The 247274-nt window shown below is 35.4% G+C and overlaps 3 protein-coding genes across 3 annotated transcripts; 1 reads left to right on the plus strand and 2 right to left on the minus strand.

The window, feature by feature from the left end:
* Positions 1 to 5110: 5110 nt before the first annotated feature.
* On the plus strand, positions 5111 to 16138 carry LOC149086442 (vesicular glutamate transporter 1-like). The gene is made up of 12 exons (XM_089255555.1): positions 5111 to 5202; positions 6444 to 6654; positions 6949 to 7079; positions 8922 to 9036; positions 9594 to 9681; positions 10500 to 10586; positions 11922 to 12058; positions 12954 to 13088; positions 13227 to 13365; positions 14089 to 14199; positions 15153 to 15280; positions 15724 to 16138. Exons 2-12 carry the CDS (start codon positions 6448 to 6450, stop codon positions 15943 to 15945), a joined length of 1500 nt encoding a protein of 499 aa, XP_089111681.1. The 5' UTR covers positions 5111 to 5202; positions 6444 to 6447; the 3' UTR covers positions 15946 to 16138.
* An 11295-nt stretch (positions 16139 to 27433) lies between these two features.
* LOC149086443 (vesicular glutamate transporter 1-like) lies at positions 27434 to 194801 on the minus strand. The gene is made up of 13 exons (XM_089255597.1): positions 194443 to 194801; positions 70855 to 70926; positions 49788 to 50064; positions 47500 to 47624; positions 46784 to 46898; positions 40214 to 40301; positions 38804 to 38890; positions 36862 to 36998; positions 35148 to 35297; positions 32283 to 32415; positions 31170 to 31280; positions 30582 to 30709; positions 27434 to 29980 (listed from the first exon to the last, which is right to left on the minus strand). The coding sequence occupies exons 1-13, from the start codon at positions 194466 to 194468 to the stop codon at positions 29621 to 29623; spliced, it is 1809 nt and encodes a 602-aa protein (XP_089111723.1). The 5' UTR covers positions 194469 to 194801; the 3' UTR covers positions 27434 to 29620.
* A 30378-nt stretch (positions 194802 to 225179) lies between these two features.
* Positions 225180 to 246200, minus strand: Hpr1 (THO complex 1-like protein Hpr1). Its single transcript, XM_089255556.1, has 20 exons — positions 245961 to 246200; positions 244476 to 244555; positions 244293 to 244353; positions 244054 to 244120; positions 241210 to 241328; positions 241009 to 241057; positions 240298 to 240393; positions 237610 to 237733; positions 235540 to 235645; positions 234306 to 234443; positions 233593 to 233693; positions 232746 to 232812; positions 231600 to 231650; positions 231326 to 231423; positions 230978 to 231034; positions 230053 to 230118; positions 228581 to 228664; positions 228276 to 228438; positions 226533 to 226632; positions 225180 to 225567 (listed from the first exon to the last, which is right to left on the minus strand). Exons 1-20 carry the CDS (start codon positions 246015 to 246017, stop codon positions 225284 to 225286), a joined length of 1968 nt encoding a protein of 655 aa, XP_089111682.1. The 5' UTR covers positions 246018 to 246200; the 3' UTR covers positions 225180 to 225283.
* Between the last annotated feature and the right edge of the window lie 1074 nt (positions 246201 to 247274).

A 247274-nucleotide genomic window follows, 5' to 3' on the forward strand; every position in this document is an offset into this window, starting at 1 on the left:
TTTTGCTGACAAGGAGGGGGGGGCTCTCTTCTCTGGGGGGTGGCTTACGTTTTTTCCTGCAAACAAAAGAACACTATAATCTCGGTTCGGGGAGTTAGAACCGCCAACTACCCCCCCCCCCCCCCTGCGTACGTGAATGGTTGACATTATGCTAATGTAATGTATGTAAACTCTGTTAAATGAATTAACTCGTTCACAGTTGCCTGTCATCGGAAAAGCAGCAGAGTACAACGGTAAAATAATCAAACATTACACTTCACTCATAGTTCGAAAAATATGTAGTAGATGGCAGCACTATAAAAGCATAGACGGAGACAGACTTGGAAGTCTGGGGAGGAGGCGATGATGATGATGATGTCAATTCATATATAGTATATATATATATGTGTGCATTAGATCAATCGACTTCACCTTTGATGATGGGGAGGGGGGAATATGGACGAGCGTGGTTTAGTAGCAGGTTTTTCACAAAAAATAGACCATAATTCTGTGGTGTTTGGTCAGAACGTGATATCTCCAAAAAATGACTTTTTGATCTAAAAGTAAGTCTTGCTATATAACTAATTAGAAGTGAGATAAATGCACAAATACGTGCGTACGGCTAAAAGACAAGCTGATGTATGATATTTTCTTTTGTATTTGTGTGTATGCTTTATTTTTGATTTTTAAATGACAATGAAAATGCTTGTATCTCAAAAATGTGATTTTGAAATTATCATATTCTGACCAAACACCACAGAATTTTCTGCACGCATATTGCCTCATTAACATTTCAAAACGCTTCTTCTCACTTTCATCAAAGCATAATGTGGCAACAGAAAAAGTTACTACTTGTTCTATTCAGAGCTGGACCTTGAATTCTACGAACTACGCTGCCGCAGAAAGCGGTGGATTTTTAGGGCGATTTTTAAGGCACCAACTCTCGGGGGGGGGGGGAAGAGGACAATTTTTTATCACCAAAATATCATTTCTTACACTTGAAAAATGTACACAACCGGCCCTGATTTTATTACGGGTGTAACCGATCGCCAAATAAATACGCTATGTCCGAATAAATGCGCTACATAGGTCCAAGCGGTTTCAGTGTAGTGACACTACTCAGACCCGTATAGCGCCCGTCAAATAAAAAATCTGTCTAATGTGCATTAGTGTAACACTCGAAATGTTGCCATTGAGGTTTTTTGAATAGACGCAGTGCCGTCTTAACGTATGGGCCCCACCTAGGCAATGTCCGGAGGCCTCAAGAGAAGAGGGGGACTCGCAAAAATGAGATCTGGTTGAAATTTTCTATAATTTATCAATTAGGGCTTCAGAAAACCCACTTCGTCCGGGAGCCCCATGAACGTCTTAAGATGGCCCTGAATAGATGTCATAATCATCAACAGCATCACTTTGAGGGACAGGCACATAATGATCCCCATAGAAATCAATATTAAAATTGCCGATTTTACTGGGGGGGGGGGGGAGAATACGGAAATTTAGTGAGGTTTTTTGCCACATCAATCGTTTAATAGTCAAAGAAAATACAATTTTTTTCTCTGAAAATATGCAATATCAACTTTTCAATTCATAGCTATTGAGTTATGAAAATAACCTGTATCAACTATTTTGATGAAAATAACAAATTCAAGAAAACTGCCAATAGCAAACAATAAAAACCGGGACTGTCTCGGAAAATATGGGACATATGGTCATCCCAGTTAACATATTTTGTCGTCTGATAATTTTTCAGATTTCATTCAACTCATCAGCAATTGAAAGTTTTAAACGCATTAGGTGGAGCTGCTGGCTTCAGAAACCAAAACGCGGAGCACATATCTCTCAGAAAGCTGTTTGCATATTAAAATATAGATATCAGCACCCGATACTGTCATAATCTTGTGTATTTTAATCCGAAAGTTTGTAGAAAAAAACTGGATGGCGTCGAGGTCGTAGCCAGAGCCGCCAGGGCGTGAGGCAGGTCATTTCCAATGGCCACCAGTGAACTTTTCTTTTTACTGGTGAACCAAATAGAAAGGCTGGTAGGCCAATCCCCCCCCCCTCCAATTAAGTCTTAAAAAATGGCATAAGGCACATATAAGGGAGAGCGGACTCATCGTCCTCCAGTTTTGAACAGACAAACTGGTTTGCAGCTCCCCGTGATGTTTGATCCTTAAAAAAAGAGCAGGATCGGGAACAGCGTTTGGCTTCCATGGCGATATTACGTTCGTCACACTCTTGTCCAAAGACAACGAATGAATCAGCTTCGTGCCCATAATATAAACGGAAGCCAATTTCGGGACTGAAAATTTGTGGACCCTGGGCTCGTTTGCCCATGCGAGAAACAGGCCCTAGCTGCATCAAGTCTGCTTTAACAACATTGTGAGCCCCGGGAAAAGTAATTTTCGATATGGCCTCCTATATGCCAACATCAGCTTTAGTAGAACTACAAGAGCTGGTGTTGCCCATACCTAGCTGAAAGTACTTGCCTGTATACCACATTCTCGAAAATTTTAGGACCAAATCTCAGTCATGAGACCCTTAATTTTTTTTACAGTAGGCGAGTGACCTTTTCCACCGTGCCCCGTCAAATGGGAGTTTATTGCACGTTGAGAATGTGACATCGCCGAGATAGGGCGAGGGATAAACCATATTTTTCTTAATTTTTTTAATTAAACATATTTAAAAATATCGATACAGAGTGACTGTGGGAGAATACCGACGTAGGAATTCCATTCAACATCACTAAGGTAATGAGTCTATATCATTTCAGCAGAGCAGAAAGAACCTAGCATGACCAGCTCTGTCGCCTAAAAGTGGGGCCACGTTCATGTTCATCCTGGCCCTATAGTCATTCGAAAATATTTGTTTCCAATGATTGTCTCCCTCTGCTGTTAGTAAATATTTTCTTCCAGAACTTCTTCTTGTGTTGTTGGCGTTCCTCGACCAATGTACGGTCAGACAGATTGGAAGATCGGGAAGGAAGACGGTTCGTTTGACTTCAGGCGGGGGAGTGGTGGAAGTTGTCCTAATTGTTCTCTTCGACCAGCTTATAACATTTGTTGATCATTGGTTGCCAATGGTGGAGTAGCCACGCTACTCGCCCATCAGAAACCTAGGAACGTATTGAACGTGTTGGACGCTAGTGTGGCTCGAGCGATATAAGCACAGTTCTCTTGGACGTGGTTGTGTCGAAGAAAATTCAACCAGTGACCTGGCCGGATGAGTTCCTTTCTGTGGCCAAACACTCACACTCTATGCGCTCGTTAAGCAGCCCTACCACCTTTCTTTTACTAGTTAACCATACATGCATTTCGTATACATCCCTTTGTGGAATTTCTAATGAATGGGTACATGCAGGAACATGTTGCATGTCGTATGTGTATATGCGTGGCCCTAACGTATTTATGTTGTAACGTATTTATGGTGTCGCTGTCTTCCATATTTTGAAGTAAAAAGGGTTATTACTTGAATTTGCAAGTTATGTAAATATCGTGTAGTCGGTTTGTCTGTTCTCTGAGGAGGGACTTTTTCAAATGAGAGACCGGGGCTCGCATTCGCGCCTTGACGTTTGAAAACCAACTTCAGCCGACCACCTGCGATTCGTTTTCAGTGCAAAAAATACTGTGATATCGGCTCTAGCATATCCTGCTTGCTTACTCCAGTGGGTCTGAAGCATATGTGAACACACATACTTGCAATCGCAAGCTTTACGATCGTGTGGGCATCATGGTGATCTGGCATTGCGAAAGAACAATGTAACGTTTATAAATTGCTATACAAAGCGAATGTACAATTTTCATTTGTTATTTTGCACGTAATATAAGTGCATAGACATTTTGAAATTCACTTTTGGGAAATTTTCAGTATTATTATTATTATTAATTTTTTCTTGCAACTCTTTTTATGCATATTTCACAAGACTCTAGTGTGTAATTGTATTTATGAAAAGTTGTAAATAATAATTTGCTATTTATTTCATTTACAGTCGAACCCCCGATTTAACGAATTGGAAGAAACCGACAATTTTTTTCGTTAAATCTGTTGTCAAATCGGTCAGGAACATAAACACACTCGAAACGGTAAATTTTAAAAGCTAGTACTTACTTTGGGTTGCTTTAAAACTTATTTCTGACAACAATGTAAAAAAGTATATAAACTAAAGAATAAAGTTAGGATGCAAGGAAAAATCTGTTTGATAGCAGTCTGACGTTTTTATCAAATTCTATCGAAATTGTCATGTTTTCTGCTAACCGAAAAACATTTTCTTTTCAGATGTGATCCGCCTTTCTTTACTTGTCAAGACAGAGCACAAACTTAAAGTAACTTTATTTCTTTACTGAAATCCACGCAAATCATGCAGACAACTTTTTTTTTTCATATAATGTTTTATGGTATTGCTGTACATCAAATGGCCACTGAAACCTTCCTGTGCATACTCTAAATGGCTTTATTGCCATTCCGAGTGAGTTTACTCAAAAAAGGAACGAATTTCTGCTCTTCCCCCCCTTTTTTTGTTTATCTCTAAAGAAGACCCGAAGTTCAAATTCTGGGAAGTCAAATCTTCAGATTGGGATTTTGGGTGACGAGAAATAAGAAAAAAATTAAGGATAGGTTGAAAAAAATTCGTTGTATCGAGGGTTTTTATTTGTTAAATAGAGGGTTTGACCTTTATTTTCATCAGAATTTGAGAAAAAATTTCGTTAAATCGAGGAATTCGTTGAATCAGTAGTTTCTATATCGGGTTCCGATTGCATTTCATACCTGATGTTGTAACATAAGTTACGAAATCAAATCACACAAGAGAGAAAAATAAAACAAAATTAGATTTAGGAATATATAAAATCTTGTGGGCAGTTAGTTTTTTACATACTATAATGCATGCATGACGTATATGTTACTTTGTTGCAAAATTTTTGTTTAAAGACATTGTTTTCTCGATATAGTTACCTTAGAATGACACATTAAACAGAGCAAGTTTTTATGGCGAAAAATCCCTAAGTAATTAGTACTGTATTAGCGCCGGGCAGTAAATGAGTGAAAAAAAAGGAGATAGGGTTTTCAAGGAAGCAGGATATACATATATGAAACTGATTAGCCGGAAATAGCGTTTATCACGTTCTTTCAGGAGGCACGAACCAACTGGTGGTTATTTCTCTCGTCAGAAACTTTTATTTTTTCAAAACACGGTATGAAATGTTGACAGTTTAAAAAGATTTTGAGGTATGTCGAAAATCTCATTACTAATTAATTTTACAATAAACATAATTAAAACTACAACTGGGGCAAAATTGGAACTTCTCAATTCAGCATTTCAAATGTTTTAAGTTTTGAATTTTATTCTGTCAACTATGTTGTCTTTGTTTGGTGAATTGACGGCCTTCAGTGCCTCAACTTTCTATGATAAAGCTGCAACGAATGTTTTTTGCAGAAGGAAAGTTTACATAAAGCAGATATAATGTTTTTCACATTTAAATAATTTTAGGGGACATTTGAAATTATTCTTTAAAAAGACATGTTTTAAAAAATGTTTTCTTAAATTTCCTTCCGTGTTTCGTGCAAAAAAATTTGGAATGTTTGTTCTAACTTGGTAACCAGTCTTGATCTCTTTGAGCTGGATTCGATAAGCAGATTTTAATTTTTTTTACGAGAACAGTTCTTGAGCTCTGCGATGTGACTTTTTTTTTAGATAGAATGGAATCTCTCGATAACGGACACCCATGGGACCGAAAGTCTTGTTCGCTAACAGGGATTGTCGGTTTTTATATGCAGGGTGATTCCATAATTTCCCTTGCCGCATTTTACTGGCGAACCTGATCCTCGAGGCATACTTGCAATTAGAAAAAATATCCAAATAACGTGTAAAACTCAGATACGTTATTCATGTTGCAAGAGGTTGTATAGTAATTAAAATAAAAAAATCAACTTTTTATATACGGGCACCTTGTCATCAACAATCCAAATGGGAATTTGTTGTCCCGTCTCTCTTCTGAGCCCCCCCCCCCCGCAAAAGAAGAAAAATCCATGTTTAAGTGCAATATTCGCTGAAATATTTGAATTCAAAAATCTGGGGAAAGTTGGGAGAGAACAATATAAACTAACGGACAACGCTTTTTTCCCTGATTTATGCTGTTTTTCCCCAACTTTCCTCGGATGTTTGAATTCAAAAATATCTCTGCGAATATTGCACTTACAAACATGGAAATTTTTTTTGTTGCCATGTCCGCGTAATACTGTAATTAATTGCATTAATTGTAGATTTTTAACATCAGTTCATAAATATTGAACGACGTTTTTTACAAAAAATTATTAAGGGGCTTTTCTCCAACAGCTAATTATAGTTGGTAAATGGTAAGTAAATAATTATTTGTGTTGAAAATTTTATGAAATACTCATTTACTTATAGGAGAAAAAATTACCGAAAATATATATATTGCATTTTTTTTCAAATTATTGTCTTCAAGGGAAATGAACGATTCAGACGAATGTAAGTCAAGGTTCAGCCACGATGATTCTAAATTTCTCAGTAGAAAATCAGCAGTGGCTAGTCGATGGCGTTTACCGCAGAGATATGTCGTATCGATATTATTGGGAATAACATTATTTTTGTCGAGCTGGATGGTAACCAATTTCTCAACTGCAGTGTACCACATGTTAACAACGCATCAATATGCAGTGAGTGTTCTATTATCAACTTACTTGAACTCTCTTATGAGTTCAATTTAAACTTTCTGAAGTGTTTTTAATATTCTTACTTGTGAGATAAAAGACACGTATTTGTTTTCTGATAAACAGAACTATGTTATCGCATAACAGATAACAGAAGTTAAGAGTATTTTCAATCATCAACAATTGTAAGAGTAGATTTCAATCTCCACTTTCTACTTGTTGATCAGATATTGATTATAATTTGTTGCAATCTTCAAAAAATGAAAATGAGGACGACAAATAATTTTTTTATTGATGCAGAGAGAATTCTTTCCGAACGAATACTTGTGGACAATAGAAGATTTGCATTTGATGGATTCCTCTTACTACTGGGGTTATCTTGCTGGTCAAGTGCCAGGAGCTCTTCTTATCATGAAGTACTCAGCTCATAGGTATAGAAGAAAGATCTCATAAAATACAGAAATATATACGGTGTATGTTTTACCAACAGTGTCTGAACAGAATATAAAAATTATACAGTTCATTATTTTGAAATTCGAATAAAATATAAAAGAGGATCAGCAAAAAGAGTTGGGTGATTTAACCCAGTAGTTCTCAACCTGGGGCCGTATGGCCCCCTCACGGTCCTGAGATATTCTAAGGGGGCCCTTTCACCAAAATCCGGTGAAAGGGGAGCCATGGCAAGTGTGAGAGGGGGGGGGGCACAGAGAGTTGTGAAGAATTATAGCTTCCAAGTGAAATATGATGGGAGAAAATGTTACTGCTTTTAGAATCCAACAGAACTGTTCATAGAACCAGTGCCATCTTAATCCACGGGCCTGTGGGAGTATAACCCAGGGAATCTGTAAATATGTAAGCTGTTACTTCCAGCTGAGTATGAGGGACCCAAAACATCACTTTGGATGGGGGAACCAATGATGTGTGTGTGTGTGTGTGTGTGAGTCAGCCATGCATAAAACCCTTCACAAGAAGGAAGCTCATTGTCCAAGGTAGGCACAGACGCAGGGTGATGTGCTTGGAGGGGTCGATTGTAGGTTCGTTATGTGGATCATCCCATATTTTACGCATTTCATTCGGCTTTTAGAAGGGATGCGCATTTACCTTCTGGATCCATGCTTGGCTCAGGATTCCAGAATTAAATTTTATTTATAAAATATTTGTTCATTATAAATTTAGAGTTTTGATTAAATAGAAAGGTAAATAGCCGGTAATAAATAAGACCGGTAAATAGAAAGAGTCACGATCTGGGATGAGCGTTTACCTCAGGGGGGCCCTAGATGAGACAAGAGGACCATGAGAAGAAAATATCGTCCAAAGGGGAGGCCATGGACTGAAAAAGGTTGAGAAACACTAATTTAACCAACCGAAAAATAATTATTAGAAAATGATAAAAATTGAAATTTTTGTACGTCTCTCAATAAAATATTCATCAATTAGTGAAATTAGGGATTTTTTTCTATACCGCCGTAAAAGTTAACCCGTAATAATTGAACTTACTGAGATATTGCGATTGGAATTCTTTATTTTTGCAATTATTTACGCGTCAAAATGATAGAGTTTTAAAAAATCTCAGGCCATCAAAAAGACAAAATGAAAAGCAAAAATAAAAAAAAAATTCAATCACCGACATCTGAGTGAAATTTTCTTCAATTTTTAAGGAGTGAATTTTTCATTTATTTTGTGGTATAATGGAGAAGCAGAAATTTTAATTATTGATTTTTTTTAGTCAGTCATACAAAAATTAGGGCTTTTCCAATTGGTCGGTTAATTGATAAATTGTTAATCACAGTTAAAAGTTTCAAGACCTGATCAATCCAATTAAAATTAGATTAAAGATTTGCGTAAAAAGTTTGTAATTTAACTTAATTTGTCAAACGAGACCGATTAAATAACTTAAATTACGTACCTATATAATTTTTTTTTTGGATAAGTGACCATATTTAAAAATATTTGAATCGATATTTTGATGTAATTTTTCGGCGTGGCAAGTCGATTTATTTTTTATTTATTATTAGTTTTTGCTGTTATTATTATTATTATTTTTTTTTGGTAAAACACCCTGTATGCGTAGAACAGTATATTTGTGTGTTTGTGCGTGCGTGCGTGCGCGTCGCAAACAATAAAAGTTCAATTTCATTATTATCTATGAATGAAAAATTACCCTTACTAATTTGTAAGCAGCCATGTATTTTTCATTCAATGGTTTTGTGCTTCAGTCGTACGTTTGTGTTTGTAAGTGTGTTCTTAATGGTTAATATGAATATTTTATGCAGCATGATATTCCTAGCGACGCTCTTGACATCACTATTACACATGGCGATGCCACTTGCGTTGAGCTACCATCCCGGAGTTATTTTAACTCTAAATTTCATGCAGGGTCTTTTGCAAGTGAGTGCATTTTTCTTTTTCTTTAGTTTCTTCTCTTATAGAATTTCTGGTTGAATCTTCGGTTTATGAGTAATTTACTCGTTAAAACCTATACATAGATATTCGCAGATTACTTAGATTTTCATTTTTATTATGAGTATTGCACATTTATAAAATTATTAATTATCATTTAAGTTTATGTGAGAAGATTATAAACAGAATTTTTTTAGAAGATTCATTTTGCGAGGGTTATAGTTATCGGTGAAACTTTTTTAAATTGGTATCAAGTAAATTAGTATAGTAGGAAATACTGTGCTATAACAGACTTAGACTTACTGTTCTATTGAACAATAAGCCTCAGATTTACTTAAACATTTTTAGAAATTCGGGAATAAAGAGAAATGGGGAAATATATTAATATCAGTTTTCCCACTATTTCTTCATCCTTTCTGCGGCTTTTTATACATAAATACTGGCACTAGCCGTTGACTTAGAAAACCTTTTTACAGGTTACTCTGAAAGATCAAATATGTTTACGTGAGAGATGTGTATTTAACAATATTTTTTCCCCATGCCAGGCTGCAACACACCCGGCAGCTATGGCCATCCTCGCTCAGTGGACACCACCACCCGAAAATGCTCGTTTAGTTACGATAGCATCGTCAGGTGAGGATGCTTGCCTATTTTTACGATATTTGTTAAGACAGAAACCACAAAGTTTATAAGGAGTACGGCATTTAATGAGAATTTTGCTATTATGAATGATTTGCAAGCGATCTCTTACACAACGAGAAATCCATTACAAAGAAAATTTTGAGCTGTTGTATAACGAAATTTTACTGCATTCATTTGTAACCATACCTCTACGACGTACAGTTGCAATTTAAAAAATTATCAAAATGTATTCAGAAGTTTTTATACGCTGAGAAGTTTGAAGGAAGTTGGAAAAAGAACAGCATAAACTAACGGATACCGCTTCTTTCCCTCGTTCAGGCTCTTCTTTTTCTTTCAGATTTTGAATTTAAATATCTCAGCGAATACCACAGTTAGAAACATGGGATTTCTTTTATTGAGTTCAGAAGAGATAGGGCAACAACTTTATAATTAAAAGTCAGAAGAAAAGGTTATACAAAAATTTAGATTTTTCATTTTGTGACTCAGTGTATTTTAACTCTCAAAACTGATATAGGGTGATTTCTGAATATGTTTTGAAGATTTTTTAAATTGCAATCATACCTTTACAATGAACGGTTGATGAGATAAAGATCGAATTAGGACTTAAAGGACACCCTGTATACCTGGTATAAGAAGGCATGAACGAAGACCGATATGAGCGAGAATAATTGCTAATACATATTCGAAATGTGGAATATGATATGCATAGATAGACTTGTACACCTAGAACTGAATGATAGTGTGTTTACTTTGAAGCTCATCTTAATTTCTTCTTTTTCCCCTAGTATAATTTTTTTAACCATTTTTAGGCTTTTACTTTGGCGTATTGTTCGGTTTTCCCTTCAGCATGAAGCTTGTCGAACAACTTGGGGAAGAAATTACTTACTTTACTACAGGTAAACTATTTATATTTTTGTTCATCATCACCCGTTTTCAATCCACTGTTCGATGTGTGTGGGTCTCCTCTAATTTTTTTCCATTTTACTCTGTCTGATGCTGTTGCTATACAGTTGACTCCATCCATATATTCATTACTGCTAGTTTACTGGCATAGTAAAATAAGTTTTTAGGGAATGAGAGGTAAATCACTAATGGTGAATCGAAATATTTTAAAATATGTAGTTGATAGTTGATAAAGAAATGTAAAAATTATTCGATGAAACGTAGTGAAAGTAATAAATTTTGTGGGTGTACCTAAAGAGGGCACACCTTGAATTCGGAACTCAATTTTAGGCAAGCTTTCAATGTAAAAAGTTAAAACTTGTACAGAATAAACAGATTTGTGTACAACCAATAAAAATAACAGAATTTTTTTCCGAAATCCTTTTTATATCCCAAAATAAAAATAAAAATTATTTGAAATTTGAATCCATTTCTTTGAAAAATAAGGGTTTTCAAAAATAAACACACACAGACCAAAAGTCTGGGTCGGCTTGTGTGGTGCTGTTATCTAGTGTTGATAAAGAGAAGGTTCAACGTAATCGCTAAATAATTTTCATTTTTATTTATAGTTTATTTTCAGTATTTGAAAAGGGAATTTTTAGGTGTGCTCAGACTGAGTACACCGAGTCGGAAAGGGTAAAGTGATCTTGAATTATGCCGCAGGTCATGTAAGTGATCTGTAAATACGCCGTGGGCTCTTTAAGTGATATGGGAATGTGCTGTGTGTCACTTAAATGATCTGGGTATGAGCCGCTTAATTCATTTCTACAAAATGAGGTTTGAAGTCGCGGGCCACATCAGATGGATCCGAAAGCCACATTTAGCCCGCGGGCTAGGGGTTGAGCATGTATGATGTAAATCCTTCACTGATTGTAGTTCTATATTTTACGAAGTGGGTTAGGTCGGTGTATCTTTTAGTGTATCTTTACACTAAAAGTCTGATAAAAGATCTTTTACTGAACTTCAAAAAAAAAAAAAAAAAATACACAACCAATAAGGTAACACTCGCTCGAATGTAACCGATACGCTAATTGGTTTCATTTTTCAAGTTTATGAAACAATTTTCATAAAACTTTTATAGTGCAATCCTGGCCTTACACAATACAGCCCTTCCAAACAAAAACTTGAACATAATAAACAAATTAAAATTCTCACCCAACTCTATATGGCATCGCTTGATAAGTAGAATGATTTACCTACGCAATACAACTCCGTGATAATATATTTCTGTCGTTTTGTAAGCTTGTAGTTAAAATTTCAAAACTTCATCTATATGTATTAACTTGCAGGGGTAGCTGGTCTAATTTGGTGTTTGCTGTGGACATGCCATACTTATGACAAGCCTACTCAAGATCCATTCATTTCAACAAAAGAACTGGAATATTTGGAAGAAACCATCTCACTTGATGCAAATGCATCGAATGACGTGAGTTCCTTACTATTATTATTTGTTCTATGATGAATAACGGTCTGTTCAAATACTATATATAACACAAAAAGTCAAAATGTTCGATTTTGTACCAAATTTATTCAAACTTATTCCAGCTTCAGAACACCAATTTTAAGTTATATCTGTTGTATAGAATTTTGTTTTGTATTCTTTCTTGGAGAAATCCTAGTAAAACTCTTCAAATAAAACTGTTCCTAAAGGTAATAACATGTAGACTCAGCAGATATTCTATAATATAAAGAAAATTCAGAATTTATTTAAATTGGTGAGGAGCAGATAAGAGCTGCTGCCACCCTTTGCAAAAGACAAAGCTCAACTGTTGTGAGGATACGGATTTCTTCTATACACTCCCACGCACACAGACAGCATGACCCCCAGACCCCAGGACCTATATTTACAATACCATTCCCAAGGAATGGGTAAACGTGTTGGTGCATCGGGGAACGTCTCTTTATACGTAGAATATACAACATATCTCGATAGGAAATATATTCGTTTTTGAGCATCAGAAATTCCAACACATTTTCTGCATTATTTTCTAATAATTTCCTAATTAATTCTAGCTTGATGATATGAATCTCTATTCCTTTCATTTGATTTTGTTCATTCTTCCTTGTCTTTTTAATGATAATTAATCGGAGTTAATGATGTTCATACCATTCAGAAAGCTTTGGAGTGTGATGGTTATAGAAGATATTTTTTTTCTCGCCTTACATAGTCATAAAGCGAATATGGAGTTTGAATTCGCATAATATTAATCACATGAAAATATATAATTCAGTGAATGAGAGAAAAATATGTGAAACATAAATTTAGGTATGTAAGTAATGTATTAAGAGAAGAAAATATATGTGTGTGTGCATTTTTCTAGTTGAAGATCATTCCGGTGATGTCGATGCTCAAATCCAAGGCTTTATGGGCCATATTCATGGCAAGCTTTTGTTTCCAAACATGTCTAATTCTTTCATTAACTGTTACATATCATATGGGAACCCAGGCAGGATTGGTAAGATACGTGATTTTTGAAATCATTCCTATCGCAATAGCACCGTATGTAGTATTATTTTGTATATTTTATTCCATTGAATCGCATTCTAAGTGCACGCATACTTTCAACCGGAATCTATCATTTATTTTGAAAAAGGAGTACTTTTTTGCAACACTGCCTTTGCCGTACGTCTGTATTGGTTTGGCTATACCGTTCAGTGGTTTTCTGTCAGATTATTTCGTGAACAGAGGCTGCTTGTCTGTTGGAGTGGTGAGGAAATTATTTACTTGTGGAGGTGAGGATTTTCGATTTCACTGATATCTTAATTTTAAGGTTGAGCAAATAAAAAAGAGGTATGTTTTTTTAAACAGTTTTTTATCAATAACATTATTTAACAACCGTTTTGTTTAAACAGCTCAATGATAATAACTAACGATCTATTAAAACGTGATTAATAACACTGTGTGAGCGGGTTCAACACTGATTTTGTTCTCAAAGGTTTTTCAGTGATTTTAAGTTGATTTTGGAATGCTGATAATGAATCTGGCATTGGTTTTGTCAGAATGTTTGTAGTTTTTGAGATAAGGTGAAAATTAAATTTAAATGGTAATATATACATAAGCAGCATACGAATCACATTCGGAGTATGAGAAATGTAAATCAATAATAAACAATCAATATCAGTAAATAAAGACCCACTGATGTTGGATCATGATACAAATGTAATGATATATTGAATAAAATATATATAGGAAAATAAATAAAAGATTGAAAGTAAAAATTTGACTGCAAAACTAGTGGCTGCAGACTATATTGAAATGTTGGGAGATGCATTATCTCAAAAACTATACCCAATTCGGCAAAACTGACATCAGTGTTAAAATCAGCAGCCCCAATATACCCATTAAAATTTTCTCGGGAGCATAATTTTTTTTGAGCAGTGTAATAATTGGTCTATCGATGAACTTACTAATAATTAACAATATTTTTCAAGTAATATGTCTTTCACTACTTTCAGCGTTCATCCTTCTCAGCAGCATCACCGTGGCTATTACTGTATCTCAGGACGGCTACACTATTTTTATTCTTCTCAAAGCGGGTTTTGTGTGTTTGGGTCTTGCAGTCGTAGGCAAGTATTTATGATATATGTATGACTTGTGGAAAAGGAAGTCTCAAGAGAAGTCTGGATGTCGATCGATAATTTATCTACACATAAATTTAAATTTAGATTAGATTTAAATCTCTAAACCTGATGGAAACATTAGTAGAACAATTATAGCAAAAAAATATATATATATATATTCTATGCATACTACTGTTGATAAGACCGTGGATGCGATCGCCATTAAATCACTTGTAAATTAAATGAATAGATGAACTGGATATTGACAATGAAATACATAAAATTCCAGAAAATAATCCAGTCAATCATTAAAATGCTATGGGAAAGGGAAATAAAATGAAAGAAAAGGGGGGGGGGAATTAAATGTATGATCAGCAATTGATTTTTTATCAAGTTAACTTTAACTCATGTACAATGTGTTTAATTTTTTCTCCCATAATAGAGTATTTTATCAATTTATTGTATGTTATACGAGGAGCATAGGTAAGTTCATTTATCCCGGAGTAACTCGTGAATCGTTGACCCCGGAAGTATACTTCCAATTGGAAAAAGTATCTTAATAACGCGTGGGCCTCAGATACGTTATTTATATTGCAAGGGGTTGTATAGTTATTGAAATGAAAGAAACATAATTTTTATATTTTCATACTGTTGAAACCCTCTTAAAAATCCCAATTAGAAAGTTTTCGTCCTATCTCTCCAGATCCAAACTAAGTTTTTATTTTCAATATTGATTTAGATATTTTAATTAAAAAATCGCTAAAATTGAAGAAAATAAAAGCGCAAACTTAACGGATTAGAACGTTCTACGCTTCCTATGTTGTTCTTTCCTTCATTTTCAGCGAATTTTTTTAATTCAAATATCTCAGCGAATATTGCACTTAAAACATGAAGTGTTTGTTCGCTTAGGAAAGTCAGGGCAACAACACTTTCTAATTGGTTTTTTTTTTTACATATAGGTTTCGAGGCAAACATTTTGGACGTATGTCGAAGATACGCTGCTCTCGTAACTGGTATATCTCTCACCCTTGGATCTTTGCCGACCCTCATCATCCCTTTGATAGCCGAAAAAGTTCCGATGCCACCTGTAAGTAGAAAACCTTATAAAATACCTTTTCCTCACGAATGTAATCGCGCATTCTGCATATTAATTGAAGAGTTTGCTCCGAAAAGAGATAGATCTAAATTTGTGCGATTCGAGTTACGTGTGCATTTTATCATATAAACAAACATAATTAATTTCCCTTAACCAAAGAAGAAAGTGGCTCCAAAATTTTGCCTGAAATGATTGAACATAAAAATAAGAGAAAAAATGTTTTTGAAGCAGACTTTGGAAATTAAAACGTTGATAGTTATTTTTTCATTTTACAAATTTTTTGTGAAAATGAAGCCACCTCTTTTTCTTGTAGAAAACCTTTAAATTTTGATTTTATACGTGTTTTAAACAACACGTATTTATCACATGAAAAATGCTCATTGAATCGATCACGGAAATTGGAATATGTTTTTACGTCTTGAATCGTGTTACAGTTTGAAGAGGGAGGACACCCATTTCATTACGTTGCAATCGTTTTGAGTGCGCTGACCGCTTGTGTTTATGGATATTTCGCTTGTGGCGAGACGCAGAACTGGGCGAAACTGGAACAGAATCAAAACGAGGAGCAGCAATCAACGTATAGGCCCGGAGCTCAGTATTATCCAAACGAAGAAGAAGACGACGAGCAACTCGTCGACGAAAATTCATCTCTGTGAAGTTCAGGAAAGACCAAAAATTAGTTTCCACCATTTTATAGTTCATAAAAAAATGTTCTTTTCTGATAATTGTGGCCACATAACGAAAACAAAAATAAATAAGTATAAAGATGTTTCTGTGTGTGTTGCAATAAATTTATATAAGAATAAGTTTTGTATATATTGGAAAGAATAAAACTATTTCTTTTTTCAATCGCATGTTCCATTGTGATGGAGAACTGTCCTCTTGATTTCGCAAAACACGTTTTGTTGCAATTAATATACTAATGACTAATAGTCTATTGATTGTTGAACACTGATACATAATTGTTGTACCCGATACACTCGGGTGTCTCACAAAGGACTCCCTGATTTTAACATGAGATAACTCGGAAACGGTGATCGATAGGGGAATAAAAACAAGTGTTGTATTTATTTTGAAAGTCGTAAAAATATGTTGCAGAAGCTTCAAAATTAGTTATAAATGTTGCCGACAGGTGACGCTGTACACTGTAGTAGCAGGACAGCTTCTTCCTCGTAACCAGATCATGGCCCGCCGCTCTAAAAAATGTTTCCTGTCTCAATGAAGAGGCCATAAAATGTCCTTTGCAATCAAATCACAATCGATTCAAAATGTGCACCTTTCGCAGCACTGAGAGGGCGTAAACGAAGAATGAAATTTCTTTCACCTTCTATAGTGTCTCAGCAGAACACATGCCTCACATATTAAATCTTGAATTTGTTCCGGAAAACATGTCTTTTAAGTTGCTCCACAGAAAGTAGTCGCATGATCGAGTGAGCATGCCTGTTCCAATAAATGTGAAATAGTTCAATGCAATCCGAAGTGTTGAGAAAGACAAAAACCGTTGTGGTATGGTGTGGTTGGGGCCTCAACTTTAATGTTTTTAAAAATTTCACGCATGTCTTAAATTTCCACAAAAAATAAATAGTTCCTACTACTTAACCCTCTATGGTTCACTCCCGTAAAAGCGTATTGAATGTTTCTTTAACAGAAACGAATGTAAATTAGTGCTGTTAACATTTTTAATTGACACAATACGTCATCATAGCATTTTATTAATCAGAGTAGGTATTTTTTAATCAGCTGAAATGGTTATTTAAGGCTAAAATGAATAGTTTACTTAGTTTTAAGTGTTATCCGTAAGCTGATATAATCTTGCTTATACAAAGTTGAATAGTTTTATTTCGGTTTTTATTTCTATTCCCCTCAATTTGGTGCTCGATTTAGTAAATATAGCTCGAAAGAATAATCAGTTTATGGCGCAGCCTATCCGTTAGTTGGGCTCGGGAGAGAAAAGGCAACAACTTTCTGATTGAGTGTTTGAAAACAGGGGTCTCCGTATAAAAAGTTCGTTTTTTATTTTAATAATTAAACAACCCCCTTGCCACATGAATGACGCATCTGAGGTCTACACGTTATTTGGATTATTTTTCTAATTGGAAGTATGCCTCTAGGATCAACGGTTCGCCAGTAAAATGCGGCAAGGGGGAATAATGGAATCACCCCTGCATATTTATAACTTTATTAGGACGAAAAAGAAGAATAATATGATAACTGAAACTATACGTGAACTGTATATTTTTTTATAGCTGAAATGCCTACAAATTGAAATGCTGCATCTAAAACGTGAAGAATACTCTGAAATAAAACGGGAGAGAGACTTTAATCTCACGAGAAAATCGACAACTACAACAACATTTTTATTAAGTACATATACTTTTTTTTTTCCATAACAAAGTCAACATTAAAATAAAAAAAGTTCATTCATATTTCAATCCACACAATAAGAATAACATTGCATACTTTCGCATTTAAGTTGGAGTGTGTGTGTGTATACATATATATTTATATATATATATTTGTATAGTATATATTGTATATTATATATAATATATGTATAAATCTTGGCAAATCACCTGGACTAGACAGCAGCCGACGACTAACATTGCTGCAACCTGTTCAATTCTACCGTGTAAAAAGCGTGGCGAATAAATATCATTACCTGTTATCTCGCAAATAAAAATCGTAAGAATTTCTTGGGTTGAGTGAGTGCATTATGACGGAAAACTCTATTTTGACACTCTACTTACTAGAAATATAAAGTGTTTTTTTTGCATGTTTGTCGTATAATGAGAACGTAACATCTGTATTGATATGTTATGGAAGAAATTTAAGAAAAAAAAAACCTTTTTCCACGCTTTTCATAACCTCGGTTAAAATCAAGAAATAAATAGTAATGAACAATAAAAATAAATAACGCCTACACTTAAAACGCCAGACAATCAAGCAAGATCGTGATTGATGTATCTGAAATAGCTGAACTCGGATCAATAACAGTATCCAATCAGTACGTACGTTAAAAAAATCTTAAAAATAAGCGAACTTAAACATGAATGATGACTGAAAATGAATAATAATTTGTCAGAGTAAATTTTCAGAGAATGTAGTGTTTCGGTAACATTACTTTTGTGAGCTTCAGTTTTTTCCCCCCTTTTTTCTAATGCTTCAATATTGATTAAGTTATCTCTTTTTATTTGACTTTAAAAAAAAGATTCCTCCTCACTAAATGTAAAAACAAAAAAAAATTATCTATTTAGTAATTTGGCTAATCAAAATCGTCAACAAATTTTACGATGGATAATTACGAATTTATTTTAATCATTAATTTTATATTTTTTGGATATAGTTATCATCTGGTTATTGTTATCAGAAACCCGGAGTCGCGATGTGTAAACATTAAGCGGCGTGGACTGTGTAGCTTATTTTCTATTTCTTTATTTCTTCTTTTTTTTATGAGTATTATTGTTTTTTAATTCAGATACTGATGTGTGGTTGAATAATAAAAAATCGTCAACACTTTATTAAAGAAACATTGAAAGCTTTTATCTTACGAAGAATAAGTGATAATTTTCTTTTCTCTACTTCCGATGATGATGTTATAATTCATGCATGCTACAGTGCTCTTATCTTGTATCGAATATTAATCCAGATACTATTTATTTATACGCATTAGGTTTTTTTCTTTTTTAGAGAAAGGGAAGAAAGCAAGCACATCTCGCAGTTCTTTTGGCCTTAAAAATAGTTAAGCATATCCATCGAGTATTCCGACTGTTAAGGTATTGGCAACAGCGCAAATCAAAGTTCCAGAAAAACAAAATGCACACACTCAGTATTTACGAAAGACTGAGATTCAGGAAGAAAAATACAAATGCGTGGAAACCATACCAAAAAGTTGGAACGATTACGAGTTATGCACGTTACCATTTTCAAATCTAGGTCACTGTTAACTACAATTTTTTTAAAAGACTAAAAACAAAGCGATAATACATTTTAATAAGAAGTTCTGCTTCCACCTTGTTGTCAGCGCATTTGATAGGGAAAGAAAGTGCAAGTATCGCAGAAGGCATTCACAGCAGATTGGCACAATGTAGCAGTAAATGGCAGGCGAACAGGCAGCACGCACGACGCTAGAAGGACGGGAAACACAGTTAATGATATGTTTTGATGAAGCTCTCGTGTACTGACCAAGGCTTTAGCAGAGCACAGTTATTGTTCTCTCTCTCTATATATTTATCAACTCAATTATAAGCTTATAATAATTAAGTTTCAAATTTAAGTTTCCGAGCGAAATTTCCTATATTTTTGTTCATCAATAACAATGAAGTCATAAATTAATCTAGAAGCATCAGTGTTGATATTGCATTAATTGATATTAAATATAAAAAAAATTTATTTTTCTCGATTAGAAACCAAAGCAATCTACTAAAAAACATCTATCTTCGTATTATTTTTTTCATTTATTAGTGGTCGATAAATTTTATATAATTCTCGGTCTTTGCTATACACATTATAAACGCTATACAGACTGTCCCGGATTTTGTTTGCACAACGTATGTCTCTACAACCGTTGACTTTAGAAACATACTTTCAATTACAAAAAGTTTCATATTTTCAATTCAGTATTAATGGAGATATTTGACTTCGAAGTTTTCAGCATTTATCGCCAATGACTGAGGGTGCGATTCACAAATTAAAAAAGGTAAATTAAATTCAAAGTGCAAAAAATTCTGTAATTGTTAAAGTAATTGACAAAAAATGTAATTATTTATTGTAAATAAAGAAATAAAATGCGGTTGAGTTAATTCTATTGGTGTATAGTCCCTGAAAATGGCAGCTTTTGAGCCAGTGAAAACTTGCCAACACAGTGATAAGTTGCCAAACAGTGGATTTTATATATTTAATTTCTAAAAATATAAAACATAGTGATTATTAAAACATAGCTCACATTAATCATTATAATATAGAACACATTAAATTATTTAAACACAGTGATTTTCTGTATTTAATGCATGCAGTAAATATTGCATTTAAAAATAGTTTTCTTTTTGGTAAATGACTTGTCAGAATGGAACCTACATTCCAATAATTGAAACTTTCAACACACGGGGACTGCATAAAAAATTAAACAATTTATTTTTTTATGCATTCGACTCCTCAAACGAGTTTTGAAATGTCAAGTAACTGCGCATCATTTGAAAACTTTTTGCAACTGAAAGTATGTTTCTCTAAAGTTAACGGTTGCAAAGGTATCTGCTGTGCAAAAACGATCATCGTTATCAATTCCTACTGCGCAATATACAGGGTGTATCTAGACTGATGGTCGGAACTGTAAGAGGGATAGAACTAGCCAAAACAAACAACTTTCAATTTACAATATGGAGCCAGAAAGCGCGTGGCGAGTCTCGAGAGGGTACTTTCTCTGGAGTGAATGAAACATCGCTGATGTGACGCCTGTAAGGTCGCGCACATATTGCGGCGACCAAGAGATAAGGGAGTGCATAATAGAGACTAGCGACGAAAACAATCGTATTGTTCTGTTCTACACCGCACATACACTAGAAGTGAGGTGAAGGAGAAAAAGAGGTCACTCAACGAAGTACGTGCCTTGAACAAACCTGTTTGTTTTCACCTCGAACTGCTGATTGGCCCATTTCTCCCTTTTTTCTTTCCCCTCTTTTGCGAAAGGATCATCATCATCATCATCATACTCTTGCATTTCAGAACCCCTCCAGTCATTTTCTTTATCCTCTTCCTCCTCTATTACGTGCTGACATCTCTTGTAACTCATACCTCTTCGCTCCACTATGAGCGCCGCCTAATACAGCTGGTAGTCGCTCGTTCGAGCATTTGTTGTAAATTTTTTGATAATAAATATTTTATTATTTAATTTTATAAATCTTTTATTATTCGTCTTTATGTGTTTTCCTCCATTTTCGCTTGCTTTCGACCCCACATTGTACAGTGAAATTTGCTTTGACGATTTATATTAGCCCTTGCAGTTCTGACCATCAGTTCAGTTACACCCTGCATGTTTCGTTACAATTGCATATGCTTCGAATAAAATCTTTTTCCCAGTAAAACTTTTTTCCACTATGAATTCAAATAATTCTATACCACAGTATGATCTATTCTTGATTCGAGAGATGCGTAAATAACACGGCTTTCGACACGGTAGAATTTTACAGAGAAGAAAGCACCACGATAAATATAATTGGTAATGATCCTTCCATGCTTAAAACACATTTTCATTTTGCTCAAACACTTTGTTATGGTATATATTATTTATATAGGATTCATTTTTATAACAATTTTTTCTTGTTCAACAACCAAAGGAAAAAAAAAAGATTTGAGATTCGAATTTTTCTACAGTAGAATTTTTTTTCCCAAGTAGTAGTAGTAATATATCCCATTAAATGGCACGATAGCCAATTAACAACGAATATTAACACTTACAGACAAAAAACTACGTTTTATACGATCACATACACACATATAAAGTGGTACATACCTTCTCGATCTTTAAATTCACAGCACCGGATTAAAGTACCATAAAATTTGTGCAAACACGTACACGCAGACATGCACAGAAAAAACAGCTACATAAATATATATACTGTATGTATGTATAATATATATATATATATTTTGGGATTCATTTTTATCACATACGAGCTGTTTTCCGCGATTCAATCAAATCTGGGATATTCGGTTAATAGCGTTCTCTGATGGTCGGCACTCATTCAGACAAAAAATGCTTTTGAATAAGAGCCAGCAGCATTTAAATAAGGGAGCGTTATCGTTGCTCACGTAGTCGAGTTTTGCTTTCCAATGGGAGAGGGGGGGGGACAAAATATTACTTCCATTCACACTAGTTCCGTGAAGTACGGTCAGTGCGCGGCAAATTAAAGTTAGCCGATTAGAGTAGACAAAGTTGCTTGTGTTGGTTGTAAAAGGAGTTCCCTCACTGGTGGTTGAGTTACGTATGGCCTTTTAGGTTCATTGAATTCATTGATTCGTGCAGCAGCGCATATTTTGTCGAGTTGATCGCTCATTTGAAAGAAAGTCTTCAACAGAGTTGCAATCAAACCTATAACATTTACAATTCACGCATAATAATACAACAAGATTATATGTTTGCCTTCGAATTCTGAAGCTGCATGGCAGCACTTATTCAACATGTAACTGGCATTCCTCAGAAATGAATTTCACGTTAGGTACAGAATACATAGCACATTCAAGCATACTTCAATTCGTTATAAGTTCCTCTGAGGAATATTTAGCTGCATGTGCGGTTAAGTAGTTGGTAGTAGCAGCGCATATTTTGCGTGGAATAATTCGTGTAAAGTAATTGAAGCCAGTCGATCTTGTCCCTCTGGAATTAGGTGAGGTTGCACTTTCATTCAAGAAAAATAATCAGTCGGTGGGTGGATCAGTGTTGTAAGACTGGACTCACACAGAAAAGAGCCCCGTACACGTCGAAACATCGTTCAGTCACTTAAAAATTGAATTTGGGTGAGAACCGTCATTTTTTTTAACAGGACTCCGCGTACATCATTGTAGCTTCATTTCTAACTCTTGACTCTCAAATTCTCAAAGACGTGAAGAAGACTTGTCTCTCTCGTTGATTCAAGACTCTGATTAACTTAACCCTTTCCGCGGTCTTGTGAATTTCATTGAACCACGTTGTAACTGGAACCAAACCCTCTAAGATGCCACATATTTTTTTCAAGAACATTTTTTTTCCGACTTTGTGCAGGCGATAGTGTTTCCCTTTCTAACTCCGAGAACAATAAACCGAGGAAGATAAATACTCTTTTTCTATTATTTATACTCTACGCATAATCCTTTTACATTCTACTACCCCAAAAGTGAGGTAAAAAATAATATATTTCAAACACTGTGTCTCTTCTTCTTAATGTAAATGTCAACAAAAACTGGCTCCCCACGCAGTTGATCTGACAGGCTGGGGGTATGGAAAACATGGTTTTAGGAGAATCAAAGTAACATAGTATCTGGTCACGACATAACCAAAATAATAGGATTTTATTTAAGGAGGTGAGATATATCTTGTTATTGTTGAAATACAAAAGGATCAAGTTAGGCGAGATATGTCATAAATGCCGCTGTAACCTTGTTCAGTTTTATCCATTACTGCGCCCCATAAATGTGTGATCTTTATTTTCAAAATGAGTGAAGTTAGATATCGCACCCTCATGTCCCATACACTGACTTCATGATGGTATCTCGAAAAAGTTTACTCATCAAAAATACCGTTCTTTCATAAATATAATCCACTGATTAGAAAAAATAGTTGAATTTCTCTTAGTGAATATTACCAGCAGTTTTTTTCTGAGGGGTTGGGATAGAAATAGAGATAATTATATATTATATAAATAGATATAAATATTTTTAAAATAACTGTTAAAAATTAATTTATAAAATATAGCAGATAGTTTATAGAGATGCACACACACACAAACAGAAGAATCGTTATTTTTCTAAAGAATCATGACCAACAACCAATTCTGTCCCTTTGAGTGGTTTCTAAAATTTCCCTGATCCGCATTATAACTGCCGCAGTGAAAATCACCGAACCTTCGTAAAATGCCAAACCCTTTTCTCAAGAAATTTTTTTTCCCCGATTTTGTGCTGGTACAGTGATTTTTCCTCAACTCTGAGAATGATAAAAAGCAAAGGAAGACAAATACTCTGGCTGTTCAATTATTTATACTCTACACATTTTTTCTATACTACCCCCGCAGCAAATAAAAAAAAAACACTGTCTCTCTTCTTCTGTTATCAAATGTTTTCCTTTTGTTATCAAAGTAAAAAAAAATTCTGACTCCCCCACTGGCAGTTGATCTCACAGGTTGCGAGGTTGAAAAACCTGAATGACTTAACAGAAACCATAACGCACTATCATGGCGGAAATAAGAGCATTTTAGGGTGCGTCTACATAAGCTCACTCGCCCTGATACCTGTTCGCCGCGGTTTTGTTTTGAAAATTCACTGCGCTTCTACTCTCCCACTTTCTTTTTTTTTTCCCCCCTCACCACGCACAAGCCAGTTCCGACTGCAGCCTTGGCTATAGAAAATCAAAGAGACCAAACTCAAGCTCCTTCGTTGAATCCATCGTCAGCGGAGCCTCCCAAGTTTGGCGTTTATGTAGTGTGCGTTGCTTGGCTCGCGACGAAAACTTTCGTGACTGCCGTACACATGGATGGGAAAGCCCAGCAAGCCACTCAGAAACAACTCATCGCGTGCGCATGTGGATGCAACTTTAAGGAGGCTAGATATCTTGGAATTGCCGAAAAAAACCCCCCATCAAGTTAAGCTAGATATCTTGTAATGCTGCTGTTAGGATAATGCCGCTGTTCTGTAATTGATTCCATATTCACATGTGCGGATTACATGACATTTTTTTTTTCTCAAAGTAGATAAGTTCTTATGTTCGGATTTTACGATGGAAATTTTACGATATTACCGAAACTTTTCTTCTTAAAACTTTTACTGAATTGCGACTGAGCCGCTGACTCTCGTGACCGAGTGTAAGTTTTATTCCACTGGGTGAAAACAGCTCGTGTGGAAGAAAATGCTCAATTCCATGTATGCAAAATTTAAACACGAAAAGTTACAAATCATTGAATTTGTCCAAAAAACATACACAGTAACTCCTTATTTTCAATTTGTGTTTCGATTACATTTTTTATATAGTTTTTTATTTATTTTTTCGTATTCGTTGGACTAGTTAATTCACATACACAGAAGGGCAAGAAGCATAAACGCTCTTGAAATATTCACGTCAAATGCATTTCTTAATATCAATACATGCTTTATAACGAATGAACATCGAGCTACACGATGAAAATCTATAAAAATTAACAATATATTCGAGTTTAGGCATGCACTTCATTTTCCTCTAAATAAAAAAATCTTTTCTGATTTAACAACGGATAGATACATCGGGTGCAGAGATAAATAGAAACATTGAGATTGCGCAATAATCGTGGTATAGCAATAATCGTTCATTATGCACACAGGAATGAGGAAAAAATATATGTATGGATATATAGAGCATACGCAAATATGTCTTTCAAAATGTTTTTAAATCATTTTTCCAAAAAAAAACAAAAAAAAACTTATATTGAAACATATAAACGTTGATCGTGTTTTCTCAGGGTTAGTTGTAGCAACGTGTGATAGTGGGAAAAAAGCTATTGCTAAGCTCCCTTTGCTCGAGTAAAGAATAAAAAATAATATTTTCTTTCCAATTTCTCAAAAATCTTTCAAAATACATTTTGTACAAAAAAAAACGATCGTGTTTTAAATTTTTTTTCCTTTTTTGGAGAATTGGGGGGAAGGAGGGGATAAATTAAAAGTAAATAAATAAAATGTATCGATAACACCGTTTCCTCTCTTTTATTCAAAAATAAAAATATATCTCAAATTTCAATAAACACCGAATGGAATTATTTTGAACTAAGTATTCTGTGAGTGTTCTTTTGTAAGCTCAACAATTGAAGCTGTTGAATATCGGAGGAGAAAAAAATATACTCTTTTCGTTCGATTTTTTGTCATGTTTTTTGGTAGGATCTTTTTCCCCCATGAAACCTAAGGTATGGTTTGTGTTTACAATAGGAGTAACTGTATCCGTTTCAGTTATCTGCAGTTCGCAAATACACGCTCAGTATATTATTTTTAAATGTTTATGCGCATATTTGAAACAAGTAATACGTAAGCGCTGGTGTAGTTTTGGCAAATCCTGTCCGAGTTGCTGGGTTCTGCCAATCAATATCATATAACTTCAGATTTAGAAATTCAGACGCAAATTCAAACTACTGATATAATACGGTTGCATTTTTCCTTTCGTTACGATGTACATATCATGAAATATCTTTAGTTTTACATATGCAATTTTTTTTGTCATACACAAATCTGCTATTGTTATTGGACTAAAATATGATCTTTTTTTGATAAATGAACTAAGACTACGATTGTGATCTTCCACCTTATTCCACATTTTTTTTATCGTTTTTCCTTCTATTTTTCATTCGATTTTATACTCGACTTATCTAAGATTACGACTGAACTCACTGGTGATGTGTCCATGTAGGGCCTTATTTTGTTTCTCCAGCCAGTGAAGGCGGGAATTTTTGTGTATTTATTAAAGATCCGGTGCATCCGAGTGCCTTCACAACAAGTGCTTACGCCACATGTGAAACAGAGCCTGTATCAGAGTTCGCCAATACGCATTATCAGAGTTCGCCAATACTAACGATTCTTCAGGCAAGAGAAATAACTCTCTACTACAGTATTTCTCAACTACCAGGGTGCGGTCCAGCACCGGGTCCTGACGTGAGTCAAAGCGGGTAGTGAGTGATTCATCGTTTCATCTTGTTTATCATTTATTTCCCGTTAGTCGTGTGTATGGCCGGGCCTCTCACGAAAATTCAATTGGGCCGCTTCCAGAGGTAACCACTACTCCACTATCCGCGGTTTCAGAAGTAACTGGAACCAATGGCCTACGGATACGGTGGCTTTACTGTATTAGTAACTGGACGTAAAAACACAATGTCATCACCAAAGCCCGGATGTTGTTGCCCTAAAAAAAATCTTGAAAAATGACTTAAAAATCTTTAAAAAATGCCTCAAAAGTTGAAAAAAAAATGCTATCAAAATATTAAAACAAAGTTCTTTTAAAAACCGGTATGTTTAAATGTCAAAATTTCTTTTTGTTTTGACAAAGTTTTGACAGCATCAAAATCAATGTTTTTTCTCGATATTTATATTTCATAAAAAATAACAATTTTTCTAATGAACGAGTTATAATTCATGAATCCATTTGGAATAGTGGTGTTTTAATCCCCATAAAAAGGTGGGGCCAACAGGGTTTTGGCTAAGGAGCCTGAGATGATTCTCATAATTTCTTGTTTTTCACAAGAAATTCGTTATTGAGAGACCCCCCCCCCCCCCGTGACGAATCTGACCGGAGGGCCCTGTTGCTAGATGACTGGCGTGGGGAATAGTTTTCTGCAGTGAAAAAAAAACACCCCCCCCCCCACCCGAGAAAATTCTATGTATTCCTATGCTTAGGTAGCCGAAAAAAAAAAATATATATATATATATATTGTTTTATTTTCCAAGAAATTCAAGCATATTTTCTCATAAGTGCCCAATGTAATCAGTATTCATATAAATTTGTCAATCTTTTTTAATGTCAAAAAATTTAAAAAGTACAAAATATCGTGAAAAATCCAAAAATCCTCCAAAACTCAAGAAATGCCTTAACAGAGGAAAAAAAAAAGCAGAAAAACGCAAAATATGCCGAAAAATGCGAATGTCATCAACATCTGGGTTCTGGTCATCACAATGAAGGCTAATTGCAAATTCTCTCCGAAACTGGAAGGAAATTCGAGGGGCATTCAAAACTGCAAATGCGTATGTTAACTAATAAAACTCTGAACCAGTTCTCAACAGCGATAGCGCTTGCCTCAATTACAATGTAGCGGGGACATGATCTACAAATATGATTGGATGATTGGACAAGAGTGAATGCATACTTGACAGAAATGTGACGTCGCAGCGTGTGTAGAGAAAATCGCACAAATAAAAATATTCCTAATTTTACGAATAAAACTAATATCGCATTCCTTTTCATATTCAATATGCCATGCTTTCTATTTCCAGCGAATGTGATTTTGTGCTTCCATGAGTAAATTGAATCAAACACGAAAATTTATAGATGGGGGGAAAATCATAAAATTGGGCTTTCGAATTTTTTTCTTTTGCATTTTTTTTTAACTATAATGCTGATTACGGGAAGTCTCATTATCACTTTGCATATAAAATGTAGTGTTTTCTAAAAATAAAACAAAATATATAAAGAATCGGGGAAATTTCTAGGCGAATAATTGATACATTAAATAATTTCATAGCGATTTCCACAAAACACACAAACAAGAATCACATATTTAACCGTTTGTTTGTGATCTTACAATGCTCTATACAATTCCAAATTTTCTATTATGCGCAAGATTCATGAACAGTTAATACTCAAACGCTTAGGTCAAATGAAATAAAAATACAGTGTATCCCATAAATTCATAAGCTGTTTGAAAATACGTAAAAATTCAAGTAATTGGTATATCTGAATGTTCCTTGTAGAAGAGTTATTCTTACGAAGGGGAGTTCTTTTTTCTTTCGGTACAGAAAAAAACGTCTAGTTTAATTGTTTTGTCTATAGAGGGCATTGTATGGAAAGCAAATCACTGGAAATATCCAAATCAGTCCTATATAATGCAGGGGTGTACGATTAACAGCTTATTTCAACATTTTTCTGTTACTGGTGCTTACATAAGATTTCCATTGTGATGTTGGTATTTGTGGATAAAGCATTAATGGTGAAGTTGTTTCACGTCGGTCACGAATCACCGGCTGAAGCTTTACGAACGTTTCGGACACAGAAAAGATTGAAGAGAGGTTCAGGTCCAGAATTTTATGATTTGCTTTCTAGAAACGCCCTCTATCAACAAAAAATTGAGTAAAAAAAATTCCTGCAGCCAAAAATAATCCTCTTTAGTGAGAAAAACATTTTCACCAGCCGCATTCAAATATGCCAATTCTTTCAATTATTATGAATTTTTAAACTGTTTACGAATTTTTGGGACATCCTGTATATTAATGTAACGCAAGTAACATCACCAAGAATACTTATTAAATTACCACATTTTAATTGAATGAAGTGTCTCGATAATTTGAAATTTTCATTTGAAAAAAGAAGGGACAAAAGATTTGATTAGCTCAGTGCCGTTCGTTGAACCCAAATTCTGCTCGACGCTGAGGAAAAAGGGCTACAACTATGGATAATCAATTCAGCAAAATGAAAATGTAATCATTTGTCCGGTAAAAAACTCGTATTCGTTACCTCCACTGTCAGCGAAAAACAACCTCATGTGGATCATGAGAACGTTTCAGTCATCAATTATATCATGCAATTATTAAAGCAAACCTTGATCTTAAGATCACTCTTAGTGGAACCAGAGCAGTCATTCCTCCATACCCTCCATAACAAACGTTATATTATATATTAGTTGGTTCACTGCCTACCCGTTTTGTGATCTGGTCTCGTCGAACTTCTGTCACATCAATAGCGAAAATTTCGATTCGAGGAGAAAAACATATTATTGTCAAATCACAAACACGCGCATTTAGAACTTACTCTTGATACATTTTCCATCACAAATCAATATAGAAAGAAATTAAGAGGGGAGGAAAAAATAACCACACAAGTCGATATTATTACCGAAGACAGAGTGGCTCTGACTATTTACCAATTTATAGATCCCTGGCGTCCATGCCTCCATGCAGGTATGTATCCCGAGCGGGTGGTTGCGTCATTTCCTTCGTCGTTTCATAGATCGGCATTCCACCATTTACTTGGCTATTGGTTGCTCCGTAACTCGGAGGTATTTCGCCTCCGAACGAAGTCGTAGCGTCGCTGGGCTTCTTGTCGGTAGGTTCTGACGAGAAGGCGTGTTCGAGAGGGTTCCACGAAGGCCCTTCTTCTGGATTCTGCTCGTCCGGAGGCTCTGCCCATGGCTGTTTTTCACCCGACGCAAACAACGCGTAGAAAACTACGCCTCCGTAATGAATTAGACTCGCGATCAAGAATACTCTTTGCCATTCCTCTGGCGTCTGAAAACGAAAGAATTTACTGTCTATTACTTTTTCGAACTGAAAACGTCAAAATTTTTAGGGAAGAGACTTTCTAGATATTATGCTGAGGCGAACTTGGGAAAGAAAATGTAGTTGCGTCCAGTGGGAACTTAATCTCGATCCCTATGAAATCCAGGCAAGTGCAAAATGTCTAATACACCATGCCAATACTCACCAATATACCACGAGAACACAATTCTTCTTCCCTTATAATGCACGTAATAGCGTTATGTAGTTTTGTGTCCCCATGGTGTATTGGCAGCGCGCTTCCTTGGGGTGCAAGAAAACCGGGGGTTTTTCCTCTTGAAGAGAACTATCTTTTCTTTCCCAAATTTGCCTCTGCATAATATCTAGAAAACCTCTTTCCTAGATGTGTTGTAAGCTGTGAAAAAAAAAACATCAATGAAACTTTTCCTTTAGTGGAAATAACTAGTTTAACATGCTTTTCTCTATGAACCTCACTCAGTTCAATTAGAAATGAAAAAGATCATATTGAACACTTTTTTTTAATACCGGTACGTATAATATGCGGATACAATGTCCAACCCTCTTCTGTAACTTTAGAAAAATCTTTACTCACCGCTTCTTCGGTCATTTTTTCTTCAACTATAGGACAAATCATTCCAGCGAAAGTCCCAAAGCCGTTTGACATCCCCATCAAAATACTGGCATACCGTGGAGCAATATCTAGATGATTCACGTTGAAGCCTATAAAATCAAATTTTGATAACAGAAAAATTTACTAGCTGATATGGCCACGCATATTTGATATTCACATGAGAACGATTAATTCAGTGAATACACAAAATATTATTTGTTTGCTTTCCTACATAAAGCGACTATATAAATCTCAAACAGTAGAAATGTAACCACGTATTCCTCATCGGTAAATACGAATCCTATCGAATAAAAGGGGACTCCATATATTTGTTCGAATCTAAAGGAAGAAATTAGTTATTTTATAAGCGTTCAACATTGATTAATTTTTTCGATGCAAACGACACTATTTTCTTAGAATATTATTATTTCACTTCATTTATTTTTTCCATTGATCCGTGAATCTTTCTTTTTTTAAAAAAACACTGAAGTTCCAGTTTTGGTAGACACGACGAATAACAATTGATTGTGAATGGTGAATTTTCATTTGCAATGTAAAATAGCAACTCACCTGAAATAGCGAATCCGCTGAAGCCCACGGCTAATGTCAAACCAATGACTATCACGACTGGGTTGGCGCTGTAGGCTAGAATGAGTAGAAATGTCGCTTCTAAACCAAATCCTGAAAATTGGAAAGTGTAAATGTGAGAATGGCATATAAACTTTCTCTAGTTAACACGTGCGGCAGTCGACGGAATCTGATGATTGATTGAAAACTTTTGAAAAAAAACATGAATGTTATTAGTGAAAATATATAGAAATATTCTGGAATTTGAATTTTCTGGATTTCAATTTTTCAGTATATTTCAAAAAATACAATCCCTGCATATAGGAATATCGCTTCTTTTTTTCAAATACAAGTTGTCTGGGCTTAACGTATCCAAAAGTAATGGCTTATACTGAGAGAAACCACATGCTAGTTATGAAAGTGCTGTGCTGTCGATAGGGAATTGCTCTCCAAGATTTTCCTATCTAGGTCATGCATGTGTATTGTCGACAGCTGCTTTAAGACGCTTTTCACAGCAGTTGCACACTAATCGCTAGTCGGCATGTGGACGACACAACTTCAGGCGCATTGCATGCTTTCGCTAGCTGAATTTCAATCAGTGATGAGTGTTAAATGCTGTATACGAACATAATAGAATGTGGAGACTTTAGCATCCGTATCAACAGTATATCTCTGCTGCAGTCGATTAAAAAAAACCACAAATTCTACTAAACATTTGGCAAGAGATCGAATACCGTTTGGAAATCTTAGAAGCCACTAAAGGTGCTCACGGTGAACTTTATAAACCTGTAAATAAGATTGTGAAAATTTCCCCCTTTATTAGCCCCTTAATCAAAAATCTATAACTAGCCATATGGGGTTCTCTCGTTATAAGCCATTACTCTCGAATTCCTTTAGCCCGGACACCCTGTATATCCAGTACATATAAATGGTTTAGAATGAATGATCCTAAACATAAGTTTTGCCGAGCTTGTTGAATAACATTATAATTTTTTACTTCATTTCAGTCGATTGCGTAAAACTAACCAATTTAACTAGAAAAACCTCAATAATTTTTATCTAGTTTAATTTGCGAATTTTAAATTTTCCCGTCATATGATCTAAAAACAGTTTCACCTCCGCAATTGAATATCTTCCGAACTGAAGTTGTAGTGAGAATCTCTCTGCGTCTTAGGTAATCTGCCAAGTAACCTCCTATGGGAACCACTATAGTCATCAACAGGTGGGGAAGTGCACCCAGGAAGCCTGACTAGGAACAAAGAAAACGAATTTCACTCTATAATATGTAACGAACGTCTAGTAAATCTCTGGGTTTCAAAAGAGCACAGCAAAAAAAGAAAACACAGTGACTCGATTAATATAGAAATAAGAGAGAGTTATGAGAATAAAAGGACTAAAAGTCAGCCACAAATACTTCGCGAACTTACAGAAATGCCTATGAATAACGTAAAAGCATTCACGTAAATCATGACATGGAGGTCCTACTGTACATTATTGGTAATAATGTACAGTAGGACCTCCAAAATCCGGACACTTCAGTCGATTTTTTTTCCTCGGGGACTTGCGATGTTTTCTATTAACCCAAATTTCGTTTAAGCTCTTTCTCAGGCACCAGCCATTTTATTTCTCTTTTGCACCACTCCTTGTTGGTGTCCACAGTGATTCTTGGGCTTCTGGGAAACAATCATAGCAACTTCGTATTTCAATGAATGTGATTAGTCAGAAAATCAGCTATCAAAAGCTTTCCTTTTCCTTCATTTCATCTTTCCTGTACATTTAACCTCAGTGTTTTATAGCTTGTCTAGCTCTCTATCTTTTTCTGTGAATATCAGAAATAAGTGATGTGGCAATTACCATATGCAAACGGAAACATGATGGTTTATGCATACGTGAGAAAATTGAACTTTTTAGAAAAAGGGGCCGTTCAAGTATTGCGTCAGCAGATTTTTAGCCATTTTTAACCCCTCCCCCGTCAGCAAAACTCGGACCCCCCCCTCCTTGTCAGCAAATTTTCGTCAGCACCCCCCTCCTAACGCATATTGGAATCAGATACGTACGCGGGGGAGGGGGGGGCAATGAGCTCCCACTATGCGCTCCCCCCCCCCCCGATGATAAAACAAAGAAAATTTTTTGATGCAAAAAATATTTAAAAACAAATTTAATTTAGGAAGAAAATACCTTTATATGTTACCATAATGAATTTCTGTTAAATTCAATGCTATTTGAAGGCTAAGAGAACAAAATTTTTCTTTAAAAAATTCATTGCGACCCACCCTCTAAGCCACAAATGCCAAACTTATGGCCCACGGGCCAAATGTGGTCCTCTGGGATGTCTGATGTGGTCCGCTACCTCAAACCTAATTTTGGTGAAAATGAACTAAGCGACAAATTTACAGATCACCTAAGTGACCCGTGGCGCAATTCCGAAGTATTTAAGTCGCGCGTGAAATTTTCAGATCACTCAAGTAGGCCTGTGGCACGTTCACGGATCGCTTAAGTGGCCCTCGACACATCTACATATCACTTGAGTGACCCACGGCACAGTTCCAGAACACTTAATTTGCCTGTGGCACATTTAGAGATTTCTTATGAATGTGGCACAGTTTTGGAGCACTTAAGCGGCCCGAGTGCAGTTCTACACCAATTAAGTTACCCGCGGGACATTCGCAGATTGAAAGATAAGTGGTGAACGATCAACTGATGATTGAGCAACGGCATAATTACAGATCATTTGAGTGATGCTCGACACAATTTCAGAGCACTTTTAGCGGCCCGCTACACATTTCTAGATCACTTGAGCGGCCCGGATATATTTCCAGTTCACTTGAAGGATGAGCGGAACATTTAGAGATCGCTAAATTGGTTCTATAGAAGACTTAATCAATAGGAAGAATGTTAGTTCAGGTGCCCACAAACTAGCGAAAGGTTATTTTCGTTTTTGGTACACCCAGGAAAATGCCATTAAGAATATCCCATATTTTTATAAAGGGTGGTTGATGACGTAAGCATTATTCAAACCCTTCCCCTTGTCAGCAAAAGTCAGCAAACCCGAACCCCCCTCCCATCGATGCTGAAGCAATACTTGAATGACCACAAAGCTAGAACGCGGAACATCAGTACGAATATTGTGTGTAGGACATGAAATCGGAAAATCTACTCTTTACGATGTTCAGAAACAAAAAAAAATCGGATCCGAGCAATGACTAAAAAAAAATCTTAAAATAATAAATACTTTTTTCTTCGATGGATAAAGCAAGCAACGGTACGTAAATTAGAAATTACGGTTTAATGAAATTATTTGTTACCATGCGCATATATATCGCTTTATTAATTTTTTTTTTCAAAATAAAATATGAATCAAAGTGTTCAAAAAAGGTATATTATTGCCCGAAACATGAAAGCTTGGGAAATTAACAAAAACATGTCAATAATCCGGAAGGTTCTTTAATCAGGAATCATCCAGGTCCCGAAGAGTCAGGTTTGAGAGGTCCTACTGTAGTTTACTGTACTTTGCCACCCGTAGACAGAATAGAGAGAGTTTTTATTTATGTATTATTTATTAAGTTTTGTCTGTATATGTATATTCAGGTTCTGCGTTTACCTTCTCAAGACGAAACTGGCAATGAATGAATATTCTAATGAGTGCAATTTAAATGCTCTAAGAACGTAGTTTTTTGATCTTAATGGAATGAAGACTTTCCAAGTTTATAAAAATATATTGTACTTAAATGATTGAATGAATAATTGTAACAACGATTTTATGAATTTCATCCCCGCATTTCCATATTGAGAAAGAGCATGGGCGTAGAAACACAGAAACTATATTAAATTTTTTGCGGAAGGTACACACAAATGTAAATGAAAATATGAGAAAAATAATTATTTTTCATATAGAACTTTTACTTCATTGAAATCATCATTACAAAAAGTTCCATGTATTTAAATAGATTTTAAAGAAACAAACAAAATCAGAATCCAGACCTCGTTGACCTCCATACCCATGACTTCGCTGAAATACATTGGCTGTGATAAAATGAGCAAGTAAAATGTCCAACTTCGACAAAAATTAGCTACGATGATGGCGTAAACTGGCATAGAAGTGAACATGGCTTTCCAAGGTGTTGTTTTCAGCTAAATCAGAAATGGAATAGAGAATAATATTCTTTCATTTCCACTGTATGACATCGGAAGTAAAAACTGCACTAAGTTAAGCGCGAAAATTGAGTTTCAAAATTCGTCTTATTTTGTAGAAAAATTATGAAATTTCCACAATAAACGCATTTTTTGCAACCGATTTCTTCCCACCACAGTCAAATTAAGCAACCAAATACACGAACTCTACTTGACCGAAAAACCTATATTCTTTTCATTTCCCTAATATTCCTTTTAATATTACTGGATATACAGGATGTTCTGTTAATGGAACGACAAACTCAGAGGGTTGTCAGTAGGCATCAAGAGGAACGAAAAATTGCAATGGAACATGTCGCAAATCATGTTGAGAGGTTGAAAAACGCATGCAGACTCTGAGTCCAGAGGAGATGAAAGGTGGATGTCAGTTGATCGCTGAATGCGTTCGTGGGTTCACTCACCATATCTGACGTAAGCAGCGTCGCAAAACGCTTGCGCTGGAGTAGGATCACGCGCTGCGGATGACATCAAAAGTATACCTGGTATTTCCGAGCGCATCCGGGAATCGTTTTTACGTCGTTGTAGACTATGCAATGACGTCCGCGACTGCCACTACCAACGACTATTGTAATAATTAATCAAACAATATTTTTGTAGTTATTATTGTAATTATTATTGTACTTTTTTGTCGTTCCAGCGTAACTTCGAAACCTGTATGTTTTTGGCAATTTTCACCCTCTCAATGTGGTTTGCGACGCCATGTTCCATTGTAATTATTCTTTCGCTTGATGTCTACTAACAACCCTCTGAGTTTGTCGGTTCATTAACGGAACACCCTGTATATACAACGACTGGATTCGAAACAGCTTCTTAAAAAAATGAGAGAGTTTTTTTGGTCCTAATACACATTTAACGCTCAGAGGGTTCCCATCATCCACAGATGATGGCAAATCATTTAGTGATGATTAGAAACTTTTTAGTTAAAGGCGAAATACTTTAAATGACATCGATGGCGTACGCATCTACAGGGTAGTACGGAAAGTTGTGCTGAGCCACATTTTACTGGCGAACTGTTTATCCTAGAGACATACTCCCAATCAGAAAATGTATCAAAATAACTTGTAGAACTCAGATATGCCTTTCATATTGAAAGGAAGTTGTGCAATTATTAAAATACAAAAACTAACTTTTAATACGGATACTCTGTCCTCAAAAACCCAATTGAAAAAGTTGTTGCCCTATCTCTTCTGAAGCCAGTGGTAGATTGCCTGCCTGCTCCCAATCACTATTTTGTGATTGTGTCCGAACCCAGATTCTGTGTCTGTCTCACACTTATTTTCCGACTGTATTGTATTTGCAACGTTTGAGTTTCATTGACATCTATTATTCATAGAAAAAAAACAAAAGAAGTACATTTTTTTTTCACTCCAGCAGAGAGAGAAGAATTTTTCCGACTATTCACGCGGCCAAAGACTTAATCTGAACACATGCTCTCATGGCACAATGTTTACTCTTGCATATAGCTTTTCTGAAATAAAATAACGAAAGTTCTAAGGTTTTTTACCGTGGGTAGAGTGGTGGACATTTGACCGATACTGTGTTCGATGTATATGAGCTCTTCCTGGCTGATCGATGGGTGTTTCGATGGCCTTTCGAAGGTTAACCAGACCCAAAACACGTACCAAATCATTCCAAAGGCACCTGAGTAACAAACAGAATTACAACTAATAATTTAACAAACAATTTTTAAAAATCAAGAACAATTTTCACAAAAATTTAGTTTTATTGTAACTGTTTCTTACTGGTACTTTTGAATTTTTTGAAAGTACTTTTTTTTACTTTCATTTCTTTCAAAATTTTTCATTTAATTTAATCAAAATATTTACGTTTGATAGTTTTTCGTTTTTGATCGCAACATTTCGTATGTACCTGAAAACCATGTTTCAAAATGACGATTCAGTAATCATCTCTAAATACCCAGAGCTCAAGATTTGAACTAGGTTATTAAATAATTCAAGACAAAATTAAAAACGTTCCATTTGTTGACATTGTCTTATTCACAACGCAATCAATTATTCCACTAGACAGGAATGACAACTGAATATTTTAATAAAGTTTAAAATGTACCAATTTATTGTTTCAAAAAAAAAAATGCGTGGTATTTTATATTAAAATTTCGCATTTCTCGTGGTTTCAATATTGACGTTACGAATGTGTTGAGAGGTAAGTAACTCTTTCAAAATGGACGGAACCAAACGTTTTCTCTCAGTTTTTAAGAAAATTTATTTGGAAGAAAACAATTTATTCAGAATGGAAATGCTGTTTGAAAAATGAAGGGGAAAAAAAAACTCATTTCCATTCCGTTGTTTATTTCCTTTTTCCCTCTTTCATTCCTCATTTGCATATTCTATTCTGGTTGGTGAAGATTAATGACACGAATTCCTCCTTTTCCCGTTCTCATAGAACAAAATGGCTTTTTTTACATTCTCTCATTTCAATTTTCCATTCTCGGAACTTTAGGAACGATGATAGCTGACCCACATACCCATAAGTGAAAAATACAAAGAAACACAAAAAATACAAATAATTTTAAAAAAAACCTATTTTTGGATAAATAAATTTAAAAAAAATATTATATAAATAAGTTCTCATACGTGTCGAAATAATTGTTCATTAGTACATGTTTACTGTGTACTTTCATTTGCTTTAGTTAAAGTAAAAAGGATCATTACACAAGTAAACTTTCTTAGGCCGATATTATACTATTAAGCAGTCGACATTTGCCTTATTCGTTGATGACTTTTTGGCAAAGTTAATCTACTCTTCCATGGTATTACGCTGTAAACTTTCCTTTATAAAATTGTAAAAATGCAACCAATAAGCGTATCGGTTACATTCGACCGAATGCAATCAATAGGTTTATTGGTTTATTAAACTTTTATAAATTCCGGCCTAAGGGTGACTGAAAACGATACGTATGCAGCTGGTTTAAGAAAATTTTGTAATTATTTTTCACCTGTCAGTTGCTTCTTTATCTTTTTTTCTTACGATATAATACTAAAAGAAATTTTGTAGGGAATAAATTTTACTTTTATAAAAAAAAATTAATACAAATCCAAACGAATAGAATTATTTTTTGATATATACTCTATATCATATTATTATTCATCTTGTGAGATTTAATCCTCTTAATCCGAAAAATTTAATTTTTCTCTTCAGTAACAGAAAAAACATTTAAACCTTATATATAAAATAAATTAGAATAATTATTAAATAAAATAAGAAAAAAATTACTAGCTTTCTTAATCAAATATTTAATCACAAGAAAAGGCCTCCAGAGACACTCTAATTAATTGGACAAATGTTCCACGCGTATAGTCACATTTAATTTCCCCCGTTTTCACTTTTCTTAATTATTAGTTTTTTAAAATTTTTCCTTCTTATTTATTATTATTTTTCCTCACTGTGTTATTCAATTTAACGCTCTGAAATAAAGTAAAAAGTACCATAAAAGTAGAAGCACGCTTGCCAACTCATGTAATTCGTGAGAATTCCTGAAAGCGGCAGACCCACAACGGCTCCTGCGTACGATCCTAGAGAGATAAAAATTGCATATTCTAATATCTTTCTTTGTATCTCTATTAATGAATCAATAGGCTGTTAAACATGAAATAAAATCGTACGAATGATAATATTAATGACAATAATTAAACCCACTTTCAAAATGAATTGATTCCCATTTTTAAAAGTGTGGATCTCCTTCATTCGTTTCATGTGCTTCTCCTTCTTGTTGGAGTAGCACGAAAAAATATACGCATTGTATATCATGTGGTATAAATGATAGGGTTTCGCAATCCGGGAAAGAAAAACATTAGAAAGAATAATAATGGTTCGAGCAATAATTAAAGTGGGACTAATTAAGTGGAATTCTTTGAAATGTCCTTTTTTTGGAGACCGGCATAGAGCACAAATCTTGTTTACTCAGACGCAGATTTATAATTTAAGAGCACTTGAACATATTTAGTATGTGAGTTCGGAGATACTCGTGAGCATCGATATGTCCTGCAAACACTGAAATTTAAAAAAAAAAAAAAGAGAAAAAGAAAAGAATCATTTGTTTTCTTCATTTTTCTTGAGAAATAATGTGATGCTTTACAGTGAAATTTTTGACTCGTCTAATGGTATTTTTAACTCAGAATTCGGTTCATTAAAATAATGAGAATATCGGTCGAAGAAAGGAGAACAGATCATCCTAATGAGTGAACTCAACATCACGGAAGCTTATCCTTCTTAATAAATTGGGTATCGCTATAGAATCAGAGATCCCTTCTCCGTTGGGAGGAAACTTTCATGAGTGAATTTTCCTTGGTAATAGTAACCTATTCGAGAGATTGTATTCATTATTTTTTATCCTCGAAATAATATCGAAGATATTTGCGTTGCAAAAGAAGGTTTTATTAGAATTAATTCAGCTCCACATTCGTTCAGATTATCATTACGATGCAAGATAATAATCAGCTTCATCGTTTCCTGTAATTTTTTTTCTATTTACAAAAATTAATATCATTTAATTAAATCTCAGAAAGCTTCTAAACAGATTATGAATATGTTTTCATTATTAGTTATATCGTAAATTAATTATCTCCATTTTCTTTTCTCGAATTGTTCATAAATAACATTAATAGATAAGGTAAATAAATAATAAGTATTTTTATTATTTCGTCCAGTTTTCTCCAATAAACATTATTAAGGATAAAAATATCGGTACTAATTTTTATATTCCTTTTTGAAGTATGAGAATCCTTATTTTTAGCTTTACCGATGTTATTAATCATCTACATCGGAGAACAACTCAAATTATATGCAACGAAAAAATGTTTTCGGATGTGTAGCGCTGCAATGAATGCTGTGCTTACCGCAGAATGCTAATGTGGCCAACCGACTTCTTTCCATTGGTGGAGCCCAATATTTCCATATTCCGTGGCACGCAGGATATGTGACACCCTTGAGAAAACAAAATGTAGTAGTATTAAATTATTTGAAAATGTACATAAAAAATTTTATGCAGAAAAATAGTACTTCTAATACTGTGTGTAGACGATTAAGTTTACACTTCTAAATTGCAGATACCTATCATAAACAGGCCCCTGATGAATTCATAACGAATTAGTAGATGCCTGAAAGTGCTGTACGCTTTTCTATGCATGTTATGTGTTCCAAATGGTTCTATCCCATCTCCCGAGCAGGCAGAAGTGATAATAGGAAGTGAAAGTGGCAGATTCAAAAATTTCAACAACTGGCTGATAGGAAGATGAATTCAGTCGGCAGTGTTTGACATTTTCGCACCTTTTTCATACTCACCGAAAAATTTGTAAGCTACCCCCCCCCCCCGGTGTGGGACTCCCTGCGGTAGCAATCTTTTTCTGTGATCATGTTGTTGCCGACTCTGTTATTAATGCGCCCCAGGAAAGATTCTGACAAGGACGAAAATCGGATATCGAACTCGTTCTGTATTGAGCCCGGATGAAATGAGGTTGTTTGAGCAATCTCTATTGCAAATTTTATAATTAGCTTAGAGGCGTTTAGACTCATTACGATAATATAATATCAGACTGATTTAGAAAGTGATAGGTAATTTTTCCAATTAGCCGAATGCATTGCAAAGTGAGCAGGCTCTTTGCAATAAACCGGATTTTTTCATTGGCCTACGCCATAAATAATATACATCGAAGATACACAACCCCCTGGACAAATCACTAAAATAGTCGTGTGTATGTTATTCTGGATATGATAATTAAAAACGGTACCCAGTAGTGCTGAAACCCGTCAGGTCTCTCGTTTATTTTTTCCTCGCTTATTTCCTTTAAATATTGTATTTTAATTGTAAATTTATCAACCGGATGCAATCTGCCAACGTAGAAAACATTTTGACAATGTGAATATTATACCAAAATAAATATATATGTAGTTGTCCTTCGATCTCGGCCACGAAGCTGGACTGGAAGAGATCTCGGTAACTGGATAAGTCCGGTAGCAGAGTTCTTGCGTTCATTCATTCAATTGCCCTTCGATAAAATAAAAATTCTTTGTCCAACCCCGAAGAATTTAAAAATGGACGTATACCATTCTATTGCATACCAAAATATATTTTACTCCTCCAGATCGTTGCTACATAAATATCTATGGATTTTGAAGGAACAAAACAAGGTGTCAACCTACTCCGTTTCGAAAATCGGAAAGATAAGGGAAACTAAAAGGTAACAACCTGAATCCAAAGGGACGTGGGACTCGACCGAACAACGTAAAACAAACAAAGTATGTTTATCTTTCCAAAGAGGAAAAATCTGTTTCGACCAGAAAAGTACAAACTCAAATACAAAATTAAGGGTTGTAATTAACGAGGCAATAAAATACCGCGAGAACAAAACGTTTCGCAAGAGTAAATGCGTCTCGCTTTTTCGGAAACATGTTTAGCGCGGTGATCGAAGCTTTTGTGCGGAACTAAAAGACAAAACTAGCTAATGATCTCGCCGCACGTTCCTCCCCCCCCCCCCACACTCTTTATCCTTCTTTGTTTGATCTTAAAAGAGATACCTCGAGCCTCTCCTCAGGTCGAAATCCAAAGAAAACCTAGAGCACTAGATAAGAAATGCGATGAATGGTTAGGAAATGCGGATCGGTAATAATCTAATGTATTTAATTAATTTATCGGGTTTTATGTTGATTTATTGGACAATAACGAGAGAGGAATCGTGGTAAGTACATTTGGAAATGAAATATTCATTAAATGTAATCGAGATTCGTTGCGTTCATGCAAGCACGGATGAAGAGGGAGGTGATTGGATGATCGCCCCTCCCAAGAACCCGATAATATAAGAGAAATTTGTCCCGTAAAATGCGGGCGATCCATGAAAATGCCTGCCTTTACTTCAAAAAAGTAACTAGGATTCTTGCCACCCCCACAACTTCAAAATTCGATAATTTTATAACGGAGTTCTTCGTTCCCACATAAAATTTCCGCCCCCTAAATTTTGTCGCATGGGACAATTGCCCCCCTCCCCTTCCCATTCAGTTACGGCCCTGTCCACTTCATTCACAACTGAAGATGTCTGCCTCCGCTCCATTCGCAGTTGATGATGCCTGCCCTCGCTCAGGCAGAGATCCAGAGATGGGGGGAGGGGGGAGGAGATGGAAACGATCGCCCCTCCCAAAAGCGAAATAATATGGAAAAATTTGTCAGTCCCCCTAAAATAGGGGGATTATCAAACGACTCACATAATTCGTCTTTCCTGTGACATCGTCCGTGCTACGGAAAATATTAAAAAAATAGGATTTTTTTTAAAGCGTCTACCTCTTGGCTATATCTCCAACAGGTGAAGGTAACATGGCCAATGAAACGTGTCCGAAAAATTCACAGACCAACAATTCATCGACGGAAAATCCACCGACTAATTATTCACAGACAACCGTTCGACATGAGTGAATTAACAAGTGACTGAATGATCGCTCACTTAATCACTATAGGTCGCTCACTCTATCACTCGCTTACTAACTAGGTCACTCACTCTGTTATTACCTGACTAGGCCACTCATTCTGTTACTCTCACCAGCTCTCTCAATCTGTCTCTTCCTACCTAGGTCGCTCATATGATCACCAACTCATTAGATCGCTCACTTTGTCACGCACTCAATCACCAGGTCACGCATTTACTCACTAGGTCACTCATTCTTCCACTCGCTCACGCACTAGATCACTCAGTCTACCACAAGGGTCGCTCACTATGACACTCAGTTGCCCACTCACTCACCGGGTCACTTATTCTATCTCTAGGTCACTTACTCATCAACGCTAACCACTCTTTCACTCACTAACTACTGTATCATTTACTGACTCACTCACTCGGTCATTTCTCACTCACTTACTGGCTTACTGATTCGTGTCGTCCGTGAATTTTCCGTCGACGAATTGTTAGCGGTGAATTTTCCGTAAACCTTCAACATACATATCTCAACTAATTAAGTCATTTTTACGCGAACTTATTGATCTAAAAAGTTATTCACCCAAACTTTCAATCAAACATTGAAAATACAAAAAAGAAACATACTTCGTTCACAAAATGAATTTCGTAATCGTCAATTAAATTAAAATAATGAAACAAAAATTGAAATTTTCTTTAAGGAAATTAAGGAACACGTTTCGGACAGATAAATCCTTTGTTCTTCCTTCTTAGCGAATAGAAATTTGGGAACGCGTCCCTCTAGAGACCTGGTCACATTAAATTTCCGACAAAAGGAATTTATGCTCACACATGCGCAGAGAATGTAGCATGCCTGGTCAAACCAACCTGTCAAATATTCAGAAGAAACCATGACAGACAGAATTTTTTTATAAAGATTGAAATCACAATAAGTGCAAGGGTGCGGTAGCCCATGTCAATAAGATACTTGACTAAATCATCAAAGGAAAATGACAGTGGTGCGACAAAAAGATGAAATGATGATGATTAACGAATTAAAGTAGGGGAATTATAGAACCCGAGGAAAAATACTAATTCATCATAAGAAAATAACAACGTGATTTCACGATGGGGGGCACAATATGGCGAATTGGTACTAAATTATATAACGCCCAAGCATAAAAAACTAGGTCCCGTGTCCAAACAAATAGCTACACAGCATAAAAATATCAAATTTTGAATTCCGTTCGAAGTAAAAAGAGAAAGAAATTGGCCATATTAGCATCATACAGCTTAGTTTATAATACACATTAGAGCACGTTCGACGAGTCGCGTAAAGAGGCACTCATTCAGGCACCGCTGCTTCTATGAGCTCAAGCCTAAACACATCTTGATGTATAAGTGGATAACGAAGACGTGCGACACCTTCTCACGCAATTTAATTAGAATTATAAAACTGAGCTTCCACCGTCGCTTGCGCTTTTATGAATTTTACAAGAGACTGCTCCACTCTATCTCTCTTTCTGTAGGCCCTTTTCATTTTTTAAAGAAAAGTTTTTGTTTTTTTTTGATAATTCCAAGTTAATGCGTGGGAATTTTAAATCAAACGACACCTGGTGCTCATACGTGAATAAAATGCACCATGCCTTTTTCATTTCGGAACACGGGTAAATCGATTTACACTCGCTCTTTCTTTCGATCTACGTTAAAAGGGATAGTCTTTTCCAAGCACGGAGATGGGAGAGCAAAACATATAATCAACCAGTTATGAAAAATGTTTTTTTTTCCTTGTTTCCGTGGAAATAAAAGGAAAAGAATGTCAAATCGTTTTAGTGTTGATATAATTCCTTTCACTCGTACGAGTCCATGATGCAGTAAATTGTTCCTCTTTGTCTTATAACTGTAATTTATTTTATTTTCTTTCTCATTCTTCCTTACCATAAATCCAACTTTCAATAATTTTCTGAGAAAAGCATGACGAATATTTAATTCAAAGAGAAGGCAGACCTTAAACATGATATTAACATAATATGAAAGTTCAAGCATTTACCATCTTCCCTTCAAAATAAGGAAGCCAGATGGGAGTAGAAACAAACACAGCTCTGGCAATACAAATACGTTAGGACAACACATACACTCAGAACGCGCATTCTGCACATTCTAGCATGTACCGATTCACTAGAAATTCCACAGAAAAATGTGTATGAGGTGCATGTTCGGTCAAAAAAGTAGCTGCAGTACTTAATTCAAATGATATCAAGGTCGAATCTTTTTTCTTCGTATGAATCACAAAATTGGAAACAAAATGGATTTTTGATACCGTGATTTTTTTTCATATTTTATCTTTAATAATTACGGCTATAAACTTTTGAATACACACCCAAAATATTCTCGAATTCAATTATCCTTTGTTTAAGCAGAGCAATAAAGATACGGTAGACCAGCGGTTCTCAACCTTTTTTGACTCGCGGAGCTCTTTTCAGTATATAATTTCTATGGCGGATTCCTGTTTCACTAGAGAAGCCCTTTTTGTGTATAATTTTTATGGCGGACCCCTGTAGACCTCTTTTTTTTATTTATCTATCTATCAAATTTACTGATTTATTTTCCTCGAGTCACCGTGGAGCCCCTGGGAAGTGCACACGGAGCACCGGTTTAGAACCACTGCGGTAGACACTTGTTATAACGACCACCTTCACTCCATGGAAAACGGACGTTATATTGGAAGGTCGTTATAGCGATCGTTTAACAAAATCTTTAGTTCTCCGAAAAATTGTATATTATATTGACGTAAAAAAGTAAATTAATAAAATTCTTCCATTTTGTTATAATGTTGTAATGAAAATGTGTGTATCCAGTTGGAAAAAAAAACCAATTACATAATACAGTATGAACATTATACTTATAGAAATACCACCGTATATGACCAAAACCTACATTTATTTTTCACTACATGCAGCAAACCGTTGATTCTAAAGGCATACTTCCAATTAGAAAAACATCCAAATAACGTGTAGAACTCAGATATATTCCATTCATGTTGCAAAGGGATGTACAGTTGATAGCAAAAAAATCAACTTTTTAAACGGACACGCTGTAATCAAAAACCCAATTAGAAATTTGTTGCCCTGTCTCTCCTGAGGCCGACAAAAAGAAGTTTTTAAATACAGTATTCGATGAGCTATTGGAATTCAAAAATTGGAGAAAAGTTGTGAAAGAACATAATAAAATACCGAACAACGTCTTTTTTCCCTCGTTTATGCTTCTCTTTTCCAACTTTTCTATGATGTTTGATTTTGAATATCTGTGCGAATATTCAAAACATGATTTTTTTGTTGGCTTCCGGAGACACAGGGTAACAACTTCCTAACTGTGTTTTTCAGCACAGGGTGTCCGTATAAAAAGTTAATTTTTATATTTTAATAACTATACAATCCCTTGCAATATGAATGACTTACTGAGGACAACACGTCAGTTGGATCCTTTTTCTAACTGGAAGTATGTTTCTAGGTTCAACGGTTCACCAGTAAAATGCGACAGGGAGAGTTACGGAATCACCTGTATAAGTAATTACACTAATAAGTTCACTTGCCTGTATATTCTCCTCATTGAGAAATTGGGCAAAGACGTTTACAAGAAAATAAGAAGTGGGTGAGCCACAATGTGAAAAAATAAAACAGAAAGGTAAGCAAAGTTTCCAGTGATTGTTAACCACCAGGTTTACCGTATTTTTGACAACACTTTGTCTTTAAACCATCTATGTTTAAATAATACTCTTTTACTTCAAGTAATACTCTTTTTACTTCAAACATCAAATTTCAAGGTCTGTCAGACACACTAAACGACGGATTTTATTCATTCTTTGAAGGAAAAAACGGGGGCGGGGGGCCGAGTTGAGTTCGGTCGTTGTAATGGATTGAATGACGTTTATCAGTCGTTTCATTTTGTCACACAAAGTTTTCACAAAATAATATGTGTATGCACAGATTGATTTGAATTAACCGAAAGCAAATGTGGCATCTTACTTACTTCTACCAAACCTTGCAATATACGCACTATAATAACTAGACTTGGATGTATGATCGCTGACTGTGGTACCAAAAGGTTGAGGAAAGACGATGCCGCTATTGCAGAACCAAAGACCCTAAGTAAGAACGAAAAGAAAAAAACATGAAATATCAGAAACGAGTACTATTTGCTATGCAAATACATTTACCGAAGAATTTTTTTTTCTGCTGATAATATTTCATAGTACAAATACACGTGGGTTTTTCACCGGAAACCTGCCTAACTCTCTCCGAGCAAAAAATTTATCCTTTGAATTATTGTTAAACCTACTTGATTCTATCTGTGTAATAACCTTCTCTGATTTTTAAATAAAAAACAAGTAATATAATCCATGTTATCACCGTTTTAATCATCCTTCATAATGAAGAATTTACACTGAAAATTCACGTCGAATAGAAGAAAAAAATACATTTTTCGGAAAAATTTAGGATAAAATAGGAAAAAAAACTAATATATGCTAAAAAAATAATTAATTTTCAAGAATAAATCTAACCTAATCTCCCGGAATATCGAAAACACTTCGCCATCGCTTGTTTTTAAAACTGCACATAAACGAAATTGCTAATTCTTTAAGATTCCAGTTTATCCGAATAGTGTGTGTGCTTACTAGTTTCTGAATACTCGAATGTTTAATAATTCAATCTATATCCATCAATGATTCGATAGAATTAACTTACCTATTAGCTGGATGCTTCGCAGCGAGAAATCCACCAGGGATCTGCGTAATTATGTAGCCCCAAAAGAACGAAGAATCGATTACTCCGATCGTGTTGGCATCCCAATTGAATGCTGCCGAATTCGTCTGAAATTAGTTTGCATAGATAAAAGACAAAAGCATTTTTTTTTGTCAGTTATTTACTTGATGAATTCAATGATGTTCAGTATTCGTGCAATGAAAAAACATTCATTCACATAAAGAAAAACAATTGCTATGATCGCTGATTAAAGAGAGAAATATTGAATAGAATTGCGTGTAGTTTGCGTACTTGGACACAAATGTAAAACAAAAAGCAATAATAATAACAAAGAACTGCAGATTAAAGCGTGGAAGACAATGTCTGAAATAATGGGGAAAAAAGGAAGAGAATATAGCAAACGAAAGAAATGAAAGAAAGTTATACTAGAACCAGAACCAGTAACGAATAGAAAGTTAGGCAGAATAAGAAACAGGCAAACGAAAATTAAAGAATAAAGTGCACTTCAAATAAGAATAGAAATTAGAAGTGGAGAAATAAAGATGGATTACTTTTCGGTACTACTTTTTTCGGTAATATAACACGCAAACTGTTCTATAAATTTTTATTTTGGTGTATATGTTACAGTAAATGTGATGAATCTGGTTATACTATACAAATAACCGATTACCATGCATGATTACTAAGCATTTTGATAAATATCCTTAAACTGTTACCGGCGATTATGCATAATACCCAAGCGTCACGTTGATAAACATGATAAATCGTACTATATGATATACTATGCATGATAATTCATGCATGTGTTGCCTCATTATATCGGGGTCCGACTATATTCATCACACATACTAGACTCATTTGGCATTTTTTCACCGGTTATGTAACGACGATGACGTCAGCTGTTACAGACTCCGGCGCGTCATGAGACAGCCGACACGTCAGGGTTGGCAGGTTTCTGACGTGTGGCAGTTTTTGACGGTCTAAACTGTCACGTCAAAAACTGGCAAAAAACCTCAAATATTGCTTTTCAATACAAGAATTCCCATTGGAAATACACACGTTAATTGCATGTAATGTTTAAATGACTATGAATGTTATACAAAGTATAAATATATTTAATATGATTGTAAAATAATTTTCTACTCTCTACAGGATTATTTTGTACAATATATATATATATATATATATATATATATATATATATATATATATATATATATATATATTTTTTTTTTTTTTTCTCTTACAAAATATACAATTTGAAAAGAGCATAGCATAAAAGCTGAAGGAAAAATTATAGAACTATTTGATATTCTTCAATTCCAGATGATTCTCAACCTTCCAAAATTTCAACTGCTTATATACCTATGTGTATTGATATAAACCACATGCTGTACTCTTTTCATAACAAATAGGTGCTAAAAATTGTCACATATGTAATGTTGATTTCTGTTATTATTAAATTATCTACATAATCACTGATACTTAAAAGAATATCCTTATTATGCATAACAGTAAAATATATCTAGCAATCAAAATACTAAATTGTAGGACTAATATGTCTTTTAATTTAGTGCTGTCTTGTTTATGGTGCTTAAGAAACTCCTGTACCTTATTCTTAGTGCAAAAGTAAGAATAACTAAGTTTGGCTATGGTATGGTATATTTACTGGCATTTATATAATGCAATTTTTTTTCCAATTGAAGCTGTATTAAATGTGCAAAACAATGCTTTGGGTATATCAAGTTCTGTCAGCTCTGCTTTGATTGAAAAGATACTCTTTAAACTCTGAATTTATAGAACCTTAACTAAGAAATTTTTAGGTGAGAATAAATTATTTAAATTAGTGTATTGACAGATGCTGCGTGAAAACTTTTAATATGGAATAAAATTTTAGGCAGATCAGGAAACATTTACAGCGTGCAAACACGGGTTTTTCTAGATTGCTTTCGGGTGGAAGTGCCTCTGGGAAAAGTGTGATTTATTACTTGAAATTTAGAAATAAATTTCTGGACAAACTGTATGTGAAGATGAAAATATCCTGCGCCTTCCTGGTTGAAAAAAATGTGAACTAAATGAATTATTTTTTCACAAAGAAACGAAAATTTGAAAAAATAAAGATTTGCTGACATTTGTGTTTTTAATGCACTTTTTGAGCATTAAAAATGCAAAAAAAAAAAAAAAAATGAAACTTCCAAAAAATGAATGATCGGGTTTGAAATAGTTTTGACAACGATAAACAAGTGATGGATAAATTCAAACCTGCTAACCTGGTTGTTTTTCTCGATCATCTTGACCAATGCAACGCTCATGTTCGTCCGTATTCCGAAGCTGATTACGAAGCCCATACTGCAGAGCAATGCTATAGAATATCTCTTGCTGAGGCTTTTGTAACACGGACAGTTCGGCTCGGGGATGTCGATTCCGTATTTTGTGTAAGGCTTCTTTTTCGCTCTGTCTTCGTCTTCGTCCACGTCGAAGTAATCTTCTGTCTCGAGTTCGTCATGTTTCATGAAACCTTTCTGGTCGTCTTTCTTTGTGAGTTTGCTGAAAAGAAATACAATATGAAAGGGGAAAATCATCTTAACAGACAGACGAATTTCGTCCAAACTTCCCTCTTTAAAAATAAACGAACCTACGAAAAAGACTCGGTTCCTTCTATGGTTTCATTTCGCAATATCAAGAGAGTCATTCAAACGCACCAACGGAGCTATTTTTCGATTCCTTGCTGATCTAAATTTTCGGAATCACGGAGAATATCGTTTTCATACATGATACATTTCAACGAGCAGTTAAACTCGGTTATAACGACATCGAAGATTCTTTAAAATATTTCGTTGTCACAATCGAGGTGTTGTTACGACCGAGGTGGACTTTTTCAGAGACACATTTCAAACATGAAAAATATACTCAGGTGCAATCAAATACATGAATAATTAAATTATTTCACTGTGATTAGGGGATGAACTTATCTTATTGAGAAAGATATGGGAAATTGGGGTCATAAACACGGGGACATCACCTTTCCTTGCCAAAAATGTTTCCAATTGTCGGCGAAATTGCCAGTTATTACGTATAAATGATAATAATTTTTTCAAAGAAACTGCTACAAGAAGTCAGCTAGGAATTAGATTATGCCACGAAGCTGGGCTGGAAGGGATAGCGGTGACGGGATAATTCGGACATAAGAATTCTGGTGTTCATTCGGTCTGCAAGGAATTAAAAAAAATATTTTTTACAAGGGGGACAGAATCCTTATAATTTATAAATTAGCAGATTATCTTCCGATTTTAGTACATGCAATTCGAATTAAAGCAAGCTTCGTTGTGAAACACGGAAAACAATGGGAACTTTCTAGGGATTTCTTGGGAAACGGAAGCAAAGTGACGAAAAATTTGTCGTTATATCCGAGGTATAGTTGCCGCAAATTATGAACGTTATAACCAAGTTATCGTTATAACCGAGTTTGAGTGTATTTGAAAGTTTTCTTCTTCATGCAAATATCGAAATTGTGACCAGCGTAAGTTTTTAAGGGTGCTAAAAGCAAATGCGAAAGTACCACTCTGTATAATTAATTTATTTGTTTTCGTAGACATTTAGAGAAGCTTCAGCTATTCTTAATGTTACTTAACTACTAATAATTCAAGAGGTACGAACCCCACTAATGATAATAAGTTGGTGGAAAAAAAATACAAGTATAAGTTTTAATTAAATCCCGTCATTTCGATTAAACTGGCAAAGCAAGACAAACTCATAAAAAAATCTACTTAGCAGATATGAAAAGTTTTGCCTTGAAAAAGTAAATATTTTCTTCAGAAAGGCTATATAAACGTGCATCGTGAGAGCCTCAGATGAGACAAATAGACGCCTGCCCTCGAGGCTCTTCGGTCCTCATTTTCAGAAATGAGATCATTTTCCCACAATCATTCTGCCCTGAAATACTCATTTAGGAGGAAGCATGAAAATGAAAATATATATCTCTCTCATATACTTGTAGGGAAAGTTTTTCTTTTTTGGCTGGTATTTTAGTCAGGAAATTCTCCTCGCTCTTTTGAAACTCTTTGAAATAGTTCTTATACTTAAAAAAAAAGTATTTTCTCGCATTCTTTCCTTAATGCCGCTTTTAATTCGATGAAATGGTGGGAAGAGACTTGTCTTTGATCAGAAAAATACGTACTGTGAAATTATTGCTACATCATTTTGGAGAATATTTCACGCTGAACATAGTAAGAAACACGATTTACGGAAAAAGGGTAAAAAATGGCAAACGCTGCTAAAAAAGTGCTAAAAAAATATTCAAACAACGTTTATCATGTCGAAGTGTCAAATGAGTAATGCCTTATAATGCTGTCAACGTAGAAAGTGCCTGGTAGTGATGCAAAAGAGCGTGTGCAGAGATCCCAAATGTGAACGTCCCTTCAGGCTGTAGAAACAGCATTTTGCGATTTCCCACTTTCCCTTCTGGCACTTACAGTGTTTACCATTTCTACGCTTCAATTCACTGCCACTCAAATTACCGATAGGAAAACTCACAGCTACGGAAAATCAACGCTGGGAAATGCCACCGACAACAGTTTGTCACAAATGAGTGAGTGATCGAGCGATTGAGCAAGGAAATAAATAAGTGACCGTGTGAGCGACCGAATGAGTGGGTGAATGAGCTAGAGAATAAGCTAGTGAGTGACCGTACAATATAGTTCAAGTGAATGATCGAGTGAGTGAGTGACCGTACAATATAGGTCAAGTGAATGACCGAGTGAGTGAGTAACCGTATAAGTGAATAAAGCGCATGAGTGACATAGTGAGTAGCTGTTGAGTGAGAGTGAGCAACCGTAAGAATGACCGTGTGAGTGAGAGAATGAATAACCGCATGAGTGACTTAGTGAGTGATTGAGTGACAATATAAACGACCGAGCAAGTAAGCGATTGACGAACTTGATGAGTGGGTGAGTTACTGAGTGAGTGAGCAATGAAGTGAATGATCAAATGAGTGATTCATTAACTTCCTCACTCTCATTTGCTCTCACCTGCTCACTCACTCCTCACCCAATCAATGATTTGATCACACGCTCACTCACTCATTCATTTGCTCACCTGCTTACCCACTCGTTTATTCGCTCACGTACTCACTTGGTCTTTTGATCACACGTTAAATCACTCATTTTCTTACCTGTTCATCTCTACTCGCTCATTTTTCCACTCCCTCACTTATTTGCTCACCTGATCACTCACTCACTCTCAGACCAACACCATCTATAGCAGAAGGCCTCCGCGCGAAGCTCGCGACATCACTGAAGAAGATAATCTCACCTATAGCCATTGGATATACTACAAAAAAGGATAAAGATGGCACATGCGTTGGCCTGCTGTATCCAATGGTCTTCTTCCTATAGATGGTGTTGCCGAGACTCATTTGATCAATCATTGCCTCATTAACTTGATTGCTCACTAATCTGCTCATCCACTCACTATATCCCTTTGTCGATGAATTATTTGTCGGTGAATTTTTTCCTTTTAGTGAATTTTAGTGGTGGTGAGTTGTTGTCGATGAATTTTCCACACATGAGAATAATGTTGTTTACATTCGAGAGTTGAGTTTTCTATGAAGTATTTTAATTAAAAAAAATATGTTTTACTTATAAATTATTGCTAATTAATCATTCGAAAAATTACAATTTGAAATTTTTAAACTTTGTATCATGTTCATGTTAATGAATGGTGTTTATATTTTTCTTAGTTTGTATTTAGCGAGAAATTATCGAAATTTTTTTCCATATTTTGAGTTTGATGTTTCTAAAATTTTCATCTTGATTTGGACGATATTGTTTGTCTTTGTCCTTTGCTTGTTCAAAAAAATTAATGCTAAACTTCTTGGCGGGTCTGAAAAAAAAGAAAAAACCCTTTAGGATTTAAACGCAAATGAACGCCAAAATAAAAGTTTTAAGCCTCGAGCTTCAATACTGTTTGTTTATTTGATTTTCTTCTCTAAAGACTGGAAAAATCTTTGTTTGCAAAAGGAAAAAAGAAAGAAGTCTCTAGAAAATCAAATTCCCGAGACGTAAAATTTTGTATTTTCTCTAAAACCATTTGTCTTCAAAGAAAAATAAACGAAAGAAAACGGGACGAGGGGCCACTGCTTTGGTGACGAAGACGGCTGTAGAATTTATCTCAAGTTTAAACACAAGCTTACGCCTTTTTTTATGTTGACTCTCTCTCTCTCTCATATGATGATTCCATAATACATTCTGAAACTTCGTTTCTTTCGAATTCCCCAAAAAAAATTCAATGAAATATTTTTAATTTCTTTCTTTTTTAATGAGATGGCAGCGATAGTCACCACCAAATAAAGAACTTTTCGCAAAGCTGATATTTTACTTAACCCCTTCAAGTAGAGGCTTTTGGCAACGAATTTAGATGATATTTATTTATATCGGTGATGAATCTCAAAAAACTGGTTCCTTTGTTCGCATGTTAGAAATAGAAGGGGAAAAGTTATTGCAGTAGATTTATCTTCCATCCTCTCTATTTTTCACTCACTCCTGTGTGGCCTCTTTCCCTCTTATATATACAGGGTAGATACAATCAACCAGAGTGGAAAATGTGATCGATGTAATCACAGTTATTGTGAAATTCACCCTGTGATTCAAGAAGAATGTTATTGAGTTCTGACCAGAAGTATAAGCGTTTTGGGAATATGAGGGAGAAAAACTTCGAGCAACAGTTTAAATCAGTTTTATCGGAGGAATGGATCTGAAATTGGCTAAAAGTGATGGATCACCATTTTTTGAAAATTGGAGATATATTATAACCTCACGCCAGGATTTCGGGAATGCACTGGATTCGTAAGTGAAATTAAAAGCATTAATCAGACAGTTATGGGCTTCTGACGGAAGATTTTACAAAAATCCATTGGGTAATACCATCAGTGCTGGCAGAAAATGTTAATATTCCCAGAATCTGTGTCATGTTTATTGATTTTGTGTTTCAATTAACTTGTTTTTTTTTCCTTTTTCTCTAATGCGTACTGTTGGCTACATATTACTGTTATATTGCATACAATCGACCGCCGAAAAACTATACTACGTGACTTCTTGTCAAAAACTAACAAGGAAACGTGTCAATATTTTTTCATTTGACCAATAATTCTGGAGTTATAACGCTTTAAAAATTGATTGCGTCATTTAGGAATCTTGCCGAATTCGCCAAACATACACCAAACGTATAAATTGGCGTTTTTGTACCAATATCCATATAGGTTCAAATAATACTTATGTTCACCATACCTCTCATCAAGGAAAATGTGGTCCTAAATACATATACGGAATATCATCTATTGTAACAAGAAGATGTAGTTTGTGACAAAATTTCAAGTTACTGCAAAAAGGAATGAAAATTGGTGGAAATAAAGGGCTGCTGTAAATCACAGTAGATAAAAATAACAAATGTTTAACGAAAAAGCATTCAAATGATTAGATGACAATATTTCATTCAGAAAAATAAGAGGAACTGGGATTTTTTAAATACTGTAAAATGTGGGACGTCACCAACTGTCATCAAAAGCGTTGCCATAAGTCCACAAAATCCTTAATTATATTTAAAATTTAAGAAAAAACCTATTAAATCTGACAATTACGTGAGATGAATATCTATATTTATCATAATAATTATGAAAACGTTATTTATTCACGATTTTAATAAACAATACTAATTTAAATAAGCATCATTAAAAACTGGACAAATGTAAATTATTTCTGAATTGTTTCTCAGAATTGTTTTTGAAGAACAACTGAAAATACCGGAATGTCCCGTAATACGGGACCTAAGTAATCCGTGAAATTGTTTCAGATATTTTACTGGTCTTTAGATTTATAAAGGTTGAGAAACGCTGATGTATACTGTATATAGCAGAAACATTATATGAACATTATTATATTATATTATATATTATATGCACATTATATGTGAGTTGGGGGTGGGGAGGAATCACTAAACAGGAGTATAGAAGAAGATAAAAAAAAAAATAGCTTTTTTGAAATGACAAAAGCACGAGTGTGACAGAACACGATAAAGGGGGGGGGGGGTAGTGCTGAGATGAATGGGGAGATCTCTCTCTCTCTCTCTCTCTCACACACACACACACACGCACGCGCAGGATTGTAATGAAGCTTCGCAATGATGAAAAAAGGGGTAAAGAAAACAAGGAGAGCTGGAATGAATTTCATCCATTTGCGATGGGACGAGATATGTCGTCCCAGATCGTTAAGGGGTTAACGACTCTCCCTGACCCCCTGATTCTCCAAGGGTGAAAAATCCGGATAGCAAAACTTGCGTTGCTAAATTTCTTGTTTCATTCATTGCAAAAAATATTGGTTTTTTTTCCCTCTAATCAAGAATATAAAAGCTTTTTGTATTATCCATATAAGCTGCTGAGACGTCTTGTGGACATCGTGATGGGTTCGCACCGCAAGGATCACGAGCCAACTTCGAAGCACAAATACGAGCTAATATCTGAATTGGAAAAATTTTCTCCGAAGATAGCAAGCGGAACAATACTTGCATAACACGAAAAATTCAGGCATCTATCATTTTCACATCAAGATATGGAAAACAGATGGCAGTACTACTAAAACATGAAACACGCTTAGTCGGACAACATAAATGCATTAGGACCCCCGTACGCTCAGAACACACGTTCCAGCATGTAGCAATCTGTTAGAACTACCCCAGAGGAACGTGTACGAGCTTCATGTACGGTTAAATAGCAGTATATCCATAAGAGAACACAGGCCGTGTATAATAGAGTGGTCTAAACTTAGTAGACGACTATCCAAATTCACTTGTCATCACTGAATATGTCACATTAATGGCGTCTCTTGATAGACACATTATGGCCGTCATTGAGTTTATATGCGACGGGGGTGTAGCTCGATAACAAAGTGTAGCAGCTCAAACGTCTAAAATCGATTTCCGTCCGCTTGGATTTTGCTTCAGTAAATCCGAACAAATAATGACTAAAAGAGAGGACGTGATTCGAGTGCTAACGATTCGTGTCTCTCTCGTCGGTTAACCATCAGTAGCGGGAGAATGTGTTACACGTGGTGGTAGGAAGGTGGTCTTCGAGTATGCTGAGTAACCTCTCTAGTAATTATCAAGCAGTTATGGTTTATCTTCTCGGTATAATTACGAGCACTGCCAAGGATTGATCCTAATACGATGATGAGCCTGCATCCCTCTAATCGCGGGTTCCAGGGATACCCTGCAATTTACTCGTGTGAACTACATATTTCAGGCCTTGAATGGAGAAATTCACACAAATTCATTTGAAAGCTCAAATTTTTACGAAATGATTCGGGTTTTTTTTCAATGATGTTCTTCAAAAACAACTCTATTTTCAACTCTGATTTTTACAAGGAAATTATTCTTGTTTCCTTTGGCCCCATTGACATTTTTTGAAACATGTGTTCACACATAATTTTTATAATTATTTTTGATTATGCGTAGCTACTAATATTATGTACAGGGTGTTTCAGAGAGGATTCCCTAGCTTTGAAATGGCGCAACTTCGAAACAAGTAGTTCGTAGGCCTGAACACTCATTTATTCCTCAAATTTGCCGCATTCCGAACCTGCAACCCTGAGGTCTTATTATCTTGCCCCCCACCCCCCCCCCGCATGTAACGTGCGCACACATCTGTCTCTAATTCATTTTAAAGGTCGTCCATATGCTTTCACAAGTTCTATGCCATTCACATGTGTGAAAACTCCTTAGGTCATTATCTTGGTCACTCTTTTTGGTCATTCACATGCTTACACAATATCTTGGTCAGTCATTTTGGTCACTCACATGCTTACACAATACCTTGGTCACTCTTTCAGTCACTCCATACTTTCACATTTGCTACGTACGCGCTCTTGCTCATTCCCATACTTGAATACTCTAGGTTCCTCTTTTGGTCTTTTACGTGTTTGCACAACACTCTCTTGGCTTCTTTTGATCCCTCGCGTATTTGCACTTTCACTGAGTCATTCTTTGGTCACTCACATGCTTTCACACTCTTTTTTGGAATCTTAAAATCCATTACCTGACCCCATTATTATGGAGTGCCCCTATGCACCAGAATATTCTTGGCGGGCCCATGTGTTAAGACGGCCCTGGGGTAGTCTAATAAAGAATCAGGCGATGTCATCTCCTTCTTCAATTTAGAAATAAACAAAATGAGTGAAACAACACTCAATGTTTGATAATTAAAAATACCCTCTGTTGAAAAGAACAGGAAGTGGGGGTTCTCTTATGATTGAAAGTAATCTTCTCTCAACGATTGAAAGTAATCGTTGCTCTTTGTTGGTGTAGTGGCACCATCTCTTGTAAACATACCTAAGAACATAGTCAAACATGCGTGCGAATTCGTCCTCATGTCCAAGTTTAGGCATTTTTGGTAACACTCCTTCAACGCTTCCTCTCTCTCTCTCTCGCATATTGAGCACGTAAATAATAAATAATATCGTTATACATTGAAAACCTCTTGCTTTCATCTATGAATTATGAAAAAATACTAAACATTAGCTTACTTAAAATATCTTGCTGAGATGAATAAAAAATTCTATTTCGGTGATACCAAGGATCCTTTTTATATTCCAGATAATGAACACATTCTCTTTAATTTCACCTGCACAGACCTGTTGTTTCTCTGCACATAGAATTTCGATATATGTTTGCGGAATGAAAAATATCATGCTACCTCATACAATATGGACAATTTTTTGTTTGTGTTCACGGAAGCCTTCTCATTCGCAGATTAAACAAATATATTTATATATCCAACTTATTCACCATGAAAAAATGCCTTTCTCAGTTACTTTTGCCCATAAGTGGGGTAAAAATAAAATTTTGTCGGCCAAAATATGGCTTCTAGAAAATAACTATACAGTACAATATGTATTGCATTGAGAAACATCATTAAACTGGTACATCTTCTGTCACCTATCGAATAAAAATCACAACTGTTATGATTCGAATTGTTGACCGGTTTTTTTATTAATGCGCCGCTTGAAAAAAAAAATCAACATACAGTAGTATGATATTTGTAAATATTAGTTAAATTGTTAAGTTTGTCCCAAAATTTTAACAGTTGATGTCTTAACAGTAAAATTATATTAGTAATTTTCACACATAAAGTTCAACCTTTATTAATTAATTGTGATTGTAATGATCTGTAACTCTGTGAATACTCTAATGTTATTCTATTGCACACAGACATCAACTGTTAAAATTTTGAAGTAAACTTAGTAATTTAATTAATAATATTATTGTTTATAAACTTTAATATACTATATAGATTTGTTTTCTCAGGCGGCACTTGAATCAAAAACCGGTCGTCAATTCGAAGAGTCATGACAGTTGGGTTTTTTATTTTATAAGTGGCCGAAGGGACTCCAGTTTAATCACATGGGGTTTCTCAGTGTGATATAGTATATTGTACAGTATAGTTATTTTCCAAGAAGGCAGTTTTTGGCTAACTCCCCACAAATTACATAAAATTGGGGCAAACATTTTTGGTGCCCCAAAATTTTTGAGACGTGCAATTGTTTTCGTACCGGGCCCCCAAGTCTGGTAATGGCCACCCTGCATACAAGTTCCCTTATAGCCAGGAATTCTTAAACTATGAACCACAACCCAAAGTTGACACTGTGGGACTTCCTAAGTGAGAGCACAAAAATCCACTTACAGTCCTGTTATAAATACGCTTATTGCGTCACTGGTTTCACAAATTTCGAAAACAGTCCCATCGTTCGCGAAGCTGATTTTGGGTCACGGCTGAAAAAGCTTCCCCTGCTGTAAACAATGACCTTCAAATGATCCTTCAAAAAAAGAAGTCGTAAAATAAAACGACTGTGGCATCCTCTGTTTAAATGAAAACATATTTAATTCTACAAGTCAGTGCATTCAAACATTCAGGTCCATTAAACGTACCACTTGTTCAATCTTCTGTCACTGTTTTCAAGTTATGTCATTTCAAAGTTAGTCCTTTTCAAAATACCACGTACATACAATATAAATTTTAAGCAAAAAACAAGAAATATTAACGAAAGTGAGATGTTCTGTCGATGAGACAGTGCTATCCCAACATGTGGGCTGGGACATTTTCTCCGTAACAACCAGATTATTTTATTGCAAAGAATCGCATGACTTTTCGTGTGAACATTTTACGCTCGAAATATTTTTCTTCGGAGCATTTTCCTCTTCAAAATTTCGCTAGCATATTCCTCGACGTTGTGTATTCGCCTCGTTTGTCTTTGTCTGGATTATAAAAATCCTTACGGTGAAGGACTCTCTCGCCCCGGAGTTCGTGCTGCTGCAGGTGTTGGAGGAAGAGTTGGTCGTGTGAGAACATGGCGTGAGAGCTCCATGAAAACAAACAAAAAGAGAGTTTAGAGGGAGAGAGAGAACCGTGTGTTGGTGCGAATGGTGTGAGGAACATTTGCAATTCTGATCTGCATTCTAACATCCATCACGGCGATAAACGCAAAGCTTCTACGAGAAATTCTAAGAGAGGGAACGTAAACGAATTGCACTGGTCGCAACTAATCAAGTAAGGGATGTCACAAAAATGCGCAAGGATATGGTGGGAAACTAATCCAACAATATCATTAGTATTCGTTAACGATGAGTAAATAAATATTGAGATATCGAATGTATTATCAATTTAGCTACTGCTCGTGTTTTTCCAGATATATTATTTTATTTCGCTAAATAAATTCTGGTTAGCAATACGAAACCATTACGACGTGTCGCAAATTTTCACGATTTATTCGAAGGTACAAACGCAAATACGTCTTCTTTCTAATCACTAGATCAAATGACAAACTAATTGAGAAACAAATGAGCGTAATTCCTACGTAAGGTCTCACAGATAATTAGTTGTTTATTAAAAATTTGTCTTTTAAAATCGATATGTTACGGTAAATATAATAAATCCTATGCATAATTGCCGAACATTTTTGTAAGTCTGATAAATTTCCCAAAATTTATCACTTTTACCGGCAATTAAGCTTAATACTCGAGTGTCTTGGTATTATGCTTAAATTAATTAATTAATTATTATAAAATTTACAAATTTTATGAAGTGCCGCCTGACATTCGAGTGGTTAGGGAGCTAGCTTCTCACACTGCAGGTCTGAGTTGGAATCCCGGTTTGGGCATGGATGTCTACAAACCCTAACAAACTCCCTGGACTGATCGTAAAATGTCTGTTGGGAATATGTGATAATCACATTATTAAAAGAAAATTAAAATAATAATAATAAATGCTGAAAAAATTACCACCTTTACCGGCGATTATGCATAATAGCTAAGTGTAATTGGTAAGCATGATAAATCGAACAAAATTCGTCCCATTTGCCGATCATTATGCATAATCCAATTTCGTATTGGTTAATATGATAAATCGGTTCCATCGACTTGATTAGATTCATTATTTAGGTGACTACTTTTGAGCCAAAGTCTGAACCGGTTATGATGAACTCTGATTTAACGAATTTGTCCGAACATCCCCGAAAATAACTCCTACAATTTACTCCTATTGGACGAATTTCGAAATTGACCTCGATATAACGAACTCGCACTTAAAAAATTTTACGATTTTAACAAATTTGTCAATTATACTAGCGAGTTTCATTTAAGAAATTTTATTTATATTTATTAAATTCCCTAATAGGATATCATGCATAATCACCGGTAAAAGCGATAAATTTATCAAACTTGCAAAGATGATGGGTGATTACGCATAATAACCGGTTAATGTACATAATAATCTATTTATCTCATTTTTGAAAAATAATAACTTCAGAATTTTTGAATGAAATAATTTCGGAATCACTGAAAAAAAAAATTTTAGAATTACTGAAAAAAATAATAATTTCAGAATTAATGAAAGAAATAATTGCAGTTATAAGACATCACTGCACATTACATGAAGTCTTATGAATAGGGGGTCTATCTTACAATTATAAATACTATAGTATGACATAGTGTGGTGGTGGCCTGCGAGTTTCATAGGAAGAGTAAAGAACCAGAGGATGTTTAGAGGTGTCGCGAGTTCGATACCCGGTTCGTTCTTGTCAGAAAGTTTCTCCGCGTGTGGACTCAACAGAAATGGTGACCACTGGAAAAGTTTGCTACCGCAGGGAGTCCCACACCGAGAGGTTAGCGCACCAGACTCTCGGTGAGTATAAAAAAAAGGTGCCGTTCGGAATCTGCAATGAATTGTTGGTCCCGATCTAATTAGCCCTCGTGAGAAGAAAATGACCGTGGTGCGACAAAAATAATCGAATTTGGTCCGCAGTTTCTAAACAGCTGTAGACCCCTGGGTCAAGCAATTACTTTTGGGCAGCAATAAGAGTGAACACCCTGCACACACACACACCGATACAAAGGAAGGGAAAGATTTTCGGTCTTGATTCTTTGATGTTAGATGATATCTTCTCGTTTTTCTGTTTGTTTTTCCAATTTATTTCGCAACGACGTAAATATGATTTGACAACTGCTTTTCTTTTTTTCGAGTTGTAAAAGAGGACGAAGTTGATGAATCGAAATGCCCGAAATGCGGGTGTTGTTTTATTCTCTTTCACTAAATGATAAACCATTTCTCACTTTTCAAAAATGCGTGATAAAAATTGTCTGATGCAATTTGAAAAACGTTCAATTTTTCAGGAATCGATGTCTTTTATATTGTCAGGAGAGAAAAACCTGTTCTGTTTTTGCATGAATACATTTGTTGACTTTTGTTCATTATTTGTTAGTTTCCTTGTTCACTTTTATCGATTAGAGAAATGTGTGCGTAAAAATTAGAACATTCGGAGAAGATAATATGACCAATTGATCAACTCATATCATTATTAATATTCCAATATCTCAAAGAATCTTTTAATTATGTAAAAAAAATTTGATTAACGAAATTTCTCTCACTGCTGGAATCAAAAAATCATTTGATAACAATAAAAAATTAATACTAATTGTTCTTCTAATTTGTTTGTTTGTATTTTATTTTCTTTGTTTGCACATTCCGATATATGTATGTATATATAATATATCTTGACCTCTCTCTTATTTTCGAGTAAATAATAACACAATAACTCCCTGAAAAAATTATAACTTGCACAATTATTTTTCCGAGTTGAAATGGTAATTTTATTTCCATACTGTTTCAAATAATTTTAATTCGAAAATAAATTTTTAAAGAACTCTCTCTCTCTCTGTGTTAGTTAATATAGCTCCTATAGATAAATGTAATTGAAGGAAGCTTCAAATGAGATGTTCTTCGCAATAAGAGGTTGGTAAACACGTCCAGTATACTTTAAAATATTCAATAAAAAAACCTGCGACACTCTTATTTGAACTTAACTGAATTAAATAGTTCATTGAAACAATTTAATTAAGTTATCGTAATTTGTTTAATAGTTAAGTGGAAACACGCGAAAAATTGTTGTTTGATAACCTCAGAAGCTTCTTTTTCTGCAACAAACATTCAAGTTTGAATGTTTGAACATTCGGTAAATTATTTTATATTGTGCATTATTTCGTGCATACTTAAAATGAACCATAGTTGTACATATACATCACCTTTGAAGATACGAAAAATCTTTAACAAATAGAATATAAATTATTTATCCAAATTAGGATACGTATTTACCATACATAAAATAATTATTTATACCTAAAGACTTCAATTGTTTCTTTTTTTTCGGGCAAGCCGCAACTAATTTTGGCATTTCATTTAATTTTTTCATCTTCGCAAATAAATCATGTATAGCATTTGCGTACTTTCTTATCGTCATTTGCTTTTACAACTCAAGTTCTGCAAATATATTATTTATTACGCAAGTATAGGTATACTTGAATGTTTTCATGCATGTATAGGCATATGCAAAATATGCTTGTTACCATGAGACAAAATAAAAAGGTAAAAAAAAAATCAACCAAAACAATTTGAATTCGTTCAAATCGGAAAATTGAGTGGTATTTACTGGAATTTATTAGAAGAAAATATTTGTTTTGCTCTCTTCATATGGGCATGTTTGAATTTTTCAATGATCTCAATCACCGTAAAAATGCTGTTCCAATATTTTTGCGCATAAGTTTCTTTTGTTAGAAAAATAGCAACGGAACATTTCCTTTAAAAATAACTTTAAATTATCTTTCCTCTCAAAATTTCACGCTTCATCCGTTTACCTCGTTTATAAAATTTTAATTCCGAGTGTTCCTCCAGGATATCTAAAAATTTGTTCCTCTTTCATATGTATAATATATATTATGTTTCAATTTTTGTAAATTTAAAAGTTTCTTTGGGAAGATAAATATCAAGATTTTTGAAAAGATATGCAAAATGAACATTTCAATTCAACTAGTTCATCGATAGTTTTTGTTGATGCTCATTTAAATATCATTCTTTAAGAGAGAAATCTAGAAAGAGAGAGAGCTTATCTAGAAATTTTTTTTATAAAATGGAGTCACTGGAGTCATCTTTTTTATAAAATGGATAATTTCTGTTTCGAAAATTTCTATGTGATTTGTGCAAGAATGAAATTATTAATAATTCAGTTTGTATTTACTTCACATTTAAAAATTCTCCGTGATGGGAATTCTTTTAAGATGATAAAATTATACAGCAAGGCGTTTTTGATTCTTATGGAAAAACTAACGATACACTCGTTTTTTTTTTAAATTCGTAGAGTGAATATACAGTACATAAAAATCAGAAAAAACTGAAAAACTCCTAGGAACATGAATTGGACAAATGTTTTTAAATATTTCTAAATGCTTACATTAGAACGTTTAGAGGTATGCCAAAAGGAAAAACTTTTCAAATACTTCCTTATGTATGACAAATAGATAATTTAGAATTTGACCTTTGAAAATTTATAGTGGGAAAAATTAAAGGGCGATGAATTGGATAAATAAATTCAAGATCTTATTGTTGTAAAGGTTAAAGGTAGAATCAAATCGATAAGCGAAAAATTTACTGTTATCATTTAAAACCACTTGCATATAGAAGATTCTTCTCTTGTTTTTTTTTTTCAAATTATGAATACATAATTAAAACGGTAATAAAAATAATGTTTAAAGTAAATCAGCTATTTGCATAAAACTGATCGTCTGAGAAAGAATGAAAAACGTGTACTTTTTTTTTATCAAATTACGTAGTACTTTTCTTAAGATATGTACATTTGAGTATTCTATTTATTATGGGAAGTTTACTATTTTTATACCAGCGGTGAAAGACAGTTGAATGCATTTGCATATCAAACTCTTAAGTAATAATGTACACGTTGACAAGGAATCAAAAACTCGTATTAACCTCGCAAAAAAGGCATAAGAAATGTCGTTTTAGTTTCATCTAAAAAAAGAGAAAAGAGGTATTTTCAGATCAAACGTAACTAGTGAACATAATGTAATTGCAATTTGAATTGTAATCAAAGTTCAATTCGTTCAGAAAGAATAGCAATAGATGGATGAACCTATTCCAAAACAGTAAAAAAGAATTTCCAAGTTATAGTGGATGAAAACGTTTGTTTCAGCTCAAATACTCGGGAACCGTTAATTAAAGACACGTATTTTCAATTGAAAAAGTATCTAAATAATGCACCCATTTTAGATACGTTATTCATCTTACTGAGTGCCGTATATATACTTAGATACAATTTTTCTTTTATACGGGGCTCAACCCCTTCCATTTCCCAATTAAAAAAGCTGTTGCTGAGTCTTTCCTAAGCTCGACGAAAAATAATGAAATTATATGTTTCCAAGGGCAGAAAGAGTTAACAGGACATCTAAGAATTTAGAAAAGTTTTGATAAACTGCAACTTTATCTTTCAAATTTTTTCTGTTTTTTCCCAGTATGACTCTTAATATACGCAACAGGTTTTCTTTCTCTCATTTTCAGTACCTATGTCTCAGCTAATATTGCGCATAAAACATGGATTTGTTACTGTTGGTCTTAAAAGGGACATTGACAATGATGGACCGGTAACAACAACCAGCTTCACATCTCCAAGAGCAGATTTCAAAGCGTTTCCCAGGAGATGGGTACATTCGGAAGTCCAATAAACCTCTGTTAAATTTTGAAGAGGTATAAGAGAAAAAAAAGAGAGAGCTCATAAATTTGCTCACAACAAAAAAATTAAGAAAGAGATAAGAATCTCATGTATATGAATCTCGTGTATAAGTAATAATAAATCATTTTGAATCATCGATATAGAAATCATAAAAAATCATTAAGAATCATTTACATGTAAAGCATGATAAATCAATATAAAAAAAATCGTATATATAAATCATCTTAAAAGAGACAGGACAAAAACTTTCTGATTGAAAAATCATAGGACAGGGAGGACCATATAGAAAATTAAATTTTTTATCTCGGTACATACTACATACAGTAAAATAATATATTTAAAATAAGCACGTTAGAATACTTTTCTAATTGAAAGTATGTTTTATAACCCCATTTTTAACCCTGTATATATATTACCAATCACGTCAAGGGTGGAAGATTCATAATGACTTATTCAATACGTGGTACCAGTGTTATCCGGAAATGCAATTTTGACGAGTTAGTTCACCCCTCTCCAAAATTTAAAGAAGTATTTTTGAAAAAGAAGGAGTTATTTCTTACCAGTGAGAAATTATCTACAATTTGAAGGGGTATTTCCACTCCTCAACGAAATTCGGATTAGTGAAATTGAATTTTGATGCGTGAATCACGTATCTAGATGCGTATTGGCGAACACTGCGTGGTACGATGCCAATTGGATGCATTAACGAATGTTCATTTAGATTTATTATAAACGGCTTTTCCTCAGCCCAATATATCAAGGAAACAGATATTTTCTGTATATTATGCTGAGATGATTTCGGAAAGAAAAGTAACTTTGTCTCCGCTGGGACTCAAACCTAATCCCTCTTGCATACCGGGCAAGCATACTACCATCTACATCACTAGAGACACGACCCTACCTTCCTTTTTTCACGCAGTGTGGGTGCGATTCACAGAAGTAGAGGCATTAGTTGACTCTCTTAACTTCAGAAAATAGCCCCCCAAGTGAGACGGTAGAGATAGAAGAACTCGAACCTGGGTTCGAGTCCCGGCGGAGATAAGAAGCCTTTTCTTTCCGAGTTCACCTCAGCATAATATCCTGAAAATATGTTTCCTTAATAGACTTATATTTACTTTTGGTAAAATTTTGTTTACATCGAATATTTTTAGGAGGGATTCAAATAAGTATAAAAACGGGTTTTTCTGTACAATTCCAAAAAAACCCCGATTTCACGATTTACATCCAGTGGTATGATTCAAAAAACAGGATAAAACAAGTTGTGTGCTTAGCGCGTGCAATAGAATGCAAAATCAGCACTCTATATAGCGTTTCGATAGGAACATCCGAGATGGAAAAAAAAATTCGTACCGATACTGCACAGAAGTAATTTAGTATGCATCTGACACCCTTTCTACAGAGAAATGCTTTCACGTATAGAATATTGATCGCTCGGTAGGGATTATATTACTCAGCAGCAAAGTGAAGACCGAGAATAGCAGAGAAACAAAACAGAGAGACGAAAAAATAACGAAAAAAAATTTTTTTATCTTTTCTTCAGAGCTTCTTATTTGTTCGATATATTCTTCTCTTTTTTTTTTTCTCTCGAATTTGTGTGTTCTTTTCATGGTTTCGAGATTTTTCTATCCTCTTCAGCTTTTCCTGAGCAACTGGATTCGAACTCAGAAATAGAAAAGAAACGCAAACAAGATCGGAGGAGAAGAAATTTTTACGAGACTGAAAAAAAAAGTGGTTTTTTTTTTTTTGCTTGAATAAGTAAAGAAAAAGTAAAGAAATAAAGATGGAGTATATAACATATTTTAAGCTTGTCTCCTTATACAATAATATTTCGCGTAGATGTAAAGAAAAAATGTTTTTAATGTGCGAGTTTAAGATCGAAACTTGTCTAGCTTTTTTCCAAGCATTTCAAGATGAAAAGACGTTCTTTTCTGAATGTATTACTTCCTATGAAGATGACAATCTGCATAAAGTATTTGACAAGTTACAGAAACTTGTATAACATTATTTTTGGTCTTTTTTTTTTATTGTTAAAATTCACTTCACAATGGTTCTGGAAAAACCAAAAGGCTCCATTCATGCTTCATTTTATTGTATTTAAAGATTTCCTTTTCTTTTTAGGCCGGCATTACACTGTAAATGTTTTATAAAAGAACCTTTATCAAACTTTTACATGGTATTACTGGCTTAAAAGAAAAATGAAAACCTTTAAATAAAAAAATTTGAAAAATGCAACCACTAAGCGTATCGATTATATTCTAGCGAATGTAACTAATAGGCTTATTTGTTGTTTTTTCTAGTTTTGTAAAAGATCTTTTATGAAATTTTCATAGTGTAATTTCGGTTTTATGCATAAAATATGTATTTTTTTATGTTCGGGTAACGAAGAATATATATATGTTACGGTAAATGTGATAAATCCGATTATTAAACATAATCAGATCACCTTTCGGTAGATTTGATAAATTTCCCTGAATTTATCATTTTTAATGGTGACTAAGTATAATACCCAAGATTCGTTGGTAAATTTCATCAAACGCTAAAAATATATCACTTTTGTCGGTGATTATGCGTACTTCCAAACCATCGTTGTAAATATACCAAATCATACAAAATTCATCACATTTGCCAGTTATTATGTGCATAATCACCATTTCGTATTGGTAAATATGATAAATCAGTACCATTGCCTTGATAAAATTTATTACTTAGATGGCCGTACTTGTGATCCAGGGTTTTGAAACGAATGTACTTGAACTTAGATTTAACGAATTTTTCCGAACACCTCCCCGAAATAACTCCTATAGCTAATTCCTGTTTGACAAATTCTACAATCTCCCCATTACCAGATCATGGAACACCGCTGTTTCAAGTAAGAGGTAATTTTGCGATCTGAGTTAATAAAAAAAAATATGTTTGACAAAAACAAAACAAAAAAACGTTTATCGTGACTCAGGCAAACAATATTTCATCAAGAAATTTACGGAAAAAATTGGGGTCTTAAATACAGCAAAATGCATCAACAGTCGCCACCAAAAACTTTCCCATAAGCTGGAAAAATCGTCAATTATTGCTAAAATTAATGAAAAAATACCGGTCGGTAGGAAATGAAAGGGCTGTTAGAAATCTGAGTGAACTGAAATGTAGCTCACCAAAACAAAAATACCTTGAACATGATTAAATATGAGGAGATTAATATATATATATATATAGTCGTAATTTTTAAGATGTGAAAATCATCTTCCTTCATAATTTCAGAAAAACATCAAAAATTTAAATAAGCTTCGTTGAACAAAATGGGACAATATTATAGAACAGTCGGAATGACCAAATATACAGAAACGTCCCGCAAATTATGGATAATATGTTCGCGCAATCAAGCTGTAAATAGTGGTCCATCGAACTGTTGCAGGCATTTTACTGGAGAAACTGGAGAAACCACGAGCACGAGACACCCAGGCTCTGTCGCAAGAAACAACGCAAGACAGACATTTTACTGGTCCTTAAATGCAGAAAAGTTCAGCACTGCACTAACACAAGTGTTCAAAGCTCTAATTAAAACAAAAAGTTGTGTAACAATCTTCGTTTGAAACTCATTGTACACAACTCCTATTTCTTCACAATAGATAATAAATTTTATGAAAACAATTTTTCTACGCGAATTGAGTCATCTAATTGCCATCTTTTTTGTGACATAACATCTGCTTCTAGTTTTGTGGGTTTCATGCTGAGAACAAGGCGCAGTTGTCATTTTCAAAAAAAAATTCCAAAATTACAAAGTTATTTTAATTCATGATTTGTTTCAGCAAATTTTTTTCGCTTCTTTCAGAACTCTGTTATAAGTAATAAAAAAAGAAACGAAGAGAAAAGAAGCGACCTTCTTTCGACACCTTATCGGAATATTCTACTGAATAACTAGAGGAGGTGGAAGAAAAATTTTGTCAATCTCCCCCAAACATTACGTCCACTTCTTCCGCCTTCCCTATTTCCTAAAAAGTCACTTGTAATGCGAGTCTCGAAACGCATTTATTGCAATAAAAACGAATTTTCGCTTCTATTTTGCCACCTCCATTATTTTTCTTCAATTCGTTTTATTTTAAAAAAAAAAAGCTTTTCAATCAGGTTCACTTTAAGCGCGGAAACATTTTCAGTACGCATGTTCGCAAATTGAGAATATGTAGAGAAAGATGCACACTGCACTTGTTAATACAAGATATACGGAAAACTGTGTATATGTAGAGAAGCTGATTTATTCGGAAACAAAGAAAATCATATACGCGTCCACGGGGAGGCAAATCTAGTTCTCTCATATGCCGGACGACTGCTCTACCACTAAGCTATGGAAGCAGAATGAACATTGCTTTCTTGGAAGATGAATTTTTCTTTCCAAAAAAATTGATCAGCATCGTAACATATGTACGGCCAGTTTTCCGTATAGCTTGTGTTAACAAGTTGAGAGGACATTTTCCTCTACATATGACTCTTCATTTGGTTCGCACCGATGTCATTTACGGGCCATTAGCTGATTATTGTTATTGCCCATCGCACGGTGCCTTTCGGCATATACAGACGTTCCAAAATACTCTGTCTGTTTTCATAGCTCGTAGCAAACAACTCGTCCGGCATTCGAGATATCGGGGTCCGTGTCCCCGTGGACACGGAAATTATTTTTTTCTTTCCAAAAAAATCAACATCTCTATACATATAGCAACAGTTTTCCCTTTTTCATGTAAGCTGAGAACATGAAAAATATTTGAACTAAATAGGGATTTGTATAGGTTAGTGTTCATTCATCGATGATATTAATGAATGTGTCAGGACTTTATTCCACCAAAAAAAGAAAGCCAGGAAAAATCCAACTATTTATTTATTAATATAAAATTTAAAAAAATCAAATTAATAAATTATTTTCTCTACACACAAAAATATTAAAAATTAATTTAATCCCCTCATTTTTTTTCTTTTATTCAATAAACATTTGAAACAAATATTATAAAACATATGTAACTTGAATAGTATGTTTATTTTATATTCAAACAGCTATAATATTTCTATAGATAAATTAACTTTACTATTTATAGAATTTAGAAAAGTACTCTATCCTCATTTATTACTTCTTTTTCTATCGAAGTATTTTTTATGGCTAAAAAACTGAATTGAATTTCAAACGCCGAGTATAAAGTTATTAAAAAAAAGAATAAAAATTTATTGCGATGATAGTTTTACTTACTTCATAATAGTTGATATTCTATCCGTGTTCAAAGATTTCAAGTTGAATTTTCCATTTCTGAGAGCATGGCTCCTGAATAAAAAAGAAAGAAAGAAAAATAAGTAATTATATTTGCATTTATCTTGAAGATGATAAATCTTGTTATTGAATCTATCGTTTGGTAACGAGGTATCAGATGTATCTCGAAATTTCTGAACGAAAATCCAATTTAGTCAAATATAGTAAGAAGATATTTTCTGCATTAATACCCTGACTCGGATGAAAAAATACTTATTTTATGTATTATGGAAATCGTGTACTTCACCTTCGAATGCTTTTCAGAAGTAAATCATCTGAACATGATTGTATAGCCACAGTGCCGCAACGAAGCAGATGCACCCGCACAGGACCCACTTGGAAGAGGGCCGAGAATGGGCCTAATTGGGTCATTCTGGGCCCAAGAATGGGCCAGAAGGGGCGCCTAAATTCAAATTCTTGCACAGGGCACAGGAATGGCTAGTTGCGGCACTGTATAGACATACTGAAACCGTATAAAGATCAATTTTCAACCCATATTTAAATGAAAAATATGAAAAAATTCATCGGTTTCTAATGTAAGTGTTAATACACATTTTAGAGTAATTTGTTGGATTTTCTTCGAGATATTCTAATTTACAAGAATATGTAATCACAATACTAAATATATACAGGGTCTAAACAAAATCAAATCACTTTAAATATTCAAATTGGAGTCCTATAAAACGCGGGGTATACGATCTACAGCCCATTTCTGAATTTTCCTGTTACTGGCACTGACATAAAGTTTTCGTTGTGATGTTGACATTGGTGGATAAAGCACAATTGGTGAAATTATTTTATCACCGCCACCAATCGCCGACTGAAGATGTACGAACGTTTTGGACACAGGAGGGATTGAAGAACGGTTCGGGTCCAATCACTCTTGCTGGACTGGTTTCTTTGGTCCTCTATCGAAAAAAGTTTGAACTCATTTTTTTTCCCTACCAAACAAAATTCTCTTCCGTGAGAATAACTTTCTCGGAAAAACCGCGTTATAATATGCTAATTCCTTCGATTTTTATTAACTTTTAAACTATTTACGAATTTATGGCACACCCTGTACACATGGCGACTTGCATTTCATAATTCATTAATGGAAATTAAAGATTACTCCGGTTTACGATGAAACCTTCCGTTAGAACTCGAATACATAATGAGGGCCACATATGTCTCCGAGCCATTGTGGAACGCGTATGTTTATTACTTGGAATATTTGTCTCAACTATATTTTATGAATGATAAAAGGAATTAGTTCTCCGAGCACTATTCTCCTAGGTTTCGGAGGATGTCCGCTTCTCTTTAGACTAATTATCGCATTCAAATCTTCAGGTCAGCTCCTGATCGTCTTTGTTGAAGCTCGAACCGATCGAGTAGGTTGGCTTCCTTCCGTTCATCTAATCAGTGATGAAGGTGCATTTGAATCGAACGGAAAAGGCTTTCCTCGTAATTAGATCTCTAATACCCTTGTCTATTACCGCAGCTCGTAACTGTCGTCGTCACAAACAGCATGGCATACCTACAACTTTTCCTCCTCTTCCTTTTTCTTCCCCATTGCACTTGTTATCATTAAGTAGAATGGAGAAAGAAAATACTCATTGTCTGTGTTCTAAGCTTTTATTCTGAATCACTAGAATGAGTTGAACAACAGTACAAAGGCCTTTTTTTTGTCATGAAAGAGCGAAAAAGTAGAGTAACCCGTCACCCGGTTGAAAGTAAACAAAAGTTTCACTCACGACTTTTCTAAAAAAAATTGGTAATTTCTCGTTTTCTAATTAGTTCTGACGCTCTTTCATTTAGTTGTTAAAGTTATAAGGTAGATGTTGTGAATTTGGGTAGCATCTAATACATGCGGTTACAGTCGAACTCGTTCAAGTTGTTTGCTTTAATATTAATTGCATCAGTTTTGTTAATCAGACGAATAAAATTTCAGCTAAATTGAAGAGAAGGATGCGCTATTTAGCGACATTGTCGAGTGGACACTCGTTATTTGAAGATATAGGCGAATGGGTTCTGTTGGTGAAATTGGGTGAGGGGCATATATTCATATTGGTTAGTGACCTTGACGAATGAACACTCGTTTTCGATATTGGTGAATGGACACTCGTTACTTGAGAACATTAGGGAATTAACAGGCATTTTTTACTGCCTGTGATTTGACGCTTATTACAGTAATCACATTTTGACACAACCTGGAATAAACCATAACTAATCGAAACTGGTATGTCCGTGCCGAAGCAGTTGAATGACGGAGTAACAATATTTCAAGATCTACCATATCGATCCCATTGAAAATCATAAATACTTCAATCATATTTTCACGACGCCGACTTTGTTCCAAAGAAAACATATTCAATGAATCAAGACAGATAGTAACAAATGTGAACATAATTTTTTCTGTTGAATCGCATAGTATTTTATAGTCTCTGCATTGTGAAGTATTCTGTGTTTTTAATTTTAAATGCATATTACATTGATCTCTTTCTCTCGATGGCATCAGTTAGCCACTTGATACATATGTTTTAATAATAATAACAAAAATCCGCATTATAACGTTTAATTTCCATTGAAAACAGGCAGACTAGTCGTAATTATTCTGCAGTTTGTTTTGCAAAAAGCCATGGTTTGAGCACCACTCAATGAGAATTCACGTTATGATATGGATTGGTTCTAATTCAGGTCACATCCACGGTTACAGAATTCATAATTAGCTGCAACAACTGAAATTTAGTGTATACTATATTCTAGATGGTTTCATTACTCGCTTGATAAATTATAGTGTTAACGAGTCCGTTGATGAATTTACATTGTTTGAGATTAACATATAGATTCAAGTGATGTATAAGTATGCATGCGGATTCTCAACTCGGTTATTTCATTTGTTTTCGAGATAATTTAATGAAGAGCGCGCGCTTTAAACTATGACATTTAAGCTCCGTTTCTAGAGAGAGAGAAAGGGAATTCCTTGACTATGGCCGATGTAATGAGTATTACTTTAATGAATACTGCATGAATACAATACCGAAATTAATATGGAATTTAATTTGAGGAGAAAAAAAATGGTATGTTCTAAATTTCCTTTAATGTTCCTCCCTCTTTTTTTCAGAGAGAAAAAATGTTGAAATATATATTGTTTGTTTCTACTTCAAGTTTTATTTCTAATAATTCATATACTTAATACTAATTGCACATTCTGTAGCAATGTACAAAAGTAAAAAGTGCTTTGCATAATTAGAAGAAATTCTTTTGTGCCCACGAAATAATTATCAGAGAGTATTAAAATGTTTCATCATCTCCAGAATGATTTTCATGAATAGAAATTTTTTTGGGAGAAAGACATAACATTAACTGAAAAAAATACGGTATAAAGCGTTAAACAAAAGCACTTCATAAATTCGTTTCTGAATCTTAAACGTACGAAATTACAGCAAAAATAAAAAACAAAACAAATAGTAAATTCAAGCATAAAGCTGAAATCTCTTCTTATTATATTTTACCGAAATCATAAAAGAATAATAGAATATCACGGAACAATCTAATGTGAAGAAATCTAATGTTTTTGATTCGAAGAAAAATACCTCTCACACTGAGTGTAGGCTACACAAAAAATGAGAAGATGGGGAAGAAATTATTAAATGCTCTCGCGAACGGGAAAAAATGAGAAATAAGCCACAAAACCTAATCAAAGTAAATTTGATAATTGAATGATAGCGTTCACATTTTTCTTGTTTTTCTCATCTTCCTGAGACCGTAATCTACTTGGGCCTCCAAATATTTACATAAGACATCAATGAATTTTCTTTTGAAGAAGCCAATCAGGCGGAAAAGAAAAGCCATTCACGAGCAAATGAGCAAAACCAATTTCTAGGCAAGGGAAGAAGGAGGAAGAAACGGTGTGTTAAAAATATTTTTTTTTTATAAATGTTTCACTTTTTTAGGAAACTCAATCAGTATATTCGAGAAAAGATATTGCCCAAAAGAATTTAATCGTTCCTTTGTAAAAAAAAATTTCAAAAGTATCTTTTAACTTCCGTTTTCATCGCATTTTGATTGATCAAAAGAAATGTCAAAATCAAATGAAAGAAGTAAATTTTTTGTTGCCGTAATATTGTGTTTATCTGATTAATTTTTCACATTTCTTGTTCGGTGATGAAATTCTGTTTTCTTGGGAACTCGTCTGAAAAAATTAATATAATTAGTATAGTATATTTTAAAAAATTTATATTTTTTTTCTTCAACTAATTAGCCGATCGCGTATTTTTACATCTTATACATAGTCTTCAGCTCATCAAGATATGTTACAACTTTTAAATTTTACACTTGGTTTGAATCAACTGATACCTTATTGCTTAACTAATTAGAGAGAATAATTTTCACTCTCCATGAAAAAAAATAAATTTGTTTATATTAATATAAAGATTGTATCTTTCTCTCTCTCTTCATATTCATAAGTAAAAGTACCTGTAATATCCAATGCTGTCCAGGTTTTCTTATTACTCGCAGTTTCCATTTGAAAACGTCTCTCCGCAGAGAGCAGACTTTCAACACAATACTTGCATAACGTGAAAATTCGGGTATTTGCTATTTTCAATCCAACATATGGAAGCCAGATGGCAGTGGCAGTATAACACAAATCGGGCATAATTCTGACTACATATAAATACGTAAGAGCCACACATACAATCAGAACACTCGTTTTCCGGCATGTACCAATTCGTTAAAAATTCCCCACCAAAGTAATGCTTACGAGTTGTATGCAGGGTTAGGTAGAACCTATTTAGAGCATTAAAATGACAAATCATTGTAAAGGGATAAAGCGGGTTGAAAAAGAATGTAAATTCGAAAAAAACACCGTTTGTTCAGAATTCATGTTTAAGAACAGTAATATGTACGACACACTGTGCAGCCTAGAAATGGCTCATGATTATAGTAAGAGCATGACCAAGATTTCCATTTTCGTTCTCGTCACCCATTTCTCCAGACTCAATCCAGCACATCTGGACCCAACTCTATATTATCACCGTTTTTTCTATAGATCTTCGACCACGCACTTTCATGCAGCCATTGTATGAACTAATATTACTACTAAACCAGACATGCACCTAGTCCATATTCCTCTGCGGAACTTCATCGAACTAGTACATGTTGGAATGTGTGTGTACGTATAGTGATACTTCTGTGAACTTTGTTTCTGTGTAATGCTTGTTATGTGTAGTGCTGCCATCTGCAATCAATTTTTTAAGTGTAATTAATGAATAATTGTACCGTTGTAGGCCTGTTGCTCTCTGCGGCGTTACTTTTTAATGAGGAGATCGGGTCGCATTAGCGCCTCGAAGTCGGGAGCCGCAGCATTGTATGAACTGCAGTCTGCGTGGGTTTCCAACTTTTAGGTACGAATGTAAGCAGGTCTCCCGTTCGAAAAAGTCTCTCCGTAGAGAGCAGGAAGACCTTCAACACGATAGCATACAAATTAAGCATTTAGCATTTTTACTTCGAAGTATAAAAAACAGGTGACAGCATCAGTAGAACATGCATAGTTCTGACAACGTTAAGGCCGCACATTCAATCACAGCATACATTCCGGCACGCACCGATTCGTTAGCTAGATGCACGCACGGTTAATTAGGAGTAATAAATAAACTTACGCGTCCACGTTAATATTCCTAAAGAACTTCTAACGTATAGGAAGCACGCCGGCCTCATTAAAAACACATAGGGCAACAACTTTTTTAATTGAGGTTTTCGGTTCCTTATGAAAATTTAAATTTTTATTTTGTGACACACTGTATTTATACTCTCAAAATTAGTACAGAATGATATTTCTGAACATATTTTGAGAATTTTTAAAATTAGAGCCATACCCTACGACGAACGGTCGATGAGATAAAGGTCGAATTAGGACTTACAGGACACCCTTTATATAAATCGCTTGCGAGCAAATATAAAATTTTCATACTATTAGAAGAATGTTCCGAAAAATTCTTCAAAATTTCTTTCTTGTCCTAATCACCATCTTTTAAGCAAGGTGTCTGTACATGATTGAAGAGAAAATAACTCCAAAGTATCTCCACATGTGCTTACACTGCATGTCTAGTGTTTATATAAATTAAACTAATAAATTTAATTAATATTTTTGCAACGGCGCAGAAATTTTGTTTTTGTAGTTATTTCTAACAATACAGAGAAAAGTAATGAATTATGAATTTTAGCAAATACTGTACATACCCATCCCTTATAATTTACATATTGTACGATGTAATTTTCTAGGGAATATATCCAAAAGTTTTCTTTTTTTCTTGATTTAAGGGCGAAAAAACGCCGTGTTTTCGGTTTTTTTATATTCTTTCTCTTTAATTAGGCCACTATGAAGAAAAGGAATCTGACAAGAGAGAGAAGTAAAAACGCCTGACGGAACTGTTTTGTTTCGCTGCCATCTGCAAGTGTTTTGGATGGTTTCCAAAAAAATATAAGAGAAAAGAAAAAAAGGTAAATTAGGTTAGCGTAATTTTTCATACACACATATAGTCCAAGTTTCTCCGAATATTTCTGTAGCTTTTATACAGAAAAGAAGTTCTTGTAGCATTCTTCCAGCACGCGGATATGAAAGACGAAAGAAAACAAAATATATCCCAACAGAGAGGCTGTATATATATATTCCATTTCTCTCACACAATGATTTTTTTTCCAACCAAGATTTGAATCATGAGCTGCTGGAAGGACTTCTATTAACGCTGAAAATATCCAGCCATACACGGAGCAGGTGGCGGTGCTTATAACTCAGTGGACTTATTATGCAAACTGGTGCAATTTGCGTTTTACTTGTTTTTCTAGGGTGCCCAACAATTTATGTAAACGTAGGAAAGGTAAGTTATTTTCCTCTGTAGGAGGAGAGAACTATCCTTACATAAACTAATTAGTTCTTGATTCATATCGTTGTTGTTCGGAATTTCATGTATTCTTATAAAGTGGAACTTGAATAATTCGAACGTAGTTAATTCGAATTATTTTCGAAAGAAAATGATTTCATTAAAACATGTTCTGAGAAAACACACCTTATTCATACTAGTTCACCGATTTCTATTCGTGGACCGCTCACCTTCCGATGGGCCGATTCACTGGGATAAATAAAAAGAGGACTAGTCTCTTGACAAAGAAATTAGTAATTTTTCTTTACTACATAATACTATGAGCAAATGTATTTTTCTTGAATTATTAATAATACAGGGCAACTTGCCTAAGTCGAACTTTAAGGAATTCCCCTTGAGTTTCTTATTCAATTTAATATCGAAAGAATCTGTCTAATTCGAATTCCCCCCCCCCCCTAATGTTTGGGATAATTCAAAGTTTGATTCAGATATGTCACAAATAAAATGTCACTTTCCTCAGAATTTCCAGCAAGTACTATTAACCTTCAATCATCCTTATTTCGTTGTTTACTAATCTTTTCCAGAATGTAACAAATGGTCTATAACAAATTTAAAATCAACACTAAATCTGAACTTGTTTTGTAGCAGTTCCAAGAAAGAAGTAATGATTTTTTTTGTTCCTAGTTCTGTACGCTCATACTCACTCGCTGATTTTTGTCTTTACATAGGGCTGATGGGGTTTTATCGGGCCTTGGATGACTACATTACCACCTGCCAATGGCAGATATGCACGTGCTATTACTTAGTAAATATAGAAGTTTGCGTGTGGCAATCACGAAATCTCTGCAGGCAGAATTGTTAAAAGCTAGAGTGATTGATGTAACCCCGGTGAAAATGTTTTGGAGATTCGTGAATTTTTAAAACCATTGCTCATTCATTTTGGAATGTAGTGTAGCTTAGCAGCGTTTTCCACCATGTCCAAACGAGATTCATGAGCTTGTTCAACTCTACAGAACAAAATTGTGGTTGACTTACTGAGATGCGGTTAAAAAGTGGAAAATGAAGTCGTATTGAACTTTCTCATGAAAAAGACGAAAACGAATCTACGCAAGCAACCGATGTTCCTATTTCAACAATTGCAGAAACTACTGACATGTTAAAAAAATCTTGCTGTTGAGAAGCTCGAAAATCGCATCTTTCATTCTCTAAATGAACCTGAAGATTTTGTACTGTACAATGTTTAAGAGCACCCAGAAGAAAGCACGTGAAAATTACTAATTTACAAATGAAATAGTGTTCGTGATCGTTTACGTTTAACACAAACACTTATTCCAACAACGGGGAAATTAAGTTAGTGATAGCATTCAGTACATTTTTATATAATTATTAAGAGTTTTTGTGAACGTCTAGTTATCTTATACGGATAAATTGGATAATTCAAACTTTTTCCCCCAAGCTTTGAATTAACCAAGTTCGACCGCATTAGACATCTTGAAATGCAGCAGGAAAACGCATATATAAGAACATGGAACAGCCAGAAATTCTTGAAAACACATTTAGTTATCACGGTTTATTAATAAACGTTTATTTCATTATTCGATATGAGAGAAATAGCAATTTAACACTGTACGAAAAATTGTTATAAATAAAAACTGAAACACGCGCGCGCACACACACACATTCTCCTGCTGACGAGACCACTATCGTCTCAAGAACAATTGATTAAACACGATGCAATAAGTGAAAATTATATGAAACACAGGTTGTCCAGGCTAAAGGTATCCAAAATTAATAGCTTATAGTTAAAGAACCACATATGGTTACCTATAAATTTCAGTTGTACTGAAGATAGCAACAAGTACTGAACTTGAGTAACAATTCCTCAAGTTAATGAAGTTCGATGTGATCATCGTTAATGGCGCTGCAGATGTTTAAACGATATTCGATCCCTTACCAAGTGTTTAGTAGCATTTGAGTTGCTATTAAATCAACGTTTTCAGATGCTGTTTTAAAACATGCTGCTGCTGCTACTACTACTAAAGATAACGTACACCTCGTAAGCATGACTCAAAGAAACTTCTAATGAATTGGTGAATGTCGGAATGTGTGTGCCGTGTATGTTTTGTATATCGTTGTCGAGTTTGTATACTATCATCCATCTTGCGAATTTTCTAGGTAGTTGTTTGCTTTGCCTTTACCGCGTACAATGCTTGAATTTTGAATGCTGAAGGTCTAATTGTGTGCGTGCGTGCATGAGTGCGTGAGTGCTTTCAGTGAGGGAGACATTTTTTTGAATAGTAAATCGGCTCGCGTTTCTACCTTCAGAACACCCACAGAAAGTCAGAAAATCACAGAAACCCAACTTCAGCCGACCACGGTGTCCCCATACTCGCAATCAGCGCAACTGCTCCGAAAAGCATTTAAAAGCAGCTGTGGACAGTGCGGATGCGTGACTTTGGTCGAAAACTTAGAGCAATCCATAATTGACGACACAGCACTTTCAGAACTACGCATGTTTGTAGAAGACGTAAAATCCTACGAAAATCACTCAATAAAAACAAAAAATACCAAATAGCCGCATTGAGATTTATACGGTATAGTTTCCTCTTTGTAGAAATGGTCTGATGTAGCGTAAACCACTCGCTAGAGTAGTAAGAACACGTGGTCGGATAAAAGACTGATGCGTGATGGTGATGATGGTAAAGGAAGAAATAGCGATGGTAGATACAATTACTATTATAACTTGGAATACATCGATGATAGAGTGGGGCAGGGAGGAGCAAATTTAAGAATTCAGCCGAAATATTGGAAAAATATTGAGTGCTGGAGTAATCGTTAACCAAAAAAAAAAGTGATTGAATCTGAAGGGCTTCGAAGAAATTTAAGTCGGAGTGGGTGTTGAGCATTTTTGAATGATTTTAGCAGAATAAGGGACTATATTTTAGTCTCGAAACGTTTGTTTGGTGTTTTAGCTTTTTATTTTGAGTCATTTTCGTTGTTGAATTTTACGTCTTCTACAGTGTGCTCAAAGGTATTTCCTTTATAAGAATGTGTGGGGTTCTCTCAGTACAAGTCAATTACTTTTGGATACGTTTAGCCCAGACATCGTGTATAGAACAATGTATAAAACAACCTGCAATAAATTGAACTATGGCAGGATTTTGGAAAGTCTGCGTTGAAGAGAAGTTTATATATGGAGCATCATCTTCAAAAAAGACAGGTGAGGCCCTTTTACCAGTCGCGTAACGGTAAATCAAACATTTTCTCGCTTCTTCTAAATTGCCTTCTATAAGACTCAGTTAAAATATTAATGGAACCCCCGAGAGGAAACTTAATGAGATACTTTTATTGAATCAAAAATAAAATAAAATGCGACGCAATCGTTTAAAATATGGAGCATAAAGGCTCTTACCCTAGGAGAGGAGATTGTAGTATAATGTAATTTAGCAATTAAATATTGCTCTGGGGTGCTACTAACGAACTGGCTCTTTTCCCATAACTTTACATGATTCATTTAAAATCGAGAAACAAATAAAACTCATTAAAATCTTCCATTCCATTCAAAGATTCATTTATATAATAAATGAATGCGCATTTTTCATGTGGCACGTCCGATTTTATTTCGGAAAGGTAAAACCGGGGTAATAATTTCTAAACTTAATTACGCATGAACGTTTCAGAGAATATTATCGAACTTAGCATACGTACTTTTATGCATAGCGTGATTCGATTGTTTTCAATGTTTTACCAAAGTTCTATTCGGAACAACAATCGTGAGGCGAAAAAAAAGATGTTTTTTTCTCGCTGGAAGTCTGGCATAAGCAGTATTGGGGTAAGAACTCGGATAAAGAACAGAAGAAGAATAATTGATCATTAATACATACTAAATGAGTGAAAATGGAAGCAGGTGCTAAAAACAGCAAATAATAATGAAACCCCCAGATTGGTTTTCTGTCATTTGTCATATTGTTTTGCTTGCGAAATACCTGCTTTAACTTTCCACTAACATTTTTATTTTGTTTCGAACGTTTTTTTGCGGTTTTTGACGTTTACTCTCGTTAAAACAAATTGTTTTTATTTATGAAACTTCAGTGATAAAAAAAAATCGAAGTATTCCATTTATTTATGTATTTTATTTTTGTTGCTACTAGTTAACCGTACATACACCTCGTATATAAGCATTCCTTTGAGGAATTTCTAATGAATTGGTACATGCCAGGATGTGTGTGTTCTGAGAGTACGTGGGAGGCTAGAGTATTTATGTTGAAAGAGTTGTGATTGTTCAGTGTTCTTCCTGATGCTGCCATCTACTTTCCATATTTTGAAGTGAAGATGGGTATTGTTTGAATTTCATGTTGCGTAAGTATCATGTTGAGGTTCAGCCTGCTTTCTGCAGAGAGACTTTTTAAATGAGGGAACGACTCACGTTCGCACCTCGAAGTTGGAAAACCACACAAAACAAACTTTAGACTACCACCACTGTGCCGCTGACGGGGTTCGAAAGTAGATCCTCACCATGAGAATTCAGCACGATGCCCATACTACCGTACATCGATATGTATGTAGCACTGATGAGAATTCCTATTAATTTTCCGTTTGTCACGTATCGTATCACGAAAAACCAATCATTATGACAATGTCGAAATAACATTTGTTTTAGAACTTTCCCGTACCCCAACTCGGGTCACATCGCCATACAAAAATTCACTACCGATCGGATTGTGTTAGAAATAAAGACACCATCTCTAGTAGTGGTCACTTCAGGTTCGGTAGGGAAAAAACTGTTATCCATGTTATTCTCTGAGACCATGTTCTCAGAACCCTGAGACTAGCCTTCATGGTGGTAGGTGAGCATGTTAACACTGCACTACTCGGCCACTAGTGCTTTCATCTTTTTCCATATTTTGATGTGAAAATTTCAAATGGAATTTTGATGGTGTGTAGATACCGTATATATATATATATATATATTGAAGGTCTGCCTACTCTTCTGCAGAAACGTTTTCGAAGTCTACTACCCAACCGTGCATGCACATCGTAAACGCTTTTCTGAACAGTTTCTAAGGAATTGATACATGCAAGAATGTGTTTTGCGTGTATGCAATGCTTAGCCCTAACATATTTATGTTGTCAGGGTTATGCTTGTCTCGTGTTATAATATTGCTGCCATATGTCTTATAATATTTTGAAGTAAAATGGGAAATGCCCGAATTTTCATCTTTTCATTTTTTGACTACCATTTCTAATTCGAAAAAAACAAACTATTTGGCATTTTCAAATAAATAATGTATAAACTGTATTGGTAAGGCTATTAAAAGTCATTTACTGAGAAACTACATTGGCATTTCATTGCACAGTTTCATGTTTCTGTACCGAATCATTAAATTTTCTAGACAATCGTGTTTATGATATTTTCGTGCTTCAAAATCAACTTTGATATTTAATATTTTAAACTGTTCAAAGTAAAAATACTCTCTCTCTATGATAATTTTTTAAATATTTCTTCTTTGTAATTTCAGTGAAGCGCATAATCTCAGAATTTCCGATTAAGCAATTTGGAGTCGCGTTTTTCCACACCATGTCCCTTGTTTTTAAAATCTGATGTTCATGAAAACTATTAGAGTGTATATTGAAAATGTGCGTGCTCGCTATGCAACGAGATTAAAAACATAATTTTTCCCTTTTATATATATTTTTGTATATATAAAAGCAGAATTTTAATCTCTCACGCAAGTACTAGTGAAAAAAGATAGGCTCATCTTTCATTAAAGCATTATTACACACCGTCTTTCTCTTATTAATTATATTAGTTTTTCCGGAAAGACGGTTTTTTTTTTCACAGGATAAAAAAGTAATTCCCCAATTGGGAATATTTTTTCCCAACGAAAAAAATTCACAATTTCTTCGTTTTCTCGCAGTTTTTCGTCGTGTTCCTTCTTTATTTTAAGCACTATCATCGAAAGCAGAGAGAAATGGCCTATAGACTCTCTCTCTCTCGCAGATCATGGCCAGTAAACGAATTTTTCGAATTTTTCCTCGCAAGGAATATTGCAGCAGCAGAGCAGTAGGATGCGATCGATACCTCATCAGTATTTTCAGAGAAAAGATAAGAAAGCAGGAAAGAGGGGGGAAAAAAGAAGCAATGTTGAATTCATAGGTTCTGTGTGAGATGGCTCCTTATATCCTTGGGGAAAAGGGAGGTAAAAAATATAGCAGTAATTAATAACGTTCATTATGACGCTATAAATTGAATTGGCGATAAAACCTCAAGTAATGAAAAGAGAAATACATGCGTATTGGGAAGACGAAAGTTTGCAGAAATTCTGGTTTAGTTTGTTATATTTGGCATCGCTTTTGTTTTCTCGTGCATTCTTCTAGTATGAGAATCAATGATTAGCTGATAACAAATACTGAGGAAAAATAAACGGAGCCTATACTGCAGGAACGTACATTGTACACAACTTTCCAATCCATGCGCCAGATTTCAGGGCCATATAACAGCCCATATGCTACATAGCCTTGGCCAGATATGAGCTATTTCTGCCGCTCGCGGGTGAGAAACTTGTGTATGAAGGGATATCATATTACAGGACATTTTCGTATAATTTTGGTCATCCGAACTTTTTCGATAAAATGTCCCTTTTTTTCTTTTATTTTCAACGAGGACTGGCTGAGGTGTTAAAATGAGGAATTAGGATTATTTTCTCCAATTTTTTTCTTCTTTTTGTCCTACTGTCAAATAAGTTTGTCCATCTCTCCTATAAGACTTGATTAATATGTGATTTTTAACAAATTTCCTCGATACTGTAAAACCACTCGAATATGTCGGGTTTTCACCAGTTAATTGATACTATCAAGGTATACCGAAAACCACCTGTTCATATGAAGATATTAAAAAATTAACTTCTGTCTCTACAGGGACACGAACCCATGCCCTCTCGCGCTGGGAACGAGTGCGCTACCACTACGCTATAGAAGCAGATAGAATATTTCTTGCTTGAATCATATATGACCAGTAGAAGTAGGGGAGGATTTTTTTTAAATCGGTATCTTTGCATAAACAGCCAGTGTTTACTCTTTCTGCAGTGTTTTCTCTTTTTTGAATTAACAAATGGACAAGACATACATCTCTTTCTCTACTCTGCATAATTGCTACTACATATGATGGGTTTCGTAATCACGAGAAACAAAATAGATGAGAAAGATTTTTGATGTTAATAAAGATATTCTTCCAGACCAACAAATTCTCATTTTGACATCAAAGAGATTAAAAAAAAATATCGATTTTTTTTTCTTAAAAAACAGAAGAATATGAGTAAAAAATTATGATGGGGATTTTTCGTGAATAAAATTATAATTAATTTATATGGCTCATTAATTTTCAATTAGATTTCATCTAAAATGTTTGAAATTAAGCTTGGGTGCTTTTTATGTGGACGTAATTTTCTAATTGAAAAGCTATTTTTATGGTAACAAGTAGCCTATAAAATTGAATTTTTCCTGATATGGTATATTTTTATTTTTTAGAATTAGGTTACTTCCGGGAATGTTAGCCTCAACTGTCTTCCATTACAACTCATTATGTAATTTTAGAAACGGTATAGAAGTAAAAAATGATTAATTCAAAAGTCTGATATTAAGAATCAATAAATTGGTAAATAAAAAAACCTCCTGATTCTGATTTCGTAACTCGAAAACAGCTTTAAAATTCCAAGTTACGATATTCATATCCGAATGGATTGAAAAGAGAGAGAGAAATCAAGTATAAAAAGATTGATATTTCAAAGTGAGGGGGTTTTTGATTCTTGTAATCATCGATTAATATGGAGCTGACTCTAGGCAAATTCTAAAACAAACCTCTTCCCGACATTATCATAATGATAAAAAAATTTCCATGATACTTCATGAGGCAAAAAAATATATATCGGAATTCTTAGCAGTAATGCATGCATGTTGATGTGCGGTCGTGTGGGTGTCAAGCTGGACTCTAATCGTGAGGATCCATGTTCGAACCCCCGTTGGCGACACAGTGGTGATCGGCCGAAGTTGTCTTTCTGCCGTCCTCCAACTTCTAGGAGTGAATGCGAGCTGATCTCTCATTTGAAAAATACTTCTTACAGAAAGGAGAACGATCTTCAACACGATACTTACATAGCATGAAATTTCAAGCATCTGCCGTTTTCACTTCAAAATATGGGAAGACTGTATAACAGAAACATGAATATTACTCTGACTATATAAATAAGTTGGGACCACGCATCAATTTGGTAAACCGATGAAACTCATTTGCACAGCACACAAAACATTCCTGCATATACCAATTCTCGTTGGTAATTTCCCAGAGGAATGCTAACGAGGGGCATGTGCGGTTAAGTACTAGCAGGAGCGCTACAAACAAACGATTAAAGTTTAAAGAAAATTCAATATTTGACCTGATTAGAGAGCAAAAATAAATAAATGTTAAGTATTATTCTACATATTTTTCCCCGTTTGTTATTAACGTAAATTAATAATAATAAATAGTTGTTATTCACTGCTCTACGAGATGAAAACAAAAAAAGTGCTACCAAGTGCATAGTTTAACGTTATTTCCTCTTATGCAATCTAAAAACACTCTGGGCATCCTATACACGCAGCCCATATATGTATATTCATCATACACTATCATACATGAATTGTCGAGAAGACAACAAATGGAGATAATACAGTGGAACGCGGCGAACCTCTAAAGCTAAGATTTTATCGCACAGAATGTTCCAGGAAGCTTCTGCGCAACTCTTTTCTGGGATAGATTTCACCTCGGCTTCGGACAAATAATGCCGTCAGCGCAAGAAGGATTCCCCCCCCCCCTCATTCGTTTTACATCAACTTTTCCTAGTGAGCTTCATGCCCCGAAAGCTTCCAAAGAGAGGAAAAATGATTGCGTGACGGGAGCTTTTCCAAAGAACGGCAAAGCTCGCTTGGATTGTGTGTGCGCGCACTCTTTCATCTACCGTAGTCGTCTTGGCAGATGAAAGAGCACATGAACATATTACAGTCGATGTACTACGTAGGGAGAAAGGATTTCCACGCGCGCCGCGAAAATTCACTACGCCTATCTACGGAAAAATCCCCCGAACAACACATCACGTGATACGTACAAACAGCCAAAATAGTGCGAAAGACTTTCGTACAGTTAGAGATGGTTGTATTCCATATTCACGAAGCGCAATCAAAATATATCCTATTTGTTATGCAAACCTGATGTAGCAAAGTCCTTCTACGTCAGGGCGAATCTCTTTAAATTTTCATGACTTTTCAGTCAGGCCGGTAAGTCAATCAAACCAGATTCAGAAGGACCGAAAACGTACACGTAGGATTCTATTGGAAGCAAGACAAGAAACGCATAACATGTGAATTTCTGTTTTTATCGAACTACTGCAGTATTTGAGGCAACTTTTTCTCAGCCTAATACATCAAGGAAATAGATATTTTTTTGGATATTATGCCGAGGTGAACTCGAAAAGAAAAGTCATCTGGTCTCCGTCGGGAATCGCACTCAGGTCCTCATGCAAACCGGGCAAGCGCGGTGTGCACTACATACTTAGCATAATATCCAGAAAATAAATATTCATTTCCTTCATGTGTTGGGCTGAGAAAAAGCCGTCTCATTCCCTCTACTGTCCCACCTGAGGACCATTTGCTGAAGTTAAGGGAGGCTTCAGCGCCTCATGAAACAGTGCACGAAATAAGTAAGGCAAAGTTGTGTATCCACTGTTGTACATGGTAGCACACTTTTCCGGTTTGCAAGAGGACCTGTGTTCGATTACCGGTGGAGACCAGATGACTTTCTTCCCGAGTTCACCTCGGCATAATATCCAGAAAATACCTATTTCCTTACTGCTATATTTATTTACAAAAACTGCAGATACTCTATTTTTACTAATCAATAATTCTCAAGTTTATTTGAATTCCCTTTCCTTTTCTCTCAGGGAAAGAGGGGCCGGATTTCTCTAAGTGTGTCTGAAACAACTTATTAACTGAGCACGCCGTTCAGTTACAATATCACAGGAAATTTCAACTCTTAATTCGTATCGTGAGGTTCCAGGTTCGAACCCCACTGACGGTATCATGATGGACAGCAGAAGATGGTTTTATGCCGCTTCTGACTTTCAGGTGCGAATTCAAGCCGCTTTGCCATTTTTAAAACTCTTCACAGAGAGCAATTAGGCCTTTAATATTTAAAATTCGCGCATAATTCAACAGGCAAAAATAACCTGCAAAGTTGTTTGCTTCCGAATCCGGAAGATAGAGATGGCAGTACGTCTCAAATACGTAACAGAAATTTCTCAGAAATAAACTTCGCGTTAGATACAGAACACACTGCACATTCTGACTTGCTCCGATTTACAAGTTCCTCAGGGGAATATTTACTATGTGCATGTACCATATATATATATACTCGTGTATAAGCCGACTCGTATATTAGCCGATTCCCCCCCCCCACTTCAGGACCACCAAAATCGCAATAAATTGAAACCCGTGTATAAGCCGACCCCAAAAAATCAGTGAATTTCAGAAGGAAAAAAAGTTCTTATATTTTCATTCAAAATTATTTAGCTTACGTAATTTACAATAGAAAATGATTCAAACTTTTTAATAAATTTCTTCTGAGCCTCCAAGCTCATCGTAATCCATCAGATCATCATGGGGGGTGCGGCATCTTTGTTTTTATCATCATCTGGGCTGTCATTGTTACTTTCAAAGGGGATATCATCTTCAGTTCCGTCCATGTCATTGCTGATGCAACACTTTTTTACACAACACCACCTCGTCTTTCACATTATTGGGGGTTTGAACATATCCCATACCAATAATGCCTGTTTCTCTAACACTGGTACAAAAATGACTACTGATTGTGCGGGATCGATATTTTCCCATCAAAAACTGACCCGAGTATAAGCCGACACCCCCACCCACTTGAGGAACAAATTTTTCCACAAAAAAACTCGGCTTATACACGAGTATATACGGTACATATAAGAGGTTAAATAGGAGATTTTAACCTAACCCAAAGGTAATTGCATGAAAAGTAACGTAACTCTCGCGCATCAATCAGTGCCTTACAGTTGGGAATGAAAAAACCGGATAACGATACGTTTGAAAAAAAGGCGAAAAGACATTGGTCTCGAATACTTTTATTTTTCGTAATACTTTTCGTCTGAATTGTACAATAGACATTTCTAAATAAAACATGAGTGGCCAAAAAAATCTTAATTCGTTCAGTTCTACAATCAGGAAGAAGAAGGATATGTTATACTGATGTAATCATTTACACATAAATGATCATTATTAAAAAGTGTACGATGAATAGCGTTTTGGTAAGCAAACTTGTCCAAATGGGTATCCGTAGCGGTAGGATCGAAGCAGTTCCAAGTAACCAGATATGTTTCACCGAGAGACCTCAAATACCGATAACTTGAAACGGCGAACATAAGGAGCAGCAGCATCGAAAGAAAATCGATTAGACGTAATAGAAAAAAATAGTTGTTGTACCTCTTCGACATCTGTAACTGCATCCTTCACTTCGAAACAACATTTTCTAGGAATCGCATTTATCTCGTATTTCGTCCCATTTCCTTCTCATGTTTGTTGTCCGAAAACTAACCCCACCCACCACAAAAAAAAAATACATATTTCATAAAAAGAATAAAACAACAAGAAATATTTTCGGCGAATATGCTTCAACAAATGCTTCAGTATTTCTTGGCTTATCAATAATTTATTTTGTAATGCATTCTATTTTAGCAGGAAATATTGAAAACAACGAATCAATTCTCAAAGCAACTATAGTGAGAATGAGGAGTACATATTATGTGGGGGAAATGCATATGGAAAATGCAAAATGCATATAAAAAATTCAAAATCATAAGTGAAATGCAAAATACATATGACAAATGCAAAATGAATGCAGAAGATGCTATACACACTCAGAAAATGCAAAACATATACAGAAAATGCAAAACTTATACAGAAAATGCAAAACATATACCGAAAATACAAATTGAAGGTTAGTAGTAGGGATTTGTTCGTTTCTGTTACTACTACTAATGGTTTATTAAGGAAAGAGACTTTTCCTGGCTATTATGTATGCCGAATGAGCTCTGGAGTAAAAGTGTACTGGTAGCCAGAAGTCGAAATCCCGTCCAAACCCGCTATCCGTATACAACCACGAGAAACGCGACTTCGCTTTCTTTATTCACGCACTGCTGCTTAAAGCGCGGAAGCAGAGGCTTAACACTCCTCTCTTAATTTCAACAAATGAGCCTGAGGTGATGGAAGTAGAGAGAGTGAGATTGTTTTTCTGAGTCCAATACATCGAGCAAAGAGACTACTATCCGCTTCAAACCTGAGCCGAAACTGGCAAAAAAAAAAAAAAAAATTTATTGATTTGTGTTTATTGTATGTCAAAATGTCCTTTAAAAAGAAAAAAAAATGACGAATCGATTAATAAAGTAATTGATTTGGGTCGATATCTTTACCAGGACCATTTGAGCCAAGTACACAGATGTGGGCAATAAAAGCGAAATGGAGGGGCTCCAAACGAACTTGAATATGATTGCAGCATGGGAGCAGATTGGAGCATGACCTTCAATGTTGACAAGTGCATGGTCGCTCATTTTGGTTCGAACAACTCGCATTTCACTTATGAGTTGAATGGTGGTAATCCATTCCGGATGCAACTAGGATCGCCGATTTGGGAATTCTCATTGACGAGTGGCTTAGGTTCTCTGAACATTGTTCAGCAGTGGTTGTAAAATTGAATAGAATGCTCGGTTTCATTCTCAAGAAGGTCTCTTCGCGTTCTCCTAAAGTGATCCTTCCACTTTTAAAGGCCTTAGTTCGACCTGGATTTGATTACAGTATGTCGTCAGGTTTTGGCGATCATACATACAGAGGGACATTGACTTGGTCGAGGGGGTGGAGAGAAGAGCCAAACGTGCTCTTGATGGCACACGCAGCTTAAGCTATGAAGACAGACTTGATTTTTTGAAAATGTTTACATTGGAAGAGCGCAGATATCGAGGATATGATTGAAGTGCTTAAAATTTTCAACGGGATGGACAACATGGACCATGAGTTATTAATGCATCGTCAATCAATTGCTTTTGACAAGAGGACACCAGTATCGATCGGTAAGGGACAATTCTAGGTTGTGGTATGTCGCAGGGAGTTTTTCTCTAATAGGGCTGTTAATAAATGGAATAGCTTACTACCGGGAATCATCAATTCTAACACAATTGGCACGTTTGAAAGGAAATACAATAAAAATGTTGGAATAAATCGAGAAACTATCCATACTCAGATCAGAAAACCATAATTTTCTATATGGGCAGTATGTATATCTATATTTTATCGCAATTAATGGGTTTTTATTCCTCTTATTGGGTTGCTGTATTTCTGATATAGTTTAGATATGTATTCAACAACCATATTTTTATGAACCACCTCGTTGGGCATTTTTTCTGATTTGTATTAGTATTTGTGTATGTGTACCGCGGGTCTTGACTTGAAAAATAATCAGGAAAAATATTTAAAACCCTCAGAAATGCAGGTAAACATACATGTACCTCTGGAGCGAAGAGGTCACTGGTTAATATGCCAAAGTGAACTAAGAAAACAAAGTGCTGGTCTCCACAGGGAATCAAACCCCAGTCCTCGTTCAATCAAATGCTTGTTCATAATGATATAATTCCAGATTTTTGGAACCAACTTCAGAAATAATCAAAATTTTTAATCAAAGTTAAAATTTTATCAAAAAAAATTTAAACCGACTTTGAAAGTGCCTTCTTGTTGAAGCGAAGATATATATGCGGTAATATCTTTCTTTTCTGTGAGCGAAGTGGTTGTTCTGAAATACCCATTATGAGCGCATTACTTTGGATCACAAAAACGTTCAGTACGATGAACGTTCATATAACTTAAAATTGCACATGCCCAAATCAATGTTTTACGTGCCCGAAAAATATTGCCACTGGCTTTACTTTTATCAATTTTAAAAACAAATTGATTTGTTTGCATAAAAAATATCGAAAGTGATATTTTTAAATATCACTTTTTAAACCTGAATTTGAAAGAAATACGAAATTTCAGAAAGGAAAAATGCGGTCACCAATTAAAAATCTAAAATTAGTCAAACCACTAATTGTAATTTTCCGCGCCGTTGGACAGATCACCGATACAATTCACTTCACTTATAGAATCATAGCCGATTTACTATACGCGAACTGACTTCGGCCAGCGCGTGTCAAGGATAGGGTGGCCGGATCAAGCAACCGACGCAAATTCACTGATAAAAACCGGGATTATCAGAGGGCATTGTAGTATTGAATATATTATAAGGCAAATGGATAAAACTACCTCTTTGAACTAAAGCCTGGGCCCCTTGTACGGTTTAGTTCAGTGTTGTTGAACCTTTTCTCATTACAGAGCTGAAATTAATTGAACATTTTTACGAACCTGCATGAATGGGAAAAATAATTTGCGAACCCGCGAGAGAGAAAAAAAAAATATCAGGAGGAAAATTTCCTGCTTTGCTTATAATTAGGACTTATCTGTTTAATCGATTAATCGGGTCGGTTAATGGATCAATTATTAATCGGAGTTAAAATTTCTAGTTGAGTTAATCGAATCGATCAATTAAAGTTTTTATTAAAAGTTTATAATTTAACTTGATTTGATTAAACTTATTAGATGTCTTGAGAAAGATGTTCCTATACAAAACATTTCAGATAAGTGACCATATTTGAAAATATTTTGGTCAAATTTTTCGAAATTGGTAAATACGAATGGATTCAACAAAAACTGTTGACATTGTAATTTCAGTTTCAAACTGTTTGCAGGGAGTTTTAGAAGACAAGACCTAAATTTTTTTATTGTCTCCACTTTTTTGTTTCGGGAAACTTCAGCTGCCTCCCACCCTACCCGCAGTACCATTTGAGAACAGTTTCAAGGGAAAAATGTAACAGAATAAAAATATAAAAATCGAATTAGTTTCGAAATTAGCGGATAACTTAAAATAACTGATTTAAAAAATCCAAGTTAAGAAATAGCACATTAATTAGCTTCAAGCGGACGGCCTTCATTTCTTAATCTCTTTCTAATTTTTTTTACATCCGTTCAATGAATATAATTGCATGAAATGAATAGAATATATCATTTAAACGTTAAAGGTTAAACGTATAATGTTAAGTTATAGGGTGTCTGCTGCCACCTACTAAATAAAAACAAAACTATCTGTTATAATTCTTGAAATAAATTGGTTGTGATTTTAAACAAATACAGTGTAAAGAAATAAAATAAACACAACATTTAATATGGAATTATAAATTTTTGATTTTTTTTCCTGCTATTTTATAGCATAAAACTTACACTAAGCATAAAACTTACAAAAATATAGTTTCACACCAAATGTTGTTCATTTTCATGCTGCACATCTGTTTAAAATCAACAACCATTTTATTTCAAGAGATATAAGAGAATTTTGTTTTTCTTCAATAGGTCTCAACAGGTCTTAAGCCTACAAGCAATATATATATATATATATATATGCATTTCTCTCCCATACAAAAATTATCCGTACGGGAAAGAAAATAAAATTTATTAAGAAATTATTAAAAAACAATAATTTATTCGTCTGATGCATACAAGTGATTAGGAGTGATTTTATTAACTGTGTGTGTGTGTGCGAGCGCGCGCGCGTGTTACGGCATATGGGAATATGAGGGCCCATGATCACGCTGAGCTGCTAAATTTTAGAAATGTAAAAATAAATCAAAATACGTTGACTACACATTCGCATCATGACTGCCAAAGAAAACATTTCTGTGAAATTCCACGGATGTGTGTGAGAACTCTTGCACCCATCGATGAAAAAATTAAATAAACGGAAGTGTTAAAAAAAAATTTTCATGTGCTCGCGTCTCTCGGGCATGTGGTAAAAAAAAAAGTACATGCTCAGTCGAAATTTTTACGTCCCGATCATGTCTGACTATAGATTTTTCCAGCCTTGAGTGGTACCCTCATGGTTACCATTCGGCTTCTGAAGCCTATACTGAAATGTGCGTTGGGCAGCCCTTATGCGGACTAGCCTATCTCACTATATCCCTTGTTTTGCTGGGTGGTATATTCTTAATTAAATATCTGACCTTGATGACAAACATACGACCCAGCTGAACTGCCTACAATAGCGATCACTTAAGGTAAATTATGTAGTTAAATTTGTGGCAGCTCATTACATCTACTCTCACCATACACTTGTCACTGTCGCACGCGATAAGCCCAGTTCTAGATACTAACTAGTAATTAGTAGTTTATACGATTTCAGATATGGCTCGGAGTCGTGTTAAGAAAATCATGAGTACCTGGGCAAAGTGATTTTTCCGAGTCCCCCCTCCCCCACGTGTTTAGAAATATTGGTGTAGGGTCGTGCTCGTGTGGGCCTGAGGCACTGTCTTTTATGTAATCGTTTTAGCGATAGGTGAGCATCGGTGCTCCGCGATGAGATTTTCTTCAAAAAACTGCTACGACACCAAAAAAGTTTGAGAACCACTGCTCTAGGAGATTAAGTTCGTTCCCATTCCGAAACTTTAAGAATGACATCAAATTCACTTTCAATAGATTGATGATGCAATGTCGATGTCGTTAACTACTTCACATTATTTATTTACATTATAAATTTACACGACGGATTGTCGTTAAAGCAATGCTGGCATTATTGCTGTAACGAATTTTGACTCTTCCAACATTTATTTTTGTATGCGCTTATATTTTTTGTTGGGCTGATCACTAATTAATAGTACCATGCCTACGAGGCCTTGAAGAAATAGAGAGTCCTTCCCTGTACATTCTTTATCGAGTAATTTCTTTTCGTCTCTTGTTCATCTTTCTTTTCTTTTGGTGGTCGCAGAATGTTGAGGAAAATAAAATAAAGAATTGACGATGGGTTTGTTTGAAAGGCCACGAAGGTAAAGAAAGGCACCAAGAGAAAAAAAAAAGAAAGCTAAGGAGAAAAGAGAAAAAACCACGTACAACACACAAAAGTGACGTCGAGAGAAAGGATCTGCTAGTTTTGCCAAGACAATCGATAAGCACTTAGTAAGGGCAAACAACAGAAACCTATGAATCATACATACATATTTATTTATTTATACGCCTATGCCCAAAGGTTCTGTTGAGATAAATAACACCAACTTATACTTCGAAAAGATTATCTTTCCTTAATATTCATTCAGCAACATCAATATCTGAAGCGAAAGTATTTCCGAAAAATGGAATCGAAATTTGATACAGTCAACTTGAACAGCGAACATTTCTCATTTGTATAAGAATACTCTTCTTCCGCTCAACTGAAAACTGCTTCTTCCAACAAATTATACATGGCTAAGTTCCAGATTCTTTTTCGAAGTACGTTCGCATCTCATGGGATATCACGTCATTCATATATTGTGGCACACAATACTTCAAAACGGAAAGCCATCTTTGCTAGGATCAAAATGTACCGTCCTTCAGAAGTGTAGATCTTACATAGCGTACATGATATTATACAGTGAGAGGAAAACTTGAGAGTGGAACGATTGTTGCGATCCGCGCTAAATCTGATCATCCACTCATCCACTACAAGCTGCTGCAAGCCATAACAAGTCGCTTGTGTGCGCAAGACTAGTGTTGCGCGTACACGCGACTTAGCGTGTGAGTATACACGATCATATATACAGCTTTCAGTAGCTTCCAGTGGACGACCAGCCTTAGAGTACGACCTCAAACTCCCTTGAGCAGTTGTGGGACGAATCGAAACGTTAATTGAGGTCTAGACCAACACATCTGAGTTCTGTAGCACAACTTGTATTGCCAATGTGAGAGTATAGAAAATATCCCACATGACGTAATCCAGAAATCGATCTGCCGATATACCTGGATATTTGGACAATTAATGGTAATTTTTACGACCAATTTTTTTGGAAAGAAAAACAGATTAAATTCGTTCAAGAAAGGTTCAAAAAACCATTAAGGTATGTAAAAAACTGGAATATCATACACAGAGAGAAAAACGTCATAAATAGGTTTCGCGAAACATTTTTTTCTTAACTCTTGTTTTTCTCAAAAGGAGTTTAACTGAAACAGAACATCACACTCTTACAGCACGAAAGGACCAAGAAAAAATTCGTTTTCATAGTAAAGAAGTGCTTCGCAAAACAATTTCTCCGTTCTCAATTTAAAACAAATTCTCGATATAAAAGAATTCACAACTTTCACTGCTGCAACTTCAGCTCTTCCCTCTCCCCTGAGCTTCCCATGCACAAATTAAAACACTTTTCTATGTTCTTTAATCTTTTTTAACGCAACCATTCAATTGGCTGTATATTAACTGAATAATAGCAATCTTTAGAAATCTATTTTTTTTTTAATTCAGTTTTTTTTATAAAAAAAATTCACAGCTCGATTTCTTTCTTTTTTTTCAGGCTGGTGTGGGGGGGGGGGCAATTAAAATACTTTATTTATTCATTAAAAAAAAAGGCTTTCGGTAGCAACATGAAACAAAAATTGGATGCATAAGTAGTTCCAGCGATAAAAAATAAATGCCGTTTTTTTACGTGAATAGAAACAGCTCGTCCCGCATACTCTTATCCTTCACGAATTGGGAAATAGATGTAATTTAAAATGTTTTAACTCATCGTAAAAGAAAATTCATTTAATTTTTTTTTTAATTTCAAATTTTCGTCTCCATCGAGATTTATAAAGGAAAAATGTATAAATTATTTTTTCCGTATGTAAATGTTTTTTTTTTTGTTTATTTATTTATGTAGTTTTATTAATTAATTTTTTTTCATTTGTTCATTGTATTATTGTTTTTTTACTTTATTCATGTCACTCTATTTTTACTTATCTATTTTGGTATTTTATTATCAATTTTATCGTATTTTATTATCAATTTATTCAATCTCTTTTTTACATTTTTTAAGGTCTAGTTATTACTTCTTAAAAGTTTGGGAATCTTTTTTTTAAAAATGGAATGAAAATTTTTTAAATGAAAAGAATAGGATGGAACTATGGAGAATTTCAGACATTGGGTCAATCCGAAGTAAACATAAAAAAATAATACAATGAACGTAATACGGGAATTTCTATAGCAATAATTCGTTTGATACACAGGTCTTTCATTTGACACACACATCTCGTGAAAATATTTGCCATATCATTATACAAAATAAATGCCCATACGCAGAAGCAGAAAAATTATTAAAATATCGTTCTAATATTTTTTTAGTAGAACACCATTAACTTTTTATAATTTATTTTTACAAAACTGTATAAAACTGTCTTTTATACATCATCTTTTACCATCTTTTAAACAAATTATTGCATTTTATATTTATTGATCAAAATTTCTCAACTTTTTTGTGTTTATGTATGTACTTTACACATAAGCAAACAGAACTTTATGGGAGAGAGAAATCACCACTTTGCGTTTCTGGAAAAGCTTTTACAAGGTAGATGTAACATTTTAGGTTTTCCTCCGATTTTCATCCAGTGTGAAAACTTGTCATTCATTCACACTGCCGCAAATAACTTGTTGGAACCAGATTTTTCTTCATGAGCTGAGCTGAGCCAAGTAATATCAAGACTTGCAAATTTCTCCCTTCCGTTTATGAAATTTTGAAAGGTAAAATCTGATTATCGCCAAAAGGAAAGAAGCATTATATTAATCATTGTTTGTTTGTTTTTTAACTTGTACTGCATGTCATGATGATTTAATTCGCATGAATCATAGCGTGAATTGATATTAAAGTAGATATACATTTTACGCATTTTTTTTTTTTTTATTTCTCATCTCAAGCAGAAAAATTATTGGTTTTTTTCAGTTAAAGACTACTGATACGATAACGTAACATTTCCAACTGCTGCAAGTCCTTCCTGAAACATAATTACATTAGAAAATGAAAATAATGAAATACATTAGTAACGAAGTAAATTATTTTTTCTCTTCCTTTTGACACTGAAGCGAATTTTCGGTTGTGGGCGATAAATATTCATGAGTTAAAATAACTACAACTTTGGTCATTAAAAAGCAATCATGTGCCAGAGTTAATCATGCGATTTGATGAAAGAAAATGGGGAGTAATCAAGAGGGCTTTCTTTTTTTTATTCCTTTGAATGATGTGCTCACGCACAACATTTCAGAAAATAAGTATAAAAAATACAAAAACAAAAGAAATTTATTCCAAAAAAAAAACGGAAGACTATCAATACAGTCTCATATGAGATTCTGAAGCAAATGTTTTTTTGATTCGATTTTTTACAAATAGTTTATATTACGTATATGTTTTATTGCTTCGTGCATTATCGAATAAGGAGAAATAAAATGTCTGACTTATTTATAGATAAAATACTTGAAATTATTGTGAAAATTTGAGAAATAATACTTATTCAAGCTAAAAGAGTATAATTTTAATACTTCTAGAAATATCCACACAACTGTTAATTCACCGTACATGCACCTAGTAAACATTCCTGCCGTGAATTTACTCCTAACGAAACGAATTAGTAAATGCCGGAACGTATTCGATGTGTGTGTGTGTGTGTGTGTGTGTGTGTGTGTGTGTGTGTGTGTGTGTGTGTGTGTGTGTGTGTGTGTGTGTGTGTGTGTGTGTGTGTGTGTGTGCGCGCGTGCGCGGCTCTAACGTATTAAGGGCCACGCTAAGAATTACGCTTGTTTCCTGTTGTACTGGTGCTGCCATCCGCCTTCCATATTTTGAAGTCAAAATGACAAATGCCTGAGGTTTTTTCGTGTTGTGTCAGTATCGTGTTGAAGAGCTGGCTGCTCTCTGCGGAGATACTTTTTCAATTGGGTGACCGGTTCAAGCAGGAAAACCAACTTCAGTCGACCACCACTGTGCTGCCAGCGAATTCCGAACCTGGATCTTCGCCATGAGTCTCCACCACGATGACCACATTAACGCCAAATATTCATACTACAGTACTTATTTATTCCCACTAGTAGGCCAAAGAAAATGTATTACATTACATATTGAGATATTTATACAGTTTCTGTATTAATAATATCCTAATATGTAATACAACAACACATTGGCCTGAGATATGACTAATGTTGCTCCAAATCCCAATTTTACTGAAAGAAATGTGTATATCGATCCTTTTCGTATTGAATGTGTTCAGTTGGTATGCTGCAAAAAACATGTGCCGTGTAAAAGCGTGTTTGCAGCTAAATTTTAGTTATTTGTTTTCACATGTAGAGGGGATTCACTTTTTTTCTCTATTGAATTTCAACAAAAATCTCGAAACCGAAAAATCGGAGTCATGTACCAATTTGAGAAAGAGGAGATTTGAGGTGATCACGCAATTTCAATCTAAGAATCTTACATTACATTCCAAACGTAAGCTTTCATTTCAAAAATTTATAAGGCGTTTTCAAAAATGCTACTAAGGGCCAACATTATTCCAACGCAATCATTTTTGACAAGAAAGCACTTTCACGTCGCAATCGGGTTCGAAACCCCTCTAAAGCTCATAAATTTTAAGTAGATTAAAGGCTTAAGTTTTACGTGAGAATTGGCTATTTTTATATCGAGAGCTGGAGACTGGATGAGTGGCTAAGAGATAATGCAAGGAAATGGGAAGCAACGAACACAGAGGAAAAAAACTATTTTCGCGTTGCCTACGAATTTCTGAAATCACGCGAACATGTAGTAGTTGTTAACTTCCCCGTCTCTGGCCTTTTTTTTTTCTTATTTCTTTTTCTTTCTTTCCCTTTTTATTTAAGAGATTTTCTGTTCTTTTTTCTTATATATATAGTTAATTTAACAAACGAAGAGAATGGCGAAGTCACGCAAAGTGAACATAATTCTGAACGAACGTATCGTGTTTTTTCCTGACGTTCGAATAACGTGTAGAATGTGATCCTATAAATACAAATGCAAACATTACGCAGTTAAAATCTCTATATAACGATACTCTACGGATGAACAGAAAATATCGTTTTAGAAGGGTTATCGTTATATCGAGAGGAGGCATTGTCATCAGTCGCAACCAAATTTATACTGTTGCGGACATCTCTTCTGATTTGGCGTTGTTAGTAAGGACCAAAACAAAATGCATCTATGAATCTGTATTACCTTTGGTAACAAAAAGAATTTATTACACAGGAAAAACATTTCCCGTGAAACCTCGATATAACGATATTTTGTGGACCAAGAAAAAATATCGTTGTAGCGGAATTATCGGTTACAGAATTTATCTAAATTTGCATCATTTTGAATTTCTAATAACGATAGACGATATTGATGTATATTTTCAAATATAGAAGCGAATTAATTACCTTATTACCAATATGCCTTTGGTTGCATCATATCAATTTTTTTTGCATTAAATACTATTGTCGTATAACATGTATTTCGTTGTAGCAGTTTCAGAATCACTGAAGCAAATATCGTTATACAGAGACTCATCCTAGTAAAGGATATCGTTTTCTAGAGATGAGTTTAGCATTAGACTATAAGCAATTCCAAACAAGATTTTATAAAATATCATTGTGGTGGGATGTATCGTTATATCGAGTATTGTTCACTGTTAGTATGAAACATTTTTCATTGGAAACTCTTGTATTATCGCTAGTGGGTCTGTGAGAGACGATTTGGGAAAAAACATAAAAAATATATTCGTTACCATTAGAAATCAACTTGAGCCCCAAACACGCTGTTGGGATTTGGCCAAACTCCAGATCGTTCGAAATCTCCACTTGTCCTGAGTCCTAGTTTCTTATCAACACGATGTGTGTGGCCTTGAATTTTAAGTGATGGAACGATACAGAAATTCCGATACACAAATCATTGCTCACTATCTGCGAAATATGCAGGTGAATTATCCCGACCATCTTTCTCCATAACTTAACAGTTGATAACGTCGATGAAAACGCAGCGACCTCGGCTATAACGACATGTTTTTTTTATGGTATTTTCCAAAGAAATCCCTACAATCAGAGAGCATCGCATTGAGGCAATGCTTGTCTGTTGTTCTTTTCTTACCTAACGAGGAAAAAACATTTACAGTGAAACCTCTCAATATAACGATACTTTGTGGACCAAGGAAAAATATCGTTATAGATGGGTTATTGTTATTTCGAAAGGCGGTATTTCCAAACAAGACGCAAAATATCGCTGTAGAGGGATTTATCGCTATATCGAGAATCGGTGCAGCGATGTTTCACTCTATTATATATTTGACGTCCCAACTTGCTCATTGACATTACTTGTACACGGAACATTTCGACATTTTCCAACGAAGCGTACTTTAATTCATTTTTTTGCCAATGATGCTTGGGTTTTATGCGGATTCGTCAGTAAAAGTGATGTAATAAATTTACCAAGACGATTGATAGGTATGCTTTATTACCGGTTATTATGTATAATAACCGATTTATCACGTTTACCGTAGTATAACCACTAACGACGCTGACCGAGTATCGCACTCGGGTTGGTTACAAAACTTGTAACCAACCAGCGGGGCAACCAAACTCTTGGTTGCTCCGCGGGAAAAAAAATTACGTCTGTTCACTTCAAACGTCGTATTCAGAAATCACGATTTCCATTCCGACCACGACGGTTGAAGTGAACAGATGTGCTTTTTTCCGTTTAGCAACCGCGACTTCAGATTTGGTAACCAACCCAATCGGAATCTTCGGTCTGCGTGATTGGTAGTTATATATTTTTCCCTCTAGAATTCCCTCTACATCCTGTGTGTGTCGAAATTCACTGGAAGTTTTGTACTTTCCGCATATTTGCCTTATTCGTTAGTGATTTCTGAGTATTATTGAGCAAAGTTTATCTACTCTATCCCACACTTGATTCTACATTTATTAAATACTGTTAAGCAATGGATAACGTAGTTTTCCCGATGAAAATATTGAGGTAACCCAATCTTTCTGTATTAGCTTGTTTAGCCTCAACTCAGGCATAAAATATTTTCTCTCATTCAGCAAGAAAAGTATTATTTTTAATTAATAAATAATTTCACTTACACACACATAATCGTCTATTTACAACTAGTAAGTACCATGTTTCAATGAAACATTACAAAACTGGCAAATTTATTCATGATAAAAATAAACTACAGATTCGGAGCGTTCTAAGGATTAATTTTTATTTCGAACAATGTTCGTAAAGACCAATTTTTCATTCAGGAAAGCTCATGGGAAAAATAACTGAACTGATATCACACGTATATGAAGGGGAGGGGAAATGAGATCTTTACGAATCAGAAATGCGTGCAAAAATGTTTTAGGATAGTTGGGATCAATCAATCAAATAAGACGACATTCGACCTCAGAAAAAAAGAAAAAGTTTTAAGAACAGAAAGTGCACGGTTTTTCCCCCTTCGAAAGAACATGATAGCGACTGTCGTTCCTTGTAGGCAAAAGCGAAAGGAAAGAAAGAGTAGTTGCCATTTACGCAGCTTTTAAGTGCATCAAACGCAGCTGTTCGGCTTCTCAGGACTTAAAAATAAGCCGAAAATCGATTCTATTCCGCTGCAACTAAGCACAGATACATGGGAGAAAAAAAAATTAATGAAAAGTTTTGCATGTGTGCTGTTGATAATTCCGGTACTCGATTAAAAATGCGCTCCATTAAATAAAATGTGAATTTAATACCCAAAGAAGCTTCATGACACTGCATTATGCATTCGCTTACTCCTTAGTTACTTGTACTTCATATGTAACCAAACATTTCGACGCGGAAATCAATTCGTCGCATATTCAGCTTCTTTATCGGTCGGATCAAATAAAAATAATTCAATTAGCATTTTAGGAAATGAAAAAAAAAAATCGTCATTCGAAATTGGACAAACTAAAAAAAAATCGATTTTGTTAAATTTGATATTAAGAAAACGACGTTTATACACTTATCTTTATTTCCCCTAAATCATCCGGCGACACTTTAGTCAAGCCCCTTTTTCTTTTCTTTCAAACCCTACACGCAGACCTGGTCTATCTCCTGAGGCAATTTGCCACCGTTCTACCTCCGAAAAGGTGGCTGTGTCGGAATTTATTTTATTATAAATCTAAATATATATATAGTGAATTTAACGCAAATATTATGCAGCCACCACATATCAGCTGCTATGGTGGTCGAGTGGTCATAGTGACGGACTCGCATCGCGAGGACCCGAAACCGACCATGGCTCTGTCCCCATAGGGGACATCTTTCGGGAACGCTTTGATATCTCCTCGAGATGGGAAGCGGGGTGCGTCCGGTCCTTCAATGTTCAATGTCCCCATAGGGGATATAAGCTGGTCACCCAGAGGGTTTGGGCCATGGTGGAAGAGCGATGCTGTGTCCGGATCACTTAGCACCAAAAGACCACCAGCGGGTAAGAAGACAAAAAGTTGAGGTTACATGGGCAGGTGCATACGCACGTCGCCAGCGGGCCACGAAGGGGCTCACAAATAACTATAGACACACATATATATACAAACATATAAACACTCATATATATAATATATACAAGACAGGCGACATCGTCCATTGACAGCAACGGGACTCAAGGAACTTCATTGTTTATCGGAAGTCGCGCACAGACAGCGTGAGACAATCCCAAAATATCGCATCGCGAGGACCCGGGTTCGAACCCCACCGTCGCCATAGTGGTGGTCGGCTGAAGTTGGTTATCTGTGATTCCCAACTTCAAGTCGCGAATGCGAGCCGATCTCCCCGTTAAAAAGTCTCGCCACAGAGAGCAACAGACCTACAAACAGCACAAATGTAATTCAGTCATAACACATCACTCACTTCCCTTCTGAAATATAGATGGCAGCACTGAAAAATCAAACACAACACTACATACGCACTCAGATTGTTAGGTACACACACAGTTACACCTCCGGCACAACTCACTAGGTAGCAAATCGCCCATAAATGTTGATAGACCTGAGTTGTGCTCGGTTTGAAAGAAAAAAAATGTCACCGCATATCATAAGAAGCGTTCAACAAAAACAAACTTCGCGCTAGGTTCACAACACGTGACGACCACCACAAATTCCATCAGCGGGGTTCGAACCCGCATCAACGCGACTCCAGTCCACTACAATGTCTACACGACCTCACAGAACTTTCATCCTGAACCTTGTACGTCAACCACCAAGACAGAACAGTTTGAGCCTGAGAATCAAAGCAAATCTTCATTCAACCCTCCAAGGGGGTTCTAGGTCGGTACCACTGAAGCCGTAAAGACGTTACTGAGGATTTAGTTGCAAAAACGCACTGGGTATTATTCTTGAGTGACAGATTCGATACTTGAAAAAGAGTTTCTTGAGTCGGTATGGGTACAGTTTCCTCTCAACGTTTCCCCAACGCTAGTGGTTGTAATCATCAGAAGGGGGTGTTCACGTAGAATTATTCATAACTGAATTAGAATTAAAGTAAAAGGATTTTCAAGTCTTAAGCTTACAAACGTATACAGTCCTGGTCTACCACCACAGAATCAATCGACTACCATTTTACTTCCGAAAAGGTGGTTGCTTCAGAAACGTTCGTTGTTGTAGAACCTCAACAATGCATGAATGTGAAGAACCTTTTCCCGCATAGTACGACTTGACCAACTCTAATTCTCATTAGGATTTCCCGTTTAAAGCATTTTTCCGCTAACGACGTTTTTCATGATGGTTTTTTCTGAAAAACGTTACAAACAAGGGGATCTACTGTACTAACTCGTACCAATGATGACTCTTTGCTCCGATAAACTCTCTTCCAATCGATGAGGGCCGTGACATTCAGATTGCATTTACTTGGATTCGATACTGTCCTCGTGTGGCCACACGCACAAATTCTTAATTTTATGTCCATTGAAAAATATATTTTCTATAGCAGGGTGTTCAAAAAATAATCAATGGAGAAATTAATAACAATTTTTCGATGTGCGGATCTTCTGTGTGTGAAGCAAGCAAATAATCCAGAAATATTAATCGAGCTCCTGATACTAATAGATAGAAGGTTATAAAAAACAAAAAGAATCTTTCCAGCGCTATAGCCCCGAAATACATTATCCAGTTTTGGCTGCGAAAACTCAATGCAGGACCGTGGCGTATATTTGGAAATGTAGTAGTTAGATTTCGCGAACGACTACCCAGGGAGCTATATAACCATTATGCGCCTGAAAATTCAGTAGGGAGTTCGATCTGCTCCTGCAACGAGATCACGTCCGCCATTTGCCCCCGCTTTCGACAAATAATTCGGATTCTGTCTGAGAACGTCGCCTTTTTTTTCCTCTCGCCGCCCCCCACTATCTTCCCTTTAAACTTTACGATGTACCGAAGCACTTCGACTAGAAACTATTTTTCCATTCATCCCTATACGATTTCGAATAACGAATCTGACAGCCAGAGAATTCGGAAAAGATTTTCCAGAATTCATAAATTGAAACGGTTCCAGTAACAGTCGCGTTGTATCTGTTACGGTGAATGCGATAAATCCGGTTATTACGCATAATTGGCCGATCATTTTGATAAGTTTGGTAAAGTTTTTAAATTTATCACTTTTACCAGTGATTATATATAATACCCAAGCGTCGTTGGTAAACATGATAAATCGTACTAAACTCATCGCAATTGCCGGTTATTATACATAATCGCCTTTTCGTATTGATAAATGCGACGAATCATTGACGAGATTAGATTTATCACTTATACAGTCGAATCTCGTTATAACGAACTCCAAGAGACCGGTGGAATCACTTCGTTAAAACGAAATTTCGTTATAAAGGAATTCCAGGTTGCTTAGCATTGTTCCTATGTAAACTTATTTACGGAAATTAGAAAAGTGTTCGTTGAAACGAGATTTTCGCTATAATGGTATTCGTTAAAACGGGATTCGACTGTATAGCAATTGTACTTGTGAGTCAGCGCCTAAACCGGATATGATGAACTCTGGTCTAACGAATTTTTTCGAAAATACTTCTTAATTCTTATTCCCGAACTTCTTATTCCCGAAATACTTCTTATTTGACGAATTCTGAAACTGGACCTCGATATAACGAACTCGTATTTAACAAATTTTACGACCGTATCATTTTATAACGAACTCTCATATAACAGATTCTTTTATTTAACGAATTTTTATGTTTGTGCGCGTACAATCCGACCACACACATTATAACAAACTTCTATTCAACGAATTCTACAATCGGACCCCGGCATAATCAACTCCTATTTCACGAATTCTGCAATGGGGTCTCGGTACGACGAACTCCTATTTAACAAATTTCACGACCGCACCCTGATATTACGTATCATATTGTCAAATTATCATTGCGTATAATTTGTTTAGTAGTTATCAAATTTACCAAGGACGCTTGAGTATTATGCACAATCACCAGTGAAAAGTGATAAGTTTATAAAACTTACCAAGATGATGAGCTATTATTCATAATAACCGATTTATCACTTTTTCCGTAACAAATCAGTTTTAATTGGAACATGGACTGCGTACTTTATGCCTTTAATAAAATATCAGTTATTACTCTGGTGGTGAAATTATTTGAATCAATTTGGTAATAGACAAACACGCAAGCTAATTACATCGAGAAATAAACTGTCGTACATAACGTGCTATAAATGCAGTAGATTCTGTGTAATCCGGCCCATCCAGTAATCCGTATTATGGATTTGGGCGTATTTCCTGTGAATTTATAGAATGGGGAAAACATGTCACTGCATGTCTGTGCGTAGAAGTTTATACAAACGATTCAAATCGGTTTAGTTCAATTACCCTTCCAGTAATCCGACATGCCCGGGTCTGATTTGTGCCGGATTTGGGAGAATCAGCTGCACAGGGTGAAACAAAAGTTATCGAAAAAGCAAAAAATTTCAATAATTCGAAAGTATAGATCTTTGCTTCCCAATGTGGGCACTATCGCCACCTGAGGGATGATGAAATAGTCCAAGGGAGTATGATATAGGATCTTATTGGTTGGCTATATTGGGAGGAGGAGGGGGGGGTGAAAAAAAATCTGAAAAAGTAGGGCTAAGAACAAAAAGGTCTAGGAAAGTGTGGTATAGAAACACACGGGGTTTTTCTTAGAAATGGGTTTTCTTAGAAACGAGAAATTTTACTCTAGCATTAGAAGCATTTACCACCGACAAAGGAAGCTTCAGTTGTTAGAGTTCTAGAACACGAAGCACACACATAGCTCTGACAACATTTAATACGTCATGGCATTTTAACTGAATTGGTGTAGTTGGTAGTGTATCAGACTGTGAACTTAAAGACTAGGGTTCGAATCCAGCTCGCGTTAATTATTCGACAACATATTGTTTACGTGGGCATCTTTTTTTCAACCACTTATTGAGCATTTTGTCCTGTTGTAGCCTTTGTATTTACATTTGTATTCGTACTTAGAACACGTTCCTGCATGAACCAATTAGTCAGAAATTCCCGGAGGGATGTTTACGAAGAATTCCGGTAGTTATGTCAGTATTTTGTACAATTGGGGATCTGCTTAAACAGCGACAAACAGCAGCTTCGAGACCGCAGTCCACCTACACCATCTGTCAGTGCAGTGAATTTTTTCATTAGAAACCCCCCATGTCTCTCTATGAATTTCTGCGAAAACGGTATTGTGCTACCGCCAGGGGTTCTTAATGGTCTACGGACCCAAAATTTTAGTGGTGAATTGCATGGCGGTGAATTTTCCTAGCGGTGAGTTGTTGGTCGGTGAATTTTCCTAGTGGTGAATTTTCCGGTGGTTAATTTTCCGGCGGTGAATTTTCCTAGCGGTGAATTTTCCGGCGGTGAATTTTCCGGACACGCTCTGGGATCAACGGTTTGCCATCCATCACAATGTGACTTGGCGACTTTTCTTATACCCTGCAGACACGCCACCCTGTATATGTATAGATTCACGAAACGAAAACTAATTCGAACCCCCCCCCCCCCCCTCCCGTTTTTTCCCGAAGGTACGGTTGAGTAATTATGTCTGATTCTAAACAAGCCAAGTCTCTACCCTCTTTTCATTTTCCAGCCCGTTCTTATTTTTTGTACAAAATGGAAACTTCAACGTCCTGCGTGTAGGTTTCGTTTGCATAATAGATGTTGATGTTTCCCTGGACGACGACGACGAGGACAATGACAAGCAAATTGTTTCTTTCTTTCTTTAGAGGCTGCTGAAAAGGGAAATGCATGAACACAAAACCTCTAAAATAGCAACGATATGCTATTTAAAGGTCTCGATCGATATTCTCAAATATTTCGTGATCGAGGTGATTGTGAAGATCAAGAAAAAAAGGGCAAAAATGAAATCTTCGTGGGCATATTGATTATTCACTTCGGTTGTTTTATGTTGACGGTAAACATCAATATACAAAGCCGACTTCTTGATGCGTGCAAATAATATTTATTTACTTAGTCACTAAATAATTTATCTTGCGCTCTCTCTCATTTTGTTTATCCTATTTTTTTTACAATTACATTTTGTCGCTGGTGACTGTTGTGATCAAACTAGGGATAAAGAATATTCAGCGCATTCACTTTGGTACACGATCAATTGAATATCGATATCTAGACTAGGTAATGGGTATTCGGCACAATAATTTTGAAATGCGGATGCAACCGCATACCTACCGATAACTTTCCAGACGACTTCCTACATCGGGATCTACGATTTCCTACATCTTGTAGATTCAGGCTGCAGAAGTAATAGAGTTGCTGAACTCGAACTTCTAGGTCTGTATCTCAAATCATTTTGCAATTAACCGCCTGACAGTCCAGTGGTTAGGGAGCTAGCTTCTGACTGTGTAGGTCTGGGCCCGAATCCCGGTTCGGGCACTTACACACTAACAAATTCCCTGGACTAATCGTAAAGATCTCTTGGGAATACGTGACGATCACGTTATTTATTCTCAGAATTGCTCAATTGGATTGATATCAAAATTCGGAACGACAATCCTTTCACACCCAATATACATACCCCCATCCCACCCGCATAATAGTAAGAACATTGAACATTGAAGGACCGGACGCACCCCGCTTCCCATCTCAAGGAGATATCAAAGCGTTCCCGAAAGATGGGTGCATCCGGAATTTTATTAAATATGTATATATATATATATATATAAATTTGTATAACAGAATAACAAGTCCAATTACAGAAGTATAAATCAACGGAATAATTATTATAAATCGTGATCTAAGAATCGAAATCTAAATTGATATTATAACGTCCTTGGCACGTCCGGACTCGATAATCAAATTCCGTTGGTGGTGGTCCGTCCGCGTTTGTTGGATGTCACTAGTCGTGTAGGCCGTACAACGACGAATCGATGTCATGTTTGCGTCACATGTCATGGTCCAAGTGTCCAAGTCAGCCAATGTTCGGACGCCCAGATGTTTTAGCTCATTCTAGGCACACATTCCTGTTCCATAAGCATCCTACGTCTTAATTCTCCTGAACAGCAATCACTTGTCAAAGACCGTATAGCAGAGAAAACGTCACAAACCAAAATACCCACTGCCGATATACGTATGTGTGCGGAGAGTTATTGTTAGGTGGTGTAAATATTACATATGGGTACATAATATTACACACATAAATAGATTTGGATTGGATAATTAGAGTTAAAGACCGTATTGTTTTTGATAACATTATGTTATAGAAATTAATCGTCAAATACCAGGTAAAAATAACATTTTCCCCAGCATATTATATACAACCTATATTTACCATAATAATTTTCTCTTGTTACGACTATTCTAGTATACAAAGGTTTTTAACCTTTGATACTAGCTGACTGATGCGAACATATATTTAGGAAAGAAAGAAAATTCAACTGTCCTTTAGGGGAATCGCACACACGTGCTTTCACCTTTTAGTATATCACTATGCCTGACAATCTGCACCTATAGGCAGTAAAGGAGACAAACTGCGGTAGATCACGTTGAAGGTTGCACCTATGTACCAAGATACCAATTACCAAGATATTCAACGATGTTTTTTGCCTGTCTAATGTAGCTCATGTTAAGCCGGTTCCGCACACGCATCGCTACGTCACGCTGTCTCTCAAAAACCAGTTTTTGAGGTTTTCCCGAGCTGACTTTGCCGTCAAAAACTAGTTTTTGCGCGGCTCGGCATCACGTACCATGGCGGGTCTGGACACCACTACATGTATTAAAATGGTGCTGCCATCCACCTTCCGTTTTTTGCTCCATTCCAGCAAATGGCTGAACTTTTGCCAATCATTAAACATTCAAAATCGATATTGAAATGGCTGTAACAATGATTGTTACAAGCACATATCGCGCTGGTGATACGACAAAACAAAAAAAAATTTAGGGAACACAAAGAAAACATCTTATTTTATGCAGGATATGGAGTATCAGTGTGAGGAAGTGACAAACGTTTCGACTGAAGAAAAAAAGGAGGGGAGAGACGAGTTGTGTAGCGCTACGAGTCATAGAATACTTCAAAATATGTAAAAACGTGTCTCGAAGTGCAGTGAAGAGATCCACTAAAGGAAATAAGTTCCTCCCGCCTCTCTTGCATCAGGTTCTGAGGTCGATAGATGACAGCGACTGCTTGTCAGTATGTACGTACGCGTGGGTGTGTGCCCTCACACAGGCAGACAAACAGACCTGAGAGAGAGAGAGAGCTCACCAACAGCTAGTCAAGGAAACCTCATCGATTTCTCGTATGCAGTTAATTATCGGCGCAGTAATTACATTCGATCAAAGGCACGAGCTCTTCCTTTGAGACTAATCTCTTCATTTCGATTGCTCTACCGTCTCCCTCAAAAACATGGTAGACCCTTTTTTCTCTCGTAAAAATTGAAGACTTTGACAGCTCCTCCTTGAATATCTTTGGCCATCTGCTGCTGATGCTGATGCTGCTTTGTTTTGAATGAAGTATTATGTCGTCGTATTTTGTTCCATGAGTCGGCGGTAGGTGCTTTGTGCGAAATATGTCGGTACGTTGAAACGAGCGAAAGCAGAAAAGTTTTGATTTTGTGTATTAGAGTGAAAAAAGCTCGTTCTCTCTCTGCGATTGCAAAAATATTTTCTCTAAAAGTGCGGAAGATATTTATTTTTGATTATTTTCTACCTTTCTTTGGCGTGATATTTCAAAATGCAAATGCATAGGTGCCAATTCCCAGACTGGAAAAATCTGTAGTTTGACACGTGACGAAACATTTCGCTGCCGAAGAAAACGTATCATTCAAATAGAAGGGAAAATTGTATATTTTTAAGGTTACCATATGACCCGTTTTTCCGGGACATTACCATATTTTCCTGTAATTTTAGCCCTCCCGACATTTTTATAAAAATTGTCCCGTTTGTTCGCGCATTTTCAACGAAGCCTACTTGAATTTCTCTTCTTCATTCAAATCAATCTCATTGTTTTGAATATGAATATTCATCCCGCATATTTATCATGTTAACATGGTGAAAACTATGTTCAAGTTAAAATATCATTAAACGACGGATTTATTTCAAACTTGGTACACGTATGTTTTTGACTGTATTTACTATACTATGCCAGTGTACATATAAGTTTTACATATATGTACATATTACATATATTACATATAAAGTTTTACATCTAATACTTAATTCTTTTGCAAATTTCCAAAAAAATGCATTTTATTAACTAACACCTTGCAAGCATGATAAAATAATGTGACATCAATGCAGTTGAATAAAAATTGATTCAAAACAAAGAAAAGTGTTCAGGTCATAAATTAATAAAAAAAATACTGAGATTTCATTAACTCAATCTATTCAAAATTAAATTCTAAATAAGAGTGAGAGAGAGATTCATTTTATACCACTGTGTTTCGAAGAACAAACAGTCCCGTGTGTCGCAAAGCGCTGATCTTGTTCTTGATTTTGGCTCGCGGCTGTAAAAGTTAAAATCCCTTGGTAAAGCTGAGGCAATTAACTCAGTTGCATTGATCATGTGACATCAAATGATTTTTTAACAATCTCATAATTGACCAGTGTTTATAAAAATCTTCGTTTTTTTTTATTATTACTTTGTTTCATTATAGGTATTTCTACTCCTTGGAATATAATCTCTAACTAGAAATGGATGTCTGGATGTCGATGTTTTCAAGCTAAAAGATTTCTTACATGGAATTTACCCGCCTACCCACATCCTGACAAGAACAAACAACCGCTTCCCATGTCTTAAATAAACTAGACTCTGGAACTAGATCAAGGTTAACGATTTCTGAGAAAGATAGATGCGTCAATCTATCAGTGGTAACCCCCCTAAAATTCCTTTTAATTGAAGCTTACTTTCATGCTACTATTTCCTATAAGAAGACATTGCATATTCTAGGCGTCAGCCGAAGCTCGCCATTCAGACTTTTCTATCGGTATTTTAAAAATTCCCAACATCTTGAATGAAATGATAATGCAGCAGCATGCATTCAAACTCTGTTATAACAACCACGCTTGTAACGACACCTCCGCTGTAACGTTAATATTTGGTTGTCCTGGCTGATTCCCACAGGACAGGAATGCACAACCCTTTTGGTCCGCGGTCTAGATTTGCGAAATTGATGCCGCTCGCGGGCCAGAAACCGGTACGCAGTGTACCTCTCAATAAGAGACACCCAATGGACCAGAATGTTTAGAGGTGTCCTTCATTCAGATGTCCTTCACACAGATCAGGACATCCGTTCCTTTCATAGAGATGTCCCTTATTTGGAGTGTCCCTTAAACGGAGGTTTGACTGTATATGGACCGTATGGTACACATTCGTAATTTTGCCTTCTTTCTTTTCATGAAAATGCCCCGTTTTTCTCGAATTTTCATCGAGGTTTAATTGGATTTTTCTTCATTTAAATTAAGGGTTCAGACTATTTCCATATATAACTTACGTATAAATTATAACTTTACTTTCATTATCATAATTGATTACAGTAACATTATATTATTAACCAGATATAATACCCAGGTTTTCTCAATAAACTGGGGGCATTGAAGAAGTAACAAATCATTGTAAAAGGATAAACATGTCTGAAATGAATTGTTTGGGAACCACGGTTAAAAAATTGGGGAAAATTGGGTAAGAACAACATAAATAAAGGGAAGAAACGTTGTCCGTTAGTTTTTGCTGTTCTTTCATAACTTTTCTCCGATTTTTGAATTCCAATAACTCTGCCAATTGAAAGCATGTAATTTTCTTCGTTGGCCTTAAGCAAGACAGGACAACAACTTCCCTAATTGGATTTTTAGGCACAGGGTGTCCATATCAAAAGTTAGTTTTTGTATTTAATCAACTACTAGCTATATAATACCCGGCGCTGCCTGGGTTTTCTTCAATGAGGCTTTTTGGATCATGCGATATCCCTCTTTCTTTGAGGGACATACAAACCGTGTCTGAGTTACCAATATGGTGAATTCCTGCGCGACTCTTGAAATAAACAAATCTAGATTTAAAGAAACGTAGAATTTATGAATTTTTTTCCTCTTTTTCAAGGAGCGTTAAGTATTTCGATCCCCCCCCCCTTGAACTTCTGCCTGTTTCTGCTTCCAAAAAGGCTCAATTAAAGTTGTGGAATTTCTTCGATGTACTTTACTTAATTAATTTTAAACACCCTAAACTACATGAATTTATGCAGTTGAATATTAAAAGACAATACGGAGACATTAATTTTCATGCTTGAGAAGATGCAAATAAAATGTTGAAATCAATGTTATTGCATGGATATGCAATCCAAAAGTATAGGTCCGGCTAATTACTTCATATTTAATTTTTTGGGCTTCGTATCTCTAAACGAACTCGATATTTCAAAAATCGAGAATTCAATACAATTTTTAAAATTATTGATGTGACGGAAAACCCCACCAAATTTCTGCATTTCTACAGTAAAATCGGCAATTTTAACACTGATTTCCTAGGGGATCTATGATGTGCAGTCCTACAACGCGATTCCGACATAATATGAAAATTCGAGCATCTACCACCTTTACTTCAAAATATGGAACACATATGGCAGCTAAATAACGCGAAATAAACAAAAGTCGGACAACATACATATTTCGGGGCCATGAATATTCATAAACTCGCGCAACACGTTCCGACATATACCGATTCGTTAGAAATTCTGCAGAAGAATGTGTACGAGTTTCATGTTCTGTTTAATAGTAGTATTAGTAGTAAGATGCGCCGCTGTGCGGTTGTTTGGGCACTGTGCTGTATTCGCATCATGAGGATCAACGTTCAAATCCCGTTGGTGGCAGTGGTGGTTAGCTGAAATTGGATTTCTGCGGGTTTCCAACTTCGAGACGAGAATGCGAGCCGATTTCCCATTTGAAAAAGTCTCTCCACAGAGAACAGCAACATGGTACTTCCTGACGCAGGTGTTGGGAAGATATGATCGAAGTGTTCAAAATTTTCAATGGGATGGATAGGATGGACCATGAACTTTTAGTACACAGCCAATTGACTGCTTTTACAAGGGGACACCAGTATCGACTGGTAACGGACAATTCTGGGTTATGATGTCGCAGGAAATTTTTCTCTAATAGAGTAGTTAGTAAAATGGAATAGCTTACCCCCGGAGGTAGTAAATTGTAACACAATTGACACGTTTAAAAAGAAATACGATAAACATGTTGGAGTAAATCGAGAAGCTATCCATGCTTAGAATAAAACAACCATAAGTATTCTTTATGGGCATTGTATAATATTTTATCATGTGTATATATTGTTTATCATTTTTGTTAATTGCATTTTGACATCCATACTTGTTATGGACATCTTTTTGTCAGCCACATCGCCTGGTGTGGCATTGTATTTGTATAATATTAATATTTTTTAACTCAAAATATGGAAGACAGGTGGCGCAGCACCAGCAAGAACACAGCCTCTGTGGGAGCTGAGATGAAAAAATTTCACATAAAGAGAGAAACAAGCTCTTTATCTACCGAACCTGGGGCGACAACCGATAGTCGAGGCCTTCATTCCTCACCAACTCCATCGGTAGAAAATTGCCGTATGGCGATACGACCAAGTTGGTGGGTGGTAAAGTAGCAAGAACACGAAACAGGCATAACCCTGACAACGTAAATACGTGAAGACCACGCACGTAAAGTGGTGCATGTAAAGTCGGTTGTTTTTTTCCATCGAAAACTCTCTCATACTCAAAATAGTGAGAGTAAGTATTGAGTCATCTACGAAATAAATGCATATACACATTGAGGATGTCTGACACGAAGAGATGCGCTTTCAATTAATTATTTAGGAGGTTTCTTCCCGAAAACTACTCTTATTGGAAATACGCATGATAATTGCCGCGATGAGAAATGATAACGATTCAAAAGTTTTACGAAGCAACATACTAGAGAAGTAACAGAAATGTCATTCTAGGAGATGTAATTTGACAAGGAAATACATGCAATTATGTCCTCAGGTATGTAACCAGATATGTGATGTTTGCAATATCATGTTCGTAGAAAATTCCAGGTCGATCATCTTTACGGTTCGAAATAATAACCGTCCTTAATGTTATTACGTAGAAATGGTTACTCCTCGCTCAGAAAATTATCGCAACGCAACATTAGTTTATCGGATATTAATCAAATAGAGGCTTCAAAACCAATTTCACCAATACCTGTACAGTTTATGTACAGGTAATTTAGCTTTTAAATTTTAGTGCAAATAGGTACTCGTAGCACATACAGTGATATCTGTAACAACGACTTCTCTGCTGTAATGTCAATAATCGGCGATCCCATTCCCGTAGAAAATAATGTTAATGAACCTTGCTTAAAAGGACGCTAAAAAGCAAGGACTTCGGATGTAGCGACACATTTTCCGTCGTATATATTTTGTATTAATTATCATTCAATATGGTTATCATTTGACTTGTATTCTGAACATTACCTGTCATCCTTGTTCCCCTTGAATCTTGTAGTTCTTGTTTCTCTTCATGAGTTTTAAAATAAAAATGGATCTATTTCTTTTTTCGACGAAGCTTAATTTACTTCAATTCGTAACCTTTAATTTAATCGAGGATAAAAATAGATTTGCATAATATTTGAATCAAATTGTAATAAATAAGACAATGTCAATATAATTTGGTATATCATGGTAATTTTTTTTCCTTGTAAAATAAATTTTAATTCACCTGCACACGGACTTATTCATACCAATTTCCTGCCAAAGGTAATTTATAATAAAATGAAGGGCTTGTAGCATGAACGAGTTCGCTCTATTTTTGATATTTTTGAGTTGTCTTTCTTCTTCTAAGAACCCCTTGCTTCTAAAATATACATATATGTTACTGTCAAAGCCTGAAGTGCGGGGCCGGTCAATTCGCGAATTGGGCAAGAGTTTTGGCTTAAGTCCGAATTGCAGAAAAGATTCGGGCTTTGATCGGCCATTTCGCGAAGTAACTGGAGATCCCTGCCCAAAGCTCTATGTGCTGATATAAGGCGGCCAGGTAGGACTCCATTTTTTTTATAATCACCAACGAGTGATACATGTCTATACAGGGGGATTCAGAAAAGATGGGAAAAACTTTAAGAGGTGATGATAGTACACACCAATACAATGGTCTAACAGGAAACGCAAACGCGCTATCGCGTTTCCAAACGGCCGCTCCGCAAACGTTACACATGTATTATTCACGGTGAATAAAAGGCGCGGACCTGCGTCAGACCGGGAAGACAGAAAGGATCCCGTTTCGCACAGCTTCCGATGCAAGTGCGCAAATGTTTTCGGATTGGGCATAGGCGGTTGACTGTGGGGGAAAACGCTCACCGTACATTCGTGCTGCCTTTGTAGTACTTCTGTTTGCAGCTCCGTAAATGCGCTATTATCCCATACGTTAGAACGATTGCTCGCTGGAATAAATTCACAGCCCTTACGTCCGCGCCTGGTTGGTTCCTTTTATTCACTGTGACGCAGATTTGCATACGGTTTCTTCTTCTTCCCCCAAGTTACCTTTGCATGCATGGTGTTCTTTTTTCCCCCGATAAATTTCAACAGGAATGGCGTTTTTAATGTTTGCGGAGCGGCCGTTTCAAAACGCGCTAGCGCGTTCACGTTTCATGTCAGACCATTGTATTGGTGTGTACTATCATCATCTTTTAAAATTTTTTCCATCTTTTCTGAATCACCCTGTATATAGCAGCTGTATTGGATTAGGTCCATTTGACGAGAGAGTAAAAAGTAAAACTTGAACGAAATAATTGCATAAAAATAGTTTTTCTGCCAAATTTTGGAGAGAGAAAAATGATTACAGCATCGTGACTGCGGTTTTATGTGTTGCCATAACTAACGTGGATATAATTATCAAGAAAAAACGCCAATTTCACGATGATCCTGTATCATGTCTTTTGTTATCGGAGTTTGGCTAGGGAGCACCGGCCACATCTCGAACTGGCGGACCAATGTCCGAATTTTCGACATTGGCCGAGCCAGTGTTTAACGAAATTGGTCAATCCGCGAAGTGGCCAGCTTGTCACGAATTGGCCAATTTCGGGCGTTGGCACTAATATATAGGCTATATTTATATCTCCGTTGATATGCCTTTGTTTGGTGCTAGATGAAGGTAACTTCAGCAGTTGGTTCCTGTGTTTCTCAATGAATAGTGCCTCCATAATCGTAGGATTGGGGCGATAAAAAAGGGGAGTAAAGGAGCTGATTCCTTCTTGGTCCAATGGAAGAAAAATACAGCTAAACACCTCTTGGTGCAAACCCTTAAATTTACCGAATCTGTAAGCTGACAGTTTTGCCATTAGGTGGCATGTTTGGAGATGAACTGGCGGTCTTCCGCATTTATTAGTTCGATTGCCCGTATTTTTCTTGATAATATATGGTCATCCTAATCCACAGTGGAACACACAACGACTACTTGTACCTTACAATTTAATTGCATATATTATTCACACCTGAAACATCTTGAAAATGTCAACTTTAGTTGTAAAAACAAAATTTCTCTAAATGTTTGATGTCGTTAAGAACCGATTAGAACTGTATTTGTTCAAAATAAGCAGGTAAGTTTTTTTGTCGAATAATTTCACTAAAAATCTATCAGTAGGATATCTTGTCTTCAAGCAAACACAGCAAAAAAATACGAAACTCCCAGTGTATTTCGACACACTAAGGGTGCCGTTGTTTTAATATATCATAACCAGTATCCACGCTGATCGGAGATCCTACTTGGGTTGGTTACCGAATCCCACCTCTCGGTTGCTAAGCAGAAAAAGACGTCTGTTCAAGTCGAATATCGTGATCATAACCGTCATCGAACGTTAACTATTCTCTATTTTTCATTGTTCTTCATTTATACAAAAGGCAAAGGATTTACTCTTCCATAAGCAGCTGTACTTCCAGCTAAGTACGGGGCTCCAAAACATCATTTTACCCGAGGGAGACATATTGTTGTGACGGCCCTATTTAAGACCCGTACAAGAAGGAAACTCACTTTTTTTTAGCTCAGGGATCCAGATATCGTTTTATGTATAAATATTTTGTCAGTAAAATATAAAAATGCAATAAATGTCTCACCTCTAGATGAGCGTAAGGGAAGGGGGCTCATGGATAACTCGGGGAAAGCATGAAAAGAAAATATGGTCTAAAGGGGTGGAATGGTTGAAAAAAAAGTTCAACCCTTGAATGTGCGTAGTTTGCGCATATGCAAAGGGTTCTTTAAACATTCATTACTGCCGCCAGTTTGAAGATAAAAATTCAAAATCACCCTTTCACATGGGGTGAGGTCATTTTGTTTCCATTTTTCATTTTATGTTTTGAATTTGCTGGTAGATTTGCCAACTAACGACAAAAACTTTTTGTTTGTTGCAGAGCATTTGTGGTTGCGATTTCACTTTTTTTTTTTGTTATAATTGTTTTGCTTGTATTTCTTTTCTTTTCACCTTGAAGTTTGCGATACGCATTTCTTTGTTACTATAGTTTGAATCACATAGAAGGTAGTTATATATTTGGGAAGGTAATGTTTCAATTCACTTATTTTATGCGGTTTTTTTTAGGTTCTGTACGTCCTTTTTGAGGCCCCGTACAAGTGGTACAATTTGAAATAGATTTTTTCAAATGATTTTTCCGACTTTCAATACGTGTCATTAACTATGAAAAACATTATCATCTCTCGGAAAAAAATGAGCATTTAAGCGTTAAGAAAGACTGCCATAAAGATTACTGAAGCATCCTAAGAGTTATAAATCTGTTTGCAATGTAGCATAAAATTATTAGCGTGAAGCAAACTCTCAATCCACTCGTAAATATCATATAATCACTGTACTTGAATGAATTCGAAGCACTTGTATTTTTAATACCAGTTTCTTCCCAGAATCAAACTAATGTTTTAATCGTAGTTTTCTAACATTTCTTTTTTATAACTTCAGCAATAAAAAGAGGTAAAATCCAAGAAAATTTTTTACTCCTCACGTCGGAGCATGGAATTTATTTTTCTAATCCGGTGTCTGGTTTTATCGAAAAGCAAGCAGTGAAAAAAAATTGGGAGGGGGGGCCTTTTACTAAGTACTTCTTTTTTTATATTCATCTTCTTTTTTTTTGAAAGCAAGGAAGCCACTTAGAAAAGAGCGAAAAAAAAGGAGTTTAATGGTAGGATTTTGTTTTCTCCCGAATCCACGCAAAGTCTTTAACAAAACTACAGAAACAAAAATGGTTGAAACCATTCGACAGAGGTGGAAAAAACTTGTTTTTTTTCCCTCCCTTCTAACATTATCATTTATTTACTTCTAATGATGGCACACTTCTTCCTGATCGCGTTCAAAGATGTTAGACAAAGACTTTTTTTATTATTTTCATTTCTTCTGTTCCCTGTACATTCCGCGTCTTATACTTCTAGTAAACAGAAAGAAAAAATATCCTCATTTTAAGAGTTTTAAATCTCTTTTTTTCTATGAAAAGTAGGAAAATTATATACTAGACATATAATTCCATTAGAAATGCATTACCTTTTGGGTGAGACAATACTGGGAAAAGACCAATGTGTGTACACCCAAAATTGCAAACGAAAATTGCAAAGAGCCGTGGTTCCTTTTGTAATTTTGGGTCTACACACGTTGGTCTTTTCCAGTATATACACACATTATTTTCATTTACGATATTTATTGCTTAGGTATAGCAGTATAAAGAATGCCCTTACCCTGTGCACATGAAACTTAGTGACTTATCAATGGAAGTTCATGTCGGAAGAAATCGATAAGAAATATTTGATGCTTTCCTCTCAAGGTAGGAAACTTTTAAGGCGATACATACGAAGAAAAAAAAGGGAATGAGAAAAATTTTATTACGTTCACATCGTTCTCATTATTTTCTGACCAGCTTACGCATATGTTTAGTGCAGTGGTTCTTAAACCCTTTTCCATCCCGCACCCCCAGTGCAATACGAACGTACCTTCCCGCATCCCCCCCCCCCCGGATAATTAGTTTCCTATTCATTAGTTTTTTTCTGTGGTCTACATTAATTATCTATATTAAGTAATTTTATAAACTCGAATTTCATGTTATGTATTTCTACGAGCGAAAGTTAGAAGATAAGGTGCCGGAAAGTCCGTATGATTCCTGTTTTTCTAAGACTCAAAAAATTCAATTTTTATCACCATTTCACTTTTCCTGAATCATCTTTAATCTTTAGTCATCATCTTTAATTTTTTTTCCATTTCGCACCTCAACAATGCTCTCCCACACCCCTAGGGGTGCGAGCACTCCCGGTTAAGAAACACTGCTCTACACTATTAATCGTCAAAACTAGTAGTTGCTGACGCGTTATACGCCCGAGTGGCGTAATGGTGGGATGCTTCTATACCACCGTGAAGGTTGCCGTCAAGTCCCAGATTCAAACCGGGGGAACAATGTAGATAATATGATATTGTTCCTAACGAGCTTGAGGTGACCACCGATAGATGGTGCCTTGATTTCCAATCCAACACGGTTTAGAATCACTGGTTAGTATAACCACGGAAACATGGCTTCTGACTTTGTATAACCATTATGACGAAAAGAGAGGGTTCATTCTTCAGTAGGGAAAAATGGGAACAAAAGAAAACGAACATCCTCCAGGGTTTCGACTGCAATTCCTCCCCCCCCCCCATTTATCCCTACGGTAGAATAAACCCTCTCTTTTCGTCATAAAGGTCATACAAGGTCAGAGGCCATCTTTCCTTGGTCACATTATCTAATCTAGTCAATGGTTCTCAACCTGAGGCCATATGGCCCCTTGCAGTCTTAGGACATTCTTAGGGGCCACGAGTTAAAATTGAAGGTAAGCCAGGGCAGGTGGTTGGGGGGGGGGGGGTTTGCACAGAGAGCCGTGAAATAATATAAGCCTACAGATTTAAAGAAATAAAGCTTTAGCCTCGTGAGTATAATGAAAGGCAAGTTGTTGAACGCAGCCGTTCGAAATCGGCAATACATTGTAGATCCCGGTCTAATATGCCCTCGTGTGCACAAAATGACCGTGATACGACAAAAATGATCAAAAAACAAATGATCGAATATGGTGGGAAAAACATTGCTAATTTCATAATTCAGAAAAACTGTCTCATGGAACCAGGGCGATCTAACCTCATGAGCCCATCTGGGCATGGTCTGGGAGCTCATGTACATATGAGAATTTACCTGATGAAATCTACTAGTAAGATTTCAGACCAAGAATGTAAATAAATTCTCATAAAAAAAAATTATGGTGAACTGCAATAAATTAAAATAAGTACAGAAACTCATGATGTTGAGACGGTCCAGCATAGAACCCCTACAAGAGGGACGCTCACTGAACTGATTGGCCGGAGATTGTACTCATTTACAAAATTTTCATTAACCATATATTTACTCCAAAAAAAAAATCAGTTCAGCAGGTAGAAAGGGTCTCGCTCCTGGATGGGAGGGAGGTTTGATGTAAAGACGAGAGGAACCACAGGAAGAAAATGTAGTCCAAAGATGCGAAATAATAGCACATCCATCGCAAAATATTTTCTTTACATTGCATAAAAATTTATCTATCGCACAAACAATTCTTTTTGTCGTGTGGACAAACGTACCAGAAGTACCTCGGCATAACCAAACGGGTATTTCAAGAATCAAAAACAATGCGCGCAACACACAAGTAAATCACATTATTTATTGGTTGTAATTTCTGTAATGAGCTTCGTTCATTATAAAACTTTGCTCGTTTTGATACGCCCTGCTGAAGATTTCACAAGAAAGCGTTTCATACGTGGAAATACCAATTCCCAAGTTAAAAATTCATTTCTGATAGAAATTCAGGCGTTAACCGGAGTATGTTTGCATAAAATAAAATGAGATTCTCACCGTTAAGCGTGGTGTTTCATTAAGCAAACTTGAAGTTGAAATTCCCTCCTCTTTCGATAATTACCGAGTACCTAATTTCATTTCGGCTATTAATCCTCGTTCCAGCTGGTGTCTTCATCGGTTATTCTGTGAATTTGGTTCTCACTTTTTTTATGATGAGGATTTCCGTGATCAAAACGTGCAAAGATCAACAATTTTTATTTTAAGACGAAACATTTCTTACGTTGTTCATCATTTTATTTGAATCCGAAATTTTTATGCTCTTCCAAATAGACGAATATTTCCGAGAATACTCTGGAAAGTAAATAAATGACTACAGACTGAATATTTTTTCGATCATAGATTAATATCAAATAATCACGGGATAAATATGCAAATAATTAAAATTTTTCAAAAATAGTTAATATAATTCTGTAGTTTTACTTCATGAGTTTTTTTATATTTTTCCGATTGAGAAAAAAGAACACATTCTCTCAAATGAAGAAATTAATCAAACGAAATACATTGCCGAACTTCTAAGAGATATGTTCGTATGGAGAATGGGGATCTAATATAATTAGATATGTGGAGACTGAAATATATCCCAAACCATTTATTTATTTATGAACCAATTACGCGATTGAACAGAAAAAGACACAGTCCTATTCAAACTCTAAAGATGATCGAGCTCTTTTTTTTCCTTCAAGAGACATTTAGATTTTTCAAGGAAAGCAGCAACAGCAGCATGATCATTTGAACTAGCGGTGTCCAAATGACGGCCTAGAACATATATTAGTTCCCCCCCCCCCCCGACTGACGCTTTAAAACTTTTATAATGCTTAGCATTGTTCTTAGCATAGCAGGTTTTTCCAGAAGGTTTTTTCACTAAAAAGATAAAGAAAAGAGCAGTCATTTTTTTTTTTTCGTTAGTTAGAATGGTAAATTTGACTTCAAAATGCAGCATCAAACTCTCATCAGCTAGTATTTGCGTTTCGAGTGCAGCCCTAAAAAGGTTTTTTTCCCCCCAATGCTGCCCAGAAAACGGAAAATGTTGGGCGCGCATGCTCTAAACTACTTTTGCTACTACTTGTCCACACATGCACCTCGTACACATTCTTCTGCGGAATTTCTAACGTGTGAGTGTGTGTTTCTAACTTTTTGAGTGTTTGTGCGGCCCCTAACATATTCATGTTGTCAGAATTGCGCTTGTTTCGTGTTCTTGCAGGTTCTGCCATCTGCCTTCCATGTTTTGAAGTAAAAATGGCAAATGCTGGAATTCTGATGTTATTGATGTACCGTGTTGAAAGTTTCAATGCTCTCTGTGGGGAGAGTTTTTCGACTCACATTTGCGTCTCGAAGTTGCAAAACCGCAGAAAACCAACTTCACCCGACCACCACTCAGCCACCATCGGGGTTCGAACATGGATCGTTGTGATTAGAGTCCAGCACGATACTTACACGGCCACACAGTGGCACACCGGCTTTAAACTACAGTATTTTCTATGGTTTTCCAACTCCGAGACCCGAATGGGAGCCGGTCTCCCATTCGAAAAAGCCTCTCCATAAAGAGCAGGCAGACCTATAACATGATACTTACATAACATGCGAATTCCTGCGTTTGCCATTTTTACTTCGGAACATGGAATACTGTTGGCAGCACGAGCAAGAATACAAACCAGGCCTAACTCTGACAACATAAACACTTTATGGCTACGCATACACACACAGGTAACACATTCAGGCATGAACCAATTTGTGAGAAATTTCGCAGGGGAATGTGTGCATGAACGAGGTGCATGTGCGTTTAAGTGGTAATCGTATTTTTGAATCATCGATGATGCACCTAAATTAAATGATTTTCCATAAAAATGGAAAAATCCAATCGAGGTAAAATTCAGTAGGCCTATTCAACAAATAGCTTAGTCCCACACACACACACACACACACACACACACACAATCATGCTTGGAGTAATCTGTATCATTCACACACGTCTAATATTTTATTAATATCAATTATCATCAGCTACTGACCAGTAGAATGACCAGGAAACTGGTGCCCATAATAAAGTAGTTGTAACGTAATAGTATGTACGTTTGGAACAACGGGTATTTTATGTAGGATTTCGACATCTTTGCTTCACCTTCTTCACTCTTTCTTTATCATTGATGCAATGCCCGAGAGATAACCGTGAGAGATTCCGGGGAAAAAATGGAAGTACAAAAGGAACAAGAAATAGAGCTAGACGAGAGAGAAAAGATAAGCTTTTTTTTTGTTATTGACCATCGTTTTTCCCCAAAGGTTTCCTTCCTTTCCTGACGTTATTTCTGTCCGAAGCTGCGAAGAAAAAGACGAGAGAGAAGTCCCGAGATAGAGGTATATGGACTCTTGTAGCATGTCATCATGGGAATCATCCAGAGGTGGAGGTGTGCCACGTAATTCCAATGTTATCTAGCAAGAAGAAGGTTCTCATTACTAAAGGACCTGAAAATATTTTGTAAGGTATCCAATTCCCAGATACATTCAAACACCAGCCGTCTCATCGAGTGAAGGATGTTTCACGACAAGTGTCCGAAAGATATATAAGTTCTAAGGTTGATTCTAAAATTAAAAAAATATATATTTAAAAATTGATCAACACAGAAGATAATGACAGTGAATACTCGTACTTTACCCTTTCAGCGGCAATTACTAGATATCTCGCGTCTTAAAAGCCCTCTCATTTTGGCTATGACGAACCCAGATAGTTTTGGTGTTGGCTTTATCTTCGAGCACGTTTTCTATTCCCCCCAATCTAGTGAAGTAGATGAAGTCAGATGTTCACGCTTTGATAACAGAATGAGAAATAGAGTATTTCTCTTCCTTGGTTTTTTCATTATTGTACTCGGAGTTGGAAGGGGGGGGGGGGGTCCGGAAAGCACTTATAAGCACAAAATCGGAAAAGAAAGCCCTCTTCTTGAAAAAGATGTGTGACATTTTACAGATGATTTTGTTATTTCCACTGTGCAAGCTATAATTCGGATCAGCGAAATTGATAAAATCGCTTAAAGGGTAATTAATACATTCGTCCCTAATATATTAGGGAAATAAAATTCCTATTTTTTTTAAATTTCCCTCGATCAAAGACGTTACAATTAATAAAAGTATTTCAGCTAATAGTGCTTTTATCCACTACAGTAAAAAATTAAAATGAGTTTGCCAGGATTCCAATGATTAATTAATTTTTTTTTGCTAATTACAATAAAAGAAAAAGAAATATAGAGATCATCGTATAAGTAATAAAAATTACAAATGATCAAGAATTAATTTTTAATCAATTATATCTTGGCGAATTTTTCTTTCAAAATTTTTGAGGTGAAATTCTCCTTGTATTCAAAACAACGAAAATTCTAATTTATTGTTGTTTTTTTGATAGGATGTCGCATAAAAATGTAATTTCAATATCTTCCCCCAATTATCATTGTATTACACTTCAATTTCCTTTCCTTTTGATGTTTCCTTCATATTTTACATTAATTTCAAATCCAATGAAGAATTTCCATCTTTTTCGCACACCCTTCATGAAACATCCTTTATATGTCGAATACTTAACAAGATCCCAAGCCGATAATATCTGTCTTCTAGGAATCCAGACACCTACAAATCAGATTATTCAGTACCTGATTTATTGGTTAGTCCATTGATTGCATTGCATGCCATGGTTTAAAAACTCGTTTACTCTCATCAACATCACGTTTTTAGATAAGCAAAGTGAAATTTAATTTAACGGATATTTAACTGGATACACGGATGAGAATCGCCTTGTCTTAATGAATATCTATTTTGTTTATTGGATGTTCTCTGAGTATAAGATAGAAGAGTGTGTAATTTTTTTTCTGTGCGATAGGAATCGCTTCAACTTCTCAAAGAAGAACAGTTGTCTGTCTTCTTTTTTTTCTCCCTCTTTCCTTATATTTTTCTCAACACAATTGGATTTTTCTATTTTTCCTTCAAAAGAGAAAATAGAGAAAACGACATTAAAAAAGAAATATCTACAGTTTTGATCCAATCCTGAACGTATATATATATATATACATCTGTCAGAACACTATCATGAGAGAATTGTATTTTTTTTCCTCCTCCCTCCATTTTACGTGTTTTTTTTCTTGTTTACGAGGGATGAAAAAAATAAAGTTTTCGTTCAAAGAATACACACACAATGAAAAATGAAGCTGAACATTTTTCGCAGTTTTACAACTCGAGATCATCAATTCTGATACTATCTTTTGTTTCTAAAACGCGAGCAGTTCTTTTTAAAAAACAATGGCGCTCTTTTTTTCTCTTTTCCCCCCCCCATCAACGCACAGAAACCGTTGATGAAATTTTTCTTGAAATATGTATTTTTCATTTCCGACTTGCGATTAGAGTGAAAAGCTCGAATCAGATGAGCTTTTATTTCCCGTGAAAACGAAAATAATTATTTCGCTTTATTGCTTCGCAAGTTGAATGAGTTATAGCATAGATGGAAATTGTTTTGCGAAATTTAATTTTGGAAAAAAATTTGGTATTTTATTTTATTTGTTTCAGTCAAATAAATTACGTTGCTCCTGCGTCTACATCGCGTCTTCGCATTTGTGAGGATTACAAAAGACAGGTCAACAGGTTAACTAAAATGAGCATGGGATCAAGTTGTTTTGTTTTATCGTTTGGAATTGACTCCAGGGAAATTATCATTTGCAGGGGTGCACAATCTTATGAAATCGGGCCAAATGCGGCCCGCCAAAGGGTTTCATCCGGCCAACGAAAAGTGTTTCGGTAGAAAAGTACTAGTAGTAAAAAGCTGCCGCTTGTGGTAGTCGAGTGGTCATAGTGATGGACTCGCATCGCGAGGACCCCACCGCCGCCACAGTGGTAGTCGGCTGAAGTTGGTTTTCTATGGTTCCTAACTTAGGGGCGCGAATGCGAGCTGATCTCCCCATTAAAAAGTCTCGCCACAGAGAGCACAACGAGCCTACAACAAATCTTCAATCAATGCACTTCACTCGTAGTTTGAAAAATTGATGGCAGATGGTAGAACTATAACAAGCATTGCACAGAAACAAACTTCACGTTAGATTCGCGACACGTACATTCCAAGATTTGAAAATTCTTTAGAAGTTCCGCAGAGGAATATGGACGAGATTCATGTGTGGTTTAATTGTAGTAAAAAGCTAACCATATTTCATTCTTAAAAATACGAGAAATCTGGATCCATTTATGGCATTACTAGTTATCAACAAAAAAATTGTCAAACGCAGATAAAAAGTTGCCAACTTGCTAAAACTTCAGTAAAATCACCGATGACGGAATAAAGACCTACTGCAAGTTACTATGGATTATAAATTGTTATCTACGAAGAAAAAAAGTATATACTTGACAAATATGTGAAATGAATATATTTATGTGACTAGAATATAATACGATAAAGTAATAATTGTGTCATAGTATAATTTATAAATTATGAAAACAATCCCAATTCTTGATTTCAGTAAGGAATAAAAATTCATGTACACTGCTGGCCACCCAAATTGCAACACCAAGAAAGGCAAGAGATATCGCAACAATATTTATTTTGTAGATAACATGTTGACCAAGCATCAAATGATTAAATTTATAGACTTCTGTGAAGTGTGGTTCCTGCCAAAATCAGTAGCCAGAGTAGCCGCCATTGTTGGAGATCACCGCTGCCATACGCCTCGGCATTGATTCAAAGAGACTTTGGATGTGTTCTTGGGGTACAGCAGACCAAGCAGCTTCCACGCGTTGCCAAAGTTGATCTGGTGTGGCAGCTGGGGATGTAATCTGGGTCAATTGTTGAGCAACCATGGACCACATGTTTTCTATCGGCGAAAGATCCGGAGAGCGAGCTGGCCAGGGAAGCAATTCAATCTGGCGATTGACGAAGAACCTTTGGACAATGCGTGCCACGTGTGGTCGCGCATTATCCTGTTGAAATATGGCTGTGGGCAAGCCCTGAAGGTAAGGAAGGGCAACTGGCTTCAACACCTCGGAGATGTAGCGCTGGCTTTTTAAAGTACCTGCAATGCTTACTAGAGGAGTGCGAGAGTGATATCCAATACCGCCCCATACCATAATACCCGGTGCAGGACCAGTGTGGCGGTGCATAACGCAGCTGTTCAGCATCCTCTCTCCACGGTGTCTCCAGACTCGAATCCGACCATCGTGGTGTTGCAGACAGAAGAGTGACTCGTCAGTAAAGACAATTTCATTCCATTGTGCCGTCCACATCCTTCTTTCATCGCACCATTGGCGGCGGAGACGTCTGTGGTTCTGCGTGAAGGGTAGACGAAGCAATGGACGTCTTGCGGACAGACCACTCTGCTGTAAACGGCGTCGAATGGTACGCGCAGACACTGGATGATGCGGTACAGACTGAATGTGCTGTGCTGTGGTTCGTGATGTGGCTTAGCGATCCGTCACTGCCATACGCACAATACGCCTGTCATCACGTGAAGTGGTGCACTGAGGTGGATGCGATCGAACACGTCGGTCCGTCGTACCCTCCTGCATCCAACGATCACATATCCGCATTACAGTTGTTTGGTTTCGTCCAACACGACTACCGATTTCCCTGAAAGATAATCCACAATCTCGGTAGGCCACTATCCTTCCTCTGTCGAACTCGGATACTTGATCAAAAGATGATCGCTGTTTTCTACGAGGCATAATTGATCGTTTTTTTGAAAAAACCACAAGAAAAACACAATTGCCGTACTTCAAATCGTCGAAATCTCCAAGCCTTAAATAGCGCTTTGAAGTGGCGCCACAGGCGCGCGTGATGTGTGTCTGCGCTGAAATTCTAATCATTTGCATATCTCACCTCCGCTAATGCATGCTGTAAATTTCATATTATTTGCATGCTTCCTTCAGGGTGCTGCATTTACGGTGGCCAGCAGTGTAATTTCGTTGAAAATACGGGAAAAAAGGATACATTCCGGTAAAATACAGATGACATGGTCACACTATATATACATTTCTTCGCACATTCATCTTTGTCGCACAACGGTCATTTTCTACACAATTAGACCGGGACATACAATTTATTGCCGATTCCGAACTGCAGCTTTTTTAATACTCACTGAGAGGTTGATGCGCTAACCCCCTCGGTGTGGGACTCCCTGCGGTAGCAATCGTTTTCTGTGGTCATTCCGCCGTTTCTGTTGTACCCCTGTGTCAGGAAAGTTTCTGACAAGGGCGAACCATGAATCGAACTCGCGACACCTCTAAACATCCTTTGGTACTTTAGGCGAGTATCTTACCGACCGGGCTAATGGTCGCGACCTGGGCTACCACGCTCAATTGCAGATTCACTTCTGGTAAATTGGGTTATAATATAAAAATATTATAGAGACACACTTTCTATATTTCTTCAATTTTATATCATGTTGTTCTCCATGAAATTTCGCAGAAAATAATACCTATTTTTCTCCTTATTTTTCTCTTAGACATGCCCATAATCCCATTGAATACTCATGGAATACCCAAACCCTATTTCCAAACAAAAAAAATAGAAAACCAAGGTCACAATATAGAGGCGAATTTTTTCTTTATACGAAATAGAAACTCGTATTAAAATTTTTTTCATCATTCTCGATTCTGAAAGCAAACATAGCTTTAGTTCCGAAACGGAAAAGGATTTAAATGTGATATATGAGTTTTTCTTTCTACCTTCGCTCCATACTTTCTTTCCAATATCACCTTACACTAAAAGGTTACCGCAGCATCTCGTTGTATGCGTGGAGATGCCATGTGGTGTCTCCTTGCAAACAGTTCGATACCAGCGCAAAGTCGGATTCACTTCTATTCCGTTTTGTTTCCTTTTCTTTTATGATAGCAAATATTTACCGCGTTCATATTTTTCCCTTTCAAAATTCTTCTTCGAAGAAAAAAAATCATAGCAATAGCTATCAAATCTTATTTAGGGAAAAAAGTTCGGAATTCGAGTTGATATTATCCATTTAGTTTTTATAAACCATCCATTTCGAGTGGTTGGTTGTATGCTCGTATACTGTATATGAGAGAGAGAAGTCATTCAGAAATATTTGCTGAGTCAAAACGGAAACATTCAATGATTTATTCAGGTACGGAAGTTGTTTCCTTTTTCCTTCCTCATTTTATGTTTGCTCAAATTCTTCTTCGTTCAGCCTGTTTAAAATACATGGAAATTTTAAATTTCATATTTTTGCGTTGATTCACAATTCATATTTAATCAGACAAACGTTTACATGCCCAATCAAAAAGTCAACCAAATACAAAATATAAAACGATTGAAACCGTGGATATAAAAGACTGAAGTGCCAGAAGAAATTGAAGCGAAGACGAAAAAACGATTTCCCTTGAATATTTCGAAGCCTAAAAAACGATTGTTAAGTTCGTCGATTAAACGATTGAGACGTCGAGTCTCGGATCAGTACTGATAAAATCAACTACTACCTGACCGTACATACACATCTCGTGAACATTCCTCTGAGGAATTTCTAACGAATTGGTTACTTGCCGGAACGTGTTGTATGTGTGTATATCGGTGACGCTAACGTATTTTTCTTTGTCACAGTTATGCTTTTTTCATGTTGTACTTGTGCTGCAACCTGTCTTCAATATTTGGAAAACTAACAGCTATTTTCATCAATTTTGGAAATGTAGAACACTGGAAATAATAGAAAATAACGGTGCTGTTATTCTTCTCTCACATACTCTGATGCCAATATATTTTGACTCGAAATTTTAATTCTCATTTTTTTCTCGAGATCGATACCGATTTGTTAAAAACTTGAATTTAACCAATCCGTATCGATCTCCTATCAAAAAATCAGGACTAGTTTAAACCATGTCGGTGAATACCGCCCTTAATGACAAACCAAATGCCAAAAAGCTTCGTGTCCGTCGGATAATTAGTTCTGTCAAAACAAAATTAATGGACAGTGTTTCCAAGAAACAAACTTTAAACATGTTCTTTCTCAGATCGAATTTCCAAAGTTTTTGCAGCTCATCCGTAAAATTGAGGGGAAAAAACAATATTGTATCAAAAATGATGAAATTCTGTAGTAATGTTCATTTCATATGTGTTATTAGAATGAATCTAGAATTTAGCCAATGAGAAATATATTTTTTACAAATTTTTAATGCACAGATTCTCAAACTTAATTCTTTCTAGCTTTTAAAATTCAGAAAATTTTAAATAATTGGTCACATATTTAAATTCCAGGTGCTTTTTACTGGCACATGGGGAACAAGTCCCACGAAGTTTCAGCAATTTTTGTGCAGTAGTTTTTTCTTTAATCTTACGGATAAGCTGCAAAAACTTCGATCTGAGAGAAACACATTCAAAATTTGTTTCTTGAGTACTTTCATATTGTCATTCATTTCTTATATTTTTAATGAACCAATGAACCGATTGACATGATTTTTTTTTTTATTTAATTCGCAATTAAGTGAAATATTTTTCATAGTCATTTTTTGAAAAATAAACTTTTTGCAGACCTCAGAGTCAGGCTGTTACAGTAAATGTGATAAATCCGGTGAGAGATTATGCATAATCATCAACCATTTTGGGAAGTTTCATAAATTTTGTTCATATATTGCGAATTTATCACATTTACTGATGAATTATGTTCGTATTGGTAAACATGATGAATCGTCAATAAATTACTTAAATTTATTGGACATTATGCACAAAATTCAGTTAGGATGATGAATTCATTGACTATGTTTGCACATGTTAATAAATGCGACATAAGCCAACATTAGAAAACGGATAAGAAATTGTCTCCTTCCTGAAACGTCTCTCACTAGACATTTATGAGATTCAGACTGAAAGAGCATTCGGAATTACACAATAGCAGAAATGAGCCTTATTCGAACATTAATACAATAGCTACGGAGAAACGCGACCGACCGCCATGGCCGCCAGAACTCGAATCGGCACAGCAATCGAACGGCGCGAGTGTAATGAAGCTCGCGCTCTGTGCTGTTGCCAAGTCATACATAAATACACTGCTGGCCACCCAAATTGCAACACCAAGAAAGACAAGAGATATCGCAACAATATTTATTTTGTAGATAACATGTTGACCAAGCATCAAATGATTAAATTTATAGACTTCTGTGAAGTGTGGTTCCTGCCAAAATCAGTAGCCAGAGTAGCCGCCATTGTTGGAGATCACCGCTGCCACACGCCTCGGCATTGATTCAAAGAGACTTTGGATGTGTTCTTGGGGTACAGCAGACCAAGCAGCTTCCACGCGTTGCCAAAGTTGATCTGGTGTGGCAGCTGGGGGATGTAATCTGGGTCAATCGTTGAGCAACCATGGACCACGTGTTTTCTATTGGCGAAAGATCCGGAGAGCGAGCTGGCCAGGGAAGCAATTCAATCTGGCGATTGACGAAGAACCTTTGAACAATGCGTGCCACGTGTGGTCGCGCATTATCCTGTTGAAATATGGCTGTGGGCAAGCCCTGAAGGTAAGGAAGGGCAACTGGCTTCAACACCTCGGAGATGTAGCGCTGGCTTTTTAAAGTACCTGCAATGCTTACTAGAGGAGTGCGAGAGTGATATCCAATACCGCCCCATACCATAATACCCGGTGCAGGACCAGTGTGGCGGTGCATAACGCAGCTGTTCAGCATCCTCTCTCCACGGTGTCTCCAGACTCGAATCCGACCATCGTGGTGTTGCAGACAGAAGAGTGACTCGTCAGTAAAGACAATTTCATTCCATTGTGCCGTCCACATCCTTCTTTCATCGCACCATTGGCGGCGGAGACGTCTGTGGTTCTGCGTGAAGGGTAGACGAAGCAATGGACGTCTTGCGGACAGACCACTCTGCTGTAAACGGCGTCGAATGGTACGCGCAGACACTGGATGATGCGGTACAGACTGAATGTGCTGTGCTATGGTTCGTGATGTGGCTGAGCGATCCGTCACTGCCATACGCACAATACGCCTGTCTTCACGTGAAGTGGTGCACTGAGGTGGATGCGATCGAACACGTCGGTCCGTCGTACCCTCCTGCATCCAACGATCACATATCCGCATTACAGTTGTTTGGTTTCGTCCAACACGACTACCGATTTCCCTGAAAGATAATCCACAATCTCGGTAGGCCACTATCATTCCTCTGTCGAACTCGGATATTTGATCAAAAGATGATCGCTGTTTTCTACGAGGCATAATTGATCGTTTTTTTGAAAAAACCACAAGAAAAACACAATTGCCGTACTTCAAATCGTCGAAATCTCCAAGCCTTAAATAGCGCTTTGAAGTGGCGCCACAGGCGCGTGTGATGTGCGTCTGCGCTGAAATTCTAATCATTTGCATATCTCACCTCCGCTAATGCATGTTGTAAATTTCATATTATTTGCATGCTTCCTTCAGGGTGTTGCATTTACGGTGGCCAGCAGTGTATATTCAACACTTCCCTCTATCTTCTCCTCACTTATTTTGATACAATTTAATTTTTATGTCATGTTTTTAACATTTATCAAACTTGCCAACATCGATTGAGGTTTATGCATAATCCTCGGTAAAAGTGTTAAATGAATTAAAATTCATGAAACTTACCGAGGATTGGTTATTATGTATATTTATATGCCGATCTATTACATTTACCGTAACATCAACATCCTTTGTTCTGGATCATTCTCATATAGTTGCGGCATAATGTTTCCTAAATTTTGCAGGTTCCCCCATGTTTCTTCTTTACCCTCAAATAGTATCAGGGTGGTTATAAATAAAATGACACTACTCAGACGTACGTAGCGCCAGTTTTGATGTAGGTGTTTTAATGAAACTTGGTGTATAGGATATATGGAGGATGGTGAAAAGAAAGATTCAGTAAAACATACTTCGATTTTTGACCACCAGGTGAGAAAGTGGCACTTTTTATCTCAGTTATCTTTTTCCCATAGTCTAAATAACGTTTATACCAAGTTTCAATGAAATACGTCCACCACAATGAGCGCTACATAGGTCGGAGTAATTTCAGTATGATTAACATTAGTGTCAATTTATGTATAACCACCGTGTATGAATCCTCTAATATTGATTTGCATAACGTAACATTTATTTGGTTATGGCCCATTGGCCCGTTACAAAGGCTGGCAAGAAATAATATCGATTTTTGAAAATTCAATCTGAAATTTCAAAACAGTTTTGTACATCCAACAGAGTATGTATAAACGGTTATGTAAAGCGTTGGTGATGATCAATTCAAATTACGTATTCGATTTGCAAATGAATGCAGGTGGGGAACTTAGACGGGCGCTTTGCGGGTTTTCAAAAATTCCATAAAAAAGGAATAAAGGGGAGGAGATTTTTCGTGCACGCATCTTCACTGCTCTTAGAATTATGATGAGCATGGTACTACTTTGCAAAACGATTCTTCGAAATCTCTCTCTCGAAAATTGTTGGGACACTTTACTTGAAGAGTAGGTGAGAGCATAAGAAAGGAGCAGGGAGAAGGTACAATTGCTGTTATTCCCGACGCCTACGCTATTCTCTCATGGGAACCATGCACATAGATGATAAAGCCTCTTTAGAAAGCGTAAACCTAAATGCGATTCAGCTCCCTAGTGCCGTATATCCAATTACGCAGCAGCAGCGCTAGTAGTAAAGATGTGTAATCCTAGTACGGCGTTAGTGCTGTATTGTACTGTTTATACGTTCCTGGATGAGGCATCATCCGGTTTTACCCCCCTCCCCCCGAAGGATATGGAAATAGCAATTATGAGCAAATGCCTGCCCGAATGGGGAGCGATGAAATTCATCTATGCTCATCACATTTCCAATACACGGAACTTAATTCGTGTCAGCTAAATAATACATTCCTGCCAGATGAAGAGCGTGTAAATTATTCGACAAAACAAAGATGTCGTAAAATGAATTCGAGTTGCTGAATTATCTCACTTGCAGTTTAAAAAATTGTTATGAAGGTTCTTCTTATCCTTAAGTCACTGAAATAAAAATGAATCGATTGTCCCAAAATAATTTATTCTTGATTTCTGGAATATTCGAAATAATTAATATTGCACCGTCTTTTTCTTCCCTGCGGCAAAAGGGATTATTATTCCAAACAGCAAGAGTGTCTATTTATCTTTCAGAGAAGGGAAAGACAAATAGACAAACGGGAATCTTGTTGTTGTTTTTTTAAATTTATTTTTTGTCTTCATTTTTTTTAATTAATTAATTTATTTATTTATTTATTTATTTATATATATATATATATATATATATTTTTTTTTTTTTTTTTTTTTTTTTTTTTTTTGTTATTTCTATTGATTTTTCCTTCTTTCTTTTCTTTAGGATATGCCACTTCGTAAGAAACCTAAACCGAATAATAACGTGCAAAAGAAATGGTCGCAAATTTTCTATCAGCATATTTACGAAAAAAAATTGTTGGCATTCACCTCCCCAGCAAATTGGCATTCCATGACATCCCCCACGCCCCACTCAGAAGGAAATTAGAAATGTATTCCGATAGAGCAGGGGTTCTTAAACAGGAGTTTACAGTTCTTGGGGAGATTTCGGGGCTTTGATGACAAAATAATTAAGATATTTATGGGTGTCATCTTCTTATGTATTTTTCCCCTTTGTTGCGTTTCTTGAATGTAATCGTTTTATTGTTTTACTGATATTGCTGCTTTTTCCCACGAGTGATATAATTTTGAATTGAAATCACTTGCAGCTTTTTTTTTTAATTCATAATTTTATCACATAATGAATTTTATTTGTATGTACATGTGTATTTTATTGGTTGTTATGTATTCGGGGATTTTTTTTAACACATTTATTGGCGTCATCTTTAGGCATTTTCTGCTCTACATATGTTCGTGCGTCTGATTAATTTAGTGTTTTTACTGTATCCCTGCTTTTCTTTCCATTTTCATTGATTGTTTGTATTGTGTACCTAGTGAAATCAAAGCCCGTTGGCCTTTCACAGGTTTATAAACTAAATAAATAAAATTATACAAATACAAATACAACGCCACAACAGGCAAAATGCCCATGGCTGAGAAAAAGATGCACATAAAAATATGGATGTCATATGTTTCAAATATATAGCAACCCAATTAAAAATGCAATTAACAAGAATTGTAAACAATATATACACATGATAAAATATTATACAACGCCCATAAAGAATACTTATGGTTGTCTTATTCTAAGAATGGATAGCTTCTCGATTTACCCCAACATGTTTATCGTATTTCTTTTTAAACGTGTCAATTGTGTTACAATTTACTACCTCTGGGGGTAAGCTATTCCATTTATTAACCCTATTAGAGAAAAATTCCCTGCGACACCATACCCTAGAATTGTCCCTCACCAATCGATACTGGTGTCCCCTTGTAAAAGCAGTCGATTGGCGATGTTGTTCATGGTCCATCCTATCCATCCCATTGAAAATTTTGAACACTTCGATCGTATCTCCTCGACACCTTCGTTCATCAAATGTAAACATATACAAAAAATGAAGTCTCTCTTCATAACTCAAGCCCTGTGTACCAATAAGGACACGCGTAGCTCTTCTCTGCACGCCTTCAACCAAGTCTATGTCCCTCTGTAGGTATGGTCTCCAAAACTTTACAGCATACTCCAGTCCAGGACGAACTAAGCCTCGAAAAAGCGGAAGAATGACTTTAGGAGAACGCGAAGAGACTTTTTTGAAATTTTTTTTACATTGCTATGTAGTCAATAGTATTTTGCCAAGGGGGTCCGTGACATTCATTTTATTGATGCAGAGGGTCCATGGGACTGACAGATCAAGTACCCCCTGTGATAAAACGAGTAGAAAATAATAAAAGAAAAAAGTCACTACAGGCACGGCCGACTAGACATTCACTAAACATTATAATTGTTTAGTGGGCTATGCTACAGGCGTCCCTCGCTTTTCTCTATTAGCTGATTCCACAAAATAGTCGTAAGATGAAATCCCTTAAGTGTTCAATTCAGCATGGGAAAGAGAGATGGGGGGGGGGATGGTTTTCTCTTCGGAAGGATTTAAAAAATTGAACACAACAGAAAAGGAACCTTTTTTTAAATTAATTAATTATTCAAACTTATGAATAGAATAAATCCCGTGAATTTAGACAATATGAATGAATTAAATTTAAATTCTTTTTCCGTCTTCACTCCTTTTGATTGATTCTACTGAATGCGGATGTTTCTTTTCCTGAAGAGCCTGGTATAATAGGTTGATAACTATTTTTAATGAAACAGTCGAGATTCGGCTGACAAGCAGCATTTCGTCTCCTTATAAAAACTTCAGTAGTGATGCCACAGAATTCCGCATATTTCGCGCATATATAAAAATTCTAGTTTCACTGAGGAACTGTTTTTTCGGATTAAATATCTCATTTCATTGTCAATGTATTACCAAACGTTGTTCATAAGTGAAATCTGGTGAGATGTATCTGAGAATTTCTCTCACGTTTGTCTCAGCAACATCATCAAATTCAACGTATTCCGTTCTCAAAGGATTTAACTATGTTATATATCTTCAGTATGCAAGACCATTTCCAGGATTAAAAGGAAAATCCCAAGCAAAATTTTGCTGGTGGGAATTCCTAAAATCAACTTTTAAAAATCGCGTTATAACGAAACCGCGTAAAGCGAAGGATACCTGTATTTACTGATTTTTTCGCAAGAGATCTCGGGCATAAGATTGGTTTTTATCATGGATAAGGTCATGAAGACAATAACAGTGTTGAATGACGTTATTTAGTCACTCAAACACCTAGGATTACTTAGTAATAATTTGGTGTAAAACTCAAATCAGAGAGGAAATGGAGTCGAATTTTTTCTTAGCATATCGTGGCAAACTCCCAAATAATGTTTACACATTGTAAACTGCGCAGAAAATTGTGTTTGAACTGGGTTTTCTAGCTCGAACCCCTCTCAACACAGACTCTAGTCCGTGATAACCTATCATTTTTCCCTATAAAACACATTTTACTTTTGAAACTGATCTACAAGAAAACATCGTCGGCTCAATTGGAAATACACGCAAATAAAACAGTATTGGCATAAAAATCAAAGAATTTTTATAATAAAGCAAATACTAATCTCAATCGAGAATATGATATTGCAACAAAACTTTCCTTTCAGAAATAGCAGAGCTAGAGCAGGAGGTTCATAAATCCGGCCCGCTAAAGTTGTAGAAAAATATCAATACACACAACACTGTAAATACTTGTGCTGACAATATGTCTTTCATAAAAATACAGGATATCGCCAAAAAAGTTGCCAATTACAACCGCAAAAAATGTCAAAGTCAAGTAAAGTTGCCAACTATTGATAAAATGCTGAAAGATCGCCAATCGCGGAAAATAATGGGTACCGCAAGTCAAAATGCAATTCATGAAAGAAAACGTACGTTTGACAAATATGTAAGATAAATATATTTATATGACTATGATTAATTATTAGTTATAATTATCATAATATAATTTCCAAGTCAGGAAAACGATCTTAATTCTTCATTTCAAAAATTCAACTAATCGTTGTTAAAAATAAGAAAAAAAACTGAATATTTCATAAAATAGTTGGGACAGCCAAAACTACGGGAATATACTGTAAAATATGGGTCATATGATTACTCTTTAAAGTATACAATTTTCTGTCCCGCGAGAGGCAGAAATACCGCGTATCTGTCCCACGCACTGAAAGCGTTGAGCACCCCTGGATTTTATTCATCACGAGCTTGACTCCGTGGAGCTGCCGGTAAAAGGAACACACACCCGTTAGTAAAAGCAGTGAAAATAAAAACACTATATGTTCACAGAAAAAAAGCAACCAAATATGTGGAATGTTACATCGTGTTATGCAGAATTTACGCTCCTGTATAGTGTATGTGTACGTGTGCATATAAATGACTGAAGCTAACCTTACGTAGAAGCGCATTTCGATCTCTAGAACGTCTTTATCTGTTTTCTCGTCTTCGTATGTGAAGCCCCTTGAGCGACTGAGCTCTTGGAAAATACCTAACTCCCTATAACGAATCGTGCAGAGGAATATTTTACGGAGGAGCTGCTGAATGATTCATGATACTGATCCTATTCGTTGACTTTGCACCTGCGGTCACGCAGGACCTGTTTTACTCTCTCAGCCGACATTTATAACACTTTTTTTTGCTGGCAGTATTTTAAGGTACAGAAAACTCTCTCGATCCTGTAACAAGATGGCTCCTCTTAGATTTATACTTCCATCGATAAAAAAATTATCTTTAACATCTTCTATAAAACCGTTGGAGTTTTGATCGATATAAAACTATTTCTTTTTTCGGCATCGCGTTTCTTATACGTTACACATTTGCACTATCGATTCCGTATCTCACACAGGCTTAGGTATATTATCTTGCATATGTGTACTATAACCATCTCGAGCCAAAATTGTGCTTACATGTATAGGGGTGGACGAAATTTCAGGGCCAAGTGAAAAAAAAGTAACCGTTAGAATTTTTCCAATTTTTTTTCTGAGATGATGACTACGACGGGAAATAAGATCTTGAAAATCGTCAATTTTCGAAGTGTAATGCAATTTGAAAAAAATATATGGTCACTCCCCTTTTCTAACGTCGAGTCGCTCACCTTTATTTGCATATCCTTATGGCTAGGCATCATTTCTTGGAGCTTCCACATGGTTGTTTTTTGCGGAGCTCGATTCGTGAAGATGGGACGAGGCGAAAGGATATCTCTCATAGAAAAAGACGAGGCCCTCGTTTTTTAAAAGTGTACATTAATTTCTGGAGAAATTGGGTAGAATATTAAATTAATTAATTCCCATTTAAATCTGAGAGATACTGCTTAACAATTTCTTGAAGAACATCGAATTTTATTCTGAGTGAAAAAGTGCGGTTAGGTCGTCTTCTTTAACTAATCTTAGAAGAGAATAGCAATAAACCATGATGTGAACAAAAAAAATGTCTTCAGAAAAAATTAGGAATGATTTAGCACTCTTTCGTACCAATATAAAAGTTCACAATAGAAGAATATAAGGTCCGCATGCAGTATGTTCGAAAAAAAAAGATTCCCTGACCGCACAAGCCGTTATGAGCACTCGCAATGATGAGATTGGAGTTCACTAAAAAGCACTCAATTTTAAAAGGGATGAACGTTAAAATGTTGTTTTTCAGACTCTAGACATATAAGGAGTATATAAAATTGCAAACATTTATATCCTTTAAAAGTAAGTGTATTTTAGCGAACTCCAAACTCATCACTGTGTGGGCTCGTAAGGGTTGGTCTGGGAATCTTTTTTTTCCAACACACTGTATGCGGACCTCATATTCTTCTATTGTGGACATTTCTATTAATACAACCAAATCATCACAATTTTATCTGAAGACATTTTTTTTTGTTCACATCTCGGTTTATTGTTATTCTCAACTACGATCAATTAAAGAATTAATCAGTAGTCACCTTTTTTTTACATATTGCCTTACTCTCGTTCATTGCATTTTCTGTCTTCCTAAATGACATCATTAGTTTTTTGGAAGGAATTCTCCTTGAAACGAGTGGCATATTCATTACGAGGTATATAGTAAAAAACAGGCAGTCTTCCAGGTGTAGAGAAATATGTCAGCCATACATTAGGTATAACGTATTGGCTAATTCGTTACTTACATTCTCGTGACATCAAAGAAAATGCGAAATGGCTCTTTGTATTCCTCCCTAATTATCTTTGTTTGCTACGAATTAAACTTTGTCATGACGATGATGCGGTAACAATTTTCATGTTTCTTAATTAAAACCCTGGACATTAAGCCCGGAGCGATGCTATCATCCGTTGTGAAAAATCCGCACCATGCCTCAGCTTGTAACTCATTAATTTAGCTGCAATAATGATCCATATCAGCTTCCAACTAACTAAGCTAATTAGAGAAGCTTCTAGTAGTAATCTCGTGGGCGTTAACCCTAATGTATATACTTTTTTCGTTTTTCTTGAAATGGCAAAAAAAATTGGCACACAAATATTAAATTTGAAATTATTTTATTCAAAGCAACGAAGTATTTATGTAGGTGGCATGAAGGAAATTTGAGCGATAACTAATTGGCGAAGTGAATTAGAGTTTCACATTTTTTTTGTTCACCCAATTTTTTTTTACAGTATATTTACATTTGATTGAAGGCTTACTTATGAGTGAGAAGAGACAGTCGCGTGAATTTTCCGTTGAGACGCGATGAGATAATAAATCAGTTTCCTATCATATTTCTTAAGAACTCGGAAAAAAAATATTTTTTTTAGTCTTGTTTAACATGAGTCTCTGGAACTACTTTCCCCAGGATAAACCCAAAAGAGTTAATTGATAGGAAACTCGCTGTCAGAGAAGCGTGTTTCCAAAAAAGGAAAGAAGAGGCGAAGCAAAGCAAATCCGCAAAGTGAAAGGCAAAGAAAATTTTCCGTTCCTTGTATTTACACTTTTCTACTGTGTACTTTTTTTCTCTCACACAAAGAAGAAGAAGAGCGTCTAAAATTTCTCGGTAAATAAGATGCCACCACATGCGACTACTTCCACTTAACTACAACAAGGCGACGGACGGTGTGGATTCTCGCCTTCTCATCGAAGAGCTGCCAAAGATCAGCAGGTGGCAATGATTGAGGAGGAAATTAGTTCCTGAAAGTTTTCCCCTGGACCTTTCACCATCAGAATCTGAGTGCATTCAAGTAAATAAGAGAACGTCGATCCGCCAGAGAAGTCACATTCGAAAAAATAGAAAATACTGATTGAGTGGAATACCTGATTCCATTACGACAAAAATATAACTCCTCTGTGCTTTATATACAGAGCCTCTCTTAATTATCCGGAAAGTCCCTTTCCTATGAGAAAATACCAAATGTTTTTAAAAACCGCGTTTCGGAATTACCAATTTAAAAGATTGGATTGGATACATTGCGAAAGTGTATCTCGTGTATAGACACTTGACTGTTACGTTAAAAGATTTCCGAACTAGTTTTAAGCACGAAACACGTCGCTTTAAACTGCTTGTTACAGCCATAAACATTAACTCCCGACTTGAGATTTGAAACTGGAAAACCAGACGTGTTGTTTCACTAAATTTGGCTTTACCTAATAACTGAGGCCAGAATCACCCTGAATGAGCATGAAATTATCAATGTGTATCAGCTTCATACCCTTACGAAATTCACAGAAACTGTTTCTTTCCGAACTTCTTTTTTTGATTTTTATAGTTCTTAAGGTATACGACTACGTCTAAACACACACACACACTGCCAAAACCCAAAGTTGGCCACTTCGCTTCACGAAGTGCCCAGTTGAACCGGCCAATGTCCGAAATTCGGGCTTTCTCTGGGGTTATTTTAGGGTTCTTTTATTTATTTATTTATTCAATATTGTTTGGCCAAGGCCTATACACAAAGATACAGAAGTTATGTATGATAAAAATGACGATTGATGATACAGGGAAATTCGGAAATCGTAGTACAATCTACAATATTTGGTGGTAGGTTATTCCAGTCGATAATAGTTCTTGGGAAGAAGCTAAATTTGTGACAGTCTGAAGAAGCAAAGATGGGCTGTAAATTTTGGGAATGGTTGAGTCTAACAGAGAAATGTGAGGGTTCAATTAGAACATTGGAGTGTCGATATTAAAAAACCCATGGATGATTTTGTAAAAGAAAGTTAAACGAGAGATAAAAGACTAAAAAAGAGACTAAAAAGACTAAAAAAGAGATAGAGACTAAAAGAAGAGAGCGGTTGGATGTTGAGTTGGCGCTTGATATCCGATATGGAGACAGACGAAGATCAACAGTTAAAAATGAAACGAGTGGACTTAGTTTTGGATAGATTCTAATTTCTCTATGTTGGTTTAGGTATGGGGGGTCTAGGTTAAACAGGCATAGGAAAGAGCAGGGAGGATATATGTCTGGTACCACAGGTGACGGACATAACGGGTGAAGTTTTTCAGGTTACAACGAAGGAAAAAGAGTTTTTGGAAACATTTACTGTAAATATAATCAACGGGAAGATTCCAGCGGAAATCGAAAGAGATTATAACGCCCAGGTATTTATGATGGAAAACACCAGAGATCGAAGCATTGTCTATCGAGTAAGGGAAATCGGGGGGAATTCTTTTACGGGTAACTTTCATAAAAACTTTTTGAGGAGTTGAGGGGCAATTCCTAGGTTGAGCACCATTCGGAAATAAAGTTAAGATTGTGTTGGAGAGGTTCTCTCTTTTGGTCAGATATATTGAACACTTTGTTTGTAAATGTCACAATCATCTCTGTAGAGTCTGATACGGCAGTTTATATACAAATACAAATACAACGCCACAACAGGCAAAATACCCAACGAGGTGGCTGAAGAAAAAGATGCCCATAACAAATATGGATGCCATATATTTCAAAAATACAGCAATTACAAACAATATATATACATGATAAAATATTATACAGCCCATAAAGAATACTTATGGTTGTCTTATTCCAAGAATGGATAGCTTCTCGATTTACCCCAACATGTTATCGTATTTCTTTTTAAACGTGTCAATTGTGTTAGAATTTGCTACCTCTGGCGGTAAGCTATTCTATTTATTAACGACCCTATTAGAAAAAAATTCCCTGCGACACCATACCCTAGAATTGTCCCTTACCAATCGATACTGGTGTCCCCTTTTAAAAGTATTCGATTGACGGTGTAACAATAATTCATGGTCCATCCTGTTAAAAGGTTAGAAGTTTACAATGTTAGAAGTTTTTATTATGGGGCCTCCGTCAAATGCTTTAGAAAAATCTAGGAAAATGATACCGGATTAAAGGTTTTTGTCAATGGTGTTTGTTAAATGTATATTTTATATTCCAAAACAGGCCTTGTTCTATTTATATCAAGCTTAGAATCGAAGTTACTGCTTTAGCGTTGCGTTTTTATACTAATAACGTGAATAAAAACTTTAAACGCGTTGTACGAACTTGTAACACAGTTGTTGCTGTTTTGACATTTTATGTGAGTTTGAAACATGATTTCTAAAAATCTATTGATTGTATGTCATTACGTTGTTATTGTTATGAACTAAAATCTATCACATGTGTGTGTCTAATTACAGTGTTTATGTACGATCTGGTTAGGAGGAGAGGTGTTTATAGACGATATCTTAAATAAAATTTCAGAAAGTTCACACGTATATCAACAGATTTGGGTGCAACTTACAAGAGTATCATACAATCCTTCAAATTTTAGTTCGTAACCTGCGTCATTACTAGATGAATGTACTGGGAAGTAACAAAACATTTCCATTCATATAATTTTTTGCAATCGTGTTTCGACATTACATGAATTTTGCTTAAAATTTAACATAAACATGATTTTTATGGATAGTAAAATGGCATGGATAGTTCAAAATTTATTATTGCTTTCACCAATTTTTTAGACACTCTCTATCAAAAAATATTATTAACGTTCATCCCAGTAGCATTTTATAGGAAAGTGCTAAGAAAGGTAGTCCGATACCTTAAGAGACGTTATACAATCAAAAAAGGAATAGAAAGAGGGAGTTTAATATGAAAATTGATATTCAGTAAATCAAAAAAAAAAACTAGGCTTTATTCACTGGAAAAAAATAACTAAATAAAAGGATATGGGGTATTTTTAGAGGTTAATTGGAGAAACAAAAAATAAAATGGAAGAATTTTTGAAAATTTCTACAATTTCTTTCTTGTTAATTCTCACAACAAATGTAACATTGGAACTCCCGTATCCTTTCATTAACTAAAGTATGCTGTTTCGATATTGTTATTGACGATAATAATTAAAAAAAAAAAAAAAGAGGGAAGAAATCCCCAACCCCTCGTAACCTTATCTACCAACACTCCTAATCAAAATCTGAAATTACAATCAAAGTTTAATTACATTTCTTCAGGGTTTATACCGCATGTATCTCAGGGGTAAAAAAATAAGAAAATAATAGCCATAAAAACCGAGATGAGAGAAATCAAATAACGTCTGTGGCATTATTTTTCGTTAACCGGTTGCTTTAAGCAAAACTAATGGTGTACAATAACATAGCCGAAGAAAAAATTCCTTCCGGTTGAAAATTGAGAAATTCATTCCAGGGAATTTTAAATTATGTCTGTCCCGAGAACGAGGAAACGCCCTCTGGGGAAAAATACAGCGATAAATTACTTGCATAATGAACATTTAGAAAACAAAAACTTACTGTAGTTCAAACTGTGTATTGTTTTCTACCTCGTAAAAATTTCAATGAATTGTTTGAAATTTTTATCGGTTGATGATTATTTAGGCTTCGGGATAAGGGTTCTTTTTTAATGAAATAAATTAGAAGATAAATTTAGCATACATAGATGTGAAGTTGCTCCGCTGGTTTACTGACTTCATGCGCACATTCGATTTCTTTTAATGATTCCTGAGATGAAATTTCATTCTTTTTTTTAATTTGGGCCAAACCTGTGAAAAATTCTCCTGTTCAGTAGAGTAATGGTCCGAAAATTAATGAATTATTTGGTTGTGTGAAATTTTGGCATCTTTTTGTCTCTTCGATCCATTTTCGCAAGTTCAGATATATTCAAAACCTTCATTATTCGTCATAATTTTTACCAAAATGGAATATAAGTTGTTCAAAAAAAGTTTGATGCCTTATTGTTATAAGCTTAGATTAATATGAATTTGAGCAAAATATTTCAGTTCAAGTAAAAGAATGTACATATACATGTGGAAGAAATACATGTATACACAATTATTGTCCGAATTATATATATAGTGTACATTTTTCATCTCAAATAATTAAAAAAATGTATTTATATAATTCAGAATTTAAATTTATTACTCCACACTTCTTATGCGGACGAACTTCAGCAGCAATCAGGGGCATATAATAAGGGCTGTTTCATGACGCGCAAACAGTACCAGCTGACGTCATCACCATGACAGGACCGGTTAATTGGCATTGACTACCCTGGTATTTAAAGGGTAGTCACGCTTTAGTTAAAGTGTATCAGAGCAGTGACGTCACGTATCTGATCTGAGACCACTCCCACTGAGCCAAAACGGCAATAGCAACTTCAAAGGGATGAGACAGACCTTTGCTATATAGCCCTGAGCTGCAATGACAAAAGTGTTTTATATCGTTTCTTCTAGGTGCAGCAGTGGTGTGCTAGTGCAACCCTATCGAGGACAAGAATATTTCATACACATAGCCTCATCTGGTTTTTTTATTTAGTAAAGCACCAGAAGGCATATAAAGCGCTTACACTGGATAAAAACATACCAACAGATAAAAACACAAACAGGACATAACATTTAGAAGAGGAAACAGAGCAGGGTCAGAGTCAGCAACTGAAGCCAATCTTGAGTATGATGAGCACACAAGGTCTGATGGTAGTCTATTCCATATTCTGGCTGATCTGCAGAAACAGTCATTTCTAGCCATTGGGATCTGTATTTGATATGGGTGTCTCCGCGGGTTAACCTGGTGGTCAGTGATGACAAAAAATCGGACGACCAATGGTAAATATGTGATAACCATATCATAACCATGTTATAACCATATCATAAAACCATGTTATAACCATATCATAAAACCATGTTATAACCATATCATAAAACCATGTTATAACCATCATAAAACCATGTTCTGGATAATTTTGCAACACATTTTCAAGTCGGAAACGATTCTGCGCTGTTCTAGGGAGTGCAGACCAAGAACTCTAAGCCTCTCAAAGTAGGACAGTCCGCCCAGGCCTGGCAATCTTTTTGTAGAAGATCTTTGGGACATTTCCAAGAGCATTATGTCTTTGATCTTATATGGACTCCAGTCCTGTGAGCAAAACTTAAGGGTATGCCGGACACACACACACACACACACACACACACACACACACACACACACACACACACACACACACACACACACACACACACAGAAAGCGTGAATGAATCACATTTACGGGCCGTACGTAGCAAGTATGCAGTTCTATTAACCCTGCAAACCATTTCCCGATAATGGTCAGCAAAATCCAGAGAACCGTTCATTAATATGCTCAAATATGAGCAGATATTAAATTGCTGTAAAGGTTCATTATTTTATTTTTTATTTTTGTTATGTAATTTTGTTATGTAATAAAGTGCCTAATTTGCTTGATATATTGATATATAACCCCCCCCCCCCCCACCAAAAAAAAAAAATTCTGCGCTGGATATTTCAATGCTCGTCAATTAAAGGGTTAAAAATGTGACAAAGAATTCCCACTTGGCAACTTTCTGCAGCTAAAGTACGAGTTTAAATGTCGGTCAGACGAGGAAGATGTCAGTCGTTTCGCTTCCGATGTGATTTTATGGGGGTAATAATGTGTGATTCACGGGTGTTTAACAAACATAAAGTATTAAATATTTTCGGTTATTCTTCATTTGTAAACCGAATACGTTTGTGTAGAACCACAATTGTCTAATCAATGGCAGTTATCAGCTCGATCTTTTTTACCTTTTTTTTGACTTGGTATCTATTTGAAATTTCGAAAAATTCAATTATATATATATATAAAAAATACAGAAAAATTAAGAAATCGAATCGCTGGAAAAAAATTGTACTAATGCCAAACCTAATTTACATGGACAAGCATCTCCGTAATTAGGAATGAAACGAAATTGAAGCAAATCAAATCACTACTTCCTCTTATCTCTCGTGATGAAAATCCCCTCTTTCTGGAGATTCATTAAAATTTTACGAATGGCCTGGTTCAGAAAACAAATTAAAGTGTCGCTCATTGAGATGATAAATTTCACCCCTAAATTACAGCAATTTAAAGTGGTTCGTACGAAAATAAATACGTTAGAATTCCTTTTTATTAAAACTGAATGGGGCGCTTTAAGTTTTCGTTCTGCAAATCGTTTTCTTCTTCTCTTGCTTTACTTCATCTACCGGAGAGTTAATTGGACGGTATATGCTCTCTCTCTTATCTTCTTCAAGTTATATCATTTGCTAAAAGATGTCTCTTTTAAAAGGGGGAGCGAAGAGATTATTAATCGCGAACGGTTCTTATTCCGTGGCAACGAGTTACCTTCACCTCATTGCTCGCTGCCTCAATTATTCGACCCTCCCGCGGTTGAACTTTCACATAATGATACTGAAACGGGCATAGGAGAGCATCTGGTTAGAATTATGTTCTCGTGTGGTTGCACTTAGAATAAACTACACTGAACATGATCAACTCTTTAACTGACCTTTAGTTCGCACTTCAAACTCGAAAATGATTTCCGCTAGCCAAAATACATAGTCGTGGTTCAGCTGTTTAAGCACAGAATCCCAAATAAGCGTTTACGTGGGAGCGAAGATTTGGTCGGATGTACGAGTATTGTCTGGAATATTTAGGTCAGGGGTTCATAACCTTTTGCAGCCGCGACCCAAAATCAGCAGCAAGATCAGCTTCACGACCCATGTGACTTTGTTTCTCGAAATTATATAGTTAAAACAGTGACGTAATAAGCGCATTTATAGCAGGACTGTAAGTAGATTTTTACTTCTCATCTCGGAAGCCCCTGTGAATGAAGTTTGGGTCGTGATCCATAACCTTAAGACGCCCCTGGCTGTAAGTGAATTTGTACGACCCATCTAGGAAGCCTCAGCCAAACAAGTACGGTTAGTGACTCATAGCTCAGGATCATCCTGCTGGCTGTCAGTGGATTTTTATGATCCATCTCGGAAGCCCCTACCAATCAAGTCTGTGTTGTGATCCATATTTCGAGACATTGGCTTAGTGTATTTTTACGACCAAACTCGGAAGCCTCCAACGAATGAAGGTTAGGTCGTCATTAATACCTCTCAAGAATCCCTGGCTGTAAGTAGATTTTCACGACCTTTCTCGGAAGCCCCTGTGAATCGCGGGGCTTGGTCGTGTAATATCTTTCCCCTCCCTTTCAACCTAGCTTTAACTATAAAAAATTGGGCCATTTAAAACACACATGTTAATTTCACAGATGTGGGGGGGGGGGGGAGTTGTGAATGTCTATTGTTCACGAGCATATAGTAGCCTGCTCAATCGCTTTCTCATGACAGGAAAATGAAGGGGGAGGTCTCTCTCTCACACGCATGCAGAACGGTATATTTCCGGCTATTTGAGCCACCAAAGGGTTAAAAAAGAAAAGGTATCATTTTCTTCATTTTCACATTACTGAAAACCAATAGTGTGTGTGGGCTCATATACCATAACCAGCTTTCTGATTGAAGCTGGAGAATCGCAATTTCTTCGAATTGCATAACTCTGATTTCCCAGAAGGTTCATTTCAATCTTTTTGAGATGGTCTGAATACATTCCTTCGAAGCAGCCGCTACCACAGTTTCGCTTCAGTGATAACTGTTTCAGAATACGGAGACTCGGAATTACCACGGAATGCTTCACCAATATTTGACAACCAAATTATTATTTTTTAAATTGAATTCCGACATTTATTTCCCCTACAAAAATCCGTTTCATCATGGTGAAATTAAGCAGAGAAATCGAAATAGTAATACGCAGGATAATGTAATCTCTTTCTTTCTTCTTTTTCTTTTTTTGTTGCAAAATCTCCCGACCAAAAAATATATTCAAAATCGAAAAGATTTTAGCATCCTAAACAGGAAGAATCTTAGAGCTAAAATTAAAATGACATTCTGAGATTTCAGCTAATACTAATATAATAAATAAATCAACGATCATTTCAATATTTCAGGTTTTTTTTAAAGTTTATCTATTTTGAGTGATTGCGAATCAAATTAATAGAGGGTAGCCAGCACTGTTCCTTTCAAGCTGAGTGCTCGAGTGGCCGTACACGGTGAAAATGCTCCCGCGCAGGCAATATTCTGTAAAAACAGGCTGTTGCACGTAAAATTAAAATTGGAGGAAACGTATGTCATATCTCATATTAATTTACAAATTGGGAGAAACGGTGATATTTCATTCCAAAAACATTTTAGAGCGAAAAAAAAATTAATTAAATTAAAGGAAAAACAGTCAGTTCATATATATTAAATAATTGTTCATTGAATACAGGTAGATCAAAATCTCAACGCCCCCTTAGGAATGAGATTAGAATATCGAATATATATCTCGCGGTACCCCTGCCTGATTACGAGGCACTTCGGTAGTACCACGAATTTGATTTAGAATCACAACGGTGCAACTTATTACAGGGCTTAATAGTATTTTGCACCCAAAGTAGCTTGTGGCACCCAAAACCCATCAATATTCCTAGCTCACCGCGGCACTTCTGATAAAAGTTGGCGATGCTCTAAGCGCTGCGACGCACACATTGACGCTCCCTTTAAATTTATTTTGGTAATATATTAACTGACCTTTTCTCTCATTCTTTCTTTAAAGACCATAAGATACCGATACAGACTACTGCATGGAAATCACACGAAGAAAATTTTTAATGTAGTTAGTGCTCAAAAATTACTTCCGTAATGAAAAAATGAATCAAATTGGTTGAATTTATGTACAGAATAGCGAGAATAGAAAGTTCTGAATAGTCTAGGGTTATATGGCTGTACAGAATAGATGTCAATCACTCACCCATGATTTATATTGATAAAAATTAGGGCTCAGATTGACTTGGCATATTTTTTTATGATTTTGCATATTTTTACGCAATAGAACATTTTTGGATGATTTTCAGTAATTTTAAAGTATTTTCATGATTTTCAGAATTTAAAGCATATTTTCATATTTCGGAACACTTTTTTGCATATTCCATCGAAACACTGGGGAGAGATTTTTTTTCCCCCAAGCTCTCTTCACTAGTTTCATTTCCCACAATTGACAATTTTTCGACGATATTAGCAATAATTGGCAATTTTTCTTTTACCTTTGGCATCGTTTATGGCAATGGTTAGCGATTTTTCGGTGACATTAGCAGCAATTTGCAATTTTATTTGTGTGCCTTTAGCATCGTTTGGGACAATGATAGGTGATTTCCCGTAATTTCCTCGAAGAGATATGGTGAGTCGATTTATATGACGGCAAAATTTTTAGTCGTCAATTTTTACGTCATATTTCAATGTTTTTAGAGCATAAATGTATTTTTTATGCCGCATATTCTGTCGGTTTTTAGGTCATGAAAATCTTAACCCTAATGGTAATAAATTCATGAAATCTTATAATTTAAAGAAATAACATATAAACATCCAGTATATTTATTATATTTATAGTATGTAATATACATATAAATATAGATATATATATATTTTATAATATTATTATATTTATTTTTGTCAAGTTTTCTCCACTCGAACAATGCAGAACAATGCAAGGCATTCCATAGCAATTAGTAAATAAATCATTTATCCAAAAAATAGCACATTCCTTTGTCAGAGACCAGACCTCTTTCTTTCCTTGTCGTTGTGAATCGATCCGTGGGAAGGTGAGCAATCCACAAATAGAAACCGGTGAGCTAATATGTATTAGGTGTATTTTCCCAGGGTGTGTGTTTGAATGAGATCATTTTCTTTTCCTTGAACTTCCGGCTGATATACCCATCTCTACCATGAGCAAGATGAGTATGACGTTCGATTGAATCATTCTATATCACATAAAATGTCAACTTCTGTTATCATTGAAGAATCTGCGAGATCAGATGAATGTACTCCGTATTATTTCACGTTCTTCGAGGAAGTGATAGCAGTAAAAACAATATTTTTCTTTAGTATCAGTGATTTTCCACTTTTGGCTTTGAACGAACCATTTCTCATAATTTTATGAAAAAACTTGAATTCTTATTCCGATCAAATGGTTTCCTAAATCATCTGCTAAAGCGAAAACTATGAGATTTTACGAGTGGAATCCGTCACCTTGATGTCGTTCGTGTACAGCAAAATATTTCGCCGTTAAACTCTACGTCACTGCATTCATCAGACTTAATGCCATAGAAATTCCCCATTTACCGTATGTAATAACCCGATGGTGATTCTGGTAAGAATCGGTGAAGTGTTCGCCATTCCATTCACAAGATATCGCATTATTTATTCTTCTTCTTTCAAAAAGGAAAAAGCAATGCTATAACTGAATTCCAATAATGCTAATCGTTTATGGTTCGATTTTTAGTTCCTTCAACCGTTTTCTTTCTCGCATTCTAAGTTGTTACCATAAAATGCCCACTTTTGCTAAAGTTCGTTCGTACATCAAAGGAAATTTCTCGCAATTTCGTGTATCATTTAGATTTGCTGATGAGAAGAGCAGGAATTTATTCACACGTGAGAGGCGAGTATCAGAAGCGAGAATCATTCACAAATCTCATTCTAGAAATGAGCTCACTGAATGATACATATTCCTATATAATGCGATTCCTTTCATCTTTCTTTCAATTAAAATAAGTGGTTACCAACGTTCTTTTTCCAATAATCTGCAAGAATTTCTCCCACGATCAAAAGACTCCAAGAAATTGAGTGTTCAATCGTTTCCATTCGTGCAAGGATTCTTTGGAATGACAACATTAACTGATACCAGGTTCTATAATCAAATGTTTCTATATGCATTTTGTGGAAGAAAAAGCTCACTGTATAAGAACATGTTCATTCTAATATATACGGAAAACTAGCTGTATGAAAAGAGAGATGTTTAGGAAAGGAAAATCTGGCCTTACGGGGACGCGAACCCCGATCTTTCGTATGTTGGATGATTAATCTACCTCCAAGTTATGAAAGCAGGTGGAATACCCCCTCCTTGGAGCGTATAGAGTATATATGCGAAATGGCTCCATGTGATAGACGGCGGCAACATTCCGCTAACAGCTCGTAAATGACATCAAGGCCACCAGATGGCGACGTATTGTAGAGAAAGATGTCGTCACTGTCACCTGTTTAATGTAATATATGCGGAAAACTAGCCGCATGAAGAGATATTGATGTTTAGGAAAGAAAAATCATTACTCTCCTGTGAAGGCGTCCGTGTAGGTAGAGATGCATTTTCCTTTGATAAACAACAATATCTCTTCATACAGCCAGCTTTCCGTATATATTGTATTAACGAGGTGGGAGAGGACGTCTTTATCTACATACACAGCGTCACACAATCGACTGACGGTTTTCAAAATGGAATAACAAGAAAATGGGGACAGACATTAAAGTCATTCTTGGGAAATATAAATTTTGTGAGATACGTCAAGAATTTCAGGTACGTCATTCATGTTGCAAGGGTATGCATAGTTATTGAAATAAAGAAATTAATTTATTATACGAACACCCAGTGCCCAAAAGCCCAAATGGGAAGTTGTTCCCCCTGTCTCTCCTGATGCCGACAAAAAAATTTTCACGTTTCTAAGTGCAATATTCGCAGAGATATGTGAATTCAAATACCGGAGGAAAGTTGGGAAAAGCCACAGCAAAACCTAACTGACGCTTCTTTCCTAAATTTTCTCCGATATTTGAATTCAAATATCTCTGTGACTTGCACTTAGAAACGAGAATTATTTTGGCATCACTAGAGACAGGGCAACAACTTTCCATCTGGGTTTTTTGGGCACAAGGTGTCCCTATGAAACGTTTATTTATTTTAATAACTATACATTCCCTATCAGCATGAATGACGTAACTGAAATTCTTGAATTCACACATTAATATTCCGCAAGAATGACTTTAATGTCTGTCACCGTTCTCTTGCTGTCCCATTTCGAAAACCGTCAGTCGATTGTGGGACACTATCGATGTATGTCCATTCTACTTTGTATACAGAGATATTTCAAATTTCAAGCTTTTCGATGAATGCTAAAAAAAAAAAATTCTGCGCAATCTCTGAATCAGTTTTATTCTTTGGCAAATAACAACTGATAGTTTTTTGAGGTTATATATGGCTTTTACTTGATTTTGAACGAAAGTCAACAATCAACATAAATACAGTCGGTGCGCGTTATTTAGACCCACCATCGTTCCATAGAAAACGGACGTTATATTGGGAGGTCGTTATACCGAAAGAAAAACATGTAGGATAGTCATTATATGAAGAAATTTGGGACTTATCCTATCAGTCGTTGCAATGGAATGGTTACTATAACATGGGGTCGTTATAACGAGCGTCGACTATTTACGTATAATAAATTACACCATTTAAAGTAGCAGGGGTACCGCGAGAATTTCAACTTGCAATTGATACAAATTACGAGCAAAAATTATTTGATTTCGCTAGTGAATATTCGCGTCACGAGCTTGAAATGTACCAGAAAGAAAAGCACCTTTTATATATACACGTAGGTAGTGATCGAGCTCTTTGATCAAATCGAAACTAACAACGATTGTCGGAATGTTTGTTGCATTTGTCTCATAAGCGAAACTTTGATTCTGCATAGTAATTATCCCTTGTTAATTTGTGTGTGGAACAAAACAAAAAGAAATCCACCTTATTTCAAAAAAAATGTAAAAGTTAGGTTTCAGACGTGTTTTGCAAGATGCGAAACCTATTAAAATTTTTAACTCGAAGCGTAATTCTATCGCGTGTATTAGATACTTGATCTGATTCTATATAATAAACCTTTTGCCGATTAATATGTAAACAGTATGCATTACATATTACATATGCTGTACGTTAGTAATGCAAGGTGTCCCATAAATTCGTATATATAAATAGTTTAAAAATTCATAATAATTTAAGCAATTGGTATATTTGAATGCGATTTGCAAAAAAGTTGTTCTCACGAAGGGTTGGTTTTGGTTGGTTTTTTTTCTTTTTTTTTAGAAAAAATTTTATTTCGGATTCTTGTCGTTGGAGGGTGCTACACGAAAGCGAATCACAGAATTTCCGATCTTCAATCCCTTTTGTGTCCGGAACGTTCGTAAAGCTTCAACCGGAGTTTCATGGCTGAGGTAAAACAACTTTAGCAATAGTGCTTTATCTACTAACGTCTAACATCACAATGAAAACCTTATGTAAGCGCCAGTGACTAGAAAATTCTGAAATACGCTGTTAATCGGACATTCTTCATTTTATAGGACTGATTTGTATATTTCCAGTGATTTTCTTTCGTTCAACACCCTCTCTTGACAAAAATTTGAACTAAATTTTTTTTTCTATTTCCCAAAAATAAAATCCCCCTTAGTGAGAATAACATTTTCGCAAACCGCATTCGAATATACCGATTTCTTCAATTTTTACAAATTTATGTGACGCCCTGTACTAAGCTCAATACAAATCTTTCGAGAGAGTACTTTATAAACATTGATTCAAATACTATTTGTGACCGGTATTTGATGAGTGACTCGTAAATCAGCATTTTTCGTCACATAATGTGTGATTGTGAGGTGCTAGCACTGTAATGAGACAGTAATGATACAAATTCCGATCATGAGGCGTCGTGACTTGCAACAGGAGTCACATACAGAACGCTAAATTTATGCCCCTCCCCACCCGGAAAAAAATCGGAAAAGTTCGGGAAAAAGAACAGCATAAATCAGGGCTGTCCGTAAATTTAAGTTGCTTTTTTTTTTCCTAATTTTCCTCCGATTTTTCAATCCAAATACCTCTGCGAATATTGCAATTAGGAACGTGGAATTTCTCTTTGTTGGCTTCAGGAAAGATGGGGCAACAACTTTCTAATTTTTTTAAGCCAGGGTGTCCGCATAAAAAGTTAATTTTTATTTAGATACTATTGTATTACTATAAAATTGCAACATGAATGACGTATATGTGAGTTCTGCACGTTGTTAGGATACTTTTCTAACTGGAAGTATGCCTCAACAATCAACGGTTCGTCAGTAAAATGTGGTGAGGGCAATTAAGTAATCACCCTGAATAATCATAGAACACGTCTGTATGCTGAAGTCACATGTGTTCAGATGGTTAATTGCACACCTTGCATCAAAGCAGTTGACTAGCATATCGCCATTGGTTTCGAAAATGAAGTGCTATTATACTCTCTCCAAAAGCGGAAAATCTCTCTACCACCAATGCTGCTACGATTCGACTGTAAGAGAAACGCTTTTTTAGGCGTTTTTAATCACTCCTCAAAGATTGGTCAAATAGTTTTGAATCACCCTGTATGTACAACTTTACTTTTTTTTTAATCGTAGCAAAAACACTGCTTGTGTCTGATATAAATTAAGAAACAAATTTGCTCTGGGTGTAAATGGGAAAATTCTAATAATAACACACACACAGTACACCGTATAAACAGTATTGCCATTTTCAAGAAGACAAATGGAATCAATCCAACCATCTTACTTCCAGGTATTTTCTGTCTGGTTGTTGTTTTTATTTTCCCATAATCGGATGATCAAAATTCTCTACTCTTACTTCTTTTTCCTCCCCGTTCAATACGTACTGAGTTCGATCAAGAAGAAGAAAAGATTGATGAAGCTTTCTTCTTGGAGTATTGGAGAAGGCTTAAAATCTTTTCAGAGGCAATTTCTTTGATAAAAACGCATAGAAATTGAGAGAGAAAGAGAGAGAGTAGATAGACATAGAATAGATTAAAGTCACTGGAACAACGAATTAAATTTTGGAACCGTACGCGAAATGCTGCAGAGAAATCAATATGTTTGAACCTAATCCGATTTTCGGGCACTTCTCACGCTCGCCCAGATTTAATCAATAACATTATTGTTTAGCTTCCTGAAAGAATGATGGTTGATTCCGGTAGAATGTGAATGATCTCCGCCGCATAATGCTTAAAATATTTTAATCGGATTTTCTAGTATAACTTTCGAATCCTCGGCCTCTGGAAATTCTTGCGATTTCCTTTCGCTCGACTTAAATTGAATTGCGAGGAATGAAGAATTTCACTCTGTGGAAATTAACTTTTTTTCCTGTTCAAAATCGAAACGTTGCGAGGTCCGTAGAATAATGCTGTTAAAATATAGCCGCTGTGGTGGTTACCAACTTCGAGGCACGAATGCGAGGCATTATCCCCGTTAAAAAGTCTCGCCACAGAGAGCAACGAGCCTACAACGGCACAAAAATAGTTCAATCATTACACTTCGCTCCCAATATGAAATATAGGTGAGATGGTAGCATTGAAAAATGAGACACAACACTAGATACGTACTTAGGCTGTTAGGTACACACACTTTGTTCTAGACACTCTCCATGAAGCTGGGCTATAAGATATCTCAGCAACGGGACAAGTTCAGTGGCAGCGTCCTGGCGTTCATTGCTGAAGAAATGTCACTTTACAGAGCAGGCAATGTGGCAAGGTTAGTTTCATACCTACCCTGACTCAGAGCTGATGGACTTTCCTTTCCCACTACTTGCGCATGCGTAATGCAAAAAAATAACGACAACTACTATAGGAGCCATCTCACGTAGTACGGGGTCACGACTGATTCAAAAAATAATTAGTTGAGCTGGAGAAAAATGGAATGAACGAGAGGTTGCGCAACAAAAATGTAAAGTGTCCTGAAATAACCGAAAAGGTTGCGTTACGTGTGGTTCCTCCATCTTAGACTGAAGCTTAGAGAAAGTGTTGGGGAAGGGCTGTCAAAACGTATTCAAAGGGTTGAAGTCGCAGGAACTTAACTCAGGGAATATGAGTGATTCTAGCGAGAGCATAGAACCAGCATTTCTCAACCCTGGCGACTAAACTAATCATCGACAACACGAGTTCACCCTTTCGAGCATTATACAGCTTCGCTCGTTAAAATATTTTACCCATCTTGGTATTATTTTGTAATTTCTTTCAGATGCTCAGCCTTTTGTTGCCACTATGGTGCTAGTCAACCTCTCAATATGAATGTGACCTGTCTAAGATCTAATCGTTATTTGAATACTTTTTCTAATTGGAAGTATGCTTCTAGGATCAACAGTTCACAAGTAATTTCAGGATAAAGGGACTTTCTTATGCACTCTGCATGCTAAGTATTAACATTCATTGCTAGATTTTTTGCATTTCAGTTTTGAGAAAAAGGCCGTGATATGCAGCACAAAGGGCATTGAAAACATTAAATTCAATGACAGGGAATAAGGCGTTTTAAAACATTTAAAAAAACTCTCGGAAACTTTTTCATCTGAAACAGGAAGGATATGGAGCCAAAAGAACTTCTGATAACGGGCAGAGCAAACCAATATGTTGTACCTCATCCTCTTCTTTAGAGGTGCAGACATGTATACCTTCATTTTCATCGGTTTTTAATCATTTTAATGGTTCTTTTTTTAAGTTAAAGCTTGAGGTATGCGTAAGAGTACCTAACTCAAATGGTCTTAGTAAGATATTAACTCTAAATAATAAATAAAATGTTTTTCCATTTTTTCTCTTTTTAACGTCTTTACGATCACGGCCGTAATATTACGTCTAAAAAATAGTGGAATAAATCCAAAGTTCTCTGCGTTTTCTTTCCTCTCTCTCCACTATCGCGACGCTTTTCCCCATCTATGAAAGTTGCTTTTTGTCCCCTATCTTTTTATATATACTCCTGTTAATTTTTTTTTCACACATATAATAATTCATTCTGCCATATACATGTAAGAGTGAAAGAGGACACGTAAGGTGAGGGTAAGAAAAAAAATTCTCTGATAAAACTTTCTTATCTACCCTTATCTATTATACTTCTTCCTTTTATATTTTTTTCTTCCCCCCCCCCCCTTCCTTTTTCTAACGTGCGGTTAGGTTAGGACGAGGTTACCAGATTTATCGCCGATCCGTCAAACAGAGATAATTCGAATTTCTTGCCAAAAGCTTGTACGTGAAGGGGTTAAAGGGTATTTCGGCATACAATAAACACAATTCAATAGATGAAAAAAATTAATGGGCAGTTTTGGCTCAGGTTTGAAGATGATATGCCTTAGCTGACACATACTGTAATGGGCTTACCATTAACTACAATGTCATTATATTTAATAAGTACATTTCTATTTACTGAAATAGCTCCAGGAAAAAAAAAGAAACACCAAAAATAAATTCAAATATAAATGATGCGCCAATCTGTTAATTAAGATTATGTATCACGATTGGTTTCATGTAGATTAGTTAGAAAAAGTATTGATATTAATTAACTTATATTGACGCGAATTCACCTTAAATACAACAGTCAAATTCAAATGGAAAAAAGAATTACGGCCTCTTGAGTTAGAGACACTGTTTAATAACACTTATATGAATGAAAAAATAATCCAAATTATGCAAGCATTTGTCATTAAAGCTCTCAAGTAAATGTTTGGTGCAATAAAGTTATTATTTGATCCGAAAGGTTTGTACTTCCAACAAGCTATTACTATAATGTCATTTCTAAACGCGTGTCAATGAAATTTTTCATAAACTCTAAGAGGTGAGGTTAGATTCAAATCCAGCAGATGATTGCTTTTGTGCGATTTCCATATCATTTGAATTTTTTGTTTGAAGTTTTCTCTCGAATTCTCTACCGGTTTACGGAATGTACATTCCAGCGGTTATTACATGCTTGCTTGCTCGATATTTAATTACGTTCCTTGAATAGTAATGAGAAGTCTTTCAATTTTTACTTAATATTTGAGAGACGCAATAAAATTGAAGACGGATGAGGGAAGAAAGAGAGATTGGGGGTTGCAGCCATCATAAAAATGGAAGTTTTTCAACTCTGCCCCACAACACAATATTTCTCATTAAGTATTCACCGGAACGCATCTCTTACTTATGAGCCCTTTAAATTATTCATGAGAGAGAGATAAAGAGAGAGCCTAGGTGAGATAAAATGGGACGCAGCTCGGACATGGGAAGGAGAAAGAAGCTTCTGTAAGAAATATTTCTTCGTGGCCAGAGAGAGAGAGAAAGGACTGACGTTGGCGTGTTTTTCTTCCGCTTCGAAGTAAATGGAAATTTCATTTCCTATCATGAGTTCAGCCACTAGACTTGTCTCAAGGAATGACGATGGCTTTTCTTATTGCAGCAGCACTCCAAATGACCTCTACGGTCACCGATACTTCTTTTCTCTATGCTGGCATCTCTCTTTGAAAAGACCGAGAGAGAAGAAAATAATATATTACTTTAAAGGTAAGGATTTCTCGCTAAAAATATCAGATCGATTAGAAATAAGAAAAGATTGGAAACCTTTTTTGACAGAAATTTTGAAACAAATTGCTGCATTCTTACACACTTTACCGATTTACGGAAAATTCCCCGATAACAATTCACCGCATCCACCACAAGAAAAAAATTCACCGATAAACAATTCAACATGAGTGAGCGATCATTAAACAAGTGAGTGTGTAAGTCAGCGAGTGAAAGAAAGGTTAGCGAGTCAGTGTGTCACCTAGTGAATAAGTCAGTGAGTGACAGAATGAGCGAGTGACTGACCTAGTGAGTTAGGGAATGAGAAAGAGTAAGTGACAGAGACCGAGTGACCTACTAAGTGAGTAAGCTATTCATAGATTCCTCTCTCATTCGGTTCATTGCTTACTCACTTAGTAGGTCACTCGGTTTCTGTCACTTACTCTTTCTCATTCCCTTATTTCTAATTCGCTGACTGTCACACACACTCATTTGCTCACTACCTCTTACCGCGCGCAACTCCGGTCATACATTTCGCCATTTCCTCCAGCTGGAAGGGAAATTAAGGAGCCATCTATAAGTGGTCAGGCCCGGTATGTAAAGAACTTAATTCTGATGTTCTTTACGCCGGATTCGAACCCATGGACCTTGACGGTAACCGTCGTAATGGAAGACGAGCATCTTACCACTGCGCCACTCGGGCGCTCACTTACTCACTCGTGTCAAACTGTTGTCGCTGAATTTTCTTAGTGATGACTTTCTCTCGGTGAATTTTCCTGACATGAACCAGCACCTCCTGGAGATAGAAGGCCTCTGCACTGTTTGCCATAAACGTCATTCAGACTACCCAGCAAGTTTGCCCCATTTTGAAACACAGCATCCTATTACGTTTCTTCTTATTTTGGCGTAGAATCTTCCTGATTGGCTCACAAATACCGCTTAGTAATTGGATGTGGGCATAGAAATCTCCAATTCTGAGCCCGATCATTTCTTTTCCTCACAAAGATGATACTGGCACGAGCAGGGAATTTTTTTCCCTGAATATTTTGAGGAAAATGGACTACTTACTGACATCACAAGAAGACTGCGGAAGCCTTCTATCTCTAGGAGGTGCTGCATGAATCCTAATGCATGGAGAATCAAATAAAATATCAAATAAATTTCTGAATATTATGCCGAGGCGAACTTGGGAAGAAAAAGTTCCGTAGTGTCTACTGAGAGTCGAACCCAGGACCTCTTGCAAACGTCTTGCAAAAAATGGTCCTGGGTTAAATTCCCGGAAGAGGCAACGGAACTTCTTTTTTTTTTTCAAGTTCGCTTTTTTCATCACTTTTCAAGTTTTTTTTTTTCAAATCATTATCCATTCCGATATAAAATATGTTTCATCCACACATCCATATTCCAAAGTAACACTGAAAATAATGTATTCTATAGTTTTCCTAAGTTGCCAAATTAAGAAATTGAATGACGAGATTATTTTTTCCCAACTAATTACATGTTAGGCTGAAAGTTGCGACACGTAAACTGTATATTTTCAAACGAAAGTGAAAACTCACTTGTAACATGAATAAAAAAAGCTGCTAAGGTCCTAGAGGAAAAAAAACAGAATTTTTCCATAGAAAAGGTTTTTCTTCATTTCAGGAAATGAAAACCGTCTTCAAAGCGAAATTTTTCTGTGTTAGTTGATTTTCCGGTCACTCGCGTTGTGGAAATAAAAACATGCAAGGCAATGCAAAAAAACATGAAGTCTGTGAAAATCAATTCTATATCTCAAGGATTTTCAACGAAAGGTTATTCAGTTTAAACAGATGGACGCATCTGGAATTTTCTCTCGGAACAAAATATTATGTCTGACGTGGAAGAAGTGAAGACAAAAGCGAAAGAAAAAAGTTAAACCTTAAGTCATCATAAATATTCAGGCCCATCCACTAATCTCGACGCGAAATTCAAATATCTTGAAGTGTATTCTTCATCATCGCTCGTCGTGTTAAGACGTTGCTTGCATAACCCGCGCTCTGGCGAACAATCTAAATTAGCTTAGTACGTATTCTGAAGCATATTATGAGTTAGAGTTAATTACCTCACGATGCAACGAGATTAATGTTTTAAATGAATCACCAAGAAACAGCCACAGCTGTTCCCCCAGGTTTAGAACAGTGTTATTTGCTATTTTCTCCAAAAATATAACTTTTGTGTTATTTTTAAACATCATTGTGTTATTTTTTTGCATACGTTTCATTGTGTTCATGTGTATGATACTTTTTGCTTATTTTCATTTGAATTTTCAACTTTTACATAATCATTATGTTATTCAAAACCAACTTATAAAATTTTTTACACATATAGGTATAGTAAAGCCGCATATAAATCCTCTTCATAGTTAAACAGGCTTTCTTCAAGAAACTAAGTGAATGTTACGAATTCGCAAAACTACAGGGTGGATAAAAAGTCCACGACACATTTTAAAAATCGATAAAAAAATCAACCAAACGACATTAAAAAAAGTGATTTGTAGCTAAACAATTTTTATATCGTACAGTTTATTTGTTTTTATTTTTGATCAATAATAAAAAAATGTTCAAAATTTAACTCACTGTATCACGAAAAACTCGGCATAGCACATAAAATGAGACAAAATTAACAATTAATGCATCTATTGCGATTTCCGTTACATAAAACTACAATAATTCAATATCAGCACCCTTTCTAGCTTGGAGTACATCTAAACTGGTGAAAGTGCGTTTATATTTAAACGAGCTCACTTTTATCCAACGCAAATCGTAATAAACATTAATTATACAGTGTTTGTGTTTTATTTTATGAGTTATATCAAGTTTTTCGTGATACATCGCCACTTGTGAGCAAAACATTTCGACCTTTTTTTATTAGTTGCCAAAAAAAAGCATACGTAATGATGAGAATTTTTGCCTGAACCGCACTTCTTTTATGTCAATTTGTTGATTTTTTTTAAATCAATTTTTAAAATGTATCATGTTCTTTTCACACACCCTGTACTTCTGAGCTTAAACGAAAAATGTGAATGTGCTCATATTTCAAGTGCATAACTGAAATTTAGCGTGCGTTTGTTTGCAAATGTCTTCCGTGTGTATGTTTAATGCAAAATGTACCCCATACCTTTATTTACATTACGGAACTAAAAATTCAAAAATTTAAAGTTTCTATATTTTCTTATGGTGTTACGTCACGGAAAGTTTGTTTACGGCAGCGTTGTTAACCTAAAGGTCACGCGTATACAGGCTGACCCAAATTGTTTGCACATTGAATAGTTTTGAAACCATTGACTTTAAAAACGTACTTTCGATTACAAAAAGTTTTCAAATGGCGTGCGGTTGCTCAAAATGTCTTAAATTTTCCAACATGTACATGAAAAAATAGAAAAATTAACTTTGTATGTAGAACCCTGTGTGCTAAAACTTCCAGTCAGTGAAATATGGATCTTGTTCTGAGAAGTCGTTTGCGAAAAATGGAATAATGTCAAATACAATATTAACGGAGGAATTTGATTTTGAAGTTATCAGCGTTTGTCACTCATGAGTGGAAGGTTTCATAAATTGAGGGTGGGGTTCATAAATTGCGAAGCAGTAAATTAAATTCAACATTATAAAAATTCTGCAATTGTCAAAATAATTGCCAAAAAATTGTTATTTAGTTTGAATGAAAAAATAAAATGCTTACGTCCATTCTATTGATGTACGGTCCCTAAAAATGACAACTTTTGAGCCAATGAAAGCTTGACAACCCAGTAATAAGTTGCTGAAACATAGTGATTTTATACAGGGTGGGCAGAAAGTCCATAAAAACTTTAAAAATGAATACAAACCGGAAAAATAACCGAAATAAAAAACGGTTTGCGGGGTTGGCATCGCTAGGTCACGGGAATTTTTTTAAGACAGAGAAAAACATCTGATAGGTGGCGTTGACGTACACGAGTCAAAGAAAAGATACGCAAGTAACGAACAGAATGCCTCCAAATCGTTTATTACAGCAGTGTGTGTTCCACATGACCACCACCACAGGGGGATAACACATTGCAGGCTTATCACAAATCCAGTAACGGCACATTGCAGCAGGTCCATATACACGGTTTACAACGGTGAACTGGTTGTGGATTAGAAGCGCAAGTTCTTATAACCGTCTCATTTTCATATTTCCACCGAAGGCCACCTATCGGCTGTTTTGAGGATTTTTTCCTGTTTTAAAAAAAGTTCCCGTGACCTAACAATGCTAACCCCGCAAACCGTTTTTTATTTCGGTTATTTTTCCGGTTTTTATTCATTTTTAAAGTTTCTACGGACTTTTAGACCATCAAACTCTCACTGCCCGGGTGACGGCTCTACCATTGAGCTACACGGGAAAGACGCTTTCTAACCATAGAACAATTTATATGTTCCTTACGCAAGCCTTCTAACTAAGCAACGGCTCGTAACAACATTAGCCCGCAGATGGCGCCCAACGATGAATTTGAGACAGCCTGTATATTCACAGAGAGAGAGAGAGAGAGAGAAAGCGCATTTACAGCTCGTGTTATAATTAATCTTCATTAATAACCTATCATTCATTGCTCATTCACTCATCCCCGCGTGAGAGCATCAGCGAATGCGTACATGCGCATATGAATATGCAATAGTAAAGTCGAGTTACCGTTGCAAGTTAATAAAAACTGTCTGCTAGCATTCAAGTGGATTCAAGTGGTAGCACATGCAACAGCGATCTGTAATTCAGGTTCTGGGGAAACGATGTTTGCACAATTACACGAAACAGCCATACTTGGTGGCTGGTAAACACGAAGCACGCGCCCGTTATCGATGGTCAAGTATCAAATCTAATGTAATAACGTGGAATATCTCTTTTAGGGCTGCTGTCTCTGTCTGTTCGCTCAAATGTGTGTAGGCCATTACATTTAACGTTAATTAGTTTCCACCGCAAATGACATAAGAAAGCTCTCCTGTATATGTTCGTTTCCTATTCCTCTCCGATGGTTCCGAGATGGGCACATGCATCCTGCTAATCTTCTCCACGAAACACCTGCCAAAACTTTGTGTTCGGAGAGACTGTTTCAATTAGTTCTCAGATTAAAAACCAAATCGATTTCATTCATTTTCTCGCTCGATCGGGAGATAATTCTTTCCCCTAAGGGAGAATACTTTTTGTATCAAAAATCTAATTTAAAGTTTGAGTTCACGTTCACCAATAAAAATGAGAAACGTGAACTCGACTGTTCCAATTACAGTGCATGACACTGAATGAGACCATATTGGTACTCGGGGGTTTCTGATAACAATAACCAATTGATGAACAATTACATTTGAAAAAAAAAAATCCCAGTTGTAAGTATGATGACCATACGTCCTGTTTGATCCAACGAGACAACTCCAACAATTGGAATTGACATATTAAATCGTCAATTTTTTTCCAGTTTTTACAAAACAGAATTCTTTCCCCCTTTTATCCAGAAATCCTTTTTTTTCTGTTTTGTCCGAAATCGCGAGGAGTTACAATGAAACTGTCTAATATGCATCACGAACTTATGTACGGTGCTAGTGTTCGCCAATACGAATCTAGGTGTGTGATTCATGCATCAAAATTCAATTTTACTCCACCAAATTTCGTTGAGTAGTGAAGATACTCCTTCAAATTTTAGGTGGTTTTTTAATGGAGTTATTTCTGTGTGTTTTTCTTAAAAAATACTTCTCTCTTTACGAAAACACCGCTTAATATCTAGGAGGGGAAGTGAAATTACTCTTCAAAATTATTTTTTCGGATAACTCTGATGCGTTCCATACACTTCTTTGTGGAAGTCTTGTGGCCAAGGAACTGTGAATGTGGTCATTTGAAAGAAACTAACCGTGAACTGAAGAAAGGGACTTTTCTCTACCTTACACATGCCTTCACTATAAGAAAGAAATTCCAAGAAGCATTGTACATGGATCATATCGATAATTATGTACCGAATAGGACATTGCAAATCTTGGTACGAAAAATTTTTGTCAATAAGGGAGCCTTCTGACCTCCTTCATAGCCATGCATATACAGTCAAACCTCGTTATCGCGTCACCCGGTTAACACGTCACTCCACTTACCGGGTCACTTTCTGGAAGTTCCAATTGTCCTCAGGCAGGAATTGGTACAGCTACGGCTTACTCCGTTTAACGAGTCACTCCGCTTACTAAGTCATATTTTTGCTCTCCCAAGAGTGACTCATTAACGAGGTTTGACAGTACATATATATATATATATATATATATATATATATATATATATATATATATATATATATATAACCCAAAGTCCCGTTAAAAATGAACGTACTTTTTCCCATGTTATGATATAGGTAAGTTCCGTACTTTCCGTACAACAGTACCTGAATAATATCGTTATCCTTGGTTCTCTAATATAAGCAACGTCGACTCTGTACTACAATGTATGATAATTTGTTAATTATACGGGGTGCATAGGTAACAGGTCGTATGGCATTAATAAAGTATAGTACTCAGACATGTCGTTCATGTTGCAAGGCGTTGTATAGTTATCGCAATAAAAATTTCAACTTTTATTTGAAAACAGCCTGTGCTTAAAAGCCCAGTCACAAAGTTGTTGCTCTATCTCTCCTGATGCCAACAAAAAAAATTCCACGTTTTCAAGTACAATATTTGAAAAGATAGATTTCGAAAGATGTTGGTGAAACGGTTCACATGTCCTTAATGCTGTTTTCCTCAACTTTCCTCCGTTTTTTGAATTCGAATATTGCACTTGGAAAGGTAATTTTTTTTTTGGCATCAGAAGAGACAGGGCAACAACTTTGAAGTGGGGGGGGGGTCCCCCCCTGAGTACAGGGTGTCCGTATAAAAAGTTGCCATTTTTATTTTAATAACTATACAACCCCTTGCAACATAAATGACATCTGCGTGCTACTCGTTATTTGGGTAATTTTTCCTAATTGGAAGTATACATCTAAGACCAACGGTTCGCCAGTAAAATGCCATACACCCTGTTTGTTACCCATGCACCCCGTATGCGGCTATACGTAAATTCACTTATCGTCTGTATATTACTTTTTTCCCCCTCCCGTATACCGCGTATAGAAATTGAATATTCGCTTCTCTTCTGTTTATATTTTCTTATAAATTAATTTGATGAAATGAACGAGAAAACAAACAACTATTCTTAACATTTTAATTAAAGTTCTACCGTGAAGTTAATGAACGTGTCATTTTGTAAATTCGTTGAAGAATAAAACTTATGGAAAAAAAAAGTTCAAGATTTCACCAGCGGAGAATTTTAATTCAAAATTCAAACAATTTCCAATTAATCAGCAAGTTTTGCTTCTTAATTGAGTATTGCGTTAATTGTAATGAAGGGATGACAGAAACACGTTATTATAGTTTTTTAAGTCAAATTAAAATTTATATTGCTCAATATTTTGCCCTACAGTTGTCCTTGATCAATAGAAATTTTCTCTGTTGGAGTTAGAGAAAGGAATTGGCACACAGTGTTCCTCAACTTTTTTACACCTGCGGACAGGTGAAAATAAACAATTTCGTGGACAGGAGGAACTGCAAAAAAAAAAATAGCAAAACAATTTCTGACTGAAAAAATAAGTAAGAAATCGCAGGGGTAATTTGTGGACCATTAGCACATTTTAGGGAAAATTATTTGAGATTGCAAAAAATAAATAAATTTTAGGAATAATTTATGGAGCTACAAAAAATAGCAGTTGAAACACAGACACAAAACATTTTGGGACTAAGCTAGCTTGTGAGCTCCGAAAAGCAATAATTGTTACACGTGTGTCGGTACAAATAATAACGAGAGGAAAAAAGAAATCCTCATTTTTCAAATATAAAGAAATAAGTGGCGACAGGAATGGAGTTTATCGATTTGAAAAAAATAAAAAATCAGCATTTAGCAACGTATGCAAGCTGAAAGAAGATTACATTACAATGTCAAACAGATACTTTAAATTCCCTTGAGTTACGAACCATGATTTCAAATTCACAAAAAAGGTATGTGGATGAAGATTGTTCAATTACTAAATTGAGGAAGTAAATTAAGTATTTTTGGAGCTAAGTAAAGAGGAAAACATTTTAGAAAACAAGTTTTATATTCTCATTTGGGTTTGGTACCTGTGTAGGATGACGTCTAAATTTTATTACTGACTAGCTATAATGCCCGCTGCCCGGGTTTTTTCAGTTGCTGGGAGGATTGAAGAAGTGACAAACCATTATAAAGGCATATAAACTATTATACATATATACTGACAGCATTAAAGAAGCGACAAACCATTGGAAAGGCATTTGCACGTGGGAAACGCATTGCTAGTGAACCACGATAACCAAAGTAAACATTTCGAAAGTGATTGTTGAGGCCCAAAAACCATTGTTGCCCGACAGTTTTTCGCCTATTTTGGGCATTTGCCCAGGTCTGTAGTCCATCGTTCAGATCGGGTCCCGTTTGTGTTCTGTTAATGGACCGACAAACTCAGAGGGTTGTTAGTAGGCATCAATAGGAACAAAAATTGCGATAGAACATGCAGAGAGGGTGAAAATGGGGAAAAACTCATGCACGCTCCGCGTCCAGAGGTGACGGAAGGTGGATGTCAGTTGATCGCTGAATGCGTTCGTGGGTTCGCTCACCATATCTGACGTTACCACCATTTATGTGACGCCTGTGGACATACTGGAGGATCTCATAGCGGGGATTGTCGTCACTGCGGTAGACATCAAAATCACACCCGGTATCTTCGAGCGCATCCGGGAATCGTTTTTACGTCGTTGTAGACTGTGCAATGATGTCAGCGGCCGCCACTTCCGACAACTTTTGTAAGTGGAAAGATTAATTGTAAAAAAAGATTAATCAAATAAATCTTTTTTTTAGTTATTTTACTTTTTATCGTTCCAGCGTGACGATGAAACCTGCATGCGTTTTTCGCGATTTTCACCCTCTCATCGTGGTTTGCGACACCATAATCCATTGCAATTTTTGTTCCTCTTGATGCCTACTAACAGTCCTCTGAGTCTGTCGGTTCATTAACAGAACACCCTGAATATGCAAAGTTTAACGACGATCTATCTAAATTTGTAGATTTGTATAGAGAACATACACATACGCACGCACAGAAAATCAACTTTATATATATAGATATATGTAACTTCAGATTGAAATGACGACTTCGTTTATAATATAGTATTTCAGATTATATTTCTAGGATTAGAGTATATTATTTTATCGAGATACCTGGGTAATAAGATTCCGATCGTATAAATCCCAAGACGAAATCTGTAAATGAAAATTCACTCTTTTACAATGGGTCAAAAATGGGGAGATAGTAGAAAAATCTATAGATGGGAAAGAGGAAAAAAACTATCCACACTGGATAAAAGAAAAATGAATGAGAAAAAAAATCCTTTTATGGAAAATGGGTTTTATCTTCGATTTAGCCCGGGCACGATTGTACGTTTGTTGGGGAAAATAGCGTAAGCGTCGTAGCATTTTTATTACTCGAACCACTCAAGGGTCTAAGGTAGATAGATATATATAATATAGAAGAGAGAGAGGAAAAGGGTAACGCAATTGCTGTCTAAAGTAGTTTCATTCGATTAGTTTCACACCGTTTCCTTTCTCTTCCTTTTCTTACGCCTAGGACGTCGTAAATATCGAGAACGAGGCAATGACAAATAGAATATACAGAATCTCAAGTGTTATCGGCGAGGTGAAATTTATTTAGTATTAAATCAAAAATTGTGTAGTTCAAGTGGTGATTGGGAAACCCTTATTTCTATTGAATGTAGCGATAAAAATAGAATAAATACATTGAAGAAAAATTTTTCTATACCCGAAAAAGGGAAAAAAAAATTCACTATTTCATACGTTTTTTGAAGTGTATGTAACTTATTATAAGTTATAGAAATCTTAGGTGTCTCAAGATTGGTATGGGTGTCATTCATGTAACGTATGCAGTGAAACCTCCCTCCAACGTTACTCTATATAACGATAGATCCTTGCAGCGATATTATTTCAAATCTTGCTTGTAATTGCTTTTAGTATAATGTTAAACTCTTCTTGATACAACAATATCCTTTACTTAGAATATAAATCCCTTTATAACAATATTTTTTGAAGAGAATTTGAAACTGCTTCGACATTTTTTTTTTTATATCTCGCTCAAAATCACCTTGAATATGTTTTTAAATTCCTCACTAGTTCTTTGTTCTTCTAAGAGCGTCTAATAACATCCGTATTTTTACGCCACCTGATCCCCGAAAGAGTTAATGAAGTTGTCGATGTGGTTACTTTTTGTGTAGTGCACATAAGTGCAGCTATGCTGTCAGTGCTGGGCTCTCACCTCGAGGACACAGGTTTTGACCCCCGTTGACAGCAGGTGATGATCTGGAGTTAGTTTTCTGCGGTTTTCCAACTTCAAGACGTGAATGCCGAGTCGGCCTCTCGTTTGAAAAGGTCTCTCAGCAGAGAGCAGACACACCTTCAACACGATACTTACATAACATAAAAGGTGAACCTTTTGCATTTTTCACTTCAAAATATGAATTTTATTAATAAACTAATTAATAGTATTTTTTGCTGCTATAATCAATACTTATCTGTGAATTTTTCGTTGGTACTAGCCGCGTCGATTGAGAAGAGACAACAGCACAAATTCGGTGGCACGTGATGACAACGCTGCATCTCCAGATAACAATAACCCTTTACAACGAGATTTTTTTTCTTGGTCCGCAGAGTATAGGGATTTCACTGCATGCAGTAATATACACCGATGAATTTGTACAACCCACCACCACAAACAAGATTTTAACAATAGATCCGAAAGATGACTAGAGTTAACTGGTTGGCAAAAGCATTTGACAGAGAAAAATCAAAATTTTTTGAGGAGAGGCTTACATTCATTGCTGTGATAAATGGAAAACAGTTGATGATGATGACAATGACCATGATACACTAATGAGGGTCATTAATTATGGCGACGCGGACTTATCTAGTGTATATGCATGTATACAGGGTGTGTGTGTGTGGTTATATTTAAACTAACACTACTCTCAGACCTACGTAACGCCTGTTCAGGTGGAAGTATGTTGAAATTTGGTATATAGGTTACATGGACCATGGGGCTGCAATATATATACCAAAAAATTCTCAATTTTTCACCACCACCACCAGGTGAAAAAGTGACACTTTTTATTATAGTTTTCTCCCTTCCCCCCCCCCCGGTCCATATAATGCAGAGTTCCCACCTTTCGTCCACAGGACCCCAGGGGTGGGTCAGTGAATACTTCATAAGGGGTCTGCACGATCATTTTTATTTATTCATTTTTATTTCGTGCTGTAAAATGAAATTTACCCAAAATTTTATAATATGCAATTTATGAAAAACCATACATTTTGAATTTGTTTCGGGGTGAGCATATTCCTACAATGGGGAAGCTGAAAGGAGAGCCAACCCCCTTTTCATCAGCATTTTCATTTTCATCAGTGTGCCCGTCCTTCCCCACCCCCACCCCCAGCTATGAAGTCTGCTGCTGCCTATGGGGGCTTAATGCTTGAAATAATACGTTGCACAATGTACATTTGTCACTAATGTTGTAACAGCTAGTGGTTTGACATACAGTGGCCTTTGGTCATTGCGAAAAATAAGTCATGGTCACCACTTCTTCCTAGTATCAATGTATATTTTCCTCTTCATCCATGCATTCACTCATTACAAGATTTTCACACAGATAGTGCATGTACAGACCAACACGCATGCCGTTTCAGAAATGAACGTTCTCATAGATATTGAACCGTTGCAGTTACCCCTGTATCAATGTCTATTAAATCCGTTGTTTTACCCAAAGGGCTACCAAAAATCAAACTTACGAAAGCTGGTTCTCTCTCTCTCTCTGGTAGTATACAGAACTACGAATAATCTGCCGAACGAAAATGAGTAATAGACGAGCTCAAGTGAAACATAAAACACCGTAGCAACCCTGTGCTATCTCTAACCGTTTTCGAGTTATGGTGGGAAAATGAATTATGGAATAAAAATACGTCAAGTCTGAAAGAAACAAAATTTGTGAAGTTTTTAAAAGACCAACACGCAAACTAAACGCGTCTTTGAAAAGAACAGAAAAAAAATCACATAAGGTGCCACCACTTCTATCAGGATATCTGTATTTAATGGCGAGTTATAACCACTGAAAGATTGGCAAAGTTCAAAATCGAATTGTAGCCAAAGTTTTAATCGTAAGTTCTGCAAACACCCTTCAACTACAATCGGGCAAATATATCAAAAACTTGTCCTTTGCACCAGCTTTAGAAAGAGCCTACAATAAATCATATTTGTGCTGTAGTTTAGGAAAAAATTCAGCCTTTCGTTTGCAATACGTCACTGAAATAAGCGTTTGCCGAAGTAGACATTTTAGTAGATTTCGGCGACAATTCAATTTCCACTTAGCCAATCTCTCAGCGGTTGTAGTTCGCCATCAAATCCAGATATTCTGATAGAGGTGGTGCCACCTTATATGACCTATTCTTCAAAAAATCAAATTATCACCAAAATCTGTTACCGGCAATTCCCAATTTTTCGTAGAATATCTACTTCAACGAATGCCGATTTCAGTGAATTATTGCGAATAAAAGGCAAAATTCTCCTGAACCATAGATATAGGTTCAATATAGTTTATTGTATAGTTCGATATAGTTTATTGTAGACTCTTTCGAAAGCTGGTGTAATGGACATATTTTTTGGTATATTTGCCCGATTGTAACTGGAAGGGTGTTTATGGAGTTTTCGATTAAAAACTTTGTGACAATTAAATTTTGAACTTCACCAATATTTCAGCGCTTATAGCTCGCCATTAAATCCAGGTATTCCAATGAAAATGGTAACCCGGCCCCCCCCCCCCATATGGTTTTTTCCGTTCTTTCTAAATATGTGCTTACTTCGCTTGTAAGTTTTTTTACAAACTGCGAAAGTTCGTGTTTTTTTCGGAATTGACGCATTTTAATTCCATATTCCATTTTCCACCATAACTGGAAAACGGTTAGATATAGGATAGGGTTGCTACAGTGTTTTATGTTCCACTTGAGCTCGTTTATCACCCATTTTCGTTTGGAAAATTATTCGCAATTCACCTTGTATATATACATTGATGTGAGCCGCACACCTGCACCGATCCCGTAAGCAGGGATCGCTCACGAGATAAATGAATCATCGACGTATGTGCTTACAACAACTCATAAATTATGTAACAAAAACGCATTAATTTTAAATTTACTGTGGAACTCTGTGGTAATTACTGTGATAATCTCTGTGGAATAAAAATCGATGAATACATGTTTATAGTCCATCGTTAAAAACTTGAATTTATCGTTCCCTTATCGTTATAAAAACAAAATTATGCCACATGAGAAAAATTATGAATAACTATAAAATTAAATATAAAATCACACTTATTTGGTAAAAATCGATAATCCCACGGAGGAAAACTATTTCGAAGTAAATAATTATTATCCAAAAAACGTACGCATAAGCACCGGAATAGTATGTATCGCTAGTATCCCATAAAAATATTTCGCTAATATCTCAAAGAGGTGGTTGTTTAGGAAGAATTAAAACTTTAATAATTATTTATTTGATTATGCTTGTCACATCATCATCGTCCTTTTATGCATCCCGAAGGGCTAATTAAACTGCAACTTGCGGTTTATAGCTATTTCCAAACAACCGAATGAAGGCAACCAAGCTCAAACTGAGATTTGCATACCTAAATGTTCATTTACCACTCATTCGACAGAAGTATAAATACAAACACAACAGGCAAACTACCCAAAGAGGTGGCTGAAAACAACCACATTTGCACTTGATATATTGATAGTTATTTCAGAATTATAATCGATTCGCAACAACCATTTTTTGACACGAATATGTCTATAAAATGGTCCGTCTGAGAAACATTTACATCTCTCAATGTGCTCAGTATTTCTTCAAACATACGATCCGCGTTTACATAATAAATAGTATACGACTCGTAGAAAATTCCTCTGTTATACCTCTGGTGCTGTCATCTATCTTTCGTATTTTGAAGTGAACAATAGCGAATGCTTAAGTTTTCGTGTAATGTAAGTATCGTGGTGAATGTCTACTTGCTCTCTGCTAAAAGACTTTTTTTTTCAAATAAGACAGGCTCTGATTCGTTGGAAGTTGGGAAATCGCAGAAAACCAACCTCAGCCGATGTTGGTTCTAATAGGAACGCCACTGTTCCACTAATAGGATTCGAACTTATCTACGTCCCTCACGATGAGTGTCAAACATGACGCCCATACTCATGGTTCCCACAAGTGTGGGGCTGACAGGGCTCCAGCTTGGTGAGGCCCGGGATGGTTCTTATTACTTTTTCTTTCTTCACGCTGTATGTAAATTCACTGGGGGGCCTTGAAAAAACTAAGGACCTGCCAAAGATGCCAGCCTAGGGGACCTGCTGCAGGATATAGTTGCCTGCTGCAGGATGTGGGTACCATGCCCACATAACCACATATCGGCTATACATACACAGAGAGTGTATAGCCAACTCCTCCGGCCGCAAATCATTGGCGAACCGTTGATCTTAGAAGCGCATTTCCAATTAGAAAAAATATTCAAATAACGTTTAGTCTTCAGGATACGTCATTCATATTTCAAGGAATGTATAGTTAATGAGATAAAAAATAATAATTTTCTATACGGACACCCTGTCCTCAAAAACCCAATTAGGAAGTTTTTGGTCTGTCTCTCCTGAGGCCAAGGGAAAAAATATCCAAGTTTCTAACAAGGAAAGGGTCCAAAGGTGTCGTCCCGAAAAATTACGAAAAAATTCAAGTACATTCATCTCGCCCAGAAACACATAAAAACAAAAAAAAATTAGTGGCGGAATGCAATTACTAAAGCCGCAAAAAATCATTAAAAATGACAACAGTTGGCTACTCATCACCTCTCGTGCTTCTTGGCGGGTACAGCCTATATAAAACAACCCACATACATTTCATTTTCTTTTCTTTTGTTTCATCCAGCTTTTCTGTCTAGAAAAAAAAAACCAAATTATTTCTCTTTTTTCGCTTTTTTTGTCTGTGCTACACTAGATCGTATTGCTTGAATTACGTCACTAACGCTCTACGGGTGCCGAATTTTCGAATTCATTCTTGGCCTCTATTGGCATTCAAAATATTAATATTTACAAATTTTTTGAGCGACCGACCCATGATAATTCTACCAGATGTTTTTATATTTCTGTGCATTGATGAATGGATCAGTGGTAATTTTAAAACTTTTCAAGACCCTTTCCTTGTTAAGTACAATACTCGATAAGATATCAATTAAAAAATCTGTGAAAAGTTGGGAAAGAACAGCATAAATTAACAGGAAACGCTTCTTTCCTTCGTTTCTGCTGTTCTTTCCTATCTTTTCTCCGATTTATCCGATATCTCTTCGAACATTGAACTTAGAAATGTGTAATTTCTGTTTTTGGCCACAGAAGAGACAGGTCATCAACCTTCTAATTGGGTCTTTGAAGACAGGATGTGCGTAAACAATGTTAATTTCTTTATTTTAATAACTGTGGTCTGCTGAAGTTGGTTTTCTGTGGTTCCCAACTTCAAGGCGCAAACGCGAGCCGATCTCCCCGTTAAAAAGTCTCGCCACAGAGAGCAACAGTCCTACAACGAAAAATCATTCAATCATAACACTTCACTCATAGTTAGAAAAACTGGTGGCAGATGGCAGCACTACACATAACAAGCATTACAGAGAAACAAAAAACTTCACGTCAGGTTTCACTACACGTACACGCACATTCCCGCATGTGGCGATTCGTTGGGGGTTCCGGGGGGTGTGGGCGGGGCTCGTAGGTAGGGTAAAAAAATGGCTCGGGGATCGATGATGTTCTTAAGTCAGTCACCTCGTTGGGCAATTTGCCTGTTGTGGCGTTGTATTTGTATTTGTATTTGTATAACTAAACAACCCCCTTGCAATGTGAATGACGTATCTGACGGTTACATGAATTTGGGTAGGTTTTCTAATAAGTATACCTCTGGAATCAACGCCAGTAAAATACGGTAAGGGGAATTATGGAATCCCACCTGTATACTTATAACTTTACTAGGACGAAAAAGAAGAGTAATATAATAACTGAAATTATACCTGGACTGTATATTTTTTATGACTGAAATGCGGATCACAACGGTTTGCGAGTAATTTTCTATGCGAAGTATAGCTCCCTGTATACGGGTATATAGAATTCACTGCTGTCTACGAACAGATTTCGTTTGAACACAAAGCTAACTATTATTTCTCTATTTATTTTTTTTTTAATTTGTATTCACTGATTTCATTTTCTTTGATTTTTTTCAGGAAAGTAATACAGAATGTAAAACTTTTTTTAACAGGAAAAAATGGAGCTTCAAATATTATAAATTCCTATAAGCTATCATACGTTACGATTTAAGGACTTATAATGCATTTCATTTCTTGGAACAAATATCAATGCTGTTTACATTTTCTCTGGTCTTGTTTCAACTTCCTATTTTTAAAAAACAAAAGTAACGTCTATAAAAAAAAAACATGTGGTAAGTCACAAATATAGATTTTTGTGCTCACGGCGGATTATATTCCGTTGGAATCGAAGGATTCCGATCGAAAAAACATGTATGAAAATTGTGCCTGCAGTTCTATGTGAAATAGTTTTTTTGCCATTATAAAAGGTCATACATGCTTCCCAAATGCTCTTAGTTCTATGTATTCATGTGCGAGAAAGATCGGGATCGATTCTAAGAAAACTTCGAATTCTTTGCTTTTTTTGAATGCAACAATAAGAGCTATGGGAAATTTTCAACTATTCTCTACAATTTTGAATTCTCCACACGCTCTTCTCTGAATATTGTTTGTCTTGCAACTTCTTTTTTCTCGTGATAGTGTTTTGATATATTTCAAAAGAATTCGTCATATTATTTCACAAGCTTCGTAATAAAATATCGATTTATTAAAAGTGTGAGCTCACTATGTTTTCTTCTAACAAAATCATACGATAAATACAGTGTCCCACAATCGACTGATGGTTTTCAAAATGAGATAGCAAGAAAACGGTGGCGTATATTAAAGTCATTCTTGCTGCATATAAATGTATGAAATCAAGAATTTCAGCTACGTCATTCATGTTGCAGGGGTTGTACAGTTGTTGAAATAAAAAATAAACTGAACTTTTTATATGGACACCCAGTGCCCCAAAACCCAATTAGAAAGTTGTTGCCCTGTCTCTCCTAATGCCAACAAAACATTTCCACGTTTCCAAGTGCAATATTCGCAGAGATATTTGAATTCAAAAACCTGAGGAAAGTTGGGCAAGAAGTTCTCTCCCAACTTTCCTCCGATTTTTGTTCCTGAAGACATTTTTGTTCCGTAAGAATGACTTAAATATCTCTCACCGTTTTCTTGTTATCCCATTTTGAAAACCGTCAATCAATGTAATTCGTCGAAAAAATGTCTATGCAATGTCTATGTAATTGGTCGAATTTAATTCTCTCATTTTCTGATAACACAGAGAATAACAAACCTTTCGTTGTGCCAGAAATATGGTAACTTTCTTGATGTGGAATTGGAATTTGTATTCAAAACAATGGACAAAATGGGGTTATTCGTCCTGAGTATATGCTAAGACTGTTCTGGTTACAAATCTCGGAGAAATTGTCCTTCCTGTATAACGGAACCAAACTTGTTATGAATCAAGTATAATTAATGAAAGTAATGAGGTGCAGGGACGTGTGCAGGATCAACTTTTGGGGGAGATGCGAAAAGCATTTGAATTAATTGGAATGGATTAAAAACAGCTTATAAAAGGCATTTTCTTTCGATGTATTTCAACTTTTTCCACAAAAATATTCAAACAAAAGTTAATTTTTTGGTTTTCTTGTGGGAAAGCACGAGCAATCTATGCCCCCTCCCGCGAACTCCTCTGATGCTCTGATGAGGTAATGAATATTTTGTAATAAATCTAATGATACATTTCAATGAACTACATGACTCATTGAAAAATCAGCTCATTTACAGTTTCTCTCTTCCGATTCGGAAAATAGATGGGAGAACTTTCTTGACACATAATATGTTCATCTCAAACATACAAGGCAAAGTTAGGTTCCACAATCACAATTTCATTCCGACACAACTTATCGCTTCGGAGGTAGAACGGTAGTAAATTTACAATTGATATGTATGGTCAGTAAAATGAAATAGGAATAAAAATCGAATATCCAGTGTGCTGCTCTCTTCAGAATATGGAATCAGAGTTACACACTCCCATCAAATAAAGAATAATGCGTTAATCAGAATGGTTTCTCTTCGTAACCTTCTATGGTTCATCTCCCATAAAAACTTATTGAAAAACAATTTACAAAAAACGAATGTAAAATGTTGTTTTCACATATTTTTAATTGTAACAATACAGTAGAGTAGTCTCACGTTGTGCGTTGCGTAGAAAAAATATAGAAATTCATACACTTCTTACTGTATTAAGAAAATAAGTTAGATTTTTGAAGCAAATTTTAATCATTTCTTTTTCAATCTCTAAAATGGTAAATAAACTCTCTGATTAAATAGCAATGATTGCGGCAAAATTTTCACATTAAAAGAAAAATGTATTAAATTTCATATATTAAATCTTTGATGAAAGTGCATAGAAAAAAAATAATTTTATTATATCGCAAATAAAATTGATTTGAGATTTTCTTTAGAGCTGAGTAGAGTATTTACTTCTGAGATTCGCGAACTGTTCCTTTCCTCAAAATAAAGTTGCATCCTCTTATATGAGAAAAATTCAAAACCGTATTTGAGATATGTTAATTTAGATAATACATAGATTTTCTCTCGAACCAGATTACTTTCTTGATTTCCTTCTAGAATAGACTTTTTTTAGATTTTGATCTAAAAAAACCAATTTTCAGAAAAAGCAATGCATTCTAATCATGCGTTTACAGAAACTGGGGGAATCCACGTGAAATTACGAAAAAACAACATTTTTTTCCATAATTTTCCAAAAATATTTTACTGTTTACAAATATTTGTGTCATATGCGACTTTATTTTCGATAGGCTAATTAAAATCAGACTTACAGTTCACAGTTTTGCTCAAGCAACTAAATGAAGAGGTCTATGTTCCAATGCAGTGTTTCTCAAAGTGTGCGTCGCAGATCCTAGGGACGTCTCCAACTTTTGTCAGGGATGTCGTGGCGAGTCGGAGATATTGATTTGTGTGCCTATTTATGGTTTGAAATAATTCTTTTGTATATGAAAATATCCACCAAACTATATTCTGGGCTTTGAGCTTAGAGCTACATTCTCAAACGTATATACATTAACCGTAAGAGTGCCTCTAGACCAGTGTTTTTCAACCAGTGGTAAAAGGATCCCCGGGGTGAGGGGGGAGGTTCATGAGTATTTTGTAATAGGTCCGCGGGATAATTTTCATCAACTATCATCACATAAATGGCACATTTTGTGCTGTGAAATTGTAACTTTTTAATTTTTTTATGACATGCAAATTAAAGAAACCAAAACGTTTTGGATTTTATGAGAGGGCAGTATCGGAATTAACCTTCCGAGGGGCATCGCCAACTTTTGGCCACGGCCAGATTTAGGTTTGATGGAGCCAAGCATGGATTCAGATGGGGCGACGAGAGCGATCACCCCCTCCCAAAAGCCGAATAATATGGGAAATTTTTCCAGTCCCGTAAAATACGGGCAATCAATCTTAATCAAACGAACTTGCATTATAAACCCCCCCCCCTTCCCGGTCACATCGTCCTTGATCCACGCCTGGATCGGGCTCCAGGCTATTGAAAGTGATGGGGCGAGTTATATGTCCAATTCCATCTGTCCTTATCCAAAAGAAATAGCAGTTTGAGATTTTTGAGGGCCTCTGCAGACCTCGAGGCCATAGACTGTTACTGTCCAGCCTATGGGAGAATCCGGCACTGCTTCTAAATCTTCGTGTCAAAAAGGTTAGAAAAAACATTGCTCTAGACCAAGCTATAGACTAGACCAAACTCAAATATTCACATTTTTGGGAAATATTTTACTAAAAAATTACAGTGAGTTTTCCAACTAAAGTAGAATCATATAATAAATCTTCTTTTATCTCAAATATTAGTATCATAATTAAAATACAACTTGTCTTTTCCACATACAAATATTTTTTCTTATGTATGGAAAAACCACCTGCTCTTAATATTTGCTAACTTACAACTTTCACACAAATATTAAACATTGTAAATTTATTTTTATATTTGTGTATTGTTATTTGCAGGTACTATATTGGCTATCATTATTCACTAACCCCCGGGGCATTAGACTCAACTTCGTTGGGCCTAATTATATGTAGTTGGTAAGCACGGGTAAACCCCTGAGAGTGTAAGAACCCTGCACTTTAAACCAAATTATGTATACAGTACCTACAACGTTTCATTCATTCCCCCTCCACCCTTTCACATGTAGGAGGCTGAGAGGGTTGCACACACACACACACATTTAAGAGACCGTAGATTATACACACACATCATAACTTTTTTATACTATAAATTTACATTAGAGACGCTGTGAGAAGTACTGGCTTGAGGGCACACTAAAGATTTTGATGCAGCGACCCACCTCCAAGATGTAAGGGGCTCTCGTTATATTCATAAAGCGCCTGCAAATAACATTTTATTCGTGGGTAAAGAGTACTTTCAAATGAGCACTATCTTTATTTTTACTCCGTCTTTCATTTCCATTCTTCTAGCAATTTACTGAATCTTGGATGTCCTTCAGCATAATTCTGGTATGAGAATAAAAGCCCTGAAGACGTGAGCGGTTTAAAGTAAAAACAACTTCGATTCTAGTAAGTAATGACGTAGTTACTAAGTCAAATATATTTGAGTTCAGAACGAAATAAAATCGCATGGCGTTCAGCAAGATGAAGCTCTTGCTGAATTTCTCAATATATTTCTTATGAACTGATACGCGATTGATAGAGTTATCGTGGACGTCGTCGGTATGATTTCAATTTCTTCTAACCAACGTTTCACCCAACGCTAGTGGTTGTATCATCAACGACCCCAATCAGGACAAAGTAGAACAAAAAGTGCACACTGCAATCATTCAGGTGTTAAAGAGTCCTAGACTTGTAACTAATACTGACGATAGCAGCCACTAGGTTTCGAGAAACATTGAGCATAAAAATGAACTCATACCGACGAGACGCGATACTCCGATAAACTTTATTCTGATTCTGATACATTTTTTTTGTAAATATTTCGAATTCCTGTACAACACGTGTTCAGATCAGAATTGACACAATCGATCAGTGGATAGGAAGACCATAGCAATATACAGTCAAAGCCGCTTATTAGAATTATGGATAATGTTATCATTCTGGTGTTGTTATCACTTTTACAAAAAACGGAACATGCATCATAACATGGGAAAAAGTTTGTTTGTTGCCATCGGGACTTCGGAATAATATTGCCCTTTTTTCTTTTTCTTTTTTTGCGCACTGTAGACCTATAGCTAAGGTTTAATCAATTTTTTTTTTTTTCTGTATGTTATCGTCATCAGGCTTGCAAGACTATGTAAGAGGCTAGAAGGTGTTCTATCTCCCCTCCCTTGTAAACATACATTTCGCACTTAATGTAATCGATCCGAAGTATTCGCTGTGAACCATGTACGTGTGGAGCTGCTTTTATAATGGCCTTCCTGTAATCAGAAAAATGTACTACGAAAAAAAGCCTTTCCTTCTGTTCTTAATCAGTTTCTTTAACTTGACCAGATTCTCTAATTCATTTTTTCCCCCGAGAGACTTTCTCAATAGATCTATGGAACGTGTTGTACATTATAAAAAATATATCGTAATACATGATATACATTATACCAGTGGTTCTCAACCGGTACTCCGTGGAGCCCTGGGGGCTTCCTCTGCACTCCCGAAGGGCTCCGCGGTCGCTGGAGAAAAATTAAAAAAAACAGTAAATTAAAATAAATAATAATTATAAATGTTTTTAAATAATACAAATAAATCAGTAACTTTGATGAACAAATAAAAATAGGCCTACGGGGCTCCACCTTAGAAATCATATGCTAGAAAGGGCTCCGCGAGTCAAAAAAGGTTGACAACCGCTGCTGAGTTCCCATTTTAACACCTCACAATGGCTGAATAACAAAAATGCAAGGTTTTAATTCAAAGGGGGCGGGGAAGTCCCGTGTTAGAATAAAATTTTTTAAAAATGAAACGAGATGAATATTTAGAATAAATATTTATTATCACATAACTGAACAACCAATTATGTGAGAAAGAAAAACATAATTGTCCCGTTTTACCATACGCCTCGTTCGACGAAACTAGTGTATGGTCACCGTGCTTGCAAGCGGGACTCTGCGGATATAGTTATCATTTGGTTAAGCCCCTAGTCCCGATGTGATCATATTAAGCGGCATGGACTGTATTTGAAAATCATAAGATATAATACTCTAAATCAATCAATCGTCAATCATATCATAAAAAAATGTGTAAATACACGGATAAATATTTGTGGCGAAATCGCATTCAATTACCAATTTTGAGCATTAAAAAATGCATAAAAATTCTTTTGTAAACTAATACACGGCCGAAAAGAAATCCTCGTAATAATTTTTCTTTTCTCTATGAAAAAAAAGCGTCAGAATTTTATACCAATAATAAACGTATGCCAGGAAAGTTGATTAAAGGAAATTATTAGGACTATGATGGAATTTCTCTCTTTTGGCTCCGAGTCATTACGCGATAACGACGGCGGCGACGGTGTTATCGAAAAAACCACGAAATCATTACGTCGTAAAATATTATCTACCAAATATTCTATATATTAAAACCTTTATTAATTCGTTTATTGTACGAAAATTAATTTTTAATAAACATGTCGAGCTCTGACTCGCCCCAATACGGTAATACAATTCGGTAGTAGTTACTTTTAAAAAATAAATAATCGACGAATTTGAATTTTTCGAATCAGTTGTAAATTGTGATAAACCAGCCTAAGCTAAAATTATAAATATATAAACCATTCATTCCTATCTCTATCGTCAGTCATATTATATGCAGCAGAACTTGTAATAATTTGCAAATTCGAACTTTGGATATTTCGAACTTTCATTAACTAACTCTCCGGGAATTTTCTATCTGATTTAATGCTAAATTTTTTATGAATGCTACGCTAACTTTTTTAGAATTTTTTTTTGGATAATTCAAACTTAGAGGAAAATAAAATCATGATTTTTTTACGAGCAAATTTAGTTTGGAAAAATTCTGCAAGAAGTCAGATTTTGCGTTTCTTGATCAAGTTGTTCAACAAAAAACTTTTAAAGACTAATAAAAGTTTCAAAATTCCGTTTTTCTCTTCTCTTTTTTTTCTTCTTTTTTGATAATTTAATGCTCATTTTAACATTGTTCAGCTGAAGTGCATCGAGACTGTGTACAACTTTGATACGGATTATGCTTTTCCACATTTTATACAGATCAAGGTGTGACATTCAAAATCTGAATCTTTTTGTCGCGTCACTACGAGTATGGTAAGTATCGGAAAGTTCAGATTGTGTAAAACGTTGATGATATACACTGCTCAAAACAATTAGGGGAGCAAGCAAAAAAGTGAAGAAAACCGTGCGAGACAGCCACGTATTGGCATACAATGCATAGTACACGCGTATCAATGCGCAATACAGAAAAAAGACGTAAAAAAATTTGGAATTAAGGTTTAATTCTTTGAAAATATGGAAAAAACATGAAAAGATGATTTATGGCAACAATTTGGTTACATGTAAACGATAAAAAAAAAGTACTGTTTAGACATGATGCATGAGTTTTAATAGGTCTCCTCGAACAGCTAAGACTGCTGCACACCTGTTTGCCATGGATGCGATGAGGTTATCGATCAGACTTTGGGGAATACTGTTCCACTCCTCAAGAAGTGCAATCTGCAAGTCTCGGACAGTAACAGGCGGCCTTGGTCGCGCAGCAATGGATTCAGGTCAGGAGAGCACGCTGGCCATTCCATACGCTGTATTGTTTCAGCTTCAAGCATGTTCTCCACCAGACGAGCTTTATGCGGTCGGGCATTATCATCCTGGAAAACAAAGGAATCTCCAATGGCTCCAGCGTAAGGGATGACACGAGGTCGCAGTATCTCGTCTGCATACCTTCGGGCCGTCAAAGTGCCATTCCGAATGATATGCAGGTCCGTACGTCCGCCTATGCTGATTCCACCCCATACCATCCAACCAGCTCGTCTGTATTGGGACCTTTGACGAACGAATGCGGGGTTATTTCGAATGCCCCTGTACCTCCATACCAGAACACGTCGGGTGTCACACTCCAGACTGAATCGGGACTCGTCTGTAAGCAGCACTTATCTCCAATCATGTTGCTCCCAATCTCGATGTTCAGCAGCCCATCTTCTTTGGGCCGCACGGTGGCGTGGGGTCAACGGAATGCAGACCATTGGCCTACGTGCATAGAGCCCTCCCTCATGAAGCCGATTACGTACTGTTTGGCTGGACACCCTTCATCCTGTTGCCAAGAGCAACCGTCTTTGCAGCTGCGTAGCATTCTCTGTTCTGTTTCGACGGGCTGTTAACCGTATATACCGGTCATCGGTTGCTGTAGTGACGCGTGGCCGACCTTGCCCTGGTCGACGTCTAACATTTCCTGTTTCTTGGAATCGATTCCACAGCCTTGTAACAACACTTCCGGCGACTCCAACAGCGTCCGCGACACTACGTTGTGTTTGCCCGGAATTAGTCTGCCTATAAACACGCCATGCCATGGATTCCGGTAAATCACGTTGTTGAGACATCCTCAAGTCAACTTGTCTCAAAAAAAAATACTGCGCAATCGAATTTCACAGTTACGGCAGTAAAACAGACGTTTCTGCAACATCCCGATTTCTGCCCTTATCTCCTTTTTCTGGTTTTTGACGTCATGAACTTTGATTTGCATATGAAGTTTTCTTCTTCCGTTTCCTGCTAGGCTTTAAATCATGGATGATTCATTTTATGTTACTTATCGGTATACATCTTTGCGTAATTTTGTTAAAACCATGTGCTCCCCTAATTGTTTTGAGCAGTGTAGTATAAGAATGATAAGCAAAATTTGGGACATAGTGCGTGGTCTGTTTGCGTGAATCAGGTTTTGAGCATGGTCAAGAAATTCTGCGATGATGTTGATTCCAGAACAGTGGAATAATGTTGCAACTAAGACAAATTATTAAATTATTAATTATTAACATTTGGTAAACAGTTTCGTAAGTGGTGATAAAATTTTAATAATTGATAATTATCATTCTATGTGAATGTTTATGACTAAGCTGCACAATTTTGTAAAATCTTTTCTCGTACTAAGATATATACCATAATCAAAGTTCATCTATAAGATTCCCAGAAATATTTACTCCCTAAAATCAGAAAAAAGTAATACCCTTACAGCTGGAAATACTTCTTAGCCCTCAGTATAATAATCTTCAAAAAAAATTTAAATATTAACAGATATCGATTTTTTCTTTCTTTTTTTGCATTTAACATTCATTCATGGGAACAATTCATGTACAGAGTATAATCAAATGGAAGAAAAAAATCCACCCTCTCAAATGAAAAATTCCATGTCAAATCTAAAAAATGCGCAGTAATTGCATACTGAAAACTTCCCAGTTTAAAATGATGATCATTTCAAGTAAAGTTCATACTAATCCTACCAATTGGTTCAATTCTTTTTGTTTCATTCGGAAAGAAATATAGTACGACAACTACAATTTTTAGCACGTTTCTTCCGATGTTTCCCGATTTTTCATTTTTTGGATTACATAACATTCTATCGTTTTTGTTCTTCCTTCACTACTTTATTTTTTCCTCCTTATGCATAGAAATGCTTTTTCTTGAATTATTTTGTTTTTTATCTGTTCTTTATTAACTTACCCGCGTTGTTAGTTGTTTCTTCCAACAGCATATTATTCTATTTTATTTTTTTCCTCATTCGTTTTTATTGATAGGAATGCATCTTTCATTTTGTTTTATTTGACGGAAGAGGTCATATATTCCGGGAAAAAATACAGTATATCCTTTCTTAAAGAAAATATTTCCATTTTTCTTTTCTGTTCTCACACAAGTTTTCCCATCATTACCGTTGCACGTCACATTCCAAGAAAACTTCATGAACGGAAAGCTCATTTCGTAGAAATATATCAAGTAATATTCTTATCGAAAACAAAGCAACTTTTTTTTTTTTCTGGCACTATATTCATTTGCAATCCTTGAAAATAGAATTAAATCGTATTATACTGCATGGAATATTTACATTTTAGGTTTTACTCCCGTTTGTAAGAATAAAAATGTAGACATGTTGTGTTGGCTGATGAGAAACTGAAGGTCGAAAATCTGCACACGTTCCGGCTTTTTTTTCCACGTAGTATTAGCTCATTATTTTAGAATTCATCATTGGTTGGCTTCATATCTTTGTTATGTAACCTTTATTATTTTACAATTACAGTTACAGTTTAACACATCAAGCACAGCAGTTTTTCTTTTTTTTTATATTTAGTTATTTTTCTTTCTTTTCTTTATTTATTTAATTTTATTTCTTACTTTTATTTATTTGCATTTATATTGCTAAAATGCTTTCCATATGTTATTATACTCTTTAGTCGATATAGTCCATTCTTAAAAATTCGGCTGTATGATCACTATGTCATAAAGTTTGGACTTGAATACAACTTTGAACTTCGTTAAGGTGTTACGATACAACAACAAACCGACCATAACCCCCGCTCTGCCCCCCCCCCCCAAGGGATATAAATCCTGACTATTCAAAAGAATATGGGTCATGGTAGAGAAATCTGAATGCCCTGATGAAAAGCTTCTTACCTCCTACTTTTTTGCAAATTCAACTTTTAGGAAATTTGGTGTTACGAAATAATACAGAATAGCCTATCTAATACCATAATTTAAAGGTGTACTCACATCCATGGTACAATATAATATCGCTCAATCACGAGATCTTCCGGATGTATCATTAACTTCCATCTACGCCGTATATAGACGCACGTATAACTATTTTAAGTCTCGCCCGTTCTCGTTACTCAATTTTTCTGTCAACTAGTGATATTACGGGGATTGAAACGAATTTGTGGTCAAGTACAGCAAATTTTAAACTCTCCCAGTGGCATTGACAAGATACCTCGTCTGTTTTTTTAAACCTTCTATTTTCGGAATGACAAGCCCTGATATTTTGTAAAACTGATTTTTTTCAATGGAATACATTTAGCTATCACTCTTACTTTGCACCTGCTGAAAATCGGAAGAAAGCTTTTTCCATAAAAAATATATTGCATTTCACAGGGATTTCTGCGATGGCAATTAAAGAGTTAAAAGACTTCTAGATCAACGGTGGAATAGAAAAAAAAGTTTTATTTCTTAATTCATTCCTTTTTTTCCAGTTCGCCTTTATTCAGCGGAATACTGATTACTGCGATTTTATTAATTAATCGTCAGTCAGCAGTAACCAACGTGACACATAATGTATTAATATGCTTGCTAAAAATGCCACTGACAATTTCGGGATGGGAGATGCACAAACTTTCAGAATTCCGATCCAAAATTTTCATCCATCGAGTGGAATACATATTACTATGCTCTAACGCAGGGATCGGCCACCAAATTTAACCGGTGAATTCTTCGATGACTTTTCCACTTACCAACGACTGGCTCCAAGGTAAGATGCTACTACTATTACTACTACCAAACCACGCATGCACCTCGTCCATATTCCTCTGCGAAACTTCTAACAAATTGGTATATGTTTGAGTGTGAGTGCACGTATTGCGAACCTGACGTAAAGTGTAATGCTTGTTATGTGTAGTGCGTGCTGCTATCTGTCATCAATGTTTCTAACTAAGAGTGAATTTCAATGATTAGATAATTATATCGTTGTAGGCCTGTTGCTCTCTGTGGCGAGACATTTTAACGGAGAGATCGGATCTCTGATTTTGCAAAGAAATAAACAAAATCCATCAATGTATTTTGACCTTGACCTTTGATATTGGAGAATTCGGTGCATATACGTATATATATACAATTTTGATATTATATTCTAACCTGATTCATTTTCACTGCAACATTTTCATTACGTTGTAACAAAATGAATAATATTATTTTTCATTCTGTCTAAATATGGAATTCTGAGATATAATCTTTTTTTTCCTTCAAACTTTCCATATACCAACCTCCCAATATAACATCCGTTTTCCATGGAAAGATACAAGTACAAATACAAGGCCACAACCGGCAAAATGACCAACGAGATGGCTGAGAAAAAGATGCCTATAAAAAATATGGATGTTATATATTTTTTTAAAATGCAGCAACCCCCAATTTAAAATGAAATTATAAAAACTAAAAAATATATCCATGATACATGATGTATACATGATAAAATATAATATAATGGCCATAAAAAATATTTATGGTTGACTCATCCAAGAATGGATAGCTTCTCGATTCACCCTAACATGTTTATCGTATTGGATTACCACAAGATGGGAGTTGTTATAACGAGTGTCGACTTTATTTTGTTTATCTATGTTCGTATCAGCACTAAATATACTCAAAAATTGTTTAGTATGTATTGTTTTTCATGAAATTTTCACCCAAATTTCGATTACAACTGCAAATACTATCATAAAAAATTATGTTTTTAATGTTTTTTTTATTGTAATCAAGGAACTTGTAATCAATTGTTTTCAAAGAAGAATCGTCAGAAAAACCAGTCCTTCAGTGAACTTGAATCAGGGTGATGATCCGGCTCGTCAATCCGCGATCACGACCACTGCTCTGTTGTGGTACGACGAGTTTTAATATTTATGTATTAATTATTTATACGTTTATACCAATAGAGAAAAAGTGAGAGGCTTGTAAAGAGACGAAAAACTGCATCGAAATTTTTGTTTTTATAGGAAGTGAAATAAAACATTGAGATCACGGGGATTAAATATATATACAACAATATATATACAACAATATATATACAACAATATATATACAATATATATATATACACAATATATATAGTACATAATAAGACTTGGGACGTTTAGTGAATCAAATAAAAATAACAAAAAAATTCGAAATCACATGATACTCGAATAAGAAGCTACACAATGCCTTTTTTTTTGGTAATTGCAAAATCGATGGATCATTTATTCAGACGATTAAACTTTTTAAAAAAATCGATATAGCATTAAAACCATTTCAGATCTTTCTGTTCAACAAACAGAATATTTTTTTACCTGATCTTACGAAAGTAATTATTATATAAAAAAATACGGTTGAAGGCACTAACAGATATCTGTATTAAAAAAAGTCTGTATAAAAAAAAGAAACGGGAACATTTTTATAAATTTGCAAATGGCTGTTCAAGTAAATCTGCCATGAGGAACCGAGCATTTCCTACTTTGAAACCATCCATTAGTCAATTCTTGGCTGGGATTTCTTTCAACATTGATGCAGTGGCATAACGAATACGTTCACCGAATGAATGAATCTTTCCCGATTCCATCCGGCTTTAGTGCAAGCGAACATTTGTCATGGTGTCAACAGATGAATTATGTGTGGATTTTTCTTATTTATTTCCTCATAAAAAAGGATCAACAAGTTTCGTTGTTTTTTCCCCCTCCGTTGAATCGAATTTCCCGGATCAGTTCAGGCTTGTGCTGACTATACGCGATTCCAAATAAATTTGAATCATTAATTCATTATAATGACAACTTGTGAAATGAAATGACAGCGAAAAAATTCATGATGAAAAAAGTATTATGCGTCTCTTTCATTAATATTTATTGGTTTGTTGTACGGGAAATGTAGGTATTAGGGAATAGTCGGATAATATAGAAAGCCGAGTTTACTCCACCTTCAGGTATGACCACCAAGTGATAAACTACTACTTCAAAATGCCCCCCCCCCCCCCCCCCGTGATGCTATGGAGTCAGCGTCGTTCGGTTATCACTGTCATCACTGCTACTATTAGAGAAAATTTGGTCTTTCATTTCCAGAAATTTACTCAGGCAAGTTTTTCAAAGTGTTCATTTTATTAATTATTAAAAGTGCACCTCTAATAATTTAAAACTATAAGCAAAATGTATAAGATTTATAATTATTATACTCACAAGAACTGAATTTTATTATTCTGTCCCTTTTTTTTTAGCTTGATCTATTCTAGATTCTCTCTGGTTGGATAGAACACTATATTCCGAAGATGGGGCGTCGGGTATTAATGGAATACTAGATATCATCTGAGTTGAGATAGAACGAATGTTCTCAACCTGTGCTGTGCCTGGGCTCCGTGTAGAGACCCCAGAGGTCTCTGCGGTCCCTCCGAGACAATAAAATAAATCAGTCAATTTGGTAAATAAATTGAAAAAAAAAAAAAAAGAGTCCTACCGGACCCCGCCATGGAAATTATAGACTTAATCGGTAGAATAATGATGAGTAACCTACGGCCAGCTCAGAGGTTCCATCCGCCCGCCGGATATTTAAAAATAATGGTATAGAAGTTTTCAATTTCAGTGTTTTGAAAAGAAAATGCATTTCAGGAGGGTGTTCCATGTTTTGCATATGCAAAATATAGCTGTGAGAATTCAAATACAAATTTATTTAAAAACTTTTGCATGCGAAAAGAATGGAGCACGCAATAATAAATAAGCATGAAGTTATTAAAATATACTTATTCCTTTTCACAGTTGTGAGAGATAAACCATTGTTTCTCATTTGACATGAAACCGTAGTAGTCTCCAAATTATATAACACATCTCGCCACTTCACTTCTAAACATAAAATTCCCAATAGTGAATCAATGTCAGAGTATGTCCGACCAGCAATCTTTTTTATTTTTATTTTTTGGCCCCATCCCTAAAAAGATTTGCCCATCACTGGGCTAGAATGTCTCTTCAAGACGAAAATGTTTTGATTATCGAAGAGGAAAGGTCTAGAAATTCAATTCAATTTTAATTGCTATACATTCGTCATTGCAACAAGAGAGAATCCAAATTTTATTTCGAAAAATACAAATTTTTCATGTTCCCCAACATCTTTCAAATTAGAATAATCAAAATATTGAAAATGACCTTCTATAGTCCCCCCCCCCCCATTTCCTATATACAGAGTGATTCTGAATTCGCGGGACAAACTTTAAGGGGGTGATAGAACATGCCTAAACAAACATTTTTCGTCATGGAATATGCTGTCGAATATGAAATGTTGGGGTACAATCTCTGTAAAAAAAACATTGGTGACCTTAATAGCACTAACTTTGGCGTTGAGGGTCCCAAAGGTTTCAATGGGAATCACATATACAATGCCGAGGAGATGGGCTAACAATAAGAAATCGAGAGAGAAGAGAAATCGTGAGTGGCGGGTGAATGTAAAATGGGCTCGCCTTATTAAATCCATTATAGCTGATTAACGATTACACGTCACTTTAAATATAAAACTGGTTTCCTTCACCCCTTGGTTTAAAAAACCTGAAATTCAGGTTTTTAACCAATTCGTAACAGCACTGACTTGCAAAACCGTAAACCAGCATGCACCATGTTTGTACCCTAAGATGGAAGATGATGAATCCACTCGGCATTTTCCAGTCACCTTACTAAGAACGGAATTCGATTCTTTCCATTTACCTCGGTGTTTTCTCTTTCTTTTTTCCTTCGCTACGGTCAAATGAGTAAAAAAAATTCAGTCGGCACTCGTTACAAAGACCCCACGTTATAGCGAATATTCCATTACGACCACCGGTAGAAGTCCCAAATGTTTTCATATAACGACTACCCCATGTGTTTTACTTTAGATGCAACGATGTATAACATAACACAACGACAAATGTGTTTCGTTTACCCATAGTGAACCACGAGGAGGTTTATCACATTACACCCCTGAACCATTGGATGGTTGATAGCGCAAATCGCAGTAAATCCGTTGGAAAATATGATATTTGCTATTGGTGAAGTGCTATTGTGCACTATCGAAAAGCACCTCTAACGCCTTTGCTATTGCGATTTGACCACTCATTCTATGATCAAAAATGCTTGTTTAGGTGTCTTATATCGCCTCTTAAAGTGTTTGTTCTATGAATTTAGAATCATCCAGTACATTTCTCTGCAATTTATAATTTCTTTTTTACACACAGTACATTTGTTCTTTCTCTTCTTTTTTTTTTTCTTATACCTTATGGAAGGAGTAAGGAATTAGTTAAAGACACAAAGTAAGAACAAAATAACTCATGAAAGTTAAAGCCAATTAAAATATTCAGTGAATAAAGTAAAAATATATTCAGATATGTTTCATCAATTTTTTCTTTTTTCTCTACGTGTTCCAAACATTACGTATCTATATATTTCCTGCTACTTCCGTTCAGTGTTCCGTAAAATTCAGGAAACTTACCTGAATACCGTAAAGAATTTGTGAATTCTTCATTGATGTAGATCGATTATCCATCGGGGTTGAGGTAACGGTAAGGGTTAATCAGAGCGCCCGCCTTAATTTCAAGAAGCGTTAGTTTGAATCGAATCTTCTTACTTTCACACAACGCCTATTTTCTTTTACCTGTAATTGGCATTTGTCTTTCGTGATATAGAGGTCAATAGCTTGCAGGCCGATATGATACACTAAATTATCTGCGTAATTCTGTTATTTTAATTTTGAATGGTTATACTATTGCATATTGTTTAAACGACATTTTTATCTGCACAGAGTTTTTCATTATATAGAAATGAATGAAAAAATATATCTTGAATCATTGCATAATATCAATGAATAGTTGGATCAGAAAAATATGTACAGTCAAACTTGGTTACAACGATCGGAGATTCCGTTAAATTTTGTCGTTACAACCGAGGTTGATGTTTTCAAGACTTTTGATATGTAAAAATATAATTCAGATGCAATAACATACTGTACATGAAGCGGAAATTTCATTACAATTCGGGATTACCATATTTTATCGAAGAAAGTACGGGAATTTGGGATCATAAACACTGGGCATTGCCAGTTTTTGCCAAAAGCGTTGCAAATTGTCTGCAAAATTGACAATTGTTGCTCATAAACAATTTTTGGTTGTCTGCAGTGAATTGAAATGCATTCCCGGAAATCAAGGTTGAACGTGGCACATATGTGTGGTGAATGTTCAAATTTAAATAGTCGTATGCATTACTAAAAAATTTTTAAATTATGCAAATCATCTTCGTTTCTGATTTTAGTAGAGTTTATGAATCATAATAAGCGATGAAAAAAAGAAAAAACTGGACATTTTCATAAAATAAGTCAGGAAGGGGTTAAAGTTACGGAAAAATATGAGAATTTCCCGTTCACGGATGATTTCAGAGCTTCGAACATGTAGTAAATCTTTTTTACATTGCTTTTGGTATTACTAACATAACAGACTAACATCCTGAATGTAATCAGTCCTGATTCTAGGAATTTTTCAGGAATACGTCATAAAAATGAATGCACAAGCGTCGAAAAATGTGTCGCTATATCCTAGGCCGTTGTGTTTTCATCGACGTTATAAGCAAGGTTAATCGACATTATTCTATATGGGAATCAGGCGGGAGAACCGATTACCGTCGTTATAACCGAGTTTGACTGTACTTCTGCTCTTCGAAAATATTCAGTATCACATACATGATTTTCAAATTAAAAAATTAGGCAGTTTTAACCCTTAAATGCGTTGCTTTGCATATGAAACGTCCTTCAAACGTTCATTACCGCGGCCAGTTTGAAGATAAAAATTCAGAATCATCATTGAACATAAGGTAAGTTCATATTCTTCCCTTTTTATATTTTGAATTTGCTAGTAGATGTTCCACGACAATAACTTTGTTGCAGAGCATGTGGGGCTGTTTTCGATAATTCGTTAAAATGATTTGTTTGCATTTCTTTTTTTTTTTTCTTACCTTGAGGATTTACAACCCGAAATTTTTTTTCTTAGTATAGTTTGAATCACAAAGAATGTACTTGCGTATTTGGAAAGTAATATTACTTTTTGAATCATTCATGTTATGTGCGATTTTTCGAGCTTTGTACGTCTTCAATAAGGCCCTGTATAAGCAGTGAAATTCGAAATGGACTTATTTTTTTTAATGATTTTTCCGGCTTTCTATATGTAACTATGTAAAAAATTATCAGCTCAAAAAAAACAAAAAAAAACTATTCAATTTTTTTTTCAATCATGCATTTAAGGGTTAAAAAAAGAAACAACACATGTGTGTGCAAAACACAACTTTCGTGTGTACTTTCCAGGTATAAACTGAAGCAAACCCTTCAATTAAATACTTCTTACTCACCCGATAGCTCCGGTTGGATCAGACATCCTTTATTTTCTTCTCGGTACTATATCGCTTGGTCAATAAATGCAAATAAGTCAAATGAAACACAATAAATTCGACATAGATCGATTTCACAGCTATCGGTATATACTACTTGGATCTTTGAAAAATGAAAAAGCAAATTGCAATAACGTCCGACGAAAAAAAAAACTTCTTCAAGCAACCGATCCTTGTTTGGGTCTGGAATTATTTTTGACCCTTTTTTTATTATTATTATTCGCTTTCTCTTTGTTATGCTCCACCTCGTAATTTTATTTTTGATTTTCCCTCACAGTCGCTTTTCGAACCGAGTCGGTGGACGCTTCCGTGTTATGACACCGGCGGCTCCTATAAAATCGACTTTATCTCTGAGGTTGATCTGTTGGAGTTTCCGCTCCTGGGCGTGAGAAGGCGCCACCGGTACTCTCTCTCTCTCTCTCTCTCTCACTGTAGTGATGGAGAATATGAGAAAAGACCCCTAAAGGCAGTTATCACAGGCGCTGCGTGGGCGAAAAAAGTTCTGAAGTTAAAATGATATCCACTAAAATATTCTCCAGCAATAACTGCTTCGAAGAGAATCTCAAACATGGGAAATGGGAAGCAGCCACACACACACACTTAATCTAAATTATTAGTATCCGAGAAGTTCGGGAAACTGCTCCACGGATCGCAATCAGCCTTTGATATCTCGATCTGATCTTTTCCTGAAGTAATGAGAAAATGCAGTTCTCCTCACAGAGATAAGTTCGACGAAAAAAGTATCTACATATATATTATAAAGAAGGATTTCTATTTATTTTTCTTTTCGAAATTCCCACGTGGGATGCGCATTCCCAAAATGTACTAGTACTGTAAAAGTCCGATAGGAGTATGAACAGTTGGAGTATGGATTGTAGCGAGAATCTCGCTATAACGAGTGTGATACAAAAAAACATTCGTTTATATCAGGGGCATTGCCCCCCCCCCCACACACACACAAGGGCAGGAGCTGGCGGGGCTCCAGCCCTGTGGCCCGGAATGATTCTCATCGTTTTTTGTTTTTCACACTATGAATTCCTCGTGAATGGGTCAGTTAAAGTCTGGTTTGGGAGGAACCACAAAAATCCCCAGCCTGGAAGGCCCTGCTCCAGGAGGAGGGGGGGGCTTGAGCAAAGGTCTTCAACGCAGGCCTCTTAGCTGTTTGTCGTGGCCCGCTGACCATTTTTAGAAAATGGTTGAAACATTGAAAGACGATTAATTCTAGAATTAATAAATAAATGATTTCGGAATTAACGAAAGAAATAATTCAAGAATAAATCGAACAAATAATTTCAGAATTAGTGAAAAAATAACTAATGCATCAATGAAGGAAATAATTTTTGATTGAAATTATTTCACAATTTAGAAATGGGAATAACAATTATAAATTCAAAATAAATTATTTCAAGACATATGGAAAAGGAAATAATTTGATAATTGTTGGAATAAATAATTAAGGAATCATTTAAAGTGATTTCAGATTAAAATTGATCATAATCAATTTAATTAATCATAAACTTCAAGACTATTAACGAACATACACTCCGCTGCGCGGATTGCAGTCACGAATTCAGTAGCTGTAAAGGTCGCTTTCAGTGAACGACGTCAAACACCCCTAGTCGTCTGACTTAATGTCGGCTGTGGCCGCTCTCTCACGTAGCTTGCCGCTTAATGTCGCTTCCAGTGGACGACCGGCCTTACTCTCAAGACGAGCGCTTCGAAAAATACGAGCATCAATACAAAAGATACATACAATAGTGAATATTAAATAAAATTCGGGAGCATGTATCTAGTTAGAATGTGAGTTTTTGTTTCCCCCCAAAAAACGGGTTATAAACTCTGATTTGCGTCTCATGCTTGTACATACAAGAACAAATGACGCGATCGAGCTCCTCGTCGAATGAAATCTTCATGTTGTTAGTTTTTTTTGTATTGCTTCTTTATCCGAAAGAAGAAGAATAGTCTTTGCCCATTGGGTCCAATAAATTGTGACTATAATCATCCACGGGTTCTTTGTTCCCCGTTTCACGTAGCCGAGCAACAAATGCGGATCAATTTCGTTAACGCGATCTCCACTTGCGATGTCTTTTCAGTCAAAGATCACGTACAGCGGTTTTTCTGATGAAAAAAAAAATCAAGCAACGAGGGAAGTATAAAATGTGCTTAGTGAGGGCTGCAATATCTTCCGAACGAAACAGTTTTCTGTAAACACTAAAGCAAGAGTTTCGTAAATTAAGTTTTCTGCAATATAATCTCTACACATCCTGACCCACACGGAAATTTTTAATACAGTAGGGTACCCTCCCCCCGATTTTTCGAGCCTTGATTAAACGAGTTTCGGGTTATACGAGGTACTTTTAATAAATTCATTTTAAAAATTAGGTGCAGCAAAATTACGTGCTAAGTACCCAGTGTTGTGGCAAACTCGTAAAGAGAATACCGCAGCGTATAAAAGATCTCCAAAGGAATACAGAGAAAAGGGGCAGAAAAAAAATTACCAAGGAGCCAAATGGCTCTTACTGGCAATCACAAATTACAATTTGGTGTGAATCGTGTAAGCATATAAACAATATAAATAAATAAATAAAAATTAACCAACATGTGTGAACAGAAAGTAAAAAAGAACAACTAAACACAATATAACGATAGATCATGGTGGCCGCAGGCATGTAGTGATAATATTCCGATTGTAGAAAAAAAAAATTTTCACTAAGCCTAAATCCTACATTTTTGTTATTCAGTCATTGTGAGGCGTTGGAATGAAACTGTTTAATGCATATCAGGAATTATGATATTTTTTATGCACAATACTTTTTCAAGGGACCTTTTTTCAAGACTTTTTCACATAGATCCCTTGAAAAAATCTCTCGGAAAAAAAAATTCGAATCCGATCAACTGAAAGAAACTGATCAAGAACTGAAAGAAAAGGCTTTTTTGTCATACATTTGCCTTTACTATAGGAAGGCTATTGCAAACGCAGCTCCACACGTGCATGGATCACAATACTACGGACCGATTGTACAGTACGGAAATGTTTGTCAACAGGGTAGGGAGTAGAGAATAGCTTTTAGCCTCCTAAATACGGCCGTATTCACCAACACAGTTGAAACTACAATCGCAGGTAAAAGAATTGAAGATAGAAACGGATTGGTTAAATTGAGGATTTTAATCAATTCTTGTCGATCGCTAATCCTTTAACCTACTATTGTAGTTTAAACTGTATTGGTGAATACGGCTGATAGTCTTGCAGCCAACTTACAGGGAAAAAAATAAGATTTCTACCTCGGCTGCAAAAACGTTGAAAATTATCTTGAAAATGCGCAAAAAAATTTGACGGGAAAAAAATTGATAACAAAGTCCCGATAACTATAAACGAATTTTTTTTCCATGTTTATAATATTGATCCGTCCCGTTTCCCCAATACATGCTTTTATATTGCGTTGCTGTATTTTGGCTATATTTGTCATCTATGTTAATTTATGGCCATCTTTTTTCAGCCACCTCGTTGAGCAATTTGTCTCTTTTGTCCATTGTGTTCTTATCTGTATTTGTATATGTTCTTTGGAAAAGTGACAACAATACCCAAATGATAAGATTATCAATAGTTTTAATAAGTTAATTAGTGGCACCGCTGTATAGGAATTTTTTCTTCTTTCGTTTTATTTTATTGGTTGAAAAAAACGTGTGTGTATGTGTGTGTGTGTGTGTGTGTGTGTCGCCTAAACAATCTATATCGCAGTTTGATTTTCCACATACCAAATCATAATTTCTCCACTGAAATGCATCATCATTACCGTTGGGCGGACCATGTGAATGTACCAAAACGCTGTTTCTATTGGCCCATGGGAGACGTCCCTTTCTACTAGGTGATTTGTCTTTCGAAGTCCATCAGATGTCGTTGCGCATGCATTATTTCATGAGTATAATACAATCAGCAACTCTCTCTCTCTCTCTAAACCTTCACCATCTCATATCGAAGCGCGAGCATCGTCAGGGGCCACTAAGCATGAAAGCAAGTTGTTGTCAGTTCAATATGTACTGCTATTGTATTACATATTCGGATCTCATTAGGATACCAAAGATAAATGCTCTTTGGGACGCACATAAAACCATGACACGCATACAACATCAGCCCACTAAATCAGGGGTGCCCAACCTTTTCAGAGTCGCGGGCCAGGTATGCGGTAATTCTGCCGCTCGCGGGCCAGAAACTTGTGTATGTAAGGTGACATATGACCTGAATTTTACGGGACATTCCCGTAATTTTGGCCATTCCAAATATTTTAAAATGTTTCGTTTTTTCCCTTATTTTAAACAAGAATTTGTTTAATTTTTGAAATTAAGTTTATCTTCATCACATAAATTATGTTATGATAAAATTATGAGTCTACCATAATTAGTTATACTGTATTTTTATATGAATATATATTTATACAACTACATATTATATTTATTTGTCAAACATATAATTTTTTTGGTGAATTACGTGCTTTTTTTTTTAGCGATAATTGATAACTCAACTCATATTTGACAATTTTTGGCTGTAGTTTGCAACTTTACGTGGAATGACAAATTTTTCTATAATTGGCAACTTTACTTGCATTTGATAATTTTTTAGCTATAAATAGCAACTTCACTTGTCTTTGAGAATTTTTTGGCTGTAATTGGCGATATCCCGTATTTTTATGAAGAAAATATGGTCAGCCTGTGTATTTAGCGTGTCGTATGTCTTGATACTTTTTTACCGGAAGAACTTTCGCGGGCCGGATGGAACCGCTTGGAGGGCCACATTTGTCCCGCGGGTCAGAGGTTGTGCACCCTTCTTCAGTGTGAGTTTCGAGCATGATCCTTTCGCCTACTCTGGTGTTTTAGCTAAGATTTTACAGTTGCTAATAGATGAACAACGACTCGAATTTCGCTGAATTTTTCTCATGTTTTTACTGTATTTTGTTTCTAAAAGAATTATCATAAATAAATTCTCCGGTTCTTATTGTATTACCTGCTTCATAGCCTGTGTCCAACCATTCGCTTCTTCGTGAACATTTACAGCCAGTTTTTAAGAAAAACGAAATTGGGGTGCGCAGTTCCGCTCCGTCTATTTTCTAGAATGAAGTCATGATCAAGCCAGGGTTTTCCTGGCAGTTTTTACGTGCAATTCTACCTGAATAAAACCGATATAAGGTTGGAGAGGAAGAGCGAAAGTAAACCTATAACTCAAGACATTCGCGAACATTACTTGTTTCTTTCCAACTCCAAATTAGTTTCTGGGAACAAAACGTCATGTCAGAGGATATAAAATTGTCCCTATATATTTCAACATTCAAGAGAATGAGCTCCAACGAAAAGATACTTTTACAACCCCATCGTACTCACTCCCTGCAATGCTCACACAAAGAAATTACGAAGAGGGTTTTTCATTTCTTTTGTGTTACCGGGTTCAATTTTTTAAGGGAATACCCGTCAAACAGGCGTAGGAGTAGAAAGAAAAGGGTGATATCCAAAAGATAATCATGGATATATATATAATCATGGTTATAAAACAATCATAATCCTAAAAAAATATTTTAAATAATGGAAAAGTTTTTTGAGCAAAATATTATAGATCAGTGGTTCTCGATCGATGCTCCGCGGAGCCCCTTGGGGCTTTGTGTGCGCTCCCCAGGTACTGAGCGACCGCTCGAGGAAAATTAAAAAACAGTAAATTTGAAAAAAAAAATTGTAAATGCTTTTAAATAATATAAAAATAAATCAGTAACACTTTTGTGAATAAATCGAAAATAGGCCTATATATATATACCAGGGCTCCGCCATAGAAATTATAGACCAGAAAGAGCTCCGCGAATAAAAAAAAAGGTTGAGAATCGCTGGCGCGTATCAAAACATAATAAGAAAGCGCGTATTAACCTAATAATAAAACAGTATACGCACACTGTATGCTGTCTGTACACTAACAATCAGATCAGCGCATTATACAAGGTGCATAGCTAATAGCACGCGCCGCAAATTATTGGCGAAAGGTTTATCCTAGAGCCATACTTAGTATGGTATTCAAGTAACTTGCAGAACTCAAATACCTGATTCATGTTGATACGGGTGGTATGGTTGTTGAAAAAAATTACCTTTTTATACGATTCCCCGATGTACAAAAACCTAATTAGAAAGTTGTTGCCCTGTCTTTCCCGAGGAAAACAAAAAAAATTCCACGTATCCAAGTACAAATTTTCTGTCTGTCTGTGTGTATGTTCTCTATACAAATCTACAATTTTAGATCGATCGTCACCAAATTTTGCATATATACCAAATGGGACCCGACTTGAACGATAGGCTACTTTAAAATTTCGTCAGAGCAGGGCAAGTGCCCCAATGAGCTAGGTTACCGTGGTTCCCTAGAAATGCGCTTCAGACGTCGTGTATATGCCTTTGCAATGGTTGGTTTGTCACTTCTTTGACGCTGCCAGAATATGTATGCCAGTTTAGGCCTTTATAATGGTTTGTTTGTTTGTGTGCGTGCGTGCCACATTTTCAATACTCTCAGTAATGAGTCCTTTTTGAATAGACGTCATAATCACCATCAGCATCACTTTGAGGGTCAGGAAAAGAGTGATCCTCATAGAAATCAGTGTTAAAATTGCCGATTTTACTGCAGAAATGCGAAAATTTGGTGGTGTTTTGTCACTGTATTGAATTCTTGATTTTTGAAATATTGAGTTCGCTTAGAGATGCGAAGCCCAGAAAATTAAATATGAAGTAACTAGCCGGACCTACTTTTGAGTTGGATATCCCTGCAATAACATTGATTTCAACTTTTTATTTATATCTTCTCAAACATGAAAATTAATCTTCTCCGTATTGCCTGTTGATATTCAACTGCATAAATTCATGTGAGTTAGTATATTTTAAAATGAATTACGGGCCCGTAAAAAAGTGCATCGAAAAATTCCGCAGCTTAATTAAGCATTTCTGAAAGTTGAAACAGGCTGATGCATAACTTGAAGTTTAAGGTGGGGGAGGGGGAAGGGAATCGAAATACCTAGCACCCCTTAAAAAGGGGGCAAAAAATATATTCATTTTTACGTTTCTTTAAATCTAGATTTGTTTCTTTTATGAGTCGCACAGGAAGTCGCCATATTGGTTAACTTAGACACGGTTTGCATGTCCCTCAAAGAAAGAAGGAGATATATCACGTGATCGAAAAAGCCTCATTAAAGAAAACCCAGACAGCGCCGGGTATTATAGCTAGTATATATATACAGATGTTATAATCTCTCAGTTCCCTTTGTCAACGATTCTCCAGTAATTTGCAATGCATGCTGTGAGCTATACCCTGTTTATTTTCTAGTGCGAGGGAGAAACAGGTAGCATGGGGGTCTATCCAATACCGTCTAGAGCAGAAGCAGAATACCGTCTGCTCTAGAAGGTATTGGTCTATCAGACCCCACTAGACCAGCTAAGGGTCTAGTGGGAGTAATGGCCAATTGGGAGCATGTGAAAGTTTTTCTATACTTGCCAAGTTTCAATTTCATATAGTAAATTCGTGACGATCTTCAAACTCTCAAAAAATACTAATTCAAAAAAAGAAATTTTCAAAGGAAATAAATAATTAAATTCCTAAATTTTCATTCGAATTTTTCCCTGACAATGGAAGATTTCTTTAGAATAAGATAAGAAACCTTGCCGCAACGATACTCGATATCACGATAAAATCCTCTGCGACGATATATTTTCAAGTCTTGCGTGGAAATGCCTATAGTCTAATATTAAACCACCACCTCTCGATATAACGATAATCCCTCCACTTCGATATTTGTATGCAGAGTATCGTTATATTGAGATTTCACTATATTAAAAAACGTTTTTTCCGCAAAATGGTAAAAACGGGTAAGACGGTTTTTCAGCATTGAGAGCTGTTTTTCCCCCAACTTTCCTCCGTTCTTCGAATTTAAATATCTCAGAGAATATTTCACTTAGAAACATCGAATTGTTTTGTTTGGCGTCAGGAGAGACGGGGCAACAACTTTAAAATTGGGTTTTGGGGCACAAGGGAACGACTGTATAAAAAGTTTTCTTATTTCAGTCATCCTAATATATGTCATTCAGTATGCAACCCATTGCAACATGAATGACATATTTAAGTTATACAAATACAAATACAACGCCACAACAGGCAAATTGCCCAACGAGGTGGCTGACTTAAGACATCATGGATCCCCGAGCCATTTTTTAGAGGCCCTACCTACTACTGCTACACCACACATGCACCCCTCCCCCCGCGGAACCCCCCAACAAACCCCCAACGAATCGGTACATGCGGGAATGTGCGTGTACGTGTAGTGCAACCTGACGTAAAGTTTTTTGTTTCTGTGTAATGCTTGTTATGTGTAGTGCTGTCATCTGTCCCCAGTTTTTCTAACTATGAGTGAAGTGTTATGATTGAATGATTTACCGTTGTAGGACTGTTGCTCTCTGTGGCGAGACTTTTTAACGGGGAGATCGGCTCGCATTTGCGCCTTGAAGTTGGGAACCACAGAAAACCAACTTCAGCCGACCACCACTGTGGGGTTCGAACCCGGATCCTCGCATCACGAGTCCGGCACTATAACCACTCGACCACCACAGCGGCTACACAAGTTACACACGTTACTTTGATACTTTTTCTAATTGAAAGTATAAATCTAGGATCAACGCGCGGTCCGCCAGTAAAATGCCGTACGCCCTGTTACCTATGTACCGTGCATATACGGGTGCATTTGAAAATAAGCTCGTTTCATCTTTTGTCTCCTGACGATACCAATCGCGTGTGCGTGCGTCATCACTCAAACTCAGCCCTTTAGCCAAAAAAAAAATTCTTATTCATTCGTATATTGATTATTCGAAGGATTGCGAGAATACAAATTCAAATTCACTGGAGCTGCATTTCAATAAAAAGGTTAAGAACCACCGATGAGCAATATTAAGTACATATCCAGTTAATCATTCAATAACATTAATTTCCTGTGAAGAAATTAAAAAAAATTATTAATGGTTTTCTGTCAAACTAGTCACAGCACTGAAATGGATCCAGTTCCTGAAATTTCAAAGTCGATCCTTATATATTCCGCTCAGATATGATGTCGGATATGACTGCAGAATCGAGACATAATTGAGAGCCACCACATTGTTATCGAAAATCGTTATCCTAAACGTTATTCCATCGGTTTGTATTGATCTGGTGACTCCCCTCGAAGTAAGTAAAGATACTTTCTAAACAACTTATTACTTCAAACATAGCTTTGAAAAACTGTGAATTTGAGACTTGCCTAAAAGAAAACGACGGTTAAGTTTGTTCATTTGTTTTTTTTTCAAATTTTAATACAATTAAAAATTTCAATAAAAATTTCAGGGTTTTTAAAAAATATTTTAAAGCAGATTTGTGTAATTTTGACTCGATGTTATACGTCTTGATATTTTTACTTGTTTTATGTGCTTTATTCATTCAAGTGTTATCCTTTCTTAATCCTTTCCACAGTGTAGCAAAAATCACTAAACCCTCCTGTAAAATGGCATTTTTAATGAAGTAGGCTTTCTTCCGATTTTCAGCAGGAGCAAACTCAGAGGTATAGGGAAAAGTGTTCCGTTGAGGGTTAAAAGCATTCGGTCTTTTTGGTCGCAGCGTTGCCCCTGAAGACAGGGTCGTGTCTCCAATGTAGATGGTAGCATGCTTGCCCGGTATGCAAGAGGGCCTGGGTTCCAGAGTCCCGGCGGAAACAAGATGACTTTTCTTTCCGAGTTCACCTCAGCATAATATCCAGAAAATAAAATGTTTCCTTGAGTGCCATTATTATTTATATGGGGCTATTAGAGCAGGACCTGCAGTTTTGTGTTCTTTTGCAATTCTTGTGTACAGTGTTCCCACAATTTATGCAAGATGTAGAAAGCATTATCTATATACAGGGTGTCTCATCAAGACCGCCGAAACTCTGCACAGCCAGATTCCTCGCTTGGAATACATAAAAAATGCCCGAAAAACTGTATCTGTACGACCCATAGTTTTCGAGAAAAATGCAAAAGAAAAGTATGACGTCATATCCGGTGCAAGAAAAAAACTTGATTGGAAACATGAACATCGGTATTTGCATATGTTTGCATAGAAAGATATTCAAAATGTCCACCGCGCATATCGAGGTATGAATGCGAGCTCCGTGGAATGACGTCAAGCCGTCGTTTGATGTAACACAGTATATTACGTCATACTTTTCTTTCGCATTTTTCTCGAAAACTATGGGTCGTACAGGTATAGATTTTTGGGCATTTTTTTATGAATTCCACGAGGAATCTGGCTGTGCGAGGAATTTGGACGGTCTTGATTGGTCACCCTGTATATATTACATTTGTAATTTTTCGGCATTTTTTGTGTGCCGTGTTTTTCTTTTAATGCGAAATATTCAAAGCATATTCTATATTTTTTTTTGTATTTTGCATTGTTTTATGTGTATCTAGCTACCAATATTTTGTATATATATGCTTCATTGTGTGTATATTCTATTCATGTATATATTATTATTTATTAACGTTTACTATGACACGATCCATGTCCCTTAACAGGCGCATGGCTAAAGCAGACTGAGCCCGGGCCGTGTTCGGATTGAAAGAAAGAACCTGCAGTTTATTGTTTATTTCATAGTGATGATCGGCTGAAGTTTGTTTTCTGCGGTTTCCAACTTCAAGTTGCAAATCTCAGCAGACTTACATAACATGAAAATTCAAGAATTCGTTATTTTCACTTCATAATATTGAAGCTAGATGGCAGCATCACTATAACACGAAATAAGCATAACTCTGACAACATAAATAGACTGTGATGCTGCGATTTCAACCGGATTGAGCGTGAGGGGAAGAAGAAAAACCAAAAAATTAGCGTATTTATTTATTACCAGCACGGGCAAAGCGAATAAGCATATGTATGCGTTCCTCCAGACCAGTGGTTGTTGACCAGGCATCCGCTGACTCCCCTGGGAGTCCTTGGAGATTTTACAGGGGATCCGTGAGCTATGGATGAAAAAACAGTTATTATTATTAGATTATTAGGTGCCGAATATTATTCTGTAAAGGAGTCCATGACCTTCGTCGTATTGGCTGAGGGGTCCCTGACGTTCTTCTTATTAATACAGTCGGTACGCGGAACACGCAAGAAGTTAAGAATCCTTATATAGTTGTACTCTGAAACATGAAATTCAAATATTTTTCTTGAATTTTTTTTTCCTTAAAATGTTCGACTGAATGTCAGAAGCTTGAAAAACCATACCATACTAGTTTACTGAGTAAACATCTCCGTAAAAGCTTTTATTTAAGTTTCATATTTCACTCCCTCCCCCCCCCCCCGAAGTCAGTGTTTCATCGTTTAAAAATACGTCTAACAAATCTTAATTAACGCAAAATGAACCATGACGTGTTCATTGTAAGATAATTGATGTTATTGCATTCGAATCTTGGAAGGATATAATTAATGTACATGCGGTAATGTGAGAATATTTTTATTAATTTAATTTTGTGATTTTTTAAGAAAAAAAAATACTACATTCAAATGGTTTTGAATAAAAGCATGATAAAAACAGTGAAAATATAAAGCAAACTACAAATGCTCTTCCTAATATAATACATGAATACTGCTAAAGTTAAAAACTCTCTAATTCAAAATTGTCTAGACAGAATTGAGAAATTCATTCAGGCTCCTAATGTTTTGCTAACGATGAAATTTCAGGCGGAAAAATCATGTGCTGAGAAGAAAAAAAATTTCATCATTGGTAAAAATCCATTTCAAGTACAGTGCACGCCGCTTGATGTGATTACATCGGGACTTGGGGTTTCTGATAGCAATAACTGATTGATAACTATATCTGAAGAAATCCGGGTTGTCGACCATATGTCCCGTTTGGTAGAACGAGACGTATGAAAACACACACACACAACACCACTCTTCATTTTTTTTCTTTCCCTTCAAAATGTTAAATCGTGCTTTTTTTGTTTCAAATGTATTCCAAAACCATATTTTTTCCCCTTTTAAGCTAAAATCCTTTTAGTTTTATTCAAAAATTGAGAGGAGTTAGAATAGAACTAATTATTGTTGCATAAAAAATTACGATACTTTCATGATGTAATGTACGGTAAGTTCCATAGAGATCCCTCGTGAAAGTCTTTCTGCCGAGAAGCTGTGAACTTTATCAGTCGAAAGAAACTGACCATAAGTTGAAGAAAGGGACTTTTTTTTTACCTTACAGGTGTCTTCACTATAGGAAAGAAATTGCAAAAGAAACAAACTAAACATACATGGATCATAGCGGTTATATTTCTGCCCGATTACGACATTGCGAAATGAGTACGGAAATTTTTGTCAATAAGGGGGAGCCCTTTGCCAAACTACATACATAGTCTTGCAGATTTATGATGATAAATTACAAGGGAAAAATGAGTATGGTTCAACGTTAGCTTCAAAATATGCAAAAACTTTCGACGAGACAAATCTGATAGTATAAACCGAAGTCTGATAACTATAAATTAATTTTTCCTCGTGTTATATTGGTTTGTTCCATACTTAGAGAACGTGATAATAATACCCAAATGATAAGATTATCCGTGATTCTAATTAGCGGTGTCCACTGTATAATAAAAATGAATCAAATGAATTGTCGATACTTTGTGAAAAAAGGGATAAAAATAATTTCGGATGCACACAGGTTTTTCAACATATTTAACACGATACAGACCAAATTCAACCGAAAAAATTGTAATCGATACATAACACAAAAATGGAGGCATCTTTCACTTCAATTTAAAACAGATGGCAGCACCACTCCACACGAAATTTGCATAATTCTTGCAACAAATACACGAAACGTCGTCGTATATACTATATCACACACACACAACATTTTCCGACATATATCAATTAGTTAGAAATTCCCTAGAAGAATTTCAGGAGGTGCATGTAGTTGAGTAGTAGTGATAACTAGTAATGGTACTAAATTTCCCAGAGACTTTAATTGCAAATGCACATGAATCAATGATCAAAAAAAAATTATTATTTCAGAAAACTTTTGCTATTGGAGTTTTACAGTGCCGCCATCTCCCCTCCGATAAAAATCTTAGTTACGGTCATAACTGAGACTGCGTGTACTTCAGTAGTCGGTTTTAATATACCCAACACAACAAACTAGGCAGGATTCATCCTTTTCTCCCACCGGTTTCGTAATCTATTACGTGTTTCAATTTTACGGTTATCTTACTGCTACACAACCACACATATGCACCTCGTAAACATTCTTCTGGGGAATTTCTAACGAATTGGTGCATCCAGAAACGTGTTTTGTGTGTATGCGTGGCCTCCTAACGTATTTATGTTTCCAGAGTTACTTCTTTCGAGTTATATTAGTGCTGCCATCCTTCTTCCACATTTTGAAGTACCTAATGTCTAAATTTTCGTGTTACGTAAGTACAGTCGAATTCCGTTACAACAAACTTCAAGAGACTGGAGAAATTGCTTCGTTATAATGAAATTTCGTTATAAAAGAATTCCAGATTTTTATATTGTTCCTATGCAAAGTTATTTGGGGAATTAGAAAGTGTTCGTTAAAACGAGATTTTCGCTATAACGGTATTCCTTAAAATGAGATACGACTGTATTGTGTTGAAGGTTTGCCGTGGCTGCCCTTCTGTAAAAATTCATTTGTGAGGAAAACGCCGTTTATTTCTTTATTATTTTATTGAGTGATAAAGTCGTATCGTATTTTTCCACAGGATATAGACTTTCTGCGCTGCGTAAAATGTGAACCTCCCAACACAGCACGCCGTCCCCTCACCAATGGTAAAGCAAGCAGGACTTGCACTCCCCACACCAACATATTTTATCGGACGTGATTGGCCGACTGGTTGTGGAGGAGTCTTGTCTACTGCGTCGTACACCGCGCACTATATGAATCTTCTCTGCATTTTGATGGTGTTTTTTCGTAAAATATTAAAATTTAATTTGTCTATTACTTATCATATCATTAAATATTATTACTAAAAATGAAAAAAAAAGTATTCGATTATGGAAATTTTGTATTTTTAAAAGTATAAAACGTATATCATTATAATTTGAAAAAAATAGTAATTATTATAGCTACTTATTTCCTTTTATTTTGTCCCAAAAAAGTTTCCTCACAGAAATTAAATCAAAATTATGAAGTGCTTGAACGGTGGTATGAGGCAGATCTATTTATCAGATGAACCTTGTAAGAAAATACAAATGAGCAGCGTCATAAAATTGTACTTTTCTGCCGACGCGAAATGCCTTTCGGTTCACGCGGCGCAAGAAAACCTGTTCCCAAAAAAGCACGGTTCAACAAAAAATGTGTAAAACGTTACTGCTTAATGCAATTGAATCAAGGTGAATCAAGGTAAAATGCTTTTCTTGAGAAAAATCAAGGATAAAACACAAATTTTTGAATTGCCGATCAAACTACAACAGATATGCGAGAGACCGAGTTGCCCTTTACCAAACAGGTGCGTCTTCACAATTTCGGGCACACAAAATTTTAAGGACATTATTCAGCATATACAGGAATGCTGAGAAATATCAATGTAAAATATTTTATAAACACCATTAAAATTAGATTAAAAAAATCCAGAATCAACGGCAGAAAAACTTTTTTATAATCAATGGAAATTCAGAATTAACGGAATAAATCATTTCAATTCTTTATGAAAATTCAAAACGAATGGAAGAAATAGTCCCAGAATCGTTGAAAATTGAGAGTTAATGAAAGAAATAATTCCAGAATTAATAAAGGAAATAATTCCAGAATTAGTGAAAGAAACAATTTCGGAATTGGAATTATTTTCAGAAATAAATACGTTATATCCAGAAATAATTACAATACCACAATTGACGAAAATTCAGAATAAACGGAAAAATAATTTAATTTCCGTTTTGAAAATTTAGAACCAATGGAAGAAATTATTCCACAATTGATGAAAATTCAGAATTTCCGAGGGAGATTCCAGAATCGGTGAAAACTCATAATTAATGATAAAAATAATTCCAGAATTGAAATTATTGTCAGAAATAAGTAAATTATATCCAAAAATAATTCCAAACATAAATTATAATAAAAATATATAATTATAAATATGATGAAAATTCAGAATTGTGACGGTATAAAAAATTTCAGAATTGAAGAAAATTGAGAATTAATACAACAAATAATTTAAGAACTGTGTGTTGAAATCCTCCAATAATTCACCGTAAATGCGAGGCCTCACTAAGCGCGGGGCCCGGTCCAACCGCACATCCCGTCAGAGTGGCTCTGGAGAGAGAAGTGCGACCGGATCTGAGTATATTTTGGCATCAAGTCTCGCGTTTGCACTCAATTTTAAAACTTCAGCCTTTTTTCCGTCTTCTTGGCATAGAGACTACTATGACAGTGAAGCTGCCTTAGATGGGTATTCCGTGTTTCATCAGTGAAATACTTAACAAGGTGTCTTCAAACCAAATTTTTAAACGTATCAAGAACAAAATGTTTATTAATCAACTCATTCGAACGCTAAATTTATCACTACTGTAAGGGTAATTCAAATTGCTTGGCCGTAGGACTATATCTGCAATCATTGACTTTAGCCAGAGGTATACACTTTTAGTTACAAGAAGTTTTCAAATAGCATGTGGTTTCTTAAAATGTCGTGCGTTGTTGCTGGTTTTTTCTCTTTTTTTTCCGGTTTTTTTTGGTGGGTCGTATAGATTTAAAAAAAAATAGCTTTTTGTATCGTCTCCGTATGCTAAAACTTTTATATTATGAAACAGATCATGCTCAGAAAAGTCATTTGCGATAAATTCCGTATTTTTAAATGAAAATTTGTCGAGATAATTGATTCTGGATTTTTTAGCAGTTATCGTCAATATTTGAGGGGGATTTTTGTAAATTGCAAAAATGTAAATTAAATTCGAAGAGTAAAAATTCTGTGTAAAAAATGTAATTGTCACTGGCAAAAAATTTAAATAGCTTTATTCTTCAATACTTTTTAATAGCAAAGCATTCCCAGTCAAGTTGTTTCACAACGAAACCAACTTTTCATTTGTGTTCCTTATGTGACCAGGCACGAATCCAAGGCGAATCCAAATGTTGGGAGGGACGATTTATTTTGTGTCAGTTCCCACGACATTATCACGTTGGGACATTCTACGGGAGAGACTAATGTTTCCTCCATAATATCCAGCACTTGAGAAGGGCAATCAGCCCTATTTTCCACTCCCATCTGAATCCATGCTTACAGGTGGCCTAAATTTGGAACCAACAACGCGCTTCATGAAATTGGATTCTATCTTCCGATTTTTTTTATTTATTTCTTCGTCCTAAAAGGTTTAATAATTGTTTTATATTAAATTTTATTCGAGAGAGATTACAAGTATCGGAAGTAGTAAGCGATGAAATCATTTATCTTTTGAATGCATAATAAAATAACTAAACAAAATAACCGATAGTTAAGGTCATTTCATTTGTGTACATTCCCTGAAAATTGGGATTCCCAAGACAATACAAACTCGTTAACACAGTGATAAGTTGCCAGAACATTTTAATTTTTCATCTTTAACCCCCTCAGCGTCGTCCTACGTACCCAGTACGTTCCCTGAACTTCTAAATCTAACAATTTTTCTCGGTCGTATATTTAATTTTAAATTCAATCAATTTACTGTATTTTGTGAAAGTACGTTTTTTCTCCACAATATAAAATTCATAGTATTTTTAAGTCAGGTTATCATATTTTATTGTGAGTGATGAACGCTTGCTGCTTAACATGTGGGAATCCGAGATATTCTTGTATAGAGCATGTTTTTTTAGCCCCTTCAGCAAAAATGCCCTGTGTAACTATTATTCTAAAGAACATGTTATGGTCCGTTGAGCTAAAACTCCCTGTATAATTGAGTTAGTAGATGTTTGTTGAAGTGATGAAGCCGAGTTATAAATCCAATTTTCGACAGCGGTAGTAGAGAAGAAAACAATTTTACTAAAGAAAATGTATATATATATATATATATATATATATATATATATATATATAGAAAATTGATTTTCTGTATGTGTCTGTGTGTATGTATGTTCCATACAAATCTACAATTTTAGATCGATCGTCGATAAATTTTGCATATATACCAAATGGGACTCCACTTGAACAATAGTCTACTTTAAAGTTCGTCAGAGCAAAGCAAATGCCCGAAATGGGCGAAAAACTGTCGGGCAACAGTGGTTTCTGTGCCTCAACAATCACTTTCGAAATGTTTACTTTGGTTATCGTGGTTCCCTAGCAATGCGTTTCAGACGTGTATATGCCTTTGCAATGGTTTGTCACTTCTTTAATGCTTCCAGTATTATGTATAGTAGTTTATATGCCTTCATAATGGTTTGTTACTCTTTCAATCCTCCCAGTAATTGAAGAAAACCCGGGCAGCGCCGGATATTATAGCTAGTATCATATACATTTTAGGTACACTGTACAATATTATAGACAAGACAGTTTATAAACATAAAAATTTCAAATTAATTCAATGATTAGTTTGAAACTTATAATTTGTTTACTAAACATCTACGAAAGCCAGCGATTCCATTTAATCTCCTACGGCTCACGAAATCGGATTCATTTAAATCTCCACCGAAATCTCCAATACCTCGATGAATGTTGCATTTAAAAATATGGAATTTTCGCAAATGTGTGACTCTTTTAAATCTGAATCTACATTTCACTAATTGGAAGTTTTTGCACACGAAAATTGTTTGAAGAGTTAATTTCTTTATTTTTCTTAATTTTATTATATATATGACCCCTCAAAAAAATTCAATTTTAAGAAACTGCGAGTCATTTGAAAACTATTTGAAAACTTTTTGTAGTTGGAAGTGTATTTTTAAAGTCAACGATTGCAAAGATAGTTCTATGTACAAACAATTTGACTCACCCAGTATAAGATACTAGCTATAACAACCGATGTTCTGCCGAATTTTCTCTATATACTGGGAGCATTGAAGAAGTTACAAACCATTTAAAAAAAAATAAGCATGTTTGAAACGTATTGTTTTGAAACGTATGTTTTGTCACCACGGGGACAAAGTAAACAATCCGAAAATCATTGTTGAGGCCAGAAACCATTGTTGCCCGACAGACAGTTTTTTGTCGATTTCGGGCATTTGCCCAGGTCTGATGAACTTTTAAGTACCCTATCGTTTAAGTCTGTCATGTCTGGTATATATGCAAAATATTACAGAAATCGCTTTAAAATTGTAGATTTGTGTAAAGAACACACACACACAGAGATAGACAGAAAATCAATTGCATATAGAGAGGGTGTTTTCAACGTAAAGTTTCACGTGGAACCCTTGATGATAAAGGGTAAAAAAGTAATAATGTCCCTACTGCCGTCTCAAAAGGGAAAAAATGAAAGAGCATTTAGGCACCACCCCCAATGAAACATATTTATTGTCATAAATCATTGTGACAGATCTTATCGTGGAAGCCCCTATAAAATAAGGTCCCCTCATGTCCCTACAAGGACGAGGGGGTCTGACAGGGCTGCAGCCCGGAGACCCGAGATGATTCTATCTCATCATTTTTTGTTTTTACCACTATAAATGCATAATAGATGGGCCCGTTAACAGTCTGACCTGGGGGGGGGGGTGGCACTAAAGATCCCAGCCTAGTGTTCTTACCGCTGTGGTGGTCGAGTGGTTATAGTGCCGGACTCGTGATGCGAGGATCCGGGTTCGAACCCCACAGTGGTGGTCGGCTGAAGTTGGTTTTCTGTGGTTCCCAACTTCAAGGCGCAAATGCGAGCCGATCTCCCCGTTAAAAAGTCTCGCCACAGAGAGCAACAGTCCTACAACGGTAAATCATTCAACCATAACACTTCACTCATAGTTAGAAAAACTGGGGGCAGATGACAGCACTACATATAACAAGCATTACACAGAAACAAACTTTACGTTAGGTTGCACTACACATACACGCACATTCCCGCATGTACCGGTTCGTTGGGGGTTTACTTGGGTACGCGGGGGTGGGGGGGGTGCATGTGTGGTGTAGCAGTAGTAGGTAGGGCCTCCAAAAAATGGCTCGGGGATCCATGATGTTCTTAAGTCAGCCACCTCGTTGGGCAATTTGCCTGTTGTGGCGTGGTATTTGTATTTGTATTTGTACAGAATGTGGAGGCTATGGGTTCCCCGTACCATGACCCGCCTCCGAAAGGTATAAATAAATAAGCCTCCTCTAAAATTTATTATAGAAAAGGTGCACCAAATATCTCGATCCAGGGAGCCTGGCTCTACGTTGTTGTGCAGTAAGCACCAAGATTGTCGCGGGAAAAGGAAAACTTTATATATTCCTGCATTAAAAACGCCCTCCAACTTTTTTCCCAGGTAGTGGGTGCATTCTTTTTTATTTCACCTACACAGACCTGTTGTTTCTCTGCGTACAGAATTTTGACATCTCGATATCTGCATGATACAACGAAATAAAATGCCGCTACCTTGGGTAAAAATAAAATTTTAGCAGTAAAAATGTGCCATCTGGAAAATATCGAAAATAAGTGTCTACACTCCTATATGGGGCCGTTCAAGTATTACGTCAGCAAATTTAGCCATTTTTGACCCCTTCTCCCCTTGTCAACAAATGTCAGCAAAACCCTGACCCCCCCCCCCTGTCAGAAAAATTTCGTCAGCACTGCCCCCACCTCCTAACGCATACTGGTGGGATCAGGAACGTACGCGGAAGGAGCATAGGGGCTCGTCCGCCTCCCCTCCCAGACGAAAAAAAAAAATTTTAATGTAAAAAACATTTTTAAAAAAAATTAAAATTTTGAAAGAAAATACCATTGTATGTTGTTATAATCAATTTCTGTTAATTTCAATGCTATTTAAAGGGTAAGAATTCAAGATTTCTCTTTAAAAAATTCATTGCGACCCACCCTTTAAGCCCACCCTTTAACTTGACTCGCGGACCAAATGTGGCCCTGAAGATTATCTGATATGGGTTGCCCCCTCAAACAAAATTCTGCAAAAATGAACTAAGCGGCACATTTACAGATCTTTTAAATGGCCCGTGGCCGTGGCACAATTCCACAGCATTTAAGTGGCCAGTGGCACATTTTCAGATCACTGAAGTAGGCCCGTGGCACATTCAAAGATCACTTAAGTAACCCGCGACACAGTTACAGAACACGTAAACGATCCGTGGCACATATAGAGATCCCTTGAGTGCTATGTGGCACAGATTTAGAGAAAAAATTTTTTTTTAATCGAGGGAAAGTTGTCGGAAAAAAAAACATAAACTAATGACAACGCTTCTTTCCCTGATTTATGTGGTTCTTTCAATCTGCTAATTTATTTAACAGACGCTATCTCGTTAAAGCTCAAAATAAAAATGATTTTGCGATTATTAGTAACAAGAAAGATATCACGTAGCCCCAGGTTTCCGTGGAACACCAGTTGGAAACCCATGATATAGAAGACTAGCTATAATACCCGGCACTGCCCGGGTTTTCTTCAATTACTGGGAGGATTGAAAAAGTGACAAACCATTATAAAGTAATAAACTATTATACATAATACTGGCAGCGTTAAAGAAGAAGCAAACCATTGTAAAGATATATGCATGCCTGAAACGCATTGCCACGGAACCACGGTAACCAAAGTAAACTTTCTAAAAGTTATTGTTGAGGCGCAGAAACCATTGTTTCCCGACAGTTTTTCGCCCATTTCGGGCATTTGCCCAGCTCTGACAAACTTTTAAATTAACCCTATCGTTCAAGTGTCGGACCCAATTTCGTATATATGCAAAAAAATTAGGCGACGATCGTTCTAAAATTGTAGATTTGTTTAGAGAACATACACACGCAGACAGACAGACAGGCAGGCAGGCAGACAGAAAACCAATTATATATAGGTTAGGGGTGGACCCAATTATCGCTTACGTTCTTAATAACACCTACCATGGGTTTTTTCTTGATTAATGCTGGTTGCTAGATGCCACTACCGGAACTACGAAGCTTTCCCTTTCTGTTGTTGTTTGTGGAAGCTAGACGCACCTGTGTTGTTTTTCTTTTCTCTAGGAATTTTCTCTCGTATTTTCGTGTACGATGAGTGAATAAACACGTTTCATTACTTTTAGTATAATCAATAAAGTTCAAGTGATAGCGACCGCTTATCAGGCTACATTTTGGTGTAGTTTGTTTCTTTGGTTTGCGATTCGATTCCGAGGGTGGAGGCCGCCATGTTTAAGAGAGGTTGCTCCCAATATCGTCCACTTGAGTATTTCCCTTGGCAATACTACGAACACTTTCGAAGTAGGTTTTTTTTCTCAGATGTCACATAGAAAGACGTATAACAAAATTGAAATGAAAAATATTTGATAGCGATAAAAAAAATGGAGATGGGACTATTGAAAGCATCGGAAGCTATTCAAGTACCTGGATCTACATTAAAGAACTACGTAAAATAACCTGAAGATGAACTTCAAAAATTACTCGATGTGGAACTAGGACGAAGGCCTTTTATATCCCCTTATGTAGAAGATCAATTTGTTGAGTATTATTCACAAAGGGATGAAACGTATTATGGACTTAGGACAAAGGATGAAAAAAGGATGGAATTCCAACTTGCCATTAGAAATAATTTACGCCACCCATTTTCTGAAGAAAAAAGTTCAGGTACGAAGGCCTATCCTCTTTTTTTCAACAGATACGCTGAATTGTCTCTGGAAAAGAAAAAAAAAGGGAAAAAGCACTATCACTTGAAAGATCGTCAACTACTGGCAAGACACTGGCAAAAAACATCAGGCAAAGCTGTAAAGGAACCAGTTCCGAAAAAAGCATATCGGAAAAATGGAAGGAATAAGGATCTCTTCAGAATATGAACAACCTCCATGTATCTCAACTGACGACACGACAGCAGTTGTGACGAAGAAGATATTGATGCCCAATTTGTGGAGGACTTTACTCAAACAATTGTCATGGAGTGAAAACATGGTTAAAATGTTTGATATGTAGCAAATGGTCCCACGAAAAATGCGATAAGAGGAAAGTAAAGAAAACAAAACGTTATGTTTATGTGTAGAATGTTCCTAAGTTGGTGTGTGCGTTTTTTTTTTAACTGTATTGTATTACTTTCGATTTTGTTGTCTTAATTTTCACGTTTAATAAAGAAAATATTATCATAACATAAATTAAACTTTATTTCAACCCATTTTAGACGAAGGCGATATTGGGAACACTTTTTTAATAGGAAAAATTCAGAGGTCGCAAAATGAAGTTTTTTTTTGGGTGTGTTAAAAATTAACAATTTTTACACAAATTGCACATGTATTAGTCCTGTAATTAAACTAGTGACTTAAGTGGGCGATATTTGGGCCCCTTACACTCTATATATATATTCGCATACTTCATGAATATTAATACATCATTATTTATCATATACATATTCGTTGTGCTTAATCTTTAATCATGCTTCTACGAATGAGAACTTTAATTAAGAACCATATCCGTGTGCTAATTATCTGCTAAAATGAACTGTTTTGTATCACTAATTCTTTCCAGTACAGATTTTTCTAAATTTCAGCCAAATATAAACCATGGCTCCTGAAGTTTTCTATTCAAGACGAGAGGAAACAAAAGATTTATGAAATAAGAAACAAGAGGGCGGAATAAGCTCCTTACCAGCACTCGGCTTTCATCTTGTGTCGAGTCCGTAATCCTCCCTGTCTCGACCTTCCTTTGACACCCGTTAACTCCCCCAGCGGACTTAAGATTATGAAAGAGCTCAGATTTTACCCTGCTTTCATGAAACTTGATTAGTGAAGAAACTTACGGGCCACTCTCGATCGATTCGAACAAATAACCGGGATAATAAGCTGCAGCAAAAATGATCCCCGAAATCTAAAGCGTGACAATCGTTTCATATTGCGGCCATATAGTCAGCTTGATTTTTTTTTTTCATTCGAACTTTCAAAATCCATTTAGACCGGGAATCTTTCAGACAATGCGGGCCAAAAAAAAACACCATCAAGTCCGAGGGCCAACAAGTCATACTGTGGTATCCTTATTCGCACAGTGGCGTCCTAACGGATTGACCCGATGGGCAGAGTTCAGAGTCAAACGGGGAGGGGGGAACCTATATTACTGGAGAGTTTTGTTTATTCTGAAATTATTTTTTTCATTAAATATGAATATCTTCAATAATTCTGAAATTATTTCTTCCTTTAATAATGAAATTTCCCTCATAAATTTAAAAATTATTTCTTTCAATAATTATATGAAATCATCTCTCAATAGTTACGAGAAGTCATTTCTCATTAATTCCAAAAGTGATTTGCATTAGTCACGAAATTATTTCTCATTAATTCTGAAATTATTATTTACTAGCAAAAATACCCGGCGCTGTGAACAGGTTTCCTCCATATACTGGAAACATTGAGGAAGTTGCAAACTATTGGACAGTTTTTTACAGTTTTTTTTTCGCACATTTGCCCTAATCTGACGAACTTTTAATGTAGTCTATCGTTCAAGTTGGGTTCCGTTTGGTTTATATGTTACGGTAAATGGGATAAATCTGTTATTATACGTAATAGCCCGTTATTATACATACTTACTAATCGCCTTGGAAAGTTTGGTAAATTTATCACTTTTACCAGCGATTATGCATAATACCCAAGTGTTTTTGGTAAATTTGATAAATACTTGAAATTCATCGCCTATGATTATGCATAATACCCTAGTGTACTAAATCACAAGGTTCTTAACCTTTGGAAGCGCGTGGCCCGTCGGAGTATTTTTTTCGAGTGGAAGGCCCAGTCATAAGCACGACTAATCTATATACATGTATATAAAATTGATTTTGTGTGTGTGTGTGTGTGTGTGTGTGTGTGTGTGTGTGTGTGTGTGTGTGTGTGTGTGTGTGTGTGTGTGTGTGTTCTCTATACAAATCTACAATTTTAGATCGATTGTCACCAAATTTTGCATATATACTAAATGGGACCCGACTTGAACGATAGGCTACTTTAAAATTTCGTCAGAGCACGGCAAGTGCCCCAAATGGGCAAAAAACTGTCGGGCAACAGTGGTTTTTGGGCCTCAACAATCACTTTCCGAACGTTTACTTTGGTTACCGTGGTTCCATAGCAATGCGTTTCACACGTGTATATGCCTTTACAATGGTTTGTCACTTCTTTAATGCTGCCAGTATATATTTATAATAGTTTATGCCTTTATAATGGTTTTCCACTTTTTCAATTCTCCCAGTAATGAGGCTTTTTGAATAGACGTCATAATTATCATCAGCATCGGTTTGAACGTCAGGCAAAGGATGATTCCCATAGGAATCAGTGTTAAAATTGCCGATTTTACTGCAGACATGCCGAAATTTTGTGGGTTTTCCACCACATCAATAATTTTAAAAATTGAATTGAATTCTCGATTTCTGAAATATTAAGTTCGCTTAGAGATAAAGGAAGCCCAGGAGATTAAATATGAAGTAATTAGCCGGACCTACTTTGGAGTTGGATATCCATACAGTATCATTGATTTCAACTTTTTATTTATACCTTCTCAAGCATGAAAATTAATGTCTCCATATTGTCTTTTGATATTTATTTGCATAATATAATAACCATATTCATGTGGGTTAGGATATTTTAAAATTAGTTATGAGCCCGTAAAAAGTGCATCGAAAAAATTCCACAGCTTTAACTAAGGATTTTTGGAAGCTCAAACAGGCAGAGATGGATAACTTGAAGTTCAGGGGAGGGGGGGGCGGGGTATCAAAATACCTAGCGTAAGTAATCTAGATGTGTTTATTTCATGAATCTCGCAGGAAGTCGCCATATTGGTTAACTTGGACACGGTTTGTATGTCCCTCAAGAAAAAGAGAGGGAGATATCACGTGATCCAAAAAAGCCTCATTGAAGAAAACTCGGGCAGCGCCGGGTATTATAGCTAGTGGGAAATAAATGTGGAAAAATTAAACGATGAATCACTCTCTCTCTCTCTCACGGGCCGGCAGTTGAGAAACACTGTAAATGGTGAATTTGATAAACATGAAAAAATTCCAAATGAGTATAACATGTGTGATGTATATAAAGTCGGACCCCAATATAATGGTATCAAATTTTACGATCGTACTCCCGATATAACGATACAGTACATGTATGAATTATCATGTATAGTATATCATATGGTACGATTTATCATGTTTACCAACGACGCGTCGCTTGGGTACTATGCGTTATCGCCGGGTGAACGTGATTAATTTAGGGAAATTTATCAAACTTAACAAAATTCTCGGTGATTATGCATAATACCCGGTTAGTATGAATAATAACCGAACCGGATTTATCACATTTACCGTAACATATATACAGAATTTGGTGACGATCGGTCCAAAATTGTAGTTCTGAAACCATTTCTGTTTTCTACAAAAGAAAAATTTTGAAATTACTTCTTTCACCACACATTTCTGTCTTATATTTTTCATTGAGGTTTTCTTTCAGCATTGCTATAAATTCTGTAATTATTGTATGTATGCCTTTTGATAGGTAGGAAAAAGCTTCGAGGGCTATATGTTTTGGTCCACGAGGGCCACGATTTGGTTCCGAGATATAAATTTACATATTTTGAAACTACATGTTTCGGAAGTCTTTGTAGAATTAATTCAACTTTTTTCCCAGCATCATTCAATGTATTTCTGCGATATTTTTCAATGATCCACTTCATGCCATACTGTCGGCCATAGACTAACACTTTCTTCTTTTTTTTTTAAGACATCTGTAGCTGAAAATAATGAATCGCACGAGACCAAATTTTAAATTGAGACATTAGAAGGTTCAGGGAAATAAATTTTATAAAATAAAATTTAAATAAAAAATAATGGATATGGTGAAATTTAGTGCTGTCCGAATCGATATCAATTCGATAATTGCATAAAACGCAAAATTGTTCATTAAGTTCATTCTCCAGAACCAAAAAGTAACCAGATGGTGTGCATCTAAGCCTCGTCCTGGCCCATTGGGCTATATGACAAGATCTGTTAATCGGATGCTGAGAGTGAGCAATGCTGCTCAAGATGTTGTCTTTAAAAAATTAAATGTTCCTATATCAGTGGTGCGAAATACAGTAGTTGCATGTAGAACTGTGCCATACATCATCATCATTATTATGTCTCCTCTCCGGGAGGCCCTAGCTTATCCCCAACCTAAATTAAAAACCATACTAGGGGTTCCAACCGGGTGCCTATAAACCATATTCTCTACTAATGACCTCACCAGTACCCCAGCATAAAACAATATACAATCAAACCAAAACTCTTGGTTTCACATTAAGGTAGGCACATCTGCCTCTCAGTAAACAAAACATAAAATATATGTCATACAGGGGGGTTTCAAGCTCCCGAGTCGGTCACGGCCAATGTTACTGAATGGCATGACCGACCCGGGTCCTTGTTACATCAATACATTCGATTTGCCACCATATACTAATTCTCAAGGTACAATCAATTCATAAAAAATACTATTTAAGTTCGCTATGGTATTATCTCCTACATAACGAACGAATTTTTCAATGGCATTAATTCTTCTAATGTCTAAGGGATCAAAACAATGCACTCAATCAAACAACACATTAAATGTCCCCAAAAAAAAAAGTTGGAAGTGCTTCGTGTTTATGCTGCTGCCATCTGTCTTCTATGTTTTGAAGTGAAAATGGCTGATTCCTGAATTTTTATCGTGTTTAAAATTTCTTGCTCTGCGGAGAGACCTTCAGCCCAATAGTTTCATAAGATTTAATGTATCAAGGAATGTTGGGAAATTTCTCTGAATTTTAGCAATGTTTAGGCTCGTTAATTTTTACACAGATTGGAGTACTACCACACATTTACAGTTCCGCACAGTGCTCCATGCACCGACATTCCAGCTTATCACCTGGTATAAATATGTTACCTAAAAGTATATATCTGTGTATATATTCTGTATGTGTACATACTCATAAAAATGTACTTTTAGGCAACATGGGCATATGACTTATGGCTGTAGGGATTTTGGAAATCCACGGTGTGTGTCAGTGGCATTCCCGACTAAAATGTACTACTACTATTTAATCGTAAATGCATCTCGTAAGCATTCCCCTGGGGAATTTTTAACGAATTTCTGCATGCAGAAACATGTTATGTGTATATGGGGGCCCTAACATGTTCATGTTACTAGAGTTGTGCTCGTTTCGTGTTTTACTAGTGCTGCCTACGTAATATCTGTCCTCCATACTTTGAAACTTGAATGCACTGGAAAATAACATAAAATGTTCTTTTGAACATGCGTCCTACTCACTGTGCTCACTGTGTGCATTTACTTTAAAAATTTAGTAATCGAGCATATTTAACGTAATTATGTGCATGTTGTCGATTCGAACACAGACAAAATTTACGCTATAGGTGATTTTTGATACCATTCTTTTCTTTCTTTTTTTTATTGCACGATGCTTTCCAAAATCCAAACATAAAAATTGGTCTTTATTTTGAATAGTTTTAGCTACTGATACCTCAAACTCGGGGAAGTTGTGATTCCATAGGCACCCTGTATGTTTGAATTCCTATAGTACTTTAGTTTTGATAATATCACTTTTTGAAGATCTATATGTATGTATGTGTGAGTGTGTGTATATATATATATATTCGGTTTTTACTTTTTTCTCTAGTGTCGTGGGTAATGTGATCGGAAATGTCAGTTTTGAAAATAATTCGCGTTTTAGAAAACTCAACGAGAAATGGTTCGGAGATGGAGCTCGAACTTCAAGAGAGGAAAAAGAAAAGCCAATGAATGTTATCTTTTATTAAGAGGGGCGTTATCCCGCTTTCGTTATGTTTGTCGAGAGATCTGACAACACAAATACAACTGCGTACGGAATGTCCACGTCTATTAAACTGATTACGAGCAGAGATGAGGATGACACTTTCGGCGCAGCTCCGGGCGTTTCTAGGCGGATCTGAAAAAAATAAGATTACTAACGTATGTCAGAGCACACGAGATGGAATTTTTTTATTTATTCATTTATTTCTGTTTTTCATCCAAGTGTTTTGCCTTGAAACATGAGAGAACAGAAAAGAATCCAGCATGATGTCCCACGGTCGAAATCTCATGATCCGGTGTATCCACGATCATGAGAGTTTTTAAGCCAGTCCAGCATGATGCCCATACGACCGAACGACGGCAATGAATACATGCTGTATTACTTTGACTCTGCCATTGCTTATGCAGTTCAAGGGGGGAAAAAGTCATAGAATACCGATGAACTAGCGGAATAGGTTGGATTCTATTCTCATAAACATATGGACAATTTATCATCGCATACTACCAATAGATTAAAATTTGTCACGGCGACAGTACAAAAAAATAATCTTTCACCTCGACGTTAGAGAAAAACTGAACCTTTTTCTTAAAAGACAATAATTACCCTAGACAAATATTTATAAGAAAGAAATAGTTGATGTCTCCAACACATTGACAAGTCTCTCAAATTTATCTATCCTACCCCTTTTACAAAGATTTTCAGATAAATCGCGTTAGACTGACGATGAAATAAAAATCTAAAATGACCCAGTTTATCCACACTATAAAAATTGAATTTTCTCAAAACCACTTTCCTCTGACGAATAAAAAAAAAACCTAAAGCTCCTCCACGTAATTTTTATAACACAATTTAAATCTCTCATCCCAAGAACTGAACGTGAGGACGAATCTGAAAAACAAGAGATCTCGATCTAATAACAAGAATGAAATTCCACTTTTTTTCTCCTTTTCTGGAGTTGCCTCGTTCATTAATTTTTCATTGCGTTTTTCCTCCATTTAATATATAATATGTTCAAAAACCTCGTCATATTTACAAGATGAAAATTTGTGAATTTATCGGGGGGAAAACATTGAAGTTTATATTAGAGAGAGAATGGGAATTTTTATACAATTTTTATTTTTTAAGACAAGGGAAAGACAATCAATTTAAAAAAAAATGTCTTAAAAACGATGAATGTTGAAGAGGAAGGAACTTGCTTGCTGCGTAGCAAAATGAACAGCTTCAAAATGAACGTTCATTTTGAAGCCCCAGCAACCTTCCATTATGATTAGCATTAATAATACTATACTGGGTGTAAATATAATTTGGATGAGGAAATAACTATCAGGAGCATAATTGGAAAATTTGATAGTGGTTAGTAAACAGATTTGAAATGCTTAGTGAAGTTTATATTGATCTTACCCTTTCCGGAAATTCCAGATATTTTTCTTCTAGGTTTAAGCCAACAACATACAAAGTATTCTGAGTACTGGCTCGTCAAATTTCAATTAAAAAATGTACTTTCTACTCAGGCAGTTTTCCAAGTTTTGGTGTATCCACAGCATGAAAAGTTAATATCAATTATAAAAGGGAAAACTTTAAATTTTGAGAAAAAATAAATTGCACAATCAAATTATGACATCTCTTAACTGAAGACACAAATAAAAACTTTTTTTTATTTTACCAAAAAAAACCTCTTTTCTAATTAATTACTTATCAAAGTATGAGTTACTTACCCCGACCCGGCGAATGTGATTCGCCATACGGGGGTATACATCTTATCAAAGTATATAAAACCCTTTAATTTGGAAGTTTTCTTTTCTTACTTTTTATGTAACAAACCATTACATACTTATTTTTATTAGTTAATCATTACTTCAAATATCTTAAAAATTCCGTAAAGCTTTCTTTTTTTCACGATGGCGTGTATTGACGGCTTTTCAAAATTGTAGTTGAGCAAGTCCAGATTTAAAAGAAAAACACCAACATACCAATATACATGTAGTACATATTAAATATATTGATCAAATTCTACTGCATTAATTTCATTCCTGCGAGATAATGCTTAATACAGTAAAATCCCTCTTTTGCATGAGCTGGCGGGACAAAACAATTCCCCATAAAAGAGTGGTGACTGTTAATCTACGGTTTGAAATGCATATTTTTACATATATATTCTTTCAAGGGAAATTATTTGGCCATAAAAGAGGGTGGCCATTTAGATGGGTTTCACTGTACTTGGCTTGCACATTGCACACAAATTTTTATTCATTTGTTTTTTGCATAGAATTTATTCTTTAGGCAAAAAAGAATGCAATTATTTTGTGCAAAATTCTGTTTTATTTATTTGCAACTAAAATTTATATGTAGAAAATAGAGTTTTTCCCCCACATCACATATTTATAGAACATTTTCATCTCTCTGCTCTAATTTGAACTTAAAAAATTTTTATTAGTTAAAAAAAATTAGTCAACTTTTTATTACTGAAAAAAATTATTCTAACATTTCTAAATAAGAGTTTCCATTGTTCCAATTAAAAAACCATGAGGATATGTTTTATAATTTCTTCTATAAACTATATTAGTTAAATATATCTTACTACACCAATGAGGATAAAATTTGTAATTAAAGTATATTATTCACGTGAGATTTTTACATTAAAATATTTGTCATGATCCCTTCAAAATTTTCCAATAATCTTTTTTTTCTAAGGTCAATGATTTTCTTTAATAACTATGATTTGCTATATTATATTAAGTATTTTTAAAACATAAAAAATATAGTTCATATTATGTATACATAATATAGTGTATATATGTAATTAAAAACAATCATCAGACTTGTTTATGGTGTTTATTATTTACAAAGCATGACATGTTTCAGTTAAATTCACAATGACAGTTATGTTTTACTTGTATTTTGACACATTATACAAGCGATATATCATGACGAATACAAGAGAGAAGACAGAGTAGATAGATCAGAGTTTTTCAATGCAAACTTCAAAGTAGATATGCTTCCACCTTCATGATCTTGCTCATACCAAGCCGTAAGCATCTTTTCAGCTCTCTCCTGATCTGAACCGTATGTATCTTCAAAATAATCTATTTCATCTTCTTTAAAGTCGAGATATTTTGCTAGAGTTTTCCAGCTGTTTTGAACTTTTGGATTGCATGATAACTCTTCAATCTGAGACTCTGAAACAAAGAGCTGTTTCTTGACTCTCTCTATAAATATTAAAATAAAAAATAAATTAGCGTGTGTAGAAATACTAACAGATCATGTGGCATGATGTAAGTGCAGATTATAAAATATCATTTGTGATGCGCATACATAGCAGGTATGTAATCATAAAAAAAAATGCATCTTCCCCTTAAGTTTTTTTAATGAAATAAGAACTTACCAAACTGTAAGAGCAAAAAAGAATTTTTGTTTAAATTTCCATATCATAAAATATATGAAATAAATAACACAAAGGTAGTAAGAATAAAATAACATCATCACTTTCACAAATGCCTCAAAAAGAAAAAGAAATCACAGCTATGTTATAAAACATTTATTGTATAAAAAAAGCACTTTGAAAAGAATTCAAGCATTGAAATCAAAATTGCATTTTCACTATATCTAAAGCCATATCACATATACCTACTACCACTATACCTTATAGAGTATGAATGAAAAAAATAGAAAGCATAAAAAATTTTACAACTTTCCACATGATCAATAGCAAAAAATTATTTCTATTAATGACAATTTAAAAATTTAAGTTCTAATTTATACAAAGAACTTGATCTTTCATAGAAAATCTTCGTCTAGTTTTTACAATACAGGTATGAAAATTATTAACTTTCAAGAAAAGTTCACATCAGCTTAACCCCTTAGTACAATTATCTTGTATAAATATCTTTAGTACTCAATACCAACACAATTTATTGTATATATTTCCTTTTAAGCATTAATAGATGCATTTATTATTATTAACACAGATATTGAAAAAATTGGATCAAAATTGACATGATTTTTAACAGCATCTTTATCCAAATAAATATTTTCCGAATTAGCATCATTTCTTTAAAGAAAGAGGCAATATAAAGAGAGGACGTGTAGCAAAAATAATAAATATAAAAATATTAGCATGTACATTGATATAATAAAATCAAGTATACTTTGGATTGCTAAGCAGTGCTCATACCTTCTTCTTTAGATTCTTCTTCAGAAGAATGAAACATCTCTTCTTCTTCTATAGCTTCTTCTGTTACTGAAGAATCTCCTTGATCTACAGCGTTTTGTTGCTTTAATATGAAATAAAACAAGAAAATAAATACTGCAATTTTCACAGTATAATTCATGGATTATGCATTTTAAAAAAAAACATCCCTCTTTCTCGAAGCAGATTAAAAATCACTTCATATTATCTTTAACTATTTTTTTACGAGATTGAAATAAAAACACAAACATTTTTTTTTAAATAATTCACAATCACTCAACCTGCAAGAGCAGTTTGGTACAGATGCCTTTTAAATTGAAATTCTATATTCTAACCAAAATATTAATTATGCTTACATTGCTTACAATCTAAAATAATTCAAATTTGTTCAAAATGCAGGAAATAAAGTAGGTACATTTCCATTACTGTGACTTAATCATGTCGAGTTCTTCCTAGTTTACAAATTCATATTTCAAGAAATTAAAAACTTTGCAACAGTTATACTAGATTACCCTATAACCTTCAAATCTTATACTATACATTTTCATCATGGAAAAACAGTTGCAGGTTAATTATTCAACACATTCTTTTCACATCAACTTTCTCAATATAATGTAATACCCTGAATTTTTGAAGTGATATTCCCAAACCCAGTCCTCGCCTTTTTTGTTGGGTCTATAAATAACAGGGGAATAGTTTCTCTGGAAGTTCAAGACTTGCTATTTTTGCTTATAACCGGAGGGTTATTCACGCCTGCTTGTTCCAGAAATCTACAAGTTAGATCAGTATAAGTAAAGTTACCAGATTCGAAAAGAAAGAAAGGAGGATGTCTACACGTAAACCCTTGATAAAGTCATTTCCCCCCTAATTTCCACAACAGATGGCACTACTATAATAACAAAAAACCCACCACCACAATAAAAAAATTTTCCCAACTGAAACCATGACTAAGGCCAGGATAACACTATAAAAGCTTTAGAAAAGTTCTCTTGAAACCTGAAAAATTCATACAAGTGCATCAGTTATATTCAAGCAAATGTAACCAATAAGTTTTGTAAAAGATCTTTTATCATACTTTTATAGTGTAATCCCATCCTAAAACAGATATGCTAAAAAGAGCAAATAACAATTCATCCCCCCTTTGCTTATAATGTTCGAGAATTGTTTTGAAAATTTGAGACGTTTTTCGGACTTTTTCATATTATCCTGGAGGAAGCTGGACCATGATTACAGTAGCATCTGCCCTGCTTGGAGGCATTTTGGGTTCTTGTATTCTGGGACTTTAGACAGCAATTGGTCAAAGTGTGCAAACATGTATGGGAAAAAACACACAGAAACACTAATGTCAATGAATAGATTACAAAGTGAAAAAAAAATTCACAGGAAAAAAATAATAATGATTTTAGAAACCTAAATAAAATGGACAAAAGCACAAATTTTCCAAAATGTAGGAGCACACTTGAAATGACATGAAAAAGGAGGACGTCTAGTAACTATTATATTGACCATCATTAAGCCATTAATTAGTATCCCTCATGTGCTAGCCAGCAAGTAATAATTTGTTTAAAGCTAATTAAGTACCTCTTTCAGAATAGAGACATTCCCCCCCCCCCAAGATAAATTTGCAGTGAATACAAGGAACAAAACAACAGGGAAAATGCTGACCGAATAGAGAAATAAAAGGATTTATCAAAGTGGCAGCTATTTCAGATTTTTTGAAAGATTTACCTTTGAAGAAGCTTTGCGAGGGATTTTCAGGATGACTGTTTCAAGGTATTCAGAGAGGCTGCTGAACTGAACATTACTTCCAATTGTTGAAGAAAAAAAGTGAGGTGATTTTACTGACAAGAGCCGTAATGCCTTCCATGCAAACTTTGGGTTTTTCACATCCCTGAAAATAAATTAGTAAAGAACAAACTTTTTCAATTAAAGTTTTATTTAAAAAAATGTGATTAAATCTTGAATTTTGAAATTTATTTCCAAGTAGAAATTATCACACAAATGAAAAGTGATAAAATGAATGAAAATCTTACTTATATTGACTTTCTATTTGATTTGCAGGATCAGCTTGCTCAATGGCAGTCTCGAAGAACTCTTCCAAAGATGGAACAAATTTTCTGAAAAAAAGAGGAAAAAAATTTTTAAGGCTAATAAAATGAAGCTTCAGGATATTTAAGATTAAATTGTGCTCATATGCATGAGAGAATATTCGACATAAAACTGAAATTATTTTAAAAATTTGAGATTACACAGTGTCTATTTTTTGACGAAGGCTATCCTTAGTGGACAATTAATAGCTTTCAGCATATTCAGCTGATGTGGTTGAAAGCTTTTCTTTTTTGTTTCATTTGAAATTATTTGTTAAATGATAGTCACAAAAGCCTTATTTGAAAGCCATGTTTGAATGCTATTCTTATTATAAATTTAGAACTGCACAAGAAAAAGTTGTAATCCATGACTCTCATTTATATTGATTGCACAGCATATACAGTGAAAACTGTCACTAATGGAACCGAGAAAATGTGGCCGTAATTGGAGGGTTATCGTTGTAAAGAGATTCACTATTTCTAAAACATACATCAAATTTTTTGGTTTCTTGTAAAATTATAACCCAGGTGACAATTAATTAGAATAAACTATTTTGTGGCACATGACATTAATTTTGCATTGAAGATGCATGAATTTTTCATGAGTGACTTTATTTGTGATTTTCAGGTTGCTAATTTCGTTCGAAAATTTCATGAAGAAAAATGTGTAATCCTGGTACATGCATTCTTTAGATCAGATTCATTCTCGGATGCAATGAGCTATTTTTTTGGTTTTATCTCTAGGGCAGTATTTTCAATTAGTGCTTACCCGAGCAATGACCCCTTGGTCAAACAGCATGGAAATAAGGACTCTCCAGTCTATGGCATAGCCACTTGCCAAACCCTAATTTCTGCTGTGTTCTTTTTAAAACATGCATCTAGAGCAAATGTCAACATCTACTTGAGGAACCCTGCGGGTTCGTGGACATTTTGGAAACCACTGAGGTTGGAAAGAACCCCCATAGGTATTTTTATGTTGGAAGGACCAGAGGAAAGAAAAACTCTTTCAAAGCAAATCTTGAGAGTTATTTTTCTTAGTGATAAAATGTATCTCATTTTCCTTTCTAAAAGTGGCGATTATTTGGAAATGATTTTTTGGAGATTAACCTTGATGTTAATCTAATCGGATGCGTTCTGCACCAAGAAAATGTGGCCATTGTTCTGAGGTGACCCTTATGGGAAGTTTAACTCTCTCTGTACAATCCTTTAAGTTAGCAAAAGCTTTTTTAACTTCATTGCAAAAAACAATAATGCATATATTCAGTCTGCTTCTAGAAAAAAGGAATTTAATCTATAAACTATGGTTTTTTTTAATTATTATTTTATATTATATATTAATAATATAAAAAAATTAATATTTAATTTTATTATGTATTTTGCCGATATGTCTGGGATCTAAAAAAGCAAATCACACAAACCTCTCAGGGGTTCTGCATGCATCCCAGTTGTTTGGACAGATATTCCACAGCTTAGTAAGCTCAGTGCTAGGAGAAAACAAAATAAAAACATGAACACAGAAAATTCACTGAAGCAAAGTTACTTCTGAAAATTTACTGAGCACTAAACCCAATGACTTTGAACGGGATTGAGACAGCTTATAGAAATTGAACTTGATGTGCTTTTCATTTGGTGAAGTGTCAGTCTGCGGCGTTGGGAAAACGATCTCATATGTGTTAATAATGCAGTCAATTATACAGGTGCTAATGCAGCCTTTACCTCATCAACTGGCCGTCATTGAAGGTATAGTTCCAATTTAAAAAATACTCAAAAAACATTCAAAAATTACCCTGTACCAGTTTTGAGAGTGAAAATACAGTGTGCATCATAAAATAAAAAAATCTGCATTTTTATATGGTCCTCTTGTTCTTTAACTTCCAATTAGAAAGTTGTTGCCCTGTATCACCTAAGGCCAACCGAAAAAAATTACAAGTTTCTAAGTACAATATTTTCAGAGATATTAGAATCCAAAAATTGAAGAAAAGTTGGGAAAGGAGAGTTATCCATTAGTTTTTGCTTTTCTTTCATAAATTTCCCCGATTTTTTAATTCATACATCTTAACAAATATTGCACTTAGAAACATGGAATTTTTTCTGTTGGCCTCAAGAGATACAGGGCAACAATTTTCCAATTGGAAGTTAGATGAAAAGGGGACCACATAAAAATGTAGATTTTTTTTTGTGACACACTGTATTTTCACTCTCAAAGCTGGTACAAAATGATTTTTGTGCATTTTTAAAATTGGAATCATACCTCTATGACAGACAGCTGATAAGATAAATGCTGCATTAGCGATTACAGGACACCAGTATACAAGAAAAAAGAACAAAATGAAAAAAACATACTTCCCAATAAAAACTTTATTGCTTGTGTCTAATTCATCTCCAATTCTTCTCTTGTTCCTGAAAAAAAAAAATCAATTCCTTCAAGATAAACACATACAAAACACCATGAATAGAGATCGCACACACACAAAATCACAGTTTAGCAAGCAATAGCTAAAGTTCATAAAAATTGCTTGAATTGCAAAAAGTATCAAATAATAACCCTTTTTGGTGGTGATAATATAATCATGAGGTAAGACAAGAAAATTTAATAACAAACCAGGCAAATTCCTTTTAACGAAAAAACATGTAAATACAGACAGATACATATATGTATATAATAGTGAAAAAATAGGGAATTATTTCTACCTTGACATTCTATTTTCAATCTTATATTCAATATTTTTAAAATCAGGACACCCTTCATTTTTCCATGTGTTCCAATACTCTTCTCTCTTTAACACTTTCTAAAAAATTAGAATATCAAAATCCTTACATGTGAATACGAAAAATTTATATAATAAAAGATATTCATTGTGAAATGAATAGAATAAAATTATTGAATCGTGTAGAAGTTAAACTGTGAAATTGTTCTTCGAGTCTGACAGAAAATTTCCATTTCATCATATAAAATAATTCTTACTGAAACACTTTTGCTGAAGTCTGATCCACCTGGAGGAGTCTCTTCAAGAAGCTATTATGAGCAATGAAAAAAATACATCACCATCGATTAGAATCTAACCTTTCATTTCTTTCATAAAAATAGCCCGATATAATTAAATATGAAATCAATTTAAGCATCTTGCATTTGGTTCTAACCTGCACAGTCATTTCATCAAATGTCACAGATTACAATGAAATACATAAAATTTTATACTGAAAAACCATTTCGGTTTTTGTTCAAAACCATTCAATTGTTTGATAAGTAAAGACACAATAGTCTTTACTTATCAAACAATTGCAGACAATACAAATTTGCACCATGGAATGGTTTCCCTGGCAAATTTCCTCTAAATTTGTTTTATTTTACATATTTACATACAGGGAAGCACAACCTTTTCAGTCCATGAGATAGATATGCGGTATTTCCACCACTCTCAGACCAAAAACTTGTACATAAAGATGACCTTGTATACTGTATTTTATGAAATTAATTTAACTCTAATTGATAGCTTCACTTGTCATTAACAATTTTTTTTTTTTTTAATTTATTATTTTCTTTTTTTTTTGGCTGTAGCTGACAACTTTACTTGCCTGTGACAATTATTTTGACTGTATCAGGTAACTTTACTTGCCCTTCACAGTTTTTTGGCTGTAATTGCCAATTTTGCTTGTCTTTGGCAATTTTTGCCTATATATTGCAACTTTACTTGCCTTTGACAATTTTTTTGGCTGTAGTTGGCAACTTTGCTTGCCTTGAAAACTTTTTTGATAATATCTTACATTTTTATGAAAGAAATATGGTCAGCGTAGGTATTTATCAAGCTGTGTGCAGTCTTTGCTACCAGAACAACTTTCATGGACCGAAGGTTACGCACCCCTATTACAGTAAATGGTTTTATAACAAAAAGGATTTATAGTCAAAAAGTTTAAGATAGAGACTATGTATCAAAATTTCTGAAACACAGTGGATCCCAATTAAACATTTTCAGAAACCATCGTGAAAAAATGCTTCAAACAGAAAGTAGTAGTAAAAGTTGGGACGATGAAAATAATTTGTACTAAGCAGGAATGACATAAGCGGGATCCACTGTATATACAAATGTGTCTCGTAATCAATTCAATGTACCTTATAGATTTTTGCAGCCGTTTCTTTCACCCAAGTTTGTTGATCATCATTTAGCACATAAGATTCCCTGAAACATTCAAGAGTAAAAAACATGATTTGAACGACACAAAAAAAATGTATGAAAGCAATATACTACAGTCAAATCCCGTTATAACGAGCTCCAAGAGACCGGAGAAATCACTTTATTATACCAAAATTTCGTTATAAAGGAATTCCAGGTTTTTGCATTGTTCCTATATAAACTTATCTGAGGGATTAGAAAAGTTTTCGTTAAAACGAGATTTTTGCTATAATGGTATTCGTTAAGACAGGATTCGACTGTATACAACATTGAAGATTTGCATCATTATGCAAAACCCATATCAAACATACCCTAAAACTTTTTTTACCTGCGTGGCCCAGTTGTTATTCTGCACATAAAATTTTAACAACAAAACAAAATGCCACCATATGCAAAATAGCAAATTTCTTTTGCACTTCACAAACTTTGTTTGCATTGAAACATTTTCGGCTCTACTGGCTCACACATGCACACAGCTTAGAGAGAACATTGCTCATAGCTTACATCTTATGCCAATACACTAAAATACATGATTAAAAAACGTGTACGCCACATTTTGTAAAAAAGAAAACAAATAAAAATTTCTTAAAATCATTAAAATTATTTTTTCTCACTTACGTCAAATAAACAAAATCCTAGTAACAAAGCATCCTAATAAAATTAAATTCTTGTAAAACTTTTTGAATTGAAAAGAAAGTTGGCAAAATTAAATAAAGCACAACAAATTAATTGATAAGAGAAAATACATTTTAAAAAGTTATTTAGATAATATAAAATTAAACTCACATTTTGAACTTCACAGGGCCAGATAAATACTGGAATAATATGAGGAATTGAATCAAAATGTATCTCCTAAAATTGCTATCACTCAGTTCCAACTCCAGTAGCTATACAAAGAAGAAAACTTCATTCTCAAAAATGAAATATAAGAAACTGGAAATAAACATCATGAAACTAAATTAAATCAATAATTAGATTTGTATAAATTTATGTTACATACAGTCAAAAGTTTCTTATTCAAATTTGTTTAAAGTTCATATACATTCTAACATTCATAAGCTTCAAGAAATGAAAAATTTGATTCACTTTATTAGATGCAATAAGAGAACAAATTTTAGGATTAAACCAAAAATTTTGTATGCTGTAAGCCTGGACGATCAACTGCATTTCGCTTTATTCATATGAAAAGATTTCATTGATAACTAAAAATAATTTCATGAAATTATTGTGCATTATATGTTGAAAATATGATGCAAAAGATAGATAATTTTGCCAATATTTCAAGAAAAATAAAAACTCTGATTTTCATATTTTCTCATCTCAATAAAACTAAATGTTTCAGTTACATAACTAAATCTGTTAATAAAAAAAGTGTTATGGTTTAAAATTTTTAGAAAAATGATTTAAAAGAAAAACGTCATAAAGCTATTTATTAATATTATATGTAATTTTTCATTGTCTGCAGTCGACATTACTGCTACATGCAAAAGCTTATTTACCTTTGGACTAGTCAGATATTTAGCAAAATATGCATAATTTCCATCAGAAAAAGAGGAAACATCTGTTTGTTTCCATCTTGAGGAATTCGCATCATCAGATTTGAAGCTACTGAAAACTGTCAGAATATCTGCTGCATACTGAAAAAAAAGTCAAAACTTTTAATTGAAAAGAAAATATGTATAACAAAATCTATCTAATGGGCCCGTACAGATATCTCAAAAATACTATATTCATTGAAGGAAGTTGCTACAAAAATGAGATAATATATATAATTGCAATAATCTGAATTCTAAAGTTATTTATCATAGAGAATTTATTCCTCATGTTAAAAAATATACAATATTGAAACAATAAAATTTAGTTACAAAAGTAACCAGGCTAACAAGTTATCAGTAAAAAATTTGATTTAAATTTTATTTATCACCTAGGGTAATAGCACCTTTTTATTAGCACCTTCAGGTAGCCTGCATATGAATGCACAAGGAAACTAATGGAAGTCTACAGCATAATGGCTTCACATACCACAAGACATGAAAACCCACAGTAATAAAACCATACCAGATCCATATACTTCTTACAAAATTCAATTAACACACTGTTGATGACATATATATGGGAATGGTTTACCTTACAGTATACCCTAACTGCGATGTGATGATATTTACAAAAAAGGGGTTTTATTAATTCAGTAAAATAACTATGGTCATAAACACAAAATATCAAATTCCCGATTTTTACACAACATCTATGACATTATCACTTTATTTCCAACAAAATAAGACATGAAACCAATGGTTACTAACTCCACTCTCAGCTGTAGCTGGGAGGGGAGGTCGCCTACACGAGAAATTTCTGGTTAAAGCTTTGCATGGTATACTATGCTATAACTCTGATGCTTCACGAAGTTCTTAACTTGTCTGCTTGCATGTTAGATTTTTAAAATAAAAGATGTAGAAATGAATTATGCAAAAAAAAATTCACAAAAATCATGCAATGTATTCTATTATAATTAAAACAAGTAAAGTGCATGCAGTAAAGTGCACATTATTTAATGTGATTTCTTAAAGAGAATTTGCATGATACTAGCAGAAAAATGAGAAAACATATGAATGCTTTCCAATAAACATCCTTACAATCTTCTCTTACTCATATTAATTTGCAAAGTATACTAAATTAGAAAACATAAGTTCTATTCATAAAACCATTCAACAAATTCTATTTCATAAACCTTACGCTTATGAAAGTTCTCCAGTACACTTTGTTATAACAGGTGTTAGGATTCCTGAAAAACTCTTGAAGTGACCAGAATTTCTTGTACATATTATAGTCAGCAGATGGCCTGCAATAAATGGATAAGCACACAAATCTTGGCTATATTCTTACAAATTCATAATAAAATCATGTAAAATGTGTTCTACAAGTGTTCAGCAAAACATATAAAATTAAGTTTACATGGCTTTCTCTAAATAAATGTCCATTTACTGAAGTAAATTTCAGTTACATAGTTTTTGATTACAGTAGAACTTCGCTATCATAAATTTATGGGAGCAAGAAAAACTTTCAGGATATGTAATTCTCAAGAAATAAAAGTAGGCAAATGTAGGATTTTTTTCCCTTGCAGATAAGGAGTTTCAAGATAGAAAAGTTCTACTGTTAAGCAAACATAGCATCATTTCATAAGAAAAGTGAATTTAAATTATGTTTAGTTATGATACTTTTAATGAGAATTGAAACAATTAATACTTGATATCACAACATTTAAAATCACAAATTCTATGTGAAAAATATTTTTCAGATTAAATTAACACTTTCAAATAAATAACACATTTTTTAACAATGAAACTGCATAAATGGTAAAAGATACATCTCCCCACTCAGACAAGACAGAACTATTTTGCCTCTTCTCTCCCCCCAAATTTTAAATCGCCAATTATCGATTCAGCATCCTATCAAGCCCATCATCTATGAGCAATGGAAGCAGTTTGACTCATTTGCACTACTGTTCTAAAATAAGCTATACACTTCACAAATGCAATACATTAAATTAAAAGTTGGTCTGAATCACCATTCATCAATAACAAAATTGGTTTTTTCATACCTCTATTATACCAAACGTGGCTGCACTCTGCAAATAACAGGGCAAAATGAATAAATATCACATTTGGAACAATAGAACTACGATATTTGAACTTGAGTTAATTAGAGCCAATTGTCCATTTCCTCTAAGTATTTTTCTTTACCTTCAGAAATACTGATAGATTGTTTCCATATCTGGCCAAAAGCTACCATTATTGCCAACTGATTTATTTGGCTTTCAGTAATAAATGCTACCTATTACTACTTTTTTATTACTACATTCGCAACATGTGTTTGTTAGAAATAAGAAGTTCTAACAAATCAGTACATGCCGGAACATGTGTATATATATGTGTGTAGCCCTACCATATTTATATTGTCAAGAGTTGTTCTTGTTTTGCTGGCATCTTGCTGGCACAGCCATCTGTCAGTGATAAGTGCTAGTAAACACTTTGCACATATAGTAAAAGTTTTCATATTACTTTGCTTGCAGATGCAAATGGGTTAAGGAGAGGGTTAACAACATGGTATCAAATAAATTTGCAAGAGCTCAAAATCTTGACTTTGACTAAAATATATTTTTACACAATATTGGTAAATAAAAAAATGTGTAAAATGAAAAAAATCTCAAGAACCTCAATCTCAGGTGAATGATGTGTGTGTCTCGAAAATTTTACTTCATAAGATTTTTCTAAATAAATTTATGATTGTGGTTCATTTTGTTCTACAGCGATACCTTGGCTAACAAAGATAGGTTTCTATGAAATTTGTTTAATTTGTTACAGATACTGCCCAAAATTTAAAAATAAGATTTTTAAAACACCAAGGAGTGCTATAAAAAAGACAAAAACTGATCAAAGGCTGAAATAAACAGCTTCAAAATTGAACTAAGTGGAGGTACATCTGGAGAAAGATCCCAAGGTGGACATGAGTTAATCATGCTCAAGTGACAGAAATTCTGAAGATGATTGGCGCTGAAATTCACCTCACGATGTGCTGTTTTATGTTAGTGCGTGCATCCATATCAACAAAAATGTCTGTTAGCCAAGGCAATGAATGAATGAACTGCAGAACTTTGCCACTGGACTTATCCCATTGCTGAGATCTTTTCCAGCCCAGCTTTGTGGCAGAGTCTGGAGCACTGTTATCCAAGGCAGAAAAATTACGAAAAAATCTTTGTTAGCCGAAGTATCCATGTATTTTAACAGAGATTCAATTAATTTATACCTTGCAATAATTTCTCCTTCTTCCAATGTATCATCTTTGTCATGACTAAAATCTGCACTGGCTTCATCTTTAGAACTGTAAACTGTTGTATTATCCAAGTTGAATTCACTAATTATGTTTAAACCTAAATAAATTCAAGAACATATTAGTGGCAAAATTTCCACAAAATCATAAAGCCAGACAATAAAATATAAACTTGTATATTGGAGGGGGGAACATTCAATAGCCATAATGCAAATGAGTGAAAGTATCAAATAAAAAATAATATTCAAATATTACAAACACAATGTGAGATTTTTGCAGTTACGTTTACGGGTTATAAAACTTAATTAATATGCTGCATAAAACTATGCCTATTACCTTTCAGAACAGGGGGGGGGCGGGAAAGGAATAAAAAAAATTAAAGCTAAAAAAAAATTTTTTTTGAGCTTTTGAAAAACAAAGGAAAACACGACTTTATCACTCAAAAATTTCTAAATCTCACCTTGCATTGCTGCCATTATTCATTTTAATACTAATTATTTCTTTCATTTATAAGAATTAAAAAAAATCATCTTAATTTAAATTAATATAACATTTTGTGTCTATGTATACGTGGGTATTGTATTTATATTCATTAACGATTTCTTTATCTCACTTTTTTTTTTTTATTATTCAGAGCTCCCACTCAAAAAATTAGAAGAAAGTAGGACCAAAAAATAGAATGGGGTACCCACTCCATAGACAACATATAATCATAGCATAATTTAAAAAAATCCCTAAAAAAAAAACAATTATTTTTGAAAAGTTAAAAAAATCATATTTCAGTATCCTATAAGATTGGCATGGGTCAAAGCAAAATAACAGAAATGACGGTAACAAAAACAATTTTTGGCCGAAACAGTGTACAGCTGACACTTTTCTGACTTTACTTAGACTTTTTTCTCACTTTCTCTGCTTCACTTTCAGAGACTTTTCTCTCTCCTCAAAATATATTACATTCTTTTTTGATTACAGGAGCCTTCAAAAGTGCAGAGTCTGTCAACTCTCTTGGACAATGCACAGTCATGTAAGTTTGAATGACGCTCTTTAGAGACGGCATTCAAAAGCACAGTTCAAAATGTGTAAATTGGGCAGCAAAGTAGCCCAGGTCGATAAGATACTCGCCTAAAGTACCAAAGGATGTTTAGAGGTGTCCCAATTTCGATATCTGATTCGTCCTTGTCAAAAAACTTTCCTGACACAGGGGTACAACAAAAACGGCGACATGACAGCAGAAAAAATTGCTACTGCAGGGAGTTCCCCATCGAGGGGTTAGGGCACCAACCTCTTGATGTATAATTAATAAAATAAAAAATCTTGCATAAAAAACAAGCCTCTAATTTGAAATCAGCAATAAATTGTAGGTCCCGGTCTAATTAACCCTCGTGTGCAGAAAATGACAGTGGTGCGACACAAATGATCAAATTAAAATTCTTAAATTACAGGGTCCAATGTAATTTAGGAATCAATAATTTTGTCAAAGTGAACCAGATGATTTTTTTGCATTGTCAGTTTTTTTTAAGGGATTTATTTAAATGTTACTGTTCAATGCCAGTGTAATCGTTTTTGACAAATGAAGCACTTCATTTCTAGCTCTCTGCCAAGCGTTTTATATATTGTTTATGTGTCTTTACATGCCCTAAAAATACAGGAGACAGTTGAATGCTATTGAGTAGCATCAGAATCACAAAACCTAGAATAGGCTTATGTATCCAACTGCTTTGTTATGCAAACTGTTGTTTCACCTATACACAAAATGTGCACTATAATTTTTAATGATGAATGTTAGTTACTATCCAAGACCATGAAGTAGTAAATACAAAATTATTTTTTCCATCCAGATAGAAGGATAGAAGCTTTTAATGACTGCTCTACTTGTTGAACCCTCAAACTAAGCAAAAAAAATTAATAAACTATATGGTCCACATACTCCCCAAAACCTGAAAAATGATACAATTTCTGCTTTGGCAGAATCATTAATTGAAATCTATTACATTTGTATTGTGCAATATATCAATGATTCCCTCCTCAATTAAAATCATTTACACAAATTTTGTTGATAGGATATGGTGGAAAAGTAGGACATTTCACCAAAAATTAGGAAAAGTGGGAGCCCTGAATTATTATTAGTTTATTATTTACTTTTTCATCTTTGAAAATTAGCTCAACAATAATTATGTCCACTGGTATGGATCGACAATGATCCCTAGGATGGATTTTTTTTGTTTTATGTAATGTATGTTTTGCCCTTACAGCGGCAATCCAGAGATATCTGGTCAAACTTGATTTGCCTTATTTCGGTCACCTTGAAATATCTCGTGTTCTTAACATGCTTTTATTTCCAATGTGGCAGTAATAATGCAGATCAGAAAAATTTCGAAAAGAGCTTGAAAGGTTAATGTTATGAATGAAATTGAAATTGCAAAAGGAAAACTTTTGTTTTGGATATTTTAAGCATTTCAGTCAGTCAAACCATTACACAATAAGCTCATCATTCTCAGAAACCTTCTTTTATATCCACAAAATTTACCAGTCTAGGAAAATTATTAAGCAAAAATATCATAACATGTAATTGTGAGCATCTGTTACTGCTTTAAACAAACATTTAGAAATACCCACTTATCAGAATTAGTAAAAATATCAATATAATATGTATAACATATTTACCAGATCGCTCTGACAAAGGAAAAAGTCTTGCTAAGAACAGTTGTATTCTGCCACAAAAAACAGTATTTTGAGAGCGAGACAATCTTCTCAGCAAATCTAAGTAACATAAATAATATTTAATATTATACAACAATAAATTCCCAAATGCTTATGCGAAACCTATCTCTAAAGAAATCTGATGTTGCATTACCTTTATTTTCATATTTTTCTTCAATACTTCTGATTCAGTGCTAATCTCTTCTAATACTAGCATAATGATGGGTTAATAATGTCATCAACATTAGTTCTACACATCCCCTTAGACGTTATGAACGTAGCCAAATTAAGTTAATCTGTAGATCAACTTTTATAAAATGTAATCAGAATTTAGTTATTAATAAGTGTGGTTTCCAAGAATTAAAATTTTTCAACTATGTAATAGTTACATACTTAGTTATAATATGAATGCATTTATATATAGCTCACTTATTGTGATGTAAATAAGAACTGAGAGTGAAGAACATTATATCTACTTCTACTTTTGAATTATATTGTGTTTGAAAAAACACATCCTATGAATATACAGTTGAATTTCCATCTAGCAAAGAGTTGCTTTGTTCCATCAAACAACTTTGTTATATACAAAATTCATTTTAAAAAATCTATAGACAAATGGGTAAATAACATGCTAGAAAAGAAAAATGAACTTAGTCATTTAAATAGTCAACTTACCATTAGAAGAGCGAAGAAGGTGATTCTTACAAGTTTTGAAAAAAACATCCTGTAAATAAAAATTTTAACAAATCTAATGAAAAATTTGTAGTTTTTTAATCAAAAAATCTGAATCCTGTACTTCTATTTGGTTAGAGAAAAATCAGTTTTAAATGCCGGTTAGACACCTTTTCTTTTTTCAATTTTGAGAAAGAGCTGTACCTTTTTGAAAACATCAACCCTGCTTTCGACAAAATCAAATATAGCCTCACAGTCATTCAAAGTCGAACCATCAAACATGTCATTCAACACCAATGCAGGAAGATTTCCAAAACATATGTCTAAAAAAATTTCATTCATTAAAAGACGAGAACAATAGCATAGATCAAACATAATTTTAAAATTGAATTGTTAAAGGGGCCATTCAAGTATTACATCATACATCAGAAGATTTTTTGACATTTTTTTGACACCCTTCCCCGCCTGTCAGCAATCCCATCAAGTCAGCAAATCCGAAACAAACCCCCCCCCCCCCCGCTCGATGATGACGTAATAATTGAATGACCCCAAAGGGAAAAACAATAACTTTTAAAAATGCTAGGACAAGCTATTTTAAAAGAAATTCTAGAGTCAATAGTTTTTTTCAAATTTTAAATGCTGGATCTGTATTATTATAGTCTACATGTATAAATCTGCCAATTCGATAATGCAGGATAATAAAAATCACAGAAAAAGAAATTAAAGTCATTAAATAATTTGTGAAACATAGATGATTTAGTATTTCAGGGGGGGGGGAAAGAAACATCAATAACCACACACAGAGACTGTCTAAGAATGCCTGTCTTTCTATGTGCAGTGGCACGTGTCACACTTGTGCCTTAAACCAGCTCTGGGAAGACATAACACAATAACAAGTGACAAAATATTTTATCACTAACCAAATTGTTTGTTGTTGCTATCATAATAATATTATTACCATCATAATTCTCCCATTATCACATTGAGATTTCATTAGAATCCTTCTTAAACCAATTTTTACAAAGCCCAAATAAAATAAATTCAAAGTTCACGGTCATATTCATACATCATTTGCATTATCTTATTTTTCATTACATGAAAAAATATATGTCTATGTCACCATCTTGGATAAAAAAATTGTCACATACTCCTTCTTACCTTCAGAAATATTGTTGCTCCTAATGCACTTCTCATGAAAGGCTATTTTTGGCAACTGAAGTATTTCTTATGAGAAATTATGATTATTTTTGATATAGTTTAGATATGTATACTACATCCATATTTTTTGGCATCTTTTTTCAGCCACCTCATTGGGCATTTTGTCTGTTGTGGCTTTTATATTAGCATTTGTATGATGTGTTTTCCCCATTTTTGTGTACCATATCATACAAATCTGCCATTGAAACTTCTCAGCACCTTACTCTTGTTCAAGCAACTTATTGATGCCTACATCTAATTACTGAGTGTGCGTGAACTTTTTTTGTAAGTTTTCTAATTATGAATATTTTTGGACCAACAGTTTTCAACGAAGGCGCCAGCAACATATCCATCTTGTACATAAACAACAAGGAGACTAAAAAACTTCTAAGCTTTAATGATTTCTATTTAACCCTAGAGTGCTGGTGCAACATCTCAGATGGCTTCTCCGTACATTTTCATCATAACAAGCACTCAAGAATTAATCAATGCCAAATCTTATTGATAGGAAAGCTCTAACATGAAATTCTTATAACATCATACTTTTCCATTCAAATTGCATCGAAGCTTGCTTATCTTTTTTCAATAATAAAAACCCTACGCAAATATGTTACGGGAGTAGGCAACATGATACATGATAGCCACCAGGTAGCCATGGTGACTAAAAAATTTGCACTGGTGTCTAAAATTTTCTATTTCTGATTGATAAATTAGAGTCTGAGGAACACACTAAATTTTCTGAATTTAAACCGGGGGCTTTAAGTCCTGTAAGATTCAGAAAATAAATTATTTTAGACCATTTTGCTGGAGCAAAAAAATTTTGGCTCTTAAGAAATTTTTCTGGCGACTAAATTTTTTTCAACCTGTCAAGTTTTGATAACCACAATTTTTCAAAATGAAAGTTTCAAATGGGTTCTTCAGAATGTTAAATATATTCTCTGCACAAATATATTGATCTGTAAAATTAACGGACAGGGGGTTGACTAAGAACACATTTTTCTGCCCAAATTACTTGGTACTTATACTGGAATCATACACTTTAATGGTTCATAATGCCAAACTGTGATATGCTTCATCCTCAGATGGAGCTGTGAACTGGAGTCATGGCCAATTAATATGGTTATGTATCATATTCCACAAGCGAAATTTTAAATAGCCTACAAAATTTCAAACTGTTAGTGATGCAGTATATTTCAAACAATTTTATAGGCATGTTTACAAAAGCTGCATATATAATTAAACCTCATTAAGACAAAGTTGAAAATACACAGAAAATTTCCTGTACTAACAAAATTTCATATGAACTGGGAAAAACAGTAATTTGGTTATATCCAAAGTTAAAAATATTTACTTTATATTAACCTTTTAAAGGCCTATTTTTTTTTTATAGCAATGGTATTTTAAAATAATTTTTGGGACTGAGATAGATTTCAGAAAATAAATTAATGAAGCTTATTACGTAACATTAATTTTAAAAAATTAAATTAATTAATTTTTAAATTTAGATAATTTAATTTTTAGTTATCAATTGATAGTAAAACAGCTTACCATGGACATTTAAAAATTGGTAAATTTGGTGGGAAGTATACTTCCCGAGGCTTTCGAGAGGATTACATAACTTTGTCTCAATGAGGTTTGACTGTAGTCATGGCCCCCACATCCTGAAGCAGGGCCCCTAGGCTGGGAATCTTTCACGGGGGCCCCCTTTATGATGAATTTATAGCGTGAAAAAACAAAAAAATGATTAAAATCCTCACGGGCCCCAGGACTGGAGCCTTGTCAGCCCACCCCTTGTGGGGACCATGACTGCAGTATTAATATTATATATAGCTAAACAAATATAAGCCCTACCATTGATAGCTGCATCAATAGAAAGCTGGAAAACTCTTTCTAAAACCTTCAAGCTAGCTTTCTTCGACTGAAAAAGAAAATCAGAATGGAATGGAAAATGATCACATCTTGAAGATTTTCATTTTAATTTTAATCATTCATTGTTTTACTTATGATAGAAACATTTTTTAAAAATACAGAAAAAAAACAGATACTTCTTAAATGGTAAAAGAAATTTCCAAATGAAATTTTAAACTCACCAGCAAATCTAACAAAACTTCCCTAACAGATAGTTCTACGATATGCTTTACATCATTTTCACTGAAACAAAAAATAAAAAATATATGCCATTGAAAAGAGAAAATAAATTGTGAGGTTTACCGTAAATCAAAGAAATTAAAAAACGAAAAAGTCAAGGTTGCAACCAATTAAAAATTACTCACATTCCTTGGCATGATGATGATTTCACAGATTTTTCAAATTCAGAGAACGAATCTTTGCTCACAGCATCTTTGAAAGCTGTCTGAAATAGTTTTTTAAAAATGTTAATAAAAAAAACTTATAATACATGCATATAATGTAACTGCATTAGCATAATAAGTGTTTGAAAAATATTTCATGTTGTAATCAAACAATTAACTACATCAAAACTGTTAATCACTGATCAATTCCATAATATAGGCTATATAGGCCCTATTTCATGATATAGTCGAATCCCGTTTCAACAAATACCATTATAGCAAAAATCTTGTTTTAATGAACAGTTTTCTAATCCACCAGATAAGTTCACATAGAAACAATACAAATCCTGGAATTCTTTTATAATGAAATTTCGTTATAACAAAGTGATTTCTTCAGTCTCTTGGAGTTTGTTATAATGGGATCGACTGTACAATCTTATGACTGTATCATGAAATCACATGGGAACTTGAAAAACATTACTAATGCACAATAAATACTCGAGTTTTACTGTGTCAGCGGTTTTTAAAATTTCCTTAGTCTGCATTATAACTGCCACAGCGAAATCACACCTTCTGCAAAAGGCCATTTTTTTTTCTTTTTTCAGGAAGAATAGTTTCTTCTGATTTCATGCAAGTAAAAATACTCCCTTCCCTTCCCCCCACCCCAGACAGATTTGAAATTTAATTACAATCGAAATGAAAATTATTCACATAGGCTTGAATAAAATATTACACCATTGATAATTCATCAGTCTATTAATTTTGTTAACATTATGCTGGTATTGCAGGTTCACTAGAGGACGGGAAAATATTCATTATAAACCTGTACTTCATAGTATCCAATTTTGTTGTAAGCAGGCTCGACTTTTTTTTTTTTTTTCCAATTAAAACATTCAATGGAATTTGAAGTCATGCCAATTTGAATAATTCTGTTGAACATGGGATCTCCCCATTTTCGACAGGGGGTGGGGAAGATAAATTTGACTAAGGGGGCCAAGGTTACTAATCAAGTTTGGTCATTCTGTGAATATATGTTGTTTTACATTTTGAAGTCCTGAAAATCATGTGGGGCCACTTGCTCATATATTTTGGGAAGAATTTCAAGCTATAAGATTTAGTTTACTTTTTATATGTATACATATAAGCTCCAAGGATGAAATATTCCGTTGCCGGATGAGTGCTTTATCTTAGGGATAAAGCACTCATCCGGCAAACAAGAGACCGGGGGTTCGAACTCCGTGGGGACAGAGATGGATTTTCTTCCTAAAATCACGTCCAAATACAACGTCTTTCGAGGAATCTCGTACTTTCCATTACGTTTATTACTCCTTGATCTTAACTCAAACCTCTCCATTCCATCTTCCCCCTTTTTTTTAACTGATATATTCAGTAATACTCGAGTAAATGTTAATTGAACACTGGTGATTTTTTTTATAAATGATTGCTTCATAACATCATTTTACTTACTAATAGCTGAGTTTTCAACTTTTCCACGCTGAATCTATTTTCAATATTGCTTCCCATTTTTAAAAAAACGGGACACAATTTTTAAAAATTAAAAAAGGTATATATTTATCTCCCACAATGCTTCGATCAGTGTTGTGGGTAATATAAGCTGCTCGATGGTTGCGGGAGAATTAAATGTAAACACAGCGTCTGATGTTAGTTTTGTGATACAAACGTTTCACGTTGGTCTTTGCACCTTAAGAATTCAACTCAACTAAGTCTGTGGAGTGTGCTAACCATATTGGTTTGGGAAAAATACGGACTCTTAATGCAGCTTTGGATTCAAATGCCAGACCGGAGGCTTTTCCAATAGATGTCATAATCATCCCTCCTGAGTGAGTGACCATACGTCCCGTATTTCCCGGGACAGTCCCAGTTTTTTTCCTTTTTCTGGCCATCCCGACTTTTTTGCAAAAGTGTCCCGGTTTTTTCCGTTTTTTACATGACGCCTACTTAGATTTTTATTCTTCATTGAAGTCAACGATTGAAATTATTTTTCATCTCACAAATTATGTTATGATAATTACAACTATAAATAAGAACATTAATCTCCCGCATTTGTCTTATTGAACGTTTTATTTCGTAAAATTAATTTTAATACACTGCAATTCGCAGTAACACTTCGTTTCCCGCCATTTCGATTTTTCTGTATTTTCAGCTGTAGTTGGCAACTTTGTGCACTTTTGGCAATAATTGGCGTCGTTCTTGGCGATAATTGGCGATGTCCCGTATTTTCCCGTATTTGGAATTCCAATTTCCCGTATTTCTCTGGAGGAAATATGGTCAGCTTACTCCTGAGGGACATACAGTGGATGATCCCCATATCAATGATAAAATTGCCGATTTTAGCGTAGAAATGCGGAAATTTAGTGGGGTTTTCCGCCACATCAATAATTTTAAAAATTGAATTGAATCTTTGGTTTTCGAAATACTTAGCTCGCGAGATACGAAGCCTAGAAAATTAAATATAAAATAACTAGCCAGACCCACTTTTGAGGTGGATATCCATGCAATAACATTGATTTCAAATTTTTATTCACATCTTCTCAAGCGGGAAAATAAGAATTAATGTCTCCGTGTTGTCTTATATTATCCAATTGCATCAATCCATATAGTTAAGGATGTTTTTAAATTAATTAATTTAAAATGGGTCCATATAAATTACATCGAAGAACCGCAGCTTTAATCAAGCACTTCTTGAAGGAAAAACAGGTGGATCGATAACTTAAGTTATAAAAAAATTCAAAATTTCTAGCTCGCATCGTTTTTATCCCC

This window comes from Pholcus phalangioides, unplaced genomic scaffold (assembly GCF_987345545.1).
Source record: "Pholcus phalangioides strain wild (caught in Gottingen) unplaced genomic scaffold, Ppha-v1.0 ptg000004l_1, whole genome shotgun sequence".
NCBI lineage: Eukaryota > Metazoa > Arthropoda > Arachnida > Araneae > Pholcidae > Pholcus > Pholcus phalangioides.

Excerpts from the sequence above, each read along its gene's own strand:
- Hpr1 (XM_089255556.1), bottom strand. The coding sequence starts at position 246,017 with ATGGGAAGCAATATTGAAAATAGATTCAGCGTGGAAAAGTTGAAAACT. Across the intron at positions 244,556-245,960 it reads AGTTGAAAACTCAGCTATTA|ACAGCTTTCAAAGATGCTGT; the intron begins GTAAGTAAAATG and ends AAACTATTTCAG. Across the intron at positions 231,035-231,325 it reads ATTGAAAATAGAATGTCAAG|GAACAAGAGAAGAATTGGAG; the intron begins GTAGAAATAATT and ends TTTTTTTTTCAG.
- LOC149086443 (XM_089255597.1), bottom strand. The coding sequence starts at position 194,468 with ATGTCTGATCCAACCGGAGCTATCGG. Across the intron at positions 50,065-70,854 it reads AGAATATCAACTATTATGAA|CAAACTCACAAAGAAAGACG; the intron begins GTAAGTAAAACT and ends ATTTCTTTTCAG. Across the intron at positions 38,891-40,213 it reads GGCCACATTAGCATTCTGCG|GATCGTACGCAGGAGCCGTT; the intron begins GTAAGCACAGCA and ends TTATCTCTCTAG.
- LOC149086442 (XM_089255555.1), top strand. The coding sequence starts at position 6,448 with ATGAACGATTCAGACGAATGTAAGTCAAGGTTCAGCCACGATGATTCT. Across the intron at positions 7,080-8,921 it reads ATGAAGTACTCAGCTCATAG|CATGATATTCCTAGCGACGC; the intron begins GTATAGAAGAAA and ends TATTTTATGCAG. Across the intron at positions 15,281-15,723 it reads AAAAAGTTCCGATGCCACCT|TTTGAAGAGGGAGGACACCC; the intron begins GTAAGTAGAAAA and ends ATCGTGTTACAG.